Source organism: Bufo bufo, chromosome 8 (assembly GCF_905171765.1).
Source record: "Bufo bufo chromosome 8, aBufBuf1.1, whole genome shotgun sequence".
Lineage (NCBI taxonomy): Eukaryota > Metazoa > Chordata > Amphibia > Anura > Bufonidae > Bufo > Bufo bufo.
The window spans coordinates 28,757,375-29,008,933 of NC_053396.1; the positions used below are offsets into that span (position 1 = coordinate 28,757,375).

General features: G+C 41.9%; 1 protein-coding gene across 2 annotated transcripts; it reads right to left on the reverse strand.

Moving 5' to 3' along the window:
* Positions 1-95,907: 95,907 nt before the first annotated feature.
* LMX1B (LIM homeobox transcription factor 1 beta) lies at positions 95,908-243,578 on the reverse strand. Of its 2 annotated transcripts, none has more exons than XM_040442674.1 (8): positions 243,018-243,578; positions 240,673-240,859; positions 107,736-107,968; positions 105,083-105,261; positions 104,186-104,263; positions 102,728-102,794; positions 99,397-99,537; positions 95,908-96,742 (listed from the first exon to the last, which is right to left on the reverse strand). In XM_040442674.1, exons 1-8 carry the CDS (start codon positions 243,154-243,156, stop codon positions 96,585-96,587), a joined length of 1,182 nt encoding a protein of 393 aa, XP_040298608.1. In that variant the 5' UTR covers positions 243,157-243,578; the 3' UTR covers positions 95,908-96,584. The 2 variants fall into 2 exon arrangements, with proteins under 2 accessions (XP_040298608.1, XP_040298607.1); XM_040442673.1 differs by having other exon boundaries at positions 99,376-99,537.
* Positions 243,579-251,559: the final 7,981 nt, after the last annotated feature.

Consider the following 251,559-nt stretch of genomic DNA (forward strand, 5'->3'; position numbering starts at 1 on the left):
CTGCTGGAAGTAGCCATCAGAGGATGGATACAGGTTCTCATTCTGTTTACGCCAAATTCGGACTCTACCATTTGAATGTCTCAACAGAAATCGAGACTCATCAGACCAGGCAACATTTTTCCAGTCTTCAACAGTCCAATTTTGGTGAGCTCGTGCAAATTGTAGCCTCTTCTTCCTATTTGTAGTGGAGATGAGTGGTACCCAGTGGGGTCTTCTGCTGTTGTAGCCCATCCGCCTCAATGTTGTGCGTGTTGTGGCTTCACAAATGCTTTGCTGCATACCTCGGTTGTAACGAGTGGTTATTTCAGTCAACGTTGCTCTTCTATCAGCTTGAATCAGTCGGCCCATTCTCCTCTGACCTCTAGCATCCACAAGGCATTTTTGCCCACAGGACTGCCGCATACTGGATGTTTTTCCCTTTTCACACCATTCTTTGTAAACCCTAGAAATGGTTGTGCGTGAAAATCCCAGTAACTGAGCAGATTGTGAAATACTCAGACCGGCCCGTCTGGCACCAACAACCATGCCACGCTCAAAATTGCTTAAATCACCTTTCTTTCCCATTCTGACATTTAGTTTGGAGTTCAGGAGATTGTCTTGACCAGGACCACCCCCCTAAATGCATTGAAGCAACTGCCATGTGATTGGTTGACTAGATAATTGCATTAATGAGAAATAAAACAGGTGTTCCTAATAATTCTTTAGGTGAGTGTATATATTCGTAATTTCGAATATTCTAGATTTTTTTTTCATCAGTAACCTCCCTTCTTGCTTGTGGGCCAATGAGAAGGCAGCAATGTCTTTGTCTGAGCTTTGCGACATCCCTAGCAACCAATAGGAAAGTTGCCAAACCCTTACTATATAAGAACCTCCCCAGCAGCCATTTCCTACAGTTTTTTTGAGTTCTGAGAGAGAGAGCAGTGACATTGCTGTGCTCTGTGCTTTCCACTCATTACATTAGATAGATAGTTAGATAGCTTATATATATAATACAGATAGTTAGTGGGAGATAGTCAGTGTAGGTTATATCCTGATATAGTGGAGTTGTTCCAGTGCAGGGTGTTAGATAGTGTGATAGGTTCTGCTGTCCATTCATACATGCAGACCTGCTAAATGTGAAGTTTCACGTATTGCGCCAAAATATTTGCATCATTAATGCCGATTAGCGCAATCACGAATATATTGGAGCACTCTAACTGCATATAAAGCCATTTTTAATGTTCTGCCGTGCCAACCATTTTTTCCAGTCTCAGGAAACTTCTACCAGCTTGGAAAATGTAGCATAAGTGACCCACGCCTGTATTTTGCGCGCATTACGCGAATATGACATTGACGATTTTTCGCAATCGAGAAAATTATCTCGAATTCGCAAATATATGACGTCCAAATATTTTTGAAATATCGCAAATTCGAATATAGCCCCTGCCGCTCATCACTACTAGCTGCCATTTCAACCTCTTGGCCCTGATCAAGCCAAGGGAGTATTCAGAACAGTATTACAGCAGCACAGTCCAGACCAGTGAGTCTACGTCTGAATATAGAGAAAGTCTAGTGAAGATTAGAGCTAAACCTAGCCAATAGACTTCACAAGCATCAGTAACCAGGAGGAACCTAAAAGTACCTGGACACAGCCAGATGATTAATGCGCAGAATTATCCTTTACCACATGCCTCTATGGACATAGTGGACAGTAACTCTTCAGTGAGCATCCTTTCCAAAGAATGGAGCAGAAGACTGATGCCTGCCGTTAGGGAGGCCGCCCTGTGGATTGCTACGGAACAGTAAGAGTTTATTATATTCAGTACCTGCGTGCTAGCCAGTGGACATAGAATAGGAATATATAGAAGGAAGGAAAACTCATCAGCTTACAATTGCCAAACATGTAAGGAATACAGCTGAACCAATATTTGGAATATTGCTTTGCCATATACATGAACTGTACTGACTACCCGAAGACAAGTGATTTACTTAAAAGTTCTGTTGTTTACTGTAGCTGGCCAGCTAAGACCTGTCCTAGGTTGCTAGTATAGCTTCTATGTGTATACAGCTAGACCTGCCAATAACCTTAATACAGTTCCTTTGTTTATGTGTTAAAGACAAAAGCAGAGTTATTTACTGTGACATAATGTTTTGGATGTCATATAACTGTTATATTTTGTGTTCACAGAAGCATAAAAAGATAATATGCCTTTAAGATTCATTTTGTAATGTAAGGTAAGCTCAGTGACACAGCAGAAACAGCAGAAAGCATAGTGTTAATCTGTTGTTACTGGGCAGAAGTCTAGACCAATCACAGCCAGCTTCTCACACAGCAAGAGTTTTCACTAATCACAGCCAGCCTCACAGACAGCCTGTCTGGGAATTCCCCTAGCAGGAGCTGCTAGAATTGTTATTCACCAGAGACAGGAGCTGAACACACACAGATCCAGCCAGAGTTCAGTTTTATGGAAGCAAAGAGGCCAAAATAGGTATTTAATACAGTTATGATGTGTTCCTATTGTTATTAGTGTGATTAGAGCTGTATACTGAACTGGTTATATGTGTTTACTTGCAGTTCCACCAATTGAAAACTACAAATAGCATACAAATAGCAATCCATACAAATTGCATACAGATCATTAGAACTATCAGTCAAATCTTAGATATACCTCCCAGAGAGATCATAAAGTGCTTAAATAACTTAAAGTGACAGTACAGATACTGAAGAGAGAAATATATCCACCATTTTATGTTGAATGACAAGATTAAACAGTTGAACCGCCATCTTAATCATACCGTCATTTTGTAATATCTTTTCAACACATGTTATGTACATGGACTATCTGCTGCGGAGGCGGCAGTGTTATAGTTGAAGTTAATAAAGAAGTTATTTGAAGCATTTGGTGTGCTCTTTAAACCTACTGTTTCCATAGAACGGAGCTAGAGGAATTACAGAGTAATAGACAGTCTGGTTAGACTAAAAAGTCAGAGATGGCAAAATTCTTCTAATGCCACAGCGCAAAAAGCACTTCAAAGTGCTGTGCCTGCCACATTTACTACAATTGACTCCTCATCCTTCCTACCAACTTCATTTGCACGGTGCTGGCATCACGAACACAGGGGTCCAGCCACCAAAGCACCCTAAGCTTACCCATTACCATCAAGGGCACCTAAACTTCCATCTGGCTGGTGTTCCCTGCAATAGAGAGTGCCCCGTAGAGAGGCTCTGCTAACCGTGAGTAACTATTACCCCCATCGGCCCACCGTAGCTCACGTGTTGCCTCTGCGGACCCGGTCGCTGCAGAAGTATCAACAAGAAGGACGAAGATAAAACATAAATAATGAGAACGAAGAAAAAGAATGAAGGGATATAAGAAGAAAGAGAAGTAGATAAAATAATTAATTAAAAAGTAAGAAAGATGGAGAGAAAAAGGAGGAAGAAGAAGGACGAAGAACTAAATACAAGGAAGAACCATGAGAAAGAAGGAGGAGGAAAGAACTTCAAAAGCCTCTCGACCACATAAGAAGACATACGACTTGTACATGGTAGGTGTGAGAGGTGGCATGGACAGTTCTGGCCTGGACATGAACTAGAGTTTCCCATCAAAGTGATTCATTGGAGCAACCTTTGGACCCAGTGGGGGGGGTAAGATGGCTATTTAGTTGGAGCAAGATGACTAAGCAATCCATACCTGCTGGGAATACTGTATATCTAGGGATGAATAGTACCATACTTATTTTCTTTTTAGGGGTGTATATAGAGGATCAGGGAAGATCCAGTATGGGATGAATCTGGCTTACTGTGACATCACTGGGCTTGTTCTAATGTATAAATTGAACCATACATGGACTATATGCCAAGGTTAGACCTACTGCTATTAACATGACATGCAAGAACTAAGGGCTTAATGGTCTGATATGAAAGAAGATTAGAAAAAAGATCTGCTTTCTTTTTTCCAAAAACAGCGCTACTCTTGTCTATGGTCTGTGTGACAGTGCTATTTTTGGAAAGAGCAGATGCCTTTATAACTCCTTGAATACTAGTTTTCTACAAGGTGAATAAAAGGGATACAGTGAACCTCCCCCTATACATTGTAGACTGAGAAGGATCATTGTAACTGTGCTTGCCCAGATCCTCGCCCCATTCCTCATTAATCTCATCTTACTACTGTAGTCTTATATACTAAATTATTTATGAGGGAAATCTTGTTTGGCATCCAGTAAGTAACCATTATATCTATCATGGTTTATGGTGATTAATTTAGTCTCATTTTTAGATTAATTCAGCAAAAATACACAGTTAAATACGACAAATTATAGCCCAAAATAGTAATACTTCCCTAAGTTCTTCCTACAGAATACCTTGCTGCATTTAAATTAATAATGAAGGCACGTAGTCCTAAACAAATGAGATGGACCTGAGGGGGTTTTGATAACTTGGATGGAGAGCTCGAACATATTTCCCAATGCTATACTGTAAGGTTCCAAGCATTAGAGGATCTAGGTCAAGTTAGTGAGGGTCACAATCCAGGAAACCAGCAGAGAGTCAGTACATGGGCAGGCAATGAATTTGCTAACATCTTGGTACCAGATACCACCAGACACCTTCAGAGGTGCCTCAACAGGCTGTTTAGGCAGCACGAGTACTTACATAATATTAGGCAGGTGCTTTCAATGCTATGGCTGGCCAGTGTATACATTATATTAACATTATCTTCACAAGTGCATATCTCTTTAACAGTATAGATAGCACTCACACAGACTGGACCACCTAAGGTTACTCAAGATGACAGTATTTATTTTCTAGAAAATTAACTTCTTAATTTAACACTTGGTGTTTGCTTTTTGTCCATCAGGCTTATAGGTTTCGTTAAGAAGTTCCCTTTGAGGCAAATAGCAGGGAGGAGACCTACTGTATTATCCACAGCTAATTTGACTTGCATGGATTTTGCAATATCATCTCTGTACTTTCAGGGTGAAAATTGGCAGCAAATAGTTTTTTTGCCGAGTATAAAATATTGCACTTGATTAAGTAATATAAACATGGGAGAACAATTGTTTTTGTTCCTGAGTCGGGCAGGCTGAGTCGGGCAGACATGAAGTACAGGAAATCACACATGTTCAGGAACTAGTCATGGACTTGATCGCCTTGTAGTCCTTGATCTCAAGACTGGAAACATCATGCAATAAGGCTAACCATATTCAGTCTGATTCTTAAAGGGATTGTCTCATGACCTGGTCCACCTTCTCTAACCCTTTGGTGATGTAGGGTATATGTAGCATTACACAGAAGATATAATCTAATGCATTGACATTTTGAGTTTGTCAGAGCAGAAGTTATTCTTAAAGATTGGCTCTCCGTTCTGACACATGAGTAGAGTTTGTCTTGATGGGACACAGTAACATAGTTGAAAAGGTCATAACAAGAATCAGGTCCATCAAGCTGTCCAATCTATAATACAACTACTATATGTTAATCCATTGGAAAATAAAAACCCCTATGATGATGTCAGTTGCCCCATAAGAGGGAAGAAATTCCTTCCTGACTCCAATATACGTCAATCAGAATAAATCCCTGATTAACGTCCCATCTCTTGAAATCTAGTACCCACAAATGGAGATATTACTCCTTTCAAGAAGAGGATCCAGGCCTCTATTGAACTTGTACAATGAATCAACCACCACAAATTCCTGTGGCAGAGAGATCCATGGTCTCACTGCTCTTACAGTAAACAATCCCCATTTGTGATGATGGTGAACCTGGTAGTGTTGGGCGAGCATGCCTGGCCGAACACTAATTTTACTCAAGCATCGTGATGCTCAGCATATCGCGGAACAACGCGTGCGCTTGAGCGCGATGCTTGAGTCTCCTCCCCGCACTTTTGCTGCCTGCTACACAGCCAATAAACATGCACGGAGGTACTGGAACTCACTGTAATGCCGTAGCCATGTTGGTTACTGGCATTACAGTGATTGGCTGGCCGGAACGCGTTATCAGGTGCTATATAGCACCCGATGACACGTGTTCGGCTCAGTCTTAGTCAGGGAGAGCTGTGCGGAAGAAGGGACAGATGGTGTAGGGAGTGAAATAGTAATATTTTAGTGAAAAAACTTGTTAAAGACCCAAAAGTCCTTTTAAGGACTATTGTTGTATCTGGCTGCAATATAATTATTAGCGCAACCTGCGCTAAATTGCGTGCAATTGTTAGTGCCGCTTCTGATAGTGACACAACCTCTGCTACATCTTTTATTTTACATTTGCGCAGCCTAAATATCTGTGACATTCATCGCAATTGTTTGGCCGCTGATGACAGCGACATTACCAGCGCTACATCTCCTGTATAGCGTTTGCCCATCCTAAATATCAGTGACATTAATTCAGTGTAATTTTTTATTAGCCGCTGGTGACAGGGACATTACTTGCGCTATACCTCCTGTATAACGTTTGCGCATACTAAAATTATCTGTGACAACTTTCCTATTGGTTGCTAGGGATGTCGCTAAGCTCAGACAAAGACATTGCTTCCTTCTCATTGGCCCACAAGCAAGAAGGGAGGTTCCGTCGCCGGAACTGCCTGCCAGATCCGTCAAAACGTATGCAAGCTAATGGCATGCTGCGGTATTATCTCTGTCCTGAAAAGGCAAAAAGACTGAACTGAAGACATCCTGATGCATCCTGAACGGAATGCTCTCCATTCAGAAGGCATTAGGATAAAACGAATCAGTTCTTTTCCGGTATTGAGCCCCTAGGACGGAACTCAATGCCGGAAAAGAATAACACTAGTGTGAAAGTACCCTTAGAGGAATAAATAAGGTTCCTCAGAGCATAAGCCAATTTTGGCATCAGCTCTTCATCCATCTAAAGCTGCCCATACACATTCAATAGCTGTTGGCCAAACAGTCCTGCCAACAGCTATTTCTCCCATTTCCCTCTTGGCTTCTCTATACACATCATACACATACACATTTGCTCGGCCAAACGTGCCTGTGTATTCTATGGGGATAGTGGAGAAAACCGTTGCCAGACACTTCTAGGGGCAACTTATCTCACCCGATCCTTTCCGAGGAGAGTTGGAAGCTCCTCACACATATTTGTCACCCTTCTCCACAAAGAACTAAGGTGTATGGCTGGCTTTACAGAGGGTGTCTTGACTAGGAACCTGCTGTCTATGAAGTTCATACACCTTAAAGAGGACCTTTCACCAGAATAAAGTATCTAAACTGACTATACCGACGTGTAGAGTGGCGCCCAGAGATCCCCCTGCACTTACTGTTATCCCCGGGCGTCGCTCCGTTCTCCGGTTAAAGCCTCCGGTATGTTCATAGTTAGGCTCCACCCAGGGGAACCTGCCGCGGTCTCTTTCTCCTATGCTGTAGCGCTGGCCAATCGCAGCGCTCAGCTCATAGCCTGGTCACACGTATTGTACTGTACATTGCTGTGGATTTAGGAGTAAATATTTCATCAGGAAAAGTGTTTTCAGAAGTCTCTGTGTGTTCTGAAGAGTGCACTCAGGGGTGCACCACCAATGAGGCCAGGTGAGGCGATCGCTTCAGGCAGCACCAGTTAGTGGCAAGAAAGGGACAGCCGTAGGGTGATGAGCAGAGGGTAAGGGGTTAGGTTAAGAAATTGGCATTAGGGAAGGAAGCGTTGTTTCAGTTTTCGCCTCAGGCAGCAGAAAGGCTAGGTGCACCCCTGAGTGCTCTGTATCCATGGCTCTAATGGAGGACACTGTATGGCTGGTACTAATAGGGAGCACTGTATGGATGGCTCTAATGGAGGACACTGTATGGCTGGTACTAATAGGGAGCACTGTATGCATCGCTCTAATGGAGGGCACTGTATGGCTGGTACTAATAGGGAGCACTGTATGGATGGCTCTAATGGAGGGCACTGTATGCCTGGTACTAATAGGGAGCACTGTATGCATGGCTCTAATGGAGGGCACTGTATGGCTAGTACTAATAGGGAGCACTGTATGCATGGCTCTGATGGAGGGCACTGTATGGCTGGTACTAATAGGGAGCACTGTATGCATGGCTCTAATGGAGGGCACTGTATGGCTGGTACTAATAGGGAGCACTGTGCATGGCTCTAAAGGAGGGCACTGTATGGCTGGTACTAATAGGGAGCACTGTGTGCATGGCTCTAATGGAGGGCACTGTATGGCTGGTACTAATAGGGAGCACTGTGTGCATGGCTCTAGTGGAGGGCACTGTATGGCTGGTACTAATAGGGAGCACTGTATGCATGGCTCTAATGGAGGGCACTGTAATGCTGGTACTATTTGGGGGCACTGTATGTATGCTCTAATGGAGGGCACTGTATTTCTGGTACTAATAGGGAGCACTGTATGCATGGCTCTAATGGAGGGCACTGTAATGCTGGTACTATTAGGGAGCACTGTATGCATGGCTCTAATGGAGGACACTGTATGGCTGGTACTATTAGGGAGCACTGTATGCATGGCTCTAATGGAGGGCACAGTATGGCTGGTACTAATAGGGGCAGTCTGTGACTGGCAGTAATGGGGGCACTTTGGGACTGGCACTAGTAGGGGGCACTATGTGCATGTTGCTAAAAAGGAGCATTGTATGACTGTATAAGCTCTGTTTTGAGCAATCCAGGCAGAACTATTACTGTGTTAAGCCTAATGCAGAACATATGGGGGGCATCATTGATATATACTCTTTGATGCTCATGGAACCCATGCGTTATGCATCTCCCCCTCGTTCAGTGAACAAGGCATACCACAGCTCATCAGTTCTACCCAAAGTTTCACTGTGACCCTTGAACCATAACAGGCTGTGCACATGTGCAGAAGAACAATCTTGACGTAAAGGGGTTCTTCACTTTCGATAATATTTTTTTTTAGTCCCCTAAAAATAAGCTAATCAAAGAGTGTACTCTTACTGGCTCCCCCCCCCCCCCCCAGCGATCAGCTGTAATCTGTGAGGGTTGTTTAATTTCTCTACAGTGCCACCACAGGTGAAATAAAGTATTACACGGTTCTCCTTGAAGCTCTCCATGTAAGCAGTGACATGCTGGGTCCTCCAGAGAGAGAAAAACACAATTTGCAGCTCGGTTTCTGAATCCCCTTAAATTAACAAAAAAATTCCCCAATAAGGTATTTAATATGGTTTATCTAAACCAGACGACTCTTTTTAGACACGTGTTATGACTGACTCATCAATGGCCTCATGCATTTCAGCCAAATCTGATCTGACTTCATTATCATAATTTGTAGGAGGGGGGGGGGGCTACTTTTTGATAAATTTGCTTCACTTGAAAAGCTCTGAGCCATCGATGATAAAAATGTAAAAGACATGGCAATGCAGTAAAAGCAAGAGAGGCAGCTGAGAGACAGATACAGAGATACCGTACGGGGGAGGTGAGGCCGTTCGCCGACTGCAATACGTTCTTGCACGAGCTTTGCTTAGGCCTTTTGTCTCGCTGTCAATCAGTCATATATTGTCAGGCATTGTCACCAGGGAGGCAGCTGCGCTAGTGGCCCAGCTGGTGGCAGGTGCTGTGTGCTTGTATTAGAAGGGACACAACCAGTCATCCCAGAAGAGGTGCTCTACACCCTGCGGCATCAGAGGCCCTGAGCGAGGATCAGGAAGTCAATGCTTAGTGTCATTGTCATGGAGCCCATGCCTCATGGATGTTTAAAGGGACATTATACTGGAAAATTGCTCAACGTTAAAAACAATATGTATTATTGATTTCTCTCTCTGGGTGAGGGAGGGTTGTTCAAAGTCCATTCATTTTATAGGACAATACTGAACATTTGCCTGAAAATTATGCCGTGTAACATGCATGACACACATTCTCTTAATATACTGTAGCTTTAAATTCTGCTCATATGTGATTTTTTGCAGTCGTAATATTTCACAGGGAAAAGACAACATCTAGAGAAGGCTGTAAAATAAGATGTTACAAACACCAGGAAATTGCCGGCACCTACAAATTGCCCGCACTCTGTGCTGAATATATCTTTATAACAGAGAGAGCTCTATTTCTTATGATATACAGTACAGACCAAAAGTTTGGACACACCTTCTCATTCAAAGAGTTTTCTTTATTTTCATGACTATGAAAATTGTAGATTCACACTGAAGGCATCAAAACTATGAATTAACACATGTGGAATTATATACATAACAAACAAGTGTGAAACAACTGAAAATATGTCATATTCTAGGTTCTTCAAAGTAGCCACCTTTTGCTTTGATTACTGCTTTGCACACTCTTGGCATTCTCTTGATGAGCTTCAAGAGGTAGTCCCCTGAAATGGTCTTCACTTCACAGGTGTGCCCTGTCAGGTTTAATAAGTGGGATTTCTTGCCTTATAAATGGGGTTGGGACCATCAGTGGCGTAGAGGAGAAGTCAGGTGGATACACAGCTGATAGTCCTACTGAATAGACTATTAGAATTTGTATTATGGCAATAAAAAAGCAGCTAAGTAAAGAAAAACGAGTGGCCATCATTACTTTAAGAAATGAAGGTCAGTCAGTCAGCCGAAAAATTGGGAAAACTTTGAAAGTAAGGGCTATTTGACCATGAAGGAGAGTGATGAGGTGCTGCACCAGATGACCTGGCCTCCACAGTCACCGGACCTGGACCCAATCGAGATGGTTTGGGGTGAGCTGGACCCCAGAGTGAAGGCAAAAGGGCCAACAAGTGCTAAGCATCTCTAGGAACTCAAGACTGTTGGAAGACCATTTCAGGGGACTAACTCTTGAAGCTCATCAAGAGAATGCCAAGAGTGTGCAAAGCAGTAATCAAAGTAAAAGGTGGCTACTTTGAAGAACCTAGAATATGACATATTTTCAGTTGTTTCACACTTGTTTGTTATGTATATAATTCCACATGTGTTAATTCATAGTTTTGATGCCTTCATAGTCATGAAAATAAAGAAAACTCTTTGAATGAGAAGGTGTGTCCAAACTTTTGGTCTGTACTGTATAAAGTTAAAGAATTAAATTCTGACTGTCTGGAAGCAATCACTAGGGGGAACTAGAGAAATTTCTGTATACTGTTACATTATTAAGTTCAATGTATAAAGAGTATGCAGTCTGCTCTTTAGCTTCACCTAGTGGTGGCTTCCAACATACAGAATTGCATAATTTAAAGGGGTTTTCCAGGATTGGCATATTGATTACCTGTGCTCGTGATAGGCCATCAATAACATCAATCACCATAAGTGTGGGTCCACTTATCGGCACTTCCATCAATCAACTGTCTGACGGGGTCATGTAGCACTGTAGCCTCTTCAATCCTTACTTTTTGATCTGCACACCATCTGATGGTAGTGCAGGGTACTGCAGCTTCATCCCATTCGCTTAGTCACATTTAATTGAAAGGGCTATTCCCAACTAAGCATAGAATAGGGTATGTCACAAATGTCCAAGACCAGCTCCTATCTGAAGAACCAGGCTCTAGAGTGAATAGAGAGAAGTCTGTATATGTGTGGCCAACCCTCTATTTACCACTGCTTGGTTATTTTAAGAAGTCCCATAGTAGTGAATGGAGCGGTGGCCGTGCATACGCAGATTGCTCTCCATTGACCGCTCTAGTGGACTTCTGAAAATAGCTGAGTATGTCTCTTAGGCTATTTTCAGAAGACCCATAGCAGTAAATGGAGGGCAAGCTCTGTACACACAGAATGGAGAGTTCACGGTGATGTCCCGTTAGACTAGGAGTGAGTCCAGAAGATGGGACCTGGACCTAGTGGACAAATGTGGCATATCTTATTGAAATGCAATAAATGTCTTGATGGGACACTTCCTTTAACATCCCTATAATAAACTTTGTGTTATACATCTCATTTTAGAAAATATGCACATAAAGTAAATGTCAAGATTAAAAGAGACGAAGTCTGGTATTGTAGCATTGCCTCATCTAAGTGAAAGTGTTCAAAAAGGTGGTCTGGAGCAGGCTGGAGGAGGCATACCCCAGAGGATGAACATACTGAAAGATCACAGGAGACGGGCTGAAAGCAAACATGGAGGACACCTCAGGAAATTTGGGGATAAAACAGTCATGAGGATCACCCAAATCATTTTAATGGAGCTGTGCTGCAGTAATAGATACAATCTATGGACAGATGCTGTCCTATTTTGGAAGAGCAGCCACATTTTCTTCTTTTAATAATCAGTTGGTCAGATGTAATCTTGAATCAAGTCGCTCATCAGGATGGATGTGTTACGGTAACTAAGATAACACGAGGAGGAATATGGCCATTACCAGGAAGAACTACATATATACCATTGATATTACATCTCCTCACAGGAGGACACCTTTTGGACATGTTCTCAAAACCTCTTGCATCACTGTGGTTACAGCCTTGTGTATAGTATGCTTTTAGAAAACTTTTGCATGAACCATCCTTATATTAACACCAGTTGTGAATATAGAAGAGAGGGGCCCAATAACAAAGTTCAAAATTGTGCCAGATTTGACTACCGAGGACAGAAGAATCGTGTGTTCATTTCCTGCTACAACCTATTTGGCCTAATTTTCCTAACCTTTTTGCTGAAAATGTACGGTATTTTTTCTGAAGAGGTGTGTCCTGTAAAGATTCTCACTACCCAATACCAAGATGTGGCCAACCAAGTCTGGGCTCCTGCTTTCCAAGGGCCCTTCAGAAGCTGCTGCCTCAGTGTTATCCATGCCCTTAATATATCATTCTAAATCCCATATGTTTTCACTGTGTACAAAAAGTAGATATGGACCAAACACCCAGGAACATCTGACTCACATGAAAGAAATTATCCATGACAGTTCTGTAAATAATTGCTGCTGATGAGATAATAAACTTGAAGGCCTTCAACCTTCTACCACTCTGCTGCACCACAAGCTGTACTTACTACCATCACCTCTCTATTTTACATCTGCACACGTCAAATCCCCTGGATCTGAGATGTTTTGACAACCTCTACGGTTAGGGCACAAGAAGATGCTCAGATAACACGTCCCTGATACATGGCTGACCTCCGTGGTCATATTTTTTTTAAATAAATCACCACGCACAGAAGGCTACATGTTTTGGGGTCACACATTAATATCACTTTTTTTCATTGCTGATGTTTTTGAAAAAGAACTGAAGTTATAAAACTACTTAAGAAAATCCTCAGCAATTAAGAAGAGCTTACATAAATACCAAAATGTTGATTTAGTTGGTGAATTACTCAATGTGCCTGCAATGTGGCCACTGTAGGTATGTTAAAATCTGCCAAAAATAGCCCCCTATGCTAGTTTGAATATGGAAAGGGTCTCTTTAAGCATTTATTGGCTCTCTCTTATTTAGTTTTCATTTAACACTTTTCCTACTGTACATAAACAGGCATCTCTTATGTGGGATTTTATATGGGTTGGGGGTGATAAGTGAGGTATTCTACTGTAAAAGCAACGTGTGACTCCTTGAATCTTATTACAAGTCCCAGCGTGAACTGCTAGTCTTTGTGGATTCCAAAAATTTATTTCATCATGAACTAGTTTTTGACAGGTAGTTTCCCACTGAACAGACCGAAAGCTCAAGGGATGTTGTAGACCATGATTAGACCTTCCGTGGGACATCTTCAGTAGCTGCTAGAATTATGCTGAAGATTTTGGGCAAATGTTTTGAAAAACATCCATTGGTTCAGAAAAGTGGTATAAAATCTAAATGGTTTATCACAGTGTTTCTTAAACTTTTCAAGTCAAGTACCCCCTAGAAATTCCAACCCACAAGGAAGTGATCAGTTAACATTTATATAGGACATGACGCCAACTTCCAGCATTTGAATCCCAACTAGTACATATGACCCTCTTCAGTAGACCCAAAATAGATACAGGCTGCATGCTAGACCTCCAGGATAAAAAATATGCATCCCAGGCCCAACCCCCCTTTATACAGATCCTAGCCATGTATACAGACCCTAGGCTAGAACTACCCTGTATATAGACCCTAGACCAGACTGCCCTGGTGTATACAGACTCTCTGGAAAACAATGTGATTGAGCTGAGATTGACAAAGTATAAACTGCGAGTGGTGCTTGTTCAATGATCACACAACCAAGGTGGTGCCCCCGTTATTTTTGGGTTTTGCAGCAAGGTATATGTTGAGGCAGGGTCTTATTAATACTGGGTGGAATTCCTCACCTTACTGCAGTATGGGCTGCCACTCATTCACCAGTATTGCAGTATTGACACCACTGATTCACTTCAGAAACGTGTCTTCCAACTCTAACTATTTGACAAAAAGTCAAAAAGTCCCACAGTTAATTGCATAAATGGTGCACAACTTCATAGTGAACAGACACAAAAAGTCTGTGGAGCATTTGCATGTAAAGTAAGGATCTTGGAACTTGGATCACCATACGTAATAACCTCCAGCATTGCCATTGTGTAAAATAGGCTTTTTATCTTAACTCCCTCTAGTTTTTTTTTCTTTCATTTTTTCCTTCTTCATATATATATATATATATATATATATATATATCCTATAAAAACACTTACCCTAGATTAGACCCCCTACAAAAGTGACATATCCTAGACTAGTTCCCCCCCCCCCCCCCCCCCATTGCATATACAGACCTTCTTAGACCTTGACCTGTAGGAGAAGGAGGATGAGTAGATCTAAGAAGAAACTGCATTTCTTTGGTAAAGATGGATCTTCCGGTTGAGAAAGACCCTTATATTTTTCCTAGATTTTTCCTCAAGACCCTGGTCCATACAGTAGTTGCAGTAATGCAGATTGTGTATCAGGTTATTTATAGTTTGATGGACTCTTGATTTCTACACAATGCTTAAAGGGGTACTCCACTTTCATAACAAACTGCGAACTTGAATTCATAGAACCTGCCATCCATAATTCTGCAGAAATCTGGGCAAACGAGTATTTTTTAATCCATGTGTACACTTTTTTCTTTCTTTAAATCGCCAGTCTTATATTACTGTGTGCCAAAAAACAAGTAGCCAGTTCAACCACTAGGGAGCCTCCTACAAGTACAGCTATATAGTATCCTATTTAGATCTGAGTTCCGCTCAGTACAGGTCAGTGGTGCAAATGGCTGCTGTCATTGGGGCAATTAGAGGACAATTTAATTATGTAAGCAAATTTTTCGCAAAACTAGGATCAAAACTGCCTACAACATGGAGGTGGATGTTACAGCAAAGAGCCTGCCACCAGTACAGCTGGAAATCTTGTGTCAACCGGAGGCAGCTGCGGCAGGGCAGGTGCTGGTTTAGGAACAGACCATTGTCATTCACTGTCAGAGCAAATATGTAAATGGAACAGTTCCAGACATTGTTCTTCACAAGACAAGACTGTGTGTGGTGGTTGGAAAGTCAGCGTCATAGGTAAAGTACACGGAAAAGTAGAATAAGGTATAGAGCAATACTAATGATCTAAATCATTGTATGTTACAGGCAAGATTGGCATTTCCATCTATGATAAAAAAATCTCTAAAAGTAAAATAATAAAAAATAAAATAATACAAAAAAAGTATGTAATTTTAACTCTTCTCTCATGTTATTGAAAATGTAATTAGGATTATCATCCGGCTTTCCATAAATAAGTAGTTGTTCCAAACAGATTTACCTAAAAAAAAAATCCTATAGGTTGTACAAGATTAGAAAAACTGATCCGTTGTTTTTCCAGAAAGAGCGCTCCTCCTGTTATGGCTGTGTCTGATATTGCAGCATTTAAGGCACATTTATTTGAGCAGGCAATTATCGGGAAGGAAGCGTTTCTTCTAAAAAATTGCACGCTCATCAGTTGAGGTAAGAGCTGCATTTACATGAGTGATCACCTCCAATGTATGGGGACACAGGATCGCTACTAGCATTGATCATTCTAATACATATTCATTGTTTCTGGATAGATAGATAGATAGATAGATATCGATCGATAGATAGATAAATGGAAAGACCCATTGCAGAGCACCCTCTGTAGGTCTCTTCAGGTATAAAATACATATGCAGTGGCCGGGTTTGGGGTTGCCCCAACACTACGCTGGGTCCCCCGGACATCGTCAAATTATCATCACATGTTGCTGCTCTCTGAAGGGGATAGTAATGCGTGGTGCACCCCAATGGGAAATAAGTCCAGAGAGTTAGGGTTGCAGTAAACCATTGCACTTCTTTACTGCAGGACTTTAGATGCAAAACAATGCAGATGAGGCATAGGGCTGGCTTCTCCTTGGCAGAAGGAGGGTTTGATGCTGAGGAAAAGCCTGAACTAGCTGTCCCTTTCTCTCTCTCTCTCTCTCTCTCTCTCTCTCTCTCTCTCTCTCAAAAGATTGGTCCCCTGGCCAAAGGCTGGTGATCCATGGTCTGTGGCAGAGTATCACCATCTCAGTGTCTTCTTCTGGTCGCTTGATAGTCTCGCAGAGATTCCTATTCTAAGCACTGTTCCCTAACTGCAGAACACTAGGGGCTCTGACTGCTTTCCTTATATAGAATTCCTAGCTAAATTACAACCTTCTATTGGGAGCGGTGGAGTGAAGAAACAAACAAATACAATGTTACAACTCCTGTCTCTCATAGACTTGCATTAGAGATACTCAATGGCAATTACACAGCAGTTTTTCTAGACAAAAACAGGTTTTCAGATATAACAACATAAATAAACCAGACATCCAAAAGGTCAGTCTGTCTGGTTTTAGTGGTAAACAAGTCTGGCATTTTCCCTCCAAAACATGCTCGTCTTTAAACCTTATGGTAGCTGTGGAAAATGACTAGCTTCTCATTATTAGCTAGAAAGTCCCAAAAGTCTCTCAGTATTCATTAACCCTTTCCACAGTGCTGTGCAAATACAAAGAAACGATACATACATATAAAATGCAGTTACCCAGTATTAAACAGTATAAGTCGGTGCAAGTTAACCCTTTAAAGTAAAATAAAGTAAGGAGTTGATGACTTTGCATAGGACAAATGTCCACAAATGTCCAGACTTCAAAGTACCCCTGCTGAAAAGTTCAATAATGTGTGTGACAGACAAATAGACAGGCAGATAGATAGATGATAGACAGAAGGAAAAACAGATAGATAAATAAGGAGGAAAAATCTCCTAGAGTTAATTAATGTCCTATCTACAATTTGGGATATTTGCTCGGTGTGGCATGTTTAACAGAAAGCAGTGTGATTGAGATGAGGTCAGTGTTGCTCCTAGGATTACCCACTTACTCTCGTGGAGCAATCACACATCGTTCCGTTCAGCCCTAAGGGTAGAAAAGTGACACTTTCCCTTTTTATTTAGAAAATTTTATATGGAAAATGAAGTGCTAATGGGTCCCTGCTGTTTGGATAAGTATGCAAAATTCTGAGAACCCCAGTAATTCAATTCTATGTGGCTCAGTAAATAAACAGTATCTTCTGTGAAAAGTTCTAATAACACCATTGAGAAGGCATGCCGCCTCCCCGTCTGTATGGGTGCTGCTTCTGGACCCCAATGCAAAGTCTGTAATAGGGTCCCCACCAATAATGTGCCAGGTATTATATTTGTGTCTTCTTATGTGGCACCAGGGTCCAGGTATGACTGCAGTATTTTAACCTCCTATAGCTACACCCCTGGCTATCTATTATCAATCTATCTATCTAGACACAAAAAAGAAAGTTGGGCAGCACAGCTATATCCAAAATACAGGCGGAGTGCCAGCGGCTGTGGAGGCGATCCCACTCCAAATAATAGGTTGAAGAAATTCCACGGCACATCCAAGGCGTAAAAATAAGTAGAAGACTTTATTCACCAGACACGCAACGTTTTGATCTGCTTTCTGGGATCCTTCTCAAGCAGTGACAACATATGGCAGTGCAATGTGCATATTTATACAGCTTCACATAATCAATCAATAATTGTCTTAGATAATCCAATCAATTAAAAAACATAGCAAAATATCATAAAAAATCACCATGTGTCAACATTACATAATATACATAACAAAATCATGATTTAATCCATACAGTGCAGTGATTTGGGCATAATTGCCAAACAAATAACAGTCATAAATCCATATAATCCTAAATCATCCACATTATTATAATCAGATACCTCTGTGATAAACATAATAATCAAATACCTTGGTGCAGGTGTACAATAAAAATAATCCTGGAGAGGAAGGTCCTAGAGCGAGCGGAGGATGCGGTCCACATGGATGTCGGCGTGTAGGATTCTCTAATGCGCATGTCAAAGGACCTTTTGAAACTTCGCGGTCACGTGATCATATATCAGATCACGTGATCGAGACTCTATTGTCAGGAGTCTACACCATGAAGTGTTTTGCGTTCCACCCAAATGTGAACCGCAAGCTTCACTATGGAGACCATAAAATCTATCATATGCTGATCCACAGGATGTCTATACGTCAAACACCCCGATTCAAGCAGCGCTCAATAAGAATAGGTCCTGTGGGTCTATGATAATGGTGCAAACGGCGATCAAAAGGGATCAATATGTTGAAGGTGATATCACAGTCCTATGTAGCTACTCTATCTAGACATAAAAAGCAATGCGGAAATACCTCCGTACAGCAAAATGCAATGTCTGTTGAGTGACTGAATCCAAACTGGAAATCAGTCCTCATCTAGACAATGCAAAGGATCACATTGGATCCATAAAGCAATATATATATATATATATATATATATATATTAAAATTATATTTTAATTATAGCTCCTAGCAACCAGCCCCCTAGTCATTTGTTTGGCAATTATGCCCAAATCACTGCACTGTATTGATTGAATCATGATTTTGTTATGTATATTATGTAATGTTGACACATGATGATTTTTTATGATATTTTGATATGTTTTTTAATTGATTGGATTATCTAAGACAATTATTGATTGATTATGTGAAGCTGTATAAATATGCACATTGCACTGCCATATGTTGTCACTGCTTGAGAAAGATCCCAGAAAGCGGATCGAAACGTTGCGTGTCTGGTGAAAAAAGTCTTCTACTTATTTTTACGCCTTGGATGTGCCGTGGAATTTCTTCAACCTATCTATCTATCTATCTATCTATCTATCTATCTATCTATCTATCTATCTATCTATCGATCTCTGAAGTAGTAGTAGTGGATGCTATAATAATATATGCTGACCTCTGTTATAGTCATAGATCTGCTCTGTGTGGGTGTATTAGTACCACATTACTTCATGATGGACAGAACAGTGACATGCTGTGTGTTCTCTTCCTCTAACCACAAGCAGTAGCCATGTTGTGAAATCCTAGATATCTTCTCCCTGTGACATGATCTCACATTCCTGCTCCATGCGGCACTAATTACAGCTCGCTAGATGTGCCCTAGGTGGGATTTTGTTCTTAAGTTCCTCGTCTTACTGCTTCGTCTTAATGTTTAGGTTTCTTTAACCTCTCTACCCACATCAAAGGCTGACCCACAAGCTGAGGACACTCATAGTCCAGCCGAATGATCTCTTAGATCTTATGATAGATATCAGTAGGGTCAGTTTTTGAACATTTCTCTGCTTACCATGGTCTTCAAATTCATACAAAGCTAAGATGTTATATCTGAGGAGTGAAATCCTGCCATTACTGATGGGACACCAATGGAGCTTGTACCCCTGATACCGCATTTAGTACAGGGCAGATTCTCTTGGTGTCCAATACATGTTTCAACAATGCATCCCACTCTCGATCCTTGAAGTCCACTGTCACAAAGCACTTGTGGAGCAGAAAAGATTTGGTTTGGGGCTTCTTCTTAGAGTGTTATTTAAGTGGCCCTCCTGATCTTCACTGAACCCCTGTACAGGGATCTGCATGGGAACCACCACTACCTCTTGAAGTAGTCTCTTTTCAGTGACCCAGGTGGGTCAAGAGACAATAGTGCCTAGATCAGTGATGGCGAACCTTTTTCAGACTGAGTGCCCAAACTGCAACCAAAACCCACTTATTTTTTGCAAAATGCCAACACGGCAAATTAACCTGAATACTACAGTCCAATATAAAAAATCTTCCATGTACTATAATAGCCTGCCTGCATTCAATGTGCTGCCTGTGCCGTTCATAGCATGTCCTGCATATATGAATGGCAGGAAAAGTCTAAGGCATATTGGTACACCTAAGACTTTTTCTGGGGGCCAGGTGCCCAGAGAGAGGGCTCTGAGTGCCCCCTTGGGCACCTGTACCATAGGTTCGCCACCATTGGTCTAGATAATAATCCACTTTAAAAGGTTTGACTGGCCTAGTTGTTTAAAGGGGTTGTCTAGTTTTTTGTTTTGTTTTTTATATCCTCCCCATCCAGCGTTACCTGTGGATAAATCATTGCTCCAGGGCTGTCTTCACTGGGCTTCCAGTCCCTGCCTGTCTGTCTGTCAAATTCTGCATGGATGGTGTCACATGCATTGCTACAGACAATGACTGGCCCCAGCGCTGACGTGTCCTCAAGGGGCACATAACCCAGTAGTCACATGATTTTGAGACACGTCATCACTAAGGCCAGTCATAGGCTGCAGCTACACATGGCATCCCATGCATGAAGAAGTTGACAGACGGGGACTGGAAGTCCAGTGAAGACAGCTCAGGCCGTGGGTGGGGTTTCAGGAAAGTATGGATTACTCCACAGATACCACTCGTTTAAAGGCAATTTAAAAATAAAACCTGGGCAACCCTTTTAAGTCCCCTCATCTCCAAGTCCTGGGATTAACCTACACCCTGATTTACAATCTCGAGAACATGGAGATGAAACTCTCTAGAGAGCAAAATGATAAGTAACTAGCAATAAGGTAGTTCATATTTAGGATTATACAAAGTAGGTATTAGAAACTAGCGAAACAGAACATTAGGTAAAGACTGCTTCTGGTATCCTTAGAGACAAGCTGTAAAGAGTATTTACAGAAAACACTCTTGAGGAGATGACAGGAGTCTCTAGTATCCATTAAACGGTTTGAGTTTGTGCTCTTGACGGCACTTACTGGAGAATCTCTAGTGAAGTTGCTGAAAACCTATCAAGAACCCTACATAATAATACACTTTAGAGTAAGAATCTGTTACATTTGTGCCGTGATTCTATTTCTAGTAAAAGCCTGAATTATCATCTGCTGGATTCATTATACGATAGACCCCAACACTGCCTAACTGGCCAAGCTAACTTATATTGGGGTCAGTTGGGGTTCCATTAGATGTTTGTAATTTTGACACCAAGAATAACACTTGCGTGCAGCGCTACTCTTCATGTCAAATGTAACGAAATTGGCGATGGAGGCCTCCTTTTTTCCAAAATATGGGTGTCCCTGATCTAAGTACTAAGCACAACTCATATAAATAGTGACTGTCAGGGCATAGCTAAAAATGCTAGGTAGAAAGGATAGCCTAAATGGAAAGGGTTGGTGGTGGAGGCTTCTAGGTCAAGGTGTGTGTGCCTTCCTCAGAATCCAGCCCTGAGTATATACATTGTGTGTACAGCGCTGAACATACGCATAAACACATACATATAATACATAGGACACATAAATACGGCAGATACGTATCACACAGTACATTCACATAAACATACCATATAATACATAGAGCATGCATACAAGTAAACATGCTTAAAACACATAGTATATACACAAAACCATATACATATAACACATACAACATAGACATAAACATATAACAAAGTACATACACATAAACACATACATATAACACATAGTACATACACATAAACATACTTATAACACATAGGACAAACACATAAATACATAATATAACACATATAGTATACACATAAACACATACATATAATACAAAGGACATACACATAAACATGTGCATAAAATATATAGTACATACACATACAATAAACACATACATATAATAGGACAGAACATATACACTGCTCAAAAAATAAAGGGAACACTTAAACAACACAATGTAACTCCAAGTCAATCACACTTCTGTGAAATCAAACTGTCCACTTAGGAAGCAACACTGAGTGACAATCAATTTCACATGCTTTTGTGCAAATGGGATAGACAACAGGTGGAAATTATAGGCAATTAGCAAGACACCCCAAATAAAGGAGTGGTTCTGCAGGTGGTAACCACAGACCACTTCTCAGTTCCTATGCTTCCTGGCTGATGTTTTGGTCACATTTGAATGCTGGCGGTGCTTTCACTCTAGTGGTAGCATGAGACGGAGTCTACAACCCACACAAGTGGCTCAGGTAGTGCAGCTTATCCATGATGGCACATCAATGCGAGCTGTGGCAAGAAGGTTTGCTATGTCTGTCAGCGTAGTGTCCAGAGCATGGAGGCGCTACCAGGAGACAGGCCAGTACATCAGGAGACGTGGAGGAGGACATAGGAGGGCAACAACCCAGCAGCAGGACCACTACCTCCGCCTTTGTGCAAGGAGGAACAGGAGGAGCACTGCCAGAGTCCTGCAAAATGACCTCCAGCAGGCCACAAATGTGCATGTGTCTGCTCAAACGGTCAGAAACAGACTCCATGAGGGTGATATGAGGGCCCGACGTCCACAGGTGGGGGTTGTGCTTACAGCCCAACACCGTGCAGGACGTTGGACATTTGCCAGAGAACACCAAGATTGGCAAATTTGCCACTGGCGTCCTGTGCTCTTCACAGATGAAAGCAGGTTCACACTGAGCACATGTGACAGACGTGACAGAGTCTGGAGACACCGTGGAGAACGTTCTGCAGCCTGCAATATCCTCCAGCATGACCGGTTTGGCATTGGGTCAGTAATGGTGTGGGGTGGCATTTCTTTGGAGGGCCGCACAGCCCTCCATGTGCTCGCCAGAGGTAGCCTGACTGCCATTAGGTACCGAGATGAGATCCTCAGACCCCTTGTGAGACCATATGCTGGTGCGGTTGGCCCTGGGTTCCTCCTAATGCAAGACAATGCTAGACCTCATGTGGCTGGAGTGTGTCAGCAGTTCCTGCAAGACGAAGGCATTGATGCTATGGACTGGCCCGCCCGTTCCCCAGACCTGAATCCAATTGAGCACATCTGGGACATCATGTCTCGCTCTGTCCACCAACGTCACGTTGCACCACAGACTGTCCAGGAGTTGGCAGATGCTTTAGTCCAGGTCTGGGAGGAGATCCCTCAGGAGACCGTCCGCCACCTCATCAGGAGCATGCACAGGCGTTGTAGGGAGGTCATACAGGCACGTGGAGGCCACACACACTACTGAGCATCATTTTGACTTGTTTTAAGGACATTACATCAAAGTTGGAACAACCTGTAGTGTGTTTTTCCACTTTCATTTTGAGGGTGACTCCAAATCCAGACCTCCATGGGTTGAAAAATTTGATTTCCATTTTTTAATTTTTGTGTGATTTTGTTGTCAGCACATTCAACTATGTAAAGAACAAAGTATTTCAGAAGAATATTTAATTAACTCAGATCTAGGATGTGTTATTTTTGTGTTCCCTTTATTTTTTTGAGCAGTGTACATAAACACATAGGGCATACTGCTCCTCTCACCTCTCCCACCAGCCAAGACTGGCCTCCCACTACCTTCTTCCGGCTGGTCCAGTCGTCAAGTCTGATGTGGCACTCCATAAAGGCTATGGCCTGCTTCCCGGCAAGGTGTCTCCACCGCTGCCCATAGTGAATGCACTCACGCTCCCTCTAGCTCTTAAAAGCCCAGCACATACACCTTAATCTTCCCCAGCCGAAGGCTGGCAACCCTGGGGTATTTCTGGCACCTTCCCCTATGAGAGGGTGCATGAGCAATTAGGTTCTTTAGCTTGCTAAGTTCCTTCTACATGTGCTGTATCCTGTTGTTTGCCTGTATACCAACCTCTGCTGTTTACTGTATTCTGCATGTGCTGAATCAGGAGAAGCTGAGCAGATTGATATATAGTTTTATTTAAAAAAAAATCAGTATCCTGGGTTTCGGAGCCCAGCTAACTTTGCATGCACACTCATATATAGAATGCTGCCAATCACTAATTAGGACTGCCCACTGGACTCCAAAGCATAGAACGAGAAAAGAATTACATGAATAAACGACAAGTTATCGTGAATCTGTTCCCACAAAACTATACATCAATCTGCTCAGCTCCTCCAGCTCTCTGACCTGCTGTCATCAGATAAGACTGCATATACAACATGGCAAGTTCCCTTTAAGCCACTAGATTGTTGTGGGATAGCTAGTTTTGCCTACTTTAAATAATTGCTAAGTTTTATCTAAAGCAGACACTTCTTAGAATGCCAATCGCCAGCACGATCACTGAACCAGTAAGGAATTTTGAAAGATTTCAGTTTTGAGGCAAGCAGAATTATGAATGCAGCTCTGGCCTATAATATGATCTATAACTCAGAACAAGTACATGTGGAACATGTGAAGAAAATTTACTCAGCCTCTTATGTACGATTCAGGTGCCTTAATGTAGAGGAACCCATCACTAGCATAAACGTGTTACCAGCTCCCTATGACAGGGTTGTGTGCAGAGAACTACGGAAACCTCAGATCTGAAAGGAGCCTATAGTGATTCTATCTACAAAAAGTTCTTTGTCAGCTGAAAGCTGATAATTCTCCAGATATTTGCTTGTGTCAATCAAAGGATCATTGGCAATCCTTCTACACAAGATGCCTTGTCACATAATCGTCATCATAGGGAAAATGTCTTGGAAGGATAGAGAGGAGGCAGATCCAGAACAATGGCAAATTACACATGTTTTGACAGAAGAGCTTAGAATGACTATTATGGTGTTACGTGAAAAAAAGTTAGTGAAAGAGAAGCATTTTACTAATAGGGGGGTTTAGTCAAGTGGTTAAAGCTCATGTAACTTGTGGACCACCTATAGACTATGAAGATCTTTGCTGTCCATATATATTCTTTCTATGGATGTAGGTATGCACACTACTAGAAAGCAACCGGCTGATCCACAGAGTGGTCAGAAGGGTTTTTTCTCCTTCTGTCCTCTCATTAAGTGCTATGTTTACATAGAATGAATACCCGTTAAACTTATTGGACAAATATGGTCATGCCGTCTGGCAATTTTACAATTTTTTTTTTTTTTTAATTAGAAATGCATGAATAATTAAAAAGCTGTATAGGAACCAGAGCCAACCTTAGCACCAGGTTAGCCAAGGCAGATACCAGGACCCGAGGGGTTAGGGGAGCCTTTGTTTTACATTCCCAATGGATTTTAATCAAAGAGTGTACCTGGATGCCAGTTCCTGGCTGGATTGGCAGCAAGTAGAAGTTGGTGTTGCACAAGGAAGAAGTAACACTAACTTAAGGGTAGTGGAAGAAGCTTGACAGCAAGGCAGAGAAAAGTTCAAAAAAACCACAGTTAAGTTGGCACAGGCTAAACTGTGGTGTGGAATATAAGGTATCTTCTATTCTTCAATCTTCATGGAGGTATGGACTTTACTGGTTGGTTACCCAGGTCATGCTCCCTAGGATGGTCCCTAATAGACATCTATACTTCAGAGAGTGGACTAAAGACGGAATCTGGGCAGGCATGGGCACCGCTCTACTAACCAGCCTACTCCAGCCCACTGGTCTTCCTCTGCTTCCGTGGCGGGCCTGGCCACTAGAATCATCTGCTTCTTCCTCTCTGGTAGGCTGCAGCCTGCTTCCTGCCAGAAGGACCTCTTCTCTCTAATTCTGGCTGGCCACCCTTCGGTACTTAAGACACCATTCCCTGTGGGAGAGTGTCTTGGCAAAAGGTTGTCTAGCTTGCTAGTTTCCATGAAAGTGTGCTGTATTTGTTTGTCTGCCTGTGTACCGATCTCTGCCCATTTTATGGATTCTGACCCTCTCCTGCTTGACCTAACCTGTGCCTGAGCTCCATATTGACCCTTTGTTGCCTGCCCTGACCTTGGACCATTTACCATACAGCACGAACTCTGCCTGTCCCTGACTACAATTTGGTCTGAGCCCTTGTGCTCTGCACCAGTGCCTCTGACCCCATAGGTCAGCAGTCAATTATGCAGAGACTACTCCAGGAAGTAGCGGCCTGGTGGTTTCCCTGCAGCGAAATCCAGATCCCTGTGCAAGGGTTTAAAGGTGAATACTAGGGTTGTTCCAGGATAAAATTCTTAGGATTAGCCCAAAGTAAAATCTGTTGGTTTAGTACCCACTGCCTAAACAATGTGTAAGTCGTTCACCAAGCTGCTGGTGCTGCTGAATCTGATATAAATCTGACAGAGTACTGCTCCTGCTCCTGACAGCTCTCCTCCTCCTCCCTTTTCTCAGTATAAAAAATAGCAACAGGATGTTGTACAAAAGTATAGAGAAAGGATCCAATAAGGACAAATAACACAGACTGTGGATAGTGAGGAAAGTGCATATAACGCAGTGTGCAAGGGAAGACAGCAGCATCCTGGACACACAGATGCCACATGCATGACTGGGAGGGACACTTCCACATGAATAAAGTCCGAAACTACGAGCAGGTTGCAAACTGAATATCAGGGCAGCTGAAAATTAATAGATTTGGAGGAATCCAAGGATCCAAGAAGGACAAATAACACAGAATGTAGATAGAGAGGAAAGTGCACGTAAGGCAGTGTGCATGGGAAGACAGCAGCATCCAGGACACTCATATCCAGCATATATTACTGGGAGGGACACTTCCACAAGAATATAGTCTGAAACTAGGATCAGGTTGCAAACGGAATATGAGGGCAGCTGAAAATGAATGGATTTGGAGGAACAAAGAATTCAGACTGAAACTAAGTGAATTTTTTTTTAATTTTTAACCACTAACATACGTACTCTAAAATATTTCCACTTTTAAGGTGTCCATAGCCTTTAGAGTCCTATGAGATTGCCTATAGTGCTTGTGCCCGAGGTAGGGAAGTTTATTTGTAATCCTCTTTGGGACAACCTCTGCACAGCGCCACAGAATATGTTGGCGCTATATAATCAACAGGCTATAAAGAAATATTAACTACATATAATAAATAATAACCTAAAATAAATTGCATTAACAAACGAAGAGTATTTCTCCCCAAGCATAATTTAAATGTAGATGATATTAGCCTAATTCAGTTCGACGAGTTCAAGCTGTTCTTAGGACTGGATGGCTAGCCCTCTACTCGCTATTTCCCTGCCTTGGGGTCGTCGTCCTGTGGTGTAGTTATGGATCTGCTTAATGGGTCTCTATAAAACTGCATGATGTGCACACGGATGGTGCAGGTCTATAGGAGCACATATCTTATGCCTCCTCACGACCGATGCGCTCCTAGCAGTGCAATGGTTAAGTGGCGGTTGAATCTGGGTCTCCCGGGAATCCCATGTCTCCTAAATAATTGAGTGGCAGGAGATTATGTGTGTGTTTTCGCTGGTCTATTGATTGTGCAGCAGTTAATCGGGGGTCTCGGTGGAGCGATAATGTTGTGCCAAGCAGATTATTGGAAATCACACTCTGTAATATCACGAATAAATCCTCTCTGAGAGGGTCTTTTACTGGGTGAGGGCGCAGATTGGCCGTAAATGATAGGGGAATACCAATAGTAATTTTCTAAGGTGGAATAAACCACATTTATTATGAGCTATTACGCGGTGTCAGCTAATTATTATTGTGGCCCTCGTCGCTTGCGTTTAACTCTTTAGTGATCGGATCTACAAATTATTTAGACCTACAGTGCTTTGTAAAAGTATTCACCCCCCTTGACTTTTTTCGTGTTTTGTTACATTACAGCCGTAAGTTCAATGTTTTGTTAATCTGAATTTTATGTGATGGATCAGAACACAATAGTCTAAGTTGGTGAAGTGAAATGAGAAAAATATATAGATAAAACTATTGTTTAGAAATAGAAAACAGAAAATTGTCATGTGCGTATGTATTCACCCCCTTTGTTAGGAAGCCCATAAAAAGCTCTTGTGCAACCAATTACCTTCAGAAGTCACATAATTAGTGAAATGATGTTCACCTGTGTGCAATCTAAGTGTCACATGATCTGCCATTACATATACACACCTTTTTTGAAAGGTCCTAGAGGCTCCAACACCTAAGCAAAAGGCATCACTAACCAAACACTGTCATGAAGACTAAAGAACTCTCCAAACAAGTAAGGGACAATGTTGTTGAGAAGTACAAGTCAAGTCAGGGTTAGGTTATAAAAAAATATCCAAATCTTTGATGATCCCCAGAAGCACCATCAAATCTATTATAACCAAATGGAAAGAACATGGCACAATAGCAAACCTGCCAAGAGATGGCCGCCCACCAAAACTCACATACCGCACAAGGTGGGCATTAATCAGAGAGGCAGCACAGAGGCCTAAGGTAACCCTGGAGGAGCTGCAGAGTTCCACAGCAGAGACTGGAGTATCTGTACATAGGACGACAATAAGCCGTACGCTCCATAGAGTTGGGCTTTATGGCAGAGTGGCCAGAAGAAAGCCATTACTTTCAGCAAAAAACAAAAAGGCACATTGTGAGTTTGCAAAAAATTCATGTGGGAGATTCCTAAAATGTATGGAGGAAGGTGCTCTGGTCTGATGAGACTAAAATTGAACTTTTCGTCCATCAAAGAAAACGCTATGTCTGACGCAAACCCATCACATCACATCACCCAAAGAACACCATCCCCACAGTGAGACATGGTGGTGGCAGCATCATGCTGGGGGGATGTTTTTCAGCAGCCGGGACTGGGAAACTGGTCAGAATTGAGGGAAGGATGGATGGTGCTAAATACAGGGATATTCTTGAGCAAAACCTGTACCACTCTGTGCGTGATCTGAGGCTAGGATGGAGGTTCACCTTCCAGCAGGACAATGACCCCCAAACACACGGCTAAAGCAACACTTGAGTGGTTTAAGGGGAAACATGTGAATATGTTGGAATGGCCGAGTCAAAGCCCAGATCTCAATCCAATAGAAAATCTGTGGTCAGACTTAAAGATTGATGTTCACAAGCGCAAACCATCCAACTTGAAGGAGCTGGAGCAGTTTTCCAAGGAGGAATGGGCAAAAATCCCAGTGGTAAGATGTGGCAAGCTCATAGAGACTTATCCAAAGCGACTTGGAGCTGTGATTGCCGCAAAAGGTGGCTCTACAAAGTATTGACTTTAGGGGGGTGAATAGTTATGCACATTGACTTTTTCTGTTATTTTGTCCTATTTGTTGTTTGCTTCACAATAAAAAAAAATAATACGTCTTCAAAGTTGTGGGCATGTTCTGTAAACTAAATGATGCAAATCCTCAAACAATCCATGTTCATTCCAGGTTGTGAGGCATCAAAACACGAAAAAGTCAATGCACTGTTTGCAAGAGAAGATTTTGAGTGGGGCACACTGTTTTGCACAGCTGTAGATATTCCTGATCTCTGTGTATTTTCCTTATAAAGTCTTCAGTTAAAGGGGTTGTCCCATGAAAGATATTCTACAGTTTTCAAACCAGCACCTGGATCTGAATAACTTTGTAATTGCATGTAATAAAAAATTTTGTATAGCCACCAAGTGTTTCAATAAAATCTATCTGTATGGCCCCACCTTCTGTTTGCTATTTTTCGAATTTCTCTGTCCACCCCCTTCAGTTCCGGCTCCATGGGAAAGGACACGCCCCCTGAGCCGCCAGCTTGAAATAAGTCTAGCAGAGCAATTGGAGTAATGAATGGGAAGATCTCTGTATCCATGTGAGGTACAGGCCTGGTTATAGCTTTGTTAGAAAGAGATTGTCCTGTATTATATGATATCTGATTTTCATATTTTACATTAATCATGGAATGACCCTTTTAATCAATGGGATGTAGTCACATCCACCTATAGGGGGTCTTGGGACTGGTCAACATGGCTGGATAGAGAGTGATTTGGACCTTTGGCATTAAAGGTCATGCATGGTCCCATACCATCCATTTGATGAGCATTCAACACTTTTACAGTTTCCCTGGTTTGTAAATTTTTTGCAGGTCTCGCAATCATGGTTGATATGTGATTTTTATGCTTTTTATTTGATCAGGTTTTATACGAATAATAAAATATTATGGTTTGATTTTGATTGATTAATTGATCACATGATGTAATTATTTAATTGCCCATTTGCCAGTTTTTTATGTATATATACTGGTCACTTTGTCCTGTTTCTTTGCTTAAGAAAGGCTCTGGTATTGAGCCGAAACGTTGCCTTACCACATGAGTGAATAAAGCTTGAGTTCACTGTTCCACGAATTGGAGTGCTGTCCGTTTTTTGTTTCCTATTTATTTATATATATATATATATATATATATATATATACACTCACCTAAAGAATTATTAGGAACACCATACTTAGGCTACTTTCACACTAGCGTTCGGGGCTCCGCTTGTGAGCTCCGTTTGAAGGCTCTCACAAGCGGCCCCGAACGGATCCGTCCAGCCCTAATGCATTCTGAGTGGATGCGGATCCGCTCAGAATGTATCAGTCTGGCAGCGTTCAGCCTCCGCTCCGCTCAGCAGGCGGACACCTGAACGCTGCTTGCAGCGTTTGGGTGTCCGCCTGGCCGTGCGGAGGCAAACGGATCCGTCCAGACTTACAATGTAAGTCAATGGGGACGGATCCGTTTGAAGATGACACAATATGGCTCAATTTTCAAATGGATCCGTCCCCCATTGACTTTCAATGTAAAGTCAAAACGGATCCGTTTGCATTATCATGAACAAAAAAAAAAAAATAATTATATATATATATATTTTTTTTTTTTCATGGTTTTGCAAACGGATCCGTTCTGAACGGATGCAAGCGTTTGCATTATAGGAGCGGATCCGTCTGTGCAGACACCAGACGGATCCGCTCCTAACGCAAGTGTGAAAGTAGCCTAATATGGTGGTGGACCCCCTTTTGCCTTCAGAACTGCCTTAATTCTACGTGGCATTGATTCAACAAGGTGCTGATAGCATTCTTTAGAAATGTTGGCCCATATTGATAGGATAGCATCTTGCAGTTGATGGAGATTTGAGGGATGCACATCCAGGGCACGAAGCTCCCGTTCCACCACATCCCAAAGATGCTCTATTGGGTTGAGATCTGGTGACTGTGGGGCCATTTTAGTACAGTGAACTCATTATCATGTTCAAGAAACCAATTTGAAATGATTTGAGCTTTGTGACATGGTGCATTATCCTGCTGGAAGTAGCCATCAGAGGATGGATACATGTTCTCATTCTGTTTATGCCAAATTCGGACTCTACCATTTGAATGTCTCAACAGAAATCGAGACTCATCAGACCAGGCAACATTTTTCCAATCTTCAACAGTCCAATTTTGGTGAGCTCGTGCAAATTGTAGCCTCTTTTTCCTATTTGTAGTGGAGATGAGTGGTACCCGGTGGGGTCTTCTGCTGTTGTAGCCCATCCGCCTCAAGGTTGTGCGTGTTGTGGCTTCACAAATGCTTTGCTGCATACCTCGGTTGTAACGAGTGGTTATTTCAGTCAACGTCGCTCTTCTATCAGCTTGAATCAGTCGGCCCATTCTCCTCTGACCTCTAGCATCCACAAGGCATTTTCGCCCACAGGACTGCCGCATACTGGATGTTTTTCCCTTTTCACACCATTCTTTGTAAACCCTAGAAATGGTTGTGCGAGAAAATCCCAGTAACTGAGCAGATTGTGAAATACTCAGACCGGCCCGTCTGGCACCAACAGCCATGCCACGCTCAAAATTGCTTAAATCACCTTTCTTTCCCATTCTGACATTCAGTTTGGAGTTCAGGAGATTGTCTTGACCAGGAGCACCCCCCTAAATGCATTGAAGCAACTGCCATGTGATTGGTTGACTAGATAATTGCATTAATGAGAAATAGAACAGGTGTTCCTAATAATTCTTTAGGTGAGTGTATATATATATACACACTGCATATATTACACAGTATTATAGATGCAATATGTACAGATATATAGTATATACAACAGTGTACTGATAAGTGAGGTACGAGGTATAATAGATGCAGTGTGTACACATACTGTATATAGTATATATAGCAGTGAGGACCCAATTTAGATTCTTGATATGGGGCCCAGTGATTTTTATGTATGTTCCTGCCTATTAGTACAGCAGAGCCAGAGAGCAACAGATGTAGCAGAGACGAGTTTGCCTGTCAGAGTTTTAATGCTAAAGCCTGCTGGAACCAAGACAAAGTCTGTAACCCGTTTGGAGAAATGTTTATGCCAATTAAAGCTGTTATTGAACTTCATCACAATGTCTGGACTCAATTTATTCTTCATCCCCAAGTTAACTACCCGCCTTATTTACTGCTTCGAAAGACAACGCCTGGGGTTCCAGCGTATCCAGGTAGGAGCACTGTGACACATACAAAACAGTAAGGGACATTGTAGGCTACCCTATTCCACTCGGCCATTCCTACACCTTGGTACCAACACCATTTCTTAAAGGGACTCTGTCCCGTTGTTGCTTCACTGCAACTGGTGTCACGAATATTATTTAAAGGGACCCTTTGCTGCCGTCGGACGTTGCACATGCTTTAGATTTTCAAATCCACGGCATGCTCATTCTATTGCAGATATGTTGTTTGCAGACTTTCACTACTTTCAGCACAGCAAAGGTTAAATCCGATGTGAATCTGCAGCACAATCGACAATTCGACGCACATTTGCCTTAACCACTTTAGGACCACAGGTTTATACCCCCCTAGTGACCAGGCCCTTTTTTACAAATCAGCACTTCACAACTTTAACGGTTTATTGCTCGGTCATGCAACTTGGCACCCAAAATGAATTTTACCTCATTTTCTTCTCACAAATTCAGCTTTCTTTTGGTGGTATTTGATTGCTGCTGAGATTTTTCGTTTTTTCTGATATTAATCAAAATAGACCGCAATTTAAAAAAAAAAAGTGTATTTTTAACTTTTTCGGGTAAAATTGTTCAAATGTAATTACATTTCTATACAAGTTTGTGTCCGAATTTATTGTGCTACATGTCTTTGATAAAAAAAAATCCAATAAGTGTATATTTATTGGTTTGCGCAAAAGTTATAGTGTTTACAAACTATGGTACAAAAATGTGAATTTCCGCATTTTGAAGCAGCTCTGACTTTCTGAGCACCTGTCATGTTTCTTGAGGTGCTAGAATGCCAGGATAGTATAAATACCCCCAAAATGACCCCATTTTAGAAAGAAGACACCCCAAAGTATTCGTGGAGGGGCATGGTGAGTTTATGTATGATTAAATTTTTTTTCACAAGTTGGCAGAAAGTGCCTGCACGAACGACAGGATCACCCGATGAACGAGCCTTTTCCAGAAATGCGTGGGAGCTATTTCAGAGATGCCCACCTATTGTTAGAACAGAGCTTTTAGCCTTTCCTGGTTTCATGATATCCTCACATAGGTCATCAATATCAGATATCCTGACGCCCCTACTGATCAGCTGTTGGAAAGGGGCAGCGATGCTCAAGTGATCACTGCATCCTCTTCCTAGGCCTGTGATGTCACACCTATTGGTCACATGGCCTTTCTGCAGCTCAGTCCCCTTTGAGGGAATAGGATTGAGCTGCAATACCAAGCACAGCCACTATACAATGTACAGCGCTGTGCTTCATATACCACAAAGAGGCTGCAGTGCTTATCAGACTCTTCAAAGGTGGAGGCACCAGGGGTTGGACCTCCACTGATCTGATATTGACTCTTGGATGACCCCTTTAAAGGGCTTGTGTCACACAGCATATTCTACATTCAAACCAGCGCCTGAATAATCTGAATATTTTTGGAATTGCATGTAATTAAAAATTTAATAAGATGTTTCTATATACAGCCATCTGCTTTTCCTTATTTTTTGTTGGTCTCGCTGAGTTGGTCGAACATGCTCAGTTTATATCTTCAACTGCCATCCGCCAATTTGTTCTGTTAGAAGCTGTAGCAGTTACAGGGAGAAGGCTGCAGCAGAAAGGACACACTCCCTGAGCTGCAGCAGAAAGGACACACTCCCGGAGCTGCCAGGCTGAAGATAATCTAGCAGAAGAATTTGAGCAATGAATGGGGAGATCTCTGGATCCATGTGAGGTACAGGGCTGGTTCTAGCTTTGTTAGAAAGAGATTGTCATGTACTATATGATGTCCTTTAAGGCTGTACTTGGGGTTGAGACGTTGAAGATAGAAGGGACAGTGGAGTGTAAATAACTGCTAAACCAGGAAAAGAAGGAACTCTTATTTATAGCAGTTTTGTAATATTTCATTTCAGGTGGCCCCAACCCAGTATTTTGCTTCAAAAACCTCACTGCCGATTGGTTGTGATTTTGTATGTACAGTAATTTCTGTACAACGCGCTGTTTTGGACAACTTGCAAGATGGTTGCAGACATCCCACTGGATATAATGAGTGCATTATGGACGACTTTATGTATTATAAGCAGTACCATATTGACAGATCTCCTATTATTGCATAATGGCTCCAGGCTGCGCTCCATACTGCTTTCCTCAATGCATGCAGCCTAATACATTGCAGCCCCTGGAAGATTGAAACGGTTACGAAAGTACTAATCAAGGGTTTTTATCGCATAGTTTTGGTCATATTGTTTTCTTTGATAGACGGTAGAGATGGAGTGTTTATGTCGTTCCTCGCACCGCTATACTGTCACTTCAGTACTGTTGAAAGCTCCTCAAATAAAAAAAGGGAAACCTAAGGGCAAATATTAAATCTTGCAAAATAGCTTCCCGTGTTCAAAAGGTGGACAGGTTCTTTTATCTTACGAAAATGGGTATTTGTTTTGTCATTTAAAGCATTTCTTGATTTATTATTTGCATTTGAAGGAGAGTGGACAGCTTGTAATCAAACACATGGTTTAAGGAACATAATGAAGGCTGTTAAATATATCCAATTTAAAGCCAAAGTTCAGTCCAAAAACCAAAAATTTGACTATACGTGACACATGACCTCCACCCTTTCTGTGCTGCCTCCTCCGTTCTGGTTCCCAGTTGGATTCCGTTCAAGATGGCTGCCACTATTTCAGACTTCCCTATGCAGAGTGGTGTAGGAAAGACATGCCCCCATCACTATCTTTAGATGGACCAGTGCCTACTATCACATTTAAAGGTAGTGTAGGGGGTTTGTGTCTTAGTGGTGTTGGTTCTTTCAAGGGCAGAGGAGGGGGCACTGATCTATGTCAAAGAGCATGAAGGGGCACTGGTTCATCTGAAGGGTAGTAGAGGCGGTGCTGGTCCAATGATGGGCAATGGAGGAGGGCACTGGCCATGAGAAGGGCAGTGGAGAGGATACTGGTCAATAAGTGGGCTGCAGTGGAGTGCACTGGTCCATCTGTGGGGCAATGGGGGGTCCAGTGGCCAGTTTGAGGTGGCCCTAACGCTACACTGGGTCCCCCAGACACCGCTGAGGTGTCATCACATGTTGCTGCTCTCTGGAAGGGATAGTAAGGCGCGGTGCACCACAATGGGAAATAAGTCCAGAGAGTCATTGTCTGCAGTAAACCAGTGTGCTTCTTTACTGGAGGAACTCAGGTACAAAACAATACAGGCAAGGGATAGGGCTGGCTTCTCTAGTCTCCTCCTGGGCAGAAGATGGGTTTAATGCTCAGGAAAGGCCTTAAAGGGATTCTGTCACCAGGTTTCACCCCTGTCAGCTAAACATATGCTGATGTTCAGGGCGTCTTCACGATTCCTAATGTGGGCTTATAAATGTCATCTGTGGGCTTATTTAGCTAAAAAACAGCTATTACTAACCTGTCAGTCAAACAAATAAGGTGCCCAAGGGGATGTTAATGGGTGCAAGATGCCCGCCGCACCCACCGCCGTTCGTGCCCAGCGCCGCCTTTCCGGACTTCTGCGCCGCCTCCTAATCCTCTGTGCCGCCTCTCGCTCTCCCTCCCTCCCCCCTCCTTCTGCTGTAAGAAGCCAAATGGAGAAGTCCGCACGGGCGCATCAGGCAGAGCCCTGTGCGCAAGCGCGAGATCTTACAGCAGAAGGAGGGGGGAGGGAGGGAGAGCGAGAAGCAGCACAGAGGATTAGGAGGTGGCGCAGAAGTCCGGAAAGGCGGCGCTGGGCACGAACGGCGGTGGGTGCGGCGGGCATCTTGCACCCATTAACATCCCCTTGGGCACCTTATTTGTTTGACTGACAGGTTAGTAAAATCTGTTTTTTAGCTAAATAAGCCCACAGATGACATTTATAAGCCCACATTAGGAATCGTGAAGACGCCCTGAACATCAGCATATGTTTAGCTGACAGGGGTCAAACCCGGTGACAGAATCCCTTTAACTAGCTGTCCCTCTCTTGTTTCCCAAATGGCTGGAACCCTAGCTCAAGGCTGGTGATTCAGGTTCTTGGTATCCCCGTCTCAACGTCTTCTTCTGGTCACTCAAGCAGTCTGCCAGAGTTTCATCTTCTAAGCACTGGTCCTTAACTGCAGAACACTAGGGGCTCTGACTGCTCTCCTTATATACAGTTTCTGACTGAACTAAAACCTTCTAGTGGGAGGAGTGGAGTGGAGAAACTCAGCAGAAACAAGTACAATGTTACAGTTTCCATGTCTCATAGACTTACATTAGAGCTTCAATGATACTCAATGGCAATGACACAGGAGTTTTTTCAGACAAAAACAAGTCCTTATGACAAAATAGCAAAACCAGACATCCAAAAGCTCAATCTGAGCAGCATATATATGACTATATATATATATATATATATATATACAGTACAGACCCAAAGTTTGGACACACCTTCTCATTCAAAGAGTTTTCTTTATTTTCATGACTATGAAAATTGTAGATTCACACTGAAGGCATCAAAACTATGAATTAACACATGTGGAATTATATACATAACAAACAAGTGTGAAACAACTGAAAATATGTCATATTCTAGGTTCTTCAAAGTAGCCACCTTTTGCTTTGATTACTGCTTTGCACACTCTTGGCATTCTCTTGATGAGCTTCAAGAGGTAGTCCCCTGAAATGGTTTTCACTTCACAGGTGTTCCCTGTCAGGTTTAATAAGTGGGATTTCTTGCCTTATAAATGGGGTTGGGACCATCAGTTGCGTTGAGGAGAAGTCAGGTGGATACACAGCTGATAGTCCTACTGAATAGACTGTTAGAATTTGTATTATGGCAAGAAAAAAGCAGCTAAGTAAAGAAAAACGAGTGGCCATCATTACTTTAAGAAATGAAGGTCAGTCAGTCAGCCGAAAAATTGGGAAAACTTTGAAAGTAAGGGCTATTTGACCATGAAGGAGAGTGATGGGGTGCTGCGCCAGATGACCTGGCCTCCACAGTCACTGGAGCTGAACCCAATCGAGATGGTTTGGGGTGAGCTGGACCGCAGAGTGAAGGCAAAAGGGCCAACAAGTGCTAAGCATCTCTGGGAACTCCTTCAAGACTGTTGGAAGATCATTTCAGGGGACTACCTCTTGAAGCTCATCAAGAGAAGGCCAAGAGTGTGCAAAGCAGTAATCAAAGCAAAAGGTGGCTACTTTGAAGAACCTAGAATATGACATATTTTCAGTTGTTTCACACTTGTTTGTTCTGTATATAATTCCACATGTGTTAATTCATAGTTTTGATGCCTTCAGTGTGAATCTACAATTTTCATAATCATGAAAATAAAGAAAACTCTTTCAATGAGAAGGTGTGTCCAAACTTTTGGTCTGTACTGTATATATATATATATATATATATATATATATATATTTAATGCAGTTGCACAGTATTAAACAGTATAAGTTAAGCCTTTAAAGTAAAACAAAGTAAGGAGTTGATGACTTTGCATAGAGGAAACGAGCAAATGTCACGACTTCAAAGTAATCTTGCTTCAGGGCACTACAGGGGCACTGGTCCAGTGAAAGTCAGTAAAGCAGATTATGTCTTAGATTTTCCTTCAGCACTCTGCATGAGAAAGTCTTACACAGTGGCAGCCTATCTATATATGTGCCATTTATAGTCTATTTTTTTGTTTTGTACTCGAGGGTCACTTTAAGTCAGACTTTACATACTTTATTAATACTGTTCCCCTTTTTTGTCTAATCATAGGTACTTTAGGGTTATTGCACAAATTAATGATCTTGCACTAGGGAAGTAACTATAGCTGGTCCGCTGGTTCATGAAGGGACACAAGGTCCCTTGCCCCATCAGAGCAGATCAGTACTATGAATCACACATGATACTTGGGAGACCATGTTACAGATTTTTCATCGGGGCCCAAATGATTTAATTTATGACTTGGCAACTGTCCACCAGTTAGCCCTTTGGGGCACTGTTCAAGAGTCTATGGCAATCTCGATTTCGATTCCACATTATGTCATGTCACATCTGTGATTCTATCAGAGAGTAGATCCAGTGAGGTATTTGGGAGGCGGATAGCTTTTAGTGAGACTGAGAGGCTTATAGTAGATAGTGATGTCGCGAACATAAAATTTTCAGTTCGCAAACAGCGAACGCGAACTTCCGCAAATGTTCGCGAACTGGCGAACCGGGCGAACCGCCATAGACTTCAATAGACAGGCGAATTTTAAAACCCACAGGGACTCTTTCTGGCCACAATAGTGATGAGAAAGTTGTTTCAAGGGGTCTAACACCTGGACTGTGGCATGCCGGAGGGGGATCTATGGCAAAACTCCCATGGAAAATTACGTAGTGGACGCAGAGTCGGGTTTTAATCCATAAAGGGCATAAATCAACTAACATTCCTAAATTGTTTGGAATAACGTGCTTTAAAACATCCAGTGTGTGTATACGATTGGCACTGGCAGTGGGCACACTACAGTCAGTAGAAGCGGGCCTGACACACACTGGCAGCAGGCAAGCAACTGAAATTACACTAAAGTGTAAAAATTAAATGCCTTATTTATCGGCAAGCTACTGTGCCACCCGGTATGAGTGGTTGGCACTGGCAGTGGGCACACTACAGTCAGTGGAAGAGGGCCTGACACACACTGGCAGCAGGCAAGCAACTGAATTTAGACTACTGTCTAAAAATTAAATGCCTTATTTATCGGCAAGCTACTGTGCCACCCGGTATCAGTGGTTGGCACTGGCAGTGGGCACACTACAGTCAGTGGAAGCGGGCCTGACACACACTGGCAGCAGGCAAGCAACTGAATTTAGACTACTGTCTAAAAATTAAATGCCTTATTTATCGGCAAGCTACTGTGCCACCCGGTATCAGTGGTTGGCACTGGCAGTGGGCACACTACAGTCAGTTGAAGTCGGCCTGACACACACTAGCAGCAGGCAAGCAGCTGAAATTACACTAAAGTGTAAAAATTAAATGCCTTTTTTATGCAAAGTCCTGTGCCAGCCGGTATGAGTGGTGGGCACTGGCAGTGGGCACACTACAGTCAGTGGAAGTCAGCCTGACACACACTGGCAGCAGGCAAGCAACTGAAATTACACTAAAGTGTAAAAATTAAATGCCTTATTTATCGGCAAGCTACTGTGCCACCCGGTATGAGTGGTTGGCACTGGCAGTGGGCACACTACAGTCAGTGGAAGAGGGCCTGACACACACTGGCAGCAGGCAAGCAACTGAATTTAGACTACTGTCTAAAAATTAAATGCCTTATTTATCGGCAAGCTACTGTGCCACCCGGTATCAGTGGTTGGCACTGGCAGTGGGCACACTACAGTCAGTTGAAGTCGGCCTGACACACACTAGCAGCAGGCAAGCAGCTGAAATTACACTAAAGTGTAAAAATTAAATGCCTTTTTTATGCAAAGTCCTGTGCCAGCCGGTATGAGTGGTGGGCACTGGCAGTGGGCACACTACAGTCAGTGGAAGTCAGCCTGACACACACTGGCAGGCAACTAACCTTAGATTAAAGTGTAAAAATTAAGTGCCTATTTTTTAAGCAAAGTCCTGTGCCACTCGGTATGACAGGGGTGGGCACTGGCAGTGGGCACACTACAGTCAGTTGAAGTCGGCCTGACACACACTAGCAGCAGGCAAGCAGCTGAAATTACATTAAAGTGTAAAAATTAAATGCCTTTTTTAAGCAGTCCTGTGCCAGCCGGTATGAGTGGTGGGCACTGGCAGTGGGCACACTACAGTCAGTGGAAGTCAGCCTGACACACACTGGCAGGCAACTAACCTTAGATTAAAGTGTAAAAATGAAGTGCCTTTTTTTTAAGCAAAGTCCTGTGCCACACGGGATGACAGGGGTGGGCACTGGCAGTGGGCACACTACAGTCAGTTGAAGTCGGCCTGACACACACTAGCAGCAGGCAAGCAGCTGAAATTACACTAAAGTGTAAAAATTAAATGCCTTTTTTATGCAAAGTCCTGTGCCAGCCGGTATGAGTGGTGGGCACTGGCAGTGGGCACACTACAGTCAGTGGAAGTCAGCCTGACACACACTGGCAGGCAACTAACCTTAGATTAAAGTGTAAAAATTAAGTGCCTTTTTTTAAGCAAAGTCCTGTGCCACACGGAATGACAGGGGTGAGCACTGGCAGTGGGCACACTACAGTCTGTGGGCCTGCAGCTCCTCACACACAGGCAGGCCAGGCAACTGCAATATGTATATAAAGGAAAAAAAAAAAGCAGACTAATGTTGCAGCCCTAAAAAGGGCTTTTTGGGGTGCTGTCAGGACGCTGTCCTTACAGCAGAGATCAGATGAGTCTTTCAGGACTGGAGTGGACACTGAATTCACTAGCCTAGCTATCGATTTCCCAATTAAATCAGCAGCAGTTACAGTCTCCCTCCTCTCACTAAGACTGCAGCTTCAGAATGAATCTAAAATGGATGCTGTGCAGGAGGTGGGAGGGTCTGGGAGGGAGGGTATGCTGCTGATTGGCTGGAATGTGTCTGCTGACTGTGAGGTACAGGGTCAAAGTTTGCTCAATGATGATGTATAGGGGGCGGACCGAACATCGCATGTGTTCGCCCGGCAGAGGCGAACGCGAACAAGCTATGTTCGCCGGGAACTGTTCGCCGTCGGATAGTTCGGGCCATCTCTAATAGTAGAATCACTACCATAATCACCATAGGGTCCAGAGAGAGAAACATGGCACCATAAATTGCAAGGTTTTATCCTCCAAACAGGTAGGAATATCGAACACAAACCGTTTGGAGTTTGGCCTCATGTGACTGATATACCTGTATAAATCCATAGATTTTTTGGTGACTGCTGCTATTTCTACTGGTGACTGCTGCTATTTCTAATATATATACAGTACAGACCAAACGTTTGGACACACCTTCTCATTCAAAGAGTTTTCTTTATTTTCATGACTATGAAAATTGTAGATTCACACTGAAGGCATCAAAACTATGAATTAACACATGTGGAATTATATACATAACAAACAAGTGTGAAACAACTGAAAATATGTCATATTCTAGGTTCTTCAAAGTAGCCACCTTTTGCTTTGATTACTGCTTTGCACACTCTTGGCATTCTCTTGATGAGCTTCAAGAGGTAGTCCCCTGAAATGGTTTTCACTTTACAGGTGTACCCTGTCAGGTATAATAAGTGAGATTTCTTGCCTTATAAATGGGGTTGGGACCATCAGTTGCGTTGAGGAGAAGTCAGGTGGATACACAGCTGACAGTCCTACTGAATAGACTGTTAGAATTTGTATTATGGCAAGAAAAAAGCAGCTAAGTAAAGAAAAGCGAGTGGCCATCATTACTTTAAGAAATGAAGGTCAGTCAGTCAGCCGAAAAATTGGGAAAACTTTGAAAGTAAGGGCTATTTGACCATGAAGGAGAGTGATGGGGTGCTGCGCCAGATGACCTGGCCTCCACAGTCACCGGACCTGAACCCAATCGAGATGGTTTGGGGTGAGCTGGACCGCAGAGTGAAGGCAAAAGGGCCAACAAGTGCTAAGCATCTCTGGGAACTCCTTCAAGACTGTTGGAAGACCATTTCAGGGGACTACCTCTTGAAGTTCATCAAGAGAATGCCAAGAGTGTGCAAAGCAGTAATCAAAGCAAAAGGTGGCTACTTTAAATGAACCTAGAATAATTCATATTTTCAGTTGTTTCACACTTGTTTGTTATGTATATAATTCCACATGTGTTAATTCATAGTTTTGATGCCTTCATAGTCATAAAAATAAAGAAAACTCTTTGAATGAGAAGGTGTGTCCAAACTTTTGGTCTGTACTGTATAACTTTTGTATTCTCTATGTGCTTTTTAATAGGGAGTGGGCAATGAAGCACTGCCAGGCATCTCTGGTGGTGGCTTCTCTTCGCTGAGAACAAAAAAAATGGGCATGGTGAAATCCTTCTTCCATCCCTAACCTCAGCCTCGGTGGGAATGTTGGGTCACCCCCATACACATTAGTTGGTTGACAGGTTCAGTCAACTTTAATTTAATATGTATGGCCACCAAGTGAGGTTGCTGACTTGTTGACTCAAACATATTTCAAATGTACAGTCGTAAGGGATTTAAAAGAGGGTCATAGAAAGGCAAAGTACATAAATGTTTAATGATTAGAAAAGGTTGAATATGCATAGAAAGGAATTAATTTTTAATATTGCACTCCTACCTTCTTCAGGCTAGGTGGACTATAGAATATTTATTCTTTTACTATCTAAAAATGATTTCAATTGGATATGGATTTCTTATTTGTCCATAACCTGGTGATGACCCCAAACACTAGTAATAAAGTCCCTAGAAGAGTTTCACCTCAACAGCCCCTTAAAATATGTCTTTACAGGCCATATAGACATCATAGAAGGGACTTCTATGAACCAGAATGGAGAGCTGGTGACAAAGAGTATCCCTTCCCCTGGTGGATTTGGCACATCCATGTATTACATTGTCACACATGCATTGGAGGTGAAACGTATGGCCAGTAAAAGCTTTTCCTAGCAATAGTTACTCTAATTTATGGCATTGCTCTAGAAGAGGAAAACTCAACGCGAAGTAGGTCCTATTTTATAGCAGAGGAAAAAAATATTTCCATCTTTTTAAATAACTTTGGGGGAATCACACCTCATCTATTACTATATATATCTGTACTTCTTATTTGTAAGGATCTGGTAGAAAGGAATAGCTCCATCAAGATTTGTGCCGCTCGTGACTTGCTACCTCCAGCAGGCTATCACGTTGATATGCTGGTGACAGTCGGGGGAAGCTGATGAAATCCCTGACAGCTGAGTGTATCCTGTCCATCAAGTCGGCTACCCCCACTCTTTTTAATCTAATATCTTACCAGTGGACATATGTCAGCGTGCCAAAGCTTCTAGAGACAGTTTTTAGGTCCCTAAAGCCCCGAAATAATGCTACTCAGAGGATTCAATCAGATAAAATCATTAAAGGAAAAAAACGGACATGAGTGACGGCCCACAACACTGTGATGTTCTTTGAAGTCTACCTCCAATTTTGCACTTCAGTTTTACAAATAAACTGATTATATCCTTCTTCAGTGCCCCTTACAATGTATGTCACTGCAGTAATGTATGCAACATCATTTAGGAAACATGAACTGAATAATACTAAGGTCTAACATGGTGTTTTAGATGCAAGAAATGTCTTTGCATTCTGATCCCATTTGAATTAAAAGGGTTGATATGGATAGTGTATCCTCAGGCTAGGTCATCAATAACAGACTGATGGGGGTCCAACTCCCAGCATCCCCACCAATCAGCTGTTTGAAGAGGACATGGCATCTCTTCCTAAGGCCCCATTCATGTGGCTTTAGTGCCGCGGTGCCCGTGTTGCAGACTGCAAACCGCGGGTCTGCAAAACATAGCCACCAGTCAGTCACGTTCGGGTGTGGGAGGGAAACACCACACCGAACATAGGAGGGAAAGGGTTGAAGGAATAAGGCCTGGAAACTAGGGAAAGGAGATGGACAGCTCCTAGAAAAACCCTAATCAAAGTCCTGACTAACTACCAGTATGAACAGACCCCAGAGGTAGGCGAGTTCATACACAGGAATACCTAATGTCCTAACTCACCCTATAGGACGCTGGTACTAATGTCAGGACTGAGACAACCTGTTCCTCCAAAAGGAAGGACGAACAGGAGTCTCCCTCAGCCTTAATACAAATGACAGGGAAATGCAACACACAAAATAACCCAAACAAAATACAATAGGGAAAGAAAACACTTAACTTTAAGTGGCTATGGCAGCACCAGGAACTCAGCCGAGATCCACACACCAGCTATCCACAACTCAAACAGAAGTGGGAGAAACAACAATAAATAGAAAAGGTTAAATGACCCTACTAGCCACACCTGGGGAAAGAAGGTGTGGCAAGCACCAGAAACAACACAGACGTCATTTGATTCCAACGGAAAACATGTCAGATCAAACCACGTGTTGCCAGTCTCACCAATTTCCTGCCACCTGTTGCGGGAACGTCCCTGACACAGCCAAGAGAACTTTGCATCGCAGTGCGGACCCATTGCCTTCATTGGGTCCACGATTAGCAAAATAAGGCAAAATGATGTTTTAATATATGAGCCTCCAGGAGCAACAGGGTTTTGTCGTTACACCTAGAGGCTCATTTGCTCTGAAACCTTAAGATGCCCCATATGTCAGTTTCCTCCCTATATATAGAATGTGTGGGGTCATGTGAGCTTTAAGTTACACCTTTGACTATTACAGATAAAATATAGGTCTAGGAAAATAAAGTTCCTCTTAGTGAAGGCCCTCAAATCGCTTTTGGGGAGTCTTATAGTCCAGACAATTCTCCCTTGGAATAAGGAAATGTAAATAAGCTCTTATAAATAAGCTATTAGATGACTACCCTATAGGTTATGCCTTACCCTTTAAACAGGCTTTGGGAGATAACTTGCCAAAACCAGAATGCTTAGCATAATGAAAAGACCATCTTTTTCAGATAAAATGTAGGACATATTTCACCTTTGAGAGTTTGGTATGAAACGTGGGATATTCACTCCAGCAGATAACTGAAGTATTGGTCAAATGATCTATTTATTTTTCATCAATCACAATGTGCTTAATGTTATTAATGCCTCATCATCAAAAATTTCCAGCTGGCTGCTAAGTAGATCTTGGCCACCATCCTGCCCAGCAATGATTGTATCCTACATTAAATGATTAATGACTCCAGTGAAGATCTGTGCACTCAGACAGACTCAAACAGTTACCCGCCGTGCACTCACCACAGGTGAACTGCATAAGAGCTACACGAAAAATTCAGTTGTCGCATGGATCATTGATCATTGGACCTTTTGACAATTGTTGTGGTCCGCCAATACATATTTGCCAATTTTTTTTAAAATATTTAGAATCTGCTTTTTTAAAATTCTATATTTTATAAATGTAATGTTCCTAGTAATTATTACTTACTAATTTCTAATGGTATTTTTTCATCTGCACAATGTATCATTTTGTGTAAGATGTTCTTGTGGTGCATGCGGTCCGCCCCGGCATCCTCCAATGTACGCATTTTTTGCTGGGGATTGCCGTTATCTGCGGACCGCATGCAGAGGAATTTGCTCCTCCGGTTATAGACACGCTACAGTGTCTGGGTTTGGACCATTTCCACCCGTTTAGGTGGTTGTCTTTATTTGTATGGAATGTGCCACTTCATTGTGGTGGTAACGTTCTTTTGCACCTGGCAGCTTCTGTGTCACATGGTCTGTTGTGGGTGCGGCTTCTGTGTCACATGGTCTGTTGTGGGTGCGGCTCACAGCTTTAGTCTACCTCACAGTGCATTGGTGATATCACTATGGAGGCATGTGAGAGTCTGGCTGTGAGTTGGTTTCTAGCATTGTTCAGACCTTGTTCACACACCACGGATAGTTGAGTGGTAGGACCCCATGCTTGCTGAGACACCGTGACGTGGTGCATGAGGGGCTCCGATATGTTCCTGACTGGAAGATATTGGTAAAGTTCTCAGCTTTTAACATCGGCCTGAGGAATTAGCTAGTATTGTCAGTTGCGTATCATTTTGGTGCATTTTTTTCAGTGATTTGTGTATGTATATATTTTTTCATCTGCACAATGTATCATTTTGTGTAAGATGTCCTTGTGGTGCATGCGGTCCGCCCCGGCATCCTCCATTGTACGCATTTTTTGCTGGGGATTGCCGTTATCTGCGGACCGCATTCGGAGGAATTGATCCCCCGGTTATAGACACGCTACAGTGTCTGGGTTTGGAGCATTTCCACCCGTTTAGGCCTCTTTTTTCAGTGAGTTTTTATCACTTGTGCGTTGCGTGAAAATCGCAGCATGCTCTATATTGTGCGTTTTTCACCCAACGCAGGCCCCATAGAAGTGAATTGGGCTGCGTAAAAAAATCGCAAGCATCCGCAAGCAAGTGCGGATGCGGTGCGATTTTCACGCATGGTTGCTAGGTGACGATCGGCATGGTTATAAGGGAAAATAATACCATTCTTAATACAGAATGCTTACTAAAATAGGGATGGAGGGGTTAAAAAAATAAAAAATTTAACTCACATCATCCACTAGTTCGCGCTGCCCGGCTCGTCTTCATTCTTCTTCTTTGATGACCTGGGAGGAAAAGGACCTTTGGTGTCGTCACTTGGTCCATCATGTGATGGACCATGTGATGAGTGCGGAGCTCAACACAACACCTAACCCAAACCCGAACTTCTGTAAAGAAGTCCGGGTTCGGGTCTGGGTACCAAACATGCCGATTTTTCTCACGCTATGCAGAACGCATTAAAACGCTTTGCACTCGCGGGGAAAAATCGTGCATCTTCCCGCAACGCACCCACATCTTTTTCCGCACGTCACCCGCAATGCCCGCGTGAAAGAGGCTTATACCATGAAGGGCACCTCAACCAACAGCTGGCAGGAGATCCCTCAACACCAGAGTGTGCACCAAAGGAATCCGGTGCCTTCTTTCATGTCACTGCACGCTAGTCCAAAGAACTCTGCTAAACCGTGAGTACCAACTACTATAGACGTCAGGCCACCAAGCTCATGCATGCCCCTGCGGCCCGGTCACTGCAAATGCTGCACACAGTGGTTACTATTAGATGGCGGTCAGAATAATGTGACTCGGCTGTGTATATTCATGATCAAAAGGACTGTAATATTGGTGGTGAATCTGTTAATCATGGCTGATGTTTTTGAATAAATTATCTCAGAGCCATCTTTATGTTTTGGCATCTGGTTTTGTAGAATTTCTATAAATTATTTAAAAATGCCTTTCAGGGATGAAGGGTTAACTTGAGCCCAATGAAAATCCTTAAATATAATTGAAAATACTTGTGCTTAAGCTGAGATGTTATTGGCCAGTGGTGTGAAATGTAATATAATACTAATCTTTTAGTAATCCAGTTAATTAAAAAGTGAAATTATAGAGACTTAAAATATTCAGCCATGTTGTTATTTTTTAAGCTATTCACAGTCGTCTTGTGTTCCTCTAATCCACTGAACTGGCCCCAAAAATATATGAGTTGATTCTGTTTAATTAAAAGAAAAACTGGTTGAGCTTACTTTTTACAGGAAATTATTTCTTTGCAGTGCTGTTTTGCATAGGAAAATGTGAAGTGGGTTTAAAAAAGCCAAGATAATAAGGAAACAGAAAAAACAGAAAAATTTTATTGCATGCGATGGCCAAATTTCAACAAAATATCAACATATCAAATCATGAATCCCGTTATTGGAGAGGTCTTGAATGTAAACTATTTAAAGGGGTTTTCCAAATGAAGGAATTTAGGTTTCTCCCATTTAAAACCCTCATCAATAAGATTATAAGGAGAGGGGTCAAAAGGTAAGTTGGTCTAGGGGACCACGCACATTCATGAATTACACAAATGTATAATGCTTTAAGGCATATTAAATTGTTGGCATATCCCTATATGCCATCATGTTGTGATTATGGAGTTTTGACTTCAGGAACCTCCACTGATCTTGAGAATGGAGCTATTCTAGGGTCTTCCTTCACAGCAGGGAGGTGGGTGCTGCATTGCAAGAAATACTTTGAAAGTGGCACAACTCTAAATCAATTATGTGGCCCTTTTATTCTCAGGATCAGGGTCCCTGAGTTTCAGACCCATAATCATAAAACAATTTAGTAGAAATTTCCAGAACAGAAGTTGGTGAACGGTTCAACAGCAGTTGAACAAACAATCATCTGGTGAACCTTAATTTCGCAGATACGACCATACTCAAAGTGTCCATACACGTTGAATGAAACTGGGTGATGGACGAAAGAGCTTTATGGGAACGTTCTTTCAAACAAAAAGTAAGATCTTTCATCTGACTATTTTTTGGGACAAAAATATTACATTCAGCCAACTTCTTTTCTACCAATATGTCACGGCTGTGTCTCTGTCTCTGTGTTGTTTGCCGTGACACGTTTGCCGTGCATGCTGGTTGCCTGGGGCAACGTGTAGTTTATCCAGAATGTGTGTACACTTCTCCTTTAAGGTTTGTTTTCCTTCCCTGGCTGGTGCTTGTGGGGTTAACTACCTAGTTGGGTGCAGTCACTAGGTGCTTATATTGCCTGTGGCTGGTAGCCTGGAGTTTAGTTGTCCTCCAGCCTTTGGTGGTGCTGGAGCTATGCTCCTGTCCTGGGTATTCCATCTTCCCAGTTCTTTAGGGCCACCTAGTGAGACATTGATGTCAACATCCTCTCCAATGTCATCCCGTTGTTACCATGTCTTCTTCCTACCTTACCAGTTTCTATGTGTGGTGTGGTTTATGTTCAGGGTTTGTGTTGTATGTCTAGTTGTTGTTCCATGTCTGGTCTGTTTTGGTGTGTACGGTCCTGCATGGATGCTAGACACTCTCCTGTCTGTCTGTGGCTTTGGTGAGAGGGCTCCAGGGTTCCCCAGAGGGGGAACAACAAGTCAGTGAGCAGCTCTGCCTGGGGCCACAATGAACCCTATCCGCATGGGGGTCCAGGCAGGTAAGTGCTAGTTGTTCTGGGTTCTTACTTGCCGATCCAGTTGCTTTTCACTGTTTTCCCCTTTCCTTGCATCTAGGCCAGTGGGAGACTCCTGTTAATTCATATCTTGTAAGAACAGGTGGTCTCTAGTTCCTGACATTATTTCATCAGGGTGACTCAGGGTCTGAGGTTCCGGTGTATGAGCCATCCTACCATCTAGGTCTGCTCATATGGATAGGAGTGAGGGCTAGGATGAAGGTGGCATTAAGTTGTGACCTGCTCCCTGTCCCTAGTGTCCAGGCCTAATTTCTGTTCCCACTTCCCTTCAGTGTTCGGTGGGGAGTTTCCCCCCACTCCCCACCATGACACAATAATGGTCTTTATCGTCAGCTAAAATGATCGTTCGTTGTTAAATTTAAACCAGCAAACGTTCATTTTGGTTGAAATCGTCCATTTTGTTCAACTTTAGACTAAAGGGTATGGCCACCTTAAATAGACTAGAGACGAACAAATTGATTTTGGCGATTGAGAATTTATCCTGAATTTTTCAAAAAATTCATATTGTATTGAACTCGAATTTCTTGTGATTCATTTCAGGTGAATTAGAGAGACAGGGAGAGGGAGACCTACATATAGGTCTCCCTGGAAAAGAGACATACAAGTAAGTTCTCTTTTCAAGAGGCTGTAAAGACAAGGTCTCTGAGGGCCAGGTATTGGACTTCGGTCGAAATATTACTTTTGGAATCTAAATAATTTACTCAAATTTTCAAATGGCCAGTATCCACTTTATCTACCGATATCTTTGTTATACAGAAAGGTAAAGATAGCAAAGGAAAATCTTTTAAAGCTTGGGTTTGGCTGGATTATCATTGTTCTATTTGAGCTCTTCTTACGATGAACATACAGTGGTTAATATCTTTCAGTGGCAGGATGGATAATTTAGACCATGCTTATCATGGTGCTCCACTCCTCTGTTTCTGCTGCTAGCTCTCTTTCTTTTATCACTTATTTGCTGTATAATTGTTCTGTACAGTTCTGAATGATTCAAGACAACGTTGGTTTGACCTTGAAAGTTCTTGAAGACATGCTTAAGCTACATTGTGCAGACTGTTATGTCTTGTTATGGGAGAAAATATAGTCATGTCTGTGAAGCAATCCTTTGATTGTAGACTTATTAAACAGTACCTGCAGCTGTAATGTGTGATAGATGTACTGTCTGTCTGACCTGCATATTTTCATTCTCTCTCCATCACCTCTATAAATGCTGATTTCTACTTTATTTATTTTATTTTTGTGCTGTAGAAGTGAGTAGTTTATTCCTGGCTTGGAGCTGAAGAAATGTGCTGTGTGCAGTGATCAATGAGAAATCTGCTGTTTCTCCTCCTTCTCCCCTCTCACAGCATGACACTCTTATACAGTATGAGGCAGAGAGACTGCAGCATCATGTCCTCCCCCTCCCCACTCTCTCTCCTCTCCTCGATATCTACAGACACTATGTTACAGAAGATGGTGTGGTGGCTACTAATCAATTTTGCTTGATCCAGTGACTCTTTTGGCTTATTATTCACATAAATTCAGCAATGGGGAATCTTAAATCAGGCAAATCAATACACCCGTGTATCCTTGTGGCCAGTGACTCAGACAAATTGGCAAAACACACATTAAGTGAAATATTTCCTTTCATGTACACATTAACCTTTCCCAGCGGCATGTTGACAGCCCTGCATTAAACATTGGCATAGCTGCCAGCTGACTAAAAAGGTAAGCCCCCACTGCCCAATTGAACAACTTTGGTTATCGAATGATTAATGTAAAAATGGACACTCAGATATCATCTAGTACATGGAAATCGTATTCTAACAAAATTAGAACCAGCCAAATGGATCCAGAGATCTCTGCATTCATTGCTCCAATTGCTCTGCTAGATTTATTTCAAGCATGCATCTTAGGGAGTGTGTCCTGTAACTTTTACAGCTTCTAACAGTAGATATAGCTAGTGACCCTTGAAGGTTGGAACTGAGCATGCATGTCCACCTCAGTGAAGTGGACAGAGAGATGAAGAAAAGAACAAAAAGCAGGTGGCACTTTACAGATACATTTTATTGAATACCTCAGTGGCTATCCTAAATTCTTAATTACAAAAAGTGCTCAAGACGTCTATTTCCATGATTGGTTGGGGTCCCAGCAATCAGGTTGGTAGGGTTGGCCCAATGTCATCAAAGTAGAGAGTAAATCATTGACCTGCCTTGGTCTGGCTGTGTGCCCCTTATTGAGGTGAATCTGGCCAGCATAGTATTTTAAGAATTCTAGCTGAGGAAACCTGCAGTACACACATCCTGCTCTGCAAACCCCCGGAGTTAAACGAAAAACTAACTCTGTTTTTCAGGCAAATTGCCCAAATTAGCTGTGACTTATTTCTCTCTTTTTCTACACTGGTTCTCTTTTTATGATGTAGTTTGTCTTCTGCTTTAAGGCAATGAAGTGTCTTAGCAAAAGACGGATTAGCCTTTTATAGGATCTAAAACATGCGTTCTCTTTTCACGTCGTAAAAAGACCCTTTTTTTTCTCTTCAGTGCTCCTCTCCAAGCTGAGGAATTTGCGACTCTGCAAAAAAAGAGAAAAAAAAAATCTTTTATTTTTGGAGGTTAGCAAATATATAAAAAAAAAGCGCCCAGGAAATTTTAACCACTGGTGTCAAGAGCAGCCAGAAATTCCACGCTAATAAATGAAATTTTGATATATATTTGAAATTTTGTGTAGCGACCCAAAGGGATGGATTGCGTACAGGACCAGGTTCTAGGAGAAGTCTTCATGATGGATTTCTCAAAACAAATGCATCTGAGAGATCTGAAGTTTATAACCTTTGCAACCAGATGGCACCGATTCTACAATAAGGTATATTTATTTTGCCCTTAGTGACAGGAAAATATGGTCTAATATGCTCCTTCGTATTTAGCTCTAGTCCAATAGGATAACATCATAATACAAATATGTGACATTTTCTATGAATCCTAAACTGGTTGTCTCATCTGAGACATTGGTGGCATATCGCTAGGATATGGGTTTGGGTCCAACCTCTGAGACCTGCACCTATCTCCCCAATGGGACCCTCAGTGAGTGTAGAGCAGGTGTGCATGCACGGCTACCCTCCTTTCATTTCTATGGAACTGCCAAAAATTGCTGAGTGCTGATTTGGCTATTGTGGTTCTCCCATAGAAGTGAAATGACTGGTGGCCACGCTTGCGAGGTGCGCTGTCCATTCATTTCTATGGGTTTGCCAAAAATAGTGCAGTTGCGCAGCTATTTTCAGAACTCCCATGGAAATGAATGGAGAGCGTACCACACATGCGTGGTGCACTCTCCTCCTTCACTTTCGAGGGCCTGTCCTGGAGATAGGTGCGGGTCTCGTAGGTGAAACCCTCACTTATCTGACTTTGATGGACATGACACAACCCCTTTAACATATGATAATCGGTCTGGTAAAAGGGTTTTCAAATTTTACCCTTTTTTTTTTATGCACCTGTGTTACTCAGTAGTTGTCATGGCACGGTGTGGGTGGTAAACACACCGAACACAGGAGGGAAGGGAAAAGAGGTACTAGGCCTGGAAACTAAAGAAAAGACACTTAACTCCGAAGTATGCAGACGAGCAGGAACTCAGAGGAGAACTAAACACCAGCACTTCCACAACCAGAAAGGAGCTATCAACCGCATAGCATGATGGGTGAGACCAGACTAAATAGAGGAGTTGCAATGACCACTTAAGCTACACCTGAGACAAGAGGTGTGGTCCTAACCAGCAACAACACAGAAACAAGTGAAACCAAAGAGGCTGTCAGAACACATCAGGTGCAGCCAGTCTCTTAGATCTTCTGACCCCTGTCACGGGAGAGACCGTGACAGTACCCCCCCTTCTACGGATGGCCTACAAACACACTGGACCGACTTTTCCCGGATGAGCTCTGTGAAAAGCTTTCACCAGATGACTAGCATTAAGGTCGACAGCTGGAACCCACATCCTCTCCTTTGGTCTGTAACCCTTCCAATGAACAAGATACTAGAGGTGGTATAGAAGGGTTAGTGGCTGCACCTGTAGGAAACAGTGGTGTGGTGTTCATCCCACGCGACTCACCCCTGTGTCGCAGAAAATAGATAAAAATGCAAGATATAGGGGTTGGTGGTAAAGGTGTGGGTTGTGTTCTTGAAGTGGTATATAATGGTATATAATGATCACACCATAATTGTTGCTATTAAAAATGTTAATTTATTAATAAAATTCTAAAGATATATAATAAAAATAAACAAATGAAAAAATCGAAGAATATATAAAAAAAATCGAAGAATATATAAAAAAAATCGAAGAATATATAAAAAAAGGAGAAAATCATCTTCGGTCCACCTAATGTGTTAGGACAAAGTTCGCATAATGTTCCTTAAAGTCCTCGATTTGGCATTTGTGTCCAGTAGGGGTTGCTAAACATGGTTACAGCTGAGGGTGATTGCAGCCGGGAACGATGAATGTGCCGGATTCGCTGGGAGAAAAATGTAAGTGCACATGTAGCAGGATCGACATATGAATAGCCTCTAAATTCGTAACTTTGTATCGATATGGGTTAGGTATGTCGATAGAATAAAATATGTTGCAAATATAAATGTGCGGCTAAAAAAAGGGGAGGAACACCTGTCTATGCAACTCCCCTTTTTTTTAGCCACACATGTATATTTGCAACGTATTTTATTCTATCGACATACCTAACCCGTATTGATACAAAGTTACGAATTTAGAGGCTATTCATATGTCGATCCTGCTACATGTGCACTTACATTTTTCTCCCAGTGAATCCGGCACATTTATCGTTTCCGGCTGCAATCACCCTCAGCTGTAACCATCTTTAGCTCCCCCTACTGGACACAAATGCCAAATCGAGGACTTTAAGGAACATTGAATATGCGAACTTTGCCCTAACACATTAAGTGTGAAGCAGAAGTAACAGCTCACGATCCTTCACTCTGCACGGGAAGGGGCAGTCTGCTGGGACCTTTTTTGCTAACACATTAAGTGGACCGAAGATAATTTTCTCCTATTTATATATATTCTTCGATTTTTTTTATATATTCTTCGATTTTTTCATTTTTTAATTTTTATTATATATCTTTATAATTTTATTAATAAATTAACATTTTTAATAGCAACAATTATGGTGTGATCATTATATACCATTTCAAGAACACAACCCACACCTTTACCACCAACCCCTCAATATTTCCACAAACCACACATATTCAACCCGGATACCGAGTGCCTCCCACATCTATATCTTGCAAGATACTGGAGGTATTTATGGAGAATTCGGGAGTCCACTATCCTGGGGATCTGAAATTCCAGATTACCGTCCACCATGACAGGAGCTGGAGGCAAGAAGGACGGTTCAACAGGTTAGACATATCTCTTCAACAATGACTTATGGAACACATTATGAATCTTCAAAGCCTGATAAAGTTCAAGACGAAAGGCTACTGGGTTAATAATGGCAGTGATATTATATGGACCAATAAACCTTGGACCCAACTTCCAAGAAGGTACTTTCAATTTAATGTTTCTTGTGGACAGCCACACAGAATCACCCACTCTCAGGTCCGGACCATTCATACGTCTCTTGTCAGCCATACATTTATACTTGTTACCCATTTTATTCAGATTATTTAGAATTTTTCTCCAAATAGATGATAGAGAAGAGGAAAACCGCACCAGAAAATGTGCCAAATTGCGGGTGGAACCCATATGCCCCAAAAAACGGCGACTTATCAGTGGACTCCTGTCTATGGTTATTAATGGCAAACTCGGCTAAAGACAAAAATGAAAACCACTCCTCCTGGTTCTCCGACACAAAACATCTCAAATCTAAGTCTCCAGATTCTGATTAGTGTGTTCAGTCTGTCTAGTCGACTGAGGATGAAAGGCCGAAGAGAAGGACAATTGGACCCCCAGATGAGTACAGAATGCCTTCCAGAATTTGGAAACAAACTGAGTTCCCCTATCAGACACCACATCAGAAGGAATACCATGTAATTTCACAATGTTATCGACAAACACTAAAGCGATCGACAAACACCAAAATCACAATTTTTCCTGAAGAATTAGGTAAATCTGTGATAAAATCCATGGATAAATGAGTCCAAGGTCAGAACGGGATGGGCAACGGAAGTAAAGATCCGGAAGGCCGAGTATGTGTCACCTTAGCAAGTGCACAAGTACTACAAGCAGACACATAGACCTCAACAAACTTATGCAACCCCAGCCACCAGAATCTATGAGAGATTAGATCGACAGTGGATCTGCTCCCAGGGTGTCCTGTGAGAACCATACAGTGATGTTCCTCGAACACCTTGTGACGTAATTCAGAAGGAACAAACAACAAGAATCCGGTGCATCTCCCTGAACCTCCAACACCTCTGCCTCAAGGTCTGGATATAGGGTGGCTATAACTACCCCCCGAGGAAAGCTATGCGACAAAGCATCAGCCTTAAAGTTCTTAACACCAGGGCGATAGGTGACGATAAGATTAAATTTGGTAAAAAAACAATGACCATCTGGCCTGCCTTGGGTTCAGTCGTTTAGCCAACTCCAGGTAAGCCAGATTTTTGTGATCAGTAAGCACAGTAGTAGAATGAATTGCTCCTTCCAACCATTAACGCCACTCCTCAAAAGCCAACTTAATGGCCAGCAACTCTCTATTTCCCACGTCATAATTCCTTTCTGCAGCCGAGAGTTTCTTAGAGAAGAATGCACATGGGCGCCATTTACTAGGTGAAGGACCCTGCGACAAGACTGCTCCTACCCCTACCTCAGATGCGTCAACTTCCACAATGAATGCTGTCACACATCCGGTTGCACCAGTATAGGAGCAGAAGCAAAACATTCCTTCACCGCAGAAAAAGCTTGTAATGCCGCATCGGACTAGACTGAGACATCCGAACCTTTCCTAGTCATGTCCGTTAAAGGTTTAACCACAGTCGAGTAGTTTAAAATAATTTACGGTAGTATTTAGTGAACCCCAAAAACCGCATAAGCACTTTCAGATTTTTGGGTCGATCCCAGCCCAACACAGCACGGACCTTCTCTGGATCCATATTAAAACCTGAAGATGAGAGTAGGTGACCCAGGAATTGCACTTCCTGAACTGCAAATACACACTTCTTCATCTTAGCATAAGATTTATTCTCTCTTAGGATCTGTAACACCTGTCTCATGTGATTTTGATGAGTCTCCATATCTGGAGAATAAATTAGGATGTCATCCAGATACACAACAACAAACCTCCCCACCAGATGATGAAAGATATCATTAACAAAATGCTGGAAAACTGCAGAAGCACTAGTTAACCCAAACGGCATGACCAGACTCTCAAAATGACCCTCTGGGGTATTAAACGCCGTCTTCCATTCATTCCCTTCCTTGATCCTGACCAGATTATATGCCCCTCTTAGGTCCAACTTGGAGAACACCTTGGCACCAACAATCTGGTTAAACAAGTCAGGAATCAAAGGAAGGGGGTACGGATCACTGACCATAATCCGATTAAGCTCACGGAAGTCCAGATATGGCCTAAGAGTTCCGTCTTTCTTCTTTACAAAGAAAAACCCTGCTACCACTTGGGACTTGGAAGGTCTAATATGTCCCTTAGCCAAACTCTCGGCAATATACTCTTGCATGGCCGCTCTTTCAGGTCCAGAAAAGTTATATAACCTAGATTTTGGCAACTTCGCTCCGGGAATAAGATTTATAGGACAATCATATTCCTGGTGTGGGGGTAAACCCTGGCAACCACTCTCAGAAAATACATCAGAAAAATCAGAAATGAAAGAGGGAACAGCTTTAGTGGTCAAGACAGAAAGAGATGTATTAAGACAGTTGTCCATGCAATAATCACTCCAATAAACAATCTGTCTCGCTTGCCAGTCAATGGTAGGATTATGTTTGTTCAACCATGGTAAACCCAGAACCAATGGAGCAGGCAGACCCTCCAGCACAAAACACAAAATGGATTCCTGATGAAAATCAGCCACTCTTAAATGGATGTCCTGCACCATCTGTGACAAACATTTCTGAGTAAGTGGTGCGGAGTCTATTGCAAACACCAAAATATTTTTCTCTAATGCACTTGTTGTCAACCCATGCAAATTGACAAACTGACCATCAACTAGATTAACCCCTGCCCCACTGTTAATAAACACCTCAATTCCCACAGTTTTGGACTCTAGCGCCACCTTGGCAGACAGGAGAAATCGGGTACTACCAGTAAATGACAAAAGTAAGTTCTCTGACTCCCCACCTACACCACCAAGAGTAAGACAGTTTTTTTTTTGTTTTCACCTTGACACTGAACGTAAGGACAAACATTAACAAAATGTCCCCTTTTTCCACAGAAAAAACATACTCCCTCCTTATGACTAAAACTCTTGCAAGCAGGCCCAGGGTTAGCTCCCCCTAACTGCATAAGTTCGTCACCAGGCATAAACTCAGGAGTCTCTCCAACCAAGGTGTCAGAGGAAGCCGCCACGTTATATGATAGTTCGTCCTGAGAGTGAGGGACCTTAGATCTCTTTCTCAGGTGTCTATCCATACGTACAGCAAGGGACATAGCCGCCTCCAATGACTCAGGATTTTCGTGAAAGTCCAACGTGTCTTTTAGCCTCTTGGATAATCCCTGACAGAATTGGCTATGGAGAGCTGGATCATTCCACTCCGTATCCATAGCCCATCTCCTAAATTCAGAGCAATAGATCTCCGCAGAACACTCTCCCTGCTGTAAACCACGTAACTTGGTCTCGGCCAGGGAGATCCGATCCGGGTCATTGTAGATAAGACCTAGAGCTCTGAACAATTCATCTACCAATCGGAGGGACTGTGATCCGGTCGGCAGAGAAAAAGCCCAAGACTGAGCGTCCCCTTTAAGCAACGACATGATAATACCCACTCTTTAACTCTTATGCCCAGATGAGAGCGGACAGAACTTAAAGTACAATTTACACAACTCTCTGAACCGAATGAAATTATCACTTCCCCCCGAAAATCTGTCCGGAAGTGCAACCTTAGGTTCAGGACAGGCCTGGTAACTACTACTGGCACCAGCAACCTGTGATCCCTGGATCTGCGTGCGGAGGTCAGCTCTATAGACAGACCCTGCAATTGTCTAGCCAGTGCAGCGATTGGATCCAAAGCCTCACTGACACAAACTAAAAATGATGTTTTTTGGCGGTTGATAATGTCACTGCGCGGTGTGGGTGGTAAACTCCACACCGAACACAGGAGGGAAGGGAAAAGGTACTAGGCCTGGAAACTAGGGAAAAGACACTTAACTCTGAAGTATGCAGACGAGCAGGAACTCAGAGGAGAACCAAACACCAGCACTTCAGCAACCAGAAAGGAGCTATCAACCGCATAGCATGATGGGTGAGACCAGACTAAATAGAGGAGTTGCAATGACCACTTAAGCTACACCTGAGACAAGAGGTGTGGTCATAACCAGCAACAACACAGAAACAAGGGAAACCAAAGAGGCTGTCAGATCACATCAGGTGCAGCCAGTCTCTTAGATCTTCTGACCCCTATCACTGGAGAGATCGTGACAGTAGTCTTGGAAGTGTAGACATTAAAGGGGTATTCCCATCTCATATACTGTGGCATATCGCTAGGATATGCCATCAATGTCAGATAGGTGTGGGTCCCACCTCTGGGACCAAATCCTGTCTCAAAAACAGGCTCTCCAAAGTGAAGGATAGTGTATGCATGCGTGCACAAGCATGTCAACCCTTCATTAAACGCTATAGGAGTTCCAAAACTAAGCTAAGCTATTACCCATATAGAGGAATGGAGCTATGGTGTGCTCTCTTTAATTTTGGAAAGCCTGTTCTGAAGATAGGACCCACACCTATCTGATGTTGGTGGCATATTCTACCGATATGCCACCAATGTATGAGATGGGAATGCCACTTTAAAGGGGTTATATGAGATTATAACAAAGGGGATGCTCTGTGTGCAGAAACAGCACCACTCTTGTCACTGGGCCATGTGTGGTATTGCAGCTTAATGGGGTTTTCCAGGATTTTAATAATGATATCAGTATCTGATCAGTGGTTGTTCGACACCCCACTCCTTCACCGATCAGCTGTTTCAGAGTAGCTCCAGCGTTGGAAGAAGTTATACATCTCCATCCGTTGTGTAGTGGATGGAGCTGGCTACTGAAGTGCTGCTCCCTTTGAAATGAATGGGAGCTGTGTGCAGTTCCCAGCTCAGCCCACCACACAATGAATGGAGTTGTGTAGCTCCAACGCCAACTTCCAGTGCTGGAGCTGATTTGAAACAGTTGGTTTACATGAAATAAAGGGGGCCACATAACAAAGAGCAAAACAGGTCCCCATCATGGTATTGTGTTTCTGAGAATATATATAATGCCATAAAAAAGGGCCAAATGGTGAAACACTGGGTACCTATGTCTCCTTAGTCAAGAGACTGTGGGTGAACTGGATCCAAGTAGGAAGATTTGAAGTATAAATGAGGCTATGCACCAGTGTCTAACTCTCTTAGGGTACAGTCCCATGGCTCATCAGGCCTCATATGGCTTAGCCAAGCCCACCCACCAGCAATGAATGGCCACAAATTTGTGGTAAACTCATGTGACCAGTTTCACCATGGGGACCATCCTTAAGGGGTATCTGAGTTTTTTTTTTAAGTTTGCATAATGGCTGTGCTTCTTTGTACAATCATAACTGTTAAGGAACAGGTGTTTATTGGGCTTCCTCTTTAAGCTATATTATTCCGTTTCAGCTGCACAGCTAATGCATTTCATTCAGAAGCAATGGGTATCTCCCTTCTGTTGAATCTGCCAGTACTGTACTGCTGTGACCTCACTTCCCTTACTTTTCTAACTTTGTTTTCTTATAGGGAGTGCAGAAAGCTGTTAATGAGGGAGAAATCACATTTACAGACATATAGGAGGTTCCTATAATCTTCAGAAGCAGTGTTGAGGCAGTGCTTCTATCAAGCTCAGGGGCTCAGCTAGCTCTGAAGCTCCCCCACCTCCTCTCTGCCATCTTTTGAGTCTCTGAATCTGCCAGTACTGTACTGCAGTGATCTCACTTCCCTTACTTTGTTTTCTTCTAGGGAGCTCAGAAAGCTGCTAAGGAGAAGTTACACTTACAGACAAACATGAGGTTTCTGTAATCTGCAGAAGCAGTGTAGGGGCAGTGCTTCTATCAAGCTCAGCTAGCTCTGATGCGACCCCACTTCCTCTCTGCCATCTTTTGAGTCTCTGTTACTAAGGACGGATCTTGCCTCACAACAGGCTTTTCTAAAGTCTCTTTCAGCTATATTATTCTGTTTCAGCTGCACAGCTAGATCCATTTCTCTCAGAAGCAGTGAGTATCTCCCTTATGTTAAATCTGCCAGTACTCTACTGCAATGACCTAACTTCTCTTACTTCGCTTACTTTGTTTTCTTCTAAGGAGCTCAGAAAGCTGCCAAGGAGAAATCACACTTACAGACAAACAGGAGGTTCCTATAATCTTCAGAAGCAGTAGTGGCAGTGCTTCTATTAAGCTCAGGAGCTTAGCTAGCTTTGACGCGCCCCCACTTCCTCTCTGTCATCTTTTGAGTCTCTGTTACCATGGATGGATCTTGCCCGACAACAGGCAGTGGACAGCAAATTAGGTGAAGGTGGACCCCTAGTGGCCATGACTTTATAGTTTATTTCAATGGATGCAGGCATATTTTTTAATGAAATTATTTATAAATTTGCTTGTTACACCATTCTCTATTAAATGAAATGAAATTGTTTGAAAGTACATTGACTCTTTAATCGTAATTCTGTAGAACATTCATTGCATTGTCCGTTGGCTATAATATCTGGTCTACTTAGAAACCATCTTTGCAAGTACTACATCTAAAATAAATAGAAGCAACTCTGCAAATAGCCTTGTTAGCAATATTCTACCGTTTTATGCCTTTAGCTCCTATGCAGACCTAAGTGTCATAGTTTCAAACTACAAACAAATCCTGATCCCACAGTCATACTCCCTTCAAATATGTCTTGCTCTTTTAATAAACATATGCAAGAAGTAGGGGACAGATGGAAGAGAGTATGATGGTAGAATCAGACTACAGAGGGTTTGTTTATAGTCTGTTACCATGGAGACACATAGACCTTCATGGGACTGGTAAACACAAAAAGTTTTAGAAAAAAGACTTTGCGAACTGCTTCTTTTTTCATTTTAGATGCATTGAAGCAATGCAAAAGTGGCTACAAAGGTGGATACGTGTGTATATGAATGACACGACTACACACAAAGAACAGTAGGGATACATAGTAGCTTTTCTAAATTATATCTGGAGCAGGAGTTAGCACGTTTTTTTTTCAAGGGAAAAAGAAAACACATACACACAAAAAAGCCATCCATTTAGTAGAGATTTTCTATCTCTGCTGCTAATGAATGACGTCTCACTGGCCTGGACCTAAACCCCTGGATTAATTAGGAATGACTGCCGGTCTGACTGCAAATCTGGTATTAATTGTTAGGCAAAGGGTAGTTTGGATTCTGAAACTGAAGAGTGTTATTAGAAGATAAAAATCTAAACATGAAAATATTGTCCTAACACTCAAGATAAAGCTCTTTTATATAGAAAGCAGGATAAGGATGTGTGAAAAAGTTACCAAAGGTCCAAGAATTCAAAATATTTCACGTCTCCGGTTAATGAATGGAGGCGCTAGGATGGGTTTGTTTACAATATAAGTGATACATAGATGCTGTATAGATCCATAATAAGGGAACGTATAGATCCATTTATAACATGGAGGTTGAGTCCCAGAAATCTACACACGTAGATAAATATGTATAATATAACATTTATCATTATTAGAAAAGCTCTGTTCACACTTCACTTTTACCTTCCATAGGAGGTATACAGTTGCAAGAAAAAGTATGTGAACCCTTTGGAATGATATGGATTTCTGCACAAAGTGGTCATAAAATGTGATCTGATCTTCATCTAAGTCACAACAATAGACAATCACAGTCTGCTTAAACTAATAACACACAAAGAATTAAATGTTACCATGTTTTTATTGAACACACCATGTAAACATTCACAGTGCAGGTGGAAAAAGTATGTGAACCCCTAGACTAATGACATCTCCAAGAGCTAATTGGAGTGAGGTGTCAGCCAACTGGAGTCCAATCAATGAGATGAGATTGGAGGTGTTGGTTACAGCTGCCCCGCCCTAAAAAAAACACACACCAGTTCTGGGTTTGCTTTTCACAAGAAGCATTGCCTGATGTGAATGGTGCCTCGCACAAAAGAGCTCTCAGAAGACATACGATTAAGAATTGTTGACTTGCATAAAGCTGGAAAGGGTTATAAAAGTATCTCCAAAAGCCTTGCTGTTCATCAGACCCCGGTAAGACAAATTGTCTATAAATGGAGAAAGTTCAGCACTGCTGCTACTCTCCCTAGGAGTGGCCGTCCTGTAAAGATGACTGCAAGAACACAGCGCAGACTGCTCAATGAGGTGAAGAAGAATCCTAGAGTGTCAGCTAAAGACTTACCAAAGTCTCTGGCATATGCTAACATCCCTGCTAGCGAATCTACGATATGTAAAACACTAAACAAGAATGGATTTCATGGGAGGATACCACAGAGGAAGCCACTGCTGTCCAAAAAAACCATTGCTGCACGTTTACAGTTTGCACAAGAGCACCTGGATGTTCCACAGCAGTACTGGCAAAATATTCTGTGGACAGATGAAACCAAAGTTGAGTTGTTTGGAAGAAACACACAACACTATGTGTGGAGAAAAAGAGGCACAGCACACCAACATCAAAACCTCATCCCAACTGTGAAGTATGGTGGTGGGGGCATCGTGGTTTGGGGCTGCTTTGCTGTGTCAGGGCCTGGACGGATTGCTATCATCGAAGGAAAAATGAATTCCCAAGATTATCAAGACATTTTGCAGGAGAACCTAAGGCCATGCGTCCACCAGCTGAAGCTCAACAGAATATGGGTGTTGCAACAGGACAATGATCCAAAGCATAGAAGTAAATAAACAACAGAATAGCTTAAACAGAAGAAAAAACACCTTCTGGAGTGGCCCAGTCAGAGTCCTGACCTCAACCCGATTGAGATGCTGTGGCATGACCTCAAGAAAGCGATTCACACCAGACATCCCAAGAATATTGCTGAACTGAAACAGTTTTGTAAAGAGGAATGGTCAAGAATTACTCCTGACCGTTGTGCACGTCTGATCTGCAACTACAGGAAACGTTTGGTTGAAGTAAATATATATACTGCACCACCAGTGTTAGACTGGGGTTCCTTAGCCCACCAGAGGAAATGATTCTCAAGGCCCAACCCCTATATCATGCATAAAGTCTAAGGAGTCTCAAAAGTCCAGGAGAAACAAACCCATTTGACTTTCCTTGTAGCCACTTAGGCTACTTTCACACTAGCGTTCGGGTGTCCGCTCGTGAGCTCCGTTTGAAGGGGCTCACGAGCGGCCCTGAACGCATCCGTCCGGCCCTAATGCATTCTGAGTGGAGGCGGATCCACTGAGAATGCATCCACCTGCCAGCGTTCAGCCTCCGCTCCGCTCAGTGAGCGGACACCTGAACGCTGCTTGCAGCGTTCGGGTGTCCGCCTGGCCGTGCGGAGGCGAGCGGATCCGTCCAGACTTACAATGGAAGTCAATAGGGACGGATCCGGTTGAAGATGACACCATATGGCTCAATCTTCAAGCGGATCCGTCCACCATTGACTTTCAATGTAAAGTCTGAACGGATCCGCTCAGGCTACTTTCAGACTTAGAAATTTTCTAAGTTATAATGCAGACAGATCCGTTCTGAACGGATGCGAACGTCCGCATTATAGGTGCGGATCCGTCTGATGAAACATCAGACGGATCCGCTCCGAACGCTAGTGTGAAAGTAGCCTTACTTGGCACCAGGGCCTATTTCTAGGGTATGGACACACGGTCAGGTTTCTGCATGCAGTTTTGGAAACCAAAATCAGGAGTGGATCATAAAAGAGGAGAAAGTGTAAAGGAAAGATACAATTCTTTTTTGAATTCACCCCTGGTTTCGGCTTCCAAAACTGCATGCAGAAACCTGACCATGTGTCCATACCCTAGAAATAGGCCCTGGTGCCAAGTAAGTGGCTACAAGGAAAGCCAAATGGGTTTGTTTCTTCTGGACTTTTGAGACTCCCCATGGTATCAGAGCCTGGGCCCACAGGAGGAGCCTCTTGGACTCGTGGACCAGTCCAACTCGCAAAAACCACATGAAATTTGCAGTGTCTGCAGGTAGCCTTAACGGATATGTACACCTTTGGGGGCAATTTTTTTTATTATTGCATTCTACTCATTATGTGGTAAAAATCATTTTTTCAATTGGTCTTTATAAAAAATATATTTTTAATAACTACCAATTGAAAAAATGATTTTTAGCCCAAAACAAGTAAAATGTAATCATTAAAAAAAATTGCCCCCGAAGCTTTAAATAGCTTTTTAGAGTGGTGTCACACACTGTTTTTTATGACAGTTTTGATGCAGTTTTTGAGCCAAAGCAAGAAGGGGGTTGAAAGGGAATGACAAATACAAAATAAGAATTTACGGTATATTTCTTCCTAATGGATCCACTTCTGGCATTGGCTCCAATTTTGGGCCGTACCCTTAAGTATTTTTGGTTCATCATTTAGTATGATTTTGTTCTCCTAGCTCTACCTCCTGCCCATGGTTCATGTTTGATATTGCAGGTAAGCTTTATTCCTGCCTATGCCATGGAGAAGAGCGTAGTCACAGCACAGCCGACGGCATAGGACCTGGAAGTGGTGAGTACAGAGCCCGGCAAGCGCTGCATTGGAGTTTCCCGGTCATCCGTTACTAATGAGCACTTCCATAATGGAAGCACTCATTCATTTTCACTTCATAAGACGCAGTGACATTTCCCCCCCCACTTTGGGGGGGGGGGGAGTGTGTCTTGGGGGGTGAAAATAGGGTAATTCTTTAGATATGATAGAAATTACCATATGTGTATCTGGAACAGGGAAGTTTTTCAGAAAAAAAACTTAATGGGGTTGCGCAGGATTAGAAAAAAACATGCCTGCTTTCTTCCAGAATTCGCACCATATCTGTCTCTAGGATGTGTCTGGTATTGCATCTCAGGCCCAGTGACGTGAAAGGGGCTCAGCTGCAAACTGTGGATAATTGAAGCACTGTTTCTGGAAGAAAGCAGACATTTTTTTTTTTGTATAGTTTGCATATTTTATCAAAAGGACACTTTTAAATGGAGACTAACTTTTTGCACAAATTTGTATAAATCAATCATTATCTCATTAGAGAAAAATGCCTCCTTTTCTATTTATGCCTTTTTTTACTTGCCCATTCTAAATTATTAGAAAAATAACTCTTTTTCCACTTATCAGCTCCCCCATTCTAACCTAACATTCACTGAGACGGAGACATATAATGCAGGGACATGCTTTGCATGTTAAAGATCCTGCAGACTGACAAGTGATCAAGCTTTTCTCCTGTTGACCTGTATCATTAATTTATGGGATTAGTGATGGAGTTCCAGTTGATTTCAATAGACACCAGTAGGCAGCCAGATGTGAAAGCCACATTAGATGTTCCCCTGTTGCAGCTAAAGTTGACTCAATGCTATTCCTTCCTCCTCCAACATGCATGCTCAGCTTTGTTTAGCCTAATGGGAAGAGAAGAATTAGCTGCTGCTAGACCATTTTGGCATTATTTCTAGTGTTCTAGCATCCTGCAAAGGTGTGGTATTTCCTCATTGGTCTGCCTGTGTACTGACTTCTGCATTATCTCCAGATTTGATGCTTCACTGCCTGACCTGACCTTTGCCTGATTTCTGTACTGACCCATAGCTGCTCAGCTCACCTTAACCCTCGGACAGTCTTTGGATTGCACAAAGTCATGACTACGGTTTTGTCTTAACACTCCGCGCTCCACATCTGTGCCTCTTGTCCCCCATGGGTCAGCAGTCTCGAGAACATATACAGGTAGCAGCCTGGTGGTTCCCCTACAGCAGAGTCCTGATCCCTGTATAGAAGTTAAAGGGTGAAGACCAGAGGAGCTAATTAGATATTACCCTTGGCAGTAGATCAGATCAATTCTGTTCAAGTGACACACTGATCCACTTTGTTACACTGCTCTCTGTCGGAATACTACAGCTCCATACACCTTGTAGTTGTCATGCCTGGGTAATGCAGTGCTGCTCCCCACTCCTGCAAATGGCTAATCGGCGGGGCTGCCAGTAGTCAGACCCAAGTTGATCAGATATTTAAATCCCCGAAACCCCATTAAGTTATAGTTCCCCCCCCCCCCCCCCCCCCAAAAAAAAAGTCTTATCCTAAAAAAGTAATCCACTTTAAAATTGAATCATGGGTAATATGAGAAAATACATTGACAAGGCAAAGACGAGAAGACTTGAAATAATATTCTTTGCCAGGCACTAGATCTTGTAAGGTTTTTGAAGGTCACAATGATAAGAAAAAAAAACATATCAGTTCTGTGTTGTGATTCCTTTTATGTGCAGTTGTTTTCATGGTTGATACCACCAGCCTTAATTTCATTAGGACAACCAGGAAAGTATAGGACCACCCCTAGTAAGGTGTGTGAAAAATTATTTTTGATCAAGCAATAAACCTATTGTTTTCCCAAACATATTGGATTAGCATACCACACACGTGTGCTCCACTTTCCCACGACCTTTGCGAGCATCACCTTTACTATGAGATGACTGTAATTGAAAACATTAAAAAAAACTCAGGAAAATGTGTTCTAATATGTGTATAAATGAGCAAAGCCATAAATGTGTAACCTCGAACTGTGTAACGAAAAACACATGCCGTATGGCGCAGACGTTGGAAGCCACAAGAAGCTGTGAGATACTGAACATGCCTACAGATAGAAAAGTTCTAATCCTTCAGAAGAGTCAACATCTAGAGTCTAGATGGAGACTCTTCTGAAACTGAAGGAACATTCCTGGACTTTATTATTGATGACTTTTTCTCAGGATAGGTTATCAAGATCAGATATGTGGGGGTCCGACACCCAGCATGACCACCGATCAGCTGATTGAAGGGGCACCAGAACAGCACACACATATGCATTGTGTAGTGGTTATGACTGGTAGTGTAGCTCTCTACCAATTAAGTAGAGAAGTGATATACTGACAAGCAACAAAAAGTCAGTGTCTAGCACCAAGGCTAAAAGTCAACTCAACTTTCGTTCAATCCAGAAGAATGAAATCGGATTCCAGGCAAGTTGCAATGAAAAATGCAATACGTTACACATGCAAGCGGTTTCTACTTTTCATTACAACTTATGCATCAAATGTGATTTTATTGAATTAACTTTAGACTTGGTGCCAGAAATGGACTTTTCTTAGTGGCTCCTCTTTTGACCAATGGTCGTTTCTGTGCACAGAACTCTGAAGACTACAGATGAGTGAATTGATTTGTACGACTCAAATCTTCTCATCAAGCAGAATTCCATACCTGCAATGGGGTGTCCCCAAAGCTGAGGATGCTCCTCCTGCCGCTTGATTAACAGGGCCGGACATCTTGGACAGCCCTGACAATCTCGCACCTCTGTCGCTGTTCCGAGTGCCGAGGCTCTGCTTCTGCTACTGGAGCAGTGACTATACATGCACCATAACCATTCTCTCTATCAATGCTTGACCAGACGTTTCGGTCCACGCGGACCTTCTTCAGCGGTGTAATGATCTGTGGTTAAGTGGTGGGGAACATGGAGTCGATATAATATTGATGGTCTATCCTCAGGCCATCATCAATGTGTGATCAATGGGTGATCGACCCCGGTACCTCTACCAGAAATAGGGAGTGGCAATTTTTATACTTCAGTAAAAAATAAAACTTGTGGGACTGATTTACAGTACCGTATACTGCAAACCGGTCACAAGCATTTCTGTTTTGGTTAATTGACCCAACACTGGAAAACCACTTAAAACCAATTTGACCAGGAGGATTCTGCTATTATAGTATTTACATCTGCCCCCTTAAAAAATACAACCATACACTTTAAACACCTAAAAACTTTCTGATGCTGCTCTGGTCCCTACTGCTCTCCACTTACTGTTTCTGGCTTGCCAATTACTGTTTGAGGCAGTAATTGACCAGTAATTCCTATGGCCACTAATTGACTAAACTGATATTTATATTTGTGTCAAGCCAGGTCAAGGAGGTAGAGAGCTGCAGGGAACAGAGCAGCATTACAAAGGCAGTAGTGGGGGATCGGTCAGGGGTAGTATGGCTTTTTTTAATATACCACTTAAGTCATGTGTAAAAACTTTATACCACTGGACAACCCTTTTTTTTTGGTTGTCCAGGTGTTTAATATTGATGACCTGACTTCAGGATAGGTAATAAAAAAAAAATTGAGAGCTGAACTCCTAGCACCCATTTTGAAGAGGCCATGGTGCTCCGGTGATCGCCGTTGCCTCTTCCTAGGCTAGTGATCTTACGTTCATCGGTTACATGGTCCAGGTGTAGCTCAGTCCCACCCATTCAAGTGGATGGGTCCGAGCTGCAAAACCAAGCACAGTTACTATCTAAGGGATGGGCGCTGTGATTAGTAAGCTGTGAGGAGACTATGGCACCCTGCTGAGCACTGCAGTCTCTTCAAACAACCGGGGTGCCAGTTGTCAGACTCTCATCAATCACGTATTGATGACCTATCCTGATCATAGACCATCAGTATTAAACACTTGGACAACCCCTTTAAACCAGTTTTGAATGAAATGTACTGTGTACAATAGTCATTCATTTGGTTTATTTCTCCAGGATCCTTGTTATCTAATTAGCCCACGTCTCAGAGACACCTTGAGCATGGTAAAGAGCTCCAAGAACATTCTGCTTCCAAAGACTGTACATTTCAAGAGGTTTGGAAGGAAGGACTGGACTTGATATTACTTCTTTTAGCCAGCAAATCCTAATGTGATATCTACGATGATTAGCTAATTAGCTAATAAGTTGGTAATTTAAATTGTCTTTGAAGAGCCATATGTGGAAAGTTATTTTGTTCAACCCAAGTACACTCTGATACCCATACGGTGAATATTAGTATCCGTGACCCTTTCTGAAATTCCTTATTTCTAATCCAGGACCTTTAGAAATATTCCTTGATGTTATCTATGATATAGAGGAATCTAAGATATCTTTATGTAGCATCTAAATAAAGTCCTACAAAGGGAGAAATAAGGAAAAGATCCTGTCCATAAGATGGGAGCTTCTAAAAGGGCCCATTTACATGGGCCAAAGCGCAGTGGAGTGATTGGAAATAAACCATTGCCTGCTCATTCACTTCTGTATGGGGATGAATGATCATTACTACGATCATTCATCCCCATACAGATTCAATCCTTGTAGGCAGCACCTTCATGTCTAGACAGCATGACCTACTGCCACCAAGCAATGATTTCATGTGCTGCATAAGCGATCGGTTCTTCTGTCAAAAATACGTTTTGTCACTTTTACACAGGGAAATGATTGGGAAAGAGAGATCGCACAAACTAAATCCAGAAGTTTTGGTGAATGGAAATGTATCATTCTCAAATAAACTGACTTCACCAACACTTCTGGATTTTGTTTGCTTTAACTACAAGTATTTTTCTCTACCTATCTTCCATAATAGGTGGCCACCCAGATCCATCGATGACACTATTATTATTTGTTTCATTTTTGTTTTTTCTTTTCCTGCCTTCCAAAAGCCATAATTTTTTTATAGCTTTCTGTTCACATAACCATATGGTGCTTGTTTTGTGTAGGCAAGTTGTATTTTGTAATGGAGCCATTTAATTTACCATAACATATCGGAAAATGGGGTGAATTTGAAAAAAAAATGGCAATTTCGCCAAGCTTTTTGGGTTTTGTGTTTATGGTGTTCACTGTGCACTAAAAATGACATGACAGCCTTTTTTGGCCGCTCAATACGATTACGGCAATACCAAATTGATATAGTTTTTATTATGTTTCACTATGTTGAAAAAAATGGAAACCTGCATTGCCATATTCTGACGGCCATAACTGTTTTTTTTATCTTATTTTATTTAAAACTATAGTTTTTATTGGTACCTTTTAGGGGTACATATGACTTTTTGATAACTTTATTCAATTGTTGTTTTTTTGGGGGGGGGGCTAAAAAAGAGCAAATCAGGTTATGGTGTTCGCCGCACAGAAAATGATTTTTATATAGTATAATATATTATATTATATTTTATAAATATTTTAATCATTTAGATTTTTATAGTTGTGGTCTTTTTTATGACAAGGTGATACCTGCTAAGTTTTTTTTATTGTTTATTTTCATATGTAGAATTGGTAAAGGGGCAGATTTGAATTTTTACTACTTACTCCAATTTTTAGTCCTCTTAGAGGACTTGTACATGTGATCTCCTGATCGCTTGTCTTATAGACTGCAATAGTGTTCTATGGGATTTTGACTGGCCACCTGTCAGGCTGTGCCTCAGGCATGACTCTGCAGGCAGCTCACTATGACAGCGCTGGAAGCCTTCACAAGGCGATTTCACAGTGGGGGATCGGATCAATGAACAGAGGGAGCTACCTCCCTCTGTCTAACTTCCCCCATTGACCAGGATTGGTGTTATTTCCAATCCCAGTCATTGGGCTTAGAGCATGAGCCTGCTCCATATACTTACGTTGCATCAATGGCATACAGTTATGTTGTGGTGTGTGTAAGGGTTAAAGATTTTTTTTAGTTTGTTTTTGGATTCAGTGCAGACTTATTTCTTCAGATACCTTTACAGGGCCCCATCTATGGATGGTCACACACATTAAATGAATGTCAGCCGAACCTGGCAATTGTGGTGGGACAGGCCAACTATTTATTTATTTATTTATTTTATTTATTTAATGCACTTATAGGGTCCATTCACACGTCCGTTCTAACACTCCGTTTCCGTTCCGATTTAAATCGTAACGTTTTTTCGGATCCATTAATTTCACCAATCATAGTGCTGTCTGAATCACGGAATCCGTTCCGTTTTCCTATTTTCGAGTATGCGGATCCTGAAAAAAAATTAAGATTGTCCTACTTTCTGTCCGTTTTTCGGGTCCATTGTCCATTCAAGTCAATGGATCCACATAAATGCAGATGACAAGCACAAAACCATCCGAATGTCATCCGATTTTGCGGATCCGTTGACGGGAAAATGGATGGAAAAAAAAAACGGAATAACGGAAACACGGAACGGATTCAGAAGCATTTTAGTAAAAAAACGGAAGGTTGTACTGAAAAACGGATCTGCAAAAAAAAGTTACGTTTATCTGAAAAGGTAAAAATACTGACGTGTGAATGGACCCATATAGCGCTACTATATTCCGCAGCGCTTTACAGACATTAGCAACCAACTGTCCCCAATGGGGCTCACAATCTAAGTCCCTATCAGTATGTCTTTGGAGTGTGGGAGGAAACCGGAGTACCCGGAGGAAACCCACGCAAACACGGGGAGAACATACAAACTCCATGCAGATGTTGTCCTTGGTCGGATCTAATGTATATGGCGATGTCGCAAAAGAAGATATTGGATTTCAACATACCTGTTCCTTTTGTTTTCAATAGTGATAAGCCACATATGTCTGCTCAGTCTGCTCACCATATAGAGAACACATGCATGCTCAGCCAACACGATCATGCATGTATATGTGTATGGGGGCGGTGGATAGCCCCAATAGTGCTCAAGGGTGGACATTGTAGGAAAAGAAGGCATTAGACTCCTGGAGGAGTTGCCACCACATTACTAATGCTGTAGTGACATGGATGCCTATATAAAGCTATGGCTTTGGATGCCCATGAAGTTCAGCTCTTTCTAGTAAACACAGTTTATTTGCATTGGCAGCAAAATGATTTTTTGGAAGATAGATGCACTGCTTATTATATCAGAGCTGGTATGATGTTGCTGAGGGCTGACAACCCTGCTGCAATAAACACATGGATCTGAGCGTTGAGCTGGCATAAAACGAAGTTTTGATTTCCAAATTGCTGGCAAAGAAAATCTCATTGACTCCAGTGGTATAAAGGATGCCAAAAAGAGCTGCACACTGTCCAAGAGGGTAGCAAGAGAAGATGCCCAAATTAAACTGCCTGACAAGAATCTATTAGGTTCACTAAAACCTTTAAGTATTAAAGTTGTATTCTGGTTATACTGTATTCTAATCCCCTAGGATTGGGGATAACTTAAAGGAGCACTCCCACAAAAACGTTTTATTCTTTGACCTGTTAGAAAGGCCTCATCCACACGGCCGTTGTTGTGGTCCGCATCCGAGCCGCCGTTTTGGCGGCTCGGATGCGGACCTATTCACTTCAATGGGGCCGCAAAAGATGCAGACAGCACTCCGTGTGCTGTCCGCATCCGTTGCTCCGTTCTGTGGCCCCGCAAAAAAAAATATAACATGTCCTATTCTTGTCCGCGCTTTGCGGACAAGAATAGGCATTTATATTGAAGGCTGTCCGTGCCGTTCCGCAAATTGCAGAACGCACACGGACGCGGACCGCAAAACACACCACAGTCGTGTGCATGAGGCCAAAGGTACATGATGTAAACTGTAGTGAAGGTAATGTTTTTATTAGTGACTGCATTTGTGAGTTATAACCTCCCTTCTAATCCTCGCCTGTGTCATGTGACCAACTCTGTGATCTCCAACTGACACGGGACAGGAAGTCGGTTACTTTTCTATTCATACCTATGAGACTGACATTGAGGCTCCCTTAGGAATACATAGAGAAACTGGCTTCCTGTCCACACATAAGACGCTGTGTTATTTGGAAAGTCTGAGTGTTGGTCACATGACACAGCTGAGGATCAGAAGGGAGGTTATAACTCACAACTACAGTCACTGGTAAGAAGATTACCTTCACTACAGATTACATTATGCACCTTTCTAAGAGGTCACAGAATAAAAAAAATTGTGGGAGTGCTTCTTTAATATAATCAGAATACCCAGTTTTTAGATGGGGGTCCTACAGCTGGGACCCCTTTTAGAGGAATAGGACAGAAGCTGCATTTCTGCAAAAAAATATGCTGCACTTAATTATATCCTGAAAAGGGCTGCCTGCACCAGGGCCTAGTGACTGAGGGGTCATTCTGCCAAGAGACCAGTAATGAATCATACCTAGTTAGAAATGTTGGATTGGGATCCAATACTTGTATGTAAACCTAATCATAAAGTACTATTAAAGCACTTTAAAAATTCTTTAAAGGAACACTGAACACAGAAAATGCAAAAAAAAATCTACTTTCTGTGTCCCAAAAGATCAGTCATGTCCCCCCTCCTCCTCCTTACTGTCCTGGGTCTGGCTGTAAGACAATTGGCTGCTGCAGGAGCCTCCTTGCCCTGTCTGCAGCAGTGCAAACAGATGGTTAAAGGGGGTGTCTAATGAAATACATTGTACATTTCGTAAACCAGCACCTGGATCTGAATACTTTTGGTATAGTCACTGAGTAATTCGATAAAATCTAGCTTTATAGCGCCACCTGCTGTTTGTTCTTTTCCTTATGTCTCCATCCACCTCAGTAACATCGCTGAGGAGACTACACATGCTTATTGCATCCTTCAACTGCCGCCATCTGTATCTATTGGTGAAGCTGGGACGGTTACAGAAAGAGAGCTGCAGCGGAAAGGACATCCCCCGAGCTGCCAGCCTGAAATAAATCTAGCAGAGCAATGAATGGGGAGATCTCTGGATCCATTGGAGGTACAGGCCTGGTTCTAGCTTTGGTAGACACTGCTCCTTGGCTATGGCTATTACTCCAAGACTGTTTATGTCAGGATCATACAGAAAGTGCTAGAGACTGACAAAGTGAGGATAATTAGATTTCTCGTTGGCTTTTAGCATTCATTGCTATGTTTCATATCAAATAGTAGAATACATAAAGAGGAAGATTTATATGAAATCTCCTGGGCTGCCAGATGAAGTGACTAGTTGGCCTCGTCATAAATTTGGTCTGTCCACGGGCCAGAGTGAAAGCTCCGGCAGCTCGGAGCTGCTGAAGACCTCTGTCATCATTTGCGCAAATGAAGATAAACATGGCGGACCCGCTGGCCCTTTACACTCCACCCCCTTGCCACACCTTGCCTTTTCAAAAAGTGGCAAGAGTGGTGCAGAAATGCAAGTTGCGACAAAATCATGTGTCTCAAGTGATGTTTAAAAAGTCTCAAATGAAAGTTTTCCGACTTTTTGTTTTACACCAAAAAAAGGCTCAAGGAGATGATAAATCTCCCCCAAAGTGTTGTGTTATGGTAAAAAAGATATAAGTTAAATATATGACGGCTTCAAATATACAACCACATTATTGTAAATATGAAAAAAGTTTGGGTTATCAGAATGCAGAGAAGCAAGAATGAAAAGACCTGCTAAAGAAGGGCTTGTTTTCTTCAAGAGTATTAGGATTTTACCAAAATTTTGGGACTATGTTGACTATGCCCATGGGCAGCTTAAAGTGAATATTCGTACATAAAGTTTGCATTTTCGTAATGTAAAGGGGTCCAAAATTATGTTCTGATTCACTGAGTCCAACGTATATTTATGCAGAGCTCCAAACGCCTTTCTCGAATTTAGGACCTAAAAACCTGCCCTTGGCCATATAAAAATCTATGGGTCTATACCGTACCTCCATGAGAATACGGGGCTCCACAGAATCATCTTATTGTGGCATATGGAGCACCTACAAGACCATAATAAAAGCATTATATGCAATGTGCCTCTCTGCAGATGGCACTGGGCAATTGACTTTTTCAGTTAGGGCTATGATTCAAAGGGAATGTGTTATCTGAAAATGACCTATTGTTAATTTTTTAGTTATTTTGGTGATTTTTCTCTGCAGTCATCTCATTATCATTACAGGCAGCAATACAATGAAATGATACCACCATCACAATAAGTGATGGTCATAAAATTCCCCCTCCCTGCACAATGACCTCTGCAAAGGTCACAGAACATGCCCACAATACTCTCCGATAGAAATCATTGAGTCATCTTCTGTCTACAGCAGGCATCCTCAAACTGCGGCTCTCCAGCTGTTGTAAAACTACAACTCCCACAATGCCCTGCTGTAGGCTGATACCTGTAGGCTGTGCGGGCATGCTGGGAGTTATAGTTGTGTAGATGCACTGTGCTAACTAACCAGTTTGACTTTGAGCTAAACCTAAGGGCTTTGACCAGGCGGTTCCCTGTTATTCACCCTTTAATGCCTATACAGGGATCTGGACTTTACTGCAGGGAACCAACCAGGCTGCTGCCTCCTGGAGTAGTCCTGATGTAGTTGGCTGCTGACCAACGGGGTTAGATACACCGGTGTGAAGCACCAAGGGATCAGGCAAAAGACATAATCCGAAGACAGTCTAAGATAAGGGCAGGCTGAGTACAAGCATAGTCCAGGTAGCAGTTCTAAGGCCGGAGCAGAATCGGTATATAGGCAATGTACGATACACAAGTAGTCAGACAAGAGATCACACCTTCGCTGGTTACTAAAGACTTCAAAGCTCTGGAATGGAGGTGGATCCACAGCCCAGCTAAATAAGGAAGCTGATGAGCACCTTAATCAGCAGCTGGACAGTGAGATTCACTGAGCATTATCCCAATACACACAAGGAGAGTGGAGCAATGCCCAGGAAAGCAGGACAGCATTGGACACGAGCCACCAGCTTAATACTCATCTACTCCTCCTCTCTGCACAATGACCTCTGCAAAGGTCACAGAGCATGCCCAGAAAACTCTCCTATAGATGTCAGTGAACATCTTGTGCGCATTGCTTCTGGCCCATGTGGTTGCTGTAAAGCATACTGTTCCTCTAAATGCAGCAGCAGCAGCGCAGACAAGATGACTGCCCCCATAATCATGTACAGAAAATAAAAGCAAAAGCTACAATCATGAAATAAAAACAAACGAGAAAAAATGAATATGTTTCGCTGCCTGGTTTTAATTAGTAAAAAAATATTGGCGATACATTTAGTCACATGACAGGCCATTCAGCTGTCAGCAGCAGAGGAAGCCGATAAATAAGGCAGAAAAATAACATATTAATGGCAGATGCCCACCAGAAAAAGATGTAAATTTCCTCAAAGGGGTTGTCCCATTTCACCAGTTCAAGGCTGCCGCTGATCCACAGCGCTAAACGTTCTGCTTCGTTTTGGCTCTGTTACTTCTGTCCTGATTGACAGCACAGACAAGCGGCGCTTTGATGATGTCATCGCTCTGCTTGCCTGTGTCTACGCCTTCCAGATGCTGCTAATGAAGTATTTTCAATAAAGGAGTTGTTTCAGGAGGAAACCGGATAACACAGTGGATCTGCCCGCCGTAAAGAAGTGATCATTACCTACTTGTGAAATCCCTTGTTGCTGCTCTGGTTTTTCGAGTTGGGATTGGTTTACAAACAGGCATGCTCAACCTGCGGCCCTCCAGCTGTTGCAAAACTACAACTCCCAGCATGCCCGAACAGCCTACAGCTATCAGCCTACAGCAGGGCATTGTGGGAGTTGTAGTTTTACAACAGCTGGAGGGCCGCAGGTTGAGCATGCCTGTAGATGTCACATCGACAACATGTGACCTCTGTAGCCAATCACTGGCCACAACAGTGCACCGAGGAGGCCAGTGATTAGCTACAATGGTTACCTACCTAAGGCTTCTTTCACACTAGCGTTTTCGCCTGATCCGGCAGTGTTCAGCAAAAACGCTTCCATTACTGATAATACAACCGTCTGCATCAGTTATGAATGGATCCGGTTGTATTATCTTTAACATAACCAAGACGGATCCATCATGAACTCCATTGAAAGTCAATGGGGGACGTATCCGTTTTCTATTGTGTCAGAGAAAACGGATCCTTCCCCATTGACTTGCATTGTGGGTCATGCCGCGGCATGCTGCGGTTTGCTCTCCGGTATGGGAACGCAACGAAATGGAACAGACTGCATTTTGGAGCATTCCATTCTCTTCCCTTCCACTTTGTCCCCATTGACAATGAATGGGGACAAAACGGAAGCGTTTTTCTCCGGTATTGAGATCCTCTGCCGGATCTCAATACCGGAAAATGTAAACGCAAGTGCGAAATAGCCTAACCGATCCACCACCACTGAAATCCTGATGGTGCTGGGTCCCTGCTGCTCTCTACAGGGCAGTAAAAGGCTGACCATCCAAAAAGTTGGGTGGTATGTGTTACTGCTGCAGCCAGGTTAAACGCGGGATGTGACACTGCACTGCAGAGGTCATGTGTTGTCCACATGATGTCACTGCTGCAACCAGGTAAACAGATCCCACCCAGGAGAAATGGAGCAGTGACAGGGGATGTGACTATACTGCAGAGGTCATGTGTTGTCCATGTAACTCCCCAGAGTGGCATTTCCAATTCTGCACCCTGCTATTATCTCTAATTGGCTAGCAAAACGTCATCTTATGTATTTTGTTCAGGTCCACTACACTGTGCATTTCCAATGTTTTGCAACTGTTAAGTTCAAATGCAATGTGCCTGGCTCTCCAGCAGGTAGCAGCAAACATGGCAGAGCTGCAGTTAGGTAGAATGGCGCTTCCCATTCCATTCTAACCCCCCTCTGTGGAGAAGTGGGCGAGTACTACTTCCTACAGGGAGGGTGGGGACCAGTGAGTGTCTAGCTTAGCTTACCCCTGGCTAGGTGAAGGGAGTAAGGGCACATCTCTGCTGGACGTGCCCAAGCCAGCCAGAGCACCCTCAGCTCTGCCGGCCATGGAGGCTAAAGCTTAAAGCCTGAGGAGCCAGGAGGAAAGTTCCTAATCTAGAGACAGACCAGACTACAAAGAAAGTAGTGCATCAGACAGAAGAAGGAAATTCATACAGTCAGCCTGTCAGTACAGCAGAGCCAGAGAGAAACAGATGTAGCAGAGATGAGTTTGCCTGCCAGTTTTAATGCTAAAGCCTGCTGGGGCCAAGATAAAGCTTGAAGATTGTCTTGGATGAACATTTATTCAAGTAAAGCTGCTGTTCAACTTCCTACAAGGTCTGGACTCAAATTATTACTTCTATCCCTCAATTATTCCCCCTATTTATTGCTTCAGAGCCAAAGCCTGGGGTCCAGCCGTATCCAGGTAGGAGCACCATGACACACATAAAGGAACATTTTAGGCCGCACTATACCACTTGGCATTCCTTCACCTGGGACGCATTTTGTTACATCTATTAAGGGTCTTAGGGAGATGCCCCCGTTGCATCCACATGATGTTACTGCTGCAGCCACGTAAACAGATCCCACCCAGGAGAAACAGAGCAGTGACGCAGGATGTGACGCTGTACTTTATCCATATGATGTCACTGCTGCAGCCAGGTTACACAGATCTGAGTCAGGAGAACCAAAGCAGCGACGTGGGATGTGACACTGCACTGGAGCTATAGTGTGTTGTCCACATGATGTCATTGCCGCAGCCAGGTAAACAGATCCCGCCCAGGAGAAACGCAGGATGTGACGCTGTACTTTATCCACATGATGTCACTGCTGCAGTCAGGTAAAAAGATCCCACCCAGGAGAACCGGTGCAGCCACGCGGGATGTGAATACACTGCAGAGGTCATGTGTTGTCCACATGATGTCACTGCTGCAGCCAGGTTACACAGATCCAATCCAGGAGAACCGGAGCAGCGATGTGGGATGTGATACTGCCTTGCAGAGCTCATGTGTTGTCCACATGATGTCACTGCTGCAGCCAGGTAAATTGATCACAGCCAGGAGAACCAAAGCAGCAACACACGATCTGACAGGGAAGTAATGATCGCTTTGTTATTGCAGGTGGATCCCCTGGGTTATCTGGTGTCCTCCTGAAACCGGACAACCCCTTCAAGTCATATCATACATTGCTCAGGTAATGAGCTAGTTAATCTCTCCTATTACAAAATATGGTAATGCTTGCATAAATAAAGCAATAAAATATAGTAACAGACAAAAATGCCTTACGCAACTTGGAAATAATAAAAAAAAAAAAGTTTTGGGTCTCACTCAATTCCTGCAGACGGAGAGAGGGAGACGCGTTAGATCGCTCCCAGCCATGTGTAATTATAACAAGGGTGTATGAGTACAACACGGCCAGAATAGACTGCACAGGAACCATCTCTTCCTCTCCCGCAGTCTGGGAAGTCCATATACCTGTCAGCTAATTTGGCCTGTTATGAAAGATCTGCGCTGCATGCTGCAGCCAGTCAGACATTGCAGTTTTACTGGTGACCAGTCAGAGGAATGACCATCCAAATCATACATGAACAGTTTAAGAGAGACATTTATTTCCTCCTTTTTGGCTATTTGAGATGGGGACCCACCTTTATATGTCGATAAACATCCACTGGCTCTACGGATATTGGTGGTCATAGAAAGAACCATTGAAGTATATATACAGTTGCAAGAAAAAGTATGTGAACCCTTTGGAATGATATGGATTTCTGCACAAATTTGTCATAAAATGTGATCTGATCTTCATCTAAGTCACAACAATAGACAATCACAGTCTGCTTAAACTAATAACAGACAAAGAATTAAATGTTACCATGTTTTGTATTGAACACACCATGTAAACATTCACAGTACAGGTGGAAAAAGTATGTGAACCCCTAGACTAATGACATCTCCAAGAGCTAATTGGAGTGAGGTGTCAGCCAAATGGAGTCCATCAATGAGATGAGATTGGAGGTGTTGGTTACAGCTGCCCTGCCCTATAAAAAACACACACCAGTTCTGGGTTTGCTTTTCACAAGAAGCATTGCCTGATGTGAATGATGCCTCGCACAAAAGAGCTCTCAGAAGACCTACGATTAAGAATTGTTGACTTGCATAAAGCTGGAAAGGGTTATAAAAGTATCTCCAAAAGCCTTGCTGTTCATCAGTCCACAGTAAGACAAATTGTCTATAAATGGAGAAAGATCAGCACTACTGCTACTCTCCCTAGGAGTGGCCGTCCTGTAAAGATGACTGCAAGAGCACAGCGCAGACTGGTCAATGAGGTGAAGAAGAATCCTAGAGTGTCAGCTAAAGACTTACAAAAGTCTCTGGCATATGCTAACATCCCTGTTAGCGAATCTACAATACGTAAAACACTAAATAAGAATGTATTTCATGGGAGGATACCACAGAGGAAGCCACTGCTGTCCAAAAAGAACATTGCTGCCCGTTTACAGTTTGCACAAGAGCACCTGGATGTTCCACAGCAGTACTGGCAGAATATTCTGTGGACAGATGAAACCAAAGTTGAGTTGTTTGGAAGAAAACCTCATCCCAACTGTGAAGTATGGTGGTGGGGGCATCATGTTTTGGGGCTGCTTTGCCGCGTCAGGGCCTGGACGGATTGCTATCATCGAAGGAAAAATGAATTCCCAAGTTTATCAAGACATTTTGCAGGAGAACTTAAGGCCATCTGTCCACCAGCTGAAGCTCAACAGAAGATGGATGTTGCACCAGGACAACGACCCAAAGCATAGAAGTAAATTAACAACAGAATGGCATAAACAGAAGAAAATATGCCTTCTGGAGTGACCCAGTCAGAGTCCTGACCTCAACCCGATTGAGATTCTGTGGCATGACCTCAAGAAAGCGATTCACACCAGACATCCCAAGAATATTGCTGAACTGAAACAGTTCTGTAAAGAGGAATGGTCGAGAATTACTCCTGACCGTTGTGCACGTCTGATCTGCAACTACAGGAAATGTTTGGTTGAAGTTATTGCTGCCAAAGGAGGTTCAACCAGTTATTAAATCCAAGGGTTCACATACTTTTTCCACCTGCACTGTGACTGCTTACATGGTGTGTTCAATAAAAACATGGTAGCATATAATTCTTTGTGTGTTATTAGTTTAAGCAGACTGTGATTGTCTATTGTTGTGACTTAGATGAAGATCAGATCACATTTTATGACCAATTTGTGCAGAAATCCATATCATTCCAAAGGGATCACATACTTTTTCTTGCAACTGTATATATTTAAGTGAATACTAGGTTAGTGGGGATTGTATATACCATGCCCATCTTTTACTGGGAACACTGACATAGCAGGCTTTGAGTCTCACTTTGGTTTATAGACAATACTGCAATGTACAGTATATATATAATCTATAATACAGTATTACCTATAGAATAAAGTATATAGATAATAATAATACAACCTACTACCTTCTACATAGTAGATAGATATAGAAAGCTATAGATAGACCAAGTTATATTAAATAAATAGTTTAATAAGTATAGAATATTATATAGAGTTATGATAGATAGATAGATAGATAGATAGATAGATAGATAGATAGATAGATAGATAAATAGATATGAGATAAGTAAATAGATAGATAGATACAGATATTTACTTGATGTAAATGGACACAGATTTCTCTACCTAATTAGTTTTTCTTTCTCACTGCTCATTTGTGTAAGGTCTTGTATGGGAGGTTGGTACGCTCGCCTATGTGAGTACAGTAAGTATGTGTTTCTGCCGGTTGTTCCCAGCTGTGATTTGCCTCCAAGCAATGAGATAAGTTCAGACAATACATAAGGAGGAATCTTTTGATGTCTTTAGAAACTCAAGTGCCCTTGAAATAAGTAGAGAGATCAGTGCAATCCCATCTAAAACCTGTTTGTGGCAAAATAAAGGAACCAGAAGGTGGTAAGGAACGCAGAGATTGAATCATCAGATATGAGACAATGAGACACTTGTGAGCAGAAAGCTTCAGACACAAGATGGAAAACCTACTACAGGCTTATTAGAGAAGATGGTAACGTGGTCATATCAGAGAGGTTCAAAGCTTAGAATATCCTTGTTATAGTAAGATATTACTGACCAATGATAATCTTAGAATTCTGGAAGTATTTTCTCAGATGATCATTGTTGCTCATAGAGTACGTTCACACTGAGATGTTTCCAGCTGGGAGTTTTCTCCACTCAAAATGAGCTTCAAAAACACATTAAATCTGCCTCCTATTCATTTCAATGGGAGTCAGTGCCGTTTTTTAAACAATGCTGAATATTTCAGCAAGGGTTAATCAATGATGAAAATGCAGTCGCCAGCAAAAAAAACTGCTGCAAAAACAGCTTCAAAAATATTTGCCCAGTGTATAGAGTATAGAGACTGTCCTGTTACTAGTACCAACCACCTCTGGAGTATAGAGACTGTCCTGTTTAGTGATGGACGAACATCGGCCGGGACGATTCGCGAACGCGATCAGATGTTCGCGAACCGCAAGTTCACGGCGGGCCACATTAAACAAAAACTGCTGCAAAAACAGCTTCAAAAATATTTGCCCAGTGTATACTGTAGAGTATAGAGACTGTCCTGTTACTAGTACTAACCACCTCTGGAGTATAGAGACTGTCCTGTTTAGTGATGGACGAACATCGGCCGGGACGATTCGCGATCAAATGTTTGCGAACCTCAAGTTCATGGCGGGCCACATTCACTTTAAAAGCAAGCGAACCTGAAAAAACTTTAGGTCATATTTGCAGCCACCAAATACTTACTAGAAGTGCACAAATCATCCCACAACATGGACAGTGACATATCAGAGGGGGATCATTGGCAAAGATTCCCACAAAAAAATATGTATTTTAATCAGGGGCCATTTTTATGCATCTTAAAGGGAAACTGTCAAAAATGTGCCCTGCTTGAGCCTAGGAAAATTTTATTTTAGACCAGTGATTATGTGGCTGGAGGTATATTAGACGGTCATTGGATATCAATTTTACTGCAGGCCAGTGGACTACAGGCCCCAAAAATTATTTATTCACCGTACAAAAAAGAGCAATTGATAATGTGGCTGGAGGTACATTAGGCAGTCACCGTATAACAATTTTACTTTTGGACAGTTAGATTACAGGCCCCAAAAATTATGCATTCACTGTACAGAAAAGATCAAGTGATTATGTGGCTGGAGGTATATTAGACGGTCAATGGATATAAATTTTACTGCAGGCTAGTGGACCACAGGCCCCAAAAATTATTCATTCACCGGACAAAAAACATCAAGTGATTATGTGGCTGGAGGTATATTAGACGGTCATTGGATATCAATTTTACCGCAGGCCAGTGGAGTACAGGCCCCAAACATTAGGCATTCACCAGACAGAAAACATCAAGTGATTATGTGGCTGGAGGTATATTAGACGGTCAATTGATATAAATTTTACTGCAGGCCAGTGTACTACAGGCTCCAAAAATTATTCATTCACCGAACAGAAAGCATCAAGTGATTATGTGGCTGGATATATATTAGACGGTCATTGGATATCAATTTTACTGCAGGCCAGTGGACTACTGGCCCCAAAAATTATTCATTCACCGGACAGAAAACATCAAGTGATTATGTAGCTGGAGGTACATTAGACGGTCACCTTATAATAATTTTACTGTTGGCCAGTTAGATTACAGGCCCCAAAAATTGTGCATTCAATGAACATAAAAGATCAAGTGATTATGTGGTGGGGGTATATTAGACAGTCATTGGATATCAATTTTACTGCAGGCCAGTACAAATACATGTTAAATACATTTGTTTAAAATAACTGAATATATAAAATTGGATTAAAAACATGGCTAACGATATTTCAAAAATGATAATAGTTGAAATTCGATAACACAGAGATTTTCCTGGACGTCCTGGACCCCGGGGTATTTGGCAACGAATCGCTGCACGACTAAGTTCAGGACGTGTGCCATGCACGGCACATGTGTCATTTTGCTCTGTTTCAGTGCACTCAGCAGATTGGCAGTCAAATTAGGCGGGGTTAGCCACTGATCGGCCTGTGACCGCAGAGCTGAAAGCAGTGCAGGACCGGTGTGACTACAGCCGCAGAACAGCATGACAACGTCTCACCTGGCATGTCGAATAGGTTTTGGGGAGCTGGGGGGGTGCAGCGGAAGAGGCGATAGCAGTGGAAACGGAGGAGTCAGCCGAAGAGGAGACAGACGACAGTAGGAGGAGGAGAAGAAGAGGCAGGCCTGCATGCAATCCGTGGTGGTAACACCAAATCCACACCGGTGCCACAGGTTGCATGCTTGACGGCCGTCAGAAGGTTCGCCCAGTGGGCAGTAAAGGTTATGTACCTTCCCTGCCCGTGTTTGCTAGACCACGTGTCTGTGGTCAGATGTATCTTGGCACCGACACTGTGTGCCAGAGATATATTAACTTGCTGATGAACATAGCCATATAGCTCTGGGATGCCCTTTTGAGAGAAATATTTCCTTCCGTGGACCTTCCAACGCGGTGTGCCAATGGCCACAACTTTTCTAAAGGCCTCCGAGTCCACCAGTTGTTGGCGGGCTAGCAGTTCCGACAAGCCGGTGGTCAGCCGTTGGGCAAGAGGGTTATCTTGCGTCATCAACTTTTTACGTTCGAACATTTGGGCCAGAGAAGCCTACCTTTTGCCAGATGAACGCGACAACGGCACGGTGGAAGGTGGAGTGGAGGACAAATGGGAGAAGAAGGAGAAGAGGCAGGATGTGGAGCGTCGGGAGTGTGGCTTTGTGGGTTCTGACGGTGTTGCTCCCACTGGGCTCGGTGATGGGAGGCCAGGTGCCTTCTTAAGGCGGTCGTCCCTAGGTGAGTGTGAGTGCTTACCGCGACTTATGCGTTGACAGCACAGGCTGCAGATGGCAACACTATTGTCAGCAGCTGACACGTTAAAAAAAGCCCACACTGCGGAGCCATGTGTCGGCGTCCTGGGAGCGCCAGATGTGACCGTGCATGGTGGATGGCTCACTCCAGATACATTTGCAGTCTGCTTTTTGCCTCCTGTGCAGTGTGCACTGCGAGTTCTGCCTGCTTCTTCTCCTTCTCCTCCCTCCTCCTCTTCCTCTCTTGTGGGCACCCACGTGACGTCCATGGACACGTCATTATCGTCAGCTTCACCACCACTGACATTAGAGATCTCGGAGTAGGCAGCAACAGCGGGGACCACCCTCCTTGGGCTGATCGGGGTACTCTCGTCAGACCGCTGGGTGGCGGCCGTTGCTACCTCCTCTTCCTGATCCGATGCCAAGAATGGCTGCGCATTGGTAAGGTCTGGGAATGGATGGGAAAATTATTCCTCTGACTCAAGTGGAGGGGCTATGGTGGTGGTGGTGGTGTCTTTGGGGTGCACACAGCAGAGAGTGAGGAGGGTGCTGATACAGAGGATGAAGATGGTGCAGAAGCGGAAGGCTGAGTGAGCCACTCAACCAAGTTTGTTGCATCCTTTGACGTAATCGCACGCGCCTTCTTCAACTTCTCACTTAGGCTCCGGCCTGGTGCACCTGCCCGATCCCTACCACCCCTGCGGAATGGCCTGCCTCCTCCTCTGCCTGTCATTTTCAAAACGACCCTGTGACAAAGTCCCTATAGAAGATCAGTATTTGTGGAAGCAGGTATATCAATCCACTCTATCAATATTTTGTGGAAACAGGTATATAGAACCCAATAATGAGTATTTGCTGGAAGCCGGCAAATCAAACCCCTTAATCGATATTTGGTGGAAGTTGGTGTATTGCATGCCTCAATCAATATTTAGTGGAAGCCGGTGTATCAATACCCTGTATCAGTATTTTGTGGAACCAGGTATATAGAAGCCAATAATGAGTATTTGGTGGAAGCCAGTAAATAAAACCCCTCAATCTATATTTGGTGGAAGCCGGTGTATTACACCCCTCAATCAGTATTTTGTGAAAGCAGGTATACCGCACCCCTTAATCAGTTTTTTGGGGGGCAACAGGTATATCACACCAGTTGCAATTAGCTATTCCAATAGCGTTTGTCCCTCTATATAGCGTCAGTATCGCAGCAGAACCGCACACAACTGCTGCACAATACAAATGCACTATAATATACTTTCTATGTTAGAAGGCATATTATAGGTATATCACCCCCCTCAGGTATATCACCTCAGTCAGTTTTTGTTTTTGGGGGCAACAGGTATATCACACCAGTTGCAATTAGTTATTCCAATAGCGTTTGTCCTTCTATCTATCTATGTTAGAAAGTATATTAGAGGGATATATCACCCCTCAGTATATCACACCTATCGATAGCACACCTATACCAGTCCTTAAAAGGACTTTTGTGGCCCTATTAGCTAGCGTTTGGTGTCCCTAACTGTCTGTCCCTGTTCGGCGAACCGCGAACAAGCAAAGTTCGCCGTAAAACGACCGCCGGGCGAACCGCAAGGCCATCTCAAGTCCTGTTACCAGTGCCAGCCACCTTTGAAGTATAGATACTTGTTACCAGTGCCAACCACCTGTGGAGTATAGAGATTGTCCTGTTACCAGTGCCAACCCCTGGTGGAGTATAGAGACTGTCCTGTCACCAGTGCCAACCACCTGTGCAGTATAGAGACTGTCCTGTTACCAGTGCCAACCACCTGTTTAGTATAGAGACTGTCCTGTTACCAGTGCCAACCACCTGTAGAGTATAGAGACTGTCCTGTTACCAGTGCCAACCAACTGTGGAGTATAAGGACTGTCCTTTTACCAGTGCCAACCACCTGTGGTCTAGATAGGTGTTACTAGTTGGACGTGCAGGAACCCCCCTTCTCCCCCAACTCATAACACCCATCTGGACCTTTATTGCAGAATCCTAACAAATTATTCATACACTTCTAGTAAGAATAATAGAGGAACGGCAGAACATAGAGTCATAAGAAAAGATGCTCCAGAATTGTTACTAGTTACTAAAACAGACATGTCAGGAGAGGGGGGGGGGGTAGTTCTGCTTTAAGTTCTTTCTTCTATAATAACAGAGACATGAAAGATGTCCCAAGATAAAACCTGTTTACGGTTCTTTCCTCATCTCCTCCCAAGAACATGTGTGAATAAGAAACATCACCCTGCTGTGTAATGCGGGGACATCTGTGTTTTGACCCACTCATAAAGAAGATGAATTAATATTTAAATTCCCTAAGGCCCCTTTCACACTGGCGAGAATTCCACGCGGTGCAATGCGTGAGGTGAACACATTGCACCCGCACTGAATCCGGACCCATTCACTTCAATGGGGCTTTGTACATGAGCAGTGATTTTTTTATGGTTATAAGGGAAAATAATAGCATTCTTAATACAGAATGCTTAGCAAAATGTCCATTGAGGGGTTAAAAATAACCATGTGACCATGTGATGAGCGCAGTGATGTCATCAAAGGTCCTTTACCCAGGTCCTGAAGAAACTAAAAAGAAGAGGAGATCCGCTACGCGATAAAGTGGATGGGGTGAGTTAAATTTGTTTATTATTTTTAACCCCTCAATGGACATTTTACTATGCATTCTGTATTCAGAATGCTATTATTTTCCCTTATAACCATGTTATAAGGGAAAATAATAAAATCTACACAACACCAATACGAAACCCGAACTTCTGTGAAGAAGTCCGGGTTCGGGTCTGGGTACCAAACATGCCGATTTTTCTCACGCGCGTGGAAAACGCATTAAAATGCTTTGCACTCTCGGGAAAAATTGCGCATTTTCCCGCAACACACCCGCATCTTGTTGAATATCCTTATCGCTAATTTTTATCGCGAATATTGGCACTTATTTTGAATATAGTGCTATAGCTTCGTAATCGCGAATATTCTAGATTTTTTTCATCAGTACCTATGATCCCAAACTGCTTGTTTGCCAATGAGAAGGCTTTAGGAGTAGTGTTGATCGCAAATTTTTGTATCGCAAATTTTTATCACAAATTTTCCGATTTTCAAATCAAGAAAATAGTGACTGGAGATCACGAATTCTCGAATACGCGAATATATGACAAATATTTGCGAAATATTGCGAGTTCGAATATTGCCCCTGCCGCTCATCACTGTTCCCTAAAACCATTTTGAGAAGACAAAGTAAAGGAAACTCCGATCCTGCGATAACCTGGCGTCACCTGTATCGTCAATTACAAACACTGATCAACCATAACATTAAGGCTGATAACATCTGGCCAAAAGCCTTCCCCCCTGTGGTGACCAATAGTCACATGGCTTTGAGATAACTAACTGCTCCATTTTACTTGTGAATTTGTGCAGTTATTTGCGGCCAGGATGACCATGATGGCCCCTATCCACTCCGGAAAACACTAAAATGGAAAGGTGAGCATCAGAACTAAATCATGGACCAATGGAAGAAGGTGGCCTGTTCTGATGAATCATTTTTCTTTTACATCCTAGAAGAGATGGCACCAGGATGCCTGAGACCTGCTCACTCCGTGGCCGGCAGGCTCACTACTCTGAAGGCAGAGCCATCAGCAACCGGTTGTCCAACACGCTAACTGGGAAGCTCAGTCTATTTAAACAGGCAATCTTCTGGCCACAGGTTGCCTGTGATTGGTGTTTTTTCCTCTGGATTGTCTCACTTGCCTTTTGCGTGGATTTGCCAACCAGATTCTTTATCTCTGATTTGGACCCTGAACTTGACCTTGATGATTCGGACCCTGGCATTTCTTCATAGTTCTGACTCTAGTTTTGTATTCTGTCTGATTTATCTATTTCTGGTTCCTCCGTCGGTTCTCCGGGATTGAATTTGTGCAGTTCTGACTCCTGATTTATGGTTCTTGATTTGGCTTAGTGTTGCCTTCCTTGTTCTGAACCCAGTTTGTCTTTCTCCAACATTTTTACTAGTTTTGTGGCTGCCGATCTGTTGTTAGTTTATTTTTTTCCTGGCCTTACCTACCATATAGACCCCTGCACTTATTTAGGAAGGGACTGTCGACCAGTTGTGGGCCGCTGCTTAGGGCAGATCATGTAAGCAGGTAGGGACAGTTCAGGGTACACTGCTCCTTACAGCCAGGATATGATGAGAAGACAGGTGAGCAGATGCAGTGTGATACTCGCCATATACTATAGAGGTCTTGGGGAGTCCATGCCTTGATGGGTAAATATTGTTTTAGCTCTATAAAGTGAACCTACAAATATTTGGCAGGTGGTGTCAATGTCATGGCCAATCAGTGTGCACACTTCAAAATGTACATGTTTTGGATCATAGTTACTCTTGATGCCCACAAATCTGGAAGCTATGTCACTCAACCTTTGTGAGCAAGAAACCAGAATGTCATCCGCAGCTTTTCAGGGCAATTGAAGCACTTTCAGTTTGTGTCAAATCAATTCAGGTCCAAATCGAAATGGACATTACTACATTAGATTTGTTCGAATTGGACCCAAATCGAATTTAGAGAAATTTGCTCACCTCTAGTTGCAGGAATAAACCTATCATATTTTATATTATTAGGGGGTCAAAACCTGCCACCTTCCCTCCATTTCTACTGAACCTAGATCGATTATCATAGAACCCTATGGTGATCTATGTTTGGAGAACAGATTCCACCTCAATTTTGCTTTATGTTACAATATTTATGAATGGGATTTCAAAAATCCCAGCGGAAATACTAAACACTCAGCAGATTTTTCTAACTAAGCTTAAACCAAATTGAGCCACACATATGGGTGGTTGCATTTCCATTCAGGCCATCACTAGGTATCATTTGTCCACAACTTTGGTGGGATTGCTGAATTAGTTGTCTTTCTGGTAAAGGTTCCTATTTGTGGAAAAAGGGGTTTCCTCAGTACAGACACTGATGACACATCACAAGGATATGCCATTGATGACCTACTGGTAGGAGTCAGCAGATGTGATTTCCATTGATCACTAAATGGAAAGACACCAAGTCTAAGAAAGGACCATACCACTTTTTCTCTTGTTGTCTGAGTTTGGTCACATTGGAAGCCACTTGTAGTCAATGATGTCTTCCTCTTACCTTAATACATTTGCATTATGTCCAATCAAAGTAGACTAGATTGCAAAATATTCCATCCCTACAATAGCTTTCCAAAAATCTAGTTCTCTTTCATCCATTTAGTAGAGCTACGAGGAGTCACATATCTCATCGGGGATTGAACTCACCACATCTGTTTTCCCGATTGGTCCATAAGAGACCATTTAGAGAGTGTTATTGCTCCCACTACTAACCTATCCATACCTTAATCCAAAGTGAATCTATCCTACCATGGTCACAGACTCTTTGAAGGAAAGGTATCACCTATAATTGTAACTATTTATAACCAGATCTTTTTTCAATCTGTTATTATTTTATTATTGTAGTTTTTTATTTATTTTATTTTCTGTGATTATTGGAGCAGCCATCTTGCATGAGCTGCTGTTAACAGCATTTATAGATATGCTCTACAATAGCTATATGGACCACAGGCACAATGGCTTATTGACTTCTATAGTTTTCTGTAACCTGTGCTGAGGTCATTGAGAAGGTAGGGGGACTAGATAATCTGTGATCATCACCTATTGTGAATGTTGGATCATGTGTTATCTAGCTATAGGTGTTTTTTCATTCATTGTAATTCTGTCTGTCATGATAATGAGGTGACTGCTGAAAAGTGATCTCTACAGAACTGGAACTTTCATCTTATTTTTTAGTCGGCTTAGAGGTCAGTTGGAAAATGCAGGATTTTGGGATTTTTTAAAATAATAAAGCTAGTGACATGTGTAGCTGGTCAGCTAAGACCTGTCCTAGGTTGCTAGCATAGCCTTGTATGTGTATACAGCTAGACCTGCTAATAACCTTAAAGGGATTCTGTCTTAAGAAATTAGTCCTATAAGCTAAACATATGGCGATGTCACTTGTAAAACACTGAATCCTAAAGTGAGTTTATCAAATTCCCCTGTGGCTCTATATTCATAAAAAAAGAGGTTTATATCACCTGTCAATCACTTCAAAATGTGTCCAAGGGGACGTCTCATGGTGAAAGGTGCCCGGCTGCAGCCATCTCGTTTAGGTGCCCAGCGCCGCCTTCTGAGCTGAAATCGCCGCCCTCCCTTTCATTCGATCCGCCTACCTCACGTCATCACTGCCTCTCTAACCACCGCTCGCTTCATCCAGATCCCGCGCGTGCGCACTAGGTACTAGCTTTGAACCCGGCTGTAGGAGGTTGGATGGCTGGGATGGGCTGTAATAGGGAAGTCAGTGGAGGTTCGAGCGAAGTGCGCCGGCCGGCGCATGCGCACTTCGCTAAACGAGGCTGCTGCCAGTAGTCCGCACGGGCGCATCAGGTTATACCTAGTGCGCACGCGTGGGATCTGGATGAAGCGAGCGGTGGTTAGAGAGGCAGTGATGACGTTGAGAGTACAAATAATCAAGAGAGAAATATATCCACCATTTTATGTTGAATGACAAGATTGAACAGTTGAACAACCATCTTATGCATACCGCCATTTTGTGATAACTTTTCAACACCTGTTATGTACATGGACTATCTGCTGCGGAGGCGGCAGTGTTATATATGAAGAAAAGTTGAAGTTAATAAAGAAGTTATTTCAAGCATTTGGTGTGCTCTTTAAACCTATTGTTTCCATAGAACGGCGCTAGAGGAATTACAGAGTAATAGACAGTCTGGTTAGACTAAAAGTCAGAGATATCAAAATTCTTCTAATGCCCCAGCGCAAAAGGCACTTCATAGTGCTGCACCTGCCACATGGAAATTGAAAAATATCATCAAAACACCTTAAAATATGTTTAACATTAAAACTTGATATGTCTAGATTGGTCTAGAAACTTAATAGGGGACTGGATGAGCTGTGATTATCACCTATTGTGAATAGTGGATCATGTGTTATCTATATATAGGTGTTTTTTCGTTCATTGTGATCCTGCCTGTCAAGATAATGAGATGACTGCTGAAAAGTGATCTCTACAGTACAGGAATTGTCATTCCATTAGTAGGCTTAGTGTGAAAATGCAGGATTTTAGGATTTTTTTTAACCTATAGATAGTGACATGGAACCTAAAAAATAACATCATTAAGCTATCATTAATGTCACTTTCTGATGACACATTCCCTTTAAATCACCATCTATTATACTGTGAGAGTTTTCCAATCCACATCAAATATTGAATATGTCCTGCTCATGTTATATTTCCCCTCATGTTACCCCATCCTTAAATCCAGACTACAGCAATCACAGGTCTGTCATCATTTAAAGGCGTAATCTAGATCGATTTTATTTGAACAGCCCCCTGAGCCCCCGCTTCACCACTTCAGATTCCATAACGAGGTTACCATGATGTGCCATCCTCCCTGCATAACAATGCATCATATTTCCAGGCTAATGAATCTTCTTCGGCAAGGAATCCGCACAGCTAATTAAGTGTGATGGAAAAGGAAGCTGCCCCACCAGCACCGAAGGGGTTAACGTTCTACATAACGGCAATCATTAGGGGCAGAAAGCAATAAACCGCGCGGCGACCTCCGACCTCCCTTCTCCCTTATGTGTAATTGGCATTTATAATTCGGCAGGTGCTGAAATTCCCGTTATTTGCCACAGAAGGTCCCATGTTATTGAGACGATCCTCATTCTGCCTGAGTTTAAACCTTCCTATTCCCCGCTGGCTCTTGTGGGACACTTGAGAAATAAAATCCACAAGGCCAGAGGTCAGGCCTTAATCTCCAGAGTCTTTTCCACGGGATAAAACCTTCAGTGATCATCAGCTTGTCATATTGATTCGGGGCCCTGGAGGGGATTGCACGGTTGATAAATATGGACAATATTTGGATTGTGTATTATAGACAGAGCAGTTGGTTTCCGTTAAACACGCAGTTCATTTTAACAAAAATTTGCACGTAATATATTTTATTTTTGGTTTCTACAGTTTTAACAAAAATTTGCACGTAAAAGTTTTTTTTAGTTTCTACAGTTTTGTATTCTATGAAGTGGCATTAAGTAAAAATATTTCATTTCTATTCATTTTTCTTTATTTTACGGTGCAGGTAGAGATGAGCAAATTTATTCTATAAAATCAAAATTTTAGGTGATTTAGTTCGGGAGAATTTTGGGAGGGAGGAAGGGAGAATGAGGAGAAAGAGAGAGGAGAGAGAAAGACGAGAGAGAGAGAGAAGGGCGACAGAGAGAGATGAGAGAGAGAAAGGAGAGTGAGGAAGAAGAAAATAGGGGGCAGAGAGAAGAGAGAGACGAGAGACAGGGGCGACAGAGAGAGATGAGAGAGATAGGGGAGAAAGAGAGAATTGAGAGAAAAAAGAGATAGGGGGGAGAGAGAGGAAAAAGATTGACAAGATGAGAGAGAGGCGAGAGAAGGGAGACAGAGAGAGAAAGAGAAACAGGAGAGAGCAGGGAGAGATCGAAAGAGACAGAGGAAAGAGAGATTGCAGTGACCCAGCGGATCACTGCTAAAAGTGTTAATTATAGTGAAAGGGGTCGTCTGCCTTATTTATATTGATGACCCATCCTCAGAATAGGTCTTCAATATCATATCAGCGAGGGTTCGACACCCGGCACCCCTGCCGATCAGCTGTATGCCAGTGCTGCCTTCTCTTCACCTTTTACCTGCTCGCCATCGCAACCACAGTGGTGAGCAGTGTAATTACAAGAAGCCGCCCATTCACTACTATGGGACGGCTCTGTAGTATTCAAGTGTATAGGAAGGAGCCGTCCCACAGAAGTGAATGGGACGGCTTAGGTGCAATTACACCTGCTCACCACTGCCGTTTCAATGGCGAGCAGGTAAACGCTGGCATAGAGCGCGGCTTTCTCTTCAAACAGCTAAACGGCAGGGGTGCCGGGTGTTGGACCCTCACCAATCTGATATTGATGTTCTATCCTGAGGATAGGTCATCAATGTAAATTAAGCGGACAACCCCTTTAATATAGTTAACATAATAGCATTTCTGCTTACCCGCTATATATTTTCTTCTTTATTGTCTAGCTGTGATCTAATAATAGAGCAAAGCTAAAATGAAGCTTGGACATAGTCTCTCTCTATAGTCTGCTGGGAAATAGTCTTAAATTCACCTCCTCAATTCAATTTAGAGCTCTCTCTCTCTCTCCACCATGCTTTATATTGTAGCTCTGCTTTTTTAGATTGACGGCATGGTCACACACCTTCGACAGCTATTCCTCCTGACTTCCCCATTCACACACAGTTTGTCCAAGCATGCATGTGTTCTCAATGGAAAGGCTGCCAGACACTTATCGGCTTATCACTCTTAGGGCGCATTCACACGACCGTAGTGTTCTGTGGGCCGCAATTTTCTCGCGTGCGTTCTGCATTTTGCGAGCCGCACATGGCCGGCACTATGATAGGACATGCTCTATCTTTTTTGCGGGGCCACGGAACGGAACAATGGATGCGGACAGCACATGGTGTGCTGTCCGCGTCTTTTGCGGCCCCCATTGTAATGAATGGGTCCGCACCCGTTCTGCGGAACAGATGCGGACTCATTCATACGGTCCTGTGAATGAGCCCTTAAGGACAAAGCATCAGGCATGTTGCAATTGAGTATGCCTGCTCCTTCTTTCCCATGTTTGCGCACCCTCACACATAAGATAGTCAGCTGTGCCTGCCAAAATCAGGGCGGTTCGGCTGACTTTACTTTTATGTGTATGAGGGCCTTAAAGGGGTTGACTAGGATTTTAATATTGATAGCCTATCCTCAAGGTCATCATTATAACCCCTGCCGATCAGCTCTTCACAAATAGCTTGTGCTAAAACTACACAGCTCCGTCCATTCTGTAGTCGACAAAGATAGCAACTGCATCCCATTCATTTCAGTGGAGCTCTTCCGGTTCCCGAGCTACTGCAAAACAGCTTATCTGTGTTTTCCGACTTTCTTTATACTGAGGACCTATCCTTGGGATAGGTTATCAGGATCTGATCGTCAGGAGTCCCCGGTGCCGAGGGTCCCGAGTGTCGGACTCCCACCGATCAGAAATTGACGATCAATCCAGAGGATAGGTCATCAGTATAAAAAAGTCAGAAAACCCCTTTAACATTATAGCAATGATACAATGATTACATACTACAATCAACTAAAGAACTTGAAGACTGCCCAGTAATTCCCACGTAAGTGTTCATGCACACGAACATATTTTCTTTCTGTGCCTGTTTCGGTGGTTTTTCCGCACCGTATGCGGAACCATTCATTTCAATGGGTCCAGAAAAAATGCCTGTTCCGCCAAAAAATAGGACATGTCCTATTATTGTCCACATTACGGACAAGGATAGGACTGTTCTATTAGGCCCCTTGCAGACGAGCGTGTCCGGATTAGGTCCGGATGCGTTGCGTCGGCGATCAGGGAAAATCGTGCGAGTAGGTACGCAATTGCAGTCAGTTTTTGCACGCTCGTGATAAAACACTGAACGTGGTACCCAGATCCGAACCCGGACTTCTTCACTGAAGTTCGGCTTTGGGTTAGGTGTTCTGTATATTTTATTATTTTCCCTTATAACATGGTTATAAGGGGAAAGAATAGCATTCCTAATACAGAATGCTTACTAAAATGTGGCATGAGGGGTTAAAAAATAAAAAAAATTAACTCACCTCATCCTGTTGTTCGCGCAGCCGGCATATTCTTCTCTCTTCTTCTTTCAGGACCTGCCAGGATTTCTATCTTCATTCAGCAGGACCTGGGCTGACGTCACCGCACTCAGGTGGTGAGCGCGGTGATGTCAGCACAGGTCCTGCTGAATGAAGATAGAAATCCTGGCAGGTCCTGAAAGAAGAAGAAAGAAGATGATGCCGGCTGCGCGAACAACAGGATGAGGTGAGTTCATTTTATTTTATTTCTTTAACCCCTAAAGCCACATTTTACTAAGCATTCTATGTTAAGAATGCTATTATTTTCCTTTATAACCATGTTATAAGGGAAAATAATACAGTGAATAGACTTTAATGGGGTCCGGGGTTGTCATCCCTATCATCTCCTAGCAACCATGCGTGAAAATTGCACCGCATCCACACTTGCTTGCGGATGCTTGCGATTTTCACGCAAACCCATTCATTTCATGGGGCCTGCGTTGCGTGAAAAACGCAGAATATAGAACATGCTGCGATATTCACGCAACGCACAAGTGATGCGTGAAAATCACCGCTCATCTGAACAGCCCCATTGAAGTGAATGGGTCCGGATTCAGTGCGGGTGCAATGCGTTCACCTCACGCATTGCACCCGCATGGAATTCTCGCCCGTGTAAAAGGGGCCTTAGGGGTCAGCTGTTCCGTAAAACACGGAATGCACACGGACATCTTCTGTATTTTTTTCAGATCCGTGTTTTGCCGTGTGCATGAGCCCTAAGGTGAAGCAAATGCGGAATTCTAGGAAATTTATCAGTAGTTTACCTTTAGAAAATTAAGAAGTAACATTTTTGAGTTGACCATTTAGAAAATGACAGAATTCTTTACTGTTGTAAGTTTTATTAAATTAGGTTGTTTTTTTTTTCTTTTCATTTTTTTTTATCCTTTTTTCATCTTTAAAGCACCTTAAAGGAACATAAGACCATTAATTTAAAATAAAAAAAAATAAAAAATGGGATTTCTCTCCAGAAAAACATGCAGTCCTTCCCCTGACGGCAATGACTCTGAGAAATCATCGTCCAGCTCGTATGATATAATGGCTAAAAACTACCCTTCTTGTCTATGGAGAAAATCAAATCAAAATATAGAAAGAAAAAAAAAATAATAATAGTTTAAAACGTCACATTTACAATAACTTGTCACAGTTCAAATTTGATAATTCCACATCACGGTGACACTCATGCAGTTTCAGAGAAGACAAGGGAAACCTTTTATCAGTGGCTTCGGTTTTCCGATACTCTAGAGGGGGGAAAAAAATCTATTTTGTACACAATTCTATACAAATACTGTATTCTTCCATTTTATTTTTTACAATTATCGTTACAATTATCGAAAAAAAATTGAGGTCGCTGCTCATGCTTTTTTTCCAAAGTTTTCAGGGCCTTGAGGTCATCCAATCGCTTGGTATGTTCTGAACTTTTGCTCACAGCTCAGCTCAGAGGGGTTCGGGGAGGAGAACTGCACAGATATGGCTGTCGATAGTCTCTAAGGGTCCGTTTTTTTATTGTTTTTGTAGGGAACAAAGTGTCGGAAGCCCTCATGATGCAAAGTAGGAACTCTGCATGGAATACAGTCGGTCAATAGGGTTTCCCACTCTGGCTTGCATTGAATTGACTTCTGAGGAAGCCAGGAAGCAGTCACTGAGACTTGTTAACGAGGTATCACTGTCGATATCGTGAAATATGGTGTCATTACCTGGTAGAAAAATAGATAGCCGTTATTATTGGTACGCAAAAACACTAAAAAATGTCATACAAACAAAAAAAACATGATAGAACACAAGTAATATGAGGCCCAATAATTCGGCACAGGGTACCAACCTCGGAGAATGCTTCAAGAATATAAAATGTGACTTAAAAATAAAATATGATATTATGCTTTGGTTGTTGTCATTAGTAGCTTGTATTTTGCTGTTAAAGGGGGTGTTCAGCCAGAAAAAATGTAAAAAAAGGGCGCACTGGCTATTTCCGTCGGCCCCATAGAAATGAATGGGAGCGTTGGCCGCGCATGCACGGTGCGCTCCCATTCACTTCAATGGGAGAGGTGGGGGTCCTCCAGCCACAACTCTCCCCGGCTCCGTTCTCGTTGTAGGTGCGGGTCCCAGAGGTGGGACCCGCACCTATCAGACAATGGGGGGATATCCTAGCGATATGCCCCCATTGTCTAAGATGGGATAACCCCTTTAAATAAGTAAAGAAAATAAATATTAAAAAAAGGAATATTTACTTCACTGATCCTCCACTGCTCCCATTCCAATGCTTCCTGGTTTACCTTTTGTCTTAATTTCATGGTCCTCCTCAACACAGAAGACCTCTAAGGCAATCAATGGCTGAGGAGGGTCACTGCTGTGGCCAGTGATTGGCTGATCTGTCACATTACCTGAGTTGAGAAAGACCAGGAAGTAGACACTGGCAGAGGACCCAGTGTTGGGTCGAGAGCATCAAGGGATCGGTAAGTTTTTTTTTTGCTTTATTAATCAAATCTGTTTTTGATTTTTTTTTTCAGCCATACAACCCCTTTTAGATTCTACTATTCCTTGTCAAACAAAGCATTACTTAAAGGGATATGCTAGGGCAAAATAGCCACTGAGACTGCTTGACCATTGCTCTAACAATCTCCTTTTCACCATAGTCTAAGCCAGTAGTTTAGAAGGATGGTGGACTTGAGTTCCCCATTCAAAAAATTCTACAGGCTTACAGGTGGCAAAAAAAAATTACTAATAATTTTTTTAAGAAAATATTTGTAGAATGCCATCTTTTCTCATTGGTGGGACCTCTTAACGCTTTTATATCTTTCTTAGTAATCATGGCCTGGTGGGTCATATTGAAAGAACCAGACTATGCATGGGGGAAAAAATATTTTAATAAAACTTTGTGCAATTAACCCACCAACACATCAACCAAAACAACCATCAACCATATAATCTAAGCCTTCACCCATCATAGTCACTGCTATAGAGGTTCATTAATGGCTGGTAGGGAAGATGTATATGGAATTGAAGCACAAACTAGACCTCTCCTTTAAGCATTACTTGCCTTGACTGTGTGTCTGAGTGTGGTTCATACTCCTGGAGCAGTATATGAAAATTTAGCTCTAGTCTTCAGTGGAGGAGCTCACCTCACCTACATGGTCCAAGAGACTCATGGGTGTCTTCTGCTGTTTGCCTGCACCCCAGGCTGTGGTTGTCAATCATGACCGTATAAGAAAAAAACCATTGCCCAGGAACTTGCAGGGATAACTGTGAGATATCTCTATACTGAGTCCTGGGCAGAATCTGAGAGCTTCTAGGCTTCATGAAGACACTCATAGAACTCCTGATCAACACAGATTACGTAGGTAAAACTTTTATGGTTGGCACCTCCATTCTAAATAAAAAGTTTCTCTTTAAGTGTTTTTGGTTTTGTTTGATGTAACTATTTATATTAGATAAGCTCATAAGACTAGTGTTCAAGAACTTTAAAGGTGCCCATACACATTAGATTAACGTTGACTGAACCAACCGATTTTGGTGGGATCAACCAACTATCTGATGTGTCTTAAGGAGGTGTCCAGACTTTCCAGTGGCAGATGCTGTGATGGAAAGAAGGATCGGGCATGTTGAATTTTACATGCCCAAATCTGGTCTCCAGCAGTGACTTACTTATCTCTTCTTATTTCAAGCATGCATGTGTATGGGAGGCTAATTTTGCAGACAGCTACAGAAGGTGTATTGGCAACTTTACTTGAATCCCTAATTCCAAAACCTCCCATCCGAATGTTGTACTGTTTTTGCCCAACAGAAGGGAGCAAAACAATGCAAAATGGGAATGAGAGAATCGGTTCATCTCATCAACCAGAGCTCCTAACCTCTGAGGGCTGTTCATGCTGACATCTTACCCAACCGCCAAGTGCATCTCCAAGTAGCAGCACAAGCAAATAGGCTCTGCTTCCTCTTCAGGAGCAGTGACTGTTCATGCGACGCTACACTTCCAGATAGTGGTGCATAAACAGTCATTTGTCCCAAAGCAGAAGTAGAGCCGCCACGCTTGGGTCTCTACTCGGAGAAGACGGAAGATTGTCAGGGTCAGGTGAGATGTCCGGCCCCGTCAATCGATTTCTTCAGGTGAAGAAATCTGGTTGAAGAGACAAACTGATTCATACGATGACGAATATAATTTGGTGAATAATATGACCAGATTAAATTGGACATTTCCATTAAAATTGCAATAATATTTACACAGGCAAAGATACTGAAATATTCTTCTTCCAATGGGATTATACAGGGGTTATCATGACATTCTATACTTGGTGCAACTCAGTGTCAGTTGTACAGGGTGCACGCAGCTTACCATAAGGATTCATGTGGTCACCTGGCATTTGAGGAGGGGTGAGTCCTTGCTGGAAGGGGTCTGTGCTGTAGCTGTTCTGATCCATCGTGACGATCTGTTGCTGTGGGGGGGCCAGTGGGGCGTATGAGGTCATCATCCCTTCCATGCGGCTGGACATGACCTCTGACGGGTGACAAGGAGCCAAATTAATGCACTCAGTCCTGCAAAGCTTTGTTATCTGTCTTATCATTTGTTTTGGTAAATGCTAGCTTCTACATAGACAAAGGTACCCATTTTCTTAAGTGCGAATATCTACTGAGATTAAAGGGGTTGTCAAAGATTGCAAAAAAAAAGAAGTCCGAATGTTATTAGTATTGTAAGGCTACATTCACACCAGTTTTTGTAATGGCCGTCATATGGCTGTTTGAATTTAAGTCAATGGGACTATTTGCATGGCCATCAAGGCCAGACGGACCTTATTGAAATCAATGAGACCATTTGTAAAGGCTGCTTAGATAGGAGTGCACCCATAAAATTGCAGTTAAAAACTGGTACACTTGTACTCGCAGACCTCTCCTGATGCAGAAGGACCTGCGCTCCCAGCATGATGACAGTGCATAGAGGAGCCATCACACTGCGAGCGTAAACATTATTACTGTTTGGGGCCACTATGGGGGACATTATTATTACTGGGGGCCACTATGGAGGACATTATTACTGCTGGGGGCCACTATGGGGGACATTATTACTGCTGGGGGCCACTACGGGGGACATTTTTACTCCTAGGGGCCACTATGGGGAACATTTTAAACATTGGGGGACACTATGGGGGACATTATTACTGCTGGTGACCACTATGGGGGACATTATTACTGATGGGGACACTATGGAGGACATTATTACTGATGGGGGACACTATGGTGGACATTTTAAATGTTGGGGGGACACTATGGGGTGCATTATTACTGCTGGGGGCCATTATGGGGGACATTATTACTGCTAGGGACCACTGTGGTGGACATTATTACTGATGGGGGACACTATGGGGGACATTACTACTGCTGGGGGCCACTATGGGGGACATTTTAACGTTGGGGGACACTATGAGGGATATTATTAGTGCTCAGAGCCACTATGGGGGATATTATTACTGCTGAGAGCCACTATGGGGGATATTATTACTGCTGGAGGCCACTATGGGGGACATTATTACTGCGGGGGGCCACTATGGGGAACAGTATTACTGCTTGGGGCCACTATAGGGGACATTAATAATGCTGGGGGCCACTAGGGTGGGTATTGTGCATACTGCACTTTTTAAAAAACAAAAAAAGCCAATGAAAACAATGGATTTTAATGACCATTAAAAGCGAGTGCAAAACGGCCATTAAAATGTCCAGATCGCCAGAAAATGGATGCAAAAATGGTTGAAAAATGTGTGAATGTAGCCGCATTCAAGTAAATGGGACTGAGTTGCAATACCAGACATAGCCATATCAGTCAGAGTGGGCCTGATTTCTGAGAACAAAAAAAAAAATCTGATACTTTTTTCCAATCTTAGACAATTCCTTCGTTTTGACAGGATGGAAATTTTAAAAAATTCAATAACAAGTTGAAAAGAAAGAGCAAAAGATATTGTATTAATAGGTAAAAGAGGTCGTGATGTGTAGTAGGCTCACAGGCTGAAGCACAAATTCAGACACACAGCTTCAAGGCAAGGTAAGTGAGATTGTTCCCGGCTATTAGCTAGAAATTATTACTGCCGATTCTTCTCCTTTGGATAGAGTTCCTCATGCAGTTTAGGATACACAGAACACTTGGTTTGCAGATTTAGAAAGGTTTAAACTAGAATTAAGGCTTTACAAAGGAGTGCGATTAAGTTTAAGGTTCGGATGGATAAAGTTTGGGAAACATTTTTATTTTGGATAGGAGTCAAATTATATTGATGTTATTTTTAGACAGCTTTACATATTGGAGAGATTTATTAAACTTTTATTATGGTTTTGGTTATGGCTAAGGTTTTTGGCAGTATATGATATACAGCATTTGAGACAAATTGATACATTAGGTTTAAAATATTACTAAATTTTCTTTCTTTTTTACTGGTAATCTTGGGGGATTTTCAGAATTGTAAATGCTTTAAATTAAACTTTTGCTCAAGCTACTGTTTCTCTCTTCCTGTCGGGGTTTAGGTATTTTTGACAAGACTAGCATAGTCAGAAACCTATTCTTATCGATAGAAAACCTATCATATGCCAATGGGATCTATCAGGATTTAGTGGGATCTATTAAAAAAACGTCTTTTTACTTTCAAACATAGGTTTAGGATTAGAGGGGGGCTATTAACAAAAAGTGCAAAATGGGAATCTTCATGTACCCCATGCTTAAATTAATGCACAATATATTAAATCACAATAAAAAACCTTATATATTAAAAAATATACAATAGCTAAATATTAAAAAATATACAATGGCTAAAACAATTAAATTAGTTCAGGGTTCATTACACATCCAGATTAAAAAACTGGGTTTAGGAGGACCCTCGACGGTCCCTATTGGGACACAATAATACTTAAAGTCTAGTAATCTAATTAGGTAAGTGATAATACATTTGGGAGTCAACAATTTGCCTACGGTAATCATGCAGATAAACTATGGTTAAAGGTAAAAGCCAAGAGGAAAAAAGGCACAGAAGATTTTTTATTTTTAGGATTTATTACACACCCAAAAATGGGTTGAGGAGGACCCTTGGCGGTCCCTTTTGGGACATGATAGTACTTAAAGTCTGGCAATCTAATTAAGTGATAATACATTTGGGAGCAAACAATTTGCCTACATTAATCATGCGGATGAACTATGGTTAAAGGTAAAAGCCAATAGTAAAAAAGGCACAGAATTTTTTTTATTTTTAGGGTTCATTACACACCAAGGTGAAAAAATGGGGCTGAGGAGGACCCTTGGTGGTCCCTAGTACTCAGTTTAGTAATCTAATAAGGTAGGTAATTGATAATACATTTGGGAGCTAGCAATTTGCGTATATTAATCATATGGATGAACTATGTTTAAAGATAAAAACTATGTTTAAAGAGTGAAAAAGGCATACAAAAGTTGTAATTTTTAACGAGCACACTAATAAGCAGTAGAAATTAAAATGTGCCTAGCTATTATTAACAAAAAGTAGTGACATCACTAAGAAAAGGTAATTTAAGCCAGCTCATTATAGATCCAATAACCAGATGGCTTAAGAATGAAGAAGGTTTAGTAGTTCTCATCTCAGAGTCAAGATATGAATAAAAGATATACAGGTCCTTTACATAAACTGCTACGGAAAAGTGTCAGAGGGAGAACTATGATAAACAGTTATGCTAGTTACCTTGACCAAGTCTTTGAGAATTTTGTTGCTCTTGCTGCTGTTGGTGTCTTCGTGCTAATTTCTTCATCTGTTAAAAAAAAAAAAAAAAGGAAATATGAGTTATACATGGAAAAAAATAAGCACAGTAGTGATATATACTATATATATATATATATATATATATATATATATATATACAGTCCTGATCAAAAGTTTAAGACCACTTGAAAAATGGCAAAAAATCATATTTGGCATGGCTGGATCTTAACAAGGTTCCAAGTAGAGCTTCAACATGCAACAAGAAGAAATGGGAGTGAGACAAAACATTTTTTGAGCATTCAGTTTAATGAAAACAACGAATAAACTGAAACAGGCTGTTTTTCAGCTGATCAAAAGTTTAGGACCACACCTCCAAAAAAAACTAAACCCCCCAAAACAGAAATCCAACTTCTAAACATGAACTCAGTAATGAGTAGCTCTGCCGTTATTGTTTATCACTTCCAAAATTCGCTTCGGCATGCTTGATGCAAGCGTTTCCAAGAGGTGAGTGGGAACATTTCTCCCAGTGGTGAAGACGGCCGCACGAAGGCCATCTACTGTCTGGAACTGTTGTCCATTTTTGTTAACTTCCCTTGCCATCCATCCCCAAAGGTGGCATTCCACTGTGGCGCGTAGAAAACATCTCAGGTGGGATCTGCTTGTCATGCCAGTAACGTTGGAAACCATCAGGACCATCAAGGTTAAATTTTTTCTCATCAGAGAATAAAACTTTCTTCCACCTTTGAATGTCCCATGTTTGGTGCTCTCTTGCAAAGTCCAAACGAGCAGTTCTGTGGCGTTCAAGGAGACAAGGTCTTTGAAGACGTTTTTTGTTTTTGAAGCCCTTCAGTCTCAGATGCCGTCTGATGGTTATGGGGCTGCAGTCAGCAGCAGTAAGGGCCTTAATTTGGGTCGAGGATCATCGAGTGTCTTGACGGACAGCCAATTGGATCCTCCGGCTCAGTGCTGATGAAATTTTTTTGGGTCTTCCCACTTGACTTTTTTTGTTCCATAACCCTCAGGATAATTTAAGAAATTTCAAATGACTGTCTTACTGCGTCCCACCTTAGCAGCGATGGCGCGCTGTGAGAGACCCTGCTTATGCAGTTCAACAACCCGACCACGTCTTTGCCTTTGCCATCACAACGTGTGACTACCTGACAGAAAATCACAATGAATCCACATCTTTGCACAGATTTAGCCTTTTAAAGGCATGTGGTCCTAAAATTTGGATCAGCTGAAAAACAGCCTGTTTCAGTTTAATCGTTATTTTCAATTAATTGAATGCTCAAAAAATGTTTTGTCTCACTCTCAATTCTTCTGGTTGCATGTTGAAGCTCTACTTGGAACCTTGTTAATATCTAACAATGTAAAATATGATTTTTTTGCCATTTTCTAAGTGGTCTTAAACTTTTGATCAGGACTGTATATAAAACATACCTTTGCTCTTTGGTTCTGAAACCACACCTGGACCACTCTCACACTAAGTCCTGTTTCTGCTGCTAACGTTTCCCTCACCTGTGTAGAATTAAGAGCAATTGGTTATATTCAATATCATCAGTTATCATCCTATACAGTATAATAACAGATATGTATGTTCATAAGGTTATATATTATAGTCAATAATATAACAACATAAATGTCTGTAGTTTTTCTTCTCTTGAGAACCTTGTCTTTTTTTCTACTTCTTTCTGCATATTGGTTCTTCAGTTTCATACAATGAGATATGAGATCGGGCTTTAAATTGTACCTCCAGTTGTAAAACAACTTTCCATAAATAAATAGTACAAGTGAATATAAAAAACTTTATAATATATCTTGTTAAAGAAAAATGTGTATATCTGGTTTTATCAGGCCACTTTGCTCTTTCCTGCTTTTAATATTGATGTCCTTGGAGAGAGGGGAGGGGATGAGAGGCACACAAACTGCAGTTTCTTAGATCTAGTACACTTAGCACTTTTGACTCTACTATCTCTAGTAGGACAAGTCTCTAGCACTCATCAGAGTAAGGTAATAAATCAATTAGTAGCTGACAGCAGCCTCCTCATCCCTCCTCCTCTCTCCATTGACTTTTTTTGTGTGAGGCTGTAGATGGAGAGGGTAGCTAATAGAGATAAGAGACTGAGTGAAAGGAAAGAGGAGGAAAGAATCCAGTAGGAAGCATCATCCTTTAATAAGATATACTACAAAGTTTCTTAGATTCACCTATACTATTCATTTCCTAAAACTTGTATATAACTGGGGGTACATGTTAACAAAATTTTGCTTCTACAAACAAACTATTGAAGCAAATGTTACACAACCTGCAATGTTTCCATAAAAAAATAAGGGTCATACCTTTCGACAAGGCTTTGAAGACACCTCAAATGATGCTTTAAATGCCCTTCTCTGCTGCGTTGTGAGGATTGTCCGTGGTCGCTTAGGCCTCCTTGGGTCTTTACCATCATCACTGCCTTTTCCCTGATTTCCATGACATTTTGCTGGCTTTACGTCACCATCTTCATCATCACTCTTCACTGTAACATACATTAAAGGCAATATATAATATATAAAAATATAAAATATAAGCAAGGGATTACATCTGGTTATTTCACATTTGAGCAACAACAGTAGGTTTGAACAATTTACATTGAGCCAAAGCATCAAATTGCACTCATTTTCACTGGTACATTATGGTGTGAAAATACAGTAGGCTGAGGAAGCAAAAACACATAACAAGGGATTAAACAGGAGAAAGCTGAAGTGTTGGAGGTGAAATAGGAGGAGAAAAAAGACAGATAAGAAGATGAAGGAGGAAGAGGAAGAAGAAGATGGAGAATGTGAAGAAAGACATGAAAAAAGAGAAGTGAAAGTGAAGTGAAAATAGAGTCAATGGAGGAGATGGAGATAAAGATAAAGATGACGAGGTATAAGAAGAAAGAGGAGAATGAGAAGAAAATGAAGACAAATAAGTTGGAGGAGAGAAAACAAGAAGGAAAATGGAGATGAGGGAAGGAAGAAGAAAATAAGAAGAGGAAGAGATGTAAATAATATGAAGTAGGAAAAGATCGAGAAGCACAAGGAAAATTACGAGAAGGAGGAGGTGGCGAAGAAGAAGAAGGACGAAGAAGAAGAGAAGTAAAATAACAATAAAGAGAAGAAGCAGAATAAAATGAAAAAGGAGTAAAAGACAATAGACAAAGAACTCTACAAATTCTTGCAAATTTTGTATCTACTCTGTTTTTCCTTTTTTTAAAACTTTAAGTCATTTCTATGAATGAGTCCTCAGAGAATCACTGGCTTCATTTTACACCGCCATATATATCACATAGACAGACTCTTACATGCTGGACCACCAGACATCTGTGTGAAAATGTGGCAAACCCATAAAATACCTTGAACAGCAGCGTAATAACACGCAGTGATATAATGACTTGAGCAGCAATAATGTAATATGCAAAGCTATAAAATAAAACGCTAGAGTTATAAGAACCTGCAGAGATATATAATGTCATGCTGTGAGTGAGAGCGTACAGTGATATATCACTTAGGCGCATACTGTATACCGTACACAGAGGCATGGCATTCTGCTGCAGAGTAACCCATAGAACATAGCGTAAAGCAAATACAATACAATAAGAAAAGATACAAAAGTAAAACAAAAAAGCAGGCTCATAGTAACATACACAGTCATATAAGGTACATTTACAAAGTCTTTTTCTGTAGTTCCAAAATTCTATACTCTTTCCCTTTAAGGGACAGTTTACAGTTTAGTTTCCAAGATTAGAACCAATATTGAGGTTCATTTTTTGCCTTGAAGGGACCTTGTCACTTAGTTTAGAGTCACTAAACCAACAGCATGCCCTTGTGCAGCTAGGGTTTATGGTCTCAAAACTGCCTAAAGCAAACCATCCATCTCCACAAAATACAGGAAATACATTTCAAAATTATCAAATGAAGAGTCCGGGACTCTTTCTCAGCGGCATCAAGCCTGAGGACAACACACCACACCAGGGGCGTTGCTAAAGGCTCATGGGCCCTGGTGCAAGAGTTCAGCTTGGGCCCCACTTACCTCAGTGCTTTATGACCAGGGGCAGGGGAGTACTACCCTTCGTGCTGCCTGCGGCAAAAATTGAAACGGCAAACCCCCTTCATGCCAACTTCTTGACCTAACTCCTTCCACCCAGCCAGAGGTGGAACTTGACCAGCATGCACGTTCTATAATACTGGTGTCTTCTTATACGGCACAAGAGTCTTTGGGCCCCCTCAGGCTCCTGGGCCCAGTAGCAACTGCTACCTCTGCACCCCCTACAGCTACGCCCCTGTTCTCACCTTACTGCACATATGCCCAATATGCAATGCATACTTTGTGAAGTAAGATGCACTCTCCTTGGCTTCCTCAGCACAGTCCACATGCACCTGATGCTGCTGAGGAAGAATCCTGGACTCTTCTTCTTGTAATTTTTAATTCCATCTACTTTCTCTTGCGGGGATTGATGTGTTTTCTATGGGCAAGTTTGGGAACCTGAAACGCAGCTGCCTAACAGCATGCCTGTGGTTTACTGGCCACAAATCAGGTGACAGGTTCCCTTTAAATTTTATTGGTAATAGGTTTCGATCCCATAAGGCAACCTATGAATTTTCGAGGGTCCTAAAGATATAGATGATTTTAGACATTAGATTTGGGACAATGTCAAATATATGCCCCCCCCCCCCCCATTCTAGAACATTTGTGTTCAGTTCTGTGCTATGGTCAGATGGACAACTTATTGTAATATGGAGTGTCTCCAAAAAGTTAGCTCAGATTTTCAATACAGATGGGCAATATGCCACATCTATGGAGGGTTTCAAATAAACAAGACTCTACCTTTCCGGACCCACCGTTGACTCAATGCTCCATCATCTCATCATATAACATTTATAGACCACTTAGTGTTCTTTTAGTTTAACCCCATATTTATGCTTTTCTGGTGTACCCCTACAAGTCCCAAGATCATGAATGCTAACTCACCAGAATCTGACTCATCTGGACTCCCAGAACTTAGAAGGTCCTTTTCCTTTTCATAGTCACTTTTACATAAAAGCTGTCCCTCCTTCAGTACAAACTCATCTCCCTTCCTCAGCTGTCGTTCACACACACAGCAGCAGAAGCAGCTCAGGTGATACACACACTCCAGGGCACGCATGACAAATTCTGTCGGAGCAATCTTCTCCATGCAGCCGCTGCATTTTGCTGCAAAAAGCCTGAAAGAGATACATGAATAATAGTGAATTTAGGAAACAGTTTTGCAACTTTTTTAGAGCTGGACATCTAGTTTTCTCTGGCAGCGCTAAAGCAACAAGAGATGCATCTTGGTATAAAATGGCTAAACATAACATCAAAGGGACTCTGTCACCTCCAGAATCAGTTTCAAAGAAAGTATACTATCATGTACGTCTAAGTGCCTTAAAGGGGTTGGCCCATCTCAGACATTGATGGCGCGTCACTAAGATATGTCAAATAGATGTTGGTCCCACCTCTGAAACATGCTCCTATCTCCAGAACAGGGCTCTCAAGGTAAATGAAGAGCAGCTACACATGCGCAACCACTCTCCCTTCACCATTAGGGGAATTCCAAAAATAGGTGAGCACCAGCTCAACTATTTTAGGAGGTCCCATAGTGGTGAAAGGAGTAGTGGCCGGGCTTGCACAGTGCACTCTCCATTCACTAGTATGGGTGAAAAAACAGCCAAGCGCACTTATTCGGCTATTTTCGAGACTCTCGTAGAGATGAATGGAGAGCACTCTGCACATGAATAGCGTGCGCTCCTTCACTTCGAGAGAACCGTTCTGGAGAGGAGCAGGAAAAGAGGTGGGACATGCATCAATGTCTGAGACCAGCCACCCCTTAAGCCTAACCATAACTTTCTTCAGAAAATCTTAATTCTGAGAAATGCTACATTTCATTCTTATGCAAATAAGGCAAAGAGTAAGGTTCTGATCACCCACTGATCAAACATTAATGGCCTGTCCTAAGGTTAGGCCATCAATGTTAAAGTCCCAGATAACTCCTCCAATCCCTGGTCTATTGCTTTGTATTAACCAAAGGAGACTGTGAGGAAATGTAGAGTATAATAGACTGCAGAAATAATGCCCTGCTTGTGACAACGTTGTTGCTATATAAACTTATTAGTCAAGAAATTTCAAAGAGCGCGAGTTTCATGTTCTCATGTGGTCCAGTGGAGGACAGAACCGCACATGTGTTTCTCCTTTCCCAAACCCTTAATACTATGAATATGTATAAACCCAGAGTAGATCAGCGCAGCCCCTGACACTGAGAATGGGGGCAACTAATTACCACACCGTGTCGCCGGTCAGTGCCAGTCACCGAGGAAAGGCCGAAATGTATGAGCCCAATGAGTGTAATGTTTTATTTATGTACCATGGACAGGGAATGTATAGTGGAGTATCTATAGGGAAATCCATCTGTTCTATCTATCTATCTATCTATCTATCTATCTATCTATCTATCTATCTATCATCCATTTAGTATCTATCTATCTCACATCTATCTATTTCATATCTATCTATCTCTGCATCTATCTATCTCTATATCTATCTATCTATCTATCTATCTATCTATCTATCTGTCTATCTCTATCTATCTCTCTGTCCATCTATCAACTATCTATCTCACATCTATCTATTTCATATCTATCTATCTATCTATCTCCATTCTCTATCTTCATCTTCACCCCTGGGATAGTACGATATAAATAACAGCTCACCTACATCATATGGCTCAGACATTGATTGGACATATAGGCACATGATGTAGGTGTGCTATTATTTACATATAATCGTCGGATGATTCATGAGGAGTATACACTCGGAGGACGCTGGGACACTCTCCACCATCTGTTTAATGAATGCCTAATTCTTTATCTATGCAGCTCACATCTAGCGTTAAATTTGGTCCTTCTCTTTTCCTTAGCAATTTCATTTCCATGTTTACTTATCCAATATCTCTCCTTCTGCCGCTCCGCTGTCTCTCTCCAACCCTTCATTTCCTTCTGTGTATCCACAAACATGTTTAATTGTTTTACTACGCCTTTTATTATAAGGCCAGAGAACGGGACTATGATGCACGCATTAAGCATGCTTCAAGAAGCTTTGACTATAGACCTAACCCCAACAGGAAGTTTTCAGAGCAAGAGGAGACACAGTACTAGATAGGGCGCTATACCAGGACTCCGCTTGCGGAGAATATGGCAATGGAATATGGAAAGACTAACTGGAAGTTAAAGGGGTTGTCTCACGAAAAATATTCTGCAGTTCAAACCAACACCTGGATATGTAATTAAAAATTTTGTATAGCCAATGAGATGTTCATTAAAATGTATCTGTATAGTGTAACGCCCCAGAGGGTCTTTACTGGTTAACCTCATGTCATCATGTGTATTTATTTCAGGTCCAAACACTGTTCATTCCTATTTTGTAACTGTTTATGTTCAATTGTAATGTACCTGGTTCACCAGTAGGTGGCAGCAAGCATGGCAGAGCTACAGTTAAAAATAATGGAACCCTCCTTTCCATTCTAACTCTCCCTCTAAGGAGGCAGGGGACTAGTTAGTTAGAGGTCAGTCTAGTACACCCCCCAGCTAGGGGAAGGGTGTGCAGCAGGTGCATGTCCCTGCTGGACGAGCCCCAGCTAAGCAAAGCAAGCCAGCCAGCTAGAGCACCTTCAGTTCTGCTGGACATAGAGGCCACAGCTTAAAGCCTCAGAAGCCAGGAGGAGATTTCCCTGGACAAATCTAGAGTCAGACCAGACTACAAAGTGAAGTACAGCCTAAAGAAGAAGCAAAGATTCTATTTAAGTCTGTTAGTACAGCAGAGCCACAGAGCAACAGATCTAGCAGAGAGGAGTTTGCCTGCCACAGTTTTGTTCATGCTAAAGCCTGCTGGGACCAAGACAAAGTCTGTAAATCATTTGGAGAAACGTTTATTGAAAGCAAAGCTGCTTTTCAACTTCATCACAAGGTATGGACTCAATTTATTCTTCATCCCAAAGTTAACTTTTCCCCTTTTTTTGCTTCGGATGACAATGCCTGGGGTCCAGCGTATCCAGGTAGGAGCACCGGGACACTTGCACAAAACATTAAGGGGCTCATCCCCTCAGCGGCAGCAGAAAAAATACACTGCTGTTTCTGTGGAGCATCAGCATTTTGCATGATTACTGTTGGGAGGGGTGACGTTAGGTTATGAAAACTTTAATCTCATGTGTATGGCCACCGTTAGATTGAAGATGTGATGATCTGTACAAAGATTCAAAGTGGTACCCAAAACCCTGGACTTGGGGCAGATACCCCGTGGTCCCCCCTAGATATGCCTTTCTTCAGATAGACAATATTCACAAGCTACGTCTAGAAGTTCAGAGAGAACCCTGTTGTTGAGGATCCTCAACATTTTGGATAATAATACTGTTGAGGGGTGATCCTATATGAAAAAAGTCTATATATATATATCAGCTTAATGTGGTCGTCAGGCTGAGAATCTGACTGTGTATGGGGATCTATGAAGAACTTCTACATTTTAGAAATATCAAACATAAAACAAAGAGGTTTAAAACATCTTCAGGATGTGGAGAGAACCTCTCTCCAGCATGGTGCCAATTAAAGGCGATGGTGGGACATTTGACAATCTAGCAATCTTGACATTGGCCGCTTTTCAAGAACGAGCTGAATAGGAAAAAAAAGACAAGAAGACTGCACAACAGTGTCTTCATACTGTTCTTCTGAAATCAACGTAACCCGTTTTGGTTTGGGTTGGGGGTGAATCATGACAATAGTCATCTTTATGAATTTCTAGGTTTCAGCCATTGCGGGTGATGTCTTGGAGAGGTTTTGCCTCTTAAACGTTGATAAAAAGAAGCTACATAAACCACGCATCTCTTCTTCCATTTCCATATTCCATTTTATAACATCAGACGTGCTAGGACTCCTACTACATCCTTATTTATTGCCTTCGATAGTCCTGTCGACTCCTCTAGTCCCTTTCTGGTGTAACTGGGAAATTGTATATAACCGTTATTTGTAAAGGGTTATCAACAGTTAGTAGGCCCGACGTTAACTCTTTCTAGAATAGAATGAGTTAAAATCCTCTTCTATCTGATAAGCACATTCAAAGCCGTAAAGAGAACAAGTGATATCCGTCCCTCCTCCCTGACTAATAAAATACTTCCTGTGGATTCTCCTTTATGACCGATATCTATCACAAGGCTGAGAAATTTACGAGGACCCCTCTCGTTATTGCTCCAAGCTTTCGAATTAAAACGATTTTTCATTTCCAAAAGTCTTGCGCGCTGTTGTTCCTAACAGCTCTCTCCTGCCCCCTGCTCCGCTTCGTATCGGTGCACAACGACACCCTAAAGACTTCATGTGTAATATTCTCAGAATAGGCATGAAACAGCTGCCGGAGAAGGAAAGAGCTTTAACTGCAATTACGCTTCTGCTTAACAATTAGAACTTATAGAAAAACAGCACAATGTTCTTCTGAAGGTAAAGAAGGATTTGTATCTGATGTTCTTCTACATGGCCGGAAGCTTGTCAATTTTAGAATTTTTTTAGTGTAGCTTGAATAAAGCCTAAGATTTATGAATATTCCATTGACTATTGATTGACCAGAAATATCAAGGAATATATTAGAGATCTTTTCACCATGGCAGCTAAAGGTACTCAAACATCTTTGATAGCTGTTGACCAAACTCAGCTCTTCTGGTGGACACAGCTCTTTCCTAACTCCCACATGGACACTTTGCTTGGCCGAGAATGTATATGTTGTCAGTGGAGAGAGAGGAGAAAATCACCTTTTATCTTCCAGGAAAAAAAAAAAAGGATTGGGTGTAGAAATTCAACGCGCCTGATCCTTCTCTTCTCCGACAATATCTTTCTGGGAGTGTCAGTAATCCACAATACACATTAGGCCTTGTTCATACTTCAGTGTTTGATCAGTGATTTCTATCAGTGATTTGTGAGCCAAAACCAGTTGCGGGTCAAAACCACAAAACAGGTGCAGATCTTTCCATTATACCTTATCTCTGTGTAGGCTTCACTTTTGTTTTTTGTTCACAAATCACTGAGGGAAATCACTGACCAAACACTGAAGTGTGAACGAGGCCTTAGACTGTCAGCAGTTTCCTGCTGAAAAACATGGATTCGGCCAACAGTAGACTAATGTGTGTGGGCTTGTAGATTGCATGGTGGACCCAATGGGCTGCAAAAATACTTTGAGGGTCTGCTTCACTGACTTTTCTGGGTACTGTGCATGTAGAAATTGAATATATATATATATATATATATATTCAGCTATGCTGTTTGGGTTTTATGAAGATGCAGTGACCTCAAGATGCAACCTACTGGTCTTATAAGAAACAGAGCCATATGGAGGCCCTATCATTGTCGTTGCTCTACATCAGAAGTCTCCAACTTTTTGTACCTTGAGAGATAGCTTCAATATAGAGACCCCATCAATGTCGTTACCCTACATCAGAAGTCTCCAACCTTTTGTACCTTGAGACATAGCTTCAATATGGAGACCCCATCATTGTTGTTGCCCTATATCAGAAGTCTCCAACCTTTTGTACCTTGAGTAGTGACTTCAATATGGAGACCCCATCATTGTCATTGCCCAACATCAGAAGTCTCCATCCTTGTGTACCTTGAGAGATGGCTTCAATATGGAGACTCTATCATTGTTGTTGCCCTCCATCAGAAGTCTTTAACCTTTTGTACCTTGAGGAGTGACTTCAGTATGGAGACCTCATCATTGTCATTCCCTACATCATAAGTCTCCATCCTTTTGTACCTTGAGAGATGGCTTCGATATGGAGACCCCATCAATGTTGTTGCCCTACATCAGAAGTCTCCAACCTTTTGTACCTTGAGAGATAGCTTCAACTTTGAGTGATGGTTAAGAGCCATATTAAACTCAAAAATGGAGGCGTGATATACTAAGTATGGAGAAACAAAAATTAATAAATTTCCAAATACTTACAGATATGTGCTTGAGTGGGAAATTTGACTTCTACATTACCGTTCATATTGGCACTGTTTGATGGACTATAAATCATTTATAACTAAGGACTGAGCTACAAAGCAGGGAGTCATAAGGTCCGTGTGGCTCCTGAGCGCGGGAGAACTTTGTTACATCATAGTAATGGCAGGACCAATTAGTTGTTAGCACTGGGCAAATAGTAAATAAAAATGTGTCTACCTTTGAAGATCTCCACCACCTATGACCCCCAACCAGTAATTCCTGCGAATTGTCATTGTCTTATGTAATAAGTAAAGTGAAAATCAATACGAAGAAGTAATCTCTAGACAATAGGTTGGATAATGATGTCTACTGGCCAGCTTGGTCCGGTAAAGCCATTTTTCTGGTTCTATGTTGCAGACCTCTTATCATAGTGATGATATCATCTCCCTTCTAGGATAAAAGCCTCATGCTCAAAATACAGTGAAGCTGCAGGGACTCTATGGGCATGTAAAGCCTTAGGGTGAGTTCACACTTGTCTGATTTGTTACAAGGATTACTGTGGCTGTCCAAGTCATCTAAATGGGTTCTCCAGAAATCCATGTAATTGCCCTCAAAACCCTTTTCACATGAATGGGGCTAAATTTTTATTTTTTGCAACATATTTTCCACATGTGATGTATCGTAAAGAGGGACATACACTTTACATTAATTTTGGCCAAACCTGGAGATTTTAGCAGGAGTAGCCCCACCATCTAATGTAAAGGGGGCGTCCCAACGTTACCTTGACGGCTGAAGTTGGGAACATAAGAATCAGGTTGTCGGATTTCAACATGCCCGATCCTTTTGTATAGTTTACGACTAGTATTCTGCTTACAAACACTACAAGCATTAAGGAAAACCACCTTATATGCATCTGGTCACCAGGCAAGCTTCCGATTATGTCACTGTTCACACCACACATAAGTCAATGTAGGTACATATCTGCATGCCTGCCTGCCTCCAATGTCAGCTATCCTGAAATGTCTGTTTTACTAGCTATTTGCATTCCCCATGTAATAACAATCCACGAGCATCTATTCTTATAACTGTACGTTGTTCTGTCCCTCTATTATTCCCGCTGCAAGTTTACGACTAAATGTACAACTGGGCGTTACTAGTTGGGGGGTGGCCCTGCACAGTCAGACACTGGCAGCACTCATGGCATAGTGTCAGACTGTGCAGGGAAACATCCCCAACTGGTAACACAATGCTGTACCTTTAGTCATCAAATTATAGTAGGAATAATAGAGAAACAGAACAACCTAGAGTTATAGGAATAAATACTCCAGAATTGATATTGCATGCGGAATGCAAGTAGCAAAACAAGAGGGGATAGGTCCTCTTTAAAGCTAGGATAGGCCATCAATGTCAGATAGGTGCGGGACTCGCACTTATCTCCAGAATGGAACCCCCAAAGTGAAGGAGAGTGTATCAGCGGCATGCTCTCCATTCATCACTATTGGTGTTCTGAAAATAGACATGCAAACGAGCTCGGCTGTTTTCGGCAGTCCCATAGTGGTGAGCGGAGAGCGAAACGGGCAAGCGTGGCCACCGCTCCATTCGCCGCTTTGTGACTGCCAGAAATAGCTGAGCAATGTATAGCAGTGAACGGATGACACCCAGAACCACTGCCGATCAGCTGTTAAAAGAGGCCGGCGCTCTTCCTAGGCGGCCATGAGACGTCACCGTACATCGGTCACATGGCCTAGTTGCAGCTCGGCCCTATTCAAGTCAATGGGGCTGAGCTGCAATACCAAGCACAGCCACTACAGGATGTACGGCGCTGCGTTTGGAAAGGATCGGTCTTTATTATTAATTTCTGGATAACCCCTTTAAATCAAACTACTGAACTATTGAGTTAGTTCTAAGAGAAGGAGGCAGGGGCAGGGGCATAGCTATAGGGGGTACAGCAGGTGACCCCGTTACAGAATTTGAACTGGGGCCCAGAAGCTTCGGGGGCCGCCTCTCCTGACTATAGAAAGCCAGAGGCCTTATACTGGACAGAGCTGGCTCTGTTAGGACGTGGAGTATTGATCCGTTGGCATATCCTTATATATACCGGAGTGGGAATGGCAAAGAGGAGATAAAATGTTGTACAAATAAGGTGACATAGTGAACACAGGATCTTCGGAGGGCCAATAATAGAGCTGGCACACACAGCCCTGAATGAGGCGCTGGTGACCCCAGGGATCTCATGTTAGCCGTGTGTGTACAGGTGCTTCTGATCCTTATCCCAAACACAGATGCGGATAAAGCGTCTTATCACATGCCGCTGTTTGCAGAGCACTTCTCGGCCTTTCACTCCCACTTTGCCTCTTCTCTCCTACTTATCCTCCCTGTTTAATGGAGCCCTGGCGATGCCAAAGTACCCCGTCAACGTTCCTGGGTTTCTCTACTTTGGCAACCATAGAGACAGGAGATTCTCAGCATCCCGTTTCTTGGAAGCTGGGATAGACGGTACGCTCCGGGTCTGCATCAGATTAGCCATTCTAGATCAGAGATATTGAGATATCAAGATATTGCCAACTATTTCCCCATTCATTGGATTTCTCTGTTTCAGGGAAAGCTGGGTGAAAACTATTATGGCCACTATTACGGCCTACTGAAACCCCAAAATCACGTGAAAAATTGGCACAACTGCAACATGTGAACATACTCATTCACACGTCCGTAGTGTATTGCGGATCCGCAAATTGCTGATCCGCAATACACTCGGCCGGCACCCCCATAGAACTGCCTATTCTTGTCCGCAATTGCAATTTTTTACGGAGCCGTGGACCGGAAGATCGGGGGCACGCTCCGGAAATGCGGATGCATCCATTCCTGCCCCATAAAGAATGAATGGGTCCGCACCCGTTCCGCAATTTGCGGAATGGATGTGGACCCATTCTACGGACGCGTGAATAGACCCTTAGGCTACATGCACAAGACATCCATTACACGTCCGTTTTAAAACCAATGGTAGTCTATGGGGTTATTCACACAGCAGTTTTTTTTACGGCCAGCGAATAACGGACGTCAAAAAATAGAACATGTTCTATCTTGTCCGTTTGTTTCACTGACCGACTGCCCCCATACAATTGAATGGGTCCGATTTTGTTTTGCAGACCGTATTAGGAACCATTCATTTCAATGGGTCCGCAAAAAAAACGCAAGTTACTCCATGTGCATTCCGTTTCCGTACACCGTTCCACAAAGCAATAAAACATGTCCTATTATTGTCCGCATGACGGACAAGGATAGCACTGTTCTGTTAAGAGCCAGCTGTTCCGTTCTGCAAATTACGGAGTGAACGCGGACGCCATCCTTATTTTTTGCCGATCCGTGTTTTGCAGACCGCAAAATACATACGGTCGTGTACATGAGCCCTTAGAAGGTCATCAGTGGGAAAAACGTCCGTTAAAAATGGACAGTTTATCTGTTTTTTAACAGACTTTATTTTCACTGTCGTGTGCATGTGGCCTAAGGCCGCTTTTACACAGTCAGTGTTTAATCAGTGATTTCCATCAGTGAGGCCTCATGCCACCGGCCTTAATTTTGGGCCCATTCATATCTATGAGTCCACACACAAAAAACAGACAGCACACAGACAAGAATAGGCTTTTTTTTTACAGTAGGCCTGTGAAATTTGCAGGATGCATACAGACCGCGTCCGTATTTTGCGGATCCGCAATTTGAAGACCGCAAAACAGACACGGTCGTGTGCAGAAAGGCCTGATTGTGAGCCAAAACCAGGAATAGAGGCTACACAGTCATATGGTAGAATGGAAGGATTTTGCATATATTCTTTGGTTTGGACCCACACCTGATTTTGGCCCAGAATCGCTGATGGAAATCACTGATCAAACACTGTGAGGCCTAGTTCACACTTCAGTGTTTGGTCATTAGTGATTTTCAGCCAAAACCAAGTGCGGGTCAAAAACACAGAACAAGAATAGATCTTTCCATTCTACCTTATCTATGAAGGCTCCATTCCAGGTTTTGGTTTAAAAATCACTGATGGAAATCACTAAAGTGTGAACTAGGCCTGAGGGGAAGATCGAAACTAGTGCAAAGGAAAACTGGTTGCTCCTAGCAACCAATCAGATTCCACATTTCATTTTTCAGAGCTTCTTTGGAAAATGAAAGGTGGATTCTAATTGGTTGCTATGGGCAACTCAGCCAGTTTTGATAAATTTTCCCCTGACTGTGGGAATGTGGGTCTAAGGCCTTAAAATTAATGGGGGAGATTTATCAAACTGGTATAGAGGAAAACTGGCTCAGTTGCCCATAGTAACCAATCAGATTCCACCTTTCATTTTCCAAAGGAGCTGTGAAAAATGAAAGGTGGTATCTGATTGGTTGCTATGGGCAACTAGGCCAGTTTTCCTTTAGACCAGTTTTGATAAACCTCTCACAAAAAATGCATTTGTATTTTACAAATTGTGCAACGTACGGACCGCAAAACGGATACGGTCGTGTGCCTGGGGCCTTAGGTAGACTTGGCATTCAGGACTCTTGCACCGTGGATATCAACTAGGTATCCGTGGTGTCCCCTAGGGTCCGTAGAAAACCACTGATGTGTGAATACACACATTAAAGTCAATTAATACATCAGCGGTCCGTGGAGACGCACGAAAGAGGCCTTACGCTGCGTATCCTCTCCCTAAGCAGAAAATCTGCAGCGTGATACAGTGCCAGCTAGGTAGATGACATTTTCAAAATCTCACATACACTGTGTGGAAATTTTCGGCGCCTAAATTGAGCTGTTTCGCAGATTTTTGATCTGGGGCAACTCTGCAAATTCCATAACCAAATCTGCAAGTAACTGATCTGGTGCAGAAAGGCAGCGAAAACTGCATGAAAATACACATGGCAAATCCACATAAACTACAGTGCCGTGTGCATATGGCAAAAGCCAGAAACGGAGTATTAATATGGACTGAGAGATATAATTCCGGATCCACTTCTGGCTTTGGATCAATAAACCGCATCAAAAACCGCCACAAAAACTTATAGTAACTCACTACGGGCACAATTGCTTTTGGTCCGGTTAGGCTAGGCTCACATCACTGTTTCGTTTTTCGTTCTACTGACCCCTCAGTAGAAAAGAAAACAAACAAACAAAAAAAAACGGATCCTTTATTTTGAGCATCCGTTATACTCAGTTATGCTCAATTTGCATCTGTTTTACCCATTTCCGTTATTTTAGATAGGGAAAGTATTTATTTTTTTCGTTTTGTATCTCAGGCAGATGCAAAAACCATAACGGATGCTCAAAATAAAGGATCCGTTTTTTTTCTTTGTTTTGCTTTTCATTCTTCTAATCCGTCAGAAAACGAAACGGTTATGTGAACCCGGCCTTAGGGCCTATGCACATGGCCGTAGCCATTTTTTGCGGTCCACAAAATCACGGATCCGCAAAACATGAATTGAGGCTGTCTGCGTTCTGCATGTCGCGGAACGGATCCTCCGGCCCATAATAGAACTGTCCTATCCTTGTCTGTAATATAGACAGGAATAGGACATGTTCCATTTTTTTGCGGACCTACATCGTGTACTGTCCGCATCTTTTGCGGCCCCGTTGAATGGAATGGGTCTGCATCCTATCAGCATAAAAAATGCGAATCGGATGCGGAACAAACAAATACGTTTGTGTGCATGAGCCCTTACCTGGCAGTACAAAAACGTTAAGTATTAAAACCGCACTAATACCAGATACTTTCCCCACCTCTCCGCACGGCCCCGCATTGCTGCACGCTGCCGCCGTCGTAACCAGGGCGTCTAATTCGCACACACTGTGTGTGGAAGGTTGCTAAGTGAGATTAAACCTTTTTTTCCCTGGATTTAATCCCCCGAGCTCCCGTGTCACTGAAAGCCATTTGAATTCCTTGCTCTTGTTTGATAGTAAACAGCAGTGTGAATACACAACACAGAGGGGACCGGACCCCCACATCTCTAATCCTCCCCCCCACCCCCCCACTCCCACCCTCGAAATATTTTTTAAGGTTGCTATAGCATTGAGTCATGCCTTGGTATGCACTTAAAAAAAAAAGAAAAAAAAAATCCCGCTGAGTCTTAGCCGGAAAAAATAAGCAACGGATTAGGGTTTAGGGACAAAAGGAGAGGCAATAAAAGGGTTAAACTTGCGCGGCCGCCAACTCTTTCAACTTTACGCATTGAGGGAAGGTATAGCAAGATCCGAATTCCCTGCGGTGCTTTTACCCAAAAAATGTGTATTCTGTGGAAAACCCGCATCCCGGCTAATTTTGCCTTCCGTCGCCGTAGCTATAGGCAAATGTGCCTGCCAACGCCATTAATAAATGTGGCTCCCGGTGGAACTGACCCTTAACCCAAGGAACATGTCCCATCATTAGGAACAGTTTTTTTTTTTTTTTTTTACGCATCAGTGTGTTTCTAGTGGAGCTGACCTATTAGCCCATTAATCATTGGCGTTATTAGTCGGGTCAATTTGGCCCATTCGTGTTCCTGACCCATTAAACATGTCGGACTGGTCTGCTCTAACGTGGGCTTGACCCCTTAACCTATTAAATATGTCTTTTTTTTTTTTCTTCCTCTTTATGTGTGGACAGTTCAATGAAAATCCACTAAAGAACTGTCCCCATTAACTCTCGACGCCGCAGCGGGGGACAAAAGCATCTGCTGGTAGCAATTGTCCCCAACGGGGCATATATTAAACCTGTCCTAAGCCTTCTGTTAAATGTCATTTCGGCCATAAAAATGTAACAATGACAGAGGGAGGAGACGGCGCTCGGAGACGGCTCCCCTCTTCCTTTTGAGTATTAATAATTTACAGCGCTGATGAGTTTGTAGTGGAAAGCAATCGGACTCCTGGAGGGAGAACATTAATGCTGGGTATTTACGCAGCTTTTCTTGCCAATCAGCGGCTAATTTGCCAGTCCCAACATCTCTTCGCAGGCTCGTTCCAGATTATTCCTGTATACACTCATAAAGCCTCTTTTATACCTGAAAAATTTAATGGGTTCACTTCCTTATGAATATTTTTATGGGGTCCGCCTTAAAAAAAAATCACTTTCGATATATGCCGATGGGTTATCCTTTTCTATCAAGCTGGTAAAGTAAATATTCAGCTGATTTTTAGTGGTGACTGTATCTAGGAAAGTTGGGTGACACCGTTACAGCTGCCACAGGGGTTGTCACTCTGCTTTCCAAGAGTCCTGGAAGACAAATTTTGACTCCAGGAGTCTGATCTACTAATTTTTCATTTCTGCCTAAGTATATTTACTTTGGCTGCCATCTTAGTTGCCATTCAGTTTTCGCATAGATGAGATATAATATATTGCGCAGTTGCCAACAGTCCTGAATTTGCAGGGACTGTCCTTAATTTTCAGACAGTCGTTGCACATTCTAGTTGGCACAGCCAAAAATGAAACGTGGCTTATGTAAACCCCACCCACAAATGGGCAGTCCTGATGGATTTGGGGCATTACCAAGAGGGTGGAGCCTATTATATAAACCCCACCTGCAAATAAGCAGTCCTGACTGATTTGGGGCGTTCCCAGAAGTGGGGCCTATTTGTCTTGAATTTACAAACTGCAAAGTTGGTAAATCAGGTTACTAGGCCAAAAATGTTTTTAGTCAGTGAATTATTGATGGTCTATAACTAAAATATAGTGAAAGATGTTTTGACAGTTTTTTAGCTACTCATATTTAAGTTTCAAGGGGTGACCTGTTTTTTTAATGGTCTTCTGTTGGAAGGGTTTCCCAAAAATCAGCTGATCACAGGTTGTCCTACTTCTAATGCCTCCCCAGTGATAAGCTGTAATCTGCTGGGAAAACTGGCAACAGGTGTTCCATTCTCCTACAGTGCTCCCACAGGGTAAATGAAGTATTACATGGTGCTCCTTCAACTCAATGGAGTGTTCTTGTAATGTATGGACATGATAGGTCCTCCAGAGACAGATCCTCTACATAGATGTTTTCTTTATCAGGTAATTCATGGAAGTTGTAAACAAAGGATTGCCCTGAAGGTAATTGAAATGGGTTTTCAAAAATAGACAACCCTTTTAAAGAAAGCATATATTCTTGAACACGAAAACTAAAGAAGAGCTCAAGGAATGGTCATTTGTATGCTGACCAGCATAGACCTTCTACTGGAAGATCACAAGTGTATTCCATTCTACAGATCCGAGGATCATGACAGAGAGTTGAAGGATTGGCATAGGAAATGGTGTTTGCTTTCCTATGAAGCACAAGGTTATCCTAAGGACAAGGAAAGACAGAATAAAACAAAATACACAGAGGAAGCTGGCAGGCGCTGCGAAGAAAAACATAGTCTCAGTCAATAAGGTGCATTGTGAGAACGAAGGGAAACATATATAGACATCGAGGCCCTAACAAAGCAGATGCCTACTAAATCGAATGCAACCTCATAAGGTGCCCGAATGCGTAAGCGCCAATGAGACCAGGGAACTATCCTTCTCATCTCAACGCTCCCCTCATAGATAATGTTGGGGAATGAAATGTATTATGCCCGATCCTTTGTTTTTATGGGATATAAGCATCTACGAGAAGTGTCTAGGTTGGGAGAAATAGCTGTCATCTGAAGAAATGTTGAATCTTCCAAAAGGTTTAACCTGTCTTGGCCCTAATACAAAATCTAGAACAGGTTTCCTCACCTACGATGTGGTAGGTTATGTTGCAAGGCCCACTTAGGCACTAGGGCCCAAGTGCAACTGTTACGACTGCACCCCTGGACTTACTTCATATCAGATATACATAAATTAATTATTATGAATATATCTGATACAGGTCTTAAAATCAGGCAGTCCTGGTTCAAAATACAGGTAATAACTTTTTGGAAAGTATTATGAGACTTGCTGGAAAATTGGTTTAGTTGACCATTTATATAAGATTTGTTGGTGACATTGTTTTGGCCCCAGTTTCCACCCTTGGTACTAGTGGTTGTGAAATCCACACATGCCTTTCGAGAGTAGATTTCCCAAATCTGGCCAAATCTGGTAGTCCATCGTATACATCAGAACACCAACAGATCACAGTAGACTGGCAGGGTCTGGACAGCTATATATTATGAATATGCATGGAAATATGTATCACCATCTGGTCTTCTTGAGTTAAGTTAAAGCAGGACATCTCTCCAATTCGACCACAAGTAGATATGTAGCTATAAAGGGTACAGAAGTTGCCAAAGATCTCTTTACCACATGAGAAGTCACCAATATTAAAATTGCATGTGGTTGGTGGGAGCCCTGTTTGAGATTTTCCATTAGGGTCAGAAGTTTCAACCTGGGCCCCCATGAGTATATGACCCTCAAAAAAATAATTAATACTTATCATTTACCCTTGGAACCCACATACAAGACAACAGTTATGCTGTCACCCTACCAATCTACTATCCACTCTACTGTACACAGATATTAATGGTTATGGACATTAAGAACTTTTTGGGCAATGAAGTGCATCCATCGATGTTATGCCCTTTACCAGGTTTCCAGCCTGGGTTATGGACGGGATGTCACGTTTGCTGTAGACAAGGCCAGAACTCTTCCTCTCCCTTGCGCATGTGCAAATTCTACAAAGTCTACCTCATCTGCACATGCACCATGAAAAGGAATAGTTCTGGCCCCATTTACAACAGAACTGACATTCCATCTATGGCCTATACCAGAAACCTGTCAAAGGACGTGACATTGGTGGAAGCAGGATTTTCCAGCAGAGGAACTTTACATGACCAGGTTCCTGAGTGGCTGATACACGCAACTTCCGAATGGTAAGTATATTACAAATATATATGTAAGCAGCATGGTATAGATCAGGAGGAGCTGAGCAGACTGATATATAGTTTTGTAGGTAAAGATTCACTATAACTTGTATCTTATTCATCTCATCTCTGCCTTTTCTAGTCATAGGAGTCCAGTGGGCGGTCCTGCTCAGTGATTGACAGTTATCTCTGCTTGATCCACAGAGAGCGACTTGTATAGGGACCTCTCCTCTAGTATTGGGCAGGGATTCCACCTTCAGATCTGCTATATCTGTAGATAGTAATAAAATCTACTGTACATAATGTACTCTCGAAAAAAAAAAAAAAAAAAAGAAAATTACAACTTTTTGAGTTTTATTATTATTATTAAGGTCTTAAGCACGCACTGGAGTCTTCTTTTAACAGCCGTGTCTCATCACCATCAGACATTTGGTTGGCAGATATCAATTTTAAATGAAAATCTACGTGGAGACATTCACGGCTCTACCCGTGGCTCGATTTGTTTGTTTTGTTTTTTTCCCCGCTCTTTAATATCCCTCTTTCCAATTTAGAGTATAAATAATTGGAGCAGCCTCATAAAAAACGCCCATGCCCACGTCCCTGGAGCCATGTAAAAGTCTTCTTTTAAATGCTCCTTAATCACCGCCCCGTTATAAAATTACCATAGTAATGAGCTTTAAATGGAGCCTCCTTGATTTTTAATTAAGCTCCCAGCAGGTTACAGAATGAATAAATATATAAATGTATAAAACAGATTATTGAAGAATAGAATGCCGTCCTCTTCCGCTGTCTAGAATATAACCCATTCCTTGCCACCAGGTACCATGAATCATTCACACCAGAATAAAAGCCGAAGCCTTGCCGCCTGGTAGGCAACATGAACATGAATATTTTACTTTTAGTACAATGTACGGGAATATAAAAAATAACCAATATTAATGAGAGATACTAATAAACTTCACATTTGCATACAGTCATGTCTGCCCAGTGGCATTCTGTGTTCCATGGATTTCGTAGAACATACGGTAGTTGTTCTCTTTGAGGGCATCTTAATAATGTTAACAATTTATAGAGCGTGAAGAAGTAACTAGGGTTGACACATTTGGACAACCATATGCCGAATTAGGGTATTTGGACGTCAGAGAATGGAGTCCCCTGCTTGAGTCCTCTCTATTTGCCAGAGTGGAGAGCTGTTGGGTTGTCCCATAGGATAAACCATGTTCACATGCAAATTAAGACACATGGACATCATAGAAGGAAAGTCTTGTGAACCATAGCAAAAAGTGCCTCCTGCTTGACAGCACTCAACAAGACCGCAGTTGGCCATTTACACAATCTTGGTTCTTTATATGAAGAAGTAGTTGTCCAGATGGGTCTATCACTTTTAACATTTATGCTATCTATAGTCTGATGGACAGTGCCATACTTTACTTGACTAGAGAGTAATACATGGAGATCTGGACTATGTATGAGCAGGTATCAAGCTTTTTCTTCAGCCAGAACTTTTTGATTTCTTCCAAGGAGATGTTCCAACATGTTGGAAAGTCTTGTAATTATCCATTATTTTGTACAAAAAGCATCTTTTTCTGCGTCAGCATGGGTCAAAGGGTGGCCACAAGGTTGCCATAAGCTTCTAATAGGTCTTTTTAAAGCAATTGGTCATACCATGTCATCAGCAGCCAACAATGTTGGATCTACCATGATGATAAAGTTTAATTCTCAAGTCAAATATTCTAGAGATGCCATCATATACAACTGTATTCTTTAAATGTGGTATGGTCCAAAATTATAGATAGACCAAAAGAGTGAGGAGAAAAGAAAATCAGAATGGAGCCTTCTCCTGTTACTGGTAATACCACCACCTCCAACCTATTTCAGGAAGGCATGCCACTTGGCCAGTTCTTCAGGAAAAGGGGAGCCAAGATAGAGTCCCCTCACCAATTGTTGACATAGCAGCTACGAGGGTTGACTGTATGGGGCATATAACTATGACTCCTTAAAACACATGATTTTTTCTACACATACAACTGCAGAATAGAATTGTAATGTATTAGATCCATGTTTTCTCCACATAAGGGAAAGATAACATGGGTTCCAGATAGACATGTCGCTGTCAACCAGGACTACAGCAAATATAAAATAAAAACATTTTGAAAGCTGCAGAGAATTTGGCAACCAATGAGGAAAACATACTGTATATCAACCTTGATCATTAGCTGCTAATACTTCTCTCTAAGCAACGCACAACAGATTCCAAGTCATTCGGGGGTAACGTCAGGGCTCTTAGCTGGGGGAATGTGTTATTCAGATGTGTGTTCTGCATGAAAAACCATGAAAACCAAGGGCTGAGCTTTTGAAACCACCCACAAAATACAGAGAACTTTCTACTATTGTATGTTTATTCCCATTAAAGTACATGATGATAGATTAGATAGATAGATAGAGAAACATACAAACTCCATGCAGATGTTGTCCTTGGTTGGATTCGAACCCAGGACCCCAGCTCTGCAAGGCAACATTGGCCACCATGCACGGTGGGTTGGTGGCTAGCACCGGTACCTTGCAGAGCTGGGGTCCTGGATTCGAATCCGACCGAGGACAACATCTGTATGGAGTTTGTATGTGCTCCCCATGTTTGTGTGGGTTTCCTCCGGGTTCCTCCCATACTCCAAAGACATAGTAAGGCCTCATGCACACCAACGTATTTTCTTTCTGTGTCCGTTCCGTTTTGGGTTTTTTTGCAGACCATATGCGGAAACATTCATTTCAATGGGTCCACAAGAAAAAAGTCAGTTACTCCGTGTGCATTCCGTTTCCGTATGTCCGTTCCGCAAAGAATTGAACATGTCCTATTATTACTATATACGGGACAATAATAATTACTGGACTATTATCAGGGGCCAGCTGTTCCGTTCCGCAAATAACGGAATGCACACAGATGTCATCCGTATTTTTTGTGGATCCGTGTTTAGATAGATAGGTAGATAGATAGGAGATAGATATTAGATAGATAGATAGGAGATAGATATTAGATAGATAGATAGATAGATAGACAGACAGACAAGATTATCTTCAGCCTGGCAATTTAGGGTCCTTTCTGCTGCAGCTCTCTCACTGTAACTACCACTCCTTCTAACAGAAGATATAGCTGCTGGCAGTTGAAGATTTGAACTGAGCATGTGCGACCACGTCAGTGAGGTGGACAGAGAAATAGGGAAAACATCAAACAGCAGGTGGCGCTATACAGATACATTTTATTGAATAACTCAGTGACTATACTAAATTTTTAATTACATGCAATTAGAAAAGTATTTAGATCCCGGAGCTGGTTTAAAAAATGTAGAATATGCTTTATGACAACCCCTTTAGGACAGACGGATAGATAGATAGATAGATAGATAGATAGATAGATAGATAGATAGATAGATAGATAGATAGATATAAAGAACCTGATAACACATAGTACATTAGTACATTTTCTAAAGCAGCAATGTGATGACAAGGAGGAGTGTGGATCTTGGACTTTATAACCCTTTATCTTTTTCTACGCTCAGACATTGAACTTTTCGCAGGGTCTGAAAACTTCCAGCTGCAGATCCACATTCTTTCCACTATATCAAGTGATATTATTTTATTTCATTGAATAAAATCCAGAGGCTATTTCACGTCTAAATAAAAGAAGAGAGGGCGTGCAAGAAAAAATACAACTACTTCTGCTTCCTTTCTGCTGACTCAGCTCCTATGTTAAATATGAACAGATGGGGACATTTCTGTCTCATAGATACAAGGGGGAGAAATAAATAGGAAAGGCACAAACATGGCCGAGCTCTCTGATAGTTGTTGTCCAAATACACGTGTCTCCTTTCAGAAAATTACTTGTGATTGTAGGACAAATGATTTAATGAGTCAGGAAATAAAAATTCCCCTTTAAACATGGAGAAAGAGGGGAGAGGGAAGGGGGGAGCGGGGTTGGGGGGGAACATGGTTTTGTCTGCTTTTTCTCATCGGCAACACTTCTGCATTAACTGTTTCCTCGCTGGAAGAGCAAATAAATATTAGCGACCACCCAGATTGACGTTTTTGGTTAACCTTTGGCAATCTGTATAATCTAGGAAATTGAGTATATATCATATTATATGTAAAAATATATATATTATACGTAGAGAAAAATCAAAGTAACTTTTTCATCTATCCATTTAATATCTTTTAACTATGTTTTTATCTATCTATCTATCTATCTATCTATTCTGTATTTATCTGCATACATACAAGGAATTATGGGATTTTTAACTGTCTACCTATGAATTGATCCGTCATCTATCTATCTATATCTATCTATAATCTATGACTATCTATTATCTATCTATGTATCTATCTATCTATCTATCTATCTATCTATCTATCTATCTATCTATCATCTATCCATATCTATCTATTATCTATCTATATCTATGAATATCTATCTATCCGTCTATCCACCTGTGCACAGAGGTTACCTTTTCAGGAGCCAGAAGCCTCAGAGAATGGAGAATAACACTGGACCGGGAACACTTTTTTTGTTATTTTATATCGTGAACATTATTATTATTATTATTTTTTATACCGCGGACATTAGTTTCCAGTCTCTGACAACCCCTTAAAGACCCGCTCCTATCTCCAGAGTGAGGTCCCTGAACTTGCCTGTTTTCAGCATGAAGAGCTTGGCAAGGGTTGCCACCTCTCCATTCACTACTATAGTACGCCTACGCTTAACTATTTTCGGAACTCCCAGAGCGGTGAACGGAGGGTGGCCGTGCATGCGCAGCTGTTCTACGTTCACTTTGGGGTGGCCCGTTTTGAAGATAGAAGTAGGTCCCAGAGGTCCATGGAATATGCCATCAATGTCCCATATGGGCATACCCCTTTCAACTCCAATACAGCTCATGTTTCCTCCATGTCTAGTTCCAGTTGATGTACAGTGAAATGAAGTGAAGCCCGCCATCGCATGGACCAATCCTAATTTCTACCTGCTGTTTCACACCTAAAGCCCATACATCTCCTACCTTGAATGAAGCAATCAGAAAGATGCCTCTGTTTTGTTTAACTGTCCCGATGTTGGTGTCTCTCGCATGTCACCTCCGCTTTAGGTAACTCTTACAACTAACTGTACCTTTTATTTATTCTCCTGTCTGTTGTAACAGCCTTTGTCACTAAACCGTCAGCTATTAACTCACCCGTCCAGCTGTTTAAACACAGTGATCGGGAGACAATGCAACGTGTTTGTCAAATCCTCCTTCAAAAAAGAAGGGAGATGATCAAAAATAAGCCTGCTCAGGTCATATTATCCAATGTATCATCACCTGCATTATGTACACGCAGGGCATTTGACAGCGGAGGACCAGGTATCAAACACATGGCCTGTCAGCGGGGACTCTGGGTGCAGGAACATTGACGAGACATATCTAGAACACATTGTATCATATATGACTCCAAGGCCAGGAGGACACAGCACATATATACAATTGTGTGGGCCTGTGTACAAAGCTGTGTATATGTTTGGCTCAATGGAGATGTTTAACTACCTGTTCTACATAGGGTTTATCTGTGTTTGTTCCTCTCCTCTAGACTAGTGACAGAATAATGTACCAACACCTAAAAGATTCAAGACTTCAGGGTGAAGAACATTACCTCACTGAATTTGAACTGTTTGTAATCCACATGGCCTTTTCCAATATGCCGATAAGCTGGACAGTTGGTTACTTCCATGAAGGTAGACGGTTGCTTACCTGCTGAACTAATACATGATGATGATCAAGCATCTTATAGATGAAATGGTGACAAATGGCAGATTATAATAGTGGCATTTGAGGTGGCAGCCCCAGGCTGAATGTCCCTGTAGGGCCCATCGCTGCCCAAAATGCACATTACAACCAAGGAGAGCGTCCCTCACTTCCTGAACGGGAAGTGTGAGTGAGGAAGGTTGGATAATAGGAGTGTCAAGGCCCAAGCGGTTTGTTCACATTCACTGCTGCCTCAGTTGACTTGCGGTGCTGGATTCTGGTAGGAGAAAAGGACCTGTGAGGACATCATCACCATATGAATGTTACTGATCACATGGCGATGATATATTATCACAGGTCCATTTTCCTTCCAGCATTTAGGAGGAGTATATATACTATATACTGCATACTATGGGGTGTCAAAATGAAAGTTTTACATCAAATTTAGATGATTCTTTTCGCCCAGTGCTTGAGATTTGTGGACTTGCTTCATCTTGTGCTTTCACAAATATGTTATACAAAATTGACCCTAGTTCGGTCATATTGACCACTAAGGGTCTGCCGACACAATAGTCATCTGTGCTCAACAGTCTCTTTTAAGTTGTGAGGATCTTGGGGATATTTTAGGCAAGTAGCTAAAATATAAACCCAACTGAACTGGTACTATGGACAGGGGAATGCTGTAGATAGCCATAGCTCTAGAAAGATGCCAGATAGCTCCTGTAAAGTAGGAGCTTTACTTACGTTATTAGACTGGTCGGATTCTAAATAATACAAGGGCTATTATGCAAGTCTTCAGCTATATAATTCTATAGCATAGAGGCACATTCTTAACCAAAGGGTTCATTTCTTCTGTGATCAATAGAACAGCACATACTCTTTGTCCAGAAGTAATAAGGTTACCAGCCATGGAGAGCATTGTGTACAGTGACGTCCCTGTCTCCCCATCACCAACTCTGCATGTATGCTATAAAACACAGACGTGATGACAGCTCCTGCTGCCCCTGATACTAACCATGTTTTTACTTAGCATAGAGGGGAGGCAGACAAACATTTATTACTGCCCTGTCCACAATGCAGTCCCATTACACACCCCTGTCGCCTGCCGGTAATGCTCTTGTTCCCCTGCCCCCATACTGCGGCCGTTCGCTCCGTCCTACTTTCAGGAATGAGAAAATTGAGAGTTTTACATGGACCTAGTCCATATCCTATGATTGATTTTTATGTAGCACCCATTCATTTCTTATACAATATTTACAGAAAGACATTATCAGCAATAGAAGGGGTGGGTTTGGACTCTCAAAGGAAAGAAGATTGGAGGGAGAGAATATAGTGGGCTGGTCAGAATTAAAGGAGTTGTTGACCGCTGTGGACCTTTTCTGCAGACCACCGATTGTGACCGGAACAGCCGTGGGTATTATACTTAACTGATCACCGCTGACTCCATCGCTCCCCCTTGATCTTCGAAGGTCTGAGGTCTCCCAGCATCAATATCCAGTTTAATGTGGGTCACAAGAACACTGCTGCCAATGACTGGCCACAGCGGTGACTTGCGTCAGGACATGTCATTGGTCACTATGGCCACGTGACCCATGTCAAACCAGAGGTCTACATGGGTGGAGACCCAAGAACTGCATCGCCCGAGCAGGAGAGATGGAGCCGCAACACAGCGGCGGGGATCAGGTAAGTATAATTCCCACCGTGGGTCCGACCACGCTGAAAGCATCAGTAGAAATAGTCCCCTGGTGTGAGCAATTCCTTTAAACTCATGACCCCTGTAATAAGGAAACTGTACTTTGGGTTCTTCTGCTGTGGATTAAATAGTTGTTTTAGGTTATGATGGAGCCATGCAAAGCACCACTGTCAGCTGGATATTGTTTGCTTTTCTCACTGGTCCACCATTTGGTATCTTTGGAAAAGTGGCCAGCTCAGGTTGATCCCATAACCATGGGAAGGGTAAACCTGCACAAAGCTTTACCTAGGAAACTGTAGAAGTCTAAGGGTCACACTACCTTTCCCTTTTACCTGGTGCATGCAACATTGAATGCTTCTGGGCCTAATGCAAAATCTGTAAGAGTCCCACCAGCTACCATGTGCCATTTATAATACTGATGTCTTCTTATGTGGTAGAACCGCGTTTGATTCCCCCTCAGGCACCAGAGGCCAGGTGTATTTGCTACCTCAACATGCCCTATAGCGTCTCCTCTACACATCCAACTTTTCCCCTAATACAATAGTTTACAAAAGATTCCAAATTGCCTTTTTCTACCACAAATACTATGTTCATAAAATCTGGATATCATGAACATGGCTGATACACCCCTTATTAAGTGTACTTGGATCTGGAAAACGAATACATTTTTACATCAATTCCTATGGTAACCAGCTCTGTTCTGACTTTCTTACTGGAAAGAGTTGGAATACGGGCCAGCGGCTCTGAGTAATCAGAACTCCACAGTTCACATTGACTGTTAAACCTTCTGACCATTTCGCAGAAGAAGATGTCCATGGACTGTCATATCTCACTAGGGTCACCTTCGTTCTAATTTACCATCCTTGACCCAAAGCATTCGAAATCTCAAGGAGATTTTTTCATATCTTATTGACTTTGGCCTCTTCTGTTCTCATAGCTTGGTCATAAAGAGTGGCCTAAAGCCTTCTTGATGTGTTTTCCAGATCTTGGTCGGGATCCTCTCTACAGATTAGGAAAGTCATGTTTATGTAATTCACTTTAGGTGAATCCATATGTTCAGTTCTATTATCAGAGTTGCAGTCCTTATCATACTGCAGGGCAATGGTGAGGAAGCCGATTTCCCTGCTGTTGCTCTTCAAACCCAACTTCAGCATGAAACCTGCCATTTATTGCAGCCTGTATTCTACTTATGGTGCAGCCTGTGTAACATGATGAGTATATGTTGATAGACATCAAGGAAGTAATTCTCTCTAACCTACTTTATAATTAGATTTGTTCTGCTGATTAAAGGTGTTGTCCACATTTTTTAATGGATAGCCTAGCCTCTCGATAGGGCATCATTAGCTTATCGGAGGGGGTCTGACACCCCTCACCCCCACCAACCAGCTGTTCTGTGTAGTTTCATCACCAGAAGTTGGTGCTGGAGCTACAGAGCACCATCACTATTGTACTGGACAGCCTTTGTCACTGCAACACTGCTCCCATTTACGTCAATGGGAGCAGTGCTGCAGTGACAAGCGCTGTATACTGCAATGTTGGCGGTGCAATGTAGTTCTGGCACTGACTTCCAGCGACGAAGCTACACCCAATTAGTGCAGGGTGCCGGAACCACCAATGTTCAGCTAGTGATGACTTATCTTAAGGTAAGGCCAGCACTTAAAAAAGGCTGTCCTTTCTCTGGTGTGCCCTTTCTGCTGCAGCTCCTTCCCTGTAACTGCCACAGCTTCTAACAGAAGATATGGCTAGTAGCAGTTGCAGAATTTAAACTGAGTGTGTGTGACCACCTCAGTGAGGTGGATGGAGATAATAGGAAAAGAACAAACAGCAGGTGGCGCTATACAGATACATTTTATTGGCTATACTAAATTGTTTAATTACATGCATTACAGAATTATTTCCTCTGGTGTGCACCATGGAACTTCAATCCAATGGGGACCAATGTATGGCAACCCATTCAAAAATAAAGGAATTGTGATCAATGGTATATATAGAAGACTCTTGAGGGTCTCCTAGGACCATAACCCTATCAAGCTTGTTAATGCCAAGACATCATTAATCATGTCAAAGTGACATATAAAGCTATGGTTAAACAGATTGTAGTCAGTGGTAACACACAGTTTTTCTAATTAAAGGGGTTTTCCTGGTGTTTAATATTGATGACCTATCCCAGGGATAGGTCATCAATATCTGATCAGTGGAGGTCCAACTCCTTGCCAATCAGGTGTTTAAGGAGACTGCGGCACTCCATTGAGTGCTATAGTCTCTTCCTAGGCCAGTGACGTCACATTCCTTGCTCACATGGTCTAGGCGCATTTCAGTCCCATTCACATTAATGAGCCTGAGCTGTAATACCAAGCACAGCTTCCAATGCAAGGAGGCCACCCGGATCACAGGAGAACCGTGGCCTCCTCAAACAGCTGATCAGCAGGAGCTTCAGGAGTCAGGGCTCCACCGATCAGTTATTGAGGACCTATCCTGAGGTTAGGTCATCTACATTTAACACCAGGACACTGGTCCAAGAATGATCCATTTTGGAGGCAGATGCCTTCTTCTTTGGATTCTGATCTGTTAAATAGTGACCATCATTCTGAGCGATGAATCACAAAAGCTTCGGATTTGCCAAAATTGTAATGTTTTGAGAAATTTGGAATGAATTCAATTGTTATAGAATACATTTGTTCACCTCTAATTAGCATGTCAGGACATTGCTGTCTGAACAGAGATCAACCAACTCCTATTATAACTCTCCCTCGTCCATTTACAAACCTACGTCATCAAGACTTGGACAACCAGAATGCTCCTGGCCTATTCCACCGCTCAATTTTCATAATTTCTACTTTCCTCCAAAATTATTAATAAGGCTTTAAAAACCTGATAGCCATTAACCACCGCTTCCACTCTGTTTGACATTTGAAACTGCACATCATAAAAATCTGTGACCTAACTGTAGGAATGAAATCTTGGAAGGGGCTCAAACACCATAGTATCCAAGAGCTTGAGCCACCAGGGAGTCATCCCATTTTTAAGTCATTTCTGTTCTTAATACTGGCAGAGGAAATCCTCGCTCTGCTTTATCGTAGCCGTAGCAGCGAAGAGGTTAAAAAGCTCAGACGCTTCAGACGTATCTTTAACCAAGACAGGACCTGGCGCATCGTACGGACTCTGGTAAGAGGATGAGGTCCCCGATGAAAGAGTATTATCCTGATCTTCCGAAATGTGCAGTCAACCTTCTGCCAAAATACTGCCGCGTGATCTTCACCATAGAGTCTTGGCAAGTGCTTGGCTGTGATTTGAAGGTGACTTTGCTACAATTCAGATGTAATACAGAAATCACATCATTGCGTGAGATCATATCCTGACTGCCCTGTAATAGGACAAATAGGAAGACACATTTTACTAATATTTCTCCCAGAAAAAAAAAAAAAGCTGAGGTTTGAAGCCAACGCTACGCAATCCCCACTGGCAATGCTTGCAAATTCCATCTCGTCCTATCAGCCAAGGCTTCTGCAGTTTGCTGCTCACATGATAAGGGCATCAACAATAGAAGAAATACATTTGGATGGTGTAATTTGCACTAATGTGCCCTAGATTCCTGGTTTACACTGTACTACTCCAACATCGGGGAAGGAGGGTGTAATTGGCATGGTTTGAAGCCAAATTCCAAACTGCTGCTGACAATAATTATTTGTGAATCTGGTGTTACTATCTCCAGAAGAATATAAAAAATGGTGGGACTCTTATTTATAGGATAGACAGTTAAAGGGGTTGTCCAGTTCGGAAAACAAATCTTCAAATGCCCTTCCTTAGTTGAGGGTGGTCCCTATGCACCACCCTTAGCTATCACCTGGAACACAACAAGGCTACAAAGAGGTCATTTGGCCCCTGGAGGACCCAATGTGTCTATGCGTTACACAGACAGTCAATTAATTTCTACAGGAATGGTGTAATACTTTATTTCGCCTGTGGGGGCAATATAGTGGAACTGAACATTTACTGCTAGATATGTCTAATCAGAAAAGAGGGGAGGAAGGGGGTAATGGGCATGTTAAAAATGCTGGTTCATAGCCAGATCCCAAACTGCTGCAGACAATTATTTGTGAATCTGGTGTTACTAGCTACAGAAGAATGTAAAAATAGCGGGACTCTTATTTATAGGACAATTAAAGAGGTTGTCCAGTTCAGAAAACCCATCTTCAAATACCCTTTGTTAATTGATGGTAGCTCCTATGCACCACCCTTAGCTATTAGCCAGAACACAAAGAGGCTGCAAAGAGGGGTTTCTGTCTCTGGAGGACCCAATGTGTCCACACATTACACAGACACATTAATTTCTAGAGGAACTGTGTAATACTTATGTTGTCCTGCGGGGGCAATATATTGAAATTGAACATTTGCTGCTATCAAGTAGTAGGCATTTTCCCAAACCTAGATATGACATAGATATGTCCAATCAGAATAGCTTATACAATATAAGCTATTCTGATTGGTCATATCTTTTGAACCCCTCAGATGCCGCGTTCATTGTTAATTGCGGCACCTGAGAATAACATTGAGGACTTTCAAGGGTTAATCCAGTAAAAAAAAGAAAAAAAAAGACCATATTCATTTGATCGTGTAGAGGCTGCTGCGCCCATCTTGATTGAAGATTTTGCACGGTGATGTGATGATATCATCACGCCGTCCGGTGTGGTGACTCTATAGGTCACCGCGCCCGTCATTTGAAGCGGTATCTTCAATCAAGATGGCCTCGGCGGCCCGTTCGCGCGTAAATGGATGGAGGCGAGTATGAACTTTAGTTGTTTTTACCGCCATTATTATATAACAGTGCTAAATGCTTCTTTTAAACATGGATCAGAGGTATACCTCTAGGGGGCGCAAGGGTAGCAATCACGTTTGGCCCGCTGGTGTCTAGGGGGACCAAAGCCATCTCTATCATTTAAGAGGACACCTGCAATTTTGCATTGGCACTCATTCGTTTTACTTTACCTCTCGGTGCATTATTGAGGATATTTCACGAGGATAGCATTTATGTTTTTTGGTTTTATGTTTTTTTTTTAATGCATACATGTCTATATATAGTGATATGAATATACACAGATGGATCTTTGATCTCCATCCACCGACTCATGGAGGTATAACACTGTCCTTATTCATCTGAGATGAACCCCCAGGTGATATGAGAACACAGAGCCTTGGTAACCTCTCCAGGTCTTCCAGGTACACTCGAAGCCGGTTCCCTGGCAGTCTTCCTTTTTGGGAACACGGGAGAGGTTGTGTGTGGCGTCACGCTGTCCCAGCCCGTCCCAATGTCAATTATCTGTTCTGGCACAGGGTGCTTCTATGTTTGAAGAGCACTGTAACTGGCAACTTGCGTACTGTCAGAGACGTAATATAACAACTATAATAAAATATGTACTGGCAACATCTAGAGCAAGGTAATTACCGGGAGGCCAAAGCAATAAAAGAGCGTTGTCCAGAAATTCTACAAAAGCGTCACACCTCCACAGGTTGCACTTGGTATTGCAGGTGAGCTCTATTCACTTTAATAGCTGCAGTACCAGATACAACCCATGGATAGATGTGGCGCTCTTTTCTAATCTTGGACCAGCCCTTAAATTCTACTGCAGGAACCACCTTGATGGACCATTTTAGAAACATACTGATGTTCAGCCAAAGCCAAGGACAGTGGATGTGTCGGGATTGTCCTGGATCTGAGGATATGGGATCAGTATTTTAGTCCCAGTATACACAACTGGGACCCATTCCAATAACTTATCAGGTTATTTTTGGAGTGAGGGAGGAAACCAGAGTTTTGAAGGAAACCGAGACAAGCACCTACAGGACACGCCAAGCCCATTTAGACGTTGGCCTAGTTGGTTTCAGACTTAAAACACAGTGCTGAAAGTCAAGGAGGGAGGAACACACTGGAGGCAGATTTCTTCCTGCTCTCAAAATGTGGCTTATGAGACGTATTTGTTTTGTACATAGTCCTTAAAGGGAATCATCAGAAAATGACCTATTGTTTAAAACACGTTTTTATGTTAAAGGGTAACTGTCATATTTTTTATTTATTTGCTAGTTTATTAGAGCTAGGCATGTATACCTGAGTTAGTCTGTCAATGATTGTCAAAAGATCTGTAATTACCTTATAATAACAGCTTTCATTAATGTCCTCTGTCCCTTTCCACTGCTCTCTTAAAAGACCGTTGGTAGGACTTGTCTGTCTCCCCTTTACTATACAGAAGACGGAGGGGCGGTCCTTCACACTGCATGCCTGCATTAGGCTTCAGAGTGAGGAGGCGTGTCTCTCTGTAATCCAATTTGATTGGCTGTCAGGAAGCTGCTGGCTACAGCAAGTGTGTATGAGAAGTGAGGGAAAGCAGTTTTGGCCTCAGAGAACTGGCAGAGGAGCCATCTTCAGAAGGTCCTAATATTGTAAATGTTTAAACAGCCGTAACTAAGGGGAAAAAAAAACTCAAGGAAAACAGTGGTATGTGATGTGAAGTGGTTTTTGATAAAAACATGACATGATAAAAACATTTTTTTTATAATTTTTGGTGATTTATTTATTTTTCTATTAATTTTTTTTTTTTATATAATCCTGTAATTTTCACACTGACCGCTAGGCCTAATGATAGGTCATGATTTCCTGTTCTGTACAGGTAACTTTTCAAGAGCCATTATCATTATCACCACAGCGGGATAACAATCATAAGTAACACCTCCAAATAGATAACACAGGCTCCTCCATCCACTGCCAGAAATATTTAATCGGTGAATAGAGGGTGGCTGCGCTTGCGCGGTGTGCTCTCCTTCACTTCAGGGTCCGTTCTTGAGACAGGAGCGGGTCCCAGAGGTGGGACCTGCACCTATCTGACATTGATGGCATATACTAGTGATGAGAGATGAGACAATCGCTTTAAAGTGGATCTATTAACTCTCCTGACACGTCTGTTTTAGTAAATGCTTGTTTTCCCCATAAGATAGCAATTCTGGAGCATCCCTTGAACTCTGCATTGTGTCATTCCTCTATTATTCCTCCTAAATATTTGTGACTAAATTGACAATTGGACTTTACCATTCCACACGTCGAAAGTGGCTTGTTCCTGCACAGTCTGACATTGGCAGAACCAATTTGACAGTGACAGACTGTGTTGGGACACAGTCTCGGAGGAATAAAAGAGGAATGGCATGACACAAAATAGATGCTCCAGATTTGTAAATTTATGGGGAATACAATTATTTTAGCAAAATAGACATGGCTGCAGAGATGAATACAGCTGCCTAAATAACAATTCCATATAGTCCTGCCACCATCATGCACTGCTGCAGTAATATACTGTAGAGTTATTATCACCATACAGTGCCATAATAATATGGCGAATTGAAGTGGACCTCGATCCGAATTTTCAGGAAAAATTCGATTCGCTGCAAAACCGAATTTCCTTGCGCTTCATGGTAACGAATCAATTTTCCCTGAAATGGAGGTAAAAAAACTAAAAAATCATACTCACCTCATCCATTTGCACGTGAAGAGGCAGCCGTGGCCATCTTGATTGAAGATACCGCGTGAAATCTTGCGCAGTGACATATGATGTCACCACGTGAGATTTTAATAGGGTGAGTATCCAAATGGATAAGGTAAATTTTTTTTTTTTACCGGATTAACCCCTGAAAGCCCTCAATGTTAATCTTAGATGCTGCGATCAGAGATGAACGTGGCATCTGAGGGTTTCAATCGCCATTGCCACCATTGCGCCTACTACATACAAAGAAATGCGCTTTGTGACGAAGCGCATTTCTTTGTAGACTCAGCAAAGCAGCTGAATCGAATTTCCTATCACTTTGCTCATCTCTAATAATAAGGCCAACTCATAAAATAATCTAATAAAACTGGTTTGCCATAAATTTTGAGAGTCAAGGTGGTGGCAATCCTAAATGGTGGCGGCTGTCCGTGGTACCCCCCTTCAGCATGACTGTGACCACACAGGTTGCACACCCCTAAGCTTCACCAGTGGCACTGTAAAGGATATTGCTGGTTATTAAAGGGCTTGTCTGGCCAAAAAATAAATAACATTTAAAAAAATGCTCCCCCTGGCTCCCCACCAGTCCCTACTTCCTGGTCCCTCTCAATACAGAAATGTGACGGCTCAGCCAATCAGTGATTGAGGCAGGTCCTCTCTGCAGCCACTGATTGGCTGAGCAGTCTCCTGTGTTGGGAGGCACTAGTGGGGAACCAGGATCAGTACAATATTTATTAATTTTTTTACCTTTTTTACTCATTGTGTCCCTCTTTAAAAAAATAAAAAATGTTTTCCTGTCCGGACAACCCCTTTAAGATTAATAAAGTAAAAAAATGTGTGAAGGTGCAATAATTATAGGGAAGAAAGTACCCTCAATCCTGGCTAATGAAGCAAGACCCTAATATAATACCCAAATACTGTATGTATAAACCTCCATTAGACCCTTCACTGTTTTCCCCGCAGACGTTTCTAGAAACACGATCCCCCTCTTAAGCGAGGATTCCCCTTCTAAAAGTCAGAAATACCTCGTGCCGAGTGATTTAACAGTTTCAGTGCAGTGTGATTTAAAGGACATGTGTACGTATAAACCTTTAACACCCACAAAAGCTGAATCGGCGCAGTAAAAATACGCTTCTGATTTATGCAACGGTAAAATGACTACAAGCACATACCGTTTTCCGAGCTACTGTGAGTTTAAATCTAAGTTTTCAAATCTTCTGCCTAACCACCGCTATTATGACATGTATAATTTAAAACACATTTCTCATATCGCTATAACTGCTTTTACAGACTTTCTTTTCTTCATTTTTTTTTAAACTTTTTTTTTGCTTTTTTATTTTTTTTATTTTCCATGATCTGCTCTCTGGAAGCCAAGATTTTGTACTTGATTATCTGCTGTGATTTTTCAAAATCCAGATTTTCTACCGTCGCCTTTACAGCTTCCGTAGTTGCATCCAGATTTCCAAGCCTTCGGAGGTGGGATAAACCTTGCGCCTATATAGAGTTACCATTCTGGTAGACTTGGACATAGTGCCAGAATGCGGAAAGTATGATGAGGGTCTCAGGATTAATCAAACCATCGAAAGTGTCTTCTAATGGACTACTGGGACCCACTAGTGTGTTGGACACAGGGCTTAAAGGGGTTCCTGCCGCATGGCCCTCGAAACAGAAGATTCACGCTTACTTGCTCCATAGCGCTCCAGTCCTCCTCGCTGCCTCCACTTTCTCCATCTTCCGATCCTGGCACTGTTTACATCTGGTTGGCTATGGGACATGGTCACATGCACCTCTCCAGCCAATGATTGGCTTCAACAGTGATGTGCTGCTTGTGGCCACATCTCTGCTGAAGAAAGTTATTCATTGGAGCCATGCATGTGACCATGCCCAGGGTCGGACTAGCCCACCAGAGTAACAGAGAATCCTCCAGTGGGCCCAAGCTCTGACAATAATAGACACCTAATACAACAGGGACTTTAATGTGCTACATTCACACAGGGTCGGCACTCAGAATCATTTTCTTGTGGTAGGCGCAAGGGACTTCAGTCCGACGATGACCATACCCCATAGCAAGCCGAATGTAAACAGTGCCAGAACAAGAAGATAAAGTTGGGGCAGCAAGGTTGGAGGCAAGCAGTGTGGATAAGGTAAGTATGAACCTTCTGTTTAGGGGCTATGCTGTGGAACTTGGAAAACCCCTTTAAAGGAGCTGTCCTAGAATGACAACTTATAACCTATCCACAGGATAGGCAATAAATGTCTGATCAGTGGGGGTTCCATGTCCCCATTTTTATGGAAGAGTGCACACTGTTGCTCTATTCAATTAGACTGGAGGAGATAGCCAAGGCGTGTACTTGACTGTAGACATTAAGTGGAGTAGAACTTTACATACTCAACTGCCACCAAACAAGGCAGGCAGGGCTCTAATTCTTGGGATCAGTGGGGGTACCAATGGTCAGATATCATCAAACAGACACTTACCACCTTTCCTGTGGGTATGTGATAAGACATCACTTTTGGACAACCCTGCACCCTATGATATGATGATGGACCAACCGTTCTTGGTAGAGTGACTGCCCTAGTGGGCGCTGTAGGGTTGGCTATACTTTATTGTCGTGCAGCTTTCCCTGAGTAGGCCTGAGTAGGGTAAGAAGATAAGACTTACATTGACTTGATACTTAAAAAAATATTTTAGGGGGATATGGGTAGTGGTTAGGGCTGCCAAGCTTGGGGTAGAACAGTTCAGCTCATAGAGGGAACAGGTATGGGCAGATAGTGATGGAGAGTCATAGCTAGGCTTTCCTCGGATTCAGTTTGCCTTGCTAATCTGAATGCCCTGGCCAAGGCCGAAAGGCTTGTGGACCACAACCCTGACACAAAGCACCCACCAGCTCCATCAGTGTCCACTAGCTTCAGACTTGAGGTGGAGCAGCCAATGGTGGACCAGAATGGTGCCTCAATTTTTTTCTATTGGCTCTCATTCCAGGAGTGTGTACCTTTGATAAGTTTCATTCCTTGCTTCGGACTTGAGGTGGAGCAGCCAATGGTGGACCACAGTGGACCTCATTCCCGGAGTGTGTACCCTTGATAAGTTTCATTCCTTGGGCTGACCCATGCATCCTTTATGAATCCATTGACTGATGACGACCTACTGCCTATGGGATCTCCATCCATCCCACCATTAGTGGTGGCTGTATGGTCTTGTCCTTGGGATTTGATACCAAGCATTTTACAGTTTCTAAAAGAGAGTTCATTGAGTTTAGGCCTCTTGAACACAACCGTGTGGGGGTCCGCAAATCCGGAGAAGCGGTGCGGAACGGAATGGAACCACGGAACGGAAGCACTACGGAGTGCTTTCGTGGGGTTCCGTTCCGTGCTTCCGTTTTGCAAAAAGATAGAACTTGTCCTATCTTTTTGTGGAACGGACGGATCGCGGACCCCAGCATGCGGCGGGCCCACGGTCGGTGCCAGCACTGGCACGGGCAGCACACGTTAGTGTGCAAGAGCCCTTACTCTAGACATTCTAGAGTTCCATTGCCATGGGGTGGTGGTTGTGTGCCTGTAGCAGGGCAACTAGAATGCCATTTCTACTGGGGCAAGGCCTGTCTACATGTGGAATACGTTGGCACCGAATACATAAAACACAACGACAGTGCCATATATAGAATTCTGCCTCCAAACTACACTTCTCCCTTTGGCTCAAATTCAGTTCCTATAGAGAAAGAGGTTTGAGCACTACTACCCTCCTCAGCAGGTTGTATCTGAGGACGGTATTTCTAGGGAGACAAGGGCAGGGTAGACAATTATTTTCAACATCTGATGATGATTAAACCAAGTTATTTGATTTTTTTTCTCCCTCAAAAAACTAATAAAAAAGAAAAAAAATCCATGTATACAATATTTTATATTCTGTACCTGCTAAACTTCATTTAAATTGACTTGGAAAGGACAAACTCAATGAGCCAAACTGGATAATTTATTCGGAGCACAGAGAGCGTCCCTGGAATGTACCCGAAACGCAGAGGGAGGGCCCTGCATGTGTGCGAAAGATGTCCTTTCTCCAGCTGGGGACAGGATCTTAAGAAGTGTGTGGCAAAACAGAGCTTGAGAATAGAATAGGAGATGCCATGGCCTCAGCAACTCTTCTACTAATCACCTCCAGATGTCCAGATATATCCTTATACCTGTATACCTACAGCACAGCCGGGGTAGGATGACATAGGAGGCATATAGCTAACAGGCTGGATGCATTAGAAAAACATTGCTGCCTTTTTTTTATGGAAACAGCGCCACTCTAGTCTATGGGCTGTGTGAGGTATTGCAGCCCAGCCTAATTCAAGTGAATGGTGCTGAGATGCAATACCACACACAACCACTGTGCAAAAGTGGCGCTGTTTCCATAAAGGCATGTCTTTTGTAATGTCATACAGACCTTTTAAAGGGGTTGTCCAGGATTTTTTGTCCAGGATCCAGCAATACCAGCTCCCGAGCGGTCCCACCTGTCAATTTCCGGGGTCACCTGCGCCGCTAACTAGATTTTTAATTCACAAGTCAGGGAAAAGCTGGGTGACAATTTGGTCAAATTGGTTGTCACCCAGCTTTTCTACAAACGGATAGATGGGGGAGTTTAGGCAAGTTCTAGGCAAGGCTATGCTTTCTATAGCAGTAGGTCATCCATCTACAGTGGGTGCCCTTCGAGAAAGCGTCCAGGGTCCCGTCCCTGGTGGGGAATTATCCCAAGGGTCATGAAGACCCTTCTATCCTCTGAGGCAAAAACCAGTAGCTTAAGGGCGAGCCCAATTTGATCTTTGTTGTGGGGGGGGGGCGTCTCTTCTGTGAACGTCAATCCTTTTTAGGGGGCTGCAAACCACGGAAGACCTTCATGTCCTAATGAGAACCCCTTGAGTACATGACAATGAGCATTGCCTATTATTTGTTGTCTATGTATTGGCATCATATGGCAGTATTATCTTGGCACTATATGGCGGTATTATGTCTTCTGAAAAAAAATAAAAAATTAAAATGGCAAGCAGGTGGCGGGGCTATTGGCTTCGGTGTTTGTAGCCTAAGGTCTACTTTTCTCTGCTTGTATATTAATACTGCAAGTCACATTTTATATCCTACCGCTTTATAAGGCGTTGGTATAAAATCACCAGCAAACCACTGATTAGTGAATGGCTGCCATCGATCCTGAGTGCAAACTGCAATTTTTGACGGTTGCCTTTACTGTGCCAGTTGGCAATCTGGCGCGCCTTACTAGTGCCCCCCCCCCCTCCCCCCAACGGCAATTGTGTCCCAGAGCTGAAAGTCAACAGCAGCTCTTCCTGACAGCAGCCAGGGCTGTCACAGTGTCAGGCAGCAATAACTCTGCTGCTGGCAGGAAAACTCCACAGTGATACAGGAACACTGGTTGTTATTTACAGATGGCGTCGCTTCCAGGGGACAGTCTGACCTACTGGAACCAGTGGGGGAAAAAAAAAAGACGACCGCTACATGGAGCCCTGAAGAACAAACATGGGGTAAACCGAAATTCAGAAGATGTAGCCCTCCAGAAAACACGCTGATATTTGGATTTCATGGTCAAATAAAAGGTCAAAAATTCTGCTCTGTTCACACAGCAAGCACAGGCAGCTCTATTTAATAGACATGAAGAGGACGTGTCGCCTCTCCAACTCTCCAATTTTAGTCAATTATTGTATTCTTCGTGGTATATCAATTATGGCGACGTCTTTTGCAAATCTGCATAGTGCTGTCCCTCAGTAATTCCACCTAGAAATGTATTCATAAATTGATTACCATTGTTACCCTTTTCCTGCGTTATGGGAGTGTGCGTGATACTGGCAGCACTAATTGGGAACTTTGGGAAATGCGTCCAGTTGTCAGTTCCTAATTTCTAGTAGTAAGACTGGAGGGGCGGCACAGCTCCAGAATAAGCTATTAGTTTACAGTGTGAGGAATGCAATAATTTAGTAGAACGGGCCGTTGAGAGAGCTGACAGGTCCCCTTTAAGGAGATTGAACAGGATTAAAATAAAAAGAGAGATCTGCTTCTTTTCTAGAAAAAGTGCCATCCTTGAGCATGGGTTGTGCCACTGTTATACCACCTAGAAATGCGTTAATAAACTGGCAACTGAGTGTTACCATTTCCTTTGTCTTAGGAGAGTGTGTGTGATACTGGCAGCACTGATTGGGCACTCCAGAAATAACCAGCATGCTCAACCCAGTTCTCAATTTCTTCCTCGTTTCTAGTAGGAATAACAGAGGAATGGCACGACTGCACAACTACAGAATTAGCTATTAGTTATATTGTGAGGAATGCAATAATTTACTAGGAAAGGCTGACAGGTCCCCTTTTAAGGAGATTGTACAGAATTAGGATAAAAGGGATCTGCTTTTTTTCTGGAAACATTGTCGCCCTTGTGCATGGGTTGTGCCTCTGTTATTCCACCTTGAAATGTATTAATAAATTAACAACTGAGTGTTACCTTTTCCTTTGTCATGGCCTAATAGGCATATATGTGATACAGGCAGCACTGGGAATACGCAGGGACACCCCCAGTTGTCAATTTATTCCTAATTTCTAGTAGGAATAATAGTGGCATGGCACAAATCCTGAATTGGCTCTATATATGTTAGTTATACTGTGAGGAATGCAGGAATTTACTAGAGCTGACAGGTCGTCTTTAAGGGGGTGTACAGGATTAGAAAAAAAAAAGAATCTGCTTCTTTTCGAGTAACAGCGCCACCCTTGTGCATGGGTCGTACCTGGTATTGCAGCTCAGTCTTATTTAATTGAATGGGAATGAGTTGTAAGGCCAGAAACAGCCAAACCAGACAAAAGTGGGGCAGAAAACCTATTTTTTTAAATCTTGTACAGCCCCTTCACAGCTAAGAAGGAACGTTAAGATGTCCAGAGGATTACACAACAGTACGCAGAGGTTCCCACATAATTGCAGCCCAGACAGAAGTGACCATGTCATTCGGGCTCATAGGTGGTTAAAGCACTCACATAGTTACAAACCACTGGAGGAGACCACATTTTTGTGGTACGATGACCACACAGCATTGAATATCATCTAGAGCTGTGCAGAAGGTTCCCCATAACTACACCCGAGCTACAGGGGTCCAAATGATGATGTCTGGAAGTTCTAAGATCTATTAAAGGGACACACCCCAGAAATGTGTTATACCTAGCACAGGGTCTGAGTGTGACGCATGGATTCTTTCTTCAGTGCTCATTACCCTCAAGGTGTAGGAGAATGTAAACTATGGGGGAGATCTCTTGCCAAAATTATTTAAGAGGTGCATGACTCAATTTGGTGCATCTTTTGGTAGACCGTGCACTAGAAAATTAAATCTCTCCAGACCAAAACAGATTGTGACCCATATAATATTGGCATAAACCGATTATCAAATTCACCCTATTGGGGAAGCAAAGGATGATATTAAAGGGAACCTCTCACCATGCAGTCTGCGGGCAGCAGGTTATAGAGCAGGAGGAACTGAGCAGACTGATATATAGTTTTGTGGGAAAAGATTTTGGATAACTTGCATTTAATTCCTTTAGACTCCTGCTCATTCTGAGCTAAGGAGTCCAGTGGGCGGTCCTATCAGTGGCTGACAGCCTATCTTGTGTGAGTGTGTGTACATAGATAGCTGTCACTGAGTAAGACCACCTACAGGACTCCTTAGCTCAAAAAGAGCCGACATTTAGAGGAATAAATTACAAGTTTTACTGAATCTTTTCCCATAAAACTTTATATCAATCTGCTCAGCTTCTCCTGTTCTATACCATACTGCCTGCAGATTCCACTGCATCTTCATGGTGACAGGTTCCCTTTAAACCTTTCCTGACCATGGGTCTTTAAAGATGGAGCACAGTGGGCTCCATAGCTGCCAGAATTCTGCTGTTTTAAAGAGCAGACACCAGGGGCTAATGTCTGCGATCGGCATTAACGCCGATCACAGACCTTCACCCCCTCAGATGCCTTGGTCAATTGTGACCGTGGCATCTGAAGCTGCTATCCCCATAACTGCGCTCCCGGAGCTGAGATCAGGGAAGACGAGGCTGCCACAATAATAGTTTTATAAGTATTGAATGTCCCATATCCTACTGCAGTGGTAATTCATTGCATTTTTCTTTTCCAATTTCATTCCATTTGGAGTTTTTTTCCCAACTTCCCACTACATAATATGCAATATTAAATGGTGTCATTCAAAAGTACAACTTGTCCCACAAAAAACAAACAAAAAAAAAACAACCTCATATGGATATGTTAATAGAAAAATAAAAAAGTTATGGCTCCGGGAAGGCAGGGATTAAAAAACTAAAAGTCAAAAATGGAAAATCCCAGAGTCTTAAACTTAAACCAGCTAAAATGCCACCTTATCTCACAAAATATATTTCTGAATTCATTGGAAAAGAGATTTCCTGAAATTAAACTTTGAGAAATTTTCATTTTTTTTTCAAATCTTGAATTCTATTCCCATCATGCCTCTGGGCAGACAAAATGTTTGTTTGCTTTTTACAGTGCTAATGGCCGCCCCCTGCTGAGTAATACACTTTTGTTTTACTTAAAAGGAGAATTGGGGGAGGGGAGTGACCACTGGCTCAAAAAGTAGTTTTCACTTTTCAGTTCCATTCATTGCATTACAAGTGGAGTCACCTCTACGGCATTCGTGACCCCTGCTGTAATATTGCATATTATGGAGGGGGAGGGGAACCTGGAGCTGAATATGAAGGGACAATTTCTAATGAATAAAGTAGTTGCCCTTTAAATAAAAAAAAATTGCATTATTTATTAATAATAAGCCGCATTTAAAGATAAGTTTTAAAACATTTGGAAAATCGTTTTTTAAAAATGTGCCAACATTGTGAAGAGTTCTTTGACTTGGTCCTCTAAGAAGAAGAAGCCTTAGTGAAGCTTCCTTAACTCTATAGTTACTGCGTAAGAGGCTGACAAGAAAATTCCATAAGAATCTTTTTGTCTGGGGGGCTAATTCCATGTGTTGGGGTGTTTACCTTCCACGGACACAAGTTAAGAACACATTCAACAGCAAAATCTGTTTTATTTTTCCTGACCGGAGAGACACACACGAGGGGGATTAGCTGGGAAGATTAGGATGCGAGGAGAAAATGCATTTGAATTTGCGAACAGGGTTTTTAAAGGGGATTAGCAAAGATTTTGTTAAAGAGGAAAAAAAAAAAAAAAAAGGGTACAAGATAACAAAAGGAGACAGGAGAGGAGAATCTATTGTGCCACAAAGTTGCATAGGGAGGGAGCGCGGAGGGAAAAAAATGACTTTTGCTTTGAACAAGGAGGTCATGAGTCTCCATGGAAACTGAAACAACTTTGCGAAGTGAGCTAGCTGCTAGCAGGCAATGATATCCCCGGCGGATGACGGGTTAATCCAGCTCTCCCTTGACAACAGACTACTGTTCACGGGCCGAAGATTAACATTGAAACTACTGTACACGACAATGTAGACCGAAAAGCCGAGTAGCAAAAACATCAATTGATCATCATCATCGGAAATTTCCAAATTGATGTGATCAGAGTTTCAAAGCTGTAGAATTGTATTACCTTATTAGTATGTACTTTGGAATAAACCAAAAAGTTGAGATCGTCTTTTTTTGCTTATCTGTGACATTAGCCATAGACATGAAAACATTTTGCTACCATTAAAATGTTTTGCCCAAGGAAATGTTTTTTCCAACCCTCGCAGCAAAAATCATCTTGACTTGACCAGTGAACTATACAAGGAGTTCTAATTTTTGGAACAGTATAAATTAGGGATCAAAAAATATTTTTGAAGGGTATTCGTTACCTACCATTCACTCACAGAAGGAGCCCACCATACCCATGCAGAAGGAGTCCAACATTCCCATGCAGAAGGAGCCCCCCCCCCCCAAAGCAGAAGGAGCCCCCCCAAGCATCCAATGGGCAATATGCTGCAAAGTTACTAAGGCCGTGAACAAGGTCCCGTGTTAGGACCGAAACGTTGGCCAGTTTGCATTTATCTATTCCTGGATGTTGATAACGAAAAAATGAAAATATAATATTCTAAATCACAAACACGAGTGCCGTGGTCTACTTTTTACACCCCCAAGCAGAAGTAACCCACCATCCCCATGCAGAAGGAGCCCACCATCCCCATGCAGAAGGAGCCCACCATCCCCATGCAGAAGGAGCTCACCATCCCCATGCAGAAGGAGCCCACCATGCCCATGCATAAGGAGCCCACCATCCCCATGCATAAGGAGCCCACCATCTCCATGCAGAAGGAGCCCACCATCCCCATGCAGAAGGAGCCCACCATCCCCATGCAGAAGGAGCCCACCATCCCCATGCAGAAGGAGCCCACCATCCCCATGCAGAAGGAGCCCACCATGCCCATGCATAAGGAGCCCACCATCCCCATGCATAAGGAGCCCACCATCTCCATGCAGAAGGAGCCCACCATCCCCATGCAGAAGGAGCCCACCATCCCCATGCAGAAGGAGCCCACCATCCCCATGCAGAAGGAGCCCACCATCCCCATGCAGAAGGAGCCCACCATTCCCATGCAGAAGGAGCCCACTATCACCATGCAGGAGGAGCCCACCATCACCATGCAGAAGGAGCCCACCATCCCCATGCAGAGGGAGCCCACTATCCCCATGCAGAAGGAGCCCACCTTCCCCAAGCAAAAGAAGAAGGAGCCCCCACCAATCTCATATTGATGACCTATTCTGAGGAAAAGCCATCTAACAAGCCATAAATTCCCGATAATTGCCTGCTCATCAGTGCAGGTATAGAGCTGCATTTACAAGCAGCAATCTTCCCTCTATATAGGGAAGAATGACCACTACTGTGATCATTTGCCCCCATACAGATTTGTTGTTTTCTGGTAAAACATCCATGTTTTCACAGAGCGATGTGCATTATGGTATGGACGTATATTCCTTAGAATTCATCTCCATCTTCTAAGGTTGTCCACTTTTAACATCTTTATCTCTCAAAATAACATGGCACATCCTTAACGTAATTCAAAAGAAGGATGACTGCTGTCGTCTTCAACAGGACATCTCTGTAACTATAAAGAAATATCTGCCCCGTGATCACTACTTCATATTCATGCACTTTTATTATAGTGTTCTTATTGTTGTGTTCAGCTTTTATAAGTTGTGCTCTTTGGGGTAACTTGTCCTCTACATACAACTTTTGACAGCCTCCAAAAGTATGCAGTTCTCCTGACCGCCATGCAACTTCTTTTTATCCACTGGCTGGATCCCCAGGTCCCAGCTGTTAAGAAACTGGTTGACCACTTACGAAAGCTCATGAGCCTGGAGGGAACTGAAGTTGAGAGGCATCCCATTTCACAAAGTTCTTTGACTGGTGGAAGCCATTTATAGTTAGACTTTGATTGAGAGATGAGATTGATTAGTTAATGAGTACTTGAAGGAGATCCTTCTGGACGTTGGCGGTTCAGAAAGCATGTGAGGGGGGAAGTAATACCTAGGTTATATAGATGGCCCCTCAAGTTTCATGATCAGATTTGGTAGGGTCCACATGGAGAAGGATGGGTACAGTGATGTGTATCATGGCTAGTGTATTATGCAGTGGTCACCCTCTCTATGTCTACTTCTTGCTGTTATGTTTTATACAGTATTATGTTATATTCTAGATTTGCATGTTCTGCAAAAATTCAGTAAAAGCAAAATGTTGATGTAATTCTGTATTCAACCAGCAGTGACCTTGTCAGATCAATCAGGATGATTTTGTGGTTTCTCTAGCTGGGGGGCATACAGCCACCCTTGAGCATAGTGGTGGGACCTGCAGTTTGCGTGTGAAAACTCCTGCAGCAACCTCCGAAAAGGCATCAATTTATCAAGCATTTTCACGCCTATGAAGAGATGCCGCTGATTTATTGCCTCATTTTCACTTCTGCAGCAGCTGTTCACAGCCCATGGTGAATGAATGATAGTGGTGACACCAAACATTTACAAAAATGGGAGCAGAGGAACCACTGTTACCTCCCCGTTCAGGGCACCACCAGATACCTCCTCCCCTTCTACTAAGCTACAGATAAAACAGAGTGTCATCAATAGAGGCAGAAGAGCCTCCAGCACTTGTGACACCTTCATTCACTGACATGCCCTAGAGGTAGAACAGCTTCTGCTACCAGATCAGGAGCCTCCTACCACCAGGTGCCTTACTCAATCATCTCACCGCTCAGTGTGAGCCCCAACTGCATTGCCTCAGGTCAAGCAAGAGACACAACCAGCAGCTAAATACCAGAATCTAAACAACAATTATTGGGTATAATCTAGCGGAACAAATTCTCTGTTTTCCTGGAAACACTGATGGGTCCTCTGAGGATTGTGTCTTCAAACTGGGATATTAAAATGGTGAGGCCGTTTATAGAAGGAGACAAACTCAATATGTTACCTTAAGGTTTTTTTGTTTTATGAGTGTCAAAGATTAGAATACCGGTAATCCCAGGAGTGAGGAACAACCACGCAGTAATGACATTTAGGTTTCATCCCCTCATTACATATAAAACAGCTAATTTTAGCAACTGAAAGCTACATACAATTCTGATAAAATACCACAAAGAGAAGATTGAAAGTAAAAATTTAGATTTTCATGTTTTAAAATTGTAAATCACTGCATGTTGATATAAACAGATAAATGTTTATTTTCTGTAACCTTGAATTATATATATATATATATATATATATATATATATATCTCTATATATATATTGTACCTAAATTCTATCTAAAAGGAACATATAAATAAAATCGGTCTACTGTATATGCTACCTACCTATCTATCTATCTATCTATCTATCTATATTTTTGTCTATCTATCTATCTATCTATCTATCTATCTATCTATCTATCTATCTATCTATCTATCTATCTATCTATCCGTCTATCTATCTATCTCTGTCTTGCAATTTCTAATCTATCTACTATATATTCTATCTATCTATTTATCTATCTATCTACTATCTATTTTTCTATCTATTATCTATTATCTATCTAATATCTATCTACCTAGAGTGGGGACTCGCTCTGGTAGTCAGGACACAGTATAGAGGCAAGGATCAGTTTAGAACTCAAAAACTTCAGTGTTTATTCACACTTGTTGCATCTTGCAATTACACAGTACGAGAGTTCATTTGCGGTATTGGTGTTAGTTCACACCCAGATAGCTCAAAAAAGCAAAACAGTCACCTTTTGTCCTGGGTGTTAATCCACACCCGACCGACATTGCTCAGAACAGAGCAGTACTCCTGGATTCAGGCCTCCAGCCTGGCACAAGGCTCAGATCCCGGTACAGAGATTGCCAGAACTCCAATGTCAGAGAGAGATCAATTCCCACACCTGACAATGCGGGCTGTTTTTTATAGGCCTGACAAAACCCGGCCTGGAACGTGGGGAGTAGTCACCCACCCAGCACTTTGACTACTCCCAGTAAGAACCGTCCCGGATCAGCTATTTACAGCCATACTATATAGCAAAGTGTCAAACAGCAACTGCTGTATGCTGCATGAAAACTGGCTCTTACGCCACAGAGTCCAGGAACCTAGGTGACACATACCTATCATCCACGATGATTTCTTGTACCTTCTTACATACCTCCCCCCTTTGTTCAACCCTGAGGGGGTCAACACGTGCCATATAGTATACCCGGGCCAGGGCATCCGCGTTTCCCTGTAACCGGCCTGCCCTGTGTTCTATGGAGAACTTAAAGTTCTGTAAGGATAGGAACCACCTGGTGACTCACGCATTTCTCTCTTTGGCCTGGCTCATCCACTTGAGAGGGGAGTGGTCAGTCGCCAGGCGGAACTTTCTCCCCAACAAATAGTAACGGAGAGACTCGAGTGCCCACTTGATAGCCAGGCACTCTCTCTCCACTATTCTGTACCTGGTTTCGGCTTGGGTAAACTTGCGGCTTAGGAAGACAATGGGATGCTCCTCCCCGTTGACTTCCTGAGACAGTGCCGCACCAAGGCTTACTTCAGAGGCATCCATCTGTACTATGAATTCCCATTTAAAGTCAGGCATCACCAAAACCGGGGACCCACACAGGGACGTCTTCAAAGCGGAGAACTCCTCTTCCGCCTGATCATCCCAGCGAACCATCACCGACCTGCGTCCCTTCAAGAGCCCTGTCAATGGTGCGGCCACTGTAGCAAAGTGGGGAACAAACCTCATGTAATAGCCCACAATTCCTAGGAACGACTTTACTTGCCTAGTGGTGACAGGTCAGGGCCAATTCCGAATTGCCTCTATTTTGTTCACTTGAGTTTTGATAACTCTACGCCCAATGACATGCCCCAGGTACTTAGTCCCCTTTAACTCTATCGCACATTTTTTTGGGTTAGTGGGTTCCTAATGGAGTCTACTACAGCCTGTACTTTAGGTAGGTGACTTTCCCAGTTGGTACTGTGGATGACGATATCGTCCAGGTACGCCGAAGTGTAACGATGATGTGGACCAAGTACAATGTTCATTAGCCTTTGAAATGTGATGGGGGCGCCATGAAGACCAAAGGGTAACACCTTGTACTGATATAGCCCCTCCGGTGTGATGAAGGCAGTTTTCTCTTTAGCAGCCTCCGTTATGGGCACCTGCCAATACCCTTTTGTGAGGTCCAAAACTGAGAAACCTTTCAATTAGCTCATCGACTCAGATCATGGGATATGCATCGAACTTAGAGATCTCGTTTAATTTTCGGAAATCGTTACAAAACCGAAGGGTCCCGTCCGGCTTGGGTATTAGCACTATAAGGCTAGTCCACTCACTTTTAGACTCCTCAATGACGTCTAGCCTCAGCATCATCTGTACTTCCTCCGAGATAGCTTGTCGCCGAGCCTCGGGTAACCCGGTATGGTTTAAGCTGGACTTTCGCCTGAGGCTCAGTGACAATGTCATGCCGAATTGTGGAAGTGCGTCCAGGGAGGTCCAAGAACACATCCGTGTTCCGGCTAATAAACTCCCTGGCTTCCTGAGCCTGTTTAGAGGAGAGGCTGTCAGCCATTCTTACTGTGGCAGCCGCTTCCTTTGCTATAGACAGAGGGGCCAAAACCTCTTCCCCTAGAAAACCTGGCTGCTGGCTGTCTTCAATACAGGTTTCCCTATCTTTCCATGGTTTGAATAAATTCACATGGTACACCTGCTCCGGCTTTCGCCTCCCTGGCTCGTGTACCTTGTAGTTTACCTCTCCAATTTTTTCAAGTACCTCGTAGGGCCCCTACCACCTAGCCAGAAACTTACTGTCCATGGTCGGCACCAGAACCAAAACCCGGTACAGAGATTGCCAGAACTTTAATGTCAGAGAGAGATCAATTCCCAAAGATGACACTGCTGGCAGTTTTTTATAGGCCTGACAAAACCCGGCCTGGAACATGGGGAGTAGTCACCCACCCAGCACTTTGACTACTCCCAGTAAGAGCTGTCCCGGATCAGCTATTTACAGCCATACTAAATAGCAAAGTGTCAAACAGCAACTGCTGCTGACACATGAAAACTGGCTCTTACTCATCCACAATGATTATTCCTTGTACCTTCTTACACTACCTATGTATCTATCTATTTATCATCTACCTACCTACCTATCTGTATATCTGTCTGTCTATCTATCTATCTATCTATCTATCTATCTATCTTCTATACATTTTTCCTTTAAGTGTAACTGTTCATTTGTATTTTAACAGATACTTGTGTTCTTCTTTATCTGTATATCATCACAATTGAGGCATACGCTGCTTGTAGTATATTCTATAAAGGCATGACATTCCCATTTAAAAGTTGAGAAGCTGGAACCTGCTCCGGCAGCATTCAGAGTGCTCAAAGAGAAATGAAATTGTCCTGTTATATTACATTGCCCTTCTATACTACCTAATATTTTGTGATTGAGCAGCCTGAAATGTTCTTATTATATATTTTACATTTAATGGAAGTATAAAGCATAAACATACATTTAAATTTGTCGGAGAGATAGATGATAGATAGATGGATGGATAGATCTATAATTTATAGATAGATAGATATACATAGGAGATGATAGATAGATAGATAGATAGATAGATAGATAGAATATAGATAGATAGATAGATAGATAGATGGATGGATAGATATATAATTTATAGATAGATAGATAGATAGATAGATAGATAGATAGATAGATAGATAGATAGATAGATATACATAGGAGATGATAGATAGATAGATAGATAGATAGATAGAATATAGATAGATAGATAGATAGATGGATAGATAGATATGAAATAGAGATAGATATGAGATGATAGATAGATGGATGGATAGATATATAATTTATAGATAATAGATAGATAGATAGATAGATAGAATATAGATAGATAGATAATAGATAGATACATATATAGAAAGATAGATAGATAGATAGATATGAAATAGATAGATATTATATAATAGATAGATAGATAGATAGATAGATAGATAGATAGATAGATAGATAGATAGATATGAGAACAGATAGATAGATATGAAATAGAGAAAGATATGAGATGATAGATAGATAGATAGATAGATAGATAGATAGATAGATAGATAGATAGCTTCTTTGAGTCCTTTGAGTTGGCAATGGTTGAGAAAGCACAGTCTGGCACATCTATTTTATATTCAAATAAACCAAATTAGTGAGAGCCCTTCACGTGCTCATAGAAGCAGCCGTCTTTAGAATTAAATTGATTGATTGGCCGAGGGTATCTCTCCTCAGGTATGTAAGCCCTGAACAAAGAGAGTGGAGAAAGTCAATGGCAGACTATTCTGGAAGCAGCTTATCTCTCCGACAACCACTGCCCAATCCTTATCTCCCTTGACATCTTCCATTGTGGGAGAATCGGGAGGAATCCATACACAATAGATGGTTGGCCGGCCCACCGATCTCCATCACATTATCTAATGTGTATGGCCAGTTTAAACGGGTTGTCCAGGATTTTGATATTAATGGCCTATCCTCAAGATAGTCCATTGAAATTTGACCAGCACAGGTCTAACATCCCACACCCTGCTGGGAATCAGATGTTTCGTCATAGCATGGCATGGTGCTGCTCCCATTGAAGTGAATGGCAGTTACCAGCTTCATCACAATGGACAGAGCTGTGAAGTCCAGTGCTAACTTCCAATTCTGGAGCTACCACAAAGCTTCTAATGTCACAGGAGTGTAGGATATCAAAGCTGCCGATGATATATTGATGGTCTATCTTCAGGATAGGCCATCAATATAAAAATCCTGGATATCCCTTTTGAGGCTTACGACATGAACAGATCACCCATCATTATTTCCAATATAACGATATTTTTCACCAAGGTGCAGAAAGAAAGGTGTTACAAAAGGTTCCATTGACCTAAGGAGATATTGTATGTAGGCTCTTAAAGGGGATATTTCATTGCAAGAACCTCCTTCCATGTGCCTTATTTGGGTATACTGACATCATAGACAGGGGTGCACCTAGCCTTTCTGCTGCCTGAGGCGAAAGTTTAAACGGCGCCCAACCCCTCCAGTCCTACTGTGTAAAGAGGACCTTTCATGGGTCCAGGCATTATGAAATAACTAGCAGGTTATGTAGTGCACTGTGCACGGATGTAATATCGCTTACTAGTTTGTCTGGGCGCCACTCCGTTCGCCCGCTGTGCCCCCCTGCAGTTTTCCCGGCTGGTATGCTAATGAATAGCGTCAATACAGGGAGGAGGAGACTGCCCTGTTTCTTAATGGGCGTCTCCTTCTCCGTGGCTGTAGCGCGGTCCAATCACAGCGGAGAGCGTCACAGCCAGGGAGAAACAGGGCAGTCTCCTGCTCCCTGTACCGATGTTATTCATTAGCATACCAGGCGGGAATAGTGAACGGGGGGCACAGCGGGCAAACGGAGCGGCACCCAGACAAACTAGTAAGCAATATTACATCCGTGCACTACATTACCTGCTAGTTATTTCATAATGTCTGGACCCATAAAGGTCCTCTTTAGGGCATACTGTGATACAGTTGAATATAGAGAGATATTCCCACAGCCCTGCCACTGCCCCCACTTGTCTCTAGGTCCTGCCGCCTGAGGCAATCGCCTCACCTGGCCTCATTGGTGGTGCACCCCTGGTCATAGAGGAGATTATTACCTTTAAGACCTTCATCTATGAACCTGAGTGGTGATCTTCTAAAAAAAAATGGAAAATTTTATGGGAAAATCAGTTGTTTTTCATGGTTTATTAGGAGGCAGCAGACGAGACAACCTCTTGAAGAGAAGAACAAAAACTACAATTCCCAGCATGCTCCATTGATTTTTTTATGGGAGGTCCGAGAAGAGCAGAGCAAGTATGCATGCTAGGAGTTGTAGTTTCAGAACAGCTGGAGTGCTGGAGGTTGCCTACCCCTGATCTGGCACATGACAACTTCTTTCTAACAAAGCTAGAACCAGCCCTGTACCACACATGGATCCATAGATCTCCCCATTCATTGCTCCAATTACAAGCTGTTGGCAGTTGAAGGATAGAACTTCCATCTCAGTAAGGTGGACAGAGAAATTAGAAAAAGAGCAAACAGCAGGTGGCGCCAAACAGATACGTTTTATTGAATAGCTCAGTGGCTATAGTAGATTTTTAATCACATGCAATTACAAAAAAATTCAGATCCAGCTGCTGGTTTTGAAAAATTGTAGAATATTATTCATGGGACAACGCCTTTAATTCTAGAGGCCCTACTGTATCTCCATATGCAACCAATTTCATGATACCATGTTCCATCTGAAGCCCTACCATGGAGATGCCCAGCTAGGACACATGGGTACTCTGTCACTCTGAGTGCCGCCATACAGGGTCATCTCACCTTGTACGGTCTATACATCGGTGCAGCAGAGATACCGTGTAACATCCAAAGATAATGCCCAATATTACTGTATCTATCTCAGCGTAAAATATATTTCCCTTCAGCAAAATTACTAATGAGATGACGGTAGATTTTTCCCGCCTATAATGATATTAATCCGGCCACATTTGTCTTAAGCAAACGGCCTGACAATATGTCCTCCTGTAATGTGCTAAGAGCCATTTCTATTGGCCATATCTCGCAGGCACTTATCACCTAACTCGTTATGACAAGCTAATTTCACTGCTCCTCGCATATGGCTGACTTTAAATGGGTTACTTAAAGCCATGATGGATGAGCGAGGGAGTAACCTCGTTTGAAGTGGCGGCTGTGGGTACAAGATCTAATTTTTGGCTGCTAATGAATTAGATTTAATTAGGGGGGTCCCTGATCAAATTGGGAGGCTGACAGTTTGACTGTACCGGGGCTTTATTTATGCGATTCTCTCCATTGTCCGCTCCACCACAAAACAAATAATGAGGTTTTCCACACCAACAAAGTGTCGTTTGGAATGTGCTTGTGTTTAACCTGTTCTCTGCTGGTGGATCAGGCAACGTTTGCATGGTAGCATGGGAAAGGGGCCAAGATTTGAGAAAAAAAGTTTCGGTCTGCTTGCTTGATATTCAAAAATAATACTTTAGTTCCTCGTTCTTCGAAAGTTCTACCATCCCTGTATAGATGGACTAGTCTGGTTCAAGGCTACAAGCACTTTCTTTAACCACAGTTGAAAATGTGAATAAATTTACACCTTCCAACAAATAACTGTATTATTTATGTATACGTTAATTTTATTATTATTATTATTACATTTATTGCAATCTTTATTATTATATTAATATTTTTATTTTCTACATATTTATATGGTTTAATTTTATTATAATTTATTGCAACATTATTTTTATGATTATATTTTGGATTATGTATTTATTACATTATTTACTATAGGATTATTATTAGTAGTCGTATTATTATTATTATTTTCATTTTCTATTTTTATGGTTTCATTTTATATTATTTTTTATAATAATAATATTACTGTAGTTATATATACTTATTAAAATTCATAGCATTATTATTACAATTATTATTATTGATATTATTTTAGGCTACTTTCACACCTGCGTTTGGTGTGGATCCGTCTGGTATCTGCACAGACGGATCCGCACCTATAATGCAAACGCTTAGATCCGTTCAGAACGGATCCGTTTGCATTACCATGAACAAAACAAAAAAAAATAAAAAAAAAATTTTCTTTTTTTTTTGTTCATGATAATGCAAACGGATCCGTTTTGACTTTACATTGAAAGTCAATGAGGGACGGATCCGTTTGAAAATTGAGCCATATAGTGTCAACTTCAAACGGATCCGTCCCCATTGACTTACATTGTAAGTCTGGACGGATCCGTTTGCCTCCGCACGGCCAGGCGGACACCCGAACGCTGCAAGCTGCGTTCAGGGGTCCGCCTGCTGAGCGGAGCGGAGGACAAACGGTGCCAGACTGATGCATTCTGAGCGGATCCGCATCCACTCAGAATGCATTAGGGCTGGACGGATCCGTTCGGGGCCGCTTGTGAGAGCCTTCAAACGGAACTCACAAGCGGAGCCCCGAACGCTAGTGTGAAAGTAGCCTTAGTTATTTCTATATATTTTGTCATTATTATAATATATATATGTCATTATTTTTCATTGCATTATTATTATTATTATTATTATTATTATTATTATGTTAATGTTTACAATTATTTCTATGAATTTTTCTTAACTGCATTTATTATGGTTTCATTCTATCTTATGTTTTATTGCTTTATTTTTATTGTATTATTATTATTATTTATTATATCATTTTATATTTTTTATTTTTAGTTCTACAAATAAATAATTTTTTGTTTAAATTTTTTAGAATGTTATATAGTATTATTATTTATTATTGTATTTATAGTGATTGTTTTATTTTTATTTTATTGAATTTTATTATAATACTAGCAGAAGGACCTGGCTTTGCACGGGTATACTTCATCTATTTCATTTAATGTTTGCGTGTGTCGTTAAAAGATATCTACAGTATCCCCATAACAGTGACCTCTACAGCACCCCGCCCCTTTAACAGTGAACTCTACAGTCCCCCACTCCTTAAGGCTAAGTTCACACGAACGTGCGTGACCCGTGGCCGTATTGCGGCCCGCAAATCGCGGGCCGCAATACACGGCCACAGTTCCGTGTGAATTCCGCATCACGGATGCGGACCCATTCACTTCAATGGGTCCGCTAATCCGGAATCGCGGAACGGCCGCACGGGACGGGACCCCTCGGAAGCACTACGGAGTGCCTCCTGGGGTTACGTCCCGTTGTTCCGTTCCGCTAAAAGATAGAACAAGTCCTATCTTTTCGCGGAACGGCCGGATCGCGGACCCATTAAAGTGAATGGGTCCGCGATCCGATGCGGCTGACCTACGGCCGGCGAACAAGCATTGCGGCCCGCTATTTGCGGGCCGCTTCACAGGCACGGGTCACACACGTTCGTGTGAACCCGGCCTAACACTGACCCCCAAAATCCCCTAGCCACTTTAAAATGGGACCTCCACAGCAGCCCATCCCCTTATCGTTGATCTTCACAGCATCCCGCCCCTTTAACAGTGAGTTTCACAGCACCCCACTCCCTTGACAGTGACCTCCTCAGGGGCCCATCCCCTTAACAGTGACCTCCACAGTACCCCGCTGCCTTAAGATTTACCTCCACAGCAGTTGCCCCTTTAATAGTGGCCCCTGCCCCATTAACAGTGACCTCCACAGTGTCCGCCCCTTTAACAGTGACCTCCACAGCACCCTGCCCCTTTAATGCTAGGGCTACACGATGACACGTAACATTTTGTCTCAACTATTTTTATAGTGATAGGCTATGGTGTTGCACTGCGACATGTGACATGCTGCGACTGCGATACAACATTTGCAAAAAATCCATCCAAGATGGATTTTTCTGCCACTGTCGCATTGCAGTCTCAGCATGTCACATGTCGCAGTGCAACACCATAGCCTATCACTATAAAAATTGTCGCGCGACATTGATGTCGCGCGACACATGTAGCAGTGTAGTTGTGCCACTTATTGTCGTCGTGTAGCCTTAGCCTAAAGCTGACCTACAGCAGTGAAGAAAAATGGTTGGGTTGTTATAGAAACCTGGAGTAAAACTGTGTGTATGTGGAGACTAAGGGCCTGCGAGCTTCTATTGGCTGATAAGGGACATGTGACCGTGTGTATGGCAGTTGGGCTATGGAGAGAAAGACTTGCAGGCTTGTATAGGCTAATGCAGGTCATTTTTAGGGAATATCTCAGGAACGGTACGTCCTAGAGAGCTGAGAGCCGCACAAGATTACTTTCCAGGTAGCAAGGGATGTGTATACCAAGTTTCGTTGAAATCGATGGTTGCGTTTTTGAGTGATCGCGGAACATCCATACATATATACGTCCTTCTTTATATATATAGATTTTTATGATTCATTTTCCATATGAATGAAGCTGTAACCCACAAAACCACACACTGCAGCACATGGATTTAAATAAATTCCTAGAAATGATATGGTGCCAGTAACCCTAATTCAGCATCCTGTGTGTCAAACCTAGTAGATACGTGGTGGCATGCGACTGTCTTCTTACATGTATATTTCGTTCAGGCCTGATTGAAATACTATAACCTTCAGCACACAGCCATGTAGTGCACCCAAGCAGCGTCTGTGCACCTGCGCACTGCTATGGGGGTAGGTCCCAATGTCTAAGAGGCGACATCAATCCCAGGTAGTCAGACCACCGGCCATTTAATGCTCAAAAATAAGAGAAGAAGCACATCGCCATGTAATGTAGTATTTTTGTACGGGAGCAGATTTGCCACAGAAATATCTGCAACTAAAAATCAGCTCCATTCATCTGAATGTTTTTTTTTTCGGGCCAGGAACATGTATTTCTGCAAGACCCTTTCAGATGAATTCAAAAGTCACCGAAATTTCTCCAACAAATCTACCGTGTGTGACTTTACCCTTAGTAGATTCATAGCCTAAACATGGGTAACATCCAAAACTTTCACCTTCAATAAAATCCTAAAACCAGAATAAAAATTATTTATAAATTATGAATTTATCCAATTTCTGTTATGCTTAGGCTGCTTTCACGCAGTCAGTATTTGGTCAGTGTTTGGTCAGTGATTTCCACCAGTGATTGTGAGCCAAAACCAGAAAGTGAAGCCTCTGCAGAGATAAGGTAGATTTTTTACATTTATTTAGGTTCAAATCTGACCAAGTACATAAACATCATGGAGTTTGTATGTTCTCCCTGTGTTTGCGTGGGTTTCCTCCAGGTGCTCCAGTTTCCATCCACACTCCAAAGACAGATGGTGAGCTCCATTGGGGACAGTAAGGGATGATGATGTCTGCAAAGCGCTGCGGGATATGTCAGTGCTATATAAGTGAGTACGATTTGCACCATTTCTATGGTTTTGGTTAGAAAACACTGATCAAACACTAACCGATTGGCTTCAGCTGGTCATATATGGTGAGCTTCTTCAGGCTGGATGATGATTAATGCATGAAGAGATGCTATCAAGTGAACTTGATCACTGGTCAGGAATCTAAAGACGGGAAAGGGTCTTAGTCAGGGAAGGACTGGGGTTCTTTGGGCCAACAAGAGGAAATTATTGTTGAGGCCCAAGCCCTATATCATCAATAAAGTCTAACAGGTTTTGAAAGAAATAGACCCTTGTGGCAAGTGATTGGCTCCAAAGGCAACTCCAAATTGGATTAATATCTTCTACCTTTAGGGCCAACTATAGTATGAGAGCCTGGGCCCACCTGAGGATCCTCTGGAACTCTGATGGGCCAGTCAGACACTGGTCTCATTGTCTTGGGACATTCAAGACCAGGAATGCCCAACCTGTGGCCCACCAGCAGTTGTAAAACTGCAACTCCCAGCATGCCTGGACAGCCTACAGTTATGAGGGCATGCTGGGAGTTGTAATTTTGAGGTTGACCATCCTTGTTCGAGACCGTAAAGCTCTACCACTACCAATGTTCATGTGACAATGCTATCCTAGTATGTATTATATCTTTTATTCCTGTGTTTTTCTATTTATTTCTATTTTCCCATGCTTCTATGCGTATTTTCTTCCCAAAGGTAAAAATCCAAGAACAATTATTGTCCAAATGATGAATATTTATAAACCCAATGCATGCGGCAGCGGATTTATCCATCTCCGGCAAGAACCGAAAAGAAATACACGTTATCTCCTTTAATATTCTCACCCTGCTAAAGAAATGTAGAAACCGCAGCCAGAGACAGATTTAATAAGAGATGCAGGATGCCAAGAGTCAGATAGATAATCACTTCATTACAACAGTCCTCTCACAATACTAATGCTGGGCGTGCTGCATAGCAAATAATTTCACAACCAGAATGCCAAGCACTGCATACAGGCTGGTATTGCTTACTGTGCTAGATTTATGAGAAATATAAAAAAAAAAAATATATATATATATATATATTTTTTAGGAATATTCTGATTTTGGTATTTTCTAAAATTAACAAGCAAAATAGTAAATTTGAATCTGAAATGAAATAATTTCTTATACATCAGAATTAAATATTTTATTTTAATAAAAATTATCATTTAAATAAAGATATACATTTCAATAATAATGATAATAATAATTCACCTTAAAGGGGTTCTGCGGTTCTTTTTAACTGATGATCGGCGGGGGTCCGACACTCAGGACCCCCGCCGATCAGCTGTTTGAGAAGGCAGCAGATCCTGGGTGTCGGACCACCACTGATCAGATGCTGATGATCTATCCAGAGGATAGATCATCAGTCAAAAAGAACTGCAGAACCCCTTTAAAGGGATTGTTTGGAATTTCAAAAAAGCAAGCAAACAAAAAAATGACACCAATTAATCCCTCACCGATCCAGCAGTGCTGCTATAGTCACATGATGTCCATTCACATGACTGCTGCAGCCAATCACTGGCTTGTGCCATACATGCAGGCATCAGCACTGAGGCCGATGATTGGCTGCAGCAGTCACATGCATGAACGGCATGCCATCACTGCAGAACAAGTCAACTAAAACTGGAGAGAAATACCAAAGCCGTAATGCCGGAGAGGCAGGGGGTTAAAGGGGGAGTCGTTTTTTTATTTTAAAGTATTTCCTGCTGTTAGAATTTTTTTTCTTTTCAAATTCTGTAAACCCCTTTAAGGGGGCATAATAAAACAAAATAGGGTTCCTTTCTTGGTGATGACAAACTTGCACCTCTCAACCCTTCTTCTCCAATATGGCAAGAGGAGGCGGCATAGCTGGGCCATGCTATGATATTTGCCACACAACATTGAGATCGCAAGGTCACGCTGGTTGGACATTTGGACTTCTCAATGCAACCACATTATTGATTGTGGTGTAGCATAGCGACATTGCAGCCTTATGTCATGCGACCACAAGCTGTCATGAAGCTTGTATATGTCCTGAATAGGGAGACGGAGGAGACCGTTGCCTTCAGGGTCGGAATGACCCACCAGAGTCCCAGAGGATCCTCCGGTGGGCCAAAGCTCTGACAATAATGGAGCCCTTAAGGTCCTATGTACACAGAGGGTGAGCCCTCAGAAGCATGTCCACTGGTGGGCCCAAAGGACTTCAGTCCGACGATGGCTGCCATAGAACAAAAGGATAAGGCATGTTGAAATCCAACTGCCAACTCCTCTCCGCAGGAAGTCCTCATACATGCTATATAGGCAGGTGATCCTGCTGAAGTTGGCAGGTTTGGGAGACATCCATCAGATGTGTATGGCCAGCTTTTCCCCCGTGCCTAGCTTGTTCTTTGCTCTCCATGTTTAGCTTGTATTAGTCAATTGTATAAAACAAAAAGAGAAAAAAAAACAGCAAACCTATCATTAGAGCAGAACCTTTAAAAGAGAAGCTAACGTTTCTCTGTCATTAATTTATTACTCTGACACCTTTCGGCTTCGAAGCTTATTTTGAAAGAACCTAATCTTGTGTGAATAGAGAATGGCAGAGAGCTGCAGGCTGCAATTACAGGATAATTAGGCCTGCGCCTCACCTAATGATGGATACCAGCCCTCAGCCTAAAGTGGGTCTTGTCACAGTCTAATAGGGGGACAGGATTCTCCACTTGAGACTGAAGGATTGTTATCTTATCTGGAGATAATCTTGTTAAAGTGCCTTTGGTGAAGTGATGAAAGGGCTGTGCTTATTTTTGCCTAGGATAGTTAAGTTACATTTAACCCATCATGGGAACAGCTTAGGTAGGTCCTCCTGGTTGATATGGAGGCAGGCAGATGATGCCTATGTGTAAGGTGACATTTTAAAGCATCTGGCCAAAGTATGGATTCATAAGAGATCAGTGCATGCACACTGGTATATGTTCATAGGTCTCTAAATAACATCCTCCCCAATTCTATTGTGTGACCAAATTTCAGCATTATATATATTACCAAGTTGGGCACCTTTTAGTGCAATGGCATTACTTCAAATGACTGGGCCCTACAGCAAATTTTTGAATGGGGCCCCCGTCCAGCAACTCACGTGGCTAGTCAAGATTGAGCTCTCAGACAAGGCCCGGCAGCCGCTCTGTCTGTTTCCTACAGTGTCTCTGTATATAATGTCATTGTATAATACTGTTGAGGGGGCCCTGACAATAAAATCTTTAGGACCCCTTTAAAGATGGCACACAGAGAAATTAGTGAATTTCCCAAAATTTACTTCGGGTCTGATTCTGTCAAATTGGTCATCAGATTCGACTTGGTCCAAATAATGACGTTCCAAATAGAAAGTGCACCGACTGTTTAAAACAGTCATGTATGACACTTTGAGGTCTCCTAGGACTGTATCCCACCCCCTTCAGGTTTTTTATTGCCAAGACTGTATTAGTATTGTCAAAGTAAAAGTGACGTGTATGTACTGTAGAGTCAGACTAGGGTTTCTTGGGCCCACCAGAGGAAATTGTACTCGGGGCCCAACCCTCATATTATCGATATGATTCAAAGAAACAGACCCTAGTGCCAATTTATTGTCTGCAAAGGTGGCTCCAAATGTTTTGGACTCCTGGACCTTTGGGGCCCACTAAGGTATCAGAGCCCGGGCTCACCAGAGGACATTTTTCTCCGGGCTCAACCCTCATATCATCGATATGATTCAAAGAAACAGATCCTAGTGCCAATTTATTGTCTCCAAAGGTGGCTCCAAATGTTTTGGACTCCTGGACCTTTGGGGCTCACTAAGGTATCAGAGCCTGGGCTCACCAGAGAAAATTTTTCTCCGGGCTCAACCCTCATATCATCGATATGATTCAAAGAAATAGATCCTAGTGCCAATTTATTGTCTCTAAAGGTGGCTCCAAATGTTTTGGACTCCTGGACCTTTGGGGCTCACTAGGGTATCAGAGCCTGGGCATTACCAGAGGTCCGACACTGCGTATATGGCTACCGGATGTTGACACAGGAAGACCCTAGATCTGCAGCAGCGGTGGGGGAGCAAAGAAGCAGGACCCAACAGCTGGGACAAGGTCATCAGTTAAAAAGTCTCGTAAAATCCCTTTAAATTCAGCAGTCTCCTTGCTATATAACACTATATTACACATTATATGCCTCACTAATCTAGAGAACATCTCCCGTTGTGTCACATATATATAGATTAGGGCTGAGCTGGTATTTTGAGTAGAGCCATGAATGCTGCATCAACAGTGCCAGCAAACGAGTTGCTACTCCCCAGCTAATTAATTTTCCATTTTACAATACTCCGTGTCCCCCTCCGATTCCACTTTGCTGATCTGTGTTTACCTTCCCTCTAATGACATCGGCCTCCTCCTTTTCGGGGACAGTTCACGCCGGTCTCTGCAGAATTGGTTCTGAAATTCCTCCGTAATCCAAACACTTAATTGTTTCACCGAGGGCAATTTAGCCCCCACATCAGTTTGGTTTGTATAGGAGCCAGCAGTATATAGTGTCCCGGGGCATCGAACCATCCCAATAGTCAAGAAGATATAAAGAACGTAAGGCTATTGTAGTTTTTATATTTTTGGTCCCGTTTATAACCCATAGTTTGGTTTTGGACTACAGAACTGTAGGCACTCTGGGGGAGATTTATCAATCTGGTGTAAAGTAGAACTGGCTTAGTTGCCCATAGCAACCAATCAAATTCCTCCTTTCATTTTTCAAAGCTCCTTTGGAAAATGAAAGGTGGAATCTGATTGGTTGCTAGGGGGAACTAAGCCAGTTCTACTTTACACCAGTTTGATAAATCTCCCCCTCTGTGTGCTGTCATATAGTGTCTCCATATGGCACTGTATTACAAATGTATTTTGCCCTGCAAGCACAGTAATATGGCCTCTGATGGACCATGCCATGTTTTTCGCCTCTCATAGGCGCAGTACGGGGCCCATAAACTTCTATGGTGTCATATTATAGCTTCAGGATCCTTTTACGTGGCTATAACAAGCGACTCTTAGTCGATTGGTACTTGTTTTAAAGATTTTTATACGGGAAAGTGCCAGAGGGATGCAGTATCATTACTATCGTTACTACAATCATTTGTCCCCCATGCTTTTTATATTATGTTGGCAGTGAATCCCTGTTTACAAGAGGAACGGTTCTGTGGATATACGCCATCAGCCGATCAAACAATCCAATCAGCCGACAGTGTGTGCTCGTTTGACATCTGATCGCTGTCACATTTACAAAGGTGAAGATAATCAGAAACGAGTGTTCATACAAACATTCATTCCATTATCACTGTGCTGTACTGTGACATCACTGTGCACATTATCCCACAGTTGTGACATCACTGTGAGCATTATCCCACAGTTGTGACATCACTGTGAGCATTATCCCTTTGCATCAAGGAAACCAACAACATCATAAGTCTCCTGTTCTGAACTAGTGTTGAGCTCGAATGTTATAAAAGCGAATTTTTATCGCGAATATCGTCACTTCGAGAATTCGCGAATATTTAGAATATAGTGCTATATATTGGTAATGACGAATATCTTTCACACATCGGGTGATCATCCGTCCCTTCTTCTAGCTTGTGGGCCAATGAGAAGGCTTTGTCACAGCTTAGCAACATCCCTAGCAACCAATATAAATGTTGCCTACCCCACGCTGGTATTTTGCGCGCATTACGCGAATAATACATTGCCGATTTTCGCAATCAAGAATATAATCTCGAATTTTCTACAAAATATTCGCTAAATATCGCAAATTTGAATATTACCCCTGCCGCTCATCACTATTCTGAACTTGCTATTGAAATTGGTCATGGTGGAGTGGGGCCCCAAGGATCCTTATTATGTCCCTGGCTATAGGGGGTGCAGAGGAAGCAGTCGCTCTCTAGTGCATGCCACATAAGTAGACATCAGTTGTAAAATTTGTTAAAGGGGTTGTTCGAGTGTTTAATAGTGATGACCTATCCTCAGGATAGGTCATCGGTACCAGATCGGTGGGGGGTCGAAACCCATGTTGATCGGCTGTTTGAAGAGACCTCTTCCTAGGCCAGTGAGTGTTGCGGCCTTTTCCTAGGCCAGTGATGTCACATTCATCGGTCACGTGGCCTAGGCTCAGCTCAGCCTCGTTAAAGCAAATGGGGATGAGCAATGGATAGCTCTGTGCCTGGTAAGCTTAGTGGAGCACCGCAGCCTCTTCAAAGAGTGGGGTCCCGAGAATCGTACCCCAGACCAATCAGATACTGATGACTTATGTTCACGATAGGTCATCAGTATTAGGCCTCATGCACACGACCGTTGTTGTTCCGTTTTCTGTGATTTTCTGCGGACCCATTGACTTTCAATGGGTCCGTTGAAAACTCGGATAATGCACCGTTTGTCATCCGCGTCCGTGATCCGTGTTTCCAGTCCGTCTAAAAAATATGACCTGTCCTATTTTTTTCACGGACAACGGTTCGCGGACCCATTCAAGTCAATGGGTCCGTGAAAAAACACGGAGGCACACAAGATTGTCATCCGCGTCCGTTTTTTTTCTATAATTTGCATGGCAAACTTGACTTAGATTTTTTTTTACTTTCCTTCATGTCTGGTGATCCTCCAAAAATCAAGGAAGACACACGGAAACAAAAACGGAAACGGATCACGGAACAACGGAACCCCCTTTTGCGGACCGCGAAAAAATACTGTCGTGTGCATGAGGCCTTAAACAGTTGGAAAACTCCTTCAAATTTAAGTGATCGGTGGGGATGCTGGGAGTTGGACCCCAGACCAATTAGATACTGATCACTTATCCTGAGGGTAGGTCATCAGTATTAAACACTTGGAAAACCCCTTTATATATTTTTTTTCTTTTAGAAATACATTTTAGAAAAAAATATAAACTGCATTTTTTAATTTTTTTATTTATTTATTTATATAAATTTTTTGCTTTTTATTTCTAGATTATTTTTACGAATAAAAAGCAAAGCTGAAGAGAGTGTGGCATAATGGGACAGAATCACGTTGGCATAACTGCTGATTTCGAGTGTAGTCGCACAGTTAAGGCTACTTTCACACTCGCGACGGATCCGTTCAGATAATACAACGTTCAGAACGGATCCGTTTGTATTATCTTTAACATAGCCAAGACGGATCAGTCATGAACTCCATTGAAAGTCAATGGAGGACGGATCCGTTTTCTATTGTGCCAGATTGTGTCAGTGAAAACGGATCCGTCCTCATTGACTTACATTGTGTGCCAGGACGGATCCGTTTGGCTCAGTTTCATCAGACGGACACCAAAATGCTGCAGGCAGCGTTTTGGTGTGCGTCTCCAAAGCAGAATGGAGACTGAACTGATGCAAACTGATACGTTCTGAGAGGATCCTTTTCCGTTCAGAATGCATTAGGGCAAAACGGATCAGTTTTGGAGCGCGTGTGAGAGCCCTGAACGGATCTCACAAACGGAAAGCCAAAACGCCAGTGTGAAAGTAGACTAAATTGTCCACGAAAGCTCCAACAATACATACTGGTGACTGCGGAATTTATAATACTGTATGTTGGTGTTTTATGTGTTTATTATAGCATAGAGTATAACTAGCTGCATACACAAGCGATGCAAAGAGCAATGGTAACACACACCTTTCTATAATGACAGATTACACATGTTTTGACACCTGATAGTTTAAGATAATGTTATCATAGGACAAGTTTCCCTCTGCTGAGTCTTACACCTTTTTATCTGGGAGGTTAACTACTTGGCATTTGACGTGGATGGATAAATATTTATTTTTTGTTCACTGCTCATCACTGCCATGTAGGAGGGCTGGAGGGTCCGACAAACACGCACCACTGAGATTTCCTAACGTGGCGTATAGCTTCTCAAGAATAACATTTTTCATGTCAACAACTGTAAAAAGTATTTAGATCCGGGAATTTTCTTAATCCGGGGGATGCCTGCTGTTTTTGTGGATGCAGTTGTAGTGAAGGAACAGTCTCGAAGACAAGAGGTCTATAAGGAGACCATATATAACCATAACCAGCATACTTCATTTCTTTTTTCAATACAGTAGAATATTTGAGGATACTTGTTCAGAAGGAATTTCCTATTATGAGTTGGCATCATTGAAGGGGTTGTTCCACAGAAAAATACTCGACATTTTTGAAAGCAGCAGCTGGATCGGAATAATTTTTTAATTGCACGCAATAAAAAATTTAGTATAGCCACTGAGTTATTCAATAAATTCTATCTGCGTAGCGCCACCTGCTGCTTGTTATTTTCCCTACTTGTTTGTCCACCTCGCTGCCATGGGCGCACATGCTCAGTTCCATCATTCAACTGCCACCAGCCATATCTACTGTGACGGTTACAGGGAGAAAGCTGCAGCAGAAAGAACATGACATCTGAGCTGTGATGGTGAGAGAACTGCAGCAAAATGGACATGCCCCTTGAGAAAGGACATGCCTCTTAAGCTGCCAGGTCATATAAATCTAGCAGAGCAATTGGAGCAATGAATGGGGAGATCTCTGGATCCATGTGAGGTACAGGGCTGGTTCTATCTTCATTAGAGATAACGTACTCTATGATGTCTGATTTTCATTTTTCTTACATTAATCATGGGATTACTCCTTTAGCAATGGTTTACATAGCTCCTCTACCAAATTAAGGTGCCCATATGTTGTACGATCTTTTGGGACCTGAATGGGAAGAAGTTAAATCGAACCCTATAAAATAGACTCTAGTGGCAAGTAATTGGTTCCAAAGTACTACTGAGATGTTACTAGTTCCTCAAGAACTGATTGAATAATGGCTCAGTTCTCATAATGGCCGTGTGTAGGTCAAAGGTAACATATAAAAATGTGCAGTGTTTTTCTAAGAAATTAGATACAGCATGCTACAGAGATGTCTATTATTCATACCGAAATCCAAACATCAAAACGAGGACCCAATGTAAGGCACTGCACAGCACTCAATTTCATATGTCCAGTGACCTGTATGAGGTATGATAGATGACTACTTTTTAAAGATTAAACCACTGCAAATATTTTTGTTTCAAAAAGTTCTGGCTGTTCATTTTCCGTCTTGCTGCCTCCCGTACTGATCATTTTATAGAAATGTCCCATGTGAGAAGCACTTCATCATCGGCATTAGTTGTAAATGACCCTCTTCACACAGCAAACACTTGTGCCTTTTCCTAATCTGTTTTGTTTCCCTTTCTAAGTGGAACACAAGATCTCACAGGTCGAATTACTGCTGGTGATTGTGCCCCCAGAACGCCTTGACAGATATTTAGGAAAAAGAGCCTTGCTGTGTGACAGAAAACCTCATCCATCACTCCCTAAAAGAGCCTGGAAGTCACAGTTGGGCTCATTTTACAACCTGTAGGACTCTTCCGTGTGGTCATAGCTATGCAGAAACCTTAACCCTAAGCATTTCTGACCTGAGGAGCTCATAAAGGAGAATTTAGGAAGGAAACGAGGACTAAGACATACAGTGATATCACACAGGCTATTAATATCAGATAATAAACCTCATCAAGGGATGGATGGGTTCCATGAAAGACTTGATCAAGCCCAAAGAATAAAGCTGACCATACGCGTTCAAAACCTGTCAGTCAAACAATCCTACAGCCAATAGATATCTCTCCCGACTCCCACAAATACATGCACTTTCAGATCAGCCAATAGAGTATGTGTTGTCGATGGGAAAAGAGAAGAGGGCCGCACACCAGATAATTATGGAGGTGGTTTATTTCCTGGGAGGCAAAAATATTCAGTTTGCCTGATTGTATTCTCCTCCAGTATCATCTTTAGGTGGAAAGCTGGGATATACCCATACTGTCAGCTAAACCCGTAATTCTCAGCAGATTCAGTACACTACTGCGAATGTTTGCCAAATGCACCTGACCATTTACATGAGTGTTTCTTGACTTCAACCAACAGTAGATACTAGGAGAAAGAATGGTCAAGTTGTTAGATTACATCATAGTCAATCTTTTTGAACCCAGGAGAGATGAGCTGCCACTAGATGTGTCTGGGCGTGTCTTACTCCCCTCTGCTTATTCAGAACATATTCCCATTTGGCTGTGTATCATGGACTGGGAGGTTAATAGATATTTTTCTATAGCCGTTGTATTAAAACAAATTTGTACGCCAATATCCTTGAGTTCTTAGAAGTCATAAATTTTCTATCAGGAACATTGGACATACTAGACATAGATATTCCCTAGATGGTCAAGCATGATCTCAAGCACTAGAATGAATCATGTATGCTTTGGGGAAAATTGGTTAGTTTCAAACAATCTTGTGTTACTCAAAAAAATATTTGATCTGTTCAAGAAAAAATTATTTCCAAGGACAACCAGATGGTAGTACATAGGACTCTTGCTTTTCAGGTAGAGTAATTAATTATTAGAGCAGGGGCATGAAGATGATTAGAGACTTTAGGAGTCAGATAAACCTTTCGAGGAACCAGTTTGATTTGTTTTTTTTAGTAACTGAAAATAAGAAATTCTATAAAAATCAATAGGAAACCCAAGAAAAATGAGACACCAGAAGCAAATATCTAGGCTCATTGACTACTTTGCTCCAGCCGTAGTTTGAAATAGTGGACACCTTTCTAGGAAGTTCTGGGAATGTAAAGCTGTATGAAGGACTGTAGACTAAACTATTAACTTGCCCTGATTTACTATGTATATAGTTTTTTCAGTAATTATTAAGTAAGCTGGTACATCAACCAAGAATATGTATGGTGAGTCAAATGTCAAGGACAACCAACTCAATGGCTTGAACTCCTTCTTATATGTTATACCAATGAGTATAATACAATGTATAATATCTACTATGTTCTAAACTGCAGCTTGACTATAACTTGTTCCTGATTAGAGAAGGGTGAATCGATTTGGAAATTCAACATAAAATTTTCAAAAAATTTGAATTAGTTAGAATCAGAATTTTGCATGATTCGAGAGAGAGACAGACAGACAATGTTTTCCAGACAGTCGGAGCACTTTCAATTTGAGTTGAAGTTATTTTGACCCCAATCAAATCAGACCAGAATCAAATTTTAAGAAATACGGTCATCTCTTTTGCTGATTTTTGTTTCTTTAGAATCTCCATGAGACCAAGACTGCCAACCTCGAGAAGGTCAATGAGTTGAATTAAGAGTGCATTAAAACCAAGAGTAAATTCAAAAAAGAGGAGAAGTCATATATGTTCTTAATACTTTCTCTTCTTTTATGGTCCACTCCTGATGTTGTCTGCCAAAACTGGACCAGGAAACCTGACCGTGTGGCCATACCCTTAGAGTTTTTTACAGACCTAAAAATCATCAGTGTTGCGACTGTACGTCATGCATTAGTGAAACCAATGATCTCATTTATGATCCATAGGGGTTATCTGGGTAAAGTATCTGCAAATCTCTACTCCCATTAGGCAAACAAGTAAGAAAATTATTTTGTTGCACTTTGTTGTAAGGTGGAAGCATTTATCTATTTATTACAATGCGAAATTTGCAAATTTGCATCTACATACTTAAATTTATTTTATGGGAATACGGCTTTGGTTTCCCTCAATTTCTGACTTCAATGCGTCCCCAACGTGTTTTAATGTTTAATGAAATGTGACAGATTCCGCTGGATATTTAGAGGGAGGACATTAATGAAGTTTATGTTGACAACATTACAATCTTCCATAAGCAGTTACCCAACCAAACAATATCCCCGGCAAGACGCTGGCAGTGTTAATGACGTTATGTAAAATTATAAAGGCAAATCGGATTTTCCATAACGCTCAAACGCCCCTGAAATAGCAGACAATAAACTAGCAGACTGCAAATTAGATTAGCTTAGAAATATCAGAGCGGTTCCTGTATAAAATCCATAATTGCTTTTAATGTCTCTGCTCCTAGGAGACGCAATTGTAAAGATCATCGTGCAAGCAGATATGAGCAGCTATTGACAGAGCGAGGGAAATCAACAGGGTAACCAAATAAACAGCACTGCCCTCATTAAATATTCAGCCCGTGAAATTTGACTATGTGCTGCCGCTCTGCCTTCTCCGCACTCCTTCCTGCAGCACAACGCAGAATATTCGCTGATAGATAGGACTGACGTGACTCCCCGAGGCTTTTCTGGGCTTGGAATGACAGTGAGAGACGAGCCGGAGAAAGGGAGAGAAGCTGAGAGTAGACATATGAAGAAAAAGGGGGGGAGAGGATGAATAGGAAGCCATGGTGGGGGAGAGAGGGGCCTTAGGGAGAAGAGGGATCGAGGTACGGCATCTGGGGCACTTGTTTTTGTCGTAATTGCTCCACAATGGTTTTCTGTGTTCTGCTTTAGTAGTGATAATTTGCTCCATGAACATATAACATGGTGTTGTTCAACTATATCCTTATCTAGCTGCGAACCTAAACTCACTGCAAGAATAGATATCAATGTAGCCAAGCGGAATTTGTCATTTAGCATCTGGATGCTCCATCTCTGTCTTGGTTGAGATGGAAAACTGTAGCTAACAAAGACATGGTGACAAATGACAGTCTCAGCTCTGCTACATATCTGCGTTATAATTGCGTTTTCATCATCTGCAGCATTTGCTTCCCGAACATTGTGTCTAAATACCCTAGGCAGGATACAATGGCATGTTGTCATCGCCCAATACTTAGAAAACGTGACTTCTTGCTATGCCCCTGACCATGAATATCTAATACAAGCTCTATGCATTACATATGTGTTCCAGGTGAAAGAAGTCCCTATGGCTGTTTTTTAGGGCATGACTTAATCTAAAACTTCATCTATGGAGTAATTTGAAGGGGTAGTCCCATCTCAAGCACTAGGATATGCCATCAATGTCAAACCGGTGCAGGTCCCAGAGAAGAGGGAAGCCTGACTAAGCCTGAAAATATCTAAGCGCTGGCTGGGCCATTTCCAAAAGTCGGGTAGAGGTGAATGGAGAGGGAGCCGTGCATGCACAGTGCACTCTCCATTCACTGCCATGGGACTTCCAAAAATAGCCCAGTGTGCTCGCTTGTGCTTTTTGGAACTCCCATAGAAGTGAATGGAGAGTACCAGCGCATGCGCAGAGTGCTCTGTTTCACTTTGAGGGGTCAGTTCTGGAGATGGGAGTGGGTCCCAAAGGTGGTATATCCTAACAATATGCCATCAAAGTGTGAGATGGATCAACCCTTTTAAAAGGGATGGTTAAACTGTCCCAAATTTGCTGATTTTCAAAGACAATCCTAGCCAAAATAGGTGGAACTAATGCAAACCCAACCCATAAGTGGGTGTTACGGGGTGCGTTTGGGGTGTACCTAGGGCGGGGCCTAGATTCCCAAAATTTACTAACTTCATAGAAGGGCAAAAAACAAAGGAAGACATATTCCCCCTCAATGATCCACTACTGGTATTCCACCCCTGCTCCGGTCCCTACTAAGTAAATTCAGTGTTATTTTTTGCTTGTATTTTACTCTTTAATTTCTAATTACTCTTATTTTTCTCCTGTTGTGAATGTGATTGCTGCTGTTATGCCAAAATTTCCCCACTGAGGGACAATAAAGGGATTTTCTTTTCTTCTTCTTCTACTGGTGTCTGCTCGCTGGTCGACACACCATAAATAACAGGAAAAGCCTGCTCAGCCGCAATCACTCATCATAGCATTGACCCGCCTCTGCCATTGATTGGCTCCGCAGGCTGTTGGTGACATATCCGGGCCAGGAAGTGCAGAGCAGCTAGGACCAGAGCAGCATCAGAAGTGCAGAGGCGGGAGACTAGTGAGCATTTTTATTCTATTTTTAACCCACAGTGAGCAATATTATAAAAATATATATATAACACCACTGGACAACCCCTTTAACAGTATACCACTATATCTAGATGCACGGTGATGCTATCCTTACTGGGAACGATTTCCATATTTGACCCTGTCTGCATGCATTCACATCTCCCTTGATCTGCACGAAGGCACGCAGGATGCACATTGAAATCCGCTTTATGTGTATTTAATTTTTTGCATCATCAGACATAAAATACAAATAACAAGGTTAAATCCCCCCTCCCCTATCTCCTCTCTTGATGTGTGTACTGGATGAGTGCTGGATCGGAGGTATATACATTATGCATGCACTGGCTGGACCCGGCACAATTACAGAAAACGCTCTCCTCTCTCTACTCTGAAACTTTATGTAAATAACCGATGACAGCGTTATTGTGTGAAGAATATCAATGCTGTAATTAAAGTTTAAGGTTTGCACCGCCACCATGAGCCGCTGTTAATTTTTCACAGCCTCTCAAGGGAGGGATAAGCGTTTGCTCCTAGAAACAGAGCTAATAATGAAATCTTTGAGCTGAGGCAGATATACCTAACCCCGAGGTCCTTTTCACAGGCAGCCTGCTAAACATGGCTTCTTCCCTGGAGATAAAAGAGCATGTGAGGGCGCAGCGAATGATTAAAACACACACACAAAAAAATCAAAAAATACTAAAACCTCAACTTGAACCACCCAGGAAATTAGAAAGAGCTAACCACAAATGTGCAGGCTTTTCTTTTTGTGACTAAAAAATGTCACATTTTAACCATTCCAATGCCCTGCTACAGCAGAAATTATGCAAATGTAGGAGTACATTGTTCATTACGGTACAATAACTAACCAGGCAAGGGCTGATGGGGTACTAACCAAGTGCTGAAGTCCATGGGGGCACCAGCAAATCTCTTTGGCTTTTCCATGGTGTTAAGATATAGGGCTGCAGAAGACAACTCAATCTTTGTTTCAGTTGGCCATATTCATTAAATTAAAAGGGTTATCTAGGAACTGATAATGAGGACCTATGCTCAGGATAGGTCATCAATATCACATCGGGCGGGTCCGAGTTCCGGCACCCCACCGATTAGATGTTTCAGGGAGCAAGCTCCTGACTGCTTTCCAAGCAGAACACCATGCTGTGCTTGGTATTGCAGCTCATCCTCATTACAACTAGGCCATGTGACCGATGTACGGTGATATCACATGGCCTAGGAAGAGGTTGCAGCTCTCAAGGAGCGCCAGCCTCTTGTAACAGCTGATCAGCAGGGGTCCCAGGTGTTGGACCCCTGCCAATCTGACATCGATGACCTATCCAGAGGATAGGTCATCGATATCATTTACCGGATAACCCCTTTAATGTTAGATGAACCTGCCGATTTCCGCAGAACCAGTCACCCGACTAAATCTTCCTCAATGACAGATATGGGAAGAGACCCAGCTGTTGGATTTCAATATGCCTGATCCTTTAGTTCTCAAGCCAGAACAAATGTTCTCTACCCAACCAGACCAGATGCAGCCAACCATGCAGATGTATGGGGAGGTGGGGTAAAATGTGGAATGAATGTTTCAACGACAGCTTTATTAAGGGTTTGAGCATCCTCTAACTATAGAAAAGTTCTAAATTCTTCATTGATATATGTATATAAATCCTACATGATGTCATGAGTGTCAACATTCCACACATGAGTGACTCTCAGGTGGAGCTCTTACTAAAGGAACAAGGACCTCAAGTTTAGTCTCAAGATTTAGCATGGTTTACAGATATATTTTGGGCTTTGATCTTCCCCTAGACAGGGTTCTAATTTTATAGAGATTAGAATAATTTAGGATCTTGCAAATGTAGCTTCATTACACACTTAGAATCCATACTAGAAGATTGACTATGTCAGTGGATTTGGATTAGGTTGGCCTTGACATTGGAAAACTCCATTAGACTATTGGTATAGTGGTACAGGGGATAATTTGAGTCCAATGTGTTCTGTTGTGGCACATGGATTTCTGCAAGCCCTATTAGATGAATGGAACAGATTTTTAGATCCCTCGCAGAATTTTCTGCCACAAAATCTCCTGAGTATGAGGGTCCTCTAAGAGGTTTGTCCTTGTTTGTCCATTAAAATCTACACCTGTGGTTTTTGACTAGAAGCTTTATATTAAGCAGCTTACACCAATGATGATATAGGGGGAAAAAAAGGTTAAATTATGACATAGTTGAATTGAATAGAACCTTGTGGTCACGTGTGGCCAGCAGATGCCATTCGTAGTCATTAGTGGAAACTTTCTGACTCACGATGTCGCAACCAAAGTTCCAGGACTGACAGATTCAGGCTTAAAGGTTCTACAAGCTGCATATTGTGGCTTTTTGGGTTTCTTTGTAGCTTTCCACCACTCTACATAATTTTAGGGCAGCACATCACTAAGTGGTGATGAACTGCTCCTTCATCTGGGATTGATGGCACTCTGAAGACCTTTCTTGTAATTTTACATGAGGTCTCAGAGATAAGCATCTTCCAAAATGCAGTCCTTACCAAATTCCCTTACAACATGGGTTATCTAAAAAACTGTTTCTGTTTTAGGCTAAATACAGAACAAAAACAACACTAAAACAGCTCAATGTGAACATGGCCATTAAGACCAACATGGATTTAACAAATATCCATAGAGCCCCAGAGCAAAACTTGAAATGGGACCCTGTCTCATCAGGGTCTGAGAGACTTATGATTGTTTTTAGGGCCCTTGACGCAGGTCGAGAATCCCGCAGATAATCCCGCATCATAAAATGCTCATTAGCGAATATGGCAGTTTAAATGTGGCAACGATCACCCGATGAACGAGCAAAATGCTTGCTCATTGAGTAAAAGATCATTTGCGTAGTCACAAAATTATCGTTTGCCCAAAGCAGATTGTGCTGCATAAACAGAATCTTCTGCCGCCAAACAACTAGTCCCATACTGTGGAGGAGATTGATGCATGTAAATGCACAGGTCTCCTCCGCTGACGAGCAGACAGTTGTCGGGAAGGAACGCTTCCTTCCCAAAAATCTGTTGCTGTGTCATCCCATGTCCTCTGTGTCTATTCCTCCTTCCTTTGGTCACCCAGTAAATCTACATTAATTTCCCACTCTTGCCTTCCATCACCCACAGTGTCCACTAACCGTATCCCTTCCATGATGGACCCAGGGCATCTGCTATAATAGTTATACCCATGGAAAAGAGGTCAGGGTTAAATCAGAAGAACAATTTTTTACTTTTTTTTATTTTCTTCTATTGACCAAAAGTAAGAAATTTCAAAAATGCAATTTTGATATAAATTTCAAAAATTTAATAATTTTTAAGTGTAGCAAATAAACCATGCAAACTCTAAAACACAAAAAGACTTAACTAAAAAAAAAAGAGAGCTTACATGAATCTATATTTTATAACGTGTGACGACGTTGCCGTATACACCCACCATTCAAAACAGAGAAACATTTTAAGAAACAAAATTTAAAAATTCATGTTTTCAGACAAATTTCTTATTTCACAGTTCAGTTATGATAGAGTTTAATACAAAATGTTCAGTTTTCTGTACTTTAGCTATGTGCCTACACCTCTAGCACCAGCAGACGTCGAGACACAAGTTAACATGAAAAACAATCCATAAAAAGCCACAAACACCACAAGGTAATAAAAGTTACAGTAATGTACACGGTAGATGCAATTGTCATAAAAGTAGAATGCAGGCCGTTCTGAGAACCAGTGAAGTGGTATGTCCATAAAAATCTACGTAACAGACCCAAAAGAGAATAAATGGTAAGATGTTTTTTTTAGTCTGGAATGTTAATGGCAATGCCTTTCGATTATATAACATTATTGTATATTATATTTCACATTTTGTAAACATAAAAAATCTAAAAAAGCTACAGCTGAAAAGCACGATAAAATATAATCTTAATTCTGCAATAAAATATAGTAAATAAATTAATAATTTTGTAACAATAAAAAATTCTAATTTTGCAAACATAAAAATCTTTGATTAAAATCTAAAAAATTTAAATATCTTAATTTTGCAATAAAATATAGTAAATAAATTACTAATTTTGTAAACATAAAAATAACAAAAAAGCTAAAGCTAAAAAACACAATAATAAAATAGAATCTTAATTCAGTAGTAAAGTATAGGAAATAAATTAATAATTTGGTTTTAAAACAATTTTCTTTATCTAAAATAAGAACAAATGCAAATACACAAAATCCATTCCATTCCATTAGGTTTAAGTGACTGGTTGCTTTTAAAGATTTGATGCTCGGGGTGAGGTATTGACATCCTCTGCATTAATTAGTGGTGTGCTCATGAGGATGAAGTTTATAACCACACTGCTAGTCACGCCTCCTCAGCTGCCAGCCAAATAATTCAACTTAATTAGCAAATAAACACAGTGGGCTAAAAACTGTGAATATGACAAAAGGATCATTGGGAAGAAACTTCCTGGGAAAGTAAAACGCTGGAAATGATGACCTAACTATGCTACTGACAGGCAAAGTAAATCAACAAACCAGTAAAATTAAAAAGATCATAAACCGGGCAGGGTGATGATTGAAATTTTTTGTTATAATTTATTTGCAGTTTTAGGATTTTTTTTCCTATAAAACAATATGACTCACTGAAGCCTTATGATGAGATAAGTTTGTTTCAGTCCAACTAAAAGGGGTGGTCCAGATGGATGGGCCTAATACAGATGCTAAGATGAGGCCTTGTTATGGCAAGGTGGAACTGTTCTAAGGTAGAGGTTGTGGTGGACAACCATCATGCGCAAAACTGGGATTGGATCCAATAGGTAAGGTATATAGCATGGATATCAAAGCACCATATTTAATCATAACTATGGGTCAACCCACAGAACCAATAGGTTTTTCAGGAATTTTCAAAAATAAGCCAGTGAAGCAAAGGAGGTAGCATTACATGCCAGGGGCCATTCATTCTGTAATGCATAGGTGAGTCAGGTCCAGGGGTCCTAAAACAACATATGGACAGGGGATGTCCTGGGGTAAGACCTTTAACAGTTAACCATTCTGATATTATTTACTGGTAAAGCCGTCAATATTGTAAAAATGCTACAGGGTGGCCCACGAAAAAGTAGCCTGTCTCCAGCCATAGTATGACAAGATGAACGAGCAAGTGGATTATTTTTTCTCAAATTACCCACAAGTAACAAAAGATACTGAAAGTAGTCCCCGTTCATGTCTATGCATCTTTGGTCATGTCGTATTATGTTGGCTGACACTGCTTGTGATGCAGCGGATAGTGTTTGTGATATTCTCCTTGAGTTCATCCAGGCAGGCATGGGATTCAGACAGTTCCCTCAGGTTCTCCAGATCCGGTTGTTAAAATTTCAGCGGCAGCTGGAGATGAGCGCTTCCATTCTATAGTTTAGCTCCTTAAGCTTTTTAAAAGTTGGGTGGAATGTGTGTAGTGTTTATATGGTGTATTTATGTATGTGTACAATGTATATGGTGTATTTATGTGTGTTGCATATATATGATGTATGTATATGTAAACATGTGTCGTGACGCCACGTGTCCGCTGTTGAGTAAGGAACCTATTGTTAAAATTTTGAATCCCACCCATGCTTCCAGGGAATATGGATTGTTAGTGGACACTTTCTATTTTAAGTTTATCCACATATAAAAAATCTCCTGTGGACAAGTCTGGGCAATGTGGTGGCCATAACTCCTTGCTCACAGTTCGCTCCTCCGTAAACAGTTCATGAACCCATGTTACCCCATCTTGTTGGAAAAAGCAGGACATTTTTTCTTCTGCAGCATCACTGTTGAAGATTTTGCGCGGTATCCTCAATGAAGAGTATGTTTTTGGGGGTTTTTTTGCTGCCATTTCGGGAAAAATAGATGTGTTACCATGAAGCACTAGGCAATTCAGCTCAAATTTTCCCTGAAATTCAGATCAAAGTCAATTCATTTGACTTCGATTTGCTCAACACTAATCTCTTAAATACCAAAATCCGGAGGCACACGTGAACTAGTGGCAGGACGGATCCGACAGGCTGTTCACCCGCCGGAACAGCCTGCCGGACTTCTCTGCCGCTAGTGTGAAACTAGCCTTAGCCTGTGTAATGAGCTGATTCAAACAAGCGCTGATTAACTTTTTTTTTGTGGCCCCCTTGAAATAGTGTGATGTGACAGGCCCCCAGACCAAAAAAGGTTGTGCACCCCTGACCTAAAAGATGCTAGGTAGAGTTTTTGGAAAAATGATAATTCTATATATGTTCAGTTTCGAAAGGTCTCATGAACTACCTGTATGGAAGTGCATCGAGTCCATGCAGCTACACAACCTGTATGGAGTCAGACTCAGTCCCTGTAGCTATGTGCCACACAAGAAGGTACAATGAGACATCTATAGGTACTGCTTTGAAGGCTGTACAGAGCAATAATACTGTCCAGTGCATGAGGCCTCACATTAGAAGACCACTAATTTACTATCAAATGCAAACAACAAGCTTAAATTGTCTCAACAATTAGTTTAAATGGCATCTAACAAGGACTATGAAATTTCTTTTAAAATAATTGTGATGTTTGTGTTGATTTCATGCAAGTATGAGGGCGTCTAAACTACGTCTTGAATTAATTATAATCTGGGCGGTGGTTTCATGCTTTCTTATAATCTGGATTCCTTGTAATTAGAAGCCCACAGATCAAAATCTTCATAGCCAAGAATAGACTCCAATGTGTTTTTTTCCAAAAGTAATAAGCACTCTAGTATGTGCAACAGCCAAATAATCTAACTAATAGGATAAGTGGCCATTCACACGTGAAAATGAGCAGTGACTGTTTCAGTGACGTGTTTCTCAAATGCATGTGAATTGTTCATGCAGGTTATTAACATCTCTAGTGACATCACATGTTTCATACGTGGACCTATATGGAACAGTCACACCACACAACTAATTTACATATTAGCCCATTTGAGCCAATTAGTTTACTCATCCATGCTTGGTCTTGTTCAGGGACAGACTCGGGGAGGGGGGGGGGGGGCCTGCTTGCTATAACCAGTTGGCTGAAAAAAACAATTAAAGGGGCAGACATACTGCCTGTGCAGCCAGTTAAGGTGCACGAGGCTCAGGGTAAAAGGGGTTCCTTCCCAGTTGTAGAGCGGTGGCAGAAATGCCTAGGCTGTACTGCTAAACTGTGCATGAAGCTTAGCAGACAGATGGGTGGAGCTTAACAGTGAGAGGCGGTGAAACTTGGCGGTGCAACGGGAGCTCCCAGACATAACTTTGCTTAGGGCGCAAGAAATGCCATTTCCATCTCTGGTACTGTTGTGTCTGAAGACTTAAAGGGGTTGTCCCACAAAAAATATTCTACAATTTTCAAACCAGCACCTGGGTATGAATACTTTTGTAATTGCATGTAATTAAAAATGTTGAATAGCCACTGAGTTATTCAATAAAATGTACAGTGCTGCCCGTAATTATTCATACCCCTGGCAAATTTAGACTTAAAGTTACTTTTATTCCACCAGCAAGTAATTTTTTGACGGGAAATGACATAGGTGTCTCCCAAAAGATAATAAGACGATGTACAAGAGGCATTATTGTGGAAAATAAAAACATTTCTTAGCTTTTATTTACATTTGAGCAAAAACTACAAGATGTTCCGAACTGTGGAAAATCTCAGAGGACGTGGTCGGAAGCCAAAAGTGACACCTGTGCTGGCCAGGAGGATAGTTAGAGAGGTGAAAAAGAATCCAAGACTCACCACCAAGACCATCCTGGTGAATCTGGGCTCTGCTGGTGGCAATGTCTCAAGGCAGACAATCCAACGGACACTGCACACTGCTGGGTTCCACGGATACAGACCAGGCAGACAAAAGCTTACTTGTCCTTTGCAAAAGCTCATCTGGACAAAGAAGAAGACTTCTGGTCTTCTGTGTTATGGTCAGATGAAATAAAAATTTTATTGTTTGGTCACAATGATGTTTCGTTCATTTGGCGTAAAAAATGAGAAGCCTTCAACCCAAAGAACACCATCCCCACTGTCAAACATGGTGGTGGGAACCTAATGCTTTGGGGGTGTTTTTCAGCCAATGGACCAGGGAACCTAATCACAGTAAATGGCACCATGAAAACAGAGCAATACATGAGGATTCTCAACGACAACATCAGGCAGTCTGCAGAGAAACTTGGCCTTGGGCACCAGTGGACATTTCAGCATGACAATGACCCAAAACACACAGCAAAAGTGGTGAAGAAATAGTTAGACAACAACATTAACGTTTTGAAGTGGCCCAGCCAGAGTCCAGACTTGAATCCAATTGAGAATCTGTGGAGGGAGCTAAAGATCAGGGTGATGGCAAGAAGACCCTCCAACCTGAAAGATTTGGAGTTTATTGCTAAAGATGAATGGGCAAAAATAGCTGTGGAGACATGCAAAAAGCTGGTCTGCAATTATAGGAAGCGTTTGATTGCTGTAATAGCCAATAAAGGCTTTTCTATTGATTAGTGAGAAGGGTAGGAATAATTTTGAACTGGACACTTTTTGCTCAAATGTAAATAAAAGCTGCAAAATGTTTTCCACAATAATGCCTCTTGTACATCGTCTTATTATCTTTTGGGAGACGCCTATGTCATTTCCCGTCAAAAAATTACTTGCTGGTTGAAAAAAAGTAACTTTAAGTCTAAATTTGCCTGGGGTATGAATAATTATGGGCAGCACTGTATCTGTATATCGCCACCTGCTGTTTTTCTTACTTCGTTGTCTGGCTGACTGAGATGGCCGCACATGCTCAGTTTCATCCTTCAACTGCCTCCTGGGCTGTGATAGGGAGAGCATGGACACGCCTCCTGAGCTGTGATAGGGAGAGCACAGACACGCCCCCTGAGCTGCAGCAGAAAAGACACGCCCCCTGAGCTGCCAGCTTGATATAAACCTAGCAGAGCAATGAATGCTGCGATCTCTGGATCCATGTGAGGTATAGGGCTGGTTCTAGCTTTGTTAGAAAGAGATTGTCATTTACTATATGATGTCTGATTTAAATTTTTTATATCAATCATGGGATAACTTAAAGGGTTTCTATCACTTCGTATGACATAATTAGCTCTCAGACACTAGCGATCCGCTAGTGTCTGCTCTGGCCAACCATCCTAATATAACAGCTTTTGGGGCAGCCGTTTTGCTAAAAAAATAACTTTTATAAATATGCTAATGAGCCTCTAGGTGCTATGTGGGCGTCATTAGCACCTAGAGGCTCCGTCTACCTTCATACACAGCCACCGCCCAGCGCGTCCCTCCAGCCCGCCCATCTCCTGCTGAATGCGATCCTCCGTGTGACGCAGCGGACGAGTTCTCGCGCATGCGCCATGCGCGGCTGTATTCGGCGCATGCGCAGTAAATGTCTGACCGCTTCCCTGCTCAGACATCTCCACTGCGCCTGTTCCTTGGAGCACTATGACGTCATCGGCGCAGGCGCAGTGGAGATGTCTGAGCAGGGAAGCGGTCAGACATTCACTGCGCATGCGCCGAATACAGCCGCGCACGGCGCATGCGCGAGAACTCGTCCGCTGCGTCACACGGAGGATCGCATTCAGCAGGAGATGGGCGGGCTGGAGGGACGCGCTGGGCGGTGGCTGTGTATGAAGGTAGACGGAGCCTCTAGGTGCTAATGACGCCCACATAGCACCTAGAGGCTCATTAGCATATTTATAAAAGTTATTTTTTTAGCAAAACGGCTGCCCCAAAAGCTCTTATATTAGGATGGTTGGCCAGAGCAGACACTAGCGGATCGCTAGTGTCTGAGAGCTAATTATGTCATACGAAGTGATAGAAACCCTTTAACTTTACCCAAGAATGAACCTATTGGTTCTGATCAATATCAACCATCAGATTGCTTTTCAATATTAGGCCGGATGATAAGTTTCAACTGCAACATTAAGCTGTAATATAACACCTATACAAGTCAGTAGGCCAAGATTATACCTTCTTATGCATAAATATCACTGCTTCTGGAGAAGATGTCCTTTGTAATTTTGTGCCTTGAGGAACACCATTTTGGAATACATGGAATGTCTATTGCTCCGTAATGTGCAGGGCTCCACTGTGCAGGAGACCAGAACATTATTCTCCTAACCAATCAGTTCATTTTTAAAGTTTAATTGAGGCAAGTATCTCCATATTTTAACAGCAATACATGCAACAGTACCACCAAGGAATTGCTGCTTCAAATTTTACCCTTTGGATCACTGATAAGATTGGTAGGAAGTGGGTTCATGCCTTCTTTAGTTGATTTCATGTTTAAGACAAGTTCTCATAATAATGGTATGGTAATAAGAAGATGGTTGATACCTTATAATGGCTAAGTGAAAAGATGATAACCAAATTGCATGTTGAAGCTTCTCAGGTCTCTTCCTCAGCCATGTTATAACATGATATCTGGAGATTCACATATTTATACACAACAGTACATAGGAATGGCGAGGTAGATGAGACAACTGATGTAAAGCAGATCAATATGGGTGGAGGAGAAAACAAACATAGCAGTTACAGATAAGGCGTGTGAAAGTTTTATTGTCCCCTGATATATATCTAGTCCATCAATTTGATGAACCCAGGAGGTCTAATAGGCAAATCCCTTAGGAGATGTAGAAGGACATAAATCCATGCAACATATTAATTCCAGATCTGAGTGTGTCATGAGCTTGTACTCCCAGACTATCCTGTCCTATTCCATTTTAATATATACATTTTCATGTCTGTGATGTTGTGTTCGTAACTGCAAAGGTTTTTGGATACAGGCAGATCTTTCCTTTCTTCTTTAATTGTGTGGCGAATGGTGATGGGAGTTCATTCGTATTCAAGACTTTTGACCTGTTTACTGACATAGAGACCCCCAGTAGGACATTTGATAGATATAATTAAGTATTCCACATTTGGGGTGGTACCTTGGATCTTGTAGTCCTGATATGTCTTGGGAATCTGTACATTGTCATTGGTCATTATGTATGGTCTTACATTTTATTTAGTTGCACGGGAATGTTTCTGTTGTTGTTGGAGAGTAAAGTGAACTTCTGACAATGATGTTTCCGAGATTAGGGGGCTGTCTATAGCACAGGAGTGGGGGTTCTGGAAATATTGATTTTAAATGGTCAACTCTTTGTAGTACTGGATGTAGTCTCTGAGCAAGCCCCCTCTTAAAATCTTCATTTAAAAAAAGTTAGCTTTGGTACCGAGGTACCAGCCAGTACCAAACAGACTTCAGATTCCTATTTTAGAATAGGAATACAAAAGTCATTCACCGAAGTCTTTGGCCAAAACAAAGTTTTGCTACACTGAGTCCATACATGTTTTTTAACAAATCGACTTTGAGTCTATTATCCGATGCTCGATTTGCTCAAGCCTAGTCAGTATGTACCAACCTAACCACTAAACTGGATGGGGTCGCCTTGGCATTAGATATAATTCATAATCTCCAGTAGAGGTATTCCAACATTATGACCTTCTGAGAAGTCCACTAAAATGCCTCAAAGACCTTTCCCAGTAGGAAATGTTGCAATGATAGATGATCAAATCTGCTTAAACCACTTCCAGATCTCCTGAACATACTGGGTTCACTTGACCTCCAACAATCAGGGCTGCAATGTACATATTTCTAATAGTTTAGTATTTTTATGGAATGCGAATCACCTGAATGGCAAGTAAAGGATAGACCGCTGTGTGGTCTGTGTAGTAGTAGGAGTGTTCAAAGAGGATTTATTAATGGCCTCTATCAGTAAGTGCATTCAAAGCTGATGGTTATAGGATATCCTCAAACTTTCCTCACAGGCTGCTATAAATCTATAGATCAGATAAGAGAGGAATGTGATGCTGTGAAGAGGAGAAATTGAGATGTTATGTTGCTCTCAGAGTTTGATTTATGTCCGGAGCTGTCAGGTATCTTCAGAAAACAACCTGTAGGGCGAAATAACCCTATAATTCCTAGACGGATTCTCTTCATTGCCCCATTCAACCTCTTCCTTAATCCTAAATGGGCTTCCTTAATTCCTAAGAGACTGAATGTGAAGTGAGGCCAACTAATAGCTCACATTTGTCAAATAAATCTTGACGTTACTAGATGTGCATCCAGAGGAGAATAGGATGTGAAAAAGTTGATGATATTTAATGCTCAACGTTTTGATAAAATTATCATGAAAAAGTTGAGTTTGGATGCTGAAATCAAGAATTATACTTAGTGGTGGAGGTCAGGAGGCCTGATTAAGTAGTACGTTTGAGAATAATTCCAGATGTTGCATGATCTCTTACTCAAAGTATAGAAAACATGAAATAGTTCTTAAAGGGGAACTTCAGGTTGTTAAAGCTTTTCTACAGACCTCACAGTGTGGCCAGACCTGCAGTGGTAATCATACTTACCTGATCCCGGCCACTGGGTCTCAGCTCCATCACTTCCCCACCGGTTCTGTAGATTCTAGGCCTCCCAATGACTGGCCACAGTGGTGATGTGTCCCATGCGGGACATGTCCCAGTCATTTGCTGCAGTGGTCAGGTGACCCACATCAAACTAGATGTTGGTGCGGTGAGACCCAGGACCTGCAGAGCATGATCACCACCCATGGGTCCAACCACACTTTGGGGTGTGTAGAAAGGCTCTAACAAAGTGAGGAACTCCTTTAAAGGAAACGTGTCATCAACTTTATGCTGCCGTTAGTATGGGCAGCATAAAGTAGAGACAGGCGAGTTGATTTCAGCGCTCTCTCATTTATAAGTTAAAAGTAAGTAGTTGCCAAGAACCAACATCACAATCATTGCAGACTGGGCCTGGAAAAGAGTCACGGCCACCTGAGAAGAGTCATGGTTATTCATAATCTCCTGCTCTCCCGCCCACCTGCTGATGACTGACAGTCTTCTACCTAGTTTTCTCCCTATCTCTCTAGGAGAGAACTGCCAACCATCAGCAGATGGACGGGGAGAGCAGGAGATGATAATAACCATGACTCTTCTCAGGTAGATTTGACTCTTTTCAAGGCCTGTGCTGCAATAATTAGGAAGCTGGTTCTCGGCAACCTCCTACTTTTAGCTCATGAGTGACACACCGCTAAAATCAGTGCGTCTGTCACTATTTTATGATGCCCTCAGTGAGGTCAGCATAAAGTTGATGACAGGTTCCCTTTAAGCTGGTTATACACATTGGATATACATTAGCTCAACTCACCAATTTCACTGGACTGGACTATCCAGTATGTTTTGGGGCCCCACGACTCTCCTTCGACAGCACATATCAGTGGAGATTAGGATGGGGCAATTGGATTTCAACTGCCCAACCCTTTTGTTTAAGAGGAGTCTGGCAGCGGTTTCCTCCTTGTTCCAACTGAGAACACATGAATGCTCAAGCATGTGTATAGGGGGATCAGAAGCAACAACTATCGGCCAAAAAAGTGTTTGGCCGATGGCTATCTTAAGTATATGGCCGCCTCAGACTCGCTATGCTAATTAGCAGTCTCTTCGAGGAGAAACAGTGCCCTCAAAAGCTGATGCATTTTTAATCACATTACAGGGAACCTGTCACCTAGAAAATGCATATTAAACCGCCAGCAGTACCTTATTGTAGCCTGTAGCATGACTATAAAGGTGTCTGTACAATGCGGCAAAAGTCTGAAAAAATACTTTTATTCAACTGGACACGCTATGCAAACGATAGTCTTGAAATCAAGGGGGCAGCGGCTTTCTCGCCTGAAGTCAAGCGCCCCCCGCCCCCTTTTCCTCCCCTTAGCGCTTGATTGATAGGATTTCCTTCACTGATGGACGCATGAATGTAGTCTTGCGCGTGCGCGTGTCCCTGCAATACCGGCGCCTGTTCCACTCCACTATCAGCTCAATGCTCAGGCACACGAGAGCCTGGGAATGTGCGAGACTACATTCAAGCAACAGGCAGTGAAGGAATTGGGCATCCTATCAATCAAACGATAAGGGGAGGTAAAGGGCGCGCGGCGCGCTTGACTTCAGGCGAGAAAGCCGCTGCCCCTTTGACTTCAAGACTATTGTTTACATAGCGTGGCCTGTTAAATAAAAGTATTTTTTTTTAGACCTTTGCCACATTGCACAGAAAAGACACAGACACCTTTATAGTCATGCTACAGGCTACAATAAGGTACTGCTGGCTGTTTAATATGCATTTTCTAGGTGACAGGTTCCCTTTAATATTTGCAACGTGGATCAGTCATCTAACTGAATTCTAAAGTTCACTGTATGTAATTGACATCCATGTGGTTGGTAAGCCAAAGGCAAGTCTAGGCTTAAATATGAAAAAATTGATGATGTACCAATTATCTAATACACTTCTACTATTGGAATCATGCCCATTCAGTAGATATGATCTGATAATAGGGTCATGCAAAGAAACAAGATTTTCTGCAACCTGCTTGTGGTCTACCAACATGAGCTATTTATGATGACTGCCTCCTGCATCATAGCCAGAAAACAGGCTGCTATAAACTCATCGGGCATCAGTGAACTATTGGGTTTTCCTGCCTCTGCCCAGCTTTTTAACTTAAAGGGGTTGTCCCACAAAATATATTCTACAGTTTTCAAACCAGCACCTGGATCTGAATTCTTTTGTATTTGCATGTAATAAAAAAATGGGTTATTGATGAGTTATTCAATAAAATGCACAGCGCCACCTGTTTTTTCCCTATTTCCTTGTCCTGCTCACTGAGATGGCCGCACATGCTCAGTTTCATCCTTCAACTGCCTCCTGAGCTGTGATAGGTAGAGCATGGACACGCCCCCTTAGCTGCAGCAGAAAAGACACTCCCCTTGAGCTGCCAGCTTGATATAAATCGAGCAGAGCAATGACTGGGGAGATCTCTGGATCCATGTGAGGCACAGAGTTGGTTCTAGCTTTGTTAGAAAGAGGTTGTCATGTACAATATGATGTCTGATTTTCATTTTTTACATTAGTCATGGGATAACCCCGTTAAAGGGGTTGTGCAAGAATGGGAGTTGGTGTTGCAAATTCCACCACTTGGCCGGAACTGTAAAGGGAAACTGACATCTGCTTCCGAGTACTGGATCTCTGCTTTTTCTCATTTAGGCCTGTCATGTTCTGCTGGGCTCCCTCTCTGTAAACATCCGGTTTGTCATTGCCACAGCCAAGCTGGACCCTCTTGCATCATGTGACCATTTGTCAATGCAGGTGGAGAAGGAGAGGGAGCCAGCACCGGAAAGCAGGTAAGTAAGCTTACCTTTACCGGTCCGGCCACCCCCCTTTAGGGTCCATTCACACGTCCGCAAAATGGGTCCGCATCCGTTCCGCAATTTTGCAGAACGGGTGCAGACCCATTCATTTTCAATGGGGCCGGAATGTGCTGTCCGCATCCTCATTTGCGGATCCGCACTTCCGCATCCGTGCTTCCGTTTCCGCAAAAAAATAGAACATGTCCTATTCTTGTCCGCAATTGCGGACAAGATTAGCCATTTTCTATTATAGTGCCGGCGATGTGCGGTCCGCAAATTGCGGAATGCACATTGCCAGTGTCCATGTTTTGCGGATCCGCAGAACACTTACGGACGTGTGAATGGACCCTTAACCTTCCCACTAGTAAAGATAGATAGATAGATAGATAGATAGATAGATAGATAGATAGATAAATAGATAGATAGAGATAAAGATAGGTAAAATCAATATTTAGATACAATCAACAATTAGACATATAGACAGATAGATAATAGATAGATAGATAGATAGATAGATAGATAGATAGATAGGTAGATAGATAGGTAGATAGATAGATAGATAGATAGATAGATAGATAGATAGATAGATAGATGGATACTGTAGATAGATAGGTAGATAGATAGATAGATAGATAGATAGATAGATAGATAGATAGATAGATAGATAGATAGATAGATAGATAGATAGATAATAGAGATAGATAGAAGTCCTTCTTCTCCCATACATATATATACTACGGACATGCGACCACAGGAATTGTTTATCTTTTGTCTCTTTCTCACTAATTGAAACCAGTGACTGGAGCTCCTCAGCATGTTCTAGCCTGGATCCCACTGAGTGGCAGAGACTACATTTCAAGTCTGAGCAGCAGAACTGCTGTGACCATTAACCCCTTAGTTGGAGGGTCCTACAACATACAAAAAAGATTAGATTTGCTGAGGGTGCTGTAAGCATTCCGACAACCAAGACAATCTCAAAATGAAGTTTCCACTTCAATAGCCTTATCTTCAAGAATGTTGCTACTTCAAGTATCGTCTTACAGTGAGCCTGCTAGTACAACAAGCAGTGTGCACATATCTGATTACAACTCAAATCTTGAGCCCTGTAGAATCCCGGATCTACATTTATTTGTGCTATGAGTCAGGTGGTAGTAGTCCTTATATTGCACAAATACTTGTCAAGTCAAGTGAATGGGGCAGATCTTCACTCCTAAAGAAGCCGAAAGGGTTGTGCTTAGTGGTTCTCATGATCAGTAAGTAGGTGAATGTTCAGCCAAAAGCTAATCCTCCCTACCTCCTCAAACACATGCACGCTCAGCCAAGCCAAGAGTACATGTCTTCTCAGTGGAGAGAGGGGTGAACTGCTGCCACATCTGATGCCCATTTATCCCTAGTAAGAACAAAAGAATTGAGCAAATTGACATCCAACATACCTGACCATACCTACTTCGGGAGTTGGGATTCTGTCAAACACATGGCCAGTTCTGCTAAACTCAACTAGTTTTGGTTCATCTAAAGTGTATGGCCACCTTAAGAATGGAGTTCACTTAAAGAGGTTGGCCCATCTGGGACATAGATGGAATATCATTAGGATATGACATCAATGTCACATAGGTGTGGGTCACACTTCTGGGACCTGCTCCTGTCTTCAGAACTGGACCTTCCAAAGTGAAAGGAGAGCAGCTGAGCCTGCTCGGACACCCTCCATTCACTGCTATGAAAGTTTCAAAAATAACCGAGCTCTAGCTCAGCTATTTCCACCAATGCCATAGTGGTGAAAGGAGAGGTGGCCATGCTTGCCTGGCGCAGTCTCCATTCCATGGTATGGGACATCAGAAAATTTGCAAACATGCATGCTCATTTGTCTATTTTTGGAGCTCCCATAGGGATAAATGGAGACCGTACTGCGCATGCGTGGCCCTGATCTCTAGATAGAAGTGTGTCCCAGAGGTGGGACCCACACCTATTAATATAATTCATATAATTAATGGCATATCCTAGAGCTATCCCATCAATGCCCCATATGGGCCAACCCCTTTAATCGCAAATCTAGCTACTACAGATCTCCAGTGAAACTGTAGCTATTACTGCAGATTCCATTTCCTAATCAAGAGCTTGGAGAAATGATTGAGAACCTGTGAGAACTATAAAGACTGTTATTAGTGGTTGTCACCTTTAGGAATGCAGCATTTCGTAGCCCAAGACAGCTCAATGCCAGTGTGGTGCATTAAAGGCTCAGAAGATGCTGTTCATATCAATACATAGTAACATGATGTATGACCTGCAGAGCTCACAGGCTAAGCTTTAACATCCTATCTGACCACATATTCTGCTGTCAGATGTGTCTATACACGTCTCTTCCAGAGTGAAAAAGTCAAGTTACAGTATGTCTGTTCAGAAAACGATAGGAGAAAGACTTCTACGTTCCTACACATCTCCAGTGAATAAGACAGATCATTTTCAATCTCCAACAGTGTTAAAGGTTCGGAATTTTATTTACTTACCTGATTTCTTGTAAATATTCTTGACATTCCAATGAGGAGATCCTCTTATAATTATGCCATTACTTAGAAAACATTTTTGTTTTGAGATGGCGCTCAACATGAGCGGTGATAAACCAGAGAAAGATGAATTCTACTGACACAGATTTTTGCTAGAATAGCAAAATTTTGCATTCTCCAATAGTTAAAAGAGGTTTTCATAGATTTGTTAACTGATGACCTCTCCTCTGGACAGGTCATCAGTATCTGATCAGTGGGCGTCCGACACCACGGATCCTCGCCAATCAGCTGTTTGAGAAGACATCGGTGCTCACATTAGTGCCACGGCCTTCTCTCTGCACAACAAGCACAGTGCCATCCCTTGTATAGCAGCAGTGCTTGGTATTGTAGCTCAGCCCCATTCACTTCAAAAGGGGCTGATCTGCGCCTAGGCTATGTGACCGATGAACGTGACGTTACATACCCTAGGCAAAACTGCAAGAAGGCCATGGTGACACTGCAAGTGCAAGTGCCTTCTCAAACAGCTGATCGGCGGGGGTCCCAGGCGTCAGAACCCCACTTTTAGGCACTGTAGAAAAAACATCTCGGAAAAACCCCTTTAAGACCTTTATGAGCCTAGAGGGATGTACTTTTTGGAATCTCCCAGAATCGGACTGAAGTTCCTTGGGCCCACCAGAGGAAATGATTCTGAGGGCCCCACCCTCATATACACATTCCCTTTTAAGTAACTTTTGTTATCATTGCATATTCAGGACTTTTCATCTATAAGGTTTAATTGGATATCTGGTGGCTATTGGTTCCAAAGTCAGTTCTAAATTATCTTCTGCTAGACCTCAGGGGCCATGTATTATAAGGGGTCTATTACTGCATCAGAGTTTTGGGACTCTGGAACAGTCCAACTCTGGCACCACCCCCTTCTTCTTTGGATTGAAGGATCTGAGCTTGCTGTCCAGTAGGCACTATCTAACTCCTTTGTAGGACACCCCATAAATGCCCTGATTTGTTTCGTTGGTAAATATATAGATAGACTAGTTTCTTCTAAACCATATGCTTACCTCTGAGATAAGATGGGGCAAGTGGAGGAGTAATCTGAAGAGGGCCCTATCTACTATACAGATATGCAATATCTGTAAGAGGGCCCTATCTACTATACGTCATGTATAATACCCATTTTAGGGGGCCCTTAGACACCAGGACCAGAGGGTTACTTATATTTCTGCTGCTTATATAATTGTAAATTTCTATATGTAAAGGAGCATTCAAAACAACCAAGCCAGCACTGTATATGTACTACTTAGTCCTTACACTAAGGCTATAATGATTCAGGCTGGGTTTACTCATTTTAGAGCCAATAGACCAGGTCCAATGGCTCCAATAATTTAGCTGATTTTCCTAATTGTTGCTGACATTTTTGGGCAGATTTTTGAGAAGATACATACAAGCCAGTATCATAATTAGCTGAAAGCCACAAAGAGGTTGCTCTCATACACCATACATTGAGTCTTAGTGCAGTGTAATTCACTTCAGGTCTTCAGGACAAACATCTGCAGCAAATGGTATTTTGGATGGAAAAGACTTTATAGGCATAACAGGTCAAACTGCATATTTGCAGTTTCTGCAGCATATCTGTAGCATAGACAGGGTTAAACAGGGTGTGTGCCCCAGTGACCCAGTCTGACACCTCTCAGTGGGGTTACCAGACCAGACTGTCCTACCGACTGCCTAGCCTCAAGCAGAGGAACAAGACACTGCAGGGCGAGGGGAGGAGGTGGCTGTGGGGTCCTCTCCACTGTTTCACCACGGGGCCCCCCCGACCACAGTTCAAAGGGACACATTTCAGCTCCCTTCACCTTCTCATCTTCAAAGATTATTGTGGGAGACAGACAGACTGCTGCTGGGATACAGAATGCAAACAGTATCACTCCCTGCTCTGAATTATATACCACATCTAAAAACCTATCCGTGAAAATATCCATGTAATCTCCCTCCAATGGATAAACCCGCCTGACAACTCACATGAGTGTACGGTATTGTACTCACAAAATGATGCCACCTTCTACAGATGGGCCACACATAGATACAGGAGACCTATTAGCTGGGAACCATCTCTTTATATGGTATACAGACGTACATTTCATAAGTTTATTCGCTTCTATTGACAAATCCATCAAGTTTATACAAAGATTCAATATTTATTTTTCAAGACTTCTGCAATTCGGCCTGGCATGCTGGATATCAGCTTCTGGGCCAAATTGGAGTTTTTCACAATTTCTGTGTTTTTGTTTGTCCACTTTTTGAGGGTGGACCACAAGTTCTCAATAGGATTAAGATCTGGAGAGTTTCCCGACCATGGACCCAAAATATCAATGTTTTGTTCACTGAGCCACTTAGTGATCACTTTGGCCTTGAGAATGGTGCTCCATCATGCTGGAAAAAGCATTGTTCATCACCACATTGCTTCTGAATGGTTGGAAGAAGTTGCTCCTGGATGAATTTTTGATCCCATTTTTTATTCATGGCAGTGTTCTTAGACAAAATTGTGAGTGAGCCCACTACTTTGGATGAGAAGCAACCTCACATATGAATGGTCTCAGGAGGCTTTACTGTTGGCATGACACAGGACTCATAGTAGCGCTCACTTTTTCTTCTCAGGACAATCATTTTTCCAGACATCCCAAATAGTCTGAAGGTGACTTCATCAGAGAAAATAACTTTACCCCAGTCCTCAGCAGTCCAAACCCTCTACTTTCTGCAGAATGTCAGTCTGTTTTTATGTTTTTCTTGGAGAGAAGTGGCTTCTTTACTGCCCTTCTTGACACCAGACCATCCTTCAAAAGTTTTCACCTCACTATGCTTGCAGATGCACTGACACCTGCCTGCTGCCATTTCTGAGCAAGCTTCTCATCCAAGGTCGTGGGCCGACTCTCAATTTTGTTTAAGAAAAACTGCCATGAATGAAGAATGAGATCAAAACATTCTCTAAAAGCAACGTAACCCAACTATACAATTCGGTGATATATAGAGATGAGTGAAGTTTTGAAAAATTCGATCTGGCCGATTTGCCAAAGCCCACCAAGAAATTCCATTTGTTCCAAATTAATTTTTCACGAATCGCTATAAATCAGGTAAACCCAGGCCACTCTGCCTAATCATATTCTTCCCACTTGGTGACCCAATCTGAGTGTGAAGGCTTGGAAGTTAACCCTTTCCCGACCACAAGTTTACGGTGTCTGCTGCTTTAGTAAGAGGGCAGCGACACTGTCCCTTGTACATGAGCGCTTGCCACGTCTCTCCCTATGCTCAGCTCGCAGGACAATGGCGCAGACCACGCGGGATTAGGCTACCTGCGCATTGGCTGGCTGAACGGTATTATGGATGATCTCGCGTTTCTGGGCTTCTTACTTTCACTTTGTAACACGTGCAGCCGCCATTTTACAAAAAGCTGATTCGTTTCCATGAAGTGCGAATTGAAGTTTTCATAAACTTTGGAGCGAATTCCGCTTTGAATGCTTCGCTGAACCCTAACTATATACGAATATGCAGCACTATATCCAACTAGTGTGAACAGCACAGCAGTGTTCTATAATGGCGGGTGCCAGCCGTTGATGAAGCGATCCCAACTTCAAAATAGCTATAATCCAAGAGAATCCACGGCACTTCCTTACATAAAAGCGTGTAGTTTATTCACCCAATAACAACGTTTCGGTTCGCACACTGGAACCTTTTTCAAGCAGTGATCACTGTTTGAAAAAGGTTCCAGTGTGCGAACCGAAACGTTGTTATTAGGTGAAAAAACTACACGCTTTTATGTTAGGAAGTGCCGTGGATTCTCTTGGATTATATATACAAATATGGATATGTGTATATGTTTTTTATACTGTTGCGCCTGTACAGATGCCTTCATTATATCATTCATATATACAGCCGGCATGTCTGACCGTATTTTATTTCCTTTTATTTCAAAGCTTGTGCCTTCACCGGCATAAATCTTCATTTATTTTTGCTTAAGTCCGAACATAATGATAAGTGAATGAATGGAGCTGTACAATAATGAACAACAGGATAGATCCAAAATAGCCTGAAAATATCTTGAAAAGCAAAACCACATGCCCCGTAGTGCAGTACCAACGCTATATTTCATGCATGACTTTAGAGAATGTTAATAAGGATTAAAAGCGTACTCTGTAGATCAACAAATCATGGAGAAGCAGCCAATTAGAAGTCCCCTCCTTAGATCTCTATGCTCCAAAGCTACCAGGAAAAGAATGTCATTATTTCTGCCTGTACCTAACTATGGTGAGGAATAAAACCTATAGAAAACCCAAAAAGGAGCATTAAACACTACAATGAATATTCCACTTTTATGGCCACATAAGCCCGGACCGTGCCCCCACCCTTCTTTTATTTTCTGCCATTCTCCAAGACATCAAAGTTGGTTGATTTGGGTACAATTTAAGCATTAGCCAATAAATGTGATTTAGATAACGCTTCCAGAAAGACGCTGGTCTGGGACTGATAGAGTCATATGGGATACAGATGTGGCTTGGATTTGTGCTTGACTTAAAGAATCAGCTGATTTCAGTAGAGATGGTACGAAGGGACACTGCCAGACTCAACTTATTAGCGGGGCGAGTGTAGCTACGGGCCATCAAAGCTCTGCGGTTTATTTGAGTCCATAAAAAAAATTGGCGTTAGAAGGAGGCGAGTCCTTCTTGTATTGTTATGGCTGCCATGGAAAAGACAGAGGCAGCCCTCTGTAATATCTCTGCTTTTGTCTGGATTCAGCCAGCTCCATTATTAAAAAAAATCCATTATCAATTTTATTATTGACTTATGAAAATACTACACAGCGGGGATATTAGATGAGTCAAAAGGCAGGTGGTGTCCATCTTGAATCACTTGTCATTGCTTTGTGCTATTTTGTATAAGAATTCAATATATACGTGCACTGTGGGAGTATATGGAGATAGAATAATATTATATAGATAGATATGGGACAGAAAGATAAAAAGAAAGAAAGAAAATAGATACCGTAGATAGATAGATAGATAGATAGATAGATACTAGATGAGATATAAGTTGGATAGATTGATAAGAAGAAAAGAAAGAAAGAAAGAAAGAAAGAAAAAATCCATTAACAAGTATTAACTTAGATATTAGATGAGTCAAAAAGCAGGTGGCGGCCATCTTGATGTACTTCTTGTTGCTTTCTTCACTGACTTGTGGAGAAAAAACGAAGCCATTTTAAATTTTTTAATTAAAGGGGTTCCCCAGCTGGGCAACATTTTTTAGTAAATGGCTCAGAGTGGTTTTAAAAAAAATTTAAGAACTGATACTTTCCCACACCAATCCCCTGCCACTGCCATTCCCACATTTACCACGATTCCACTGGTCTCTATATCCTGGCCCAAGTTCGACACACAGGAAGTTGCAAGATATGACTGATCCACTACAGACAGTGATTGACTGGGCAGACCATTCCTTGGAATGGAGGAACCTGATGATCATCAGAATGGCAGAGGTGGGGAATCGGTGAGGTGAGTATAAATTCTCACTCTGAGCCATTTACTAACATTTTGCCCAGTTGGGCAACCCCTTTAATGACATTTATAAGTCTTAAAATTCCTGGAGGCAAGGTAGAGTAGAATAGGTAGTAAACAGACAAATACTATGGCAAAGGGCGTTTTGACGATAAAAGGCTATCACTTTAAGTTGGCCATAACACATTCATGATGCAATGGCAGATTACACATTAAGAAGCCAGAGCTTTAAGCGCCTTCTTTTCCCCGCAACGTCCTGAAATCTATTATCTCAGTATGTGCATGTTTCTGATGAAGGCTGTCACCACAGCCAAGATTTGTTCAATCCAAAACAGAGACTCAACTAAGCCTAGAGTCAGAACAATCTGCAGCAGGAAGACATGTTTCACGTCTATAGGACATGTAACACCGCGGGTGAGAATAAAAAGTAGTTTTAATCTTTTCTGATCTCAACACGAGTTTTGGCATACAAGGTCAATCTGGGAAGTCATTGCAGCTCCGTACAGTTATTTTGTAGACCATAGAATTCTCTCTATAGCTTGAGATGTTTACTCCTTGGTATTAGCATAGATTTAAATTAAAAGGACCTACTGTAGAAAGTAGAAGCCAGGTAAAGCATTGAGGCTCCTTCAAATTTTTCTGTGCTTTGCCACCACCAGCCTGGTGCTATGAAGAGAACCAGACTATAGCACCATTCAAATGATCAGGCTGAAATGTGGTTTCTGTACAATGCCAGGTTTGAAGAGACAGAAAATCAAAAGGGGTTAATAATAATGGGCCTTGACAATGACACAATGGATTACTTGGTGCCACTCCATATAAACAGTACTGGGGTCCCTCCAGTACATGTGTCCCTCTGTCTGTATTGCCCTTGGCATGAAATGCAAGATGACTACATAGACAACAATAATTATTAACAGCCCAACCAGAAAAGACAATATTAAAACTGATGTCTATGTAGCATGGTCAAATGTATGAAAGCTGCAATTGGCTATCTGCCAGTTTTTCCCAACAACATAAACATATAGCACTTGACAGAGGAGCAACCCATGGACTACTAAGTATTCACAAGAGCAAAACACATACTGTGACCCTCTTACCCTCTGTGATACCAGCTCAATAGAAAGGATTACAAATATTGCCCATTTGCAATGATCTGAAACATCTGCATTATCTTTCTGTAGGTCATCCATACCGAGCAGTGTGAGCCTCCACAGTGTTTTCATTCCATCCTGTTTGATGCTCCACAGGGTCACAGACCGAACACAAATCAACTCAGGCTTAGTAGTCTGGAGAAAGGGCAGGGAGGAAACCCAATCTTAAAAATACTCAGTGTCTCCAAACAAGGTCTCGGTTTTCCTTAAGACCCCTTTGACATCCACAGGGACATTATCTAAGCTTACATCAAGAGGGCGATCAAGATGAGACAACAAGCTATACATACCTACAGCTCTAACTACAGAAATCAACTGAAATATGAACGTTTGTGAGTTGTCCTCTTCTGTCAAGTTGTCACAAATTCTTTTCAATCTTAGTTGTGTGTGTTTCTGAGTGACAACCCCAACGATCAAATTAATATAGACTCATCATCTTCAATGAGGAGACACTATTGTGGTCAAATTGCCATGAAACAAGTCATATTATTGGCTACATCAAACTAACACATTAGATTTTGACGTTCGTTGTCCAGTTTGGAAAACCGATTTCTATACACCTGTTTAGGGACTGTTAATGGAGGGGGTTTACCATTCAAGATCTTCTCATCTTGACCAGAGTGTAGACCAGTTTCAACGAGCCTCTCTTACTCTGCAGGACCTGTCTTGTTCTGTATTACATAGATAACCCATTGATGTGAATGGGAACTGTGTAATGCTTAATTTCCCCTGTGATGGCGCTGCGGGAAGACTGAACACTTATAGCCAGTTTACACCACAGATTGCAGAAGATCTCAGAAGGGTAACATATCTTTGATCTGTTTATCAATGGACTCTTCTAACAAATAGAAACTGTTCAAAATGAGAACTCCTAAGTTCTAGGAAAATGTCTTCTTATTTGTAATATAAAAATATCAGAGAATTGCTACATATTCGGGTCCACCAAATAGTTAAAATGAAAAACATGAAAAAGGAGCAAAGTACAAATGACCTGGAATGAATAAGTATTTTTACTATGGTCAGTGTTCCAGTACCAAGGGCGTCAGTCTGTGAGACTTGATGGAGCTTTGGCTCAGGAATATGAACAACTGTAGGTTATGCCAGAGATTCCTGCTCAGCTGTTTAGGTCTGGTCCAACCGCAAAACTCACATTCCCAGCAGGTTTCTGGATAGCAATGTGAAAGTCATACTACTGTATGCGCCAAATCCTGTTTGTCTACTGCTGTTTGAGGTGGTACACATTAAGGCCAAGCAGGACTAAGTATCAAAGCAATCATTGCTGTATCCAAAGGATAGCATATAAAGGGAGAAGGGGCTGTTGCCTAGAATATAAATTAAACCTATCCCAGGACTCCTCTCCTACTAAGCATATCAATGTCATAGTCATCTTTGCCCCTGGAAATTTCCATACCCAGTTGCCAAAAATATACTTTTCTTCTCCATGATGAGACATTTTTTCCCAAGATAAGTGCTGACCCATGATATGCGTACAATAGAGGAGGCCCCAGGTCAAGTGGACCCCATACCTGTCTCCAAGGGGAATATGAGCCTAGCTAGGGCTCATTTTCTCCACAGGAACTGCAACACTAGTCCAGTCAGGAATGGGCTTCATACACATAAGAGAAGAGTTAGCCTCTGTGTGTGGGGGGGGCCTCCCGACTATCCTCCAACAGATGTTGTTGGGGCAAAGAAGGATCAGGCATAATGAATTGCAACACATTCTCAGTACTGTGGCAGTGGCTTACTTCCCTTTTCTCATTGACAAGACATGCATGTTTGCCAAGCCGTGCATGCATGAGATGAGTATGAAGAAGTCAGAAGGAATATGTCAGCAGGACGATCATTCATTCATTTGAACAGATATTGAGGGTGTAGGGGCACCTTAAGACCAGTCTACAGCCCACCTCTTGGAAGTAAGAAGAAAAAAATCACTTAGCCTTGTACCCAAATACCTTGACCAAAGCAGGTTGACTTATTGGCATCCTGCCCATGGCACATGCCCCAACAGCTCCACCCCCCCCCCTTCCAAGTTACACCTATTTTTTTTTGTATGGTTCTTCTTGTATCTATGCACTAGAACCACTCTTCTCTCACTCCTGCTCATGCAAACCAGTTAACAACCTCTGCAATGATGTCCATATTGGTTGTCCTCATACCTCCTCAGAACATACAGCTAAATAGACTTTGCAGAAGAGGACAGTGTACCGTAATTTCTAAGCAGACAATAAGAAAAGCCTAATTTCCGCAGGAGCAGTTAGTAATTTTTTGTTAAGGTATGTACTTTAATAAAGTCATCTAAGAACAAGGGTAAAGGATGACACACACCCAACTCATCTGAGCAGCTCACAAAGGCTGGTGGCCCCATTTTATCCCTTCGACGTCATGTCTTGGGCAGAAGAATCAATGCTGAAATGTGACCTCTGGGTTTAATCCACTTGAGCTCCCTGTTCCCCTGGCTGCTGATTTCATTTAAGGCCTGTCTGCCTTTCATTTTTTTAAGTTTTAAAAGCAGATGAGAATAATATTTGCCATAACTTTACTTTTGTGCTGAGAAACAGACGCTCTGTTTTTTTTTTCTAAAAGGACTCCGGAGTCATGGGAAAGTGAAGGCCTTGCTAGCATGATGGCTTCTGGATGCTATAAGTGAAATGGTTAATGTTGTATCTATAGTATATTCGCTCTACTTCTGAAGGAGTACCAATGAGCAGACATTTTATGCACTTGTGTATATAACGAGATTTTCTTTACTGTGTGCTTGTTCTTAACATACTTCCAAATCGTTTCCTCTAGTAAATAAAGGTCCTCAGGCAAAAAACATCAAATGCAGGTTACTGTTGAGGACAAGCATATCTATGTGTAGAAGAGGCCGGTTCCAGGAAAAAAGCATTGCCGTGTATATCTATGGGGTTATAATAAGATCCTAAGAAGGTTTTTTAGATATATCAGTTTCTCTGGAAAGTTGGGTAATAGTCAATCTGACCAACATTGCACCTGCTAACACAGAGGTTGTCAACCAGCTTTACTACAGTACCAATAGGTTGTGTAGTGAAAGATGGTTTGATCCCTGAATATTCAAGCAATTATTTAGGGAAAATGGTTAGTAACCATATTCAGGGTTGGTTTCTGGAGGTGGAAAACTGGGCAGTTGGCCACTTTCTATGGGGGGCCTAAGGATTGGGACTCCAGGATTAAACTAAATCTACCCAGAATTATTTAGCAGCATATAGCTGTATTATTTTGTAACTGAATTGTAGTAATACATGGGATCTATATAGTGGTATTATTTGAGTTCTTTAAAGGAGTATTATTTGGGCAATATATGGTGGATTTGAGGTATAATGTGGAATATGAGTACAAATATTATTTTTTAGAAATTACTTGTTGCCTAGGAATCCATTTTTGGTAAAACTTGCCAGAATACCTCTTTAAGCCAGTGGTTCCCAGTGGATCCCCTGAAAAACTGTACTCCCAGAGGACCCCAACTCCTATTCTCACCTCGAAGAAGTTGGATGTTGGACAAGTATTTGTTGACTGTTTCGACCACCCTTATGCCAAGCATCTTTGTACGGGGTGAAATTAGCTAGTCATGCCTTGGTAAGGGACAGCACTTTTTAGGGAACCCTGGTTGGGAAACACTGTTTTTAGCTATTGTTAATTAAACAATTCTTTCCTTGTGGTAGTAACAAGTAGTGAGGAAAGATGGAACATGTATCTATGTAGTACCATCAATACTGGCCGTTGTAGAGAAACTACAAAATAATTTGATCTACCGGCACAAGATATTCAAATAATCTACCGTAACTAGTAAAACATGCCCAAAGCAAAAGAAGAAGACTCACAGCTTAAACTACATTTACACAAGTGGCCCTATTTACTTTATCTATCATAATTCCACCAGAAAGCAACATTAACTCTTACTGCAACCCACATTTTACTGGTTGAGCGGACATCTCAATGTCATTACCAAACCCCGCAGCCTGCAGAATTTGGCTGGTCTGGGCAGGTGCAAAGTCTTATGACAATTCCACAGAGAAGAGGAAACATAAAATTGTAATCCTCCTTCATGTACGAAAAAATTACAATTTTTTTACTGATATAAAAAAAATTGAACCCCTTTGACTAGGGTAACCTGGACCCAGGTCAGGCAATAATGATCAGTAGGTAGAAAAAGCGCCATCTAGGGTGCAATTCCAGATGGCAATTTAAAGAGGTTTCCCCACAAAAATATATTCTAAATTTTTTAAACCAGTACCTGAATCAGAATACATTTGTAATTGCATATAATTAAAGATTTACTGTAGCTACTGAGTTATTCAGTAAAATGTATCTATATAGCACCACCTGCTCTTTGTTCTTGATTTTTCAGTCCACCTCACTGAGGTGGTTGCACATGCTCAGTTCCATCCTTCAACTGTCACCAACCATATCTTCTTTTAGATGCTGTGACAGTTAGAGGGAGAGAGCTGTAGCAGAAAAGACAAACACCCCTGAGCTGTGATAGGGAGACAGCTGTAGCAAAAAGGACACGACCCGGAGAAAAGAACCAAGGAACCACCACTTAAATTGCCAACCTGAAGAAAATCTAGCAGAACAATTGGTGCAATAAATGTGAGGTACAGGGCTGGTTCTAGCTTTATTAGAGGTTGCCATGTACTATATGGTTATTGATTTTCATTTTTCACATTATTCACGGGTTAACCCCTTTAAAGAATATATTGTCCATCTTACAACTATTGTGATGAATTTCATGGATCTGGGGTGCCTTAGCACCTTCTTAATCCCTGCCTTGAGAACCAAAGGGACTTGTCACACCCCTAACCTAGGTTTTTAATATGTAGTAGATGCTGGTTTAGTCTTAGAAGAAGATTTTGTGTCTTGTCTTTGAGAGAGAAGAGGCTTTCAAATTAGACATTTTGAACCTAATGTCCTAAATCATAAAATTATTCCCAGTATCCTAGGCACCATCAACATGGTTTGGATGAACAAAACCTCCTCTGCTGTAAGCAGTACCCATTCCTACTGGCATCAAGTACCTATTCCTCTTCCCAGGGCCTTATCAAGGTCTGAGAAAGCCCTTGTGCAAAAAGGACAAAAATACCACCGTACAATGTAAAAAAAAATCCTACCAAGGAAGGATGGTGGTAATGGCCAATAGATGGTGGAAACCCATCACCATCTGCCTCGTATACCATTTTTATAATTTTACTTTTACTCTACCAACTTACAAATGCTGCAAACATGACTTATAATATGAACAGTTATAATTAAATTCCAATGAGGATAATAAACTCTCCACGCAGATAGACATCTCTTAATCTTTCCACAAAAGAACCTTGAAGACCCATGACAGGGATATGTGTAGATGTAGCGGTGCAACTCTTGTCCTTTAAACCTTTCATATTAGCTTTCCAAGTAGCACATGCTGATATCATGATGACAAACACAGCTCTAGAACCTCTCCATCTTGATCTATATACAAAATATACACCCTAAGTGATAGAGCTTGGGCTTCCATATGTGCATCTCCGGTGCTACGGGCAACAGACGCACATAAGCTCATGCTGAGTGACTTAGTCCAGATCAGAAGGACCAAGACAGCAGGGACAACGCCAGTAGGTGCCATCCCAGGAGCCTTTTTCTCCATGCTTGACATGAATAAAGGGATTAGGACGGTATGTTTCCGCTAGCTCTCTCTGCAGGACAATAGGCTCCGAGGTTTAGTGTCACACTCTCTGATACAAGTACAGCAGGCTGTCAATCAGATTTCATCAAGACACTTGTGTCACTTCCATAATCTTATTAGCAGATAAAAACAGGCAAATCCTTCCTAGAATAGAACGTTACATTTAATAGCTCACACGATTCCTTTAATCCCTCTGGTCATCAGGCCATGTAGCCCGTCCGGAGGAATTTACCATGAAAAAAAAAACGGGTTGTAATTTTGGGTTGTAAATGACATGGGAATTCGGAAAGACACAATTCTTAACTCGACCAAAATCTTTAACCAACTTTATTGCAAACTGCATTTAATGGTCCATTGGCCCGGTAACAATGTGTCGCTGTGTACGGCTAAAATCCCATTGCTTCTAGAAGATGGAAGACGGATCACTGGTCTTCAAGGCACGTGAATATCAGCTCCGGAAACAGATCTTATTTTAAAAACAAAATTGTTCCCGTGTCGACAACCTTTTTTTTTTTATGTTGATTTTGTGTCAAGAAGGGCTTGGTATTTGTGCAGAGCATTGAAAAAAAATCTTTTAGTCTTAATTCAGAGTAGCGTAAACTTTGTGCTTGTATATTTTTCTTTCCACTGACCGTAAACGGCGCTCTCAAAATGTAGAATATCTATGGCGAGTTTAGTGTGATACACAGAGAACACTTCTAAGGTTGCCTGATTAACTCATTGTGATATATATATATTTTATTTTTTTTATTATTATTTTTTTGGAATTTTTTTTGAAATATTTTTGGGAGAATAAAAAAATCTAAAACATTTCTAAATAAAATCCAAATGTCTAGTAATACATTACAAAGAGAGTTCTGGAACTATTGAGGAGCACTAGGTGTATAATTAAAGCAGGGTTACACCAAAGTTCATCCGAGGTGATCCTTACCAAAGCCAATTGGGATTCGAATCATTAACTATAGATTTGCAAAGCTTACAGTATATACTGATATTGTATAACATATAATGTCCAAAATTTGTAACAGTTGTGAAATAAGACACTTTTAACTCTGGAGGCCTTGTGGTTGCCATTCCAGAGAGCTTTTAGAGACACCAGAGAAATTCGAGATACTATAGGAAGACAATCATGGGGGCGGCCAACTTTTTACATAATTGACCTACATAGAGACTGTAAGAGATGTATAATATTATTAGATAATATAATTGTACAATATAGATTTATCTTCAGTTTGCCAGTTATAATGTAGTCTCGGGATCCAGAGTATAGGGATGGGAGGTGGAAACTTTGTGGAGAAGATCTAGACTTTAGTGAGGTAGCAAAATGAGTCAAGACTTTCAAAATTTTCTAAAACAAATATGATAATAGCAACTTAATCTAAAAAATATAATACATTTTAAATAATGGAATTATGTTTTTGGGGACAGTATTTTGGGCTTACATATCTATTGTAATGTTGTAACCGATATTGAAGCCCCTTTAGGAGTAGTGCTTAATGGTTAGGTCCTTAACATTCATTTTCAAAATGCTCAACTTATATGTAAAATTTACAACTTACTTTATATTTCATATACAAAAACACTGTGTGATTATATGGTTACACACATGGCCAGATAGTATCTATAGTGATTAGGGTCTCTTCACATATTTCTGGTGAGCCAAATCAGTTCCCCTCCAGCGCAAAGCAGAAAACACCAGAATGGAACTGAAACCAGAACTGATCCCATAGTTTTCAATGGAATCGTTCTCATACATCCGTTGCATCAGTTGTGATATCGGATGTCAAACAGCACCAGACAGATAGACCACGGATCTCTGCACTGAGGCGCAGTACATATATATTGGTTGTGTCCCGATCTGGCCTAAAGTAGTTGGCCGGGCATAACTGATATATGTCAAGTGACCTTACACTGTGAGCACTATTCATATTCCTTGGCCTTCCTTCCCACATAGTTTTTTTTTGTAGTTTGTACAAAAAACAGCCATTCATTTTGTGTTTCTTACAAGGGTTCTTGGGTGACTTTTTTGTTCAATTTTTTTTTGTTTTGGACCTTCGAGTCCTTTAGAGAAATCTAAAGGATAACACCTAAAAAAAACTACCATAACTAGAGCATACTATGTGTAAAAAAGCTCAATTGATGCGAAAAAATAAATGCACCAAGAATAGTAAAAAAATGCTCAAAAATTGCACCGCTTTTAGTGCGCTTCATAATTCTCTGGAGAATTTTTTGAAGAAAAAAAAATACAGAAAAAAGCATCAGGAAAGATACAGCAAAAATGTTTATAAAAACCTTATGCATGAAACCGCCTAGTCATAACGGTTTCCTTTTTTTGTTTCTTAAAGACTCTTTTTTTTCACAATTTTTGCAGCTTTTTTTATTTTACTAGTGGCGTTTCTACATTTTTGTGGCATTTTTCAAAACTTATAGAGAAACCTATGTGAAAAGAGCCAAAAACACCACACAGCCCATGCTGACTTTTTTTTTAAATAATTTGTTTAATGGAATTTCCTTTAACATGAGAAAAGCATGCTACATTTTGAAAAAAGAAAAAAAAAAAACAATAAAAATGCCTATAAAAAGCTACCCTTACAGTGTTGGAAGCTATTTGTCCTGTTGAACGCAATGAGCAACAGTTTACTTGCGCTCATACTGCACAACAGATTTTTTTTTCTTTTTCTTTTCATTTATGACCAACCATGCCAAACTACCCACATAATGTCAACAGTCTGCATATTTATTACAGCATGAGCAGGCGTAGAATTTTTTTTTATAAAAAATAAAAAAAACGTCAAATATTTAATTTTACTTATTTAAAAATATATATAAAAAGCAAATTTCTCAGCACCGTTCTAAAACAATTGCGGTCATGCGAAGGGCCTAATTAGAAGCGCGGGCGTTAATTTTAAAACTAACACAGAAAGGGTACGAAAAAAAAAAAAAGAAGCAAGAAACAAGATCTAATGAAAAATAATATTTGGCTCCCTTGGTGAGCGTGTGAGAAGCAGGAGGAAATGCTGTCAGGCTCAAACTACAACGTTAAAAATCTGGCCATTGATGGCACACCGCGTCTCTTATAAACAGTTAATCCCAGGAGCAGGGGTACTAAAAGCAAACACACAAGCCAACACTTCTCAATCAAATGACACCTTCCCGGCACATTCCGAAACACAAACTTTTCATGTGAACGGAGATAGATTCTTTTCACAAACCTGAGGTCAGATTTTAAAAAAAAATTAAAACATAAAAAAAACAAAAACAAAACACTATTATTCACAAATAAACATTCAGGAGTGAAAGAGAAATAAAAGGCCTCACAATCCAGAGGGGAAGGCCCCAATGTTTTTCCTGGCATTGGATAACACAAGCCGTTTATGACGTGAAATTCATATCAGGCGGGAGGCACGATGATATGTCGAGCCATCGCTAGTCCACTTCCTTCGGGCTTCCTGCGTTAGCTTCTCGAAATGCTTTACTTTCTGTGAAACATGGCTGTAAAACAAATGACGCTGCCCCTCACGGGTTTAACTGGCGAATGGCAAAGTGCGGGTTCCCCGGTGCGTGCTCTGGGACCTGTGTACTAACTCTGGTCATTTGCTTGTGTCAACAGAAACCTTTTCATGTAGGAAGTGCCTTTCTGGGCAAGCAGCTCGCAGGAACGAGATGTCTAGTGAGGGTATTAATATGTGCCCGTCATCTAAGAAAATTACATAGGAAGCTTTAAAAATAAATAATAATAAAAATCTGGGGAAAAACAAAATTTGCTACTTTATTGGTATTATTTATTACTATTAATGATATTTTAGGTTTATTTTTTTATTATATTACTGTTATGCATAATATTAATAATACTAAAAATAACCATAATTAATATTATTAAATGTAGATAATAGTGATTATATTTAATATTATATAAGTATTTATCTAGAGATTAGAGTAGGTATATGCAGTAAGATTGATGATAAACAGATAGATAGATACTGTAGATAGATAGATACTGTAGAAAGATAGATAGATAGATAGATAGATAGATAGATAGATAGATAGATAGATAGATAGATACTGTAGATAGATAGATATAGATAGATACGATAGATAGAAAAGACAAAAATGAGGCAGCACTCCAAGTATAGTGATAGATAGATAGATAGATAGATAGATAGATAGATAGATAGATAGATAGATAGATATCAGATAGAAGATAGATAGATAGATAGATAGATAGATAGATAGATAAGACAAAAATGAGGCAGCACTCCAAGTATAGTGAAAGGGTGGTGGACCCGTTTATGCCTTGGGAATAAACGGGTCCACCACCCTTTCACTATACTTGAGTGCTGCCTCATTTTTGTCTTTTTGGATCTTTTAGTGGACTACTGCCTATTGTCCTGGATTGCACCTGATCATTACCTTTAGACAGTGCTGCTCTTTTTTTTTTTTTTTAGATAGATAGACAGATACACATTATTAACTAATTTAACTAAAGACTAAATTGACACCCGGGACCCCCGCCGATCAGCTGTTTGAGAAGGCAGCGGCGCTCCAGCAGCGGCGCGGCCTGCTCACTGTTTACCGCTGGCCCAGTGACGTCACGACTAGTATCAACTGGCCTGGGCAGGGCTAAACGCTGTTCACTTGACCCCCGCCAGTCAGATACTGATGATCTATCCAGAGGATAGATCAACAGTTAAAACAAACTGCAGAACCCCTTTAAATTACAATATATAAAGGTATAAGCAGAGATAAGGTAAAAACTGGGCACATGACATAAGGTGGAGCAGACTTTATTAGCTGTGTTTGGAGGATGCCAAAATACGTTACGTGAAGTAATTAAAAATACATTCTTTTTTGATGCTCAATATTTTAAAGTTAAAGGCTATGTTCACCTTTGGAGGCAATTTTTTGTATTATTACATTGTACTTATTTTGAGCTAAAAATCTTTTTTTCAATTGGTCTTTATTAAAAATATGGAGCCCTTTTTTCTGTACAGAGCTGAGATTCTATAATAGCAGCCTCTGGATTTTCTCTTTTCCGTCAGTTGGGGAGCTGATGGGATCCTTATCTCTGCTCTCTGACATTATACACACTCATTATAGCTCAGTTCTTATCTTACTGATAAAAATGTGGCTTAAATAAGTGTTTATGACCTCTTAATAATTTAGAGATAACAGTAATTAGATGACCCAGCACAAAGTAAAAAATACCAGTCACACACTTAGAAAAGCAGTTAACCCTTTGTGACAGAATGGCCCAATATTTTTAATAAAGGCCAATTGAAATTATGATTTTTAGCCAAAAATTAGTTAAATGCAATCATAAACAAAAATTGCCTCTGAAGGTGTACATAGTCTTTAATGCTACAAAACTATTTGTTCCACCTGTGTAGATATTGGGGAAAAAAGTTATTTGCCTTTGTACTGTGTTAATTTCAGTTTTAATTGTTTAAAAATTCATAAGACGCAGTTAAAAACATAAGGCAAAATGAACATTCTTTTTGTTTTTAAATTTTTTAAAAAAGGCATGACTCAGTGCCTCTTCACAGTAATTCGACTGAAATTTTTCATAAAACGCAGTCAAAAACATTAGGGCAAAATGAAAATTAAAAGAAAAAAAATGAAAAATAAAGGCCACAACTTAAGGCCTCTTCACATATGTCTAGTGATGTGACTCTGTTTCCCTCTCGTGTGGCACAGGGAGAGAAACTGAAGCTAGAACTGATCCTATAGTATTCTATAGGATCGGTTATATACATTAAGTGAATCAATTGTGGTAAATTTGAAGCATGTAAGCTCCGCCCACATAAAAGTCCCAAGCCCACCCAGGAACACTGCTTAGGGGTGGAGGATTACACTAGCCCCACCCATTTTTAGCCTAGGACAGCCCCAAATTTACTAGGACTGGCTGAAAATCAGGGACAGTCTCTGCAGGTACCAACTACGTAAATAGTGCCGCTGCCTGTTACGTCCACCACTTCAGTCTATAGATGCTGGATACATACACAAAAAAGGACAAAGAAAACTGATATATGTGCATCCAGCCTTATAAAACTGTCTAAAAGCAAAACTGTATTTGTTGCCCATAGCAACCAATCACAGAGCAGCTTTCCTTTTCATTTTGTATTAGTTGCAATGGGCAACAAAGATAAGTTTTGCTTTCAGTTTCATGAATCTTACCAAAAGTGTCTTACATAAAATGACAGCGGCTATGGTAAAATGGTGGCGATGTACAATGACGCTAGTACATCAATCATATCTAATATTTATGAAGCTATAGCTCAACCTAGCACCAGCAGAAAATGGAGGCAACTTTTCCGCCTCTACAACCCATAACTGGCGAACGAACATTCACGTTTTCTGAACGCTTCGTAGGCGACACGTGACATTTGCTGAAATATGTCGGTAACATTTTGCCAGGATCGTACATGGCATGCAGATGACGCTGTCTCTGAGGGGGAAGCAGCATATTTTGCAGCATATGTGTCAGACATGGCAGCGTTGTGCTGGGACCAGGTTGTCATGGTAACCAGAAGCAGCCTGATATATGTAATGTTGAGGGGAACCTCATTCTTTTAGTAGGTCGTAGAAACATCTGTCATCTTGGCAGCTCCGTAACATTATCTTTTAGGCACCTTACATATGGAATTAAAAATATCGGCTGCTTTATGCCAAAAGGAGCCATTTACACAGTGCACGTACTTGTACACCTTCAAAGGCAGATTTTTTTTTATTATTATTGCATTTTACTCATTTGGGGCTAAAAATAATTTTTTTAATTGGTCTTTATTAAAAAAAAATATTCAGCTGTTATGTCACTAAGGGTTAACTGTTTGTCTAACTTTGAGAATCATACTTTTGCTATCACTTCGTGCAGGTCATCTAATAAACCTTATCTCTAAATTAGCCACATTCTTATCAGTAAGATAAGAATTGAGCTATGATGAGTGTTTAGGAGGTCAGAGATAAGGAGCCATCACCTGAGATGCCAGACGGAACACAGCAAAAACACAGAGCCTGCTACTAAGAGAATCTCAAGGCTGTGCAGAGAAATGGGCTCAACATTTTTAAATAAAGACCAATTGAAAAAATTATTTTTAGCTCAAAATGAGTACAATACAATAATAAACATCCTAAAGGTGTACATAGCCTTCAAAGGAACATTCTAGGCAAGACTGAAACACTGTCTTACACCTGATATGGGGCATGAGGGGTGTGTTGCAGAGATCAAAATAAGCCCAAAGAGAGAAATCATGTACTGTGCACCATCTTCTCAGACCGTACCCTACAACCCTTTTATTTGGAGTGTCACTTTAAGTTTAGATAGAAAAAAAGGAGAGAAATTAGAGAGATGCTCCCCATCTGAATGGAGAAACAGACATGCATGGGCGTCCTTCACCCCATTCAACTCTATGACACTCCCAGAAATAGCCAAGTACAAGTGCTCATCTTTCTCCAATAGAGTAGAATGGAGCAGCACATGTATGCTGGATACAGGGCAACCAAAAGTGGACCTAAATGTCCCAATGCTTTTCGCCTCATAGGATACCTACACACATAATAACAGGGGTATTACATGTATGCAGGACAGTGGTAGGCTCAAATACGTAATCATGGACTATCGAACCATAAGACATACATTCCACCTATAGTAGGATGTGAAATCATAGTCAATTAGGTCGTTGGCCCAGCTATAACTTTGCACCAGAGCACAAGCACCTTAAACTTTCCCTAGGCCTATTTCAATCTACCTATTGATGACTTCTTTTTATGCAATGAGGTAAGTACACATTGTTTTTATATGTATACCACCTCCCTGCTTCTAAATACCAACACCCCTTGAGATCTTCTGTATCTGTACTCTGCGCACGCTGCTCCTGAATGACTCATTCTCACCAAAGCAATCTTACAAGCAAAGGAAAGTTATCTATAAAATATGAAGCTAATTAATGTAATTATATGACCAATAAAAGTAGCTTACAAAGTGTAAAACAATATTTTGCGCGTGAAGGTGAATCTCCTGTTGAACAATTCATGTGGGTAGACAGGTTTACGATAGTATATTATCAAGGTTTAGTGCCCACTCAACATAGACATCCCTGTAATGCACATTAGAGATAAGCAACTTTGACTTAAAATACACAACCGGATCTGCCTGGCATGGACATAGAAAGGAAATCTGGCTGTAAACATGACACATTTTTTTGGCCAATCCAACCTATTTTGGTACAAAACAAAAAGGAACACAGGGGAGCTTCCTTCAGGATATAGGAGCTTTTTGTCCTAGTGACTAACCAGATAAATATGCACTAACCTGGTAGAGTTGTGCTACATCTAGACATGTCTATGTCACTATCTAGGAGGATCATTCAGCTCTTGTCCAGAGGGTCAGGAAGAAGACTTATCAGTATCATAGAGAAACCTTGACTCCAGGACCAGGCATTGACTGGTCTGATGAATGTATTAGTACCAAAAAATAAAATGCACCGCTTTCATTTCAATACAATAGTCATAAGTTCCACAACACCCAGCTCAGCTGCCATTTTTTTTATTGGATCTTCCACAGCTGGCATTGTCCATTCCTGGAAGAAGGTTCCTCTATGGAATATTCTTTTGTATACTGAATAGGGATCAACAAATTTCCCTAAATTCGTTTCTGGTTGGATTTAATTCAGGCACCTGCTCTGAATTGAAGGGGCCCCAATTGCCCTAAAAAGTTATGTATGACATTCTAGGGTCTCCTAGGAATGTATCTAACCCCTTTAAAGCTCTTGAACACTAAGACAGCATTAATAATTGCAAAGTGACGGCAACATGTATGTCTATGGGTAAACGGATGGCAATAGTGGTAACAAACAGCCAGCTTAAAAACATACTGCACTGTCAGATTTTTTTCAAAAATTTTAAATGGTCCAAAAATTACCCCTTTTTGGTGGTAGATGCCTTCTTCGTTGCCATCAGATTTATAAAACAGTGGCCACTATGTTAAAGGATTCGCGCAGAACTAATCATCAAAGCTTTGGATTAACTGAAATTAGCATTTTTTTTAGAAAAGTGTAACTAATTTTATTCATAAACCTAACATCAACCTAAAAATGTCCACATCAGACTGCAGTCAGCCGAGAATGGAGCCGAAGATAATAGGTTTCTGCCAGAAGTATCTTATCTTATGTTATCCAAACCAACAAAAGATCAGATATACAACATGACTAATCCTTCATTCCCATCTGTAAAACCTAACAAAATCGTTTGGACCTGCCAATAGTCAAGAAGCTCCCATACACATTACATTGTCAGTTGATGCCAACAAAATCACCAGGTTTGTGCAACTTTGACTTATGTTTATGGGCAGCTTTTTAGATTATCTGTAGATTTAACATAATTGGTTGGACCTGTCAATGGACATCCCATGTCTATGGTCAAATAACCTTACCAACTCCACAGAAGCAAATCTCGGTGCAGTTTGAAAAATCTTCCAGTTTGTAGACTTATCATTTCCCCTAGACTTTAATGTCTACGGATCTCACTTGATTTATTATACAATTCTAGTATGCTTTGTACATATTAGAAATGGTAGAACGTATGTTTGTGGTCAACCAAACACCATATTTAGTAGATCTGTATAATAAAGAGGACAACCATTAGAACAAAACTGTAAAAATGAGTAAACCCCCCCACCATTGTAGTGATAGTGAGCTCCAATGTTCCTCAGCGTAACCTATTCTCCAGGCAACAGAGCACGAAGAATTCTGAAAATAAACAAGCCTTGTGTCTTGGGTTTCTTAGTTCATTGAGTCAGATACATCTCGAAATCTATCATATATCTTTCATTTGGACAGATACTGTTGGCTTCCACTTCTTGAAATATTGGGATTGACAGGAAGGGATCCCAAATTACTTCTAGATCATTTTCAGAAACAGTACAATGATTTTCTTTTGCTTTGATAGTCACTCCCTGCCCAGTTTAGCATGGCATTCACAGGGAGTCTGAATGGGGCAGTGGTCACATTTGCACCCTGCCACTTAGTGTCTATGGGGCTGACAGAGATAGCGTTTGACTGTTTTCATTGGCCCCCCCAGACACTGAATAGAGCATTAGAGCGAATGCGTGACTACCAGTCTGTTCAAACTCTTCCTCACTGCAGTGAAGAGGAACCAGGACCACCATTCTAGTGGTCAGTGGGAGTTCCAACCACTGGTGTCCCCAGCAATTATACACTTATCACCTGTTCTGGGATAACCCCTTTATGAAAGGAGGGATGAGCAAATGGCCAATCCTCATCCCCCTCCTGGTTCTGGTGTCATTAGCCCTTCTTATCTAAAACCTGCTGATGGTATTATGGTGGAAACCATTTTTGAGCTGTCGGTTCTAGTTTGATGATTGCATCTTAGAGCTCTGATAAGATAATATGGATTGTACAACATAAACATAGTGGGGGGAAAAAGTAATTCAAGGGGGTGTCCTGTTGTATGTAAGTAAAGTTCATGGAAACATTAAGTAAATGGAAGCATTACTTAAATTCAGAGGTGGTCAAGCACAACTATGTGTTCAGAGGTTTTCAACTACAACTATGTAAGGTATATTCTCTTTTTACCAGAGCTATATGACTGATGTTCTTTTCTATCACACAGTCATAAAAACTACTGTAACTTTACCTGCTACAAAGAAACTTTATGTAAGTATGAGTATCCAAATCTACAGTCATTAAGAGTAGCTGTAATTATGGGATTATCAATGCGTCATCAGCAAAGGGAATTGCCTCTGGCTGTTTTAGAGAAATAGTTTAAAGGAGAAGCACTGAGGACTCTGTCAGAAGAAAAGCTTCTGAATGCATTACATGGTAATGTGACCTAGACCAGGACTAGTTTATGTTTTGGGGATGTTATGGATATTAGAGGGGTACCTTCCCTAGTCTTGGATCTTCATGCTAGTGTCATAACCACTGGTAAGATGGAAGCCATTCAACACCAGGTCCTTGTTCCTAAAAGAAGTGACTAATAGAGGGCTACACAACCTCCAAAGTGGCATGTGAAAAATAGTGAGGAATAGGCCAATTTTTTATTTAGATGTGGTGCCCTTGCTCTTGCCCTGTGGTCGATATATGTATTAAAATATAGGACCATTATAGCTTAAACTAGGACAGACCCTTTTGCATAAGGAGACCCTAAACAATCTTAGCTCACTAACAGCTCCTTCAGATGGGTGTGCAAATGAAATATTTTCACCTCTAGACAGAAGTGATTTGTCTCACGAGACAAAATCGGAACTATTTAGAACTTACTCCTTCTTTGGGATGAGGAAACATTGACATGCGGCCCCCTTTTATGTTGCAGAATTGTCTAAGGAGGCTCACTGAAGGCTTGAGGTGTTACTGAATATTATCTAAGGATATCAATCATGTGGAACTCACTTTATTTCAGCCCTTCAATCAATGTTCTTCTGTGGGATTTGTTGGTGGACATGCACCCACCTAATATGAAGAGATGTGGTGAGTCCAAATTCTCCATAATTACATCATATATCGTATATGGGCTAATAAATCTAAGTGTTTATGCATAAGATCTATTGTGTCTTTTCCAAGGCACACAGAAATGGAAGCACATATTTTTGTTGCTTGTGGTATTTGAGTCAAGACAAGTGCCCAAGGCAGTCTCCGGTGTAAATAGATAAGTGAGAACTTTCTCTCTGACATCTCCCCTACCCAGGTTCAGGTGTAACACCTTCCCTTCCTGTATACTCATTTTTCTTGCATTTAGACATGAGGAGGCCTAAGCACTGACACAGCTGGAAGATTCTGCTCTGTAATGCACTGCAGTCCAACTGGCAAAGGAGCTCAAAAAAGCCGTCATACTTTTTAATGCCTTAATGAGAAAAAAAAATCAAAACAGCTGATTTGCCATTTTTTGTTGCTCCTCCTCCTCCTGAAAAATTGAATAAAAAAGTGATCAAAAAGTCATACAAACTCCAAAGTAATATCAATAAAAAGAACTACAGATCACAAAAATGAGCTCTCACAAAGCTCCGTAGACTTAAAAGGGTTTTATAAGATTTTTTTTAAATGATGACCTATCCTCTGGATAGGTCATCAGTATCTGATCGGTGGGGGTCTGACACCCTGGACCCCCGCCGGTCAGCTGCTTTGAGAAGCACCAAGCACAGCGCCATACATTGTATAGTGACTGTACTTGGTATCACAACTCAGCCCCATTCACTTGAATGGGTCTGAGCTGCTCTTAGGCCACGTGATCGATGAACATGTTGTCACTGGCCTAAGAAAAGCAGAGAGAAGCCTGCGGCGCTCACAGAAGGGCTGCTGCCTTCTCAAATAGCTAATCGGTAGGGGTCCTGGGTAGTTCATCAGTAAAAGAAATCTCGGAAAACTCCTTTAACTAAAAAAAAAAGTTGAGGGGGTCAGAATATGGCGATGCTAAGAAACATTTTCTTCCAAAGTCTTTATTTAATCTCAGTGTTAAAATCTAAGACAAACTATATAAATTTGTCATCGCTATAATCGTACTGACCCAGAGAATGAAGGTAACAAGTCAGTTTTACCACAATGGGAATGCCAAAAAAAAAATCTATCTCATAACCCTATGGAGGAATTGCATTTTTTGTTTCCAAATCCACTCCATTTGGAATTTCTTTTCCAGCTTCCCACTTCATCGTATGTAATATTACCGTAAATGGTGCCATTAAAGATTGTTAGATAGTACAATTTGTCAGCTTCGCTCTTAATTGCATGCTATATTAAATGGTGCCATCAGATAGTGCAACTTGTCCTGCAAAAAAAACAAAACTGACATACAGCTATGTCAACGGAAAAATATAAAAAGTTATGGCTATGGGAAGGCAAAAAATTGCAAAAATGCAAAAAAAGGAAAATCAACCAGGGCTGAAAGGGTTAAAAAAAATCCCAGCGGGCTTGCACAAAGTGGTAACTGATTGGCCGAATTCAACCAATCATGCCACTCACTTTTACTTTCGGCGGACAGCCAAAAAAATTCAGCCTGACAGATTGCTTATTTGTCCAAAACTCACATATAATTTTCAAAAAGTGGTTCACCGCATGTATGGGCAGCTTCAGATTTACTCTTAAGGGGTGAATGGACACACAAAGGCTCAATTATCCTGTTACAAAAGTGAAGCCATCATAGACTTCCATGATAGGCCAATCAGACATCATTCAGTTGAAATCAGTAGGGGTCCGACAGTTGAGACCACCATCTTCCTTTATAATTATCAGGTACTGGCCCTTGAAATTTTTGAAGATGGAGGCCCAGTTTTTGCAGTTCCTCTACATTATAAAAATTAGGAGAAAACATACAAAACTTCAGTAGATAGAAACTATGTAGGCATGGTCAGATCTTCAGAAAAATCAGGGATCAGGTTCAGTCCTTTGTTAAAATTGATTGGGTCCTGGTGGTTGGATCCTCACCAATTTGATGCACAACACAAATGTGTGGCTACACTCTCAGACTTCTGCTGCAGATTTGCCGTGGTTGTGCTGTGGGTGTTCAGTAGATCCACAGCAGATTTGCATGAGGATTATTCTCCTTGTCACTCAATGGGACTAATCCGCGGCATTTCTTCCTGAACTGAGTAACATTCCATTTATTTCCATGACATCATTTTTTTCCAGCAGGAAATTCGCTCAGAAATTTTTCGATGCATGTGATCAGGTTGGTGGGAACCCAAATCACAAACATGGAATTTGGATTATACATGGATTAAGGTATGGCTAAAGGCTCATGGGCCCTGGTGCAAGAGTTCATCTTGGGCCACGCTTCCGTCATTGCTTTGTGGCCAGGGGCAAAAATTGAAAGGATGGAGTGCAGAGGTAGCAGTAGCTACCGGGCCCAGGAGCCTGAGGGGGCCCAGGGACCCTTGTTCCGCATAAGAAGACACTGGTATTATAAAAAGTGCATGCTGGTCAAGTTACACCTCTGGCTGGAAGGAAGGGGTTAGGTCAAGAATTTGGCATGGGGAGGTTGCCATTTCAATTTTTGCCTTGGGCAGCACGAAGGCTATGTGCTTTCCTGCCCCTCGCCTCAAAGCACTGAGGGAAAGGGGTGCCAAGCTGAACTCTTGCACCAAGGCAAATGAGTCTTTAGCTATGCCCCTGACTAGGGCCAAGTGTACTTTGTAAAGCCAAATCAAAAAAATCCCAAAGTGAGCCCCCAGGAGCCTCCGACCTGTATTTGCAGCACATAATCTACCAACTGCAAATGCTACGACCTAAAGTGAAACTACAGTGAAATGCTCCTCCACGAATGGCATGCCTACCCACGTGATGCCCACAGTGATCTAATATCAATGGCAACTTCAATCGGCTTAATGTTTACTCCCACATAGGATCCCGGTGACAAGAGACACTACAGCTGTCACTTTTTTGCAAGGGGATGTCTCAATTTACAGAGCCAAGGATCCTCATCTCTTAACATGCACCAACCAGCCATGAAGCGAGGAGAACATTGCCCTGAGTGTTTGTAGTGTAATTTCACGTGAAAGGGTTAAACCACGGGAGAGACAAATAACCACTTCTAATATCTCTGTCACCTCTTGACGCCAGCTGTAAGACAATGCGCGTCTGTGTGCATCTCATTATACGCGTCTGTCTGTCTGTGTGTAGGCGCGTATGCCTGTTTGTATTTGTGAGCTTAATGAGAATTAGCTGTAGGTAAGTCTACTTACCTGGAGAACCTAATGATAGGGAGGGTAATGTCTGCATAGGCTTGAAATAGACATTAGATCTCTGCAATATCAGGAGCATGTGCTGACGTGATCCCTGTCCATAGGGGCTGTTGGACCTTTGACCAATGGCCTATGTCAGGGGACACATGAATCCTTATTTTCTCTTTCTCCAGAGATAAGTAGCATCAGATATTTTTGGCAGCTGCTCATATCCCACTTACATTAACATGTATTACTTTTTGCATTGCTCCCCCCTCGCCTTAATGGGACAATCATGCTCTGTTAACCATGAACATGATGACTGTCTTGACAATGATAATGTTTTCTAAACAGACATGTTAATGGGAGTTGGATGAGTGTCCTATACAGATGACCTATCTGATTGGTGGTGGTCCAACTTCTAGACCTTTTTCTAGACCAGTAACATCATGTTCATCGGTCATATGTCCTAGTAGTAGCTTAGTTTCATTCGAGTGAATGGGGCTGAGCTGCAATACCAAGCACAGCCACTATCCAATCAATGGCACTGTGCTCGGTAAGCTGGGACAAAGCCGCGGCCTCTTCAAACAGCTGATCGGCAGGGGTGTCAGACCCCCAACGATCAGATACTGAAGAGCTATCCTGAAGAAAGGTTATCAGTATTAAACACTCAGAAAGTTTTCAGACCAAACTACAAAGATACTCTAACCTGGACTGATTATCTCTGAGCTCCTCCCCACCCCAACACTGGGCACCTGTGCTGGAACTCACATTTCAAAGGCTTCACATTTTTTCTTAGCACATTTTTTATCAATACAGTCTATCCCCCATTCTGGACCTTCATCTATCTGTAAAGAGTGCCTAAAGAGAGTATCTCATTCTCTAGAGGGCCCAACACGTCCATGCAATATATGATTCTCCCACTTATTGTAAAAAGAACTGTGTAATACTTCATTTACCCTGTGGAGGCACTGTAGACAAATAAAACACTTGCTGCCTACCTTCCCTCAGGTTACACTTGATCACTGGAGGTTCAACTTGCACCGTGCAAGCAATGGGACACCCTGTGATCATCTTATTGCTTGGAGACCCTTCTAACAAAAAGGGATTGTCCAAAGCTGGTCGTAGACAGGAGATAACTGTCTGCTTTAACCAATTAATTTACTTTTTATTGTATAGCATGCAGGAATTACTGAAGACCTGTATCTGTGGAATTGACTTCCTCTAATTTTGTAACTGCCTTTATAAAACTGCTACTAATGAGATGGTACTATGCTTTAATTATTATTAGTGATAGTAGTAATAGTATTGGGACTGATGGTGACCGCTATATACGTCTTGCGTGTAGGTAACCCACTTGCCACTCACCTGTTGAATCTTGCTTAAAAATTAAAACGACAAAAATTTTAAAAAATATGTCATTCACCCGATTTACCTCAAGAAGTAGTATTTTTCGAAGAAGTCAAGTCTTCCCCAAAATATGGTAGGCAAATAGGCTTTTCAAGTGCCGCAATAACTTTGCTCATTTGCACTTTTTTTCCCATAGAGCATTGCAAAATGTCTTCATACACCAAGAAGAACCAGAAAACTGCATCTAAGTCATCTCATCCAACCAACTAGCATCCTGCTCTAAACTGATGGGGGGGGGGGGGGGCAAAAACCCCGAAACAGCGGTCTACAGATGGGTCACTCTACCTTTTGAGTTCGTGGACGTGAGCTCATTTGAATACTTTGCCTAAAAATAAATCTCCAGGGGGCGTGGCCAGCTATGCAGGAGTGAAGACGTGCGGCTGTGAGCTCCTCCACAGCACCGGAGATAATACACCACCAGCGGCCCTTTAAAGATGGGCAAACTACCCAAGAAAGCCAAGGCTCGTTCTGTAGCCCCCCGGGCGTCTCCACAGGGGGACATTTCCAGGCTTTTCGCCCGGCAACCTGCAACTCCAGGCCCCGACCTGACTGAGCGCGCCAAGCGCTTCCAAGATGGCGCCGCCGGCCCTGGAGAATCTCAGCTCCCAGCAGCAGCTGAGCCTGAGACTGAGCACCGGAATCAACGGCGGTACTCACCGGATAGAAGGAGAGTCAGGTCTGCATCGGTGCCGTCCTTGGGCAGTGGCTCCGACCGGACCCAGATGATGCATGCCCAGGTGGAAGGGGACTCTGAAGCACGCGCTGATCCCTCCTCTTCAGCCCAGGACAGAGGCCTAGCAGTCGCAGTGATGTCTCCCTGCGACCCGGCGATCCAGGTTAGTGAGGAAGAGTTCCCCCCACTTCAGGGGACATCTCAGGGTGACCCCCTCACCCTGTCGCCTGGGGGCCCTAGAACCCCCACCTCTCCTGCAGCTCCACTTAGCCCACCAGTGAGATCCCCCACTGGGTCCCCTATGGTCGGGTACCTCAGCCAGCCCTTATGGGGTACCCCCAGTCACAGAGAGAAACTTCTCACAGGGGGCAACCTGAAAAGGATGATAAAAAGGCCTCAGATTCGCCACAGGCTGCGGCCTCCTCCCCGTATATGCTGCGGGAGCCCCCTTTAACTCACTCTCCTGAGCCGTCCCTAGCAAATTCCCCACACTGGTCCACGGGCTCGTCGTGGGACGGATCTCACCCACGCCAGGAGGGCATCGTATCATCGGGCACACAGACACTGGCTGCCCCTGCAGTGCCGGCCTCATGGGGCTCTCCACCCTTGCCCCAGAGATCTGGGTCTCCTGTCCCTCTTCCGGATGAGAGACTCCCGGCCACCTACTATGGCGGACTTACGCAACCTGATGGGCTCACTCCCCACCAAGGGCGGACCTCTCTAGTTTTGCAGCTAACATTTTACAGGAATGTAAAAAGAATTCACGCAAGTACGCTCTGAGATGGCCTTGATTGATACAAAAGTGGACACTGTTCAACAGGAACATGATCACCTATCTGCAGACGTGCAGGTATTGAAAGACAAGCTGCAAGCCCATGATGCACAGATACACGCCTTACAATACCATCTGGATGATGTCGAAAATAGGAGCCGTCGCAATAATATTCGGATCAGAGGTCTCCCGGGTCTATAACGCAGGCGGTTCTTTTACCCACCATTGTAAAAATTTTCAATGACCTCCTGGGACGTCCGCCAAGTTCCAGCATTGAAATTGACCGAGCCCATAGGGCATTGAGGCCTCCCAACCCTGACCCCTCAAAACCAAGGGACGTCATATGCAGAGTTCATTTTTATGCCATCAAAGATCAGATTCTGCTCAGGGCTCGACAGATGTCGTCTTTGTCCTACGACGGTGTCCCCTTTATCTTGCTGCAGGACTTATCCCGTTACACCCTAGCCCAACGTGCTGCCTTGCGCCCACTGTTACACCTTCTCAAAGAGCGCGGTATCCCTTACCGCTGGGGCTTTCCTTTTGCTCTATTTGCCGGCCCTAAAGACCAAGTCGTCACCCTGCGGGACCCCACAGATCTTTCCCATTTTCTACAGCAGCTGACTTGCCACCGGTTGAATTGGGGTCTCTGGCCTTCCCTCCTCCCGCCTGCCTCTGAGTCGAGGGGGCGACAACGTCCATTATCTGTTGAAAAAGCGCTCAGCTCTTCTGCTCAGGCCTCAAGGGGACGACGCCAGAGAGGACCAGATTACTCAAGTCGTAGATCCTCACCTCCCCTTACCACCTGAGGGGATCCCTGCTTTTGCTACCTGGGACTACTAATGATCTAATATACTGATTGTTTCTTATTGGTTTTTAGCCGTTTGCTCATTTTCTTTATCTGTATTTATGCTCCAATTTTGCTGGTGCTTATAAGTTTTCACTTGCATCCATTGGTGCTGTGGGGGGCCAGCTCCTGTTTGGCTGACACTTTTTCCCCCGAATAAGCGGAGACTCTCCCTTGGGGTATCTTCCCCAGGTGACAGCCTCTTTAGACCTCTGGGTCACATAAAAAACCCCTTTTCGGGGTACTCCACCTGTTATTTGTTTATAACTGTTGGTTCTTCTCTTTTTGTTTTTTTGTCAGTTGTCTCCCCGTGCCTTCCTCGTGTTTTTTCCCTTTCCCCCTCCTCCCGTAGCAATGGGGTCTCTGAAGATTGCATCATTCAACGCGAAAGGCCTCAACACTATTCCCGAAAAGCGGGGCACAGGTACTTCACCACTTTCATCGCCAAAAGGTACATATTATCTGTTTCCAAGAAACGCATTTTTAAGGAGGGTAGCGCCCCGAACATCCGACATCGACACTACACCACCTGGCACTTAGCAAATAACGCGGTGAATAAGACCAAAGGAGTCGCTATAGCGATCCACAAGTCTTTACCCTATCAAGTGCTAGCTTGTACTGCCGATCCAGATGCAAGATACCTGGCACTCACATTACTGATTGGTGGCCAGGAATTAACCTTCCTTAATGTATATGCCCCTAATCAAAATCAAGCTCTCTTTATTGTAAACCTCATTGATAATGTCATACCGTTGCTTAGGGGGACAGTTATCTTATGTGGCGACCTTAATCTGACACTTGACCCAACACTTGACAATTCGACGGGACGTGCATCCCTCACATATCCCACCATTAAAAAGGTAAAACGGGCACTGCTCCAACTGCAACTGAGAGATGCCTGGAGGGATCCAACATCCTTCTGATAAGGATTACACCTTTTATTCCGCCCCCCATGGCTCATATAGTCGTATTGATCATATCCTTATTCAGCAATCGGCCCTAGCTTGGCTTGATTCCACACAAATAGGAAATATCCTTTGGTCGGGACCATGCCCCATATACTGCTCCTTGAATTTGCCCTTCCTCTCTAGACAGGAGTGGACATGGCGATTGAACGAGAGTCTCCTTCTTGACGCGGGGTGCGCTGCTGACCTTGCTAGCAGTATAACGAACTTTTTAGCGGATCATAAGGAGGATTCTACTCCAATACCGATCCGATGGGAGGCCTTGAAGTGTGTTCTTCGAGGTGTACTCATTAAACACGGCTCCCGCCTCAAGAGGGAGAAAGCCCATTCACTTAAACTTGCTCTGCAAAAAGTCACAATCCCTGGAACTGGCCCACAAACGAGCACTTACCCTGCAAACCTTACATGATCTCCAGATTGCGCGTATGGAAGCTAAGCGCCTCCTAGATGCATCCTACAAACGTATGGTACAAATTTGCAGGGAGTAAGTCTACGGAGTACGGGAACAAAAGTGGCCGTATGTTGGCAAGGGCTCTAAAGGGAAGACTGGCAGCCTCCCATATCCCCGCTATCAAAAATGCCCAGGATCGATTGATCCACACAACCCACTGATATTGCGGCTACTTTTTCACTCCTTCTACTCGAAGCTTTACAACCTGCCCCAGACATCCTCTCCAGCAGTGGGCAAACACCCCGACCTACCCTCTTACTTCCCAAGCTTTCTGAGCTTGATTCTGCCACGATGGAGGCTCCATTCACAGACACTGAACTCCATATGGTACTTAAGTCGCTCCCGGGTGGTAAGAGTCCAGCCCTGACGGGTTTCACGGGCTAGGTTCTATAAGGCCCTTTTCCTCTAATCTTTCCCCTATTATGCTCCGGGTTTTCAATGGGGTGTCTCCTGGGCTCCCCTTGCCCGGCGCAGACCACAGAGGCAACACATTACGGTCATCCCGAAGCCAGGAAAGGACCCGCACCTGTGTGCCAGCTATCGTCCTATCTCCCTTTTAAATGTAGATCTCAAGATCTTTGCCAAATTAATGGCGAACAGATTGAGCGCTTATCTGCCTTCCCTGGTTTCTGCTGATCAGGTTGGGTTTGTGCCGGGGGAGGGAGGCCCGGGACAACACGCTTAAAACCCTGGACATTATCCACTATGCCAAGTCCAAAAAGACCCCCCTCATGGTACTTTTCCCTAGACGCAGAAAAGGCCTTTGACCGGATATCTTTGGCGTGCCATCCATGAGACCCTTTCACATATAGGTCTGGGCCCAATATTCCTGTCAAAGATCCTGACACTGTACCAACATCCTACCGCTAGAGTCAAAATAAATGGTGCCCTTTCCCCCCCCTTCCCAATCCACAATGGGACACGACAGGGATGTCCACTATCCCCCTTACTATACGTCCTGGTTATGGAACATCTGTTAGCTTCTATTCGGGCCAATCCAGACATAACAGGGTTTAAAGATCGGATCACGAGAGTATAAATGCGCGGCGTTTGCTGACGATCTCCTTCTCTACATAACCAACCCACGTATATCTTTGCCGTCCGTACTTCGGAATAGCTCAATTTGGTACCTGGTCCAATTTTAAAATTAATATGTCCAAGTCAGAGGCCCTGGATGTCTCTTTACCGAGCGATCTGGCTCCTGCTCTTAAGGCTTCCTTTCCCTTCACCTGGCCACCCAAAGGCATAACATATTTGGGGATCAAAATGACAGCAGACCTCTCATGTCTTCATAATTGAACTTTACCCCACTCCTCGTGCAGTTTCAAAAAGATTAGATGGTTGGCGTAAGCGAGACTTTTCTTGGTTTGGAAGGATTAGTATAGTAAAAATGACCCTTTTACCAAAACTAACTGTACCTTCTACAAACTATTCCCATCCGCATACCGTCCACCTTCTGGTCCCAACTCCGTAGGTGCTTCACACAATTTGTATGGGCTCCTGGCCGACCACGAATCAAATGGGAGATAATGACCCGCACCAAAGAAACGGGAGGGGGTGGGTCTGCCAGATTGCAGACTGTATTATCATTCTGCAGCATATGCCCGCATCTGTTGGACCTAACATGTGCTGAATCGCCCAAGGCGTGGGTACAAATTACAAAAGACACTTCAACGTGTGCGGTATCAACCCTCCCATGGTTAATGGGCTCTTCAAGCCAGACGTCGTCACACTTGTCCTTCTCTGCTCATCATACCTTTGCAACTTTAGCATCCATTAGTTCGTGCGACCTCATTGATTGACCCAAAAAGGCCCTCTGGTGCCAGTCACTGACCACCCTAGATTCCCTCCAGGGCACTCATTCCAAACACTTTCTTCAAAGCTCAAGATCCCGACCGATCAGGTTCTATCACGTTCTCTCTGGCCCTGCACTAAAACCCTTGCCCCAGATTTTAGAGGCTCCACTAACCCGCAATTCCTTTGAATACCTGCAGCTCCAACATTTTCACACCTCTCTAAGCAGAACTCACACTCTGGCCAGAAACTCACTGAGTTTGAAAGGATGTGTGTCTCATCCTCAGCGATCTTACACCCCATATCCTCAGTATACAAACTTCTGATACATCAGCGATCCTCGTGCCTTCCTCCATATTGTCAAGCCTGGGAGCGGGATTGGGGGATCATTATACCCCAGCCCAGTGGAACAGATGCTTCCTTCTAGCACACAAATCTACGATCTCGGCCAAAGCTCAGGAAACGAGCTACAAAATTATATCTAGATGGTACAGGGTACTGCGCTACTTCATAGATGGTTCCGACGGTATCGGACCGTTGTTGGAGATGTCTTACAGAGGAAGGCACGATGATTCATGTGTGGTGGAACTGCAGCGGCTTAAGGCCCTTCTGGAATTTCGTTCATAAAATTATTAAAGAGGTCACGGGTATCCCTATCCAAAACTCCCCAGAAGCTCTCCTACTCTTTGATAGTGTCCTGAATGTCCCAGCATATAAGAAATCCCTTCTAAATACATGGTTCAGGCAGCGAAGGCGGTGATCCCCAGGCATTGGAAATCCCCTTCTCCCCTTCGTCTGAGGAGTGGTTTGACGAAATTGCCTTATATCAGAGGTTGGAGGATCTCATTAGTACTACACCCCGCAGACATCACACGATTTGTGCAGACTGTGGGGCCCCTGGGAAGCCTTTCGCTCTTCAGCCGCATTTCGTGATGCGCAGGTCTAACCGCTTTAGTAGAATTGTACCCTTTCCCCTTCCTTTCCCTCCCCCTACTCCCCTGTCCAATGTCTTGTCTGTCTATATGTTACTGAGATTTCACATGTCCATTCAGATATGTCTAACTCATATTTTCTCATGAGCCATACTATGTGATAATGGGTATCTACCCAACACAGTTTTGTAGACATGATGTTTAAATTGTTAAACGCTTTTTACATTTGCATATGTCTTTATTTTGGCTGTACCGAAAAATTTCAATAAAAATCTTAATTGAGAAAAAAATAAATCTCCATATACCTGCAGAGTTTCATCAATGAGAACCAGTACCACCTGAGCATTGTTTTCTTCTTTTCTTATACACTGTATATATATTTTTTATACTTTTTATTGTTTAACATGATTGTATACCTTTATTCTTCTATTGTTTATTTTTATATATTGGTTTTGCTTTTTGTTGTTGTTTTTTTAAACACATTTGCATAATCTTTTCCCAAGGAGCGTTGCCTGAAAATAAGTATTTATACACCCCCTGTGTCTCATGAATAAGAACCAGCACCACCTACCTGAGCTAAGTTTTCTTCTGTTTATTTTTTCTTTTCGTTGTTTGTTTAATATATTTATATGCTTTTATTCATATTTTATTTAATTTATGTATTTTTTTACTTTTTATAGTTTTTTTTTGTTTGTTTTTACCACATTTACAGGCTCTTCCCCCATGGAGCACTGCCTGAAAATAAGTCTACCTACACTATGTTTTCTTCTATTGTTTTTTTTTTTAGTACATTTTCCACTTTTTCATGATGTTTGACCCGAAGCTTAGGGACCAAGTGAGGCGTACCAGAGCTGCATCTGTGGCTGTTGAAATCTTGTACCCTCATCCTATGAGTCACTGACAGGTGTTCCGTATATATCAATGAACCATTTCATTTTCTAAGTAGTGGTCATGTAAAGTATTAGGGTAATGTAGAGGTAAGGGTATTTGTTCACTCGGAAGGCTGACCTAATACAGCAGGGCTATTATGTGTTATGTGTAATATGTGTATGGTGCACGTGGTTCGTGTTGCAGGTTTTTACCCCTATGCTTTTTGGGCTGAAAGCAATTTCAAACAAAAAGTTTACTGTTGACACGATGGAGAGTGTGTAGGTGTTGCAAGGGTTAATAGTCCACGTGGTCCTTTTTACTGATAACGTCTATGTGGCGATTCAGGCCCACGCTGCTATTACACGGACGCTGATTATCATGTCTTAATGTCGGCCATCATCATTTTTAATATTTTAAGTAATTACCACCATTCTCCATTGTCTCTTCCGTCACAGTTATTCATTAAAAAAAAAAAACACTGAACAATAAATCTCCAGTTCAAACAATGTATCTCCAGTTTACAACAGGTTAGGCGAAGATTATAGACACTCATTAAACATTTTACTACCTTGCGCTTACTTATCTTGCAGAAACCAGCGAGGCACATTAAATAATTTTTTTAATGAATTTCAATTTTTTTTTTATTATAAAATTTTTTTATTTCAATTTTCTTTTTTAATTGCTACATGTGATACATTACTTTTAGGTCCGGTTTCGTCTTGATAACAGAAAACTGGCTGGATATTGATTTTTAAGATTAAAATGTTAAAAATACCGGTAAATGATTAAATATCATCAGTTTGCACACCGATATACTTGCTTCAAAACACTGACGCCAAGGGCCGTGCATCAGGAACCACAAAAAAGGGATTTTAGCGCTAAATTGATGCAAGGAAAAATGACTTCTCTGAGCGTCTGTGTATTAAAACCTGCATTTTCTCATGCCGCACCTTCTCAGAAAACGTTTGAAGACAGATTTTTGGCGCAGGCAAGATTGCCGGGCTCAGCATACAGATGGGTCGCATCAACGTCATTTGAAAAAATATGCACCCATTCCCACCCCCCTCAAAAAAAGGTCATCCGCCGGCATCTCTCTGGCGAGCGATTATGGTAAAAGCAAAATGAGTACCGAGTCTTAAGAAAAGTATTTGGCACTACATAAATATTTCATGGTAAACAATGTTCTAATAGGAATGTAAACTCTACAATATACCTGAGAAATATAAATGCTGGGTAGCATTAGGCGGATCTGGACTGCATGTGATACAATGACATACCTGCCTAGCAAAAGGCATACGTCACTCCGAATGATATACGGTATCTCGTCCTGCTAGTTAATCACATGCTGTTAAATGCAGAAAAGTCTCTCATTATTTCATTTTTTCCCACTAGAATAATAGTAACCTTACCCAGGACGAGGCCTTACCTGCTGAGCTACACAACCCATTGCTTGGCCAAGGCCTAGGACAGAACTGGGAGAAGGAAAGAGACACTTGAGACCCTTTCCTAAACACTGTACTAATAAGGGTGAGTTCACATCAGCGTTATGTATTCCGTTATTATAACATGGTTATAACGGAAAATAACGGAATCCATAAGACGGAATGCAAAACGGAAGCCTTTAAGAGGCATTCCATTTTGCTTTCCGTCCTAATAGAGGTCTATGAGAGTCATAACGGATCCGCCTGGTTCCCGTTATGCAAGACGGAAAACAAAGTCCTGTTGACGTTTTGCATAATGGGAACCAGATGGATCTGTTATGATTCCATAGACTTCTATTATGACGGAAAGCATTGCGTCATAATGCAAGTCTATGGGCAGCATAACGGATCCGCCTTGGTTTCCGTTATGCAGGACTGGACTCCTGCATGATGGATCCGTTATGCTCCCCATAGACTCGTAGTATGAAGGATCAAAACGGAATGCCTCTTAAAGGCTTCCATTTTGCATTCCGTCATAATGCAAGTCTATGGGCAGCATAACGGATCCGTCCTGGTTTCCGTTATGCAGGACTGGACTCCTGCATGATGGATCCGTTATGCTGCCCATAGACTCGTAGTAGGAAGGATCAAAACGGAATGCCTCTTAAAGGCTTCCGTTTTGACTTCCGTCTTATGGATTCCGTTATTTTTCCGTTATAACCATGTTACAACGGAAAGCCATGACGGGATCCATAACGCTGAGGTGAACCCACCCCAAATGAAAATTAAATTCTTTTATAAATAAAATGTGCGCTTTTTATGCTTTTATTTTTCCTTTCATTTTATTTTTCGGTTTCTTCTTATTCCTTTTTACAAAATCCTTTTGTCCCTGGGCTGAACCTCAGCACACAGTCGGCATAAAGCTATCAAGTGGATTGTGGAAGGAAATTAAGGAATTTTGCAAGAAGCGATAAAATGATATACAATAAAAGAAAGTTAAAGAAAATGGAAAAAAAAAAAGAAGGCGTTTTACTATAATATTACTATTGTTGCACTGTGGTTACTATATGTGATTGTGAATGTAACATTAACCCTTTGGATGTAGCATTTGTTTGTAACTTTTATTATTATTTTGATTATAAAGCGTTTTATCTATTATTACTTTTATGACATTTTATCTATGAACTATTCATTTGGCGATTGAATATTATATATAAACTGACAATATACATTATATATATATTGTCACTGCAGAGGCCAAAATCATGTTTCAACATCACTGGAAGGAATTGGTTTATAGATCTATGGTGAGTTTTAATCACCAGTAAGAATTTTCATTGAATTCTTCCACTTCCTAAAGAGCAAGAGCTATGACAACATAATATAGGGGACTGGGGGAATTTTAATGAAGGAGGTTGTGAGTGCTCAAGAATAGGAGATGTGGAGCAGGTACTCCTCAAGCTGCAAGTCATCCAGTCTGCAAAATTACATACAGATCCTGCCGCCCGGTGTCTGCTTATTTTTATCACTGCCTACATAATCCCCTGACCACTGATACAGATTGATATAAAAAATTGGCTGAGCCTGAAATGTCTTTATCATTACTATCAATGAGAACAGCATGATGTCTGGGTACAACTGCACTACGCATGATGTAAGTGTGTGAGTATATATATACACTTATGTGCTTTGCTGTGTATATGTGTATGTAGGTTTATGTGTATTTTGTGTGTGTGTGTGTGCGTGTACATACACTTATGTGCTTGACTGTGTGTATGTAGGTTTATGTGTATGTGTGTTTGTGTGTATTTTGTGTGTGTATATATATATATATATACACTTATGTGCTTGACTGTGTGTATGTAGGTTTATGTGTATGTGTGTTTGTGTGTAGTTTGTGTGTGTGTGTGTGTGTGTATATATATATACATACACTTATGTGCTTGACTGTGTGTATGTAGGTTTATGTGTATGTGTGTTTGTGTGTATTTTGTGTGTGTGTGTGTGTATATATATACACTTATGTGCTTGACTGTGTGTATGTAGGTTTATGTGTATGTGTGTTTGTGTGTATTTTGTGTGTGTATATATATATATATATATACACTTATGTGCTTGACTGTGTGTATGTAGGTTTATGTGTATGTGTGTTTGTGTGTAGTTTGTGTGTGTGTGTGTGTGTGTATATATATATATATACACTTATGTGCTTGACTGTGTGTATGTAGGTTTATGTGTATGTGTGTTTGTGTGTATTTTGTGTGTGTGTGTGTGTGTGTATATATACACTTATGTGCTTGGCTGTGTGTATGTAGGTTTATGTGTATGTGTGTTTGTGTGTATTTTGTGTGTGTGTGTATATATATACACTTATGTGCTTGACTGTGTGTATGTAGGTTTATGTGTATGTGTGTTTGTGTGTATTTTGTGTGTATATATATATATATATATATACACTTATGTGCTTGACTGTGTGTATGTAGGTTTATGTGTATGTGTGTTTGTGTGTATTTTGTGTGTGTGTGTGTGTATATATATACACTTATGTGCTTGACTGTGTGTATGTAGGTTTATGTGTATGTGTGTTTGTGTGTATTTTGTGTGTGTATATATATATATACATTTATGTCCTTGGCTGTGTGTATGTAGGTTTATGTGTATGTGTGTTTGTGTGTATTTTGTGTGTGTATATATATATACATTTATGTCCTTGGCTGTGTGTATGTAGGTTTATGTGTTTGTGTATGTGTGTGTTTCTGCATATATGTATGGTTGCGTATACAGGTATATGTGTGTGTGTATGTTTTTTAAATATGATTGTTTAGCTGTGTGTGTAGATGTGAATTTATTTAAGGTTTGTACTTGGCTGTGTCTATGTGTGTTTCTGCATTTAGAGTGTCTGTATGTTGTGTATGTCTGTATATGTTAGCTGTGTATCTACATGTGCCTGTATTTAAGGTTTGTGCTTCGCTGTGTGTATGTATGTTTATGTGTGTGTGTTTCTGCATATATGTGTGGTTTTATATATAGATATATGTGTGTGTGTTAGTATGCTTATGTGTATTTATGGTAAGGTATGTGCTTGGTTGTGCGTATCTTTATGTGTTTGTGTGTATGTATGTTTATGTGTGTTTCTGTATATATGTGTGGTTTTGTATATAGATATAAGTGTATATGTATGGTGTATGTTTAGCTGTGTATGCTTATGCATATTTATGGTAAGGCATGTGCTTAGCCGTGTGTATGTATGTTTATGTATATGTGTGGTTTTGTATATAGATAAATGTGTGCATGTATGGTCTGTGTATACATGTATATTTACGGTAAGATATATAAGCCGAGTGTATGTGTCTGTAGGTTTAGGTGTGTGTGTTTCTGGCTATTTCATATATGTAAGGTTGTGTATATAGGTATGCATGTGTGTATGTGTTTAGCTATGCATGCGCATGTGTGTACGTATGAGTGGTATATGCTTAGGTGTGCATGTGTCTCTGCTTATATGAGTGGCTGTGTATTTAGGTGTATATATATATATGTGTGTGTGTGTGTGTTTCTATCTGTGTGTATGTCTAAATAACTATGTATATGTCTATATGTGTACGTGGAAGTGTGTCTATGTGTGTTACATGTTATTAGAACACATAGAACATTCTAACAATTAGATCCTTACATCCAAAGTCTTGTCTCCCAATAAATGATATAAAAGGTGGCTGAAGATAAGTGAAAGGAGATGCTGCTAATACCATCTGTACCTCCACAATTGTGTGCCCCTTACATGTACAATGTAGTCCTCATAGACCATGAACCTGAATGGGCGGCTCGACCCTGATATATCTAGTTTATGCTCAGTGGTTAGACTGGTGCCTTGCAGCGCTGGGGTCCTGGGTTCGAATCTGACCAAGGGCAACATCTGCATGGAGTTTGTATGTTCTCCCTGTGTTTGTGTGGGTTTCCTCCCTCACTCCAAAGACCTACTGATAGGGACCTTAGATTGTGAGCTCCTGGGGACAGTTGGATGCTAATGTCTGTAAAGTGCTGCGGAATATAGTAGTGCTCTATAAGTGCATAAAATAAATACTGCAGCATTAATTATGCCGTATTGGTTTTATGTATTTGTTCTTGTAAATGAATCACATGTAAGTCATTGTTTTACAATGTACAATACAGTGGCAGATGATGGGACTATATAAAATAACACCGACAACAATACCTCAGTGTGTTACATTATTTCAATAGATAGAGAGAAAGTGAGGGATAGATAGATAGATAGATAGATAGATAGATAGATAGATAGATAGATAGAATCAGCAACCTCTGGCACTCCAGCTGTTCTGAAACTACAACTCCCAGCATGCTCCAGTCACTTCTACGGGATATACAAGAACACTTAAGCAAGTGTGCATGCTGGGAAAGAAAGAAAGAAAGAAAGAAAGAAAGAAAGAAAGAAAGAAAGAAAGAAAGAAAGAAAGAAAGAAAGAAAGAAAGAAAGAAAGAAAGAAAGAAAGAAAGAAAGAATTATTAGATAGTAGATTATTAGATAAATAGATAGAATCAGGGATCAGCAACCTCTGGCACTCCAGCTGTTCTGAAACTACAACTCCCAGCATGCCCCAGTCACTTCTATGGGATATAAAAGCAAGTGTGCATGCTGGGAAAGAAAGAAAGTATTATTAGATAGTAGATTATTAGATAAATAGATAGATATTGTTGTCAAATCACCAAGGAGATATGAAGAGCTAGGAGTTTACCATATTGTTTTGTGCCATTCCATTCACACATCCGCAATTCCGTTTCCGCATTTTTTGCGGAACGGAATTGCGGACCCATTCATTTCTATGGGACCGCACGATGTGCTGCCCGGATCCGGAATAGCGGGTCTGCAATTCCGTTCCCGAAAAAAAAAAATAGAACATGTCCTATTCGGACAAGATTAAGCATTTTCTATTAAGTGCCGCAAAATTGTGGAACGCACATTGCCGGTGTCCGTGTTTTGTGGATCCGCAAAACACACACGGACGTGTGAATGGACCCTAAAAATGCAAATCAGCATGGCACCAGAGTACCACTACAAGCAACCACATCCCTCTACCTGACACCCAATCTTACACGATACAGTCCACCGCATCAGGAGAAGCCACAAGTATTTCATCCGGATTATAGAAATAAAAGTCTTGGATACATTTCAGAGAATACGGCTTCTTCCCATATATCTCGCCATTAAGGCCTGGTAGTGACGGTTCATGGTGACAGCCCCACAGCAGGTCCCCATGTCCAGTCCCACCAGGTGCTGTGATACAACAATACTTTACAAGGAGATATCTCTCTTAATTGCCAGTAAGCATGAATACCTCAACAGGGTCCCACTTGTCCTAAACGGGCGGCAATGCTTAACCCGTCCCCCGCCAGCTAGAGATGAAATGTACACTTAGCAGCTAAACAGCTACAAGAGTGTGAATGATATAAGAAAGGATAGTATGACACAGATGTAGCAGAGGTGAGTTTCTCAAGTGTAGTAGTACACCAACGCCTGCCTCACAATTCCTTATTATAACAATAGCGCAGCCATCCACAGATGAGGCATACCCAGAATCTAACATAAGACCGTCAAATATCATTTAAAAAATATATAATCTACATCGGACTAGGCCAGGAAAGTATGACATAATATAATTCTACATTATATTGTTTCCAATGGACTTTCCTTTATATCTTTAGAGATATGCATTGGTCCTATTTTGTTAATATCCAATTATTTCCCCCCCAAAAAAGCTCATTTAAAAAATTGGACATGTAATAAGTTTAAAAAAATATATAAAGATGAAAAATGTAAAAAAAAAAAATAAAATACAGGCAGTAATAACTTTTCACAATAGTAAAACATATAAAGATCAAAAAATAAAAAATACACGCAATAATAGCTTTTCAAAATAGATCAGAGAGATCAAAAAGTGTAAAAATACATGTAATAACTTGTACATAGTAAAAAACAATAGACATAAAAATTTAAAATTATAACTTTTGACAATAGTAAAAAAAAAATGTTTTTTTTTTTTTAAATACTTAATAACTAAACAAAAATATAAACGTAAAAATGTAAAAAAAATACATGTAATAATGACTTCACAATAGTAAGAATATGAAGTTTAAAAATGTAAAACAAAATACAAAAATGAAAAAAAAAAGGTTATTTATTTTATTCATTTATTAGCTTATGTATTTATTTATTAATCTACTTCATTAATCTATTTATTTATTTATTGGCATTTCTCTTCCAGGACCAGATCTCCTGACTAATTATCCTGCTAATTTGTCCCATTTTTCTTCTAATTGGATCATTTTACTTAATAAAAATAAAAAATAAGGGTGCATATTCATTTGTCCTATTTCAAGGGGATACAAGTAAAAAAAAAAAAGTGAAATAAAGCTGCCAGTCAGCAGCAGAGTGACAGACTGGGGCAGGTTACCAGGGAGAAGGACTATCCTGCTGGAGGTAGGTCAGATAGATGGTTGCTAGGAATGACTATAGGCCTGGATGGGAGCTGCCTGACAAAGACTGATGCAAAGCAATAGATGTTTCTCTTTGTGTCTGTGCAGACTTCTAGCAGAGACGCATTATGTCTGAGTGATTGAAGTAGCTGGGTGCACCCCACTGCACAAAGAGCCTCCAAATTCTACTGACAAGCATGGAGAGCCCATTGAAGAGACCCTCTCACCCCCCACCACCCCTCTCCCCTCATCATGACGGCCAATGTTTGGGTGACTGCAGGGCTCAGACCTGATAGTGGCCTCGGAGACAAAGGGGTTAAAAAAAACGCATCTCCTGAGCTAATGAGCTGTAATGGAGCAGAAACGCCAGAAAAAGTTGCATAAATACAGAGATGAGTCTGGGCAGAAAACGCACCAGAATGGTTAACAGACGCAAGGGCGGCATTTTGCAAAAAAAAATAAAAAAAAAATAGCGCAAATGTCAAGAAAAAAGCCGCAACAAAATAGAGGGAAAAATGATAAAAGCGCTGAGGAGGATAGAAAATAGGAAAGGCTACAGGTCACACAGGCTGGTCGGATTTACCGGGGGAGCTGCGGTACAGGACGGCCGATTGCGGTATTTTGGCGTTATATAAGACAATCGCCTCTACAACGAATGCGGTAATTAATAGTAAAAGATAAAGAAATGTAGAATGAATGCGGCTTCTGGGAGAGAGCACTTTCTGAATACTGGAGATCGTTTATTACATATATGTATAGAGTATGTATTTTATTTATATACATATATATACACGTACACACTATATATACATATATACACTATATATACACACACACACACTATACATATATATACACACACTATATATACACGTACACACACTATATATACATATATACACTATATATACACACACACTATGCATATATATATACACAAACTATATATACATATATACACTATATATACACACACACTATGCATATATATATACACAAACACTATACATATATATATACACAAACTATATATACATATATACACCATATATACACACACACACTATACATATATATACACAAACTATATATGCACTATATATACACACACACTATACATATATATACACACACTATATATACACGTACACACACTATATATACATATATATACACACACTATACATATATACACACACACTATATATACACGTACACACACTATATATACATATATATACACACACTATACATATATACACACACACTATACATATATATACACACACTATATATACACGTACACACACTATAATATATATAAATATATATATATATATATAAACACTATATATTCGATCTATTATGCATCTTTTATACATTTCTTTTTCCGCACTGTTCCTATAAACGTATCCCGATCCAATCCAAATGATACAATAATCCAGAACATATAATATACTATATAATACTCCTATATTACAGGCCATCTGATCCGAGCAGGTAGTAAGTATCTAGGTGCTCTGTGTCGGTGACAATCGCTCTGTGTGACTGCACGCCAAGACTTCTTATGTTAATAGGCGGTAGGTTCCTTCTACAAGACGGATCTCATTTTTATTCTTCTTTAAACTTGTGCGGTTACAGGATTATTTAATGAGCAAACAATGGCAGAGAAGATGTCACCACCTTCACATTATCACCGTCATTTCCTTCCCAAGCTTTTATGATAATTCTGACACCTCTAATTACAATGTATTCTCTCTATCTATCTATGATCTATTATAAACTATTTATTTATTTACTTTTCTATGTTTATTTATCTATCTTTCTATTTCTAACTATTATCTATCAACTATGAATGTATCTATAGTATCTGTTTATCTAATATCCATCCATCCGCCTTTCTCTATGTATTTACTTATCTCCAGCGTTTTTCTATCTATCTACTAGATTGTACTAGATTGTATCTATTATTTATCTGTCTGTCTACCTACCTGCCTTGCACATACCTCCTCTCAGTCACACACAGCCTGCTAGGAGTCTGCAGGTGAACAAATAAGGCAGTATTAGTAATGCCCCTCCACAGAACAATCCCCAGTGTTTATCTAGAAGATCAGGCTCCTTTCCTATCATTACCATGAACTGGATTCTACTCTCACAACACCAAATCCCATCCCTGCTATTGTCACACCTGCCTGTGTTTAGCCCAAACTGAAATGTAGATAGATAATTGGGATATTTCATGATGTGGATACAGAGGTGATGAGGCTTCATTGCCTCTGACCAGAGAAGTTGTGAGAAGAGTACAAGGTATGGAAGGCACATTATATATGGGGAAGGGGGGGGGGGGGGGGGGGGGGGGGGGGGGGTTTAGTTCCTGAGGTCAGAAGTCCATATGAACAGAGGGTTGTTGTACTGTGTAATAGCACCACTAGGCATCTATGGCACAGTGTGGGTAGATGGGCAGAGGGCAGCTGCACTGTATAATAGTACCATTAGGCACCTATGGCACAGAGGTATGGCACAGTGTGGGTATATGGGCAGAAGGTTTTTGCACTGTATAATAGCAGGGGTGTCCTTTGGTCAAAACATTTAGGGCTTGACCCCCAGATGTTTTGTCCAGTGCCCAGAATGTTATGCTGGCCTGGTAGCATTTTGTTATTTTATTTGGCTATTCCAGGGCCCTTTAATATTGATTGGACCTGAGCAACCCACCACAGATCATCCCCCCACCCCCCCCCCCCTTGTACTTGTTCCACTGATCCGCCACTTGCGGGCTGCGCGGGCATGAGTTCAGTCACTTCGGTGCGCACTCCCGTCCTGCGGCACGTGATCCCGCGAGACCCGCCGTGGGAGGTCACGGGTCTCACGGGATTGCGCACCGAAGTGACTGAACTCATGCCCGCGCAGCCCGCAAGTGGCGGATCAGCGGAACAAGTACAAGGGGTGTGGGGGGATGATATGTGGGGTTGCATCAATATTAAAGGGCCCAAGCAAAGATTTCTGCAGTGGTGAGGAAATGAAACATAACAGATATTGGAAAGTTACTGAATGTTGTATTATATAATGACTGTAGTTTGCAGTACTGCACTTCATTTGTGTAAACCAGAACACCCCTTTAAGCATGCCTTTAATGTGCAATTTCAACACAGTGGGCTTGTGCCCCAGATGTTTTCAGACCCTAGCAACGCCCCTGATTAGGCACCTATGGCACAGAGCATGGCACAGTATGGGTAGATGGGCAGATGGTTGTTGCACTGTATAAAACCACCTATGGCACAGAGACATGGCACAGTATGGTTATATGGGTAGAGAGTTGTTGCACTGTATAATAGCACCATTAGGCACCTATGGCACAGAGGTATGGCACAGAGCATGGCACAGTATGGTTATATGGGTAGAGAGTTGTTGCACTGTATAATAGCACCATTAGGCACCTATGGCACAGAGCATGGCACAGTATGAGTATATGAACAGAGGGTTGTTGCACTGTATAATAGCACCATTAGGCACCTATGGCACAGAGGTATGGCACAGAGCATGGCACAGTATGGTTATATGGGTAGAGAGTTGTTGCACTGTATAATAGCAGCATTTGGCACCTATGGCACAGAGCATGGCACAGTATGGGTAGATGGGCAGAGGTGGCTTACTGTTGGTAGTCTTGCTTGCAGAAGAGCTTTCTGTCCCGGAAGTAGCAGCTGGTGGTGAGAGGCTGCTGGCACACTGTACACTGCAGGCACTCCTCATGCCAGGAGGACTCATTCACTCTCATCAGAAAGCGGTCTGAGATGGGTCTCTGGCAGCCCTCACACACTGCCTGGTGCTGGCACTCTGAGCCTGGGGGCCACAAGTACATATTACACCATGATGCAGCTGCACATAGTTATATATATATACATTGAATTACAGGAGGGTCGCCATTAGCACATAGATAAGTAAGTGGTGATGATGATGATGGCCACACAAGAAAAAGTTAACATATAGCAAGATAATGGCCTCAAAAATTCAAAATATGTCATACAGCGAATTATGTGCAGTGTGTGGATGCATGTGCATGATAAGGATGCTGGGGATGCAAGTGAATTATAAAAGAAATTGCACCTATGTTTAAAAGATATATGTGGACATGAAATGCTTTTTATAGGCTTATATATAGGGTGATCAAGTGAATTAAGTGGATGATAGTCATAATACATCCATCTAGGTGCTGATGATGATGATAATGCACTCACATTAAAACAGTGACTATCTTCCCTGCATACATATCCCATACATTTACAGGAGGATAGCAGCAACACCATATACACATTCTATACATGTGGATGATGATGATGATGATTACTGCACACATGTGTAATGACATCTGTATTTAGTAGGTTTATTATGATAGATATGAGAAGATAGATAGATATGAAATAAATAGATAGATAGATAGATAGATAGATAGATAGATAGATATGAGATAGATAGATAGATAGATAGATAGATAGAGAGATAGATAGAGAGAGAGAGAGAGAGATAGATAGATAGATAGATAGATAGATAGATGGATAGATAGATAGACAGAAGGATAGATAATAGGCAGATGGATAAGCAGATTGCAGTTGGATAGTAGAACTATAAATGTGGCTATATGATAGATAGATAGATAGAAATGAAATAAATAGATATGAGATTGATAGATATTAGATGATAGACTGGTACATTCAGATGTAATGGTCTATGTGACTGTAATATATGTATATGTTGAATAAATCTAATTAAAATAAAGATGTAATTACAATCCTAGTTGCCCGGTTATACTGAGGACCGTACAGCAGAATAGATCTGATCAGCCCCCTATATCCTCAGCCCTGCACTGATTGCACATCCTCGGCCCCATACACACTGGGCACCGGAGCCGGGCATCCCTGTCACTGCTCCAGTCTCCTGCAGGGCACTGGGGGGTGGTAAAGGGGCAAGTTTTATGTCCCGTGCCAAATCTGCCCCTGGACTAAACTTCACAATTATTCCATGGGCCAGTAATCCTGAAGGTTTTAGGAATTATATATACTGTATAGTGTGATATATAATTAATATCATCTATTGTGTGTATGTGTTCTGTTACCTTATATACCTACAACTATATATATATAATGTCTCTATGAGTGTGTGTGTGTGTGTGTGTGTGTATATACTGTGTAGTGTTACATATAATTAATATTATATATTCTGTATGTGTTTTAAATATATATATATATCTATGATGTCAGTGAATGTATATTGTATATATACATACATGTGTGTGTATATATATATATATATATATATACTGTATAGTCTTATTTTATATATAATTAATATTATATATTGTGTTTTAAATATATATATATAATGTAAGTGTATAGTGTGTGTACATATATATATATATATTCTAGTATTAATATTCAAGAACATTTTTATATTACATTCTATATTATATTTAATATTTTCCTACAACCTGCCTGCTAGTGGTAGATATGTAGATATCCTTTTATCATATTTGTATTTTATTTTGTTACCTGTATTAGTACTGTGGCATTATTACTAGTGGCAGTGTGGTCGTTCCTATTATAGCACATTAGTATTGTTAGTAGAATAATACACTAATTACTGTCTATATATTCATCATCTCTATGCCCTGCTATATGGTTCTCTCCTCTTTTTGTACAGATGTAGCAGAGCTGGATTTCATTTCAAGTTGCTGAATGCAGGTGACGGTGAGATAATCTGCAGAAGTGCAGCTCAAAGTGGTCCAAAAAGAAAAGAAAAAAACCTTAGCTCTGCTACATCTTCCCACTATCTATAATCCTGGGTCACAGTGTTTGCAGAGAGTATATCTGGAAGGGCACACTTGGCACCTGCATCAGGTCACCAGTCCCACTTATCATGTGAGGTACATAAGATTTGGGGATGGAGCAGAGTCATGTGAGTTGTGCATAAGTTTCGGACTTGAAGTAAAATGACAAACACTTACCCAGCAAAACTCCCAATGTGGCAGTGCCAGCCCTGAGTGGGTGATCTTCCATTTTAATATTGTCCAGCATCTTGGCACAGTCACTCTGCCCCCTGTTAAAGCACCTCTCCAAGGACTCAGGACCTGTTGCTATATCCATGAGGAGGATGAGGGTGACAGTAGAAGCAGCAAAACAAGAGAGTAACACTAGGGAGAGAAGTCCACAGTCAGCTCAGACAGAAGGAGACGCTGTCCTCAGCCCAGATGCTGCATGGATGGATGGATGGAGGGGTCTTCAGATGATCATGACTGGAGAAGGATCCTCAGGAGCTGCATACACAACACAAAGAGGGGGGCAGATGGGATCACCTGCCTGTGTGTGGAGGGAGGGAGTTGGGGGGGGGGGGGGGGGGGGTCCAAGGGTGCAGGGTGAGAGGTGGCAGAGGTGCTCTCTAAAAGCCAGGGTGGAAGGGGAGGGGGTGACAGATCCCAGGGAAGAGCCTGTGGAGTATGTCCAGGGAGAGACAGCCTGAGCCTGTGTGCCATGCACGGTCCTGCAGAGCAGCATACAACCGGGACTGCTCCGCGGATGGATACTCCACCCAGTCACCTCCTCTCTCTTTCTACAAACTTGCTGACATTTGAACTCTGTGGTGTATCCCTCCGCCTGGGTGCTGCGGCTGCTTCTGCAAATGAAGTAGTGCCAGACTCCTCAGCCCTGTGCCTTCCCAAGAACTTCAGGAGGGGGGAGGGGGCAAGAGGGGGGGGGGGGCACAAACCCTTATTCCGGGATTCTGATGGCCCCCCCCTCCCTACTCTTTTTTTCTGCCAAGGAATTAAAAAAAAAGGGCAGGTTATAATTAAAAATAAAGAGTCCTGACACCTGAGTCAATATAGCCCGGGTGCCCGGCGTGTTTCTTTATGGCTGAAATGAGGTATTTTATGTGGCTGATAAATGTTCGCATGGACACCTGCGATTCCGGGGTAGGTAGCCATGACTGCGCCATTCTGCTCTATTGTATTATTATATTATATACTAGGGGATAAGGGGCACAGGGCTGGTATGGATTATACAGGGGATAAGGGGCACAGGGCTGGTATGGATTATACAGGGGGTGAGGGGCACAGGCTGGTATGGATCATACAGGGGGGTGAGGGGCACAGGCTGGTATGGATCATACAGGGGGGTGAGGGGCACAGGGCTGGTATGGATTATACAGGGGGTGAGGGGCACAGGCTGGTATGGATCATACAGGGGGGTGAGGGGCACAGGGCTGGTATGGATTATACAGGGGGTGAGGGGCACAGGCTGGTATGGATCATACAGGGGGGTGAGGGGCACAGGCTGGTATGGATCATACAGGGGGGTGAGGGGCACAGGCTGGTATGGATCATACAGGGGGTGAGGGGCACAGGCTGGTATGGATCATACAGGGGGGTGAGGGGCACAGGCTGGTATGGATCATACAGGGGGGTGAGGGGCACAGGCTGGTATGGATTATACAGGGGGTGAGGGGCACAGGCTGGTATGGATCATACAGGGGGGTGATGGGCACAGGCTGGTATGGATCATACAGGGGGTGAGGGGCACAGGCTGGTATGGATCATACAAGGGGTGAGGGGCACAGGCTGGTATGGATCATACAAGGGGTGAGGGGCACAGGCTGGTGTGGATAGTGCAGCTGCGGAATTAGAGTTTAGAAATGTTCACTGCTCCAAATTGAAACATTTATCGATGTATCCATGTTATATATATTCTCTCTCTTTCTTTCTTTCTTTCTTTCTTTCTTTTTCTCTCTCTTTCTTCTGAAGCTATCATCTATTCTATTATCTATCTGTTAGCTTTATCTGTTAATCTACTTATCTGTAATATATATATATACTTTCCCTCTCTTTTCTTTCTACCACATTGATATGAACAGTTATATCATATCTATCTCTCTCCATGTATCTACTGTACGTTTCCATTACTACATCTATCTACCCTATATGTATGTTCTATCTATCTCTCTATCTTCTATCTATTGTATCTATTTAATCTATCTATCTATTATCTATTATCTATATAAAATATATCTATCTAATATCTATCTATACCTTTTATATCATATATATATATATATATATATATATATATATATATCACATAAATAATCTAGATTGCAGGGAATATGCGCTTTGTGCGTTTCCTGCATTTTGCTCCTGTGTCTACCAATGCTTCCCATTAACTTGTGGAAAAATACGTATTTCTGGTGTGTATTTTCTCTTTTATTATTATTTCTATTTTGTTAGGTATAGAATTCGGGATTTTACGGTATAATTTAGCTTTTTTAGTGGGAGAGGGGGCGATGGATTGTGATATTGTGATAGATTTTTCTTCAGTAATAACAATTGCAGTGTTAACTGATGAGGTGGGCTTTATTTTCCTGGGGGGGGGGGGGGGGGGGGGGGCTGATGCTATTATATGAGAAGTGTGTCCTCATTGTGTGACCTCCCCATGTGCACCTGGTGATCAGAGCTGATAATACAGCGCAGAGGAGAAGGGGATTGTCTCCCATCCCAATGAGAAGCCACACTGCAATATCCTGCTCCCTGAGAAGCTGCTCCAGATCCCAGGGTCAGATATGGCTGCATTTCATAGGACTGGTTATTATCTCCACACAGAGAAGACCCCCGTATCATGGGTGCAAGGAGAGTGATACTGGAGAAGGGATTTCTATTTCTGTCATTTACCAAATGGGAAATTAGTTTTTGTCATTTGTAGCCGTATCTAACACATTGTATTCGAGTCAATAAATAATAAAAAAAAAATTAAAATAATATAAATAATTTAATAATTTAAATTAACCAAATATTCAACCAAAAATACATAAAAATTCTTACATTTATTTTTACATACATGTTAAGTATAGCCTTGTGGTTTTTGCAGTAGTTATATGTATTTTTTTTACATTTTGGTTTAGATTTTTTTAGAATATATATATATATATATATATATATATATATTACATAATCTATTATATATATATATATATTTATTATGTATTATAATATATGTAATTTGTGTATGCAATAATTCATTTCTATATATATAATTTATATATATACAACACAATTTATATAGATATATTTATAAGTATGTTAAGATCCATATATATATATATACATATATATACATACACTCTGTAATCTGAAAACCAAAATGTCCAAAAATATGCATAATTATTAAAACTAATTTTAAAAAAATTACATACAATTTACAACTTGTCCCCTTTAAATGATAAGGCTCCTCTAGAAGATACCTTCCTGGTTTGATCTGATGAAATCAGGATAGGGGCATTTCAACTAGAAGAAGAGGGGGTCTCTAAGATTTGGGACCATGGACTGCAGCCCCCTGCACAGCCAGCTTGGGTCCAGGCAGACATCTCAGGCTTCCCCAGAAAACCCCTTCTCATCATCAGTTATTGATCAGACCTCCACCCCAGCCAGAGTCTAAGCACTTGAAGGTGTTACAGATTTATCTGGAAAGACCTCTGAAATCTAAAGCTTCCAGCCAAAGACTAAGAATCATTACTAGGAAAGCTCAGAACAGCCCAAGCGTCTATGGGGACAGGACAATGTCGCAGAACAGGCGCACAGATCTTCTTCTCGTTATTATTTGATACAGGCTGAGTTTAGGGGACCCCAAAGCCCAATGGCCTCTAATCACAGGCGCTGGACTTGTCTCTGCTCCTCTGGACTAATTACAGGTTCTAGTTTCGGAGTTTGTCCATTGTCTTATGTTAAAGGATCAGTCCCAAGTCCTCCTAGATGTGGCTTCTCCTCAGCAGGTTAGCTCGAGGAATTTTTTGCCATAGGGTATTTTTAGTCTTGGAGGGGGGATTCTTTTTGAGGGGGGAATTCTTCAAAGATGCTTTGACGTGGACAATCCCACTGTGTCAGGTTAATCGTGGTTTCCACAGAGAGAGCCCCCACTGCATCAGCTCCAGGAGATGTCCTGTGCACCAGACAGCAGCTGAAAAGAAGAGTTATCTCTATGTAATACACATTCTAGATACATCCTTCTATCTATCTATCTATCTATCTATCTATCTATCTATCTATCTATCTATCTATCTATCTATTTATCTATCTATCTATTATCTATCTATCTATCTATCTATCTATCTATCTATCTATTATCTATCTATTATCTATCTATCTATCTATCTATCTATCTATCTATCTATCTATCTATCTATTATCTATCTATCTATACTTTAGAAGTGCCCCATCTGTATCTATGTCTATACACATCTCTGTATCTGCATATACAGTATCTATCCCATATGTGTCTATCTATCTGCTCATATATTTTTCTGTCCCATTATCTATCTATTTATCTAATCATTTATAAACATATTTGTAATTTTATAAAGTATCATCTTTTATCTATCTGAATTGCATATTATTCCATCAATTTCCTTATAGATTTTTGCACTATTATCTGTCTGTCTATCTCTGTATCTATTTCTATTAAACTATCTATACCTCATAAATATTATCTTTTATCTCTGTGAATTGCATATCATTTCATCTACTTCTTTATACATTATTAACTATCTATCTTTCCATCTCTTTATCTATTTGTATCTATCTATGTATCTTGATTACAAATATATACATATGTACTCTCAGTCACACATAGCCTACCTATTATAAAATGTAATTTCTAGCAAAGTATCTATCTATCTATCTATCTATCTATCTATCTATCTATCTATCTATCTATCTCTGTATCTATCTATCTATCTATCTATCTATCTATCTCATATCTATCTATCTATCTATCTATCTATCTAAGAATCAAAAAAATTGGACTGCACTCCAAGCGTATCTTCAAACAGTGTGTGTTTATTCACCCATATGTGGCATAGCGACGTTTCGGCTCCAACTGAGCCTTTCTCTCTATCTATATTCTATCTATCTATCTATCTATCTATATTCTATCTATCTATCTATCTATCTCATATCTATCTATCTATCTATCTATCTATCTATCTATCTATCTATATTCTATCTATCTATCTATCTATCTATCTATCTATATTCTATCTATCTATCTATCTATCTATCTATCTATCTATCTATCTATATTCTATCTATCTATCTATCTATCTATCTATCTATCTATCTATCTATCTATCTATCTATCTATATCTCTCCAATCCTTAGACTATGACACAATGGAAATAGCTGACTTAGAAAAACATGAAAACCTAGAGTGATACCTATTGTGAGGTCCCATCCAGACTATGATAGAAAACACATTGGGCATTTCATCCTTCAGATTACAGACCCCCGGTTGCTATGTGCTTGGCTTTCTTCATATTTCTGCTTCTATTGGTTCAGCAGGATACAAGTCTTCCCTGTGCCCCCCATTCTCCTCGCCCCCCTCTCCCTGGAGGTGGCAGCTATGTGACTGCATATAACACTCACTAAAAGATGAACCTGAATATTATTACAGGAGAGAGAACAAAGATGGGTCCCGTTTGAAGTTCCAGATATAATAAAAGTACAAAGCAGCATTGTTCTAGAACTATCTTGCAATAATTCCTTATATAATGCAGAGGACTGCTACAGGAAAATAGCTGTGTAGGGTCCATCTAGGTATCTAAATCACTGGAAAAAGGTGCACCACAAAAATAGGGGGGGGGGGGGGCTCGCAGCCTCCTCCCCCCTCCCATTGCAGTAGTTATCTTACTATGGAGGTATGTAGGAGTTTGGCTGTGAGTCGGTCCTTAGCACCAGTGGCGTAGGGATCGCCATAGCAACCATAGCAGTGGCTATGGGGCCCTACGCCACTGGGGGCCCGTCCGGACCGCATAAATTTTTTTTTTTTTTTTTACACACTAAGGCACTGGCAGCCAGGCCCGCCCGCCCGCCTGGTGTAGTGGGCGGGGCGTGGGCGGGCGGTCCGCGGCTCGGGCCTGGCTGGGGATTGGGAAGCCAAGGAGTAGTCAGGTCATGTGCTCCGCCTCCTTGTCTCCCGACGTCACTCACCTCTCCCGACGTCACTCGCCTGCTCCGCCTGCTTCTAAAGTGGGAGGAGCATGTGCGTGCGGCGTGACGGAGTGAGTGACGTCACGCTGCCGCCCGCTGCCTATTTTGAATGTGAAGAGCGGGAGCCTGCCTGCCCACCCGTGCCCAGTGTGCCTAACTGCCCATGCCCAGTAGGCCAGAAGTGAATGGATTCTTTTCTGCACTGCCAGCAGTCTGCCACAGTAAAAAGAAAAAGTCTGGAGTGGAGAGGAGTCCTGACTGTCCCCGACTCCCCAGTAAGTTAGTGAAGTGTCAAGTGATAGATAAGGATTATTAGATAGTAGTATACATACTAGTACATACTTTGCACAAGTTTATTATTTACAACTTAAAGGGAACCTGTCACCAAAGAAATCGCTTATTAAGCTGTTAAAAATATTAACAGCTTAATAAGCGATTTTTTTGGTGACAGGTTCCCTTTAAGTTGTAAATAATAAACTTGTGCAAAGTATGTACTAGTATGTAGTACCTTATAGTGCTGCATAGTAGTTTCCTAATGCACTTTTTCTTCGTTTAGCCGCATTTAGCCTCCTTGAGAAATCAATGTTTTATTCAGTCGCTGCCCCGTGCTTCAAGTCAGGTTTGAAGTCAAGGGGGCAGCGGCCTAGGTGTCTCCAATGCTGCTCTCCCCGCCTCCCGCCGCCTTTATTGACAAGCCGGATCTCAGTGCCGGGACCGCGCTCCCAGCCCGCATGCGCAGTAAAGGGCTGCTGTAGCCTGTAGCGCGATCCCGGCTCCGGCTCGTACACTCAGCCGGCTTCAGTTTCGCTACTGCGCATGCGCCCGGCATCTTCTGTAACTGCGCTAGTATGTAAGGCTGGCGGGTGCATGCGTAGCCGGGATCGCGCTACAGGCTACAGCAGCCCTTTATTGCGCATGCGGGCTGGGAGCGCGGTCCCGGGACTGAGATCCGGTGTGTCAATAAAGGCGGCGGGAGGCGGGGAGAGCAGCATTGGAGACACCTAGGCCGCTGCCCCCTTGACTTCAAACCTGACTTGAAGCACGGGGCAGCGACTGAATAAAACATTGATTTCTCAAGGAGGCTAAATGCGGCTAAACGAAGAAAAAGTGCATTAGGAAACTACTATGCAGCACTATAAGGTACTATTAACAGCTTAATAAGCGATTTTTTGGTGACAGATTCCCTTTAAGCTCACTTACATAAGGAACGCGGCGTCCGTCTTACAATAGTTGCCGGCCTCCACCCCCTGTTGGGGGTCAGTCACTGTCAGGGACACTGTTATGGGGGGGGGGGGGCCCATACATTTTTTTTGCTATGGGGCCCATGCATTTCTAGCTACGCCCCTGCTTAGCACCTATCAGACTGTGTTCACACACGATAGGTAGTGTAGCGGTAGGACCCACACCGCACGGAGACACCTTGACGGGGTGCATGATGGGCTCCGATATGTTCCTGACTGGAATATATTAGCTAAAGTCTCAGCTTTTAACATCAGCCTGAGGGTCTGGTCAGAATGGTCAGTCGCATATTATTGTGGTGCACCTTTCGCAGTGATTTATGTATTCTTATATTTGCATCCACACATTATCCCATCTTGTGTAGGGTGCCATTGTGGTGCATGTGGTCCGCAGCCAGCATCCTCCATTGTGTGCGTTTTTGCTGGGGATCGCCGTTAGCAACGGATCACATGCTGAGGAATTCGCTACAGAGTTTGGGGTTGAGCATTTCCTCCCATTTTGGCCACTTTACTCAGAGATTTTTCTTTACATCTATGTATCTACCAGTATGGAGAGTTTCTTATTTAGTTATCTATATACATATATCTGCAATTCTAATTTATTTATTTCTCACATCTATCTATCTATCTATCTATTATCTATCTATCTATCTATCTATCTATCTATTATCTATCTATCTATCTATCTATCTATTATCTATCTATCTATCTATCTATCTATCTATCTATCTGTCTGTCTATCTATTATCTATCTATCTATTATCTATCTATCTATCTATCTATCTATCTATCTATTATCTATCTATCTATCTATCTATCTATTATCTATCTATCTATCTATCTGTCTGTCTATCTATTATCTATCTATCTATCTATTATCTATCTATCTATCTATCTATCTATTATCTATCTATCTATCTATTATCTATCTATCTATCTATCTATCTATCTGTCTGTCTATCTATCTATCTATCTATCTATCTCATATCTATCTATCTATCTATCTATCTATCTACTATCTATCTATCTATCTGTCTATCTCATATCTATCTATCTATCTATCTATCTATCTATTATCTATCTATCTATCTATCTATCTATCTATCTATCTATCTATCTATCTATCTATCTGTCTGTCTATCTATCTTTCTATGTTATCTTTATCTGTTAATCTATTTATGTATACATTGATTGGTGTGAATAACTAGAAAATATCTAGATGTAATTTTGATCTTTCTTTCTTCCATTTTTCTTACTTCTGAATCTATCTATCTAATTAATTT

Excerpts from the sequence above, each read along its gene's own strand:
- LMX1B (XM_040442673.1), bottom strand. The coding sequence starts at position 243,156 with ATGGATATAGCAACAGGTCCTGAGTCCTTGGAGAGGTGCTTTAACAGG. Across the intron at positions 105,262-107,735 it reads TCCAGATGAGTCAGATTCTG|TGAAGAGTGATGATGAAGAT; the intron begins GTGAGTTAGCAT and ends TGTATGTTACAG. Across the intron at positions 99,538-102,727 it reads TTCTCAAAGACTTGGTCAAG|AGGTCATGTCCAGCCGCATG; the intron begins GTAACTAGCATA and ends GTCACCCGTCAG.